We start from the raw sequence: 206357 nt of genomic DNA, 5'->3' as shown, positions 1-206357 counted from the left end.
GGATTCCTGTGCAGATTGGGAGCTCATGATATACTGCACAGCCAGCTGCGATTTGTTCATAACCGGGATGACCACAACCATAGAGAGCTGTGCAAGATCCATCCTATCAGGCCAAGATGGTGGCTGTACAGTAAACAGGCACTGTTGAAAAATGGTGTAAAATGCAGTGAGAAGCCCATGGAATGATGGGACAGAAAAAACTGCATTATGAATGGGATGTTGAGCCTGCACCCATGATGCACTGCCATCCACTCCACCTTCCCACAACTCCTAGCTGCAGAAGGTAGTGAGTTTCACAGTGGGATAGCTATGCACAGGGCACTGATCTCACTGCCACTGCTAAAGCGCCAGCTGTGGATGCACTTCACTGACAGAAGGAGCATTGTGTGAACACACACAGGTGATGTAATAACCTTGCTTCAACAAAACTTGCTTCAACAAAACCATAACTTGCTTCAACAAAACTCTGCAGTGTCGACAAAGCCCACGAGGCAGTAGTAGGTCGACAAAAGGAATTCATCTGTTGATCCCGAGGTGTCTAGAGCAGGGTTTAGGTTGGCTTAATTACATCACACAAGGCCGTGAAATTTTTCATACCCCTTAGTGATGTAGTTAAGCAGACCTAACTTTGTAGTGTGGACCAGCTCCGAGTAATGAAGCTAGAGCAGCACTTCATATCAGCCTGTGCTGTGTGCGGGTGCTGACTTCATAGCCACTCAGAGTAAGTCAAATTAAAACAAGTCTTCAGGGAGAGCCGCTGCATTTTTGCCTCTCTCAATTTGACTGTGTATGTTCTGTTGCTTTTACCCACCCACACTATCTCACACTGCCAAACTGGCTCGCCCAGCACTAGAAAAACCAGTCTGTGAAACGAGCTAATTGCTATATAATGCGCCCCTCAGGAAAAAAACAAATCGGTATGGCCATCCTGGACCAGGTCAGCCATCCGCCTGGTGCAGCATCCTGTCTTTGATAGTGGCCAGCCCCAGTTGCTTCAGGGGGAAGGGTAAGAACTCCCAAACCGGTTAGTCTGCGAGTTCAGAGCTGAGCGGGCTGTCAATTCAGCACCCCAGGCAGGGACCTTTGCCGCCTTAGGCCGCTAACGTGCTCTGAGTGCCCCTGGGCTGCAGGAGCGAGGGTGAAGGAAGCGGGCACACGCACACACCCCTCCCCTCCCCTCGGCTTCCCTCCCCACTGATCGTTGCTCTGTATTGTCTTTGTCCCACTGCCTGGGCCGCCTGTCCTGGGCGCTGCGGGCAGTGGCGGCGTTCCAGCGAGGAGGCCAAGGGCCGCGGGGGCTGGACTGGGGCTCGCCTGCAGCGCTCAGCATTAGCACTGCCCAAGACCAGCTGCCAAGGCAGCGCTGATCTCAGCCGCTTGCAGCCGGCGCGTCACTGGGCTGCGCCCTCGGCCAGCCGCCGGCTCTGCCTCGCTTCTCTTCGCTGAGAAATCGAAACTCCTCGGAGCATCCCTCCCGTCCCGGGGAAGGACTGGAGCAGAAGCAGAGGCGAGTCCCGCTCCCGTCCCCCGGCGGGCGGCGCTTCGGTGGGTGCCCAGGGGCGCAGCGCAGCCGAAGGCGCACAGCACGCTGGCGTAGGCGGAGAGGGCAGCCAGGCTCGGAGTCCTTCTCCTCCTCCCCAGTGCGGGCTGTGCGTGTGTCTGCTGCAGCCGTGCCCGGCCTGGCTGGCTCCCGAGCCCCCCGCCATGAGGAAGTTCTGCCTCTCCACGGTGGGGATCCTGTCCCTGACCCTGCTCATCGCCAGCGTCTCCTTGCTGGTGGCCCATGTCTTCCAAAAAGTCGTGGACCTGCAAGTGAAACAGGTGAGAGCGAGAGAGACACCCGCCGCCTTTCGGCGCGCAGCCCTAGCTAGTCGCCTGCAGCTGGGCTGAGACAGCCAGGGCTCGGCCATAGGCAGAGGAGACACGGTGTTGCCACCATCAGCCGTGACAAATCTCCTATTGCTGCCCCTCGTTAGCTCTAAAAATGGCGAGGGGTGCTGGAGAGAGCCCAGGGACAGAGCCTGAATCCTTCCCCCGAGGCCTGCGTAATAAGAGGCAGAGCATCCAGGCAGGGTGGGGAGCAGCGCCATGAAAGCAGGCTCTCGAGGAGCTCTGGAGGGGGCTAGGCTGCTCCTAAGCTGCAGTGAGAAAGGTGAAAACAAATCCATTTAAAATGAGGCTGAGTGTAAATGCCCGATTGAAATACAGCAAAAATCTTTTGAGGCTGTAAACGCGGCCTTGAAAATTCCTCAACCCTCCCTCTCCCCTCGGGAAGCCTAAAAATGAGAGATGTTTTGTTTTAAAAAATAGTGTAAAATTTAATCATATGCAAGTAACTTTAATAAGTGTGATTAAGGGACACACTCCAAAGCAGCCGTAAGTACGTGGTGACAAGCAGATAAAGCTTTTAGGACCTGCTATCTTACAGTTCATGTTATGTGGTCCTGGGGACATTTATCTTGAATAATTCTGTCTTCATGTTTGCCAATAAATTTCTCTCAACTTTTCCTTGACTTTTGGGTGGATAAATGCTTTATTTGTTGTCAGGTGAGGATATTAATGGTGTCAACCATGGCAAATTTTTAAAAAATACTCAATATTTTAAAACCTCATAACAACACTTGGCTATCAATTTTTTTTAAAATTAAAAATAATTCCTGAATGTTATATATTGTGGGTTGTTGTTTTTTTTAAAGCTGTTTATTCTTCCTATTTGTCCTTTGTTTCTGAATGGTTGGTGGCCAGAGTTTCTAGCCTGGAGTCAAGATGGGTCAATTTGATGAGCACTAATGGTTACTTTTAACAAATGATTATAGTAGGAATAATTATTTATTGATATCAGCCCTAACAATGAGTGCAAACTTTTATGCTAATCATTAATAATACTTAGTCATAATAAAGTGCTTTTCAGTTATAGATCACAAAACAGGATGGGTGTCACCATCCCCATTTTTCAGATGGGGAAGCTGAGGTGCAGAAAGGTGAAATGATTTGGCCATGTCCATACAGCAGTGGCAGAGCTGGGTCTAGAAACCAGGCCTCCTGAAACCCAGACCAGGTTGCTAAGCACTGCATGGTACAGTTGCTAGTGGTGTTGACAAGGGACTTGTCTAAACACAGAAGCTGCACTGGTTTAACTTAAATCAGTTTAGTTAAGCCTGTGCAGCTTTTGCGTGAGGACTTTCTTCTGTCTGTTTAAAACTGGTTATTTGAGTTTATCTTGCTCCTGTAAATTTATCAATGTAAACTAAATGGATAGAATCAGGTTGAAACTGATGTAGGAGAATCTACATACAAAGTTGCACCGGTATAAGAATCACACAAAAACTGTGCAACTTTATGTGTAGACCAGGCCATAGTCTCCTGGCATAAAGGGTTAATGATGGGGTAGAAGAAGCAGAAAATCTGGCCTTGATCCTGCTGGTCTTTGTGCAGCACACAGCAGGGAGTGCTACGAAATGTGAAACTGTAAGTGGAGGTTAAGCTTAGGCACAAGTAAAGTTAGTAGGTATAGGGGAAAATTTTCAAAAGCACCTAAGTGACTTGTGCACCTAAATCCCATTGACTTTCACTGAGGGCTGGTTCACACTTACCGTGCGATTCGGCGGCAGTCAACGGGAGTTACACAAACTACGCAGAGTAGTTTGCTTAACTGACGTTGACTGCTCTGCTTCCCTTCTGCGCGCTGTTCTCACTGCGCTGAGCTGACGGGAACGCTCAGCACTACACTACTTGAGGGGGTGAACTTACTCAGTCGACTTCCTGATCGATTGAGCAAGTCTCACTGACCGCTCAATTGATCAAGAAAGATCGATCTGGTGGCGGCGATTTTGCTGCCGTCAGTCTGAACATAGCCTAAGAATTAGGGATCTAAATCACTTAGGAACTTTTGAAAATGATCACTGTATTCTGTTGCTTGGTTGCACCACCACTGTATGCCCACTCTTACTTCAGAGTGTGAGCTACAACAGAGCTTGGAATGGAGAATGGGAGTGTCTACGGCAGACAAGTGTGATTCTCCTCATGCTAGGGAAGCCCTTAGCTACACTGTCTTCTTTGGCCTTACTCCTGCTATTAGGTAATGTTGGATCCGGGGCCCTTGTGCTCCTCTTCCAGCTCATCACTTTTTACTTTCTGCTTATGCACCCCTGCAGGGTCAGGTACTCTCTCTATGCTTATTCGTTGCACCCCTCATGGTTGAATCCAGATGCTACATTTACAAATGGAAGAAAAGCACCTTTCAACCCCAAAAGATTGTGCTCGCTATCACTCCACTGACTTTGCTGTTTTCTTAGTGGCATTGTTCATATTTGTTTGCATGCTAGGGAAAAAGCTGCTGGCTATGATGTAGTCAGTGATATTTTAGGACATCATGTGTAAACAGATGAATCTTGCATTGCATGTGAAATTTAGGAAGACTTGGGCTTTTCCCTAATCCCTGAGAGTAGAGGAGTTCCACAATTCAGAGTCCATGTCAAAAACACTCAGCTCCCAAGCTCTCAAGAGTTTTATTCTGGTCTCCGGCAGCTGTAACAACCGCATCTGATCACAGCCATTGGGGGAGGTTGCAGAGGCGGAGGCTGTCTTTGTGACAGATGGACCCTAGTCCATTGAGGGCCTTACAGCAAACCTGAAATTGTAGCTAGGTATGATGATATGCTCTAATGGGCTCTCATCATCTGAATTATGTAGTAGATGGGATACTGTATATATTAAACCAGCTGAGGCCTCTGCATAGCCAATCCTAGGACCATCACAGTTGCTGTAGGCTAGCCGGGAGATGATGATGCTGTGGATCACTATGGTCAATGCAGGTATTGTGCAGGTGTATAAGACTGAATGGCCAGTTTAAATGTTACTTTAGAAATGAGTATTCCCAAGGAGATGGTATACCTAGACTTGAGCCAAGGAGGCCTACTCCGAGTGGTGTAAGACTTTACTCTGCTGTTCACTTGTACTCAATCCAGGAGTGTGAGCATCTTGAAAAATCAGACTGAATCCCTGCAGTAGAATAACATAACTATTCCCTGGTGTCACGACTTCTTAAACTCTTTGGAGCGCCTATGGGGAAGTAATGAATATTTAATCCACTCAGATGAACTCTAAGGAAGGATCAGTATTATTCCCCCCACTGCCAGTTGTCTCTTGGAAGACAGAAAGGTTTTTCCTTTATATGAGCTGGGCTCAAGGGACACGAAGACATCTCTCTAAGGGAAACATCAGAGAGAAAGAGGTCCAAATTCAGGCCAGGCAACCTGAAGTTAGTGGGCCTTGCTAGACCAGAGCTGAATTTGGCATTTGGGGTCCATTCTGAAGGAAGAATATGTGCTGTGCTGTTAGATGGTGGAGCAGGACCACAGATCCCACAAGGTTGCACCTACATTTGGATCTCTGTTGTTGGACCCAGGCACCATGTGGTGCCCCACTGAAGTCACTGTGGGTATGCACAAGGGCACATAGGATCTGATTGCAGAATTGGGACCTTGATTGGAATTTCTGAATATTTTAAATAATATCTGGTTTTGCATCCAAGTTTATACAAAGGAAAAGATTTGGTCCCAAATTCTTTGTGGTACCAGAGTAACAAAATAGATTATGGTGTAACTACAGTTTAAAAACACCCCAAAACGTTTTAAATTAGACTCCATTTAAAGCAGGGTGTGGCAGATTTATGATCTGGTATCTCCCAATCTATGCAGGCTAGTAATGAATGCTGCCTATCACCAGAAAGCAGGAATCCCAGCTCTATCCAGCGGTGCAAAGACTGTATAGCTCCAGATCCCCAGCTGCTGCAAACCAGTGTCAGTGGAGCTACACTGATTTGCACCAGTTGAGGATGTGGTTCTGAGTTTCTAGAAATGCCAGGTCATGCAATATCCTACCGTAAAGCTCTCATGGATCCAAGAGTGAATATCTCTAGCCACGTTTGGGGAAAAAAAGGAGAAAACTGTGTGGTAGTTTTTTCGTTATTAATGTAATGGTGGCTATGTGAATCCTACTCAGAAGTTTAGAATGTGAGATTTGCAGTAGTTCTGGCAGAGACCTCTCTGTGTGTGGCTCATATGAGGAGGTGATATCCAAATGGTACGGTGCAGGTCTAGTTAATAAATGATCAAGCACCCTTGACTGCCTCACCGGTCTTCTGCTCCCTAATCCATCTTCCTTTGGGTTACTTCTGACTTCCTAAACATCAGAGTGACTTCAAACAGTGGATGTGTGTATTTAAATCAGCTTGCCAGAAAAAAATGTTCCCTTCCTTCGCCTTAATATGTATATGTGTGTGTAATTGCATTAATTTTTTCATGCAAATCAATGAAAATGTCTCTCTCACCCAACCAACAGTCACAAGCATAACGTCTGATATTGCATGACCAGCAGCACTGGAAATGAGCACTTTATATTACTGGAGAAAGGGAGGCATACTGCACTAGCTCACAGCCCTTAAGGCTCTGAGATAGCCAACTTCATAGCAATGTTATTTTCTTAGAGAGGAAAGCTATTGTAGGTAATTTTTAGATCTCCTGATTTTCCCTCTAAGCTCCTTTGCCCCCTACACCACTTCCTTTCTCAGTCACTGTGAACACCACCACCATCTTGTTTAGCACTCAGGCCCATAAGCTGGGTGCCATCTTTGACTCAGACCTCTTTCTCTGCCCTTACATTCAGGTTATGTCTAAATCTTGCCAATCCTTTCTGGATAACATCTCTAAAATACAGCCTTTCTTATCTACCCACACAGCTATAGATCGCTCTTGCCCAAGGTCTCATAATCTCATATCTTGATTACTGCAACATCTTTTTTTTGGCCTTAACAAATGCAAACTTGTCCTGTTCATGTCCTTGCAGAATGCTGCTGCAAAGATAATTTTCCTAGCCCGTTGCTTTGATGTCATCTCCCCGTTCACATCCCTCCTCTCCTTTTACACCTTTCCCTTTATGTTGCATACAAATGTAAGCTGCTTATCTTCACTTTCAACGACCTCTGATCACCACTTGTTACATTTTCAAACAAACACTTTTGTGCTTTCTCCCATTCTGCCCCTCACACTTGGGAGGAGCTCTCCATAAACATCCAAAAAACGACCTCTATTATCCTCCTCCTGATCCCACCTCAAAACTCTCCTTTGCTGCTATGCCTACAAAAACTTGACAATGGTTAGGCTGCTGGTGTGCTGAGACCAAAACCTGTCACGCTGACCGGTATCATCTCATTGTGTCCCTGTACTCCCGTCTGTCTGTATCGATCTGTTGTCTCTTGTCTTGTACTTAGATTGTAAGCTCTTTGGGGCAAGGACCATCTTTGTTCTGTGTTGTACAGCACCTAGAACAGTGGGGTTCTGGTCTGTGACTGGGGCTTCTAGACATTACAGCAATACAAAGAATAAACAATAGTATGAGTCATGATTTTTGTTTCCCTCTCAACCCCTTTCAGTTAGACTAATGGTAATTGTGATTCGTGCAAGTGTTTCCAGGCTCTGTCCTGCAAGTTGACTTCAGTGGGGCTTCACATGGATGCAGGAATCTATCTGCATGGAATGAGCTGCAGAATCAGTGCCTAAGACATCAGGCCTTACAGGAAAGGGGGTGTCAGAAATACTGGGAGTCCCCTTGAAATTAAAAAATAACTCTCCAAAACGTTTTTAAAACAATGTTTCTGTAATATACGTGGCATATGCAGAATACACGATTTTATGAAAAGCACTCTAACTCCTGTGTGATACCATTGTTATGGTGTGGTGTGCTACAAACGGTTGATTGTCACTCATTTGGGATGATGGGCCAGATATCAGATATCCTACCTCAGGACTGCTTGCCACAGACTCTGCATCCTCCATCTCTAGATGACCACTCCCACCTCCTTTATAGCCACAGAGGATAGAAATGCACTTGCCTTGGTGAATCAGCAGAACCCATTTAATTTAACATTCGCTTGCAGGATCAGCATCTCTCACTGTGGGGCATTCCATGTAAATACTGCCAGCCTGTTACATGCCCTTACTCCTTTGTCCCAGATATGAATGGGAGTGCCTGTGTCTCATTGGTTTCAATGGGAGTTAGAGCCTCAAATACTGTGGAAGATCTGGGCCAGCTTGCTTTCCCACTCAGAAATATTGTGGCCATCCCAAGCTCATCTTTCTGCCATGCCATCAATTCTATTGCTCTAACTATTCAAAAATAAAAATGTAAGTGGAAACGAAACATACTGAAGCTGGGGGACACAGAATGGGTCCGAGAAACAAATGGGGTTGATGAAATTAAGATCCCATAAGCACCAACCAAGAATTGGCAGTTCTCGAGGCCTTTCTGCTTTTGAGCTTGTGCTTACAATATTTAATATGTTTTCCCAGAAGAATAAAAGGAATGAGTGCACATTAGTTGCAAATTATTTTCTCCTCTTCTGCCTTCTGATATAGCACTGAAGATACGGTTTTTTTTGTGTGTTTTTTCTTAAACAGTTTTACTTAGTGGATCAGCTTTATCCCTGGTTGTCACTGCATTGACTTCAGTGGAACTGAAGCCATTTTTCCCAATATTGATTTATTTTCTCCTTTTATAGTCTGGCTGCATCATAGCTATAATGTCATATTAAAAACAAAATGAGCACTTTTGGAATGAGACTTATATATCATGTTTATAGAGAAAATGTAAAAAGATGGCGTTCTGATCCCCACCCCCTGATTACAGATGAATTGCTGATTCAATAATTAAGTAATTCTACAATAACATAGGGATTTATGAGTATTCTTATATTGACTTGTATATAATACAAGATGAGCTGGTAGCAGATGAATTTGTGCACGTGTGTGTGTTAGGAAAATCTTTAATGGGGGAGGGAAAGGAACCCTTGCCCAGCCCAGGGAGTTTGCTAGGACAGCCATTAAGTCCTGGTCTACCTAAATGTAAGGATCCTCAGTAATTTACAGGATTGGGGCCTGAGAATAAGAGTTCTTCCCAGTCTGACCTAAAATGAAGTCCACGTGCTGCAGAGTCAAAACTTCACCCCTTTGCTGAAATTGGATGTATTAGCAAAGAAATAAACAATAACACAAAGGTCAGCTTCTCTTCTGGTTTAACCACTCTTAAGGTGCCGACCTCAGGATGGTTTGCCACAGACTCTATATCCTCTATCTCTAGATGGCCACTCCCACCTCCTCTGTATCCACAGAGGCTAGAAATGCACTTGCCTTGGTGAATCAGCAGAACCCATTTAATTTAGCATTGCCTTGCAGGATCAGTGTGTCTCAGTGGGGGGAGGGGGTGTTCCAGGCAAACACTGGCAGCCTGTTACAGGCCCTTAATCCTTTGTCCCTGTTTTTATAAGTGCAGTGCAGTCTTCAGAAATTGTTTCAGTTAGAAAACTGAAGACAAAGGGTTTGAAAAATCCCAATGCAGCTAGCTGTTTCCATTCCTGCCTCTCCCCTCCTCCCGTGGTTTCTCTGAATTAGAGATCCCAGGACCCCAGTGCATACTGGTGGTATCCTTGCAAGTTATACCTGATCATTATAACAGGATAAAGCTTAAAGCATGTCACTACCGTATAACTGCATCTGACTTGTAATAAGATGGCAGTCAATGACAAACCTCATTCAGTTTATGTAGATTGTGAGTTGCATTTATTTATATACAGATGATTAAATTCACCCCCATGCTTAGGGTCTTACAACACTCTATGTCCTGCTTAGCCACAGTGATCCCAATCCTGATCTTACTGAAGTTAATGCAACAAGGAATTTACAACTGTTTTTCAGAGGTGCTGAGAAATGCCTAAGGGGTTAAGAAGTGTGAAGAGGTGCATTTTACACAGAATTAGTATAGGGACTGGTTCAGATACCCTGACTCTGGTTTAGTAGCACCTTATGCTGGCAGAGACCACTTGTGGAGTGAGGCCCAGATCCTCAAAGCTATGTAGGTGCCTAAATCCATTTGAGGATCCGGGCTAAATGATAGTTCATTGTAAGGGTGTCAGAATCTGACCCAATGTGACTATTCAAGGAGGACCTTCTACTTGAGGACAATAAGATCCTTTATTTCTGTAATAATTTACAAGATTTCTGTGCCCTAAATAAAAACAAATGGAGGGAGGAGAGCTGTTCTCTGTCACCAAGGCCCAGAGTTTGCTGTACCTCAGTACCCAGTATTGGCTGGTACAGAAACTGAAGTAGTTCATTGTGCTCTGGCGGGTAGATCTCCCTGCCAGGGAATTTAAGACACAAACATCTGAGGTAAATAGCATGAGGATTCCTGCAGCTGTAGGCGCCCATCTTGCAACAGCTTCTGCACATGTTTGACTTCAGAGGAACTACTCAGCTTAAAGTTAGGCACATAGAGAAGTATTTGCAGGGCAGCCTTATTTGCAGCCGTTGAGTCCAACGGCTAATCACGAGTCAATTTCTTCTCCCTCATACAGTGAATCTTCACAGAATTCCCAGCAACCGTATGATTTCATTTTTTGTTGTGTAGGGAACAGTGTTAAAGAATGGCACAGAAGTCTTTGAACTCTGGGAAGACCCTCCTCCACCGGTCTACATGCAGTTTTATTTTTTTAATGTGATCAATCCTATAGAAGTGGTCAATGGAGATACCCCTTTTGTGGAAGAAATAGGGCCATACACCTACAGGTAAGTCTACATCACTAGCTTTATTTGCAAAAATAAAAGTTGGGAGGGTTGGGGTGAGAACAGTGATCCCATAACAGCAGGTTTCTTACCGAAAAAACCCAGACAAATCCTATTGAAATGTTATATGCTAGAGTGTTTACTCAAGGGTGGAAGGATGTTCTAGTGTAATAGTTGTAAGGTATTCAGATATTATGGTGATGAGGACCATACAGGTACCTACAATGAATAGAACATGACTTCACGTTGGCTACAGGGTGAAAGGGAATCAGGCCTCTACTGTTTGAAGGGATGCTAGAGAATGTAAGGGAGAGCCTGGTTTGTTAATGTTGCACAGACTAATGTGGCTGTGCACACACACATCTTTCCTACCCATGTTATTCTCTCCCTCTGTCTTTCCACACCTTGGCATCCTCATTCTCTCATTGCCTCTCCTGCTATTGTCTCATTCTCTTCCTTTCCCCTCCTGCAGTCTCTGCCTCTCCTCCCTCCTTATTTCATCACTATGGCCAAGCTGGTTACTTCTATATAGTATAGTCTCCCTCCAGGCCTTCTGGCCCCCATCCCACTGAAAGCTTTGCTCATACAACACCCATGCCTCTGGGAACCACTGCTTCAGCATCTCCGCGTGAAGCATTCTGGCAGAGTGTGGCACTTGTAACTAATCAGAGGTGCTCTCCTGTGTGTCAGACAGATAAATGGGGCTCCAGTTTTTATTGGGCCCTATGTGAAGTGACACAGGCAGAGTCCCCCACCTCCTGGTACTCATGACACATCCTTGGGTGCTTCCTTCCTGTCACCTTTCTCAGGCTGGGATCCCGGTCACCCCCTCACCAGCACACACAATTGTGAGGTTGCATAAGCTAGACAGCCAGCAGGTAGAACTGAATTGAAACTTTCCGAGTGGGGAAAAGGTACTGCAAGAATTCCATCTTTGCCAAGGCCCACTGGCCCCAGAGTCAGTTGGGATGGAAGATGGGGAATCAGGGATGGTGCTGTGGCTGGTGGATCAGGTGTATCCATGTGGAAAAACACAGCATGAATGGCTGGAGTGTAGGTCTCTGGCAAGAGCTCTCCCATTTTGCAGTCAGCGTGCAGGAGGCGGGGATGGGTAGTGCAGGCTCTGTCTCAGTTACTTCTGTATGAGGTGAGTTAGCCAGACTGCACGTTCCAAAGGTCTGTGATTCATTCTCTCTCTCTCTCTCTCTCTGTTTTGTTTGGTTTGCTCTATTCTGACTTGTCTGAACAGGATTGGGTTGAATTCTGCTCTGTCAGAAACAGAAATACTGGAAACCAAAGTTCTATTTTTCAGCAGATTGACTGGCATTTCCAGGGCTGTGGGTTGCTGACAGTGCCAGCTTTGTCACATGGGGGGCCACTGTAGACTGGCTCAGAGGACAAATATCAAGCTCGTTGCTCAGGCCACAAGCCAGCAAAGCACAGAAGGTCATGCTTAATTTTAAGCACATGGGTGCCTAAACCATGCTGAAAAGTAAGCAGGTGCTTGTTGTGTGTTTTGGGGACAGTGCAGGCTGACTTGGTAGTGGACATGCTCTGAAATTGGGAGGGGGGGAGAAAAGTTTTGTGATGGATGTAAACAAGATTGGACACTACTAAAGGGCTATTTAGAAACTGAGCATGCTGGACAGATGACGTAGCTTTAAAGTAAATCATGTTTTTGATTCACAGACTGTAAACCCAGAAAACACAGGGACATTCACTACGATTCTTGTTGTTGCAGAGATGGGCATAAGGGCAAAATTCAGATCTAGCTATAGCCAAAAATAGTACTAGTGAATGTCTCTCTAGTCACCTTAAACCATATTTACTGGTTTTATAGTATGGAGATCAAAAGAGTAATTTATTGTAAAACACGGTTTGCTCATCTGTCCAAACTTGCTGAGTTCTGAAACGCTCTTTAATTTTGTCTGGTCTTGCCGCATTTAATATTTTTCTCTTAATCTTTGAGACTCTCCCCTTGAACTCTAAGTGGTTAGTTTTATTTTCTCCTTCAATCCTTTTAGGAGTGGGAGATTCCTTAGAGTGATTATGGCCTAGAAATTAGGAGCCCCGTACAAGTGTTTCTGCTTCTCTGCAACTCAAGTCCTGGCTTGCAGGGATGATTACTCGGTGATAATCTGTTGCCAAGTCAAATGGGAAGTGTTGCCAAACTCAAAATGTTACCAATTATTGAGGATGCTGAAGTGTGGTAGATCTGCCATTTATAAACATGGGCGAGGGGGTGGGGGGCAATAGCCGGTTTCTACCTGGAATATTTTCCATGGAATATAAAGCAGCTCTCTAAACAGCTTAGAGGTTGAACCAGTTTCTTGAAAAAAAAATTAACTGGAAATATAGCTGTATGTTCATGTGTGTGGACTAGAATGCTCTGAAGATTCTGATATGCAGTGTTGTAGCTGTGCTGGTCCCAGGATAATAGAGAGACGAGGTGGGTGAGGTAATATATTTTATTGGGACAACTTCTGTTGGTGAGAGACAAGCTTACACAGAACTCTTCAGACCAATCTCCAACAGAAGTTGGTCCAATAAAAGATATTACCTCATCCGCCTTATCTCTCTGAAGAGTCTTGTGCAATTGGCATGGAACATGGGAGTTTAAATGTGTGATATACAGCATTGATTAAGTTTATTCAGGAAGAAACCCTTGTAAAAGGCAGCATGTGATACTTTTAACTCAGGAGCTGGTGTGGAGTTAGTGAGATGTAACCAAATTCTTACACAGCTATAAAGCATTGCTAGCAAAGCATGTAACCTGACATTTCCATCAAAATGCTCATGCGATGGAATATACAGCCCTCCAGTCTGTCTCTTTTGTTTTTGTTTTGCAACAGTTCTGTACACATTTAGTTTGGAAATTGGGCGAGTCAGCTCTGCAGAACTTAGTATATATTGTTTGAGAAATGGTGGCTGCTGAAGTTTGCATAAGAGCTCAGCTTGTTTCTGAGCAATCCTGGGACATCTGCTGCTTGGGATGGTCAACAGTATTATAAAGGTGAAATCCTGACCCCATTGAAGTCAATGGAAAAAAATTTAATGGCCTTCAGTGTGGCCAGGGTTTCACCCTAGGTATTCAGGAACCTAAGGTGAAATTCACCCCGTGTAGAGAGCAGCATATGGCCCATTCCATACTCTTGTCTCATATATGCCCCTAGGACCTGATCCAAAGTGCAGTGAAGTCAATGGAAAGACTCTCCTGTTGGTGTCAGTTGGACTTGGATCCTGGCAATAATGCTTAAGAGGGCATACACCTTGCACTGGCCTTCTGCACAAGCGGTGTGAATATTGTGTGTGAATATTGCCCACAGTAAATTGTGTGTGAATATTGCCCACAGTAAAGAGGCAAAACTATAGTTTTCAAAGCTTATTTCATGGGCAGAACCTTAGATTGGGCCTTTAAACCCTTTTGTGTTATCTTGAGCCATAATCTCTCTTCTTTTCCCATAGTTGTTTATAAAATAAAAAAGTAAACTTCATTAGACTGCATTGGTGGTGAGCAGGATTTTAAAAAGTGCTCATTGACCTAACTCGGCCTGTCCCCTTTGGAACCAAAGGGAGTTTTCCCACTTCAATGAGAGCAGAGTTAGGCCAATGCTGAGTGCTTAGGAAAATCACACCCTTTTTCTTTATGCACTTAAAGCAGGAGTTCTATCGCCATAATAAATGTTATTACTTGTACCATTGCAAATTTCCTTAAGAGCCAAATTTTCTGTCTCCCAGAGAGTACAGGCCAAGAATGAATGTTCAGATTTTGGACAATGGCACCAGAGTCTCTGCTGAGAACCCAAAGACCTATGTATTTGAACCAGAGATGTCTGTTGGAGACCCTGAAGTTGATCGGATTAGGACAGTAAATATTCCTGCAGTGGTGAGTTCTGTTGTATTTATGGCTGGAATATTACTGACATATGGCTGGAATACTACTGACAAGTGGCTGTTATTGACTTAAGGCTACAACTTGTATTTATAATGCATGGTATTTCTCATCTTCAAAGCATTTTGTAAGTACCAACAAATTTCTTCTGATGACAACTTCTTGAGATAGATAAGAATGATCCCTATTTACGGCTGAGGGAAGTTAAAAGACCATTGAGGCAGACCATCTCAGAACAGTGATTGGAAAGCCAGATATAGTAGTTAATATTTTAATGTTATTTTGTCTAAAGGTTAAGTGTTACAAGAATATTGTCTCTTGTCATTATGACAGATAGGGCAATTTCCTGCAATAGCTTTGAAAGACCTTATTTGATTAAGTTTTATGTAGAAATGTGGGCCGGGATTGTATGTAACTTCTCTAAGGAGGAGGTGTGACAGATGCAAGACCTGGGAGTCCCAGAGACTACTGATAATGTGCTAGACAAGTATGGACTTTTGGGACAATAAGTGTTAAGTAGATTTCCTGGGGAATCCACAGGGAGTGGTTAATGCAAATCCCCAGCTCCGGTTATGCAAAAACATGGCCTTTTGAAGCTGCACCCTGTGCAGAGGGTCTTTATTGATTACCCGTTACAGAAGGCCAAGATCAAGGTCCCCAGCTGTATAAAGAAGCAGCTGATCCGCCTAGTCTCAGTGGATCTAAAACATGAATTTGTAATCACCAGGAAAACCCAATTGTAGGTTTTGACTAGAGCCTTAGGTTGGATTGGGGGTGACTTCTGGTAAGCTTTTTAGCATGTGTGTAGGTTCTTTTACTGTTTTTCTCTGTAATGCTTTTACCTAAGAATAAATATGCTTGCTTAGAAGGAGCTGTGTGGTAATTTACAACTGTGGGCAATACTCTGCTCACAGCCCTTAGAGAGAAAGCAAAGTGCAGGTGCCATCCTGTTTAGGCAGCCTGGCTTGCTGGGGATATTGCAGTGTAAGGCAGGGAGCTGGGCAGCCTGGAAAATCCCCACCAGGTTAAAGATGGAAACAAAGCTCTAGAGACAGAACATGGCTCTGCAGAGAGCCCCAATTTATAATTTGTCGTTTGCAGTGTTGTAGCTGTGTTAGTCCCAGGATATTAGAGAGATAAGTGTGTGAAGTAGTATCTTTTATTGGACTAACTTCTGTAGACCAAGCATTGTCTTCTACACCAAGGATTAGGTTGGTTTAACTTCATCGCTCAGGTGTGTATTTTTCATACTCCTGAGCGACGTACTTATGCCGACTTAATTTCCTACTTAGACCAGGCCTAAACTCAAAAGCTTGTCTCTTTCACCAATGGAAGTTAGTCCAATAAGAGATATTACTTCTAATATCCTGAGACCAACATAGCTATAACACTACAAATAACAAATTGTAAGTTGTGGTTCCCAGCTCGAAGGGATACCAGCTCCATCTTGTGGCTCTCTGCAGAGCCATATTCATTCTCTAGAGGTTTGTTTCAATCTTTAACCTGGTGGGCTAAATTTTTAATAGGATGAGCCTATGTGGCACATCTAGAACTGTTCAGTGTGCACATAAGGGAGTGCTCAGTTGCAATGAAAGCACCTGAACATTTAATGGGTGACAAAGCTTCTTAATAAAACCCTGCTATGGCCAGCTTCTGTCAGCTGAAACCAACCATAACAGATCTTGGGGTTCTCTCTAAAACAATTTATATTGGGTGAGTTTGCTATCAAATCCCTATTTTGTACAGTCCTAGAGTGTCTATTCAGGCAAAATTTCCTGTTGACTTCAGTAGTAGTTTTGCATGAACAAGGATGTGCAAATCAAGCACTTTTTCAATGTCAGCTACCCAAGGCAAAGGGTGCTGTCTCCCTGACCCATCTGCAGTAGATGAGGCAGTAGCTAGGTCAACAAAAGAATTCTTCCACTGACTTAGAAATGTCAACACCGGGGGTTAGGTTGGCTTAACTACATCACTCAAGGGTGTGGATTTTTCACGCTCATCAGTGACGTAGCTGGGTTGACATAACTTTTCAGTGTAGATCAGCCCATAGCCTTTCATTTGAAAGTAGGCTCTCTGATGGCCTGCACTGAATATCTGAGCTACTGGCTAGTCAGTGGCACAACTTTATTTGCAAACTGCATGAGTCAGAGTGCAGCTCATCATGCGGTGAAACTTCTTAAAATTAGGCTTGGGAGGAGTTTACCCTTATCAGTGAGAATTAGGTTTGGAAAGGTAGAAATTGCATTGTGGAGGAAATTTTAGCCATAAAACCATAATCTCTCATAACTTTGAACGTGCAGTGTTGTTGTAGCTGTGTTGGTCCGAGGATATTAGAGAGACAAGTGGGGGTGAGGGAATCTCTTTTATTGGACCAACATCTGTTGGTGAGAGAGGCCAGTTTTCTACTACACACACAGAGCCAGACCTGAAGAAGAGCTCTGCGTAAGGTCGAGGGCTGGCCTCTCTCACCAATGGAAGTTGGTCCAATAAAAGAGATTGCCTCATCCCCCTTGTCTCGCTGATAACTTTGAATAGTAGTTGCAAAGGGAAATAAAACAACTGGTTTATTACTATTTCGAATATTCAGCATTGCCATCTAAGAGTCTGACCTGCAAATCCTTACTCGCTGTAGTAATCTCATTTTCAATCATGTGGGACACTCACTTCGATTTGCAGCAATGTCAAGCATGGTAGAAGTATGTGACTGTCAGCCTGACTACATAGCTGTGGTCTAGGGAGGGCTCTGTAAAAACTTAATTTCATCTGTGGCTGCGAACAATGCAGTTGTTTCTCCTGTGTCTCCTTGCTACCACATGAGTGCTGTTAAACATCACCTCTCATTATTGATTTCAGCTATGACAGATTGTAAGAAAATACTGTAAAGACTATATCTAAGCTTGGAAAGATAAGATTTTTATCGGTAAATGCTGGCAAGTGTCAGTTTCACCATATTCACACAAACCAGCTGGAAAAGATGGCTACTTCTTGAGCATCCTCTCCTGGTCAGGGGTGTCTGCAGGTTCCCTGCCTCTGTTTGGTTTTTTCTCTTCAGGGTCCTTTATGTATGTGGAAGCGAGCCTGTCAGCCTGCGTCGAGGGACTTGGGTTAGCGGGGCTCACTCCAGCACTCTAAAAATAGCTGTGTTCCAGCACTGGGAGGCTTGCTTCTGCAGGCTACGTAGACATGCCCTTTAAGAGCTCACAGAGGCTTTTGGTGGTTAACAGTATCCCTGCCCGGGACTAGCTTAGTACCAGAACCAGTTTATAACAACCCAGAGTCCCAAACTAAAGTCCATACCAATAACGCAAAGAAAAAGGTCCATACTTAGCTCTGGCATTTTCACTCACCCCCCCAGAGCTCTTCTAGCCCAATCTGATCTCCCAGCTAGTGCTCCCAGCTCTCCCGCACTAGGGCTGTGACTTCCAGTCCCAAACAGAGTCAGGGTTTCCTGCCCCCCAGGAGCCTCCTGCCCTCTGGGCTTTAACCTCCAAACTCCCTGGTGTCATGATCCTGCAGGGGCTTCCCTCCCACCCCCCATAGTATCCACTGGCATAGCTGCATCTCTCTGGGCTTCCCCCTTTTACTTTATGCACCCTCTGCTCTTTATAGGGAATTGCCCTATTCACCTTAGGTGAGGCTCATTCCGTAATCGGGGTTGGCTTAGCCCCAGGCACTCCAGCTTGTGGGGCAAACCATTCTGTTAGCCAACGAAAACTGTTTTCATCGATTAATAATCCAAACGTACAGCTAGGCAAAGTAAGAAAAATGTTCCTTGAGAACATATTGGGGTTTGATTTAAGGATATTTTTGTTGTTGGTTTTGACATGCGATGTTGACAGTTTGTGTTTTAATGGTTATAAAGCTTTAATTTTTTGAATCTCAGTGTCTGCTGTCATTAAATAATTATTGTCTGACCCCTTCCCCCACCATAATTTCCCATAACTGGAAAATTTAAATTGATAAAAATGGGGGGAAATGCTTAAAAATAAACACTGATATCTGACAAAGTGATTACAAAAATAAAAATAAAATTCCACCAAGCCTAACTGTAGCCCTGTCCACACAGAGGTCATTCATATTCGTGCATTCGAATGCAGCTCTTGCTACCACAGTTTTCCTGACTGTACAAACTAAGATTTCTTTTTCTGAGAGCAATGCTATAAAAACCTTATTGTGGACTACCTAGGGAAGTAGTTTGTTGCACTGTGTGACTAACACTGTTCCCTGGAAAGAATTCCTGCCCACACCTGTCTGGGAAATCAGGCTAGAAACTTGCTAGCAACACCATGTTTCCATTCCGTTGTTGATAGCATGATTCTGATGCCCATAAATAATCGTTTGTACTAACATGTTCTTATGCCAGTTTTGCTTTTTTTCACTTAAGAAACATGACTTTTAACTATCTGTTTAACTTCACCTCTTATATTGAGCTGTAGAAAGTGCAATGCACAACAGGCTACAGGGAAAATAAATTCTATTCAGTTCAGCATATGCTGTCTGCACTGAGTAGGTGATGCAGCCAGTCCATGCATTTTGGAGAAGTGGCTGCCTTTTACAGGACATAATCAGCATTTGGTTTCACAACTCTGAGCCACAACTTGTTTTAAACTAAAATTCAAACACTTATCTGGGCAATAGGTTACTGTGCTTCAATAAATCCCTTCTGTTTAGAAAAGCATTTAGCAAAGTGCCTCGGAGCTACAACATCTTGTAACTAAAATTTAGTCGCTCTGGCCAGTTGGTTACCATGCTTAAGGGCCATCTTGATTCAACAACTCACATACATATTTAACTTTATGTACATTCTTAAGGATATGCTTACCTTAATGGAATGAAACATCTGCTTTACTGAAAGGGGATGGATTTAAGCAAGTGCTTAAGTGTTTTGCTGAACTGGGGCCTGTGAAAGCAGATTTTGATAAGAAAATATCTAAAGAATTTCAATGACCAGTAAATTACCTGTTACCATTATATCATAAGGTTGAAAATATGTTTCATTCCTGTACACTGTTCTGATACTTCAGTGTATGTGTATGTATAAGTACATTTTATTTTAATACTGTATTAACTTGTCCTTGATTCCTCTCTCATGTCAGACTGTGATGGAATTGACCAAATCTACCTCGCTACGGCTACCCACAGAGATACTCCTAATACTATACCAAGAAGATCTGTTTACAACACACACTGTCCATGAATTACTGTGGGGCTACAAAGACAAACTTTTGTCAGCCCTTCATTTGATTCATCCTGAGATTGATCCACAGTTTGGCTTATTTAATAAGGTAACTTACGTACTATGTCTTGCTTTCCAGAGCTTTAAATTAATGGCACGTCGCTGATGCAAAGTCAGGGTTGTAATTGCTGGGCCAGTTGTAAAGTGCATATCAGGGTCACACTCGGGCATTATGGGTAGGTTGTGGGGAAACAACTGGAGAGATGACAAAAGGGATAGCTGCCTCTTCAGTTGAAGGACTGTGTCTGCCTTTTGTTGTTCACAGTCCAAGAGTCTTTGACTAAAGAGCAGGAGAGCCACGTGTGTTTTTTTCTCCCCACTCATGCTTGGCTAGAAGGTTGCAGAATTTTTTTATTCAGATGCAGACCTGTCGCTCACGCCTTTGTTTCCTATACTGCATTCTGTGGAACTAAGTTTGAAAACCACTGTGAAAATTCAGCTGAGGCAGAATGTGGCTGCCCATTTACTTAACAGCATTTCATTGCAGGAGCACATAAATATCTGGGCTCCAGAAACTGTTCTGGCTTCCAGTTTGTTTCTGGTTGCAATTCAGAGTGTTGATTCAGCCTCTAAAGTAGACAGTCCTTGGTTTCCTTCTCTCAGAATTTGTCTGTCTCAGAAGTAGCTCAACCACTCCCACTTCCCTTCTATTTAGGGAGGAGTCTAGTGAGCTACATCTGTCCTGACAATCAACAATTAACTTGCAGCCCCCAGCAGAGTCCAATGCATGGTAACAGGGTGGCACAACAGTAGATCCCTACCACCTGTTCTACTGCATCCTCCAGATGCCCTAGGGAGTGACTGACACAGCACTGTGCAGATGAACTCTTTTGTGTTTCTAGATGAATGGAACAGACGATGGTGAATATGTTGTTCTCAGTGGGAAAATGAGCTACCTAAACTTTTCGAAGATTGTGGAGTGGAGAGGAAAAGAGTAAGTTGTCAAATCGGACAGTGTGAAACTCCTAACTTCCTTTGAGACCTTTTGCTCAGCACAGACAGTGCCTTTTGTTTATGATGAACGCAAATGTTTTCACAAAGAAGCTGGTGTGGTAGCAGGCTCTTTGCCCACCACAAAGCCCACAGCTCTCAGGAAGTTCGCCTTTATCTGCAGAAGACAGAGGCAGACAGAATGCACCTGGAGGGTACCGAGGGAGTGAAACAACTACTATGCCCGGTACATTGGGGCTGCATCCACTCTCTCTGCTGCTGCCCTCCAGCCACAGCTGGTGCTGAAAAGGAGCAGCGTTGTGATCATGCCCCTACACAGACACAATGCACCCTCTTTGAGGGATGTAACTGCTGCTGGCATTTCAGATGCTGCAGTGATGGAGGCTATCTAAGTACCTAGGTAGATAGATGGGGAGAGAGAGAGAGACCCCCCCACAACTTGTGCTTAGTCAGAACAAGCCCCAGGATTCTGACTGCTGCCTGCACAAGCATATCCTCACGCTGGGTGGCCAGACGTGGTAGGACTGGATGTTGGAGCAGATACAGTTTTAGTGAGTGTAACTTCTCAGCAAACAGGGCTGTTTGTATGATGAAAGGAGAGTTTATCAACTAAGACCAAGTCCATTCTGTCTGGGCACTTGTCTTCACTAGGGAAAAAGGTGAGGTTTTAAATATGTGTTAAGCGTCCTTGTGTTCAGCTAACCCATGTTACAATCCTAGTGAAGCGGGGGCAGTTGTAGTTTAAACCAGTATTAGCTGGCCAAGATACATGGGTTAAAACGGCAATTGCCTCATCTTCACTAGAATTGTAGCAGGTGTTAGTTAACACAGATCATCTTAGGTTATGCCTTCACTACCCCAAATGGTTTGTTTGTAGGTTGGTCTGGTTGATGTAAAATCCTAGTGGGCACAAGGCTCTATAGGTGACTGTGATGTAGCTAGGCAAGGTCAACTGCAGGTGGTTCCATGCCTGTCCCCTCCAAAGGCTTTCTTACTTGGCTAACGTGTATGGTTTTGATTTGTGGTCCTTTGGCCTTTTGACTTGATATCAAAACTCTACTGAAAAGCTGGGGACTATAACTACGAACTATACATGATCTGACATACTTCTCTGCGTACTGATTTTACAGAACCAGCTTGAACTTTAAAATGATTGCCAATAATTTGCTACATTGGATTCACAGGGTATTTAGCTGTATGGTGGGCTATTACATAGTTTTTCCCTTCGATTTTATTAAGTATATAGTAAAATTAAAAGGGGGGGGGGTGGAGCTTGTCTTAATGCATTGAAGCTGAAGATTTGTTCCATGTGTTTCCTGCTAGTCAACATGCATCCATGTACTCTTGCAGATTTCTATAATACGAATGGCATTTATCTTTATTTGGAGTGAACATACTGGGATTCTGCTTCCTTTTGCTGAGTTTCCCTCTATTAAATTTTCTTGTTAATTGCTGATTTCTGGTGGCTTTCACACAAAAGGGTAGATTGTGACTTTAAGTACAATAGTGAGCAAGGGATGGTGCATAAAACTACCCCCCCGGGAGGCATTGCTCCTCGAATGTGTCACAGTCATCGCCTGCTTCCTTGCTCCTGTAGCTAGCTCCCCACACCCTGCAGCTGGTCAGCTACTCTGGGTCGCAAGTAGTGGGGTGGGGCCACTAAGGCAAGGCTCGGTCCATTCCCCACTGTTCCCAGCAAGTAGCCTTGCCTGCTCCTCTGCATCCAGGCCCAAGGTCTGGAGAGCCCGTCTAGAGGTAGAAGGAGGTACCTACACACTCAGATGGTCTGGCTCAGAAACAAGCATAAAGTGAATAGCCAAAAACACCATGCTGTTAATTAAAATGTTGCCAGCACCTTTTTGTTTGGGCAATCTACTTGGAGCCAGATTCTCAGTTACACTAAGGCCCCAAAATAAAGAGGATGTATGTATCATTTCGATGTCAGCGCTATTTCAGTTGCTCTATGGGTACGTCTGCACTGCAATCCGAGGTCTGATTTCAGCTCAGGTAGCTTTAATCTAGCTAGCTCAGCCAAAAATAGCAGTGAAGCCACAGTGGCATAGACCCCAGTATGGATTGTACCAGCCTGCCTAGAAACCTGGGTGTGTGTTCGCACTCCTAGCCCAAACTGAAGTCTGTGCCATCGAGGCTTCACTGCTACAGCCTTGCTAGTTCAATCAGAGCGAGTGCAGGTCTGGCTGCCCTGCTACAGTCCGACTGCAGTGTAGACATACTTTTAGTGTGAATGAGAGTCAGGCCCTCACGGTCCTTCCCACACCAACTAAGCGGTATTTGCTCACCATTGCTCAATAATTCTTTGGCCCTTTTGTTCCCTCTCTCTGCTTCCTTTACTGCAGGTCACTGAACTGGTGGACCACGGAGTCATGTAATATGATCAATGGGACAGATGGGAGTGTTTTCCACCCATTGATAAGCACAGATGAAACAATTTATATGTTTTCTTCTGATTTCTGCAGGTAAGGAGAGGAAGTCCAAACATCATATCAAACTGTTCACACTGGATCCTTCTGAGATTTCAGATGAAATTTTTTCCCCTGTGTTATGTTTTACAAGTTCTATTCCTTAAGTTCCGATGTCCTTTATTAATTCACACTAACAGGGAGTGAGTTAACCCCTAAAAACTAAACCACATCTAGTTAAAAAATGAACTGTTTTGTGACAAAATGAAAATGAGTTAAATCCCGAAATGCCTGCTGAATTCCCTCACGCAGCAGGGTGAGAGAGGAAGTCAGCATAAGCGTGCTAAACATACCTTTGCTGAAATTTCTCTTTCCCTCCCTGAAATCCTCTTGCACTTCCTACTTTGCTAAAGACATTCCAGAATGCATCGTTCTGTGACATCACTTCCACTGTTAGACACATGCACACACAAGTAACGGGATATGGAAGAGCCTGAGATTTTTCTCATGCCATCCTACCTATTAGCTTCCTTCCTCCTAGTTTTCTCTGCCATTTGAAAATAAAATTGACATAAAATTTTCTTTTTAAATCAGGAAAATAACCCACATTAGATGAATCCAGGCAATGTTGGGGGTTCAAGAATTGCCCTCGTTGTGGCCTCTTGGTACTGTTTCCCCCGTCCATTTTTTTCATTGTCACTTTCATGGTTGTGAGATCTGTGGCACAAACAGCTGCAGCACCGCTGAAAATCTTATGGCAGAAAAGATCATTGTGAGGACCTGAGAAATCTTTCTGAGGCCAGGCATCTGTGCCCCCTAGACCTCTATTTTTAAATTTAAAGGCTCACCCTTCTCATGGAACACCACAACAAGGTGTATAGGACCTAATCCAAAGCTTGTTGAAATTAGTGGAAAGGCTTCTGTTGATTTCAGTGGGCCCATCTGGCCCACAGTTTACTGGAAATCCAAATGGGCATGCAGATGCACTTTGAAGGCTGTACAGCATAGACTAATAAGTCCTTGTGCCTACAGATTCAGATGCTTGCTTTTCTTCCCCACAGATCTCTGTATGTAACTTTTGATAGCTTTGTGAGTGTGTCTGGAATCTCTGCATATCGGTTTGTGCCCCCTGCAAAGGTGTTTGCCAATTCATCAGTGAATCCAGACAATGCAGGATTCTGTGTGCCAGCCGGAAACTGCCAGGGCTCAGGTATCCTGAACGTCAGCATCTGCAAACAAGGTATGTGACCAAGCAGTATGGGGAATGCTTCTGTGGCAGCACAGTTTCACTTTCAACTGAAGCGTGTTGGGGGCAATTGGCTTGATCCTGTGACGTGCTAAGCATTCGACATGAAACCCTTGGGAGCTGAGAGAGTTCAGCACCTTGCCTAATCAAGCCCAATATCACCAGCAATTATTAAAAGGCTACAGTAGTGAAGAAAATGGATCCGAAATGGCATTCCTGAAAGATGTCATCTTCTCAAGCTCTAGTTTATGACATATAAAGAATGGAGTCAGAAGCACATCCTCGGAGTCGGACCGTAAAGCTAAAAGCAGCAGAGCCAGCCTTGCTCCACACAACACAGTCACTTCTTAGTGGGCAAAATTCAGTACAGGCCCATCCACCACTTGAGCCCTGGTGCATAGGCCTCATGCTAGCTGGCTGAACTTGGTGAATTTCCCGCCCGTGAAGATGGGGTATGTCAATGAGTAGCCTCAAGACAACTCTGCCAGCAGCTCCTCATCTCCAGTTCCCCTCTTGGTTCCTCAATAAACTCAAAAAGAGGCTTTTCCAAATACAACAATAGCTTTCCCTAGGGTCTGGTTTATTGTCTTCCCTCCAGCATTAAGTTGGGCACATCCCCAAACTCCATTGACGGTCAGGGTCTTCCCTGCTTTGGCAAGCTGTTCCTACCTGGAGCTTAGCTGTTGCCTCGCTCGCCCACTTTCAGTTTTTCTGGTAGAGCTTCCATTCTCCCTGAGAGCTCCGGCTGCAGGGCCAGGTGATTCCTGCTCAGGTGTGCCTCCTTAGTAATCAGGGCTGGCTGGCCTTTAGGGCAAGTTCTGCTTTGGAAAATGCCACATCTCCAGGCAGCTCATGAAAGCCATGTTTTGTGCTGTCTTCAGTGCTTTCCACGTGTGCTTGGCAAAGGTTAGCTCTATTGGCATGAAAATTGTAATCACACTTCTTTAGAATGTCCTTAGGCCCAGTCCATGTTGGGAATAAAATAGTCCTAGCAGAATAATCTTTAGTCAGTTCAATGAGACTGCTCACGTGCTTAAAGTTACACAGGTGCATAAGTGACCCTTGGTAACCAGACAGTCATGTGATCGACACCTCAGAAACCTCGTGTCTGCTCACAACATGGAGGACACAAAGGGCCACCTCCTCTGCTAGGGTCAATCAGTGTAACTCCTTTGGCTTCCGTGGTACTACCTGGGTGCCCTGTGTGCCCCAGTGCTTTGCTGGATCAGGAGTCAGGACCTAGCCCCCGGGAGAGGATGAGAGAATGAACAAACTACATATGACAGATGTTAGTCATCTTGCTTAATGCATCTGATGACTGAAGTGATGAGAGTGTAAGAACCTAGATAGAATACAGCAAAATGAGGTCAGAATCTGTTATGTTGATGGACTGTAGGAGTATAATCAATAACAACCTCTTATATGGTGCTTTTCATCAGTAGATCTCAGAGCACTTCACAAGGAGCTTTTACATTATCCCCATTTTATATGTGGGGAACTGGGTAGGGAGAGGTGACGTGATTTGCCCAAGGTCACCCAGCAGGCCAGTGGTAGGCCTAGGGATAGAACCAAGGTCTCCTGAGCCCTACTTCAATACCTTATCCATCAGGCCATGCTGCTGCCTGCAAAATGCATCTAATGAAGTGAATGAGCTCCAGAAGAAACTGTTTTTCTCCAGTAATTTATTAATGGATTCTTGGAACTTATGTTAGTGATGAAGTTGCTTCCTTTTTGCTGTTGAAACTTGTTTCATGTTGTGTGCGATATCTTATTTTTGTTCTTGGTCACATTGATTGGCTGAATGGGTGGGGATCTGATGCATTGTTATCTTTAGAAAACCGTGAGTTCTCTGTTCTAAAATTCCAGGTGCCCCAATACTTTTATCGGCCCCACATTTTTACCAAGCAGATGAGAAGTATGTTAAAGACATAAAGGGTATGCATCCAAGAAAGGAGGATCATGAAACATTTCTGGACATCAATCCTGTAAGTATGTGTTTCCCTTTGAAATGGCTTGCAGGGTATTTGATTCGCCCTCCACTAGATAATGTGACTAAATGAAGGCTGCCACCTCTGGTTCTCATCTGACCAGTGAGTAGGGGGCATCACACAGTCCTCCTGTCCTGTTGATACTACACCCTTGAGAGAGAAACCCAAACTCTACCCAAAAAAAGCAATACAAGAGCCTCAGGATTGGTTTGTGTACTTAGAGCATTGCTTGTGTAGATCCAAGACTTCACCAAAGATATGGACTTATAGAATTGTAGGCTGCGGAAGATGTTTGTAATGCGTTGGACAGAGATAGGGGCTTGACGGGTCTGGTCAGAACCGGTTTGATAAGCGGCACTATTGGGCCTGGTAAACAGGCTGTACAAGGCCGTGTGAATTTGATTGTGGTGCCAAAAGAGGAGGGAAGTTAGGGAGCAAGTTCATGTGCTGTAAATTTACCAATGCTAGCAGTACCTTAGAGTTGATATGGTATGCTGTATATAAAAGCTTGAAATGTAAACTGCGCAGTGAGACTCAGCCATTAATCCACTTGGATTGCAAGGCAAAATCCCCCGGCAGCCAGCTTTGCAGCTCGCACTAGAGTCTCCCATGGCTGTTTGGAGCGTAAGCCGTGATTAAAGATAAGTGTACCTAACTGGTGTGGGCGTGTTTTTATTCCTCACCTGGTATCCAGAACCTGCAGGCAGCTGTAAGCAGCAGTGCCTGGCATAACAAGAATACATTCCCTGGGCAAGGAAGGAAGGAAGATGTCAAGGCCTGATCTAGCTCCCATTGACTCAGAACTGAGTCCTTAAACTGTATTTCCTTAGGCATCCAGTTTATATGTGATGACACCTGTGGTGCCATGACTGTGATGGCTCAGATAGTGGCAGGCCAGGGGGTTTCAGAGTGTTTATTCTGGCTTCATTCCTGATTTGGCAAACTCATCTCTAAGCTCTGTTCATTAGCCCTCTCCACCTTTTCAGCAATAGCCTGGTTCCTATGATAAACCCTAAGACTAACCCACCTTCAGCAAGACCTTCAGACACTCTCCAGCAAGACCTCCTTAGAGAGGCACTTTCCACCCTAAACCCCAGGGCAATTCTGCTCCAAATTGCACAGCTCTCAGTACCAAAAAGGATCATTTTGCTGCTAGTGGCATCTCAAGCTTTTCTACAAACCCACCTATGCTATGCAGCCTCCTCAAGGACAGGTTTTGACAGGAAGTCTTCCCCTGGTGTGGGACAGGATTTCTTTTTGCCTGCGGGGTGCAGATTGTTTTCATTAAGCTGGTGTTTTCCATCATAGCCACTGGTTACTCAATAGCACTCCAGGAAAATCCCCTCACTCTTCCCTAGGTTCTCTTCCTTCTCACTTCCTGGCTGATAGAGCAATGAGCACTCAGCAGGCTTCATCTTTCATCTCAGGTTCACAAAAGCCATTGCCCAGTTTTCCCTTGAAAAAGAGGAAGTGAAATCTTCTATATCTACTTCAGTGCCAAAAAATCAGGAGACTTGAGTTCAATCTTATACCTCAAGAGGCTAAATCCATTCATACTGCCCAAAAAGTTCAAGATGGAGGCTCTCTTTTCGTCACTGGATGTCAATAAGCCCAAGTAGTTGCTGGCCTTGGTCAAAGAGCTGTTTGCTGGGTTTACAGCCATTTTGCATCCCAGAGAAGTCACAAGATAGCTGGAATTGACTACTGAATGTGGCACAGCATTTGTGTTACAGTTGTATCTATGTATCCATGGTTTTAAAAATGTACTCTTCTGTAAATCCATACAGCAGTGAAAGTGTTGGAAGTGAAAACATGGAGTACAGTGGAGACCAGAAGAGTAAAAAAATAGAATGAGGGAAAAGAACAAAGGAATGACAAGCATAAAGAGAGGAAAACATAGTAATCTGACCCAGGATGTTGTGATGTACTGTTTCCGTGAGGGCACTTCCTTTCCTAGCACTAGGCCTCAGGCTCTTCAGAATCCAAACTACTGGTGCCAGAGGGCTCCTGGTTGCCCACTGAGTTCCTTCTCAATGTATAATATGACTAAGTCCTGCCCCACCAAAACATTAAAGCTAAATTTTACCACCTCTACATTTAAAAATCTCCTTCCTCCCGCACGCCAGACATTGCAGCATTATTTATTTATTTATTAATTATTGCAACTCACAGGAAAACATTTTGCACAGATCTTTTCAGTGGCAGTTCAGCCAGATTCATCACTGCATCTTGGATTGTTTTAGCCATTTGTTTTATGGTTAAGGCACAAGGACTCTGGATTCAATTCCCAGCTCTGCCATAGACTTCCTGTGTGACATTGGCCCAGGCAGTTTAACCTCTCTGTGGCTCAGTTCTCCATTTGTAAAATGAGGATAATAGCACTTCCTTTCTCCCACCCTTTGCCTTTCTTATCTGTTTAGATTGGGACAGGGACTGTCTCTTGCTGTGTGTTTGTACTGTGCCTTGTAGAGTGGTGCCCAGTTTCAGTCAGAGCCTCTAGGCTCCCCGTTAATACAGAGACACTCAAGTACTATAGTAATAAGGGTCATCTAATGGATGGATGGATGGATGGATTGATGGATTGATGGATTGATGGATACAAATAAAAATAATCCCCTTGTATGCATCTATCTACTTCTCCTATGAAGAGAGAGGAAACTCCTCCAGTTCCACCTTAACTAGTAGATGTGTTGTTTTATCATCTTAAAAAGTAAATTCATCCCACTGTAAAAATTGGGCTGAAATCATACTTTAAATAATTTTTTTACTGTAAAAGTTTCCCTTTCTTTCACAGCTGACGGGGATGCTTGTACGAGCAGCCAAGCGTATGCAGATCAATGTTTATGTCAGAAAACTAGATGAATTTATGTAAGTATTCTCCTCTAGCAGCTGGGGATTTCAGGGTTGCTTGCCTGACTTTATATTTGAAGTGACTTTGTCTGCAGAGTCCTTGGGAGAAATAATATTTGTAGAGATAGTTCAGTCCAATTGAATCTGACCTAGAAAATGGCAGGGTGTAGTTCCTTCTTCTCATTTCACATTTGCAGTGGGAATTTACAGTTATTTCAACAACCTACAAACTCAGATGTGAGCTGTCGCAAGCTAAGATAACCCTGCTATGTTTTCTGAACATATCTTTCAACCCGTGAAAGCCTAAATGTGAAACAATATGTGACAAAGAATCAAAACGTATTGGTGGCATGATTTCTGTGAAGTCAATAGGGCTACGCTGATTCACACCAACTGAGGATCTGTCCCCCTGTCATTATGTTCGTTATAAGAGAGAGACTGTCGCAGGAATGCACACGTACCCACACACTGCCATGATTTTTGCCACAACATATGCCACAGTCCCAGCTGATGGGGTCAAATTGGTGTCAGAATGATAGCAGGAGCTAATTAGAAACTTTACAGGAACTACCATTCACTTTCAATTTGACACTTCAAAGTTCTCATATGAGCCTATATGTACAAGGCACTTCAAAATATTTAAAGGGGGGACATCTTATCTGCCCAATTGCCTTTGGGGGACTAGATCCTAAGACAATATTTCCTCATATCTGCTGTACTGTACTTTCTAGTGGCTTTGAGACATCTCATTGAAACACCTTCTATCCCAGTATTGCTGACACTATTAACATAACTCCACTGTAATACAAAGCATCATTATAGCTGAAGTGTGTCTCTTATATAGATAACAGCATGTGTATATTTCACAAATATGCATAGCCTTCAACAACTGCTCTGCTTGATGTTCCCATTCCCTGGCACAAATTTTCCATTAGGTCAGCTATTAATAAGCCTCTCATAGATCCTTTTTATTTCCCCTCCCCAGGAAACCCCAGTGTATTTTTATTGCTTTAAAAAACAAGACAACATTCCAGTTTCTTTATCCAGTTTCTAGATCTTGATTATTATCCTAATCTAGGGGAGAGGAAGGTTACATTTTTAAATAAAGATAAGAAGGGTCTAGAATTTTCACATGGGAAAGTTTTCATCCTTGATTGCTGTATTCTAATCTGTCTGGAGAAAGCTGAAATCATTGCAGAACCTCAGTGCTTTGTTGTCTTTTTACACAGTGAAACAGGCAGTGTCAGAACACTGGTTTTCCCCGTGGTGCATGTAAATGAGGTAAATATTGTAAATGGTCTTCATTGTAGTGTGTGCCTGTCTAGAAAAATGATACTACTGGGCCTGCAAGAAGTTGGGAATGTGTCATTTTTCTTCTACTTGTATAATAGCAGGGGGGTAGGCAAGAGTTCTTTGTACAACTTTTTTGGTTGATCATTGCCCAAGGTCCCACTTCTGCAAACACCCCTCACGTAAGTACTCCAATTGATTTCAATGGTGCCTTTCATGGGAATAAGAGCAACTCTAGGGAGGGAATTTTGAAGGATCAGGCCCTTTGTTTGTCAGACTTCCAGGGAGGTTTCTTCACTGAAGATGGATCACTGAATTCCTTGGATTTGTGATGCCATCAGCATAAAAGGGACTTTACAAAGGGGTTTAAGTTATCTCTAGGAAGGAGCTTTATCTCCTCGAAGATCTTTATGGTGGCCTGCAGCCCTGCCATTGCATGCTCTGGAACCTGAGCGGTTTCACAAATTAATGGCCAGTCCTGCATACAATTACAGCTGGGAGTGTGCTGACTGTTCTGGGTCTCCTGGATGTCCGTAAGACTACTCCAGGCAGTGCGCATGCCACCTGACAGCAAGTTTGCAGGATCAGACTGCGAGTAAGGTCAAGCGAGGTCAGCGCTTGAATGGGAGACCTCCAAGGAAAATCTTAGCTTATTGCAGGAAGTGTGGTCATGATCTGTGAGGTGGTACTCTTTCCTCTGATTCGTGGCTGAACCCATCCCTTAGTGGGGTTCTGTAGAGGAAGCACCTGCCCTCTGAAAGTCTGACCCTTTTAAGGTGTCTCAGCTGTGCACACAAAATCACTCGTCGTTTTTGAAAACACAGACCAGTTTGTCCCTATAGCTGCTAAACTAGAGCCAGCAGTTCTAGTCTGAGGCAAGGCATGTCGAACAGTCATCATGGCAGAGCTGATGTTGCTGCTTCCTCTTATGCTTACTCTAAGGGCAGATCTACACTAGAAGTGGTACATCAGCGCAGCTGCACCGGTGCAGCCGCGCCACTGTAGTGTGACTGGTGAAGACGCTCTATGCCAATGGGAGAGCGCACTCCCATCGGCATAATTACTCCACCTCTGCGAGAGGCGGAAGCTGTGTCGACGGGAGAGCATTTCCTGCCAACATAATGCCGGTGTGGACAGCACGTTGGTTGCTGTAACTTGCGTGGCTCGGGTTTGTGTGTCTTTTTCACACCCCTGAGCAACATTAGTTAGATTGACATATGCAGCAGTGCAGAGCAGCCCTAAGTGAGAAAGTGCACCATACGGGATATTGAAATGTATCATTTTTCTCTTTCTCCATGCTCCCCGCTCCTCCAGAGTGTGCTAATTGACGATGCATCTGCCAAAAAGCTGAAGAACGTTCTGTTTGAAGCCACGGTTGTAACCAGCATCCCCTTCATAATCATGGCACTAGGGATTATTTTGGGGGTTGGTTTCATTGTGTTTGTGTGCAGGCCCCCTGGAACAAAGGAGGAGGTTAGTAGCATCTGAAGTTGACCTTTCTTTCTCGGTGTTTATCTGTGTTTTATTTGCCTGTCATTGATTTTACCTTTTGGTACATTTTTGCTTTTTGTTTTTGTTGCAAATGCTCTTTCCAGGTTAGAGAAGTGTTAATAGACCCAGAATAAGTGTACCCAAACAAAGCTGTGCAGCCAGTTTAAGATACCTGGTAAGGTGGGTGAATATAAATATTTTGTTTTGTCCCCAATTCCTTTGCTAGCTACAAACATTAGTTGTAAAAATAAGCCTGTCTAGTGAACTCTGAAGGGTAAAAACCAAAAACCCCATCATATTTGATTGACATTTTGAGCTCTGTTCAATTTGACAGTTGCCTTTTGAGGAAAAATTATTAAATTGATTTTCAGGTTCTCTTTTATTACTTTGTGCTGGTTCTAGGCCCTTTGTTCTTCACAAACTATCTGAAGGCCAGATCTGGATCTAAACCAACAGCCCAATTCTGAGCACCTAGAAACTACAGATGAATTCAGATTCTTATCCCAGCTTTGCAACTTGGGCCATTCAACAGTCCCCAGCATCAGAGAACTGAAAATCACTCCACAAGGCACAACCTTCATTCTGACCTTACAATATTCAATCATTCAATAGCCATTATAATCTTACAGCCTGAGCATCTCCACGTGTCAATATAACAGACAGAGAGAAGATATATAGTGGATCAGCTCCTATAAATTACTTCTCAAATGCACAAACTTCTGCTATAAATGTACATTACAACTTAAAAAACCCCACAGATCAATTGTACAATACAGTACCATACACAGATAATAGTGTTCCATATGTATATTCTGATCTGTTATATTAAAAATTGGTATTAAGGTTGTCAGTGCTGTCAAAGGTTATGAGCCAAAACTTTACCCAATTTCAGCAGTCCAGTATGGATGCTAAACTGTGGACATCTTCATGATCCAAGAAAGAGACAGGGTACCTAGTAGGCTTTTTCCACCTCTAGCTACTGTTGCTGTAGGACAGTCTTGCTTTCCGTGTATTTTGATTGCTAAACGGGTTCTTGCAACTACACGAAAAAGCGCACACAGCCTGCATCCCGAATTCACACCCAAACCATGTGTGTGCTATTTCTCAGTTTGTGAGAACTGCTTAGGGTTAGTCTTGTAGTAGTCGTTTTGTGGCAAGATCTCAAGAGATACATATGTGGGTGTGTGATCTTTCTGCAGATTTTCCTCAAATGGTGACTGTTCCCATTTGGAAACTTTTGCTTCATTCTTGCACCCGGCTCACCTAGCAAACTTTTTGGCAATGGCTGTTTTAATTGCTCTAGTCCTGGTTCCTTTATGGAGAGGAAGATCCTGTTTCTCCTGGACACCTGGGTTTCTTTTTCCCTTCCCTATCTGGTTGGCAGCCCAGCAACAGACCCTTGAGCTCTAGCCAACGCCTCAGCCCTACCTTCCCTCTTATCCCAACCCCAGAGAGATCAATCACAGCCACTTTTCTCGGCTTTCCTTGGCACTGGTGCAGTAAGCAAAAAAGAGTGGAAAGTCTGAATTTCATGTTTCTCACGGAGACTGTGTTTTTTCCTGCAAACAGTGAGATCTGTGATGGCCATGAAAATAATGCATTCCTAGTTATACCCCCTTGTATTGCGCCAGTTCTTTTCCCTCCATCGTGTTTACGTCCTTAAACTATTTGTAGACAATTGTCATACCCCTGCTCCCACCACTCAGTTTGTCGTTTAGCAAAGCTCAACATATTTAACTCCTTAAATCTTTCCTCTAATTCTGTCCCTTCAGTCCTGGATCATTTTTGTTGTTCCTATCTGAACTCCCTCCAGTTTGTCGTCAATGTCCTAGGTGCCCAGAAGTGAACACACCTCTTCCAGAGGTGGTTCCAGCCATATACAGAGGAAGTCTCACCTCTCTGCTCTGTGACTCAACATTTTTGCAGATGCAGCCCAAGATTGGCCTTTAATTTTGTAGCCGTATTACCTGTCAAATTGATTTGCTGCCTTCTGTCGCCCTTAAGTCTCCAGCGTTACTGCTTCCCAGGAGTCTCCCTCCCATTGATTGTGTGCGTGTCAGATTGTTTTTCCCAAGATGCATTATCTTGCATTTTTCCAAATTGAATCTCACTTCATTCCCTGCCTTTGACCTGTCCCTCTGTAGGTCCCTTTTTTATCATCTCTGTCCCCACTGGTGTAGATAACTCCTCCCAATGTAATCTTGTCAGTATGCTGTTCACGTCTCCTTCCAGCATCATCATGGAAGATGTTAAATGAGCCGTGCCCTAACAATGATCCCTGTGCCAGCCCCCTAAACATCTCCAAGGAGTGCAGGTGCACCATTCCTTATGTTGATGCATGTTGATGCAGCATGCTCCCCTCTCCATGGCTGGCCAGCTCCACTTGCCCATGCAGAGAAGAGAGGAGCATGCCCTGTTCTCCTCTCCAGCCCCTCTGGGGCAGCTTTCCCACTGGGGGCCCTATGAGGAACAATATATGTGCTCACAGTAGTGCATATGCTGGTGCTGGTCCTGACAGAGGGAGCAACATTGGGGAGGCTTCTTGCATTTGCTTGCTTGAATACCTATGCAAAGACCACTCACAATCTGCCCTGTGATGCTTTTTTATCTTAATAATTGTTCTTGTATTGCACTAGGGATGGAATTTGGACTTAGAGGATTATAAAAACCAGGATCACTCTTCTTTCCTCCTTTGAAACTCAGTGTTACATTTGCTGTCCTCCAGCTCCACATTGTCTAATGCACTGATGTTAACTTTCCTGCTTTGCCATTTTGTATTTCAGAGTACTGAAGAGGAAAGGGCTCCGCTCATCAGGACATCCTAATACTCTTTTTCCCCCCTACACATGTGAGCTTGGTGAATAAACTATGCAAGTTGATCTAATACTGAATGTTGCCCAGCATTCAGCGCTGTCTAAAAACCATCATGCTAATTATAATTATATGTAGTACAGGGAGGGGGAAAACTAAAATGCTAGTGAATGAGGAAACTGTTCATCCCAGCTGCTAGGTTAATTTTAAAATCAAATTCTAAAATGGCTTGAGATCCTACTTTATTAACTCATGTTTTAATATCCCCAGTGCTGCTTTTAACCTGCACTGAAAGCCATAAAAGCTCGTAACCACTATATCAGTGAGAGTATAATACCCTGACTCATGTATTAAAATTACTTAGGGTAAACTTTGCAAAAGCACCTTAGTGATATGGGCTCCTAAGTCTCTTTTGAAAATGGAACGTAGCTCCTAAGTCACTTAGGCACGTTTGAAAATATTGCCCTGGGTCTAATCTTGTCTTCTATGTAGAGTACACCTGGCTTCTTATTAACAGAGTGTGAATGGATTGTTTAGTTATCATGCCTTTCACCTCCAAAACTGATTTGTGAATCTAAGCCAAAATGGTAAGTGTGGCTTATTTAATCATGTCTAGTTTTCAGTTAAGAAGCCAAGTATGTATTAGCACATTTTTGTACACTGCACCCCAATCTGTCCCAATATTGCTTGAAGTCTCATTGTGCGATATTAATAAAATGCCCTTGCAGGTTTTTAATTTTAAATTATTTTTACACAGGAAATCAAAGGGTTGGTTAGTTAAGGGTACAATAGTGTGTTCTCCTTTTTTGCTGTGTCAGTGTCTCACAAATAACTGTTGTGTGGTGCACTGTAAATGCAGTCTTTGCAAATGTATTTGTAATTGCATTAAAAATGTAGGAAACCTACAGACCTGTGTTGAGGTATGTCTGGAACATAAAGAAAAGTAGCATAAACATTTTTTTAAAATATTGGTAGTTTAAAATATCATAAAGGTACCCTTTTCCCCGCTCAGTGAGGAAACGCTTTCTCCCAAATACATTTCCATCAAATAAAGTCAGTGAAAAATTGACACATACTTTTTGGCTGGCTGAACATTCATGCACAGGGTGTTAGCCGATCAATTGTTCAGCAATCCAAAACATTTGGGCCTGTCCCAGTCAGGAAGGTTCATTATTATTAATATTATTATTTATTATCTGTATTACTATGAGCCCTAGGCCTGGACCCAGAGCCACATCGTGCTATGGTCTACAGATTTGTACCAATTACAGAAGGCTAGATATACGGGCGTTGCACCAGGCTGACTTCAGCCAAAAAAGCTACTCATCTATGGAAGCCAAAACCAACCAAATAATAATCATCCAGATGTGGGCATCTGCCTCGCTGCTTGGATGGGGTTGAGGGCTCCTGTATCTAATGGCGTTCCCAACCCACCATGATCTGTAAGTGTAACTCAGTTGAGAAGTCAGGAACAGTATTTGCCCCAAGGACTCAAGTGATGTGCAGGATCCTTTGCACTGGGTTGTAAATCAATGCAGCTCCATCAAAGTCAATGATGCTACGTCAGTTTACACCTCTTTAGGATCTGGCCCATCTGTTCTAGCCATTTATTGATTAATTAAGCTGATCTTTTCAAATGTCTGAACTAATGTTTCTAGATGTTTATATGTATATGGTACGGCACATTAGGTTGCTTCTTGATTTTGTTACTTCATTGCTCCAGTGTGTCCATTCTCCCTCAAGGAACATCTCTTTCTTAAATCTCTACTAGACCAAAGGGAAGAGGTTTTATCTGTCTAATATACAGGAAAGGTGGTTATTTTAATAAACGTTTCCATTTTATTTTTTGCATCCTCCTACTCTTATGTTCAACATCCTGTACCGTGCTTAGCAGCACCTTCTAATTTCCAATGTGCAGTTGGAAATCTGTTAAATGCTGTACAAAGTGACTTTCATCAGGTTTCAAAACACACGCATGTCAGTTAGTGGTGTGCACCTGTGGGCAAAATGCCAACAAAATCAAATCAATTTTACCTTATAGACACAGGCATTTTATTCCAGGGAACATCTAGTTCTTCCTGGAACTTCTCAGATACTAAATCACGTGGAAGAAATATAGTACTTCCAGTATTACGAGGGGGATGTTCCAAAGTGCTAAGCATTGGCCTAACACTGCACCCACTGAAGTCAATGGGAGTTTGCCGCTGGCTTCAATGGGAGCAGATTTAGGCCATCAGCAAGCACATCTGAAAATCCTGTAAGTTACAGATACAAATAGATACATAGATATTAAGCTGTTTGAAGAAGGGGATGTAAATTTCTGTGTAAGTCAAGAGCAAAAATGACTACAGAATTAAAAGACTAAGCCCCATTCAAGCAGGATGCATAATACAGTTTTAGATGGTGTTTTATTTCCTTTTTGTTTTGTGAAACTGGTATATTGCAGCTTGATGCCTCTAATGGAGCATTTCACCCCGTGTCAATCCAGCACATATAAAAAACAAATTCATTGGATGCCAGATCTTCCAGCAGTGTTTTATAAATGGTTATTGATGATCAGTATTTTTGATATGCAGGGGCAGTTATTCTTGATAAGCCTTTGTATTGTTTCTTTGCAAACTGTCACCTGGGTATTTTAAAAATCCAGAATCCCATTTGTTCAACTTTTTCAGCTGTTAACATGTAAAAAAACACTAAAAAGAGTATCATTCTTCTCTGGATACACTCATGCAACTCACAATAGCACCTAATTAACACTGAAAGGCAGCACAGTCTTGTGATTAGATCCCAAGGTTGGTTGTCAGGAGATCAGAGCTGCTCTGCTGCTGTCACATTATGGAATGTTGTTTTTATGGTCTGTTTCATCATCTGTAGGATTAATAACATTTACTCATATACCTACCCTGCAGATGTGTTGTGGGGATAAATGAATTAATATATGTAAAGCGCCATGGGCTTGATCCTTCAAAAGACAACTTACTTCACTGTGAGTCAAACCACTCAGCACCTTGCAGGAGTACTAAAATCATTGTATGATAGTTCCTTATATACTTATTATTAATAAGAATTACTTGTGCCTGCATCCAGGGAAGATTATAATCCTAAAATTCAGCTGTAAAGCATTGTTTGTTTCACACAGTGGGAGATGATTCCATGCAACGTTAGATATTTTTTTAATTATTGAAAACTCGCAGGAGATAATTGTCAATTTTGTTATTTGTTGAATTTTGTATTCTGACATTGTTTTCCTGAGGCTTACTTTTGAAGAGGAGATACCAATAGTGATGATACCTGTGTTTGTACACTTGATTCACTTTCTGTGACTCTAGCAATTTTTGTTTCCACTATTAATGGCAATCAGATGTTGCATTAATAAAAGTTAATGTTTCTATAAAAACTGTGAAGTTGGTATTTTCTTTCACCTTTCAACTTCTGTGTTTATTTCTGTGTATATCTGGTGCCATTTGAAAGAAAATAGTTTACAGTTAAAATTTTCAAACCTAGCTTTAGGCTCTGAAATTCCTATTCAGGCACCTAAATAAGTGGCCTTGTTTCAAAAGTGCTGAGCACCCAGCAGTTCCCACTGAAGTCAAAGAGAGTAGTGGACACTCAGCACTTTTAAAAGTCAAGACACTGATTTAGGTGCCTGAATATGGATTTAGGAATCTTAACTTTAGGCATCAGCGGGGATTGTTGCAGAAGTGCTCAACATATCTAACTTTGCTCTCATTGAAAGTCAATAGCAAAACCGCCCCTAAATCTAATAGAAGAGTTGGGATGGCATTGAGAGAAAAAAGTAAATGAAGTTGCTTGTATCTCAGTGAAGTATGGATGTGGGACATTTGTTACACCCAGAGAGTTGGGATTGTAAAATAAGGATTATGTAGCACCTGCCTGGAAACTGTTGCGATTTAGAATATTTATACCTTTGCTGATACCTTTGCCAGACCCAAGGGCCTACTAATTAAAAAGTGTTCACTAATTTGGGGTGCCTCATTATTTGGTTCCCAACTCGAGGTGCCTGGAGCTCCATTTCAAAGATGCTGAGCACCCACAATTCCAGTTGGCACCTCTGAAAAGTAAGCTGTAAGTGGCTCAAGCTGGGTACCCAACACTTATGAAAATGTTTGACTTTCCTCTGTTCTTACTGAGTTATGGCCATACACTGGTGACTTGGAATGCTGCTTAGAGAGGAATGAACCCCACTTCTCCCCCCACCAGCTGTATATCTGGAACATATACTCCAGTGAGGCCTAGTCAGGGTGTGGAATGGAAAAGTGTGTGGGATCTGGGGTTAGAAGACAAATAGGTAACTGCCCTCACATCATGTCTTTCTTTGAAAAACAGAGCAAATGCCTTCTGAAAATAGGACTCCAGAGAAGCTGGTACCATTTTCTTCCCAGAGAAAATGGGTAAAAACTAATAACCATTTTGTAGGGAGAACTATTTTCAGAAAGTTAAAAAAAGAAGAGGTGGACACCTACCAAGGACCTGACCCTGTATCTCTTGTGGATCCAAATCTCATTAAAGTCAGTAGGAGCTGTGGGTGCTCAAGGAAAGGAGGATCAGGCCCCAAATAATGACTTGGTAGATGTGGAAATTTCAGTAGAAAGGGTACAATAAGTTTCCAGTATAGCTTTGTCTATGGGCTGCTTTCCATCTCTAGAATCAATAGAGTTACACCAGCATAAATCTGGTGACAGTGAAAGGAGAGTCAGGTCAATTGGCTCAAATTATGATGGGTTAAGATGGGGTGACCCAAGTGACTTCAACAGGGTTGCTCTGATGTGAAAGTGAAATTTGCCCATTCTTTTTTAGTTGACCATATGGGACAGGTGTCACTCTACAACAGATTAGGGAAGAATAAAGCAGTGATGGCTTTGTTTTGGGTTTTTAAAACTTGCTGAACATTGGAAGGCGACTGTGGACGGCAGTGACCCTGCTGGCTCCCTTGTAATTTAAAATCTGCAACTTCATCACTCTTCAGCGTGCAGCCATTACATTAGAAGCTCCTTGCCCAAATAAAAAGCAACGGCCAGGTGAGTATCAATTGCGGGATGGCTTCTCTGCGTACCATGCAATGGGAAGGACTGCGTGGGGGACTGTCCCACAGGCGAGGAATCACTCGCCAGCCCTCTACACCTGCAGAGAACTAGGGCGATGTTCAGCCCAGGCACCCATTGACATCAATGGGACTACGTGCCTACACAGCTGGGACCTCAGTCAGTGATCTCCCCGCCCCCCATTAGCCTGATTGGTTTATTCCTTCCACAGCTCTCGAGTCTCTCCCCGCCCCCTCAATCCCAGGTTTCCAGCTGCCTCCGAGGGTCGCGCAACGCGACACCCATACGTCACCTCTAAGAGCCGACGCGGTGCCACCTGATACCCGCCCCCGGGTGTTTTGGAGGCAGGGGTTGGCCGCGCGTTCTGGTGACGAAACACAGCATTGTATTACGTCACCATGCAGCGCTACTCTCACCTCACCCCGCCCCCGCCCGCCGAGTTTAGGCGCTAGTTGCTCGGGCAATTAATGCTTCCGGGAGTGGGGGGGACCCTTCCCCGGAACCGTTCCCCGGGGGTGACCGTTTCCAGTCGGACCCGGCGGCGAATGCACTCCGCCAGTCCCGCCACCTCATGGCTTTCAACTTCGGGGCAGCCGCCGGCGCCGCCGCCGCCACTAACCCGGCCGGTAAGTGCGGGACAGCCGGGCGCGGCTGGAGACCGACTGCTAGGGAGCGGGGGAGGCGGGTGTGTCCGCGCAGCGGCGGGGCGGGCGGTTGCGTGCCTCCCCCGTGGCGCTCTGACTCGCAAGCGGAGCAGGGGTGGGGGGTGTCTCCCCGGAGCCGGGACGCATCTGAGGGAAGGGGCGGACCCGGGCGTCGCTGCTGGAAGCAGGACTGGAGGCAGCGGGTCCGGAGCCCGGGCCTTCCCCGCGCCCGCTCGCCTGTGGTGACGGTGACATCCCGGCCGTTCCTGGGGACGCGCCGGGCGCCCTGGCTCCGAGTCGGCCTCGCTCTCGCCCTGAGCCCCGTTGCAATGAAACTAAACCGAGAGCGTCGAGGCAGCCGTTCGGCTGAGCAACCGCCGCTGGGAGCTCGCGCCCGCGGGATGGTGATGCGGCTGGGGCTGGGACGGGAGTCGGACGCTCACCGTCCCGCGGCCCTGCTCGGTTTCTTTGCAGGAAATGTAGCTCCCTCCCTTAAAGCGTTATAAGGTGGACATCAGACTGGAGAGGGGAGGGGGCACGGTGAATTTGTGTGGCGTTCCCGCCGGGTTCTTGCAAGCATTTTCTGCAAGTGGTGTCGCATGATGGCATCGTCTGTGACGTCTGTTACCTCTGCGTTAAATCGAAAATGTTCATGTGCTTTAACCTGATTATGAAAACTTTAATCATGGTTAGCTGAGAGGAGGCTGTACATAATGTGTTCAGGTTGGCACTGATTAGTCAGTTGTGATCATCTTCACAAAAATCTTCATGTTCAAGCACAGTAGTTTTGTCTTTCTTTTTAAAAAAAAAAAAAAAAAGAGGTCACTATATAGCTTATCATTTGTGAGACATTTTCCAGGGTGTGGGGAGGAGGAAAGGATCCATCTTACTTTAAATTAGAGGAGGGGAATGTTCTCTTTAAGTTTGTAAATGTCTTTGTGTCTTGTCCAGGCATAGCGGTATTTGTGAACTAGGCACCAAAGTTGTGCTAAAGTCATTTCCAGCCCCTTCAGAGCACTTAAACCTTTAATGCTTTGTCTTCCATGGGGTTTATCTTCACTGCAGAGATAACTCTGGCTCTTACTTTAGTGGTGCCTCTCACCTAGTTCTCATCCATGCACAAAAACCTCTCACTGGACTATGGTGGTGTTTACACCAAGGCTAGCTAGCTGGCCTAGGGTGCAGGCTAAAGCCTGAGTGCTCCTTACACTCAGGCTGGTAACCAACCCATTTTGCAGTATGGACACATGCTAAAACACTCAGGTGCTGATAATTCTCCAGTGCCTTCCCAAAAGTCTTCCTGTGTGCACCGAGACAGACAGGTTCTCCCATAGTTCACTAGGAAGTAATCCTAGAGTGATTCATCTTATTGCATTGTAAGAACGATGGGATATAATCCCAAAAGTCCTAGTGCCTTGCACAAGTAAATATAGCACCAGTGAACACACTATGAACACATTTGAGTATGGCTTTGAGGTGTGCCACTCATTTCAAAGTACCGATCACCTGAGTAAACTCTGCAGTGAAGACATACCTGTGGAAAGTTGCACTGCTTTAGCTTTATTGGTTGCACTAGTAGAATTAAAATACTACAACTCCCCAGTGTAGGGAACTCTGTTAGGGACTCTTATATTAGTGTACATGTGCTTTTTATATGTATAGCCTTTTCTATATGCGAGAGGGAATAACTAGACCAGTATGTCACCTCTTATATTGATATAACTGCATCCATGCTAGGGGTTGTATTAGTATAACTGTAGCAGTAAAAAATCACACCCCGACATGATTATACGACTATAACTTCCCTGTGTAGATCAGGTATAAGTGGGGGGAAAGGTTGTATGTTTACTCTATTATTCTTACTTTACATTTGATCTGTTAACAGCATAGGTTAAATAACAGAAAGCTCTGGACTACTCTACTTGTATTGAACAAATGAATCTCATTTGAAATGGAATAACTTCTCACTCCTCTATGCTTTTTATTTCTTTAACTATTTCTGTTTTTCTTTCCCTGGCTATGGAAAACAAAATAGATTTTTTGCTTCAAACTAATGCTACCTGCTCTCTTTCTGCTTCCCACTTGTTAGGATTTGGTGGGCTTGAAACTGCAAACTCCACTGCCAGTGGGTTTAATTTTGGGGGTTTCGGATTAACTGCCAATCCTGCAGTGAATTTTAATATTGGGAATTTCGGTGTTTCTGCTGCCTCAGCGCCGCCATTCAATTTTGGTAACAGTCTGGCAAGTGCAGGTAGATAACACACACACTTGTTTGTAATGAATGTTGATAGCAGGGGTCCAAGAATTCTTTTCAGAACTCTGGTATCTAAGTATAAAAACTACTTCAATATTTTCTGTATAGCTCAAATTAGGGAACAAAGCTTTTAATAACTTGTAGAAAATCTCTAAATATGGCTTTAAAATACTTCAGCTAACTTCTGGGTTTTGTATGTAAATCTGGAGAAATCGCAGTTGAAAGAAAACTTTGTCAAACTCACATTTTCTCTAAAAAAATACCAAAATAAACCATGGTGTCCTTCCAGTCATTACCAGTCTAAATCTAAGTCTTGATTGTTTAATAAATGGCCAGAGTGATGACTGGTAAACTGTAATCTCAATTTTTTGTTCAGATATTAATACCAAATAATTACAGAGCAAATCTGTAAAGTTGCATTTCCTTAGTTTAGATTCTTGGACTACTGTAATCATGTTTTTCACCTTTCCTATGTCTCTTCATTTGACTTCAGTTGGTTATCATGAACGCACCACACTTAACTAGTTTCTGTGGAGAAACAAATTTTATACGATCAGCACAAAATCAATAGCCGTCACTTTTTGTCTCTGTTCAAGTTAATCTGTTGAAACAGTGCAAAGATGCAAGGTTATCTTTAAAAGATACTCTAGCTTTTTTGTTCTTCCTAATGTGTACACTGGTTATTTGTTGTGAAGGGAATCAGCAATCCAGTGTAAATTAGTCAATTCTGAGTAATCACTCTGATTTATTTTAAATTTAGTCTTAACTTTTTACTGGAAAATATTTATGCTCTGTATGGCAGTATAATATTTCAAGTCAATTCTGAGTAATCACTCTGATTTATTTTAAATTTAGTCTTAACTTTTTACTGGAAAATATTTATGCTCTGTATGGCAGTATAATATTTCATACATTTCCATTTATGTAGAGTTACCACTGAGATCTTGTTCTTGCAGCTGCTCGTATAGGAATTATATCCATTCCACAGTCTCCATCATTTTTTGTACTACAGCACCCATGTAACTTTCATGCACTTGATGATTAATGTAAATCTTATTTAACTGAATGATTTTACTCTGATACGAACTTTAATGAGTTGCCTTCTAATGAACCTGGGCTAAATTAAAATCAAACTTAAGATACATGTTTTATTTTATTAACAGTTTAATACTATAGTCAGACAGTATTCAAGCAAAGATATCAAGTTGGCCAAAGTACAAAATAATAAAAAGCCCATGATCTGATTTTGCTTCCCATACAGTTTGTCATTATACAGTGTGTTTGAAGCCCTGGATTTATCACCGGAAACCTTTTTTTCATCCAGTTGCATAAAGTTGATGTTTTGAATGAGTGAAAATAAAGTCTGGTTGAAAATTAAGTCTGGTTTAAGTTTCATTCTGCCTGCACAGGGATGGTAAATCTAGTAGGTTTATAACTAAAACATGAATGTTTAGATTCAAATGTAAACTGTATTTTGATATACTGCCATGTCCATTACCAATAACTATATATATATAGTGTAGTGCAAGGCTCCTCTAGATATCATTTGTTTTTACCCAGTTGGGTTGACTGGTAACTGAGTGGCAGTCAATTATTATACATCCGTCTGAATTATGTATTTAAAAGGAAATTTTGTTGAGGAAAAATGTGTCCATAATACTTATCTGCACTACAATATTGCACTAGAAATAAACACTGTCCACTCATGTTCAGCACCAAACTATACACTTTAATTATAAAGGCGGACTAACCTGGAGGCATCTGAGCTCTGGCCAAAAGTAAAGCCAAAGAATTTCAGTAATACTCAAGCAAGTATGAAGAATCTGAACAACATTAACAAACTGACCTTCCCCCTCCACTTCTCTTCCTCATCCAAACACTAAGAAAGCAACTTACTCAGCCTTCTGTGGAATGAGAGCCATGAGGGATTTTGGTATATAAAAAGGGGAGCTTGTATTTAAGTCACAAGGCCTCCTCTTCCTCCTATCTCTTGAGATTTTACCATGGGGTCATCAGTAGGTACAGCTGCAGTGCTGTGCTGGGAAAGCAGCTGATAGGGCCAGTCTGCCTGAGGGACTATATTGTTCAAATTATTACACTTGGACATCTTAAGAGTATCTTGCAGACCACCATCTCCTCTTCCATCTATGATCATATATCACTCTGTCAGCTACAATTGAAAAGTTAATCTCTCTTCTTGTGCTCGTCATTCCTCTACACATGCTTCTTTCTTCCCTGGATATGCTGCTCAGTCATCTAGTCCTCTTTTCCCTGTGCTCTTCTAGACATTCTACCTTGCTACCAGGATGTGATTCTTGGTGACTCCAAGTCCCTGGACAGCTGCTCCCGGTTTTTCTCCTGTGTATCAGTGGCCCCAGTAGAGGCCTCCAGTCTGGTTTCTTCATATATCCAGCTGCTTTTATAGACTTTTGTCATTAAGAATCTCAATACCTGTAGAAGCAGCAGGAAATAGAGGGGATCCAGCACCATATGACTAGCCAGTTCTTCATGGACCCCAGTTTGGGAACGGCTGACTTAAATTTTTAGCTAACAAAAGTAAAACCTCAAAGCATGCTTGCTGGACTTCATACAGCCAATGAATCCTGTAGGGTGCAGGTGTTGTCAACTCTTACAGATACAGACCAAGGAGCATCCCAAAAAGAGTGCATTATAGTCATGTAACATGGGGAGTCACAAAGGCATGGATTACCACTGTGAAGCCCGCATCCGGAAGGAAAGTTTTCAATTTCCAAATATTTCAGAGGTGGAAGAGGACCACTCTTTGTTGTTGATAAAAGATTGTGGGTTTATGTTTAGGTGGTTAAAATAGTAATGGTTCAAGGTACAGATTTTTTTTTCTATGTGCCTGGTATAAATATCATGGATAAAGGCACCCATTGCATATATGAAATCCTGCCAGCCCTTCATCTTATTGACAATAACTCAATTTTATCCAGTCAAGTCTCTTAAATTACTATCTTCTTCTTCTGCCATCTTGGCCAGGCAGTGGGATGGCACAGTTGGAGTTAGAGATTTGAAGAGATGGTATTGTAAAATTGGATGCTATCAATTTACCGAGACCATGCTGCTTAACTGAGATGTCGATATCTTATGTGTATATGTTAAAAAGGTTCTATTGTATGCCCCTATGACTGTTCCTCTCAAGAACTGAGCACTTCCCTTTGCATTGTAAACTATTCAGACAAATCCATCCTCCTAACAACCTGTGTGCCACACTATGGCCCTGATTCTGTAAACTGGTCCACACAGGGAGACCCATTCCTCGGAGCCACGTGGAAGTCAGTAGAGTTCCACAGAAGTCAACACCCATAGATCTTCTTTCAGGATTGGGATATAAAATGTCTTCCTTTTGCTGACATGGGAGACTCCGGCTTTGCCACCTGGGTGTTTGGGTTTTTTTAAAAAAAACTCCACCAAAAAAAAAAAAAAAATTCATACAACAATTATTCCAGAGTTTCAGGCCATCTTTACTGCCTTTGTATTCTTGCTTATATGCAACCATTGTATGCAAGATGCTTAGCTTTACCTAAATGTCTGTAGCTTTTATCGTTTGTTTTTTAATTAAATGCTCTTTTATATTAAAAAACTAGCCATCCCATCCCACAAAAATTCAGTTATTCTAAAGAATTAATATGACAAATATTAGTACTAGCTATTATCTTCTGTAAATAGGGAAAGCACATCCGGGACTGAGCAACTTTCTTGGTGGGTGAGGAACTTATTTTTGTTAATTAAAGCCTAAGTTTTTCATATCCCTAGGTCACTTGTCACAAGATAAATATGTATTGCTTTCTTGTTCCCACTTTCTCCCCTATTTACTTTGACAATAAGTAGATAACCATGATCAAAAAAACTTGCTTGTGCTGCAACCCATTCATCTGTCAGCATCTCCCTTCATAAAACTCATTGTGTTGGAGTGTGCAGTTTATCATGGTCTACAAGAGATTGAACCTTGTGGCAGAGCCGCCTTCTTCATTTGTACCATTTATTTACTAGGTGCATTTGGAGGATTTGGGACAACGACCACTGCTCCTGGATCAGCATTTAGCTTTTCTGCTCCTACCAACACAGGCACCACTGGTGAGATACCATCATTCTGAGTGCATATTTTATTTAGAATTAAACTTAGCCTCAGTCTTAAAGTTTTATCTATTTTTGCAGTTCATATGTAAATCTTCTGTTTATCTCTTTGATTTTTCTCCCCTCCTCTAAGGGCTGTTTGGCGCTACCCAAAACAAAGGTTTTGGATTTGGTACTGGCTTTGGCACAGCAGCAGGAACTGGTACTGGCCTAGGTACTGGGTTGGGAACAGGATTAGGCTTTGGAGGATTCAGTACCCAGCAGCAGCAGCCCAGTAAGTACAAAGACTTTTATTTCTTTTAGAAGCTCATGTTAGTAAGCAAAACATCTCTTGCTCATCACTCCTGAGTAATCAAAATATTAGCATGAGTTTACTTGTGAGTAATGGGCAAATAATAGAAATTTCTAGCAACCTAATATATTGTATAAAGCTGCTTTTTTGTGCCCCCAGAACCATCAGTTAAGGGTTTACAGATCTCTGCCTGGGAATAGTAGACCACAGCAAAGATTTTAGTGCCAGAGGTAGAAAGTCCTCATTTAATCTGTTGTCCTCTTGCTCTGCTTCACTCAGCCCATCGCATGCCAAATATTCTGCTTTAGACAAGAAAAATAACTTTTAGAGATGCAGTTGGTCACCCAGTGACCATCAGGAAGGGAGTCTGAGAATTCCCAAGGCAATATGTAGCTGGTAAGTAGCCCTCCAACATGCTAGGTGGGGCCTAGTTTGCTTGACATGCACCAGAATGCTACACAACGTTATGTAGACTAAAGGAAGCCAGGAATTACTCCCACAGCTTCAATGGCAAAAGTGACTATCCTCCTCCGATTAGGGTTGCCTAGTTGCCTAGGCTTTTCTAGAGCCCTACTGCCCCCATCAAGTTAGAAGCTCTCATCATGAGTAGATTCCATTTCCCTTAGCAGAAATGGAGGCAGTGGATCACAAGGCGTTTATTGCAGTGAACAGTGCTGCACCCTTCATAGTCCAAGCCTTTTATACAGAGCATCAGAGCCTGAAGAGGGGGATGAGGCAACTGAATCTCAGTCTCAGCACTAAATTCACTTCAGGCCCCAAATCTTACTAGTGTGGAGGGCGTTCTGTTGGGGGAGAAAAAGACCAAATAGCCTTGACATTTTAATGTGAATGCTTAAAAATTCACCATTTGGCAAGCTCCCACATTAAGTGCCTCTTGCCCAAATTGCTACAGGTTGCTCCATGACAAGGAAAAATTTTGGCACACTCCCAATAGTTTCAAGATGCACCCAGTAAAGTGTCCATCACCTTGGACCAAAAACAGAGATGGAGCACTTATCTTTTGAATTGTCTGCCACTTACCTGGTTGGTGCTGTTTATTGTCTGCCTACAACAAGGGATCTCATGGGACAGATGGAGGAGTAAGGATTCTCTAGCATCCTGGAGAGTGTTTTCCTTTTGCAGTATAGCACCCAGGTGCCTTCACAACATGCCTCAGGAAGGCTTTTGTTTTTCTATTGGCAATTTAGCCACCCTTACTTTTTCTGTTATGGTAGTTTTATATTTCCCTTCCTTTCCAAGAGGGAATAGTCTAGATCAGCCTGTGAGTTCCATATCTTAGCAAGGAAAGTGAGTGTGAGAGAGAACATGTCTTATCCAAGGGTCTCTATAGATCAAACAGAAATTTCAGCTCCTCTTTATCTACAGGACATGTAAATGAAATTCCAATGGAGTTTGGCCTTTCATACCTCATTTGGAAGAGAACAAATCTCTTTTAAGAGACATTGCTATGCCGTTCCCTAAAGGATTGGCCCATAGCAAAGAGACTTCCTTACAGTTCATGGATGCTTGGAGCAACATTTCCTCTGAACATAGCTCACTTTTTATAGTGACTTCTGGTGTTAACTCTAAAAAGGGAAACTCCCAGTCTAGAGGCAGGTACCTCTCTCACCATGCAATATGGTGTCCATTTCGGGTAATTGGAAAAATATTCAAACACGATGTTCTTCGAAAACAAAACAAACAATTTATTATGGGGATTGAACAGGATCACAAATCAATCAGGGATTAACCCAAGGTCCCAAATATATGTCCCCAGGGCTCCCAAGTGTCTTTTGATGTTACACAGTCCTCACTATCTTTCTTCGCCTCCTGGCGCCGTTGTCTACTTCTCGTCCTTGATCTTGTCTGCTTCTCGTCCTCGTTTCCATCTGCGTCTCGTCCTCGTCCACGCCGAGCCTACCCTTCCTACAATCAATTCGTTCTCCACCCTTCCACGCGCATACACTGTACGGTCAGACAGCCCCAACTGTCAGTTGTTTAGATCTTATATAGATTTTCTGGCGTCCCTAAGGACCAATCAGGTATCTGGGTTTTCCCACCGCTACCTGCTGTTTGCACATGGCACTCAACTTCTGAGCACGACACGCTAGATGTTGCACACGACACTTTAGAGAGTGAGGTCTCTTCTGATTGGCTCATAACTATATACATGCAAATCCCTTCCGGGTATATTATGCTAATTAACTTAAGCTATTGACCTTGGCTACCTTGATTGACAGGTTCCTGTCAGCAGGGTAGATTCTCTACGGTCTTTTATTCTATGAGGTCACTTTAACTATTTACAAAGAGGAGAGGGGCAGTATAGGGGACTAGACCCACAGCTTACACTGGGTACTTTATAAACTATGAATTCTTTTCCTCCCCTGCCTCCTAAAGCAATCACACCCCATCTTCTTTCCTTTCCTGAAAAGGAGGGATCAGTTTAGAACACCATCAGCTGACTGTTTCAAGTTCAGGCAGTGCTCCTTTTTGTCCTCAGCTTCAAAGGTTTATAAAAGTCAGTTCTCTTTATCTTTTTGTTCTCCAAGAAGTCCAGGATAATCCAACAGATTCTGGATAGTGGAACATGAAAAGGAATCCAGCACATTGGTGATCCAAGTCAATTCAGGAGACTTTTTAGCATCTTAATTATAGCATGCATACTTCCACAGCCCCATTATAGGAGCCCTCAGAAATATTTGTGCTTCACCTTGGGATCTCCATGTATAGCATTGGTCCCTTCTTTTGGTTTGGCATTGGCACCAAGAATCTTTACAATGTTGATGGTGGCAGTGACAGTATCATGAGAAAGGAAGGAATTGATGACAGATTTAGTTTAAAGAAAAGTCAGGATCTGAATAGATCTAAGCTCTGCTGACCGCTTTACTGTGTTCACAATAACAGATATACCTTTCAGATTTTAAAGCGTCCAAGAATGTTTGTCCAATCGCATCCCTCAAGTGAGTAACTATAGACACTTCTTTTTAAAGGTGTGTCTCTGTGTAATTGAATGTCACAGTTCCAACATCACTTTTAAGAGGTGGGGGTGTAAAGTCATTAAAAAAATCAAACTTGGTGCTTTATTTACCCCACAGAATTCTTGTTGTTCCCCCAAATGCACAAGAATCTCTAATATGGTGTGCATTAATTAATCAGTTAATCTTTCTTTATTCCTCAAACTGTTTTTTCTATATCTGAATTAGCATTAGGTGGCTTGTTCGGTCAGTCCACTCAGACACCTATCCATTCCAACCAGCTGATAAATACAGCCAGTGCTCTTTCTGCTCCCACACTCCTGGGAGATGAGCGAGATGCTATTTTGGCAAAGTGGAACCAGCTGCAAGCCTTCTGGGGGACAGGCAAAGGATACTTTAACAGCAACATTGCTCCAGTGGAGTTCACGCAGGAAAACCCATTTTGCAGATTTAAGGTATGATATTTCTGATATTTATCTATCTGAATGCAAATGATCTCAGAATAACTAGTTGTCTGTTTTAACCTAAATGCATCATGGGAGTTTATTGCTAATTGTAAGTATGTAACATATTATGTTCTTCAAAGTAGCGTGTCCCATTCTAATATGCATGGGATAAAGTTCTAAGTGGGTGTTTGTTGCAAATCTAGGCACTACTGAAGTATTAAGACAGAGTATTTTAGGATAGTATTAGGAGAATTAAGGTCACTAACCATCCAAGAAGAGTACTAATCCATTAGAAATGCATGTCTTTTGATTCCTAATCACTTACATAGTAACATTTGAAATTGGCTTTCAAATAATTTTTAAACTTTAAAAGATAGAGATAATCTTTTTTTTGAGATCCAGAATAGCAAACTCAGTGTTGTTCTTTTCATCAACCTCAACAACAGGAGCATGTTTTCTAAATTTGACATACATGCCATTTTGGTAACCCATATTCTCTTTTGCATCAGCTAGAATCAGGCCAGCTTATTTGGACTTGAACTCTCCTGCCTTTATCTGCAGGAGTCTTTAAGCCGTTTTTATTCCTTGTGTGATATCATCAGTTGTCCAGTTTCCACTTCTGCTGTGTCAGCAAAGAGTACAGGGTTCCACACATCTGATGATGCTTTCTTTAGCTCAGCTACAGACTAGTCAGTGGATCCATATCAAGGACAGTAATAAGCCTAACTTTCTGTACACATTTCTGAGACACTTCTCCAAGAGATGCAGTTTTTACTCTGAATGTTAAGACTAGTTTTGACTTACAAGTCGCAGAATATTATGAAAGCTCTAAAACTGAACTTATGTATAGTAAATGTGTAGAGGGGTATAAAACAAGATGGCAGGTATTTGGCTATCTTCATAAAACATTTTATGGTATAGTCTAGTAATAGGAGCTTCTTGTGGACAACTTGACACATCTGAGTGATCACTTTCATGTAGATACCAATTCTAAAAGTCTTACACCCACTTATAAGAGGACTGCTCTTAACAGAGAGCTACTTATGCTTTCTGCAAATCACACATACACTTCATCTTTCTCAGATCTCATAAAATTAGTTTTCCATTAATTCTGGGAAGTGCATTTTTGTGCCATGTATTTAATCTTATTTTTCCTAGGGCCTGGAATATTACCCTTGGCTGATTCAGACTGATGTACTTTTTGTACCCAAAGTGAAATGGCCTTGAGGGAACTTTTGCTGAATCTCATTTATGACGGTCTCTTCTAAGAATGTAGGGTGTACACTGACGACATTGTTGTATATGCAATGATGCATCATATGTCAAAGATCCATTTGTATCCCCTCCATAAACTTCACTCTCTTTGCTATATTGTATCAAGGAATCAAGATTTCAGTGACTTGCCTAAGTGTGCTAAGTAGTAATGTATTTGAACCTTAAAACACTATAACTAACACCTCAGTGCATGAAAAAGTTGCTTTAAAGCAGGTTAGATAATACTCACTAGTTCATGACTTTTCAAACTACCCTGCAGTCTTTGAGAATTACTGTTGTTATAGTATGAACAACAGAAAGTTCCTTTGTATTGGAATATTGAGTTGCATCACTCAGAGTGTAATACTTAATCTTACTGCAAGTTTATCACAAAAAGAATAAAGAGGGTTTTTTAAAGAAAATAGAAAAGGTAGGATTTTTTTTTTTAAATACAGGCATTAAAAACCTTATCACTGTACACTGAGAGGGAAAAGTAACTGTCTTGTATGTATTGGAGCTCTCAAATGTTAAAACAATCTTGAAGATCAAGGTATATCTCACTTAAGCCTTACACCTATAGAAGCACTCAGTATGTACACTTTGAATTGTACTCCCCAGTATCTTCCTACTTCAGGTCAATACTGCATAAGGTGGAGATTCCAGAAATCCCCAGAAGTTGGAAATGATGTAGTTGTGAAAAAGACTGCTATTATTCTGTGGTATATTAATAAGTGTGCCATATATAAGACATGGGAGGTAATTGTCCCACTCTACTCAGCATTCATGAGGGCTCAGCTAGAGTTCTGTGTCCAGTTCTGGACACCACATTTAAGAAGGTGTGGATAAACTGGAGAGTCCAGAAGAGAGCAACAAAACTGAAAACAATTTAGAAGACTTGACCTATGTGGAAAGGTTTTAAAAACAAAAAAAAAAGTTTGCACATGTTTAGTCTTTTGAAAAGAAGACTGAGGGTGACCTGATAAGTTTTCAGATATGTTAAGGGCTGTTACAAAGAGGACGGTGATCAATTGCTCTCCATGTCCACTGAAGGTAGGACAAAAAATAATGGGTTTAATCTGCAGCAAGGCAGATTTAGGTTCGAAATTAGGAAAAGCTTTCTAACTATAAGGAGAGTTGAGCATTGGAATAGGCTTCCAAAGGAGGTTGTGGGATCCCCATCATTGGAGGTTTTTAAAAACAGGTTAGACAAATAGCGGTCAGGAATTGTCTAAGTCAGTGGTTCCCAACCTGTGGCCTGGGGGCCAAAAGTGGCCCGCCGCTCCTCTCCCGCTGTCTGCAGAAGGGAGCCACTGCCTAAGGACCCAGATGCAGCACATTGTCACGGGACTAAAAGGTTTGGGTATACTTGGTCCTGCATCAGCACAGGGGATGGACTAGATGACCTCTGAAGGTCCCTTCCAGCTCTACATTTCTATGATTCTTTTTCTTTTTCCTTATTTCTATATTATGGGAGGTTTTAATACCAAGCTTTTGAAAAACTAACAAGTCAAAATCCTCTTTCCTATGTTTACATTTGCATTTTAGAAAATATACAAAATTCTGTTGTTTAATTCAGTTCTCAGTCCTAAAACATAAACAAGATTCCCATTATCCAAATTAGAATCTTCCCAACACTCCAAACTTTTTCAAAGGCAGAGAATGCACACTTCTGAAAAATTGCCCTTTAAAAACTTAAACCGTTTCAAAAGCTATTCTACTGATGGCACCATAAACGTAGTTTTAGAAAGAGGAATGCATTTAATACTTTTGAAATTATTCATATGCCATGGTTGTATTTTTAATTAGTTGGAAACATGCCTTAAATAGTGCAGTCTGATAGTTTATAAGTTCTGTGAGTGTTAACCTCTCCTACACCTACCTCTTGGTGTGTCCCACTTTCAGTTTAACCTTTAAAATAACCAATTTGGTTTTTTCCACAGGCTGTGGGCTACAGTTGCATGCCCAACAACAAGGATGAAGATGGCCTGGTGGTCTTAGTCTTCAATAGAAAAGAAGCAGACATTCGAAATCAGCAGCAGCAGCTAGTAGAATCACTGCACAAAATTTTGGGAGGAAACCAGACCCTTACTGTCAATGTGGAAGGTGTTAAAACAATGCCAGATGACCAGTATGTTAATATCTTACTGTGCAGTTTTTTCCCCTTCTCTGTCTGATTTTCTGTGTGTGTATAAAGTGTTGGCTTTCTTAAAATCAATCTGCTTCAGTAAAGCTTCTGATGAAACTCCTTTAAGAATCTTATAGGGATACTCAAATATAAGTTTAAAGTTTTCATATATTCCCAATAGAGTATCTGTTTTACTCTACAGTACCCATTTCTTTGCCTACAGGTTTTGGCCTATTCTCTCTCTTTTTCCTTTAATTTCTTTCCACTGTTTCTGATGGATCAATAAACCAAATGTCATTTCCTTGGTTTATTTGGCATTTGCATCACCAATGAGGCCAGTGAAGTTCTGGGAATAGATTTATCTTGTGCTTCCTCTGGTTAGCAGTGGCACAGGAAAAATCAGGGATGTGCATAATGGTTACAACAACTGGGATAAATGTACTAAATATTTTAGAAATTGGAGGGCATTCCTTACCAGTAAGATACTTAAAGTAGATAGTTTTTTGGACTAATGCAGACAGGGTCATTTTAGCATTTTAGCCCAGAAATATTTGCTTTGGAATTAAGTTTTAGTGTCATTGGCTACTTCTGAATGTGTGGTGCCAGGATGCTGTTCTTTACACCTGTCTACCTTAGATATTTCTAATATCCCCATGACAGTAGGTACCTCTGGCTGTTGCCAACCACACGCTTACTAAACTTAGAGCAGAGACTCCAGTTTACCCTGACATATAGGTTGACTTGATGTATGAAAAGACAAGAAACGTAGTACTCCGGTTTCCAGTTCTTTTCTCCAATGATAGAATATAAGTTGGATCAGGGCAGGTTCTAGGGATGGCCGAGCAGGGTATTCACCCTGGGCACCAACTTCCATGTGGTACGACCACAGCACTGTGCTGGTTGGCTTTTCTTCTTTCCTGCTCTGATTGGGCACCTTTTGTACTCACTCTTACGACCTCCTCCCCTTCCCTGACGCGCGCACACACGCTCTGGCTGGCTGGCTGTGCTTTTCTTTTGCTTGGTCACTGTGGAGGGGCATGCCTCTATCCTGGGTGGATAGCAAAAATCTAGGGCTGCTCCTGGGCTAGGCTCATGTAATTTAAGAAGATATGTGTGTGATATCTATTGTCTTCATTTTCCTTTGCTGTTACCAAAATGTGAACAGCTAATGACTTCTAATACACACTGATAACATATAACTAGATATTTTTAAAGCTATGTAATTTTGTGGTTCAGTTGTTGTTTTACTAAACCAGTATTTAAGACTTCTGAACGTTTAATTAATATTTGTGTTGTAATTCTGAATGTGATGCTCACTTTTTTTGTTTACTATGTTAGTCACCAGTAAATGTTTTCTGCAAGGTATTGATTAAAAATAATGATGCTGTTCTCTTCTGTTTGTCCATTGGCTCCAGGCTTATAAATGCATTTCAGTTGTTATTTCTGTAAACCATTAGCTGATTTAGGGGTACTGATATTCCTATAATTTTTTTTTGTTGCATTTGTGTGTTCAGGACTGAAGTTGTCATTTATGTTGTTGAGCGGTCACCAAATGGGACTTCAAGGAGAGTTCCAGCAACAACCCTGTATGCTCATTTTGAACAAGTTAACATAAAAACATCACTGCAGCAGCTTGGAGTTACTCTTTCCATGGCCAGAACAGAACTTTCTCCAGCACAAATCAAACAGCTTCTACAGAATCCTCCTGCTGGTATGTACTATCGGTCTGAAGCACTGGAGTGCTAAATTAGTTGGTAAACAGACCCGTCTACATCCTCCAGATGTCTGGGAGATTGTCACTGGAAAAAGTGACACTTTTAATCAAAGGAGGTTTTAAATTGACATTACATATTAACATGTCATTTCCAAATATTTCTAACCCTTCCAACAAAGTGTAATTTTATTTTGTTCAGTTGATGGTACTAAGTTACGCAAATATCTAATTAATTAGTACAGGGTTAGACAATATTGTAAATCAAACTCTGTAAGAGTCTTAAACTAGTTCAGTTCATCTTATTAACTGCTTCACTGAGTCCAGCAAAAGTGATATGCCAGGATGATGATGATTGCAGGTAAAATAGACACAGCAGGGTCCTGTACTCTTACTCCTCCCAACTTTCTCTGAGTGACTCAGCTAATACACATCAGTACATGTGCCTAGATGTTAGTTATATCCCTTTGGATGAGTGTGGTGACCTTTCTGGTTCCTCATTTGTTCACTTGCAATATCATAGATACTTGGCTTCTGTTTGCCAGTCTGTGGCCTAAAGAGAATAGTTTGTAGGATCTTCTCATACTTAGAGATAAGTGTACAATTGGAACAACTTTTTTGCCCGCTGTCCATATTCAAAAACACCAAGTCTGTTTTTGGCTCTTTGATAAGTTGTGTTAAAGGGATAACTTGCCCATATTCTGGATGGGTTTTTTATGTTTTTAAAGGCCAAATTAACATCATTAAAGATTGAAGTCTATTTTAATCTTTCATTCCATAGCTGGGAATCAGGCTCTCTTTCGTAGCAAAATTAAAATAAACTTCAATTTGAAATCTCATCCCATTTCAAAAAATGAATTCAAAATAGTCTTATTTGCTTCCTACAATCATATTTTGACATTTTAAAATTATTTTTCTCTCCCCATTTGCTATGTGAAAGACTCTCACAAAAAAGGGGAAACCGATTATATGGGGACAAAGTGCTGTCCACTTTACAAAGTAACAACTTTTGTCTTTTTCAGATACAGGGACTTCAGGTGTAACTGTTAACTTAAAAAAATAGTTTGCACAGAAATCTGACAATTGTTTTTTATGTTGGCAGTGTCCATTTAAACTACTATCATCTGTAGTCTGGAATACAGTCTTTGTTTTTTAGAATTGCTTCTTTATTGATTTGTGCAGTTAATGAAGTTTTAGCAAATTGTTTGCTGTTCTGAATATTCGTCTGCAACACTCTGAAGGTATTTAAAGCACTTTATAAGTATTGTGATAGATCTCCGCTGCTAAAAATTAGCATAGCTCCCTTAATGTGCCAATTTACATTCACTGAGGATCTGGCCTGGTGTTGTTGACAAATCACTCTAAATCAGATTCTGATCCCATTTTTTTACCTATCATTTCTTAGGCATTATTGAGTTGTCAACTCTTCCTCCACTTTGCCAGTGATGCCAGTCTTTACTGTCCACTTGTCAAATTTTTCCAGCAAGCACCTTCATGCTTTCTCCCTTGCCATCCCCATGCATAAAAGGGCTCCCCATAAACATCCATAAAGAGACTTCATTGTTGTTCTTCAAATCTGTCCTTTTGAAAATTCTCTGCTCTGATGCCTACAAAATACTAGACAGTGGCATCTTGTGATTCTCCCATCTGTTTGCCTGTCATCTTACGTATAGACCATAAGTTCTTTTGGGCATGAACAACCTTTTGTGTAGGAGCCTCGCACAATGGGGCCATTTATTGGAACATCTGTGCACTACTGGAATACAAAAAACTCAACCACCTTACATTAGGTTTTTACTAGTGTAACAAGATTCAAATCTATTTAGAAATCAGTGAATGCACAACAGTAACATTTCTGTATTATGTGAAATGTCAGACCTCCAAAAGCATCCTTTATACTGACAGTGCATGTATAATAAATTACAAGCAAAATTGCTATCTGCAAGTTACACGGTGGGTTTGAACTCATCCTGAAAAACTGGACTTTCAAAGTGTGGGTTGAACATTTCCAGCTTCCCCATCCTTAACTCCCTCTGTGCATAGGTATTGCACTAGCTGCAAAAACAAGTGTGACAGGAAATGTTGCACTCTAAATAATGGGATGTTTTGGACAAGATTTTAGATATAGGTATGAATTTCAACAGTTGATAATAGTTTATTATAAATAAATATTCAATTAAATATTTCTGGTAATGGAATTCATTTATGGGCAACTAAAGTTAAGAAAAGCATTGTGCAAATCAGTGGTTCTTAATCAGCGGTACATTGGGGGTATGCAGAGGTGTTCCAGGGGGTACATCAGCTCATCCAGATATTTGCCTAATTTTACAACCGGATACATAACAAACACTAGTGAAGTCAGTACAAATTAAAATTTCATACAGACAATGATTTGTTTATACACTGAAATGTAAGTACAATATTTATATTCCAGTTGATTTTTTTAATAATTATATGCTAAAAATGAGAAAGTAAGCACATTTTCAGTAATAGTGTGCTGTGGCGCTTTGGTATTTTTATGTCTGATTTTGTTAGCAAGTAGTTTTAAAGTCAGGTGAAACTTGGGAGTATGCAAGACAAATCAGACTCCTGAATTGGTAAAATAGTCTGGAAAGGTTGAGAGCCACTGGTACATATGGAGCATAGGACATGTCAGATTAACTTTACTGTAACTCTGACATGGTGAACTAATTTATCTGGATTTTAAAAGGAATTTGGCACACCTCTGCACAGAAAAATCAGAGTTTAGCATTGTATTATCCAGAAAATGCAATGTATGAGAGAAACAGTTGCCTTAACACCTAGAAAAAAGGCTTTATTTTTCTCTTGATATTATTCAAATTGGCAGACAAGACAAAACAATACAGTAAATACAAAAGATGTGTTAACACAGGGATCTGCATAATCTGGGTCATTGGTCATACCAAAGAAGACACAGTTGAATAAAACAAAATGTAAGACAATATGCCTGAGGAGAAATAAATTGCAGCATAGATATAAATTGTATCATGTACTTAGTAGAGAATGCCATAATTAAGGTTTCTAAACAGTTAAAATTGCTTTCCCCCACCCCACCCCCACTTAACTTTCTTTAAAATGCTCTTTCAACCTGGGGCTGACAGTTACGAAATTGATCGATGTAAATCAGCACTTTTTCTGTAGGTCTTCTGCATCCTGAGTGGCTATTGCCTTGATGCTTTTATCTTAGTTTTTCTAACTTCATTTTATGCAAATTAATATACTCAGTGTATGTACTTGATCACATTATCCTTGATTGGTAATATAGTCCAGTGGTGATAGCACAGAGCTGTGAACCAGGACTTCAGAATTCCAGTAGCAATCCTGCTATGTGGCTAAGACAATCGTTCTTTTTCCCTATTGCTGAAAATATTTGCCTACTTCCCAAGGATGTTCTGAAAGCTAATTTAAACTAGGAAAGCAATATAAAATATTAAATCACTATATCTTTGTCTTTGAATTCCCATTTGTCAGCTCAATAGCAATGATGGGGTGAATGGAGTCTTTCCATCAGTTTGTCTTATACAAACTTCACGGTTTATTTCATCATTAAATTGCTATATATTTAGTAATATACTGAAAATAGTTGATGGCAAAATAAGTGACATCCTGACTGAACAGAGAGGTTTCCAAAAAAAATCTTGTGTTTGATGTGACATTGTCATTGTTTAACACACCGTGTAGTTGCGTGTACTATTGTTTGTATTCCTTTTGGACCAGATTGTGGTGGTTTCCTGACAACAGTAAGGAACCTTTCTTTCTGATACTTTCTTCTTAATTTTTAATCATCATTTTCACTTTCCTTTCATCTCTTTCTACCAGGGAGGCTGCTTGAAAACTTCTTTGGCCCTGATATTTCCACAAAACCTGGGCCCAAGACTTTATTAAACTGAATCTTCATGCTATTAATTCAGCATATCACAGCTGATTTCACTGTGTCTCCTTCACATACATTATTAAATCTGATCACTTACCAGTCATGTGATGTGAAAACTATTGAGACTGACTTTATTGAAAGAACATCCATTTTCTCTTGTAGGTGTTGATCCTATTATCTGGGAACAGGCCAAAGTGGATAATCCTGATCCTGAAAAGTAAGTCTGGTTCTTTGGTTTTGTTTTTTGTAGATATGGATATGCTGTGTGAATTTAGCATTAAAAATCAAACACTTTATAAAATAACTTTCAGGTAACTTTAGGAGATGTTTTAGGGGTACAGGTGTGTAATGTGGTGATTATAAGCATGAGGTAGGTAATGAGAAGGTGGCCACAAAATCTCCCTTACAAAAATGTCAATTTACTAAGTCTGCTTCTAGGGCCCAGGGGAAAGAAAGAGGAGCTCACTCAACCTCTGTGCATCTCCTTCCTTCCCTCCCTCCCTCCCTCTGAGCTCATCAGTTCCCACCAAGCAATGCATAGAGATAATAGAGTCTAGACAGATGGTGTAGAGTCCACGACACATGTACAATCTAGGCAGCTTCCCCAAAATTAATATATAAAGTAAATTTGTGGCAGCAGAGGACTGCAGGATTGGGATCAGAAATCGTCTGATTTTTGGGCTGCAGATGGCAAAAGGTTGTGAATTTTTGCTCTAGGGTATTATGTTAATTGTTGGAGCTATATTAGCTCACTGTATCTGAACTTCAAATCAGCATATTTCTTGGGGTTAACCCTGTCCTGTTAGTCTTGCAACTTTGAATAAACATAATCTCCTACTCAGTTGGTATGAGGGTGAGGACTTCTGAATTTAACACCAGTAATTACGGTGACTTTTTATTCTTTTAATGAGCAAAGATGGTCTGCAATTCAGTAATATTTTGTTGTTAAATGTAGTTGTAAATCTTGAGTTTAATAACTAACCACTTCTGTTCCTGTAGGCTTATTCCTGTGCCAATGGTAGGTTTCAAAGAGCTGTTGAGAAGGTTAAAGGTCCAAGACCAGATGACTAAGCAGCATCAGACCAGATTAGATGTAAGTGTTAACTTCTTGACACCCTTCAATTTGAACATAGTTGCTGACAATGGATTTAACACTACAAAAGTGTGACTTTTGTGGCCTTATAAATCCTGACTGCTAAGAACTAGTCCGGGAAGTATTAACACTCTAGCAATAGTTCTAAACTGCTGGCACCATAGACAGTAGAGAAACATAAGGTATGTCTAAACAGCAGTTAAACACCCATGGCCGGCCTGGGTCAGGTGACTCAAGCTCATGGGGCCATGGGCTGTGGAGCTGTAACACTGGTGTGTAGATGTTTGGCTGAACTCTGGGACTCCACAAGAAGGGAGGGTCCCAGAGCCCAAACTCCAGCCTGAGCCCTATGAGGCTGAGTCAGCTGACCTGGGCCAGCCACAGCTATGCCACGGGTCGTTTATTCCAGTGTAGAAGTACTCATAAAAGCTTATATCTGTGCAGTCATGAGCCTGTATGAATTTAGCATAATGTCTTTATTGAGTAGGTGACTTGAATGAAGCTGAATCAGGAAGTACAAGACTACCCTTACAGAAGCTGTTAGGACTCTTGTCTATGATTATCACATTTCACACTATGCTATATGTTAGAGCTGAAGGTCTTATGAAATGGTTCCCATGCTTCTAAGCAGGTAGCTGTTCTCTGCTTTGGATGAATATCTTCTTGCTAACCTGCTCCCTTGAAAGAGAAAACTAGCATTTTTTTGGCTAAGACCAAGTTTAAAATCCACTTTTATTAGTTCAGGCATGCTGCTCCTCCTGACTTTCCCTGGGGTTGGAGGAGGGTGCTTAATTCCTTTTAGGTCTCTCTCGAAAATTCCAGCCTTGGAACCTGACACAGCCTCAGTCGGGGAGTGTGTGTTAGGCACTGATCCCATGGTGCTGGGTGTGCCGTAACTATCTAACTAGAACAGATACTTTCATTTTTTGATGGGATGGGGGAGCAGGGAAGGGGTTAAGGGTACCAAACAAAATAAGGCTCCCTCAGCTGCTCTCCTGTTGCTCCTGCTAAGGATAAATATTTAACACTTTCAGTTAAGAATGACCTAGAAAACAGAATGATTGGCTGTAACAGGCCCACTTATTAAGCAAGGTAGTATAATAGCATCCATACATGATGGACTACATCACATTAGTCATCTTGCAGGTGTTTTCAAATATGGCCCCTTTTCCTTTGACTGATCATTGTTTTGAAATTCTGACATGAAAAATGAATGCTGGCACTAGTAATATTCTTCTTACCAGCAGGAAAATCTGATCTTTTAAAAAAATGAAATTTTGGGATGGTCTCCCATTGCAATGTTTTTCTTTCAGATAATATCAGAAGATATTAGTGAGTTGCAGAAAAATCAGACCACAACTATGGCAAAAATAGCACAGTACAAGAGGAAACTAATGGATCTTTCTCATAGAACCTTACAGGTAACACCTGGGTGCATTGAGTAATTTGATTTGATATGTGTTCCATTGGCAGCAGAGTAGACTTAATTTCTCTTTAACAGGTTTACTTCCAATTCCTGTTTCTTCCTTTTGTTTGTGTGCAAGTCTCCCACTCATGAAGACCAGAGACTTATCAGAAAAGCTGCCTAACTTTTTGGAAAAGTAGTTCCATTGGAATTAGTCAGGTTTTTATTGTTTTTTCAACCTAATTTTAAGTAGTTTCAGATCCTGTACCTGCCTCACCTGCTACCCATTCTTGACTCTTTATAAACTCATTTGCCTAAGGGCTTAATTAAACGGCAGGTACACAGTGCAGGCAGAAGCACAAATTAATCTGAAATGACTATATTTAACATTTTTTTAAGTATGGTTAAGGTGGTGATGGCTTGCTGGTTTATTGGATTGATTATTCTTTGTTCACGTGTTAGCTAGCTAGCTATTTGGCAGTTCAAAACTTCCTCGTGTCCAAAATCCCTAATCTTACTTTGAGTAGAGTGGACTAAGTGATTTTTTTTTTTTTAAACATTTTTTTTTAATAGCTGTAACTTGCTTTAAGATTTATCTGACAAATAGACATCCTGGACTGTAAAGAGCTTACAGTTTAAGACAAATACAAGGCAAAAGCCTGGATGACAGTCGAGGAGATGGGGAAAGTGTGAGGATTGACTGGAAGGGAGGAGGGTTTGAAGCAGGTGAGAAAAGGTGTCTGGGGGATGAGGATAAGGGGTGTACAGTAGAACTTCAGAGTTGCAAACTGACCAATCAACCACACACTTCACTTGGAACCAGAAGTATGCAATCAGGCAGCAGCAGACACTATATTTATTAAAGTACTAAAAAAAGGGAAAGTTTAGGAAACTTTCTGTGCTCATTTCATTTAAATTAAGATGGTTTAAAAGCAGCATTTTTCTTCTGCATGGTAAAGTTTCAAAGCTCTGTTAAGTCAATGTTCAGTTGTAAACTTTTGAAAGAACAAAGCTAACATTTTGTTCAGAGTTACAAACCACCTCCATTCCTAAGGTGTTCATAACTGAAATTCTACTGTATTTCTGGGGCAGCAGAATAGAAGACAGAATCTGAGTGGGGAAAGTGATTGATTGAGAGAGCAAGATGGGGGCATGGGGAGGAAAACATTTTCCCTGTATCTAAAATATCACCAATGAAGAACTAGATTGTGGTGTTAAATCCAAGAAACAAATGTACAGGTTGAACTTTGATTTTGTATTTTACTAGAAATGGTAAATCCATTTCTCATACTGTAATATGTAAATTGACACACAAGACGACATACAAGAGACGTAATGTAATATCGTTGGACTTCTGTTGGTCCACTAAAAGATATTACCTCACCCACCTTCTCTCTCATATCCTGGAAGTGACGTGGCTACAATTATGTAGCATACAAGGCAGCCTTTAGACATACCAGTCTTCAGTCTGTTGAGACATTTGGAGTTTGTACACATGAAACAAGGGTGTAGGTAGGACAGGCATTCCAAAGCTCATAACTTCAATGGTTCCTTTTTGCAGGTGTTAATTAAACAAGAGATCCAAAGGAAAAGTGGCTATGCCATTCAGGCTGATGAGGAACAACTTCGTGTACAGTTAGATACAATTCAGTGTGAACTCAATGCACCTACTCAGTTCAAGGTGAGTGAGTTAGAAGGTCTTGCAGCAGAAACTAGGCTTACAATACAGTTGTAAATAACATTCCCAAAGCCATGTTAAAACTAGCTGTATTTCATGCTCTTTCATAGGAAGAATATTGACATTTTCCCTGTTAATTTGAGTTTGCAGACTGCAATCTCTAAACCTAATTTGAAAATCCCTTTACAAGGTCAAAGACTACGAAGCAAGCACTTTTATGAACAGTATTAGTTTATTAATTGTACTGTATGGGATGACCCACTCTTTTTTTTTTTTTTTTTTTTAAAGCAAGCTGAGCCAATATCTTAAGGAGCAAAAATACTGCTCCTAACTCTAAGGATGGTACATCTTTTTCTAACAGGACTACAGCTGTCAGGGGAACATGCTTTTCTGTTCTAATACATGTGACTCCCATCTATTCTTAGGGTCGACTAAATGAACTGATGTCTCAGATCAGAATGCAAAATCATTTTGGGGCGGTTAGAGCTGAAGAGAGGTACTACATCGATGCAGATCTCTTACAAGAAATCAAGCAAGTAAGTATTCCAGAACAGCCTGTAGGGTGGAGGGTGCACAGCCTATATATAAGTAACAAGCTAGAAAACAGTGGTGTTGGAATTAAAGTTTCAGCATGCCTCTTGAATCTCAAGTGGACTTTTATTATTTGCTTGATGCTGTTGCTGCATTTCCTGTAGAATAAGAGCTATGTTCTTTGCAATCCTGATATGCAATGAAGTTGTTTTTCTGGTGGTGCCAATGTAGGTTACCCTGAAAACTACCAAGGTTTTGATGCTCTCACCTTGACTGCTGTCTTGCTTAAAAAAACTAATCTTTACCAGAGCTGGGAGCCTGAAGTCAGAGGACCAGTTTCCCAGGATCTGCACGTGGAGTGCTTGGGGTGGGAACCCCAGGGCTTCAGACTCCTGGGTATGACAGGACTGGCCCAAAGCCTAGCACCCTGGGAGCCCAGGTTTAGGGCTTCCAAGCTCTCAGCCCTGCTGCATGGACTCTGAAGGTATATCTATACTGCAGTCAGACTCATGCTGGTGCATTAAAAATTGCTGTGTGGCTCTGAGCTGGCATGGCTAGCCCATGCTTATAGCAGTGCTGCAATATCCACACTGTTGTCTTTTAGTGTGATAGCATGAGCCCCACTAGCAGAAGTCTGTCTGCCTGGGCAGACAGTGTGGGAGCTGCAGCTCAGAGCAAGCCTATCTGTAGCAGAGCAGTCAACCCTGGAACTCCAGCAGGTTTCCAATGGAAACCTCCCTGTGTTTTGGCAAAAGTTTAATTGAATCGGCATTTTCCAACCAGCTCTAATCTTAAGTGAACTCAAATAGTTTGTTTTCTGTAAGGCATCCATGGCAGTGTTAAACGTGACACAATGTATTTTAGCTTTCAGATCCTAAGTTGATAACTGTTACAAGTAATTTAAGTTTATTTTAGAGACATTTTAAATTGGGTAAACCTGTTCCAATCTTTTATTCATCAAGTAGTTGGCTGAGATGTAGTTTTGTGTGATAAATGTGACAGCTGAAGTGTTTGCTTTTTCAAGTTCTTTCTTTAATTCTAGCATCTGAAGCAGCAACAAGAAGGCCTGAGTCATTTGATTAGCATCATAAAAGATGACCTGGAAGATATAAAACTAATAGAACATGGATTGAATGAGAGCATCCCTATTAGAGGAGGTGTCTTCAGTTGACTTGTCAGAACTCATTGTTAGTGGTGTATCAAATAAATGCAGTTTTGTTTTGAGTTCTCTTTCAAAGGTTGAAATAGACCAGGTTGAAAAAAATGCATCTTAGCATAGAGTTTAGAAAGAAATGTGGTATTGGACATTGGTATTTTGGACTAGCACAGCCTCTTTCAAACTTGATGACCTTTGGAAGATTTAAACTTATAAAGCTGTATATGCTTTAATAAAAGGAAAACAATCTGAGATCCTGGTCTACTATAAAAATTGTGTACTATTGTACATTTTTACAACAGCATTGTTCTTAAATGCAATGCTAAGGGAATCTTTCCTTTCAAGTTCTCCTTTTTGCAGCAAGTAAAAACATTAAAGGAATCTACATCACCAAATGTATGCCTGCAAAGCTACCAACTAAGCTGTTGCAAACTTGTACTTTGTAAACATGTCAATTTCTTTACTACTGTTATCTGCTGGGGGAGTTGTGGATTTAGTGTCCTGGGTGCAATGTGACTACTTTTGGACTGCAAGGCTATATTTTTATATCTTTTTCTTATTCAGGAAATAGAATAAAATGTCTACTTTAAACATTGTCCTTTTTTCTTAGTGCTTTTTTATTTCTAAAGACATACTTCTATTTATAAGTCTCATACAGCATTGTTCATTCTTTGGAAAGATCTTTAGTTGGAGGTTTGTCAAATATTGTAAAAAGGCACTTGCCTAACATAACCCAGGAATACAGCAGACTTGTGCTGGAAAAAAATCTAACAAGCATTCTAGATACAGCATTTAAAGTAACTTTTTATAATAAGAAATCTGACCCACACCTGAGTTTGAGATATTTTTCTTGGGTTCCCCAACAAGGGTAACAAGGAGAAACATCCTGGGTAAATGCTATTTGTTCTCTGCAAATGGAGGGTCAAATTTTGCCTCCATCACTCAGCAAATCCTACTGAGGTACTGTATTCATGAATAAGGTTGGGTGAATTTAGCCTTTGCTTTGTTCCAGCTGTAACAGATAAAATGCTTTTTTTTTTTGTTGTTAAAGTACTGTTAGGCTGGCTATGTAACCCTAGATATTGGTGATGGGTCAATTATCTGAACCTGTATAGCTCTTAAAATTACAACAAACCAATTCAGACTAAAAATAAGGCACATTTTAGCAGGGTGATTTAACCACAGGAGTGTCTTGTCCTCAGGATATGGTGGGTTCTCCATCACTTTAAAGTAAGATTGGATTTTTTTTTTTTAAATCACATCTCAAAAAAATTATGGTCATCATGCAGAAGTTAGGCCCTAGAACTTCACCCTGACTTTTACAAGGAATCAAACTAACTTATCATTAGTGGTTGCTTCTGGCCTTTAAGTCTATTAAATAAAATACAAACCTGAAAACAATGCAGGAATTTAATTCTTTGACACTTTTAAACAACTTCAGCTACTGCTAATGTTCCCACATAACTCTGCTTCACACTTTTTGATGATCCTGTAATAGTTTATCACCATTTACTGAGCTTTTGGCAACAGGTGACACATATTTTAATATTCTACAAGGTTAGTATTTTTCACTCATTTCCTCTTAAAGTATAACTTACCTACTTGGCCAATTTATTGTACAAAATGGAACACTGCTGCCAATATGGAGTTGTCAAAGTTCCTCTTACACAAGTCTTCATAGCTGCAGGCATGTCCTTGCTTGATGAAGGATTTCTTCTTGGTGGTGTGACTTAGACAGTCCAAAAGGCATTGCATGTGGCATTTCAGTTGGTTGCCCTGATAGCAGTTAGCTATCTCTGCTCTGGGGGGTTGTTAGCTCAGCTGCTTTATCATCACCATGAGATTGTTCAGTGAGGCGGAAAGCCTCTAGGAACTCATTGAAGTCTATGTTTCCATCCTTGTTGAAATCTATGCTGCGGGCTAAGTCACTGATGCCATCATCTGTGAGCTCAATGTTCATATGGGAGCTGAACAGCTTCCAGGTGTGGTGGAATTCTTCAAATGAAATGAGCCCTGCAAGGAAGAAACTTGCAATTCAGTTTAGTGACAGTCCTGTGCTGCCCTCTAATGGCCACAAGATCCCAGAAAACTGTCCCTCTGAGCCTGACCCATCTGCAACACACTGGGGGATAGTAAATGTACAGCTCGAGCACAGACTTGGCAGGAGCCAGGATAGCCACATTCTGTTCCTAGGCTGTCTCAGAGTCATTGTGATGTTGAAGAAGTCATGGTATGGGTCTACTACAAACCACCAAACTAGGAAGAAGAGGTGGATGAGGCTTTCTTTAAACAACTAACAAATTCATCCAAAGCACAGGACTTTGGGGGACTTCAACTACTCAGATATGTTAGTGTGTGTCCTGCTGTGTTATTTTTCTATCCAACAAGTTCTTGGAATGTATTGGAGACAATTTTTTATTTCAGAAGGTGGAGAAAGCTACGAGGGGAGAGGCTGTTCTAGATTTGATGTGACAAACAGGGAGGAACTTGTTGAGAAAGTGGAAGGCAGCCTGGATGAAAACGATTACAAAATGGTAGGGAGAACAGCAAAATAAAGACAATGGATTTCAAGAAGGCAGACTTTAGCAAACTCAGGGAGTTGGTAGGTAAGATCCTATGGGAAGCAAGTCTAAGAGGAAAAACAATTGAAGACAGTTGGCAGCTTTTCAAAGAGACATTAAAGGCACAAGAGCAAACTATCCCATTGTGTAAGAAAGACAGGAAGTGTGGCAAGAGACCACCCAGACTTAAGCAGGAGATCTAAGTGATCTAAAAGTCAAAAGAGAGTTCTACAAAAAGTGAAAACTAGGTCAAATTACAAAGGATGAATATAAACAAACACCAGTAGGCAGGGACAAAATTAGAAAGGCGAAGGCCTAAAATGAGATTAAACTAGCTAGAGCCATAAAGGGTAACAAGAAACATTCTACAAATACATTAGGAGAAAGAGGAAGACCAAGGACAGGGTAGGCTCGTTACCCAATGAGGGGGGGAAAAAATAACCAGAAATGGCAGGGGTGCTAAATGACTTTTTTGGTTTTCACCAAGAAGGTTGGTGGCATTTAGACATCTACCAGAGTGAATGCCAGTGAAAATGAGGCAGGATCAGAAGCTAAAATAGGGAAAGAACAAGTTAAAAATTACTTAGACAAGTTAGATGTCTTCAAGTCACCAGGGCCTGATGAAATGCATCCTAGAATACTCAAGGAGATATCTGAGCCATTAGCGATTATCTTTGAAAAGTCTTGGAAGACAGGAGAGATTCCAGCAGACTGGTAAAGGGCAAATACAGTGCCCATCTACAAAAAGGGAAATAAGGACAACCTGGGGAATTATAGACCAGTTGGCTTAACTTCCGTACCGAGAAAGATAATGGAGCAAATAATTAAGCAATCAATTTGCAAACATGCAGACAATAATAAGTAACAGTAAGCATGGATTTGTCAATAACAAATCAACCTGATAGCTTTCTTTGACAGGGTAACAAGCCTTGTGGATGGGGGGAGGCGGTAGATATACTATATCTTGACTTCAGTAAGGCTTTTGATACTGTCCCACCCGACCTTCTCTTAAAAAAACTAGGGAAATACAACCTAGATGGAGCTACTGTAAGGTGGGTGCAAAACTGGTTGGAAAACCAGAGAGTAGTCATCAATGGTTCATAGTCATGCTGGAAGGGCATAACGAGTGAGGTTCTGCAGGGATCAGTTCTGGGTCCAGTTCTCCAATATTTTTATCAATGATTTAGATAATGGCATAGAGAGTACACTTACTAAGTTTGCAGACGATACCAAGCTGGAAGGGGTTGCAAGTGCTTTGGAGGATAGGATTATAATTCAGAATGATCTGGACAAACTGGAGAATTGGTCTGAGGTAAATATTGAATTTCATCCTAAGGACAAATGTAAAGTACTCCACTTAGGAAGGAACAATCAGTTGCACATGTACAAAATGGGAAATGACTACCTAGGAAGGAGTACTGTGGAAAGGGAACTGGGGGGTCACAGTGGACCACAAACTAAATATGAGTCAACAGTGTAATGCTGTTGCAAAAAAAGTGAACATGATTCTGGGATGTATTAGCAGGAGTGTTGTAAGACAGACATGAGTAATAATTCTTCCGCTCTACTCCGCACTGATTAGGCCTCAACTGGAGTATTGTGTTCAGTTCTGGGCGCCTCATTTCAGGAGGTATGTGGACAAATTGGAGAAAGTCCAGAGAAGAGCAACAAAAATGATTAAAGGTCTAGAAAACATGACCTATGAGGCAAGACTGAAAAAAACTGGGTTTGTTTAGCCTGGAGAAGAGAAGACTGAGAGGGGACATAACAGCTTTCAAGTACATAAAAGGTTGTTACAAGGAGGGAGAAAAATTGTTGTCCTTAATCTCTGAGGACAGGATAAGAAGCAATGGTCTTAAACTACAGCAAGGGAAGTTTAGGTTGGACATTAGGAAAAGCTTCCTAACTGTCAGGGTGGTTAATCATTGGAATAAACAGCCTAAAGAGGGTGTGGAATCTCCATCATTGGAGATTTTTAAGAGCAGGTTAGACAAACACCTGTCAGGGATGGTCTAGATATTACTTAGTCCTGCCATGAGTGCAGGGGACTGGACTAGATGACCTCTCGAGGTCCCTTCCAGTTCTGAGAGTCTATTTATTGCATGCATCTCCACTTCCTCATCTACAAACTGGTAACACTACTCCATACGTCACCTGGGTGTAAAGGCTAAATTAATGCATGTTTAGAAAGTGCTAGAGAAGAGTGAAGTAGTGTTCTCTATTGTACTAAGAGAGAGAGAGAAGCAAAGGCTTGATTTGTTGTGGCAGGGAAGGCATTCCAAATAGCTAAGATACACCACGAGTGGAGGGAGCGGATACAGTGCCCTCTCATTTAGCAGCATAAAAAAATTAATCCTCATGGTTCCCTGTGGGGCTGGCACTTGCCATACATAAACAGAGAGGTGTTGCAGGGGATCTGAGCAGGAGTCTGAATCATAATAGATTATTGCTGATGCTTGCTAGCTGTCCACTCACCCAGGGGTTAACTAATGGGATAGTTCAAATGTAACTTCAAACAGTTACACATACCTTATCCTGCATAATTTAATAATATTCTACACTCCTACCACACTTTTCATTTGATGCTCTCAGTGTATGACGAACATTTAATGAATTAAGTTTCAGGGATAGGTAAACAGTATCTCTATTTTACAGATGGGAAACTGATAGACAGGTTAAGGGCATGATCTTACACTCCTGAAAGTCATTGACAAAACTACCATTGTCTTTAATGGTGCACAATTGGAGCCTAAGTAATTTGCCCCAAGTTACAGAAGGTAACAGTAGCACAACAGGGAACAAAACCCAGATCTCTTCTGGGTCCCAAGACGGTACCTTAACTACAAAGTCATCCTTACGGGTAGTATCTCTTTTGCCCTGAAGTCCTACTTGAACCCATTTTCACAGCACAAAGAAGTGATTGATCCAGTGTTAGAGTAAACTAGACACATCCTTGACTGAACAGTAGGGCCATTTTAGTTCCCAAGACTTTTTGGTCTAACCACTGAACAAACTGCCTCCTGTTTAACTGTGAGCCCTAAAGGGGGATGGAACAGAATACTCATGGGAGGTGGAAAGGTGAGTCAAAACACATCCTTACCTGAATGATCACTATCTATGATCCTGAATATGGTTTCCAGGTTGGATCTGTTTCGATAAATGGTTTCTAGCAAGCTGGACTGTATGTGCTGGAAGATATAACACATTCTCTTTTACAGTAACACTTATTACTGACTCCTAGCATAAGTTGGGATTTCAGGGTTTTGTATAATAAAAGTTGATGTTGCATAAATAAAAGCAATTTGTCTACAGCCGGAAAGAATCACCAGAATCACCTTTCATGTTTCCTTGTGCTGCAAACTGGAACACCTGGAAATCCTTACTAAATCATTTAACTGGAGTTGTCTTGACATTTTGATCCTCCTAGGGACAACTCTGCACCCCAATGTGACCCATCTGTAAGCCAGTCACACACCACCCTGTTCCCTTATTTAATCCGAGAAGTCTATTTATACCAACATAACATGGTATAATTAAAGTAATCTAAGAGAATAGCTGTCACCACTTAGCTTTGTGTATTTAAGCATTTTATGCATGTAGTCATTTCTCAACAATTCTTGTGAGTCACAAACAAGATTTCAGTGCTCTAGAAACAATACAGAAGTGTTCTGGATGCTGAGACCTGGCTAATTTTTATCCTGAGCATACAGTATCTCCACCTGTGCTGAAGCCATGCCCATTCAGATGACACTACTGTGGTTCGTATCTCTGACATGAGACCCATTGTTTCTATCCCTTTTGTACATTGACTACACTTATCCAGCAAAGTAACACTGAATTTGAATTGGAAGGTAATTCTTTGTGCCTCATCAGCCTTTGTCAACAAACAGGTAGCACTGCTGTGAATCAAATCCTGATTTATCAGCAGAATTAATGGATCATTAAATGCCTAAAGGAATAAAATGCACTTAAAGCTCTCAATATGCAGCGTCTTAAGGAGGATGTGTCTGTGCACTTGGCTTTGCATTCAGATACCTGGTTGCACTATGGTCACGCTATTTGTGTTTATGTGTTGCTGGACTCAGTGATGTGGCTCTGAGACTGTGTGATTGAACCTGTTCCTATGACTGGGATCTGAAAAACCATGAACTTCAGCAACTTGGAATCCAAATCCAGACCCAGGCCTGAATTTCATGGTTTCCACCATGGAGAAAACACCTCCAACTTTATGGCTTATTTCAAATCTGGATCTAAATACGGCAGCTTGGTTCTCATCTCTAGTTTTTCTTTTTAATTTTCTTTTTGGCCCTGCCAAGTAGCTTCTTGAGGCATAAGAAGAGCCCAGAAAAACTACCGCCAATGAAAGGAACACATGTATACACACACCCCACCTCCAGAACAAACAGGTTTGGTACTGAGCTACTCACAGCATTAAAGGGTTAACTTGCTGATGTTTAAACAAATGAAATAGAAATGAAAATATAATTATTAACTATATGAATAAAATGTTCATTGACCTGATCTAACCGCCACTGACCTCCATGGGCATTTTTCCATTGATTTCAGTGGGTTCTGGATCAGGCTCTATATGAAGCAATTCTCCACCTAGGCTTTCACAGCACGTTTATGCACTCATCACCACGGGATCTGCAGGCCAGGTCAGTTTTGTGGTCAAGTGGGCTTCATGGCCCAGGCTTTCTCCTGTGCCCTGAGGAATGCGTTGCCTGAGGATAGTTACCTCTTTGCTCCGCTGCTCCACAGCTAAGTCATCAAGCCAGGATCTGTACTCCAACATGCCACCTGCAGTGCTGCGCACCAGCTGTGGCCTCAACATCCGCCAGGGCAGTCCAAAATGCAACACTGACTCCACTGCAGTTGCCCAGTCACTCAGTGTGATGGTTCCTGTTTGAAAGGGACACTCATGAAAGCACCTTAGGAACCAGAGCCAGGGGCTGGAATCACACTTGGGAAAGAATGGCATTGCTTATTTAAATAATCCACTTTGTTATCTCATCACATCTTCCCCATGGGCTATGTGGGATCTCAAAGAGCCTTATTTCAACCCCTACAACTCTGCACTGCAGCGCAGTGACGTGCCTCCAAACACAATGCGGCATTGCTGCTGCTAGATCAGCTGACACGGGGTGAGAGGATCTCTCTCCCCATTCTAGGAGTCAAGTTTCCAAAGGTCACAGGCACACGAGCCTGGGTGAACAAGACACGGAAGCAACAACCTGCACACCAAGTCCCAAGTTTTCCCACTCTTGTTTGATGCCCCTTTGAGCTCATTGCCAACCCGTTCAGTGCAGCTCCTGTAGACAGACTGCTCCATTACACCAGAGAAACCCAGCTGGGACACTGCTCAGCATTAGTTCACATGAAGCTCTTTCTTTTCTTAGTCTTACCGGCATTGTCCTGGTCATAGGCCTTGAATGCGCAGATGAGGTCCGACGTGTGAGCAAAGAGCTTCTCCCTGAGCGCGCGGAAGGCCGACTCCTCCACTCTGCTGATCCTAGAAGAAGCAGGAGACACACAGACATTTTAAAAGGCTTATCAAATGAGAGCAAAATAAAGAGCGTCTGCCCCTGATGTCCATCTGGACCATTCATGGATGGCCTGGACATACCCACGTCTCACAGGAGCACAGTCCCTTTGTTGCAGGCAAGTTAAAACCAAACTGCAACCCACCAGATTACACCAAATACACTGCCACATAGGTTTGGTGTAACTCCTCCCAACATGAATCACTGCGCTATGACCACTGCTACAGAACTCCCCTCCCCCATTCCAGATAACTGCTAAAACGAGCTAACCAGATAACTGCTAAAATCACAGGAGCCTCGCTTGGTCCCAGCAATAGACACACTTGTTATTCCCAATTCATCTAGAAAAGTATGGTTTGTTTGCATTTGTTGCAGTGGCTCAGATGAGATCAGCCACTTACAACATGTACTGGATGATCAGCTTCTGAAGTGGTCAAGTCAAACTTCCTGACAGTTTCTAAATGGGAAGGGTTACACGCTACATTGGAAAGGGAAGACTGGAAATGGGCCCAGGGCCAGAAGAGAACTTTACAGTCATCTTCTGCATAACACAGCCTATAGAACCTCACCCAGTAATTCCTATCCCAAGCACATAAATTCTGCGTGTGGCAAAGCACATCTTTTAGAAAGACACCCAGTCTTGATTAATAAAGATGTAAAGTTTGGATAAAGATCCAAACTTTCTCAGAGCTTCAGGAATTTTCATGTCTAGGGTTCTGGATTAATCTATCTCCATTCTAGTTTAATTCTAAAGTAGAATCTGATGATCCAAAGTGCATCTTTTAATAGCTTGGCTAACTTGAAGAGCCTTGTATTTCTATGCCATTTATAACACTTAACTAGGAAGTCTTGCCTTTGTCTCATAGTTAATGTATGGGCTGTCTTGTTAGCTTGATACTGCACAAAATGAGGGATCAGGTCTGGCCCCAGTTTCACATAGGCTCCTCTGTTACTGCCAACCTCATAATAGTTTGAGGCAGAAAATATGGTCAGTACCTAAATGAAAAAAATGGATAGGCATTTACAGTCAGGGTACAATACACACACATAGATAAGCCACAAACATTCATCCATCAGAGCTCGAATCAAGGGGCAGTGAAACCAGCATAACTTGTTTGGGGAAAGGAAATTATAGGAGGATGTTTGGAAAGGAAAGAATGAAAACTATACATGTTCTCCGTGAGTACTGCTAAAGTCCCTGGATCAGACACCACGCCAGACTGCTATCATTTTACTGCACTCTCTTAGCAAAATTTTAGTCTCAAATGTACATGTACAAATCAAGAGTAACTCTGCTGAAGTCAGTGAAGTCACTCTGGATTTACACTTGTGTATCTGAGAGCAGAACTTGATCCTGTGTCTGCTCGTTAAACACAGTTACAGTTTTCAACCTTGGCATCATTGCAAACAGTTTTGAACAGAACATCTGTTTGGTAGCCCAATGGGTAATTATGTAATGAAGGAGATAGGATTCCATTTGCTAAGAACGGCACCTTTCAGTGCACAGACACGTGCCTGGTCTTTGTGCAGGGGTGGCATTTGTGGGACAGTTCCATCTGGAGTGTAAATTAGTTCAAGATTCCCAGGCCAAAAACTGACTTAAGGTAGAAAGCACATATTAGTAACTTCAGGTAAAAACCTTACAGGCATTCTGTACAGTAGTTATCAACAAAAGTAATATTAGAACCCAGGAAATTCAGAATGAAAGCAAAATTCAAAAGAAACCCAAAGTGATAGTACGGAAATGCACTCCAACACCCTTAACTCTGTCCCTTTAGCATTGGCCCACCCAGCTACCTTTCGATTGTGGCAGAACTCATAGCCTTCCTGCTTGCACTCATGAGAGCGGATCAGGAACTGCAGGCTGTGCTTCTGTAGAATCTTCTCGGTCACATCAGGCCCAAAGTAGCAGCCCCCTCCTCGGACTGTATTCATTTTACAGCCCTCCTGAGGCATAGGATCACTCCACAATATATCTACAATCTGAGAGATCAAACACACATTGATGACTCTGTACAGTGGTTGCCACTGCAATGTCAACATTTATCAACACTTCACACACCAGAGCATCTGAGACTCCATAGTATCACTTCCTGTAAGCATTGGGGAATACTGTGATACTTCCAATATCACAGTGTGGCAACACACAACCACGTTCTGTATTATGAACTATTTTTATAGCCATAAAATGTCAGAGCCTCCGTCATGGACCAGGACAACACTGTGCCAGGCACTGTAGAAACACAGAACAAAAAGAAGGTCTCTGCCCCAAAGAGACAATCTTGCCTTAAGTATAAGACAAGTGATAGGGAAGTACAAGGAAATAATGAGAGAATGCTGGTCATAATAGTAGCCTGTGGTCTCTGCATGCCAGCAGTTTAACTGTTGTCAAGTTTCTTTGTAGGCATCACGGCAAAGGAGAGTTTTGAGGAATGATTTGAAGGTGGAGATCAAGTCGAGTTTTGTGGATGTTCACACGAAGCTCCTTCCAAGCATTTGGAGCACACACATATATGCATACAGGACTATCACAGGATCCTATATCTCCCAGGATTGGGCCTTTACTGAGAGGACAACATTGTTGGCCTGTGGCTTGAGAAATACAGAGTAGGAGGGAAAAAGTAAAAGTGGTAAAAGAGCAATTCACAGTTGTCTTCCTCTTTCACTCCCTCAGCTCAGTCCTGCTTTGGTTTGAAAAGTGTCCTTTCCTGTCCAAACCAGTTAGAGACTCAGGTCCCAAATCTGGCCCGCCGTAGGAAATGAGTTTGACACCCCTGATCTATGGTAATAAGAAAGCTGTCTCAGTGACTACTGTTTGGATTAGAGTGGAGAGGTTTCGCTCTTTGACCCTGACCTTGATATACACAGCTTTACACTGCTCGGGTGTGCAACGCTTTGGGATGTTGGCATGAAGGCTCCTGCTGAAGCACACTCTGCTAACACGAGAGTACTAGTGGCCTGTATTTATAGTATACAGGAGGGGGCACAAGTAAATTAGCTGCAACATGTTAAAAGGAGAAGAATAATTCCCAAGACTTTAATTTCCCTCGAAATTTAACTTATTCTTAGTGCAGTCTTTTCTAAGACACAAATGAAATCCAAACTGGGTGTCATATAAATGGCCTAGATTATTTATAGTAAAATAATTTCTAAAGGTTCAGAGAATTATTCTTCCAGTTTATGAAGACAAGCAGAACTGAATTTTCTAGGAAGCGAAGGAGGATTACCCTATTAAACAGCACATAGGAAATAGAATGAGAAATCTTTCCTATCAATGGCCCTATGACCACCAATAATCCGCCCCATAAACTATCCTGTTATGAAATGACTCGGGAAGAATGCAAGAAGAATGGGTCAAAACCACCAATTCAGAAAAGCCTGAGATTCTTTGAATATGCTGGTACCTGTGTTTCCTTCTGGTTCATCTAACATTTGGGAGTTAATGGAGCAAAACTGTCAAGGGGAACTACACAAAAATGAGGAAGCTAGTTTAAAGGGAACAGTCACAAGAGTGAAATGCCTGCAAACTCCATGGAAACTTTTTAAAAATACCATAATTGAGGTTCAAACTAGATGCATACCTCAAATAAAAAAAACCCAGCAAGACACCCCAAAACAAATTCAGCCATGGCTAAACAGAGTAAGAGGCAGGTAGAGACGAGACATCCTTTAAAAATTGGAAGTCAAATTCTACTGAGGAAAATTGAAAGGAGCATAAACTCTGGCAAGTCAAGTGTAAAAGTATGATTAGGCAGGTCAAAAAAGAATGTAAAGAGCATCTAGAAAAGGATCAAAAAAGTGTTGCTGTTAGTTTTTGTAAGTATACAGAAGCAGGAAGCCTGCCAAAAAAAAATTAGTGAAAAATCGTGGTACCAAAGGAGCACTCAAGGAAGACAAGGCCAATGTGGAGAAGCTACATGAATTCTTTGCATCAGTCTTCAATGAAGATGTGAGGGAGATTCCCACACCCGAGCTGTTCTTTTGGCATGACAAAGCTGAGGAACTATCCCAAACTGAGGTGTCAGTAGAGGTCTTAGAACAAATGGATAATTTAAACTGGACTAAGGCACCAGGACCAGATGGTATTCACCCAAGAGTTCTGAAGAAACTCACATATGAAACTGCAGAACTACTAACTCTGTTATGTAAGCTATCACTTAAACCAGTCTCTCTGTACCAGACAACTGGAGAATAGTTAATGTAATGTCAATTTTTAAAAAAGGCTCCAGTTGATCCTGGTCATTGCAGATCGGTAACTGTAACTTTAGTATCAGGCAAACTGGTTAAGAACAGAATTATCAGACACACAGATGAACACAATATGTTGGGGAAGAGTCCACGTGGGCTTTTGTAAAAGGAAATTGAGAGAGTCAATCTACGAGAATTCTTTGAGGGGGTCAATATGCATGTGGACAAGGGCGATCCAGTGGACCTTCAGAAGTCTTTGACAAGGTCCCTCACCAAAGATTCTTAAGCAAAGTAAGCGATCATGGGATTAGAGGGAAGGTCCCCCTCATGGATCAGTAATTGGTTAAAAAATAGGAAACAGAGGGTAAGAATAAATAGTCAGTTTTCACAGTGGAGAAAGATAAACAGCAGTGTCCCCCAGGAATCTGTACTTGGACCAGTACAGTTCAACATATTAAAAAATGATCTGGAATAGGGGTGAACAGTGCAGTCGCAATGTTTGCAGATAACACAAAATTATTCAAGATTGTTAAGTACAAAGCTGACTGAGAAGAGTTACAAAGGATCTCACAAAACTGGGTGACTGAACAACATGGCAGATGAAATTCAATGCTGATTAATGCAAAGTAATGCACATTGGAAAACATCATTCCAAATATACATACAAACCGATGGGAACTAAATTACTGTCACCACTCACAAAAGAGATCTTGGAGTCACCATGGATAGTTCTCTGAAAACATCAATGCAACGTGCAGCTGCAGTCAAAAAAGCTAACAGGATGTTACGAACCATTAGAAAGGGGATAGATAATAAGACAGAAAATATCATAATGCTATCATATAAATCCATTGTACGCCCACACCTTGAATACTATGTGCTGTTCTGGTTGCCCCATCTCAAAAAAGACATACTAGAGTTGGAAAAAGTACAGAAAAGGACAACAAAATTGATTAGGAACATCTTCCAGATGAGGAGAGGTTAAAAATATTAGGACTATTCATCTTAAAAAAGAGACAACTAAGGGGGGGATATGATAGAGGGCTATAAAATCATAACTGGTGTGGAGAAAGTGCATAGGTAAGTGTTATTTACCCCTTCACAGAACAGAACCAGGGGTCACCCAATGAAATGAATAGGCAGCAGGTTTAACACAAACATAAGGAAGAACCTCTTCACACCACACACTGGCACAGAGCTTTGCCCTCGACAGAGCAGATGGAACAAGAAAAAATGCCCATAGTGAGAGCCACAGATGGGGCAGCCCATTCTAGGTGGACGTTCCTTAGGAGAATACTATGCAAGACTGTTGTATAGCAGGATCCCGGTGCTGTCCCAAAAGGTGGAACTCACCTGCTTCCACTCTTCTTGGCTAGACTCGCTTGTCTCACAGGACTCCAACTCTGACTCAGTCATGGTGACTGAGCTGGTGCAGGTGAGCTCCTTGTCCTCCTGGGTCTCGCTGAACCCCACCTGCCTGCGGCACTTCTCCAGCTCCTCCTGGACCGACTGCCGGACCCACTCAGACAGCTGTGTCCTGCTGGCCATGCTAGCAGCATTAGGATGGAAGCAAGAACCAGGGAACGAACTGCTCCTCGGAAGACCAACGCCCATGGGGCTTTCGCCATTTCTCACTTCGGATTCCAGGGGTCTCCTCTTCTCTTTTCTCTTTTTGCCCCTTAACACAGAAACAAACTGAAAGAAAAAAAGATAGGAGGGTGGGTCTGAGCACCAGGCTGGGGGACAGGAGCTCCCAAATTCTGACTTTGGCTCTAACGCAAACTCCACCTTTGTGGCCTAGGCCAAGCCACACAGTGCTCCTTGCCTCAGTTTCCCCCTCTGTTAAATGAGGATTAATCAGACTATCTTACTGATCTGCCCCTAGCTGTTGCGGAGCCCTGTGTAAAGTAGGATGTAATTCAGCTAGCATTACGGGAAAGGATGGTCTAATGGAGAAAGGATTCTATTCTCAGCTTTGCCACTGCCTGCTCGGTGACTCCCCTCTCTGTGCCTCAGTTTCCCCATCTATAAAATGAGGGTAGTGCATCACCGTTGAACAGGGATGACGTGGCGATAAAATCCTTACATGATTGTGAGGTGCTCAGATACTATGGTGAACAGGTCCATCTCCGTACCTGGATAGAAATCAAACTAGCTGAAAGTGGGAAGGGCTGACAACTGGACAAATGAAAGATGCTGGATTTTAGGAAGAAAAGAGGAGGATTTAGTGATAATGGATGGGGATCAGGGGTTCCTGTCATTCCTGGAGGGATGTGGAAAGAATGTGATCAGCTACAAGGGAGCTTACAGAGAGTTTCAGCAGCTGAGAGTGGGTGGCTGGGCATGGGAGATCTTGGGGTGCTATCAGAGCAGGATCCCTCAGAAGTAAATGTCCCCTCCCCATACCCCTGCACAGTAGCGAAGTATTTCCAGATTGCAAAGTGTGGCACAGAGAGAGAAAATAATTTGTCTAAGGTCACTCCGGAATCTGCCATGAGCAGAACCAGGAAATTCTGAGTTTCCTGAGTCACACTCCACTGCCTTACCCACACCATCCCATCATCGAGCCCAGTGTTGAAAAAGAAATTACAAGCCGGGGGTGCATGGGGACTGGTGCTACTGAGGGGAAAAAATCCATGAGCAAAGAGACAGAATCATAACACTTATTACTGGGTCCCCTTTGGATCTCAGAGCTTGCATCAGCCAATCCATTTAAATATATCAAAATCCATCACAACCCAGGACAAAAAAAAACCAAACAAACAATCTTCACACTGAAAAGAAACCCAGAGGCTATTCTACTCCTCTCCCCTTTACATCTAGTGCACACGCTTAGTTAAGTCACATCCATTTCAAGCTGGGTCTAAACATGCTTCCACTACAAAGCTGTTCTCTCTGGCCAGGATACTAGAAACAAATAAGCTCTTACAATCACAAACCAGCAGTGCCTTTGTATTTCAAGGGGTCCACACAGTAGATGTACCTTGTGCCTTTCGATTTTGGCCAGCAGCTCCAGGTCAGTCATGTCCGACACACCGCCATGTAAAATTAGGACTTTCTGATCGATTAAGGTGGCCAGCGGCAGCCAGCAAAACACATTCTGGAGCATCTTCAGAATTTTCTTCCCATGCACCTAGAAGGATGAGGGCAGAAAGGAGGAGGTGAAGCACTAGGAAGTGTGTGTCAGACATAGGAAAGGAGGTGTGAGATTTCAAAGCAAACCTACCTTATATTTTTGCATGACCTCCTTGGTGAAACCATAGCTAGACGGAAGCAGAAGAGATTATTTTAAGTAGCCGTTTAGTAACAAGCACATTGCGCTCCAATAGCCCACGGGTTCCGCGCCCATACCGTAAGTTGACCATGTGGTCCTCGTGGTTTCCTCGGTTCAGATGAACCTCCTTTGGGTAAACCAAGAGGAAGGCAAAGAGAATGATCAAGATCTCAATGGACTGTTTGCCTCGGTCCACGAAGTCCCCATTGAACACATAAGACTTCTCTGGGGAGGGAAGGCCGTTCTACACAAAAAAGAAATATAGTAAACACCCACAGGGTGAGAAGGGGACAGAAGGCAAATACCCCCCCGCACATTGCACTCTCCCTGAAGGGGAGCATGTTAGCAAACCATCAGGTGCCTAGACAACTAGCAACTATTGAGATGAACTAACAGTTATATTGCTTATTTCTAGGAGTAGCCATTTAATACATTTTCTTTTGTGTGACCTAGTTCAGCCAAGGCCAAGCTGGAAGAGGGAGGGCTGAACCTGATTCTCTGTGCCCTTTCGAACCTGACTCTCTCTGCCCTTTTATGTGGCGGGGTGAAAAACAGACAGTCGGAATATGTTCATACCTGTCAGACTAACTACTCGAAACCACATAACTGCATCCTGTTTTGACATTCTCTGTAACCTTTGCCTTTGTTTCCATTTGATCAGCTATGTAATACTTTTGATTGACATGTCTCTGTAACTTTGGGGTATAAAAGGGAGGTAAGCAAGTCTGAGTCAGGCGGATCGCTTCGTGGACACATTGAAAAGATCTCCAGGCACAGATGGAAGGACCACCATCTGGAAATCTGTGACTGATTCACCCTAAGACTGCCTCTGACTTGTGGGGTAACAATAAGTATGGGGTACTCTAATTTAATCTAGTGTACATATATGTGCGTAAGACTCATAAATGGAGACTTCCAGTGAAAGCATTCTGATGGGAAGTGCTGGGGACCATTAAGTAAAGCATTAAAGTTAAAAGCACTTGGTTTTGACTTGTCTGTGCCAGCCATGTAGCAGGTGGAGGTGCTGTGTTTCCTTTGGTTTATTTTCTGATACCGACTCGCAGAGACTAAAAGTGACTGAGTCGAGGAACCCTGGGTAACATCCCCACCGCCACCCCTACCTAGATCTCCTGACTCACAGCCTCTTTATTATACATATTAGCAATTGAAAAGAACCAGTATTGTCAGCTAGTCCTTGTGTCCTACAGTGAAATCCTGGCCCCACCGATGTTAATGACAAAACTTCCATTGACTTTACTAAGGCCAAGGTTTCACCCAATATAATTCTAACCGTATTGTAAAGGGATAGGCAGAAGGAGGCTGGTGATACGATTGGCTGACTCCTCTGGTGGTCCAAATGGCTGCAGTTCCATTGACTTCTGCACCCATTTGCCCCACCTGAGTGTCTTGCCCAGTGTCTTGACTCTGTAGCTGCTTATCATTTTACACGTAAAGTTACAAAAGAGTGGTAAGAAAACAGTCAGGTGTTGTCTTCTAGCTTTAAAAAATGGACCATTAGCACATGGAAAAATGTATAAACATAACAACAGCTCTAATAACAAATTTAAAGAACAACAAAGGATTAAACTTTATTTAGTGAAGCCATTTCAAAACAACGTGAGAATGAAGCTTTAAGAGTTCAATCCTGGAGAGTACTCCTCACTGCAACCAGTGGGACTGCTCCCAGGAGTAAAGGCCGCAGGGTGGGCGAGTGTCACTTTTAGCAAAGCACAGTACGTACCTTGTAAAATATCAGAAACAAGTCATCCAGTCGGCCATGCAAGTCTCCTAACACACGAAAAGACATTCAGTTCAGGGTATGCTTTTCTCCTCCCCGACATTTAACATAAAGCAAAGCTGTTCATGCCATTGTTTAACAATAGGTAAGGCCCTTAAAACAGCTTTCTGTAAATCGCTTCTTTCTGTGTCCCCTGACCCACTAAATATTGTCATCAGAAAGAGGGGACAAAAAGGGTCAAATCATCCATTACTGTTTGCAGCTTCTTACCATGCATTGTACTCCCATCTCACATCTACATAGTCAAGTCCCCCACTGGCAATCCCTCACGGCTAGTCTCATTTTAACTCCTCTGCCCCCCAAATATCTGTAACTTCCTCAAAACATCCCTCTGTGTAGGGCTGTGGAACAACTGCACTATAGATACCCCTAAAGAATGTATCTCAGATGCACAATGGGACAGGACACTGAGTTTTAGGGCCAGATCCTCAGCCAGTACAAATGGGTGCAGTTCCAATAACCTCCATATAGCTGTGCCCAGTTACACTAACTGAGGATCTGACCTTTAGTTACTTCTAAAGACACCACTGGCAAAACCAGATCTATTTAATAAAGCAGCTAATTCATCAGCCTAGGATTGCACTACAAGCCTTGCTCATTCTCCTTAATGATTAGCTGGGTTTTATGGTTTGGATTCCTCTGAACTGCTCTTGTGGAGCATTAAGGGATGCATTTATTAAAATGAATCCTCTGCCACCCAAGCCTCCTTCCCTTCCATAACTTCTGCTGTTCCAGCAGACCTATAGCAGGCTGAATACTAGCATCACTAGATTCACTGACCAAAACGTGCATGCATGGCCAAGCCACAGGGCAGCTCTATTCATATCCCGGCAGCTGAACTGAGCTAGAACAGTGAAAGAATACAGAGGACAATGCTCCTTGAGCTGAGCAAAGCCTGGCCAGTATGGAGACTCGGGCTCTCTGATGTTTAGGTTTGATTGGACTTGAATGCAGCAGGCTAAGGTGAACTTCAATTTCCACCCTGAGGTCCCATTGCATAAACAGAGACTGCTATACTCTTTTGAAGCTACACCACCACATGTAACAGTGCCAGATCCTGCTCTGTTATACACATACGCCACCATTTAATTCAATGGGGTCACACACACATTACAGAGCAGGATTGTGCCTACAGTGTTTTGCGTTTAAAACCAATATCCATCCACGTGCAGGGCTGCTACTTCGGGATGTTGGGGGTGGGGGGGTCCTTTCGAGCTCTCTTACCACAGATGGTGATCTCCTCGCTGTAGCAGGTGGAGACGTGGGTGATGTTTGGCAGCTGCATGAGATGTCTCCTGGTCTCGTGCAGGAGCTTTAAGACATAATGAGCGTGGAGCTGCTACTGGGAGAAATCGAGGGAGTTAGAGTGGGCAGCTGGAGAGGACAATGGGCTCTTGGAGCAGCCACTCAGCGCTCTTTGTCAAGGCCCAGAGCTCACAGATCTCGACATGATGGCCTTCAGAGAACAGAAATGAACAGGCTTGGGCAAGCTGTTGCAAACAGAAAGGGCCACCTAAAATGCTATTGCTGGTAATGAGGTGTCTGGGGAGGTCCAGGAGGAAAGAAGATCTGGACTGTGTAGATAGCTGTGTAGACTGCTGAGATAGCACTGGCCTGGTTAGGAAGGACTAGCTGCAATTATTCTACGAGGGAGTATGCTACGGGCCAGATTTTGAACACAGCCTCTCACCAAGAGCAATGGGAGCTGAGCACGTTTGAAAATCCGGCCCTCTAAGAGACGGCGAGAGCGAGTGTGTTGTGGCACAGCACCAGGGTGGCTGTTTTAGGAAGTTATCCGTTATTTCTATTACTGCACCACCGACAAGCTCCAAGAGAGAACAGGGCCCAGTTGTACTAGGCACGGTACACTCATAGAAAAGACATGCCCTGCCTGGAAGAGCTTACAAACTCAACAGATAAGATAGACACAGGCTGAGTCAGGAAACAGCAACACAGAGATGGGAAGTGACTCGCTCAAAGTCACACACCAGTCTGGTGGCAGAGCCGGGAACAGAACCCAGGACTCCTGACTCCCAGTCCATTGCACTATACACTAGACCTTGCTGCCTCTCTTCCAGAGAGCCACAGCCTACATATTCCAGGAAGGAAAAAAGTCTCCTTCAGACATTTCTTATTTTTAGTCTTCCCCTCAGAGAGTTTTGTGTTGCCTTGTGTCCAGGTGAAGCACATGTATCTAGGATTTATTTAATGCTGCTGAATAAAGGGCCCATCTAGATGAACAATTAGTGCATGGCAAGCTAGAGTGTAAATCTACTGCACACTATGCGTGCCACACATGAATTGTCCAAGTGGACCCTGCTTGCTCACTAAAGTTCCCGAGTGAGCACTGACCTATTCCAATTGCAAGGTGGAGTAGATCAAAGTTAATTATGAAACTTGTAATGTACAGCAGCAAGCTCCACTTGGATACTTAGTGTAAGCTGGTGCACTGTAGATCTACACCCAGCGTGCTGTGCGCTCACTGTTTGTCTAGCCAAGCCTCTGTAGAGACATCAGAAGTCTTTCTTTTTTTTTTTTTTTTAAAAACAGCACTGTTCTTGAGGGAGAGTGTCGCAGAGAACTGCACTTGAGCAAGGCGCCACCTCCTTGTTAACTGAGCTGAGCAGGAACCAGTCTCTCCATTTACAGGAAATTTGGTAGATTTTACATTTGTTTTCATTCTGATTTGGAATGAAAACCAAGAATTTCAAAATTTTCCGTGAACTGAAATTTTTGGAAGCCAATTATTGTAGCTCACTCTTTTCACTTCAATGCTGACTTTTTAAAATATGTCTTATAATATAAAACTGGTTTTGAAATGCTCCAATGGAAAATCAAAGCAGAACATTTCAACCTCATAAAAATGCTTCTTTTCAATTATTTTAAAACAAAATTTAGTCAGAATCGACGTGTTCCCGCAAAATGTTTCAGTTTCAACAAAACAGAAATTCAGAAGGAAAAAAAGTCCTGATGGGAAATTTTTTACTAGTTCTACTTGTTAATCAGTCAGTTGTCCACATTTGCATATCTTTTTCAAGAAGTGCTATAAATAAGTATCTGTCTCTTAGCATTATCCTAGTGGAGTCCCAGTGTCCCAAAGATCTCCCAAAAAAATCTGCCACGTTTAACTCCTAATGCACGAAACCCCTCATTGTGGCTGCCATCTTCCAGACAAGGAGAATGAATTTCCCTTCAAAGCTCCTCCTAGATCAGTTGACAAAGACAGCTTCACTGGTGAAGAGACCTCACCTCCTCCTTCAAATGGGGATAAGTATGTAAGGAAAAATTCTCTACTGGTGTCAATGGATCCAACTCCATTGATTTTAACTGAGCAGTGCCCATTTACACCAGCCAAAAATTTGAACACAAGAACAGCCATGCTGGGTCAGACCAATGGTCCATCTAACCCAGTATTCTGTCTACAACAGTGGCCAGTACCAGGGCTTCAGGAGCAGTGTACACAACAGGGCAATTCTGGAGAGATCCACCTCGTCTTCTCCTCCCACCTTCTGGTAGTCAGAGGTTTAGGTCACCCCGAGCATGGGGTTACATCCCTGATTATCTTGGCTAATAGCCATTAATGGTCCATGAACTTATCCTGATCTTTTTTGAGCCCAGTTATACTTCTGGCCATCACACCATCCCATGGCAATGAGTTCTACAGGCTAATTGTGTGTTGTGTGAAAAAATATTTCCTTTTGTTTGTATTAAACCTGCTGCCTACTAATTTCACTGGGTGACCCCTGGTTTTTGTACTGAGGGAAAGGATCAATAACACTCGTGTATTCACTTTTTCCACACCATTCATGATTTTATAGATCTCTATCATATCTTTCCCCCCCCCCGCCCCCATCATCTCTTTTACAAGCAGTACAGCTCTAATCTATTTAGTCTCCCCTCCTACAGAAGCTGTTCCATATCCCTAATCATTTTTATTGTCCCCTCTCTGAACCTTTTCCAGTTTCACTCTATCCTTTTTGAGATGGGATGACCAGAACTGGACACAGTATTCAAGACATGGGCGCATCACAGATTTATATAGTGGCATTATGATATTTTCTGTCTTATTTTCAGTTCCTTTATTACTAGTTCCTTACATTCTGTTAGCCTTTCTCACCACCTTTTTGGCAAGCAGCCTCTACAACAATCCATATAGATGTTGTGGGCCCACAGAGCAAAAGGAGGTAATGTCTTGAAAAACTGGCCCTCCGTACTCTTGACCAGGTGTTTGGAAAAAGAGAAGCATATCACACACTGGAATTATCCTTCTACCATGCCATCCCCATGGCAGTGCAATGAGAGAACACCACTATAGGCCCCCTTTTGGAATACTTACTTGTTTCTCTTTGAAAGCTTCTAGTAAGGCAGTTGCATGATCAGGCAGCAGTGGGAAGGAAAGATGAGGTCCAGTGTAGGAGTCTGGCACCTCAACAGATTTGTAGTCACAGAGCTTTTCCAGCTCTGTGTCTTTGTAGCTTTCTTCCTCTGTCAACATGCGGCTAATGAAGTCCCCTGGGTGGAGTTTAAAAAAAAAGGTTAATTGGGCCCAATGTGTAATTTCAATGACTTGCTAAAGATCATCTGACCAGGGGGTTATTCGAGAACAGCCAATCAGTAGGCTCATCTCAACATGCTATGTTTTAGTCTGAATTCCAAAGCACATAATCTGGTTAGAAACTAGACTGTGTCTGCATTGGAAGGAGAGGATGTAACTAAACCTGGTCAAAACTCAGAATTTGCTGTGTGGAGGAAATTTTGACATTTCTTTTCATTCCAACGCAAAATAAAAACAACTATTTTTGAAAGTTCCTATGAGATTAAGATATTCTGAAATTTTTTTTGGCTTTGGAAACTTTTCATTTCAAAATTCTAAAATTAAATTCAGACATCTGAAAGGAAACTTGGAGATTTTCCAAAATGAAAATCTTCCCAAATTTTGAAATCACCCCTGGGCAGGAATTTTCACTGAAATCAACATGTTTTTTAAATGTTTCAGTTTTGACAAAAAATGGGATTTCCCACAGAAAAAAACATTTCAACAAAAAATTTCCAACGAGCTCTAGATGTGTCTCCAACTAGATGTAGGCAAGGCCCAGCATGCTCTGTGGCAAGCATTTCTGAAAGCCCTCCTGGTTTCTGCAGCATTTTGGTGCAGCCAGTCTGCGTTAAGAATTTTGTATGGCTTTTTTTCCAGAATTAAATGTGAAAATGAATTATATAACCAGGGCAGAGTATCTTGTATTATTTATTTTTATATTACATTTAATTTATTTTACTCTGTATTGAGATCTTTAGTGTAGCCCAAATATATTATGCATTGAAAATACATAATCACATTGTAGGATTTGTTGGGGGTGAGAAGAGAAAAAGTTGGGACACCGGGATAAGTGAGGGAGGCAGTTTGAGATGATGGGATAAGCACTTCAATCTGGATGTATTTGTTAAAATGATCAGCAGTGAAACAGTTAAATGTTGCCCCTGTATAGTCAGAGTTAACACATCACTGGGAAAAACTGGGAAGTCCATACCCCTTAGAGCTATTGTTTCAGGGGTCTATCTTTTCAGGAAGGCAGCACTGCTTTGGTTTACATTCATATTTTTATAGTTCTCATCAAAACCATAAGGGCTAGAAACTTAATATTTTTAAAGAAAATTAAGATTCTGGAGCAAGCTCTCCGTGGGTGGAGTCTGTAGCTGCAGAATCATGGAATCCACAGGACTCCGATTTTTGTAGTTAGGGAACATCAGACAATGGCAAACCATTTTATATAACAATAATATTATGGATGTGTACTTTTATTCCCTCTTCCAACTCCTAGAGGGGTAGTGGCTGCTCCAGATCCCTCTAGTTTACTCCTGACCCCACCTCAAGCTCCGGAGGCCTGCATTGTAGTCATGGTCCATCTAACGCCTTCACTGTAGTCATGGTCAGTCTGACGTCTAGACAGGTTTCCCTTCAGATTCCTCTATGGCCATGCCTAAATCAGCTAGAAGCATCAGTGCTGAGGCATACGAGTCCATCTCCTTCTCCACCCCCTGCACTGAGTGTGTGGCTTTCAGTGCTGCAAGTGCCATATCTACGTATGAAATACACAAGCTTACTCTCTTTACTGCTGCTTGGTGTGAAGTGGTCCATAAGGTAGCTGAAGAAGTTGTGAAGCTGTAGAAGACAAGAAGGAGGGCCATGTTATTCACCCTAAGACACGATCTAACGCTTTAAAAGCTCTACAGTGGAGTGTTCTTCAGAACACAGTTCTCTTTTTACATGAGCCTTTATGATCTCCTTTGCATATTGCACTGTGTATACAGCACATCAGGTCACACCTGTTCTCATTGCGAAGCACAGAATAGTGGGCTATATAGCCCAGTATCCATTCTCACAAACAGGCCAATATAAAATAATTCAGTGGAAAATGTAAAGCCCACAAAATGCAGCCAATTGTGCCATTTTACACCAGGGGGGAAAATTCTCCATGAGCTCTAAGTGGCTATTAATTTATACCGTGAAGCCTGTGGATTGATAGTCCTGCTTATTTTTACTCTGGGTAATGTAACTACTGATGCTGCTCTTATACACATAGAAGTCCAATCCTTTTTTGGCTCTTGCTTGAGCCATTTCCCTCAAAATATCCTGCTGTGGAGAGTTCCACTGGTTAATTATACATTATGTCAAAGTGGTATTTAATTAACCATCTTCCAACTTAATGCTAATTGCTAACAGCCAGATTTTCAGACAAGCTCAGCCCACTGGAAGCATGTTGGATACTGAACACTAGAAAAACTGGCCCTGAGAGATCAAGGATAAAGGGCCCAAGGAAGACAACACAAATATTTCTGTTGATGTCAATGGGCTTTGGACTCACATGCTGAAGAAAAAGATGCAAACATCTGCTTAAGTCAATCAGGTTAGAAAATGATGAGCCAAGTTAAGCAGTAAGAAGAGCTCACATGGCTTCTCTCCCAGTGTTCCTAAACCCTCCAAGAGGAGCTGTGAATTGGGGCCGGGTTATCAAATTTCCCCCAATCCTGTGCCATTTAATTTGCTCCCCCTGGGTTTCAAGATGAAGTACTTCTGGGTTCCATCATAGTCTCCTGTTCACACGTATAACAGGCAAAAGAAAGTCAATGGAAAAAGAGCCAGAAGAGAGCTAGGAAGCAAACACTGTAGCAGAAAACAGACACATACTAATACCAAATATGAAATACAAACAAATGAGGCTGCAGATCAGGAGTGGCTATTTCACTGCCGGAGACAACTTTCCCTGCCATGCAGCCGCAGAAATGGGCTTGAGATGGCTACCACGAAAGTCTTGAGATGCCACCCTTTCCATGGCATGTTGACTACTCAAGCAGAACAGAGAATAAGAGGAAGGCAGTGGAAAAGAGAAGCGTGTGAAAAAAATCCCTCTCTATTTAAAATACAATTGTGAAACTCTCTAAATATGCATATTATTCAGCTTCTACCACATGATCTTCCAGCCACCCTTCTCCTCCCCTCGTCTCATCCATTCCCCTCTGTATTTTGCCTTCATCATTTATTAATTTTTATTCCAGTACCTCCTAGAAGCCGCAAACCAACTAAGGCCCTTTGGATTTAGATGAAATGCTAAAAGATGGCATGTGCTAGCTAGGCCCTGTACATGCACATAGTAAGAGACAATCTCTGCCCTAAAAAGATTCCAATGTAAACAGACAATGGGAATTGTATTATCCCCACAGTACAGATAAGGAACTAAGGCAGAGAGGACAAGTCAGTGACTTGCCAAGGTCGACCAGAAAGTCAGTTGAAAAACTGTGATCTGAATCCAGGTCCTAAGCCACAGCATCAGCCTTCCTCGCTGGGAAAGGATTTTGTCTGTCTGCAAAGCACTATGCACATTCATAGCCCGATAAGAATTATGAAGACAAGAATGACCGAGGGCAAACACTTCCACTGTCTCCTTAGCACTATACCTTGATCTGATCCTGCTCACAGGAGTACTCTATGGATTGGAAAATTCGCCATGTGCATCTTCGGCGCATCTCTAGCCTGGCAACATAGCGTCGATACCACCTTTGGATCAGGACAGCGGCCTTGAAGGCTGTGACAAAAAGAACAGAACCAAAGAGCTGAACTGCAATACAGAATCATAGAAGATGAGGGTTGGAAGGGACCTCAGGAGGTCATCTAGTCCAACCCCCTGCTCCAAGCAGGACCAACCCCAACTAAATCATCCCAGCCAGGGCTTTGTCAAGCCGCACCTTAAAAAACGCTAAGGATGGAGATTCCACGACCTCCCTAGGTAACCCATTCCAGTACTTCAACACCCTCCTAGTGAAAACGTTTTTCCTAATATCCAACCTAGACCTTCCCCACTGCAACTTGAGACCATTGCTCCTAGTTTTGCCATCTGTTACCACTGAGAAACAGCAACAGCACAAGTGCTCTTCGCCCTTCCAACCTTGAAAGGAAAGAAGGGAGTTGTCTCTTTCACAAGTGAATTGTAGGAAAGAATTAACTAGGGCTGGCCAGAAAAAGAGAATTCTATTTTGGCATTTGGTTTCATATCAGGATGAAATCAAGATCTTTCCACGTTTAAAAATGAAAGAACAATAGAGACTTGGGAGTAGCCAAGAGCGCACTGGTTGGGGTGCTCACCTGAGATGTGGGAAGCCAGGTTCAAGACCCTGGCCCAAATCAGGTAGAGCAGGGTCTTGAACCTGGTCTCCCACATCCCAGGTGAGTGCCCAAACCACCAGGTTCTTGGCTATTCTGGGGGTGTCTCCCCCCCAAATTCCATCCTGGCCTCGGGAAACCTTCCTAATGAAACCTTCCCACTGCAAGTTTAGTTGAAATAGATACAAATTTAGTTGAAACGTCAACAAATTGGTATTTTCCAACCAAAAATCGTTTTGCTGAAATATTAACGTTTGAGCTGGCTGGGAATTTGACATTATCAGTTGTTCTTCTGGCTAAATCCTAAGGGAAATAAACATTTTCTCAACTGTCAAAAAAGAAAAGTATGACCACACTGGATTAAAAGATCCCATGACTCTTCGAGCTTCCCCTGAGGGCTCCTCAGGGCACTGTTATTATTTATATGACAACAATGCCTGGAGATCTAACCAAGTCCTGCCTCAAAAAGCTTAAATTCTAACTAGACAATTTCTACCACCTTTTGACTCTCAAGTATCATTACACTCATTTTACAGATGGGAGCTGAGGCACTGGGTGATTAAAGGACCTGCTCAAGGTCACAATGAGAGTCCATGGCAAAGCCAGGATTTGAACCCAGACCCGAGTTCCTGCCCAGTACCTTAATAAAGCTGGGCTTTGCCTATCCTGTTTGAAGTCAAATAAATACAGGGCCTACTTCATCACTGCTACTCGTGTTTTACACAGCTGTAACTCCACTGAAGCAGGCCCATAATCTCCAGTTCTGCTTTAACCTAGCTTTAGCATGTTTTTGTAGGCTAGTCTTGCCTTTCCACTCTGATGTGAGTCTCCAATCCCCACATTCTTGTACAGGAAATATGCTTCTATCCCCCAGAACCACTGGAAACACACAAAAGCCACTACATGGGTTTGAAACAGACTTTCTGCTAATGAGATGTGCTGACAATACTTAGCACGCATACATCAGTAGTGCTTTCCATTTGATTAATTCATTAAGTAATCCCTGAATTTACAGCTATTCCCTGCACAAATGAAAACCTGAACACAAAGACAACATCCTCAAGTCACTACCCGAACAACCGTAAAAACAAGGACACCCTCATAAGTAACCAATTGCAGTCAAAAGCCACAATGAACATGTACGCTTTGCATGCTGCCCTAGAAATAAGTGGTTGCAAACTTAAGTCATCTCAGACTAGTAGGTTAGAATGAATTCTTGAGTCAAAGCTCGGAGACTACCCAGCTACCAACCTCAACTGTTCCAATCTCAAGATGGTTAGTAACAGCACCTCAGCTGATCTCATCCCCATGAGGAGGCAGCTAGCTCAGGTCGCTAGGACTTAAACCAGGCAAAGATTTCAAGATCAAAATGAGCACCTGGAATTGCACCTGGGGGTAAAGAGGAAGCCAGTGCAGCCTTTGGACTGTCCGTGTAACATACTCTCTATGGCCAACCTGTGTTCTGCTGCAGCTGCAGCATCCCAGTGGTCTGCAAGGTTAACCCGACATGGAGCACACTGCAGTAAACCAAGCTGGAAATGATAGGTTACAAACAAGAGATAAGGTCTCAATCATCACACTCTGCAGAGTCATAGATTCCAAGGCCAGAAGTAATCCCTGTGATCACCAAGTCTGATCTCCTCTATAACACAAGCCATAGAACTTTCCCAAAAGATCTCCTACAGCCCATCTTTCAGAAAACCATCAAATCTAGATTTAAAAATTGCCAGCGATGGAGACTCTCCCACAACCCTTGATAAGTCATTCCAATGGTTAATTATCCTCGCTGTTAAAAAATATACACCTTATTTCAGGTTTGAATGTGTGTAGCTTCAACCTCTAGCCATTGGATATTGTTAGACCTTCATCTATCTGTAAGACTGAAGAGCCCGTTGCTACTTATTTGCTCCCAGTTGGGAAAAGGCATTTCCATCCAGTGAAGCCAGCTAGGAAACCAGGATTAACAAAAGGTCCAGGATTTCCCCTAAACTCTGGACCTCCTGGATCAGGGATGGGTGCACACAATGACAGGGCAGGCATCATTCCCTACCAACCTCTCGAAGCCTTTCCCTCGTCAGCCAGCATCCATCCAGGCACTATTATCAGGCCAGCTCACTCTCCCACAAGTCCCCATGTTGGTCCAGCACTGGGAAAGCAAGGACACCACTCTGTGCAAGTCCGATACAAAGGAGACACAGACTGACACGATCAGCACAGTGATGGTGCTTGCAGCCCCCCTCCGGGTCCTATCTCCTGCATAACGAATAGGCGAGCAGGCAGCACAGAACCCTATGGGACCCTGGAAAAGGTTGGGGTGGAGGATTTGGGAGGGTGCCACCCGCAGAGGCTCTGTGGAGGAAGGAATGGAACCATTCACCAACTAGCCTGCCAACTCCACAGCTGAGTGAACAAAGCCCTGATCTCAAAGCACTGTGCAAACGTTCACTAGTTAATACTTGTAACAGCCCAGGCGTAAAATGAGGACAATAATACAGATGTGGAAACAGATGTGGTCAGGTGACTTGCACAAGGTTACGCTGCAATGTACTGGCAGGGCAGGGATATGAACCCCCAGGAATTCCTGGCTCCCTGACACATGCTCAGTCCATCATCTGACACTGTAAATCACTCTCTCCTCCTGTGCCTCGTAACTGCAGGTGTCTAAGATCAGGGCTGTATGTTACCTATCCGGGGTATTTAAAACCTTATCACACCTTGGAATAGCCTAGCTTTTAGTGGTCTGCATCAAAAGTTGATTTACATTCTCCCTCCCCACACATCCAGTTTCCAGTTTGATCTCAGCAGCCACCTCCAGCATTTGGTGCTTCCTTTTTGTTAGGCGCAATGACTTTCTAGCTATTTTTAGGCCCTACTCCAGACCCTGAGGCTTAAATCATTTTTAATACTGTTCCTCAGTGACAACTTTGGTTCAGGGAAGGACAGCTGCTTCATAATCTACCATAATCTATAAACTCGGCCAAAAATAAAACAGCCAGCAGACGAGAGCATTAGGGGATGTCTCAGCTGCAATATAACATCCACAGCTGGCTCATGTCAGCTGACTGGGGCTTGGAGGCTATAAAATTGCAGGCTCTTGGAACCCACGAGGAATCAAGTCTCCATGGCCTCATTCAGGAATTCATACACCCACTTTAGTGCCCTTTTCTCCCCTCCACAGAGTCTGCAAAGCAAGCAAAAGAGACTCATAAATCATGGTAGTGGGCATAAGTCAGTGCCTACACGGATTGTACACCAGACGACGATCTGGGCCCAGGACTCATCTGACTTACTACAAAATCCGTCTGGAGATATTACATCAACCATTTGTTTGTGCTAGGCCATGGCTTCAGATCACACATAAAGAGAAAGGAACTTGAACAAATTGGCAAACAGCAGACAGAATTATCTGCAACATAAATGGCCTAATATGCAGGAGCAAGCAGATAATATGAGGCCTGCATGACCTCAAGTGCAATCAACATGTAGTATATAGCTGCTGGACCAACTAAGAGAGAAGCGCCCAAGGTCACCCAATAAGTCAGTGGTTCAGCTGGGAGCAGACTCAAGAGGTGAAAGCCTGACTTCATTAAAAAGTCAATGGGACTTTTGACTTCTATTTGAACACTATTGACTTCAATGGGGCCAGGATTTCAACCAAGGAATCTAGTCAGGACACTCCATCCACAGCTCAAGTCCCTTGGTCACAATCTCTCCCTCAGGGGACAGGTTCTGCCCATGTTCCACACTGATATCCAAAGACATTCTGGGCAAAATATTCCAGGTGTACTTTATTATACATCGAATCCACTGACTGAAATTTAAACCCAGTCTCCGCATGTAAAGCGGTCCCTCATCTCTCTAAAGCCACGGCACGTTAGAACAGCAAAGACAGCCCTCAGAAAGTGGAGTTACCAGTCATTTACATTAAAAACCAGATCTTCTAAGTACCTCAAAACCATTAATAGGAAGTTCACAAAAGATTGAATAGTGACCATACACTAAGCATGTAACATCACGTGTCATTTAATACTGCTAATGTATCAGAAGGTAAGCGACTGTTTTGTTGTGCTGTTTTATACATCATTACAAGTGCACAACTGAAAAAGCCATGTGTTCTAATCAGCCAACTTACCTGGGTGAGCTGCATCTGGTAGTGTTTGCAAGAAGACGACTACGAAGGAGAAGGAGGAGAAGAAAAAAAGATTTTCCCACATTTTATGAGGATCTGAGTAATAAATTGATCAGCAGCCACACAAACACTTAACTATTCACTAGAGGATATAACTTTGCTTGTTCAGCAAATCCAAACAGGCGATCAGAAACTACAATATGCCCATTCACTGTAATGCATATAATTCAATAAAACCTAAATCAGCTATGAATAAAAAAATTGTCCCTTTCACTTTATCTGAAACCATTAATAACCAAACCTAGTCATATAAATGAGACTTCTCCAGGAGTATCCCTTAATTAATCTTCCCTGGAAGCTTGTCAACATGCCTAGATATCATAATGACAGGCACGTTAGAAATACAACTAGATAGCTAAAAAGACTGTCCAATTTTAATTCATGCCTGTGTAACTAAGAAAAACCTACTTTCAAACCTACACATGGCATTAAAAGTAGATCAATCTACAGTGTTTAGGTGGGTTCTCTACCCCAAATGAAGATTTACGATTCTGAGCAACTTTAAAATAGATCAGCAAAAATACAAGGTAAGGTGCATGGTTTTGGTAAATTTGAAGCTGACATGTAAGCAGCGCAGAGTCTATCCTGTTTTGAGAGAACATTAAGGTTACATGCCTAAACACACACAAGTCTAGAAATGACACCATTAAGACCACACACACCCTCACCTCTGTCCCTTTGTGCACATGCACTGCAATGCAGTCTTTACTGACAATCACATGCTACCATATTTCCCATATACCCATTTACCATACAAAAAGAAAACAGGCCCTTGAGCAAGGGACATTTTCGCTGGGGTCCCAGCATTCTTTAAATTTTGGGATAACTGTCTAGCAGTTTACATTCCCCTTCACGCTCAAATATCTCATTGATCTCCAGTGCCTATGGCCCTGCCATGTACAGTAAAATGGGATATTTCACCCTCTCAGTTTGACCACAATGTCACTCACTTTAAGGAAAACATGAAAGCACCTCAACCACATCTTATTTTCTGTCAGCTTCCTAGTGTTCTAAGTGGCTTTATTTGCCCCATTTCTTCCCCTGTCCACACCCTGAAGATTACATTTTCTGCTGACACCCTGTAATAACTGCATGGCACACAGGAATGCTCGGGGTCAGAAGAGCTATAACATGTTATACCCCCATTCAGTGGCTATTGTAACAGTCACCTCTCTCAATCCATAACTTCAAACATTTAGAAAACCACAGTTATCAATATCTAGATACCTTATTGTACTGAGCAAGTTTTTTGACCAAAACATTTTTGGACAACAAATGCAGATTTGGTAACACCAAAACATTTCAATAATTGGTGTCTGTTTTGCTGAAGGGTTTCAGTTAAAAAAATCTTTAAAAAATAAAAATGTTCTGATTTTATCAAAATAGATTCCAATATGGTTATATAGTCAGATAACTGATGCATTCTGTTGAGAAACTGATTTTTATTTCATTTATTTCCAAAATAAACATAAAATCAGTTTATATTATATTAGAGCTGAGAATACACCTTGAAAATTATCGCCATCATGAAGTTTTATCGTAAACCCATACATGAAAACTGAAATAGAGAAAAAAAATTTAAAAAGCTTAAAAATAAACACTGATATTATCAGTTTTAATTACAAAAATAAAAATCGAACTCTGTCAAGCCCAATTATGAGTGATGAGACAAGAAGATCATTGCATTATCACAGTTTAAAATAGATACTGTCAATTTGCTTAACCGCAAAATCTAACCTTTAAAAGAGCCAAGGCGCTTAATCCTCAATCATCCAGGTTTGGTTTGGCAAACCCATAGCACAAAGCAGCCCTTGTTTTAGTTTCAGTTTCAAAGTCCGTAGAAAGTGGTGTTCATGCCAGCACAGCTGTCATTTTCAGAGCATGGGAGCATAACACATGCATGTTTACCAATAACTGACAAATTAACATGGATGATTGCAATAGATTTGCTTTGCTTTACAGCTTTGCCTCTGCCTTTGCTGCCTTTAATCTCAGCCTGAGCTAAGAGCTATTAGCTTTTATCTTCTTTGGGAACTGCATATCTGTTTTTATGGACACTCAGCTATACAACTGGGCCAAGATCATCAGGCAGTACAGCTGATGCATCTCTATGCTGAATATTTGTGACTTTCTAGCAGGACCTTCATAATTCACCAAGAAAGACTGAAATATTTTATGAGATGCTCACCTTTTTCCGATTTCCGCAGGAAGTAGTAGGCATTTGTGGAACTGCCACATCCCATGATCTCCAAACAACGTTCCTATAGAGTTGCAAATAAATACAGTATCATCAAAATCAAGCAAGCAGCATTAGAAAGAGCATTCAACCAGAATCAGCACAGGTGCCCTGTGTTCCAAGCTACTGGGAATCCATCATTAATATATTAAATGCTCCTTATGGTTCAGAAGCCACAGCTTTGCAGGTGGTCTATCTTCATTCAAGTATAACCCTGACATCTAATGTTCCCAACATACTGTGCGTCTTGTGCACACCCTGGGATGGATTTTTTGACCATGGTCATTGTTCCAAGCTTCAGGTCAGATATATGGATGGAAATTTTGCAGGTGCTTTATTTTTCAATTAAACAGAAATGTTTTAGTGTGTTAGGTACCTACATGCCACATCTGCATTATGTGCCTAAAACAGGTATTTAGATATCAACATACTGATTTAGATGCCTAACATGAGGTTCCCAAGTTGGAAGAGTAGGTAACTAGGTTACTCACAATACTAATTGGTCTGAACCCTTTGTTTGATTTATAAAAAGTGCAAGGTTGTTACATAAAGATTTATGCACCCTATGCCATGTTTTATGATTTGCCTATGAAATTCAGACCAAATAGCTTTGTCTGAAGCCAGAGTACACACAACTACAGACTGGTCATACTATTAGATCAGTTTTGCCTGGAAACAATGCACATTACAAGTTGCCCATTTCAACCTGAATGGCAGGGTCACAATAATCGGTGGTTGCAGATAAATGATAGGATGCCCGAGATGAGCCCAGAAGCAGGAAAGATGGGTTGAGAAGGTGGATGAAAGCAAGCATTTCTTACGTATGCATGGACTGGACTGGACTGGACTGGACTGGACTGGACTGGAGATTCAAAGGAGATGGATCAGGTAGTTCACCAAAAGGTTAACTAGAATAAAGTCAGTCAGAACAGGTCAGTTAAAGGAATGGATTCTCTCTGTGCACTGAAAAAGTTTAGCCATTTCTAAATATAGGATGACAATAATATGAAACTATGCCTGGGACTTTGGGGATGTCACAGACTGAGAATGATGCAAAATGATCCCCCATGTCTGCAAACAAAGCCTTTGTATGCATCTTATGCGCGCCACCTCCCCAGAGTATACCCCTAATTATGAGGAATTAAAGGACAGGGATGGCATTTAAATCTATTTGCAATATCACAGCTGGAGTAGAGCCAAGTCTAAAATAAACAGTTAGGTACCATAAGAAAATAATCAGCTTTGTTAAATAAATACCACTTTTCTTCACCTTCTGGTTTTACTCCTGGGGGTATTACACCATCAGTTTATTGCTTGGCTCCCAGCCACTCTCTTTAATTTCATCATTGGCAAGGATGCATATCTACAGCACCCAGCTAGCACACATTTTCGGAATCTGCCAAATTCTGAGATCTCTTACTCTGGGCGCAAGCAAGAAACCAACACAGTGTGATTCCTTTTTCATCATTCAACCTGTAATTTGTTTGGGAGATCCCAGACACAGCCTATGATCTAAAACTCCTTCCAGGTAAAGAAGAAACTAGAATGAGCAGAGAAGTCATTCTGAGACTGGAGTGGATGGAAGATGCATTGCTTTGGTTCGCAATAGAAGGTGGCAAGTTTAGTACAAGTACATCTTGAGCTTTATAGACAGGAGCCTACATTTTTGGAAGCTGCCATGAAAGGAACATGCAGCATTCCTGTCAACCATATGCACGGGCAACATCTCAGCCACACACATTCAACTCATGGTGAAGCATCGGTCACAGATAGCGTTGTGTAAAAACTACGGGTTTTACTTCTGACAGAATTCTTGGGCGACAGACACATGACCAGGAAGGAGACACAGGGGGGGCAGCAGGAAAAGGCCTGACTGAGGGACCCGGAGGGAAGAGATTCATGGTGGGAGTGGAAGATCAGAACTCAACTAATTTTGAAGGGCAGAGAATCAACTGATTGTGGTGGTACTTTTCCTCCTAGCTCTGCAGGAAGGGGGCCCTGGCCTTTCCTCTCCATACTCTGTGCACATGCCTCCCCAAACTAGCCACGGGCATGCACAAACACTAATTAAAAAGGCATTGCACAAAGAGGCACATGCCCAGCTTGTGCTCACCTACATAAGAAAATCCAGTTCCCTTTTGGTCCCATGAAAGGTGCAAAACCACCGAAGTGAGAGCTGTGCAAACAGCGGCTGCAAACCCAGCGTTAAATCCCCACCCCCACAGGTGCAGAAAGGAGCCAACCAGAGACTCCAGCCATCAAAGCCAAAGCAGGGACCCCTGGACATTCCAGTCTAAATAGTCCAGTGTTCTGACTTTCCCTGCCCTGGTTCCAGGGCCACCATGGGGTGGGGGGCAGTGGCACCCCCTGCTATCCTGGGTAGTACCCTGGCTGAGCTCGCTGCAGCCTCTCCAGGTTGTAAGTGATTTGGGCATGCCCACGGGCTTTATTCACCACTGTGTTCATTCAATATTACAATCATAACTCCATTAACATCAATACAGTTATGCCAGCATAAAACTGGCTTAAGACATCGCTCAGTTAGACCCAATAATTACTTTACTACCTTATAATCTTAATGCTCAAAAAATACTTAAACTTCTGTGAAATTCTGGATGTTTCTACCTGTCCAAACAAACATTCTCAACAAAAATTCAAAATCCCCAACAGTTAAAGTTAATTTAAATTTGCAAAATTGGTCCAACTGTGGGAGGAAAAAAACCAGAATTTTCAGACCAAGTTTTTCCAAATGTAGGCACCTGAATCCACATTTAGACACCCAAATAAAAATGCACTGATTCTCAGAGGCACCTGAGCCAGATTTTCTAAGCTATTTAGTCACGTAAAAATACAGATATCCATCTAGCAAGAGGTTCAAAAGTTCCTAGGTGCCTAACTCCCATTGATTTCAATAGGAGCTGTGTGCACCCAGGCACTTGTGAAGTTCTCACTAGGAGGCTATCCTTTAGGCACCTAAATACCTTTAAAAATCTGTCCCTTCGTAACCACAACTCCAGGAGAAGTCCACGGGAGTTGCAGGTGGATCAGGTCACTTCGAAAATCAGGTAATCTTTTATGTAGGCCGCCTGCTACGGAACCTAACCTGCGATACCTATGTTTGTCTGCTCCCTCCACCTGCACCCCATCTTGTGACGGATGTGCCAGCACAGCATTTTCCTCACCCACCTCCAACCCGAAACCCCCCGCTGGCTCCTGGGAGGAACAACAAGCCTGGAACCGCACAGTGGCATCCCCTGCGGGGCACCATCTGTGCAGTGCAGCAGCTCCAACCCCACACAACGTCCTCCAGTTGAGAGGTCTGTTTTAATCACAGAATCCAGCCCTGGAAAACACTTTACCATCTAATCCTAGACATTGACTCCATCTTACTGCCAGGGCTAGATCGTCCTACCTGTGTATCCTCCGCTGCTTTGTCTGCTGTGACCCCAAAGACAAGACTTCACTTCTTCTGGAAAACTATAGCACAGTCAAAAATATCGCAGCATGGGATCTCATTTCTCCAGCTAGTTGTGATGCTGTATTATTAATATTTATATTACAGATGTGCGTAGGAGCCCTAGTCATGGACAAGAACCTCATTGTGCTAAGTGCTGTACAAACACGGAAAAGACAGTCCCTGCTCCAAAGAGCTTACAATTTAAGTGCATGGAGACGGTCTTAAATCAGGATCGGACCTAGACCAAATGGTGCCCCAGGCGAGGAGTGCCTTTGGCATGCCTCCCCCTCTACTTGTTAAACCTTTGAATACCTTATTTTGTATTGCATGTGTAGCCCATTCACGATTTTGATGCACGATTTGCATGCATGATTTATCCCTGTCATATAAGAGGATACATTTGCATGCTAGGACCTGTAAATCTGTATTTATTCATGCAATATAGAAGAAAACAAAAAAATTCGTTTCCTCTACGCTTATAGAAATTTTTTAATTTTAAGAATTAAAATATTAGAACATTCTAGGAGGTTAATGAAAAATGAATCCACATATGGAATACCTGAAATATTTTACTTCAAACATTCTATTTTCCCTCGTCTCTAACAACAAAAACTGTCTCCCAGAGCCCGGCGCCCCAGGCAGTCGCCTACCCTTAAATCTGGCCCTCGTCTTACACAGATATTAAAAAGCAAAGCAACAGTGATCAAAACCGTACAATGACCAACCACACCCACCCTCTTGTTAAACCAGAGCAGAACAACTGAAAGAACACAAGACAAAGAAATAACAAAAGCTGTAGCGTTGCCAGTCAGCAAAGCAGCACAAGCCATGTCTTCCTGAAAATAGAAAAATATATGCCCAGTGCAATTTCACTACTCAGCTCTGTTATAATCATAGCACTTAAAGCACCTCTTACCAATGCAGCATACATATTCCTGTTTGATATCTGATCCATCCTCCTAACAGACTGCAATAAATCTTTGCAAATTTGCTGGTTTGTTTTGGTGTGACAATTCTTATCACTGAGTTTTCTAAACACCCAGGATACATATATTAAAAAGGCAAATGATTAAGAAGAAAGACAGTTTGAGCCAAAGCATTTATCTTAGAAAAAAGAAATAATTTGCAAGTCAAAGCTAAAAGTTTACTAGGCAACTTTAAAAACAAAACAAAACCAAAAGTATTTTGATAAAACTTTATGGAACTCAATTTTGTACTGAGCAGCTACATGGACTTCCATTCGATTGTCCAGGATGTAAGTCAGTGCACAATTTGTCACTTATCTAGAGGACTCTAAAGCATCATGCGAACACACTAGGTTCTCTAGATACAGGAAAATGCATTGTTACAAAGTAAAAATACAGCTGGGAAAGATTCTACCTAGGACATATGTTGTGTCATGCATATACAATAGAATACAAATTGCTTCAGCAACTCTAGATATGTGTGAATAATTGAGAGCTCAGATAATTAGAATTCAATAGACCGAGAATCAACAGCACAGATGTACACTGGCACTTCATTAGATAGGATATGGGGGAGTTGGAATAATTGGGATTCCACTGTATTACTAAGTATTGGGACCATCTACGGAACATGGCCAAATCTGCTGTAAAAAGGAAGATGCTACCATGTCATCTACAAACCACCAACAACAAAGAAGATTTTGCAAGAAAAATACATTAAAAATAGATTAAAAGTCCAACAAGAAAAAAATTAAAGTAACTAGCACTACAAACCTGATAATTCCCAAGAACTTGTCTTTACCTCCTGGTAGCAAACACACATGATTCACTCTTTGCAGTAGAACTGGATCCTGACACAGGCTGACAAGGGTTGTGTTTTATAAGCACAGTCATCTGCACATGAGCAGCAGCTGTGATGCTGGCAAAGAGAACTGCGGTTAGAAAACACTGCTGTCTCACACAGCCAACAACCAAAGAACTTTATCAAGGTCCTCTTCCATCCTCAGGTATTATTTAAGTACCCTACCACACAAGACACTGCTCCAAAGAAATAGAAAACTTACCTTGTCACCAATCTCTAGTTTAGGGAAGGATTTATTTGGATAAACACCACTAAGAAGTTCTCTGATTTTTTTAATGTGATTTGTTATGTTTCCACATGTATTATGATCAGCATTTGATGCCCAACATAACCAAGAGTCTCCGAGATGATTTAGTTGGAAATTCCCATTAAACGAATTAAAATGGTGAACCAGCTACTCCAAGCATATGTTCCCCTTAGCCACTCTGTGAAAATTCCCATTTCCTTTTACACACCAGTACAAAGCACGTGTGCATTCCCCAAAGAGAGCACAGACCTTATGATTTATTTACTGCACAGTTGTTTTGAGAAGCTTTAAAAGCCTTCCCATGTGACACTTACAAAAGGCTAGAGATCTGAAATGGATTAGGATTACTGGGGGGATTATGGATGGGAAATACAGCACGTTGGCCTCTTGTGTCTTAATTGAGCAACCAGCTCTCATACACCTTCCTGCTGCCCTTTGTTACATGAAAAGTTTCTCTGGGAAAATAGTTCCCACTCAATCCCTACTTTGGGAGGAAAGGTCCCTTACTCCAGGTTACATTAGGTCAGGATTCTGTAGCGCAGAAACAAGAGGCTGTGGCGTGAGAGGATGTAGGCAACTGGCCAAATTAAAACCCCAAAAAAGCAAGCTCCAGGTTCCTGGAGTTGCAGAATGGCTTTGTCTGCTCCTTCTCTGGTTCCATTTAGGATTAAGCAGACAAAAAGCTTCAAAGCAATACAAACGCATCCGCAGATACCCTTGTCAGCACAAAGCAGTTAATAGCTAGGAAAACAGTAGTTTATTCATCTCATCTGGGACTACTACAGTTGCTGGGAACATAATAGCTTTTTTAACCAAATGTGAATGCCAGTGGACGTAATTCTGCATTCCTATCTGAATTCTGGATTGATAGAACTGGAAAGGAACCACCTCCACCATCCTTGTATATTGCAGTTCTAAAGGGTTCATCCTCCAGGTAGATGCAAAAATCCTTACCGAATCCCATTGCATTTGTGTCATCTTTCCTTCTGGCAATCCCTTGCTTAGGAAAAGTAATGAAATGACTGCCAGAAGAAGCCATTATAAAAAAAGTATTCCGGTATAAGCAGCAACAAATCTTTGGCACACCTGGGGCCCTGCCAAACTCAGAAAAAGAAAAACAAAAATCAACCTAAATTTAAAAAAAAAAAAAAGGAGGTACTTGCACCCACCATTTACAGCAGTTAACCTAAAGGTGAATTAAAACAGTGTTCAGTTCATTATTATTAGGTGTTCAAGAGCAATCAGACTGGTGCTGGTGGTTTACTAAAACTGTTTGGAACAAACCACACTGAAATTTGTTTGCATAATCTATTCAGTGGGTACTTAAAGATGACAAATATTCGCAGAATTAGGATCCATTTGCAAAAAGGAATAAAGGCTATAATTACATCATTATTTGCAATGAGTAATGTGATCACATCAATAAACCACTGAGATTCTGGAGCACAGCCTGAGCTAATGTAAATCAGCAGACTTCTAGGAAAAGGCCACAGACCTACACCTATTTGCACCAGCTGATGATCTGGTCTCTTAGGTTTGTGTGTGGTTGTTATGCGAAGAAATGTGAATGAGAGAGAGGCAGGAGCAGTTGCCAGCTCTATAAACTTAAGTAACAGACAAGGAATTAAGAAATCAGTGAGGCCTCCTTTATTCCCACATTCTTCCTGATATCCTCTGTTTCTCATCACATCAATTACAACACTAGCTCTGTAACTGATGCCTGTGGGGTAAACTGGGTCAAGGCAAAGCTTGCAGTGCCTTTATCCAGGTAAAATTAGAGCATGCAGGTAAGTAGGTAAATGACATTTAGTGAGACACAGCATGAGGAGATAAACCACGTTTCCATAAAGCTCTGTTAGGAAAAGCTCACATGCCCAATTCAAAAATATTTCAAGGGACACTGTGAAGCAATGTTTTCAAGGGAGCAATTGCTTTTGGCAGTTATTTTGCTACACAATGAATTGTATCTAAATCTGATTGCAGAGGAGCACTCCAGATGCCGAAATTCTGTCTGAATTTATCCAGCAGTTCAACCTCCTAGACTTCATAAGGGCTGCATGCCCTGCCTCTGCTTCCACACCGATATTACAATCCCTGAAGTCATACTATATTATAGGTGACTTTAAAACAAATCAGAAATGCAAAACCCCAGCTTTTTTGTTTTAAATGATGTAGAAAGGCAATCAGGATACATTAAATACTTGTCCACTGTTACTTTTTCACATAAACCATCACTGAAACGACCATGTGGATGTTCTGTGATTCTAAAGGGAAGAGGGGCAGGTGGAGGCTGAAAAAAATATGCATGTCTCTCCTCTTCAGCCATTTTGAGTAAATCTCATTGGAGTTCCTCATTTAGTGTGCTTTGCATATACCAGGTGTACAGTACTCAATAGAGAATGATGTCATGTCCCATCCATTTCACCAAGGCTCTGGAGTTTATACTGGTTCAGGGTACGTTTACACTGCAACTGGAGGTGTGACTGCAGCTCAGGTAGGCATACCAGTGCCAGCTCTTTCCTAGCTAAAAACAGCGGTGAAGAAGCAGCGGCGACACAGACCCTGCTGTAGGCTAGAAACTCTAGTATGTAGTCAGTGTTCCAGGCAGGCTTGGACAGCCTGTACCCAAAGCTCATGTTGCTATTTTTAGCTGCACGAGTATTGTAAAGCTAGCGTGGGTATGCCACCGGCTCTGTAATCACAGCTCTGACTGTTGTGCAGACATGCCGAGTGAAGATGATTAACTAGCTGTGGTGTTGGGTACACACAACACAGAACTTTACACAAGGCCTCACCACTTAAGCTCCTGAGGAAACTTTTTGTTTGAAGGCTTATAGTCCCATCCTGCAGGCCTTACTCTGGCAAAATTCCCACTGACAGTGAAAAGTTTGCCCTATTAGGAATCAGATCCTAAACACTGAAACCATAAGGGTAGGTATTTCCCTAAATCAATCCTTCAAATTGCTATAATGTCACAAACTGAATGAGTGACCTCTTTTTGCTACAGTGTCACAAATGGAATGACTGGTGCACCAATCAAATAAAAACCTTTGAACAAGGAAACGTGGTTGCAAAATTTCTACAGATGTAAATTATCAACTGGGCAAATGAAATTCAGCCTCTGTCCATCTCACAACCACCTCAGATAGGAGGCTCCCCCCATCTGTCAAGTGAAACAACTGTCTGCCGTTATATCACCTAAACCGAGTCTGGTTGTTATGTCCTGGAGGAAAGCACAATAATTCTAAGCTACACACAATCCAGTGTTGCTCTGCACACTCCCTTAGCATAAATAACTCTCTCTCAGACTGAGTGGTCATCTTCAGGGAAAACCAGCAATTCAGAGCAAAGACAAATGGTGTATTTCCATCCACTCTACAGCAATACAAGGGAATACAGTTTAAATTGCTCTGGGATATCATTTGGAAAACACCTTTCCATAACCTATCATCTTGCAGCCCAAATAAGGGCCATTGAAATGCTGGAACCCAGAGAACCAGTCTGGTTCCGGGTGCCAGGGGAGGCGTACTGCAGGGAGCCCACACTGAGGATCCAGGCCCCCTGTGTGCTGCAGAACACATCTCTGCATGGGCCTTCTCCACTGAGAGGATATTGGGGGAAGGGGTAGAACACAGGCCTATCCACTAACTAGACACAGTTCCATGGAAAAGCAGCAATTTGATGGGCCGTTGTAATCCTGACGCTGTAGCAGGGTCTGCAGAGTTCTCTTGCTGCCCTTTCCAGCCTGCCCAGGAGCGCTCCAGCACTCAGCTCATTTCATGCCAGGGCGGTGCTAAAGAGAGGATCTGACCGTAAGGCTTCCACTATGGATGTGGATCACAGACCCCTTACATGTCAGATGAAAGAAAAATAATGAAATTGCCCATACGAGCCACAAGCGCCTGCTGAATATTTTTATTTAAGTACTTTCTTATTGGCTAAGCAAAAATAGAGACTTTTTATTATTAATAAACTCATCAGTACATTCAGTTAAAGTGCACATTGCTTTTCACAAACATGAGTAAAAATCAGTTCTCTCTTTAAAAAATCTGCTAGAAAGCCAACATATTTTTTAAAATGTTAGTAAAATCTTCATTTCAGACCATTAACAAAATCAGAATCTTGCCAGTCAGCTTTACCTGAAATGTTCATGTAATTGTTTTCAACTAAACAACTGCAATGCATTCATTTATTTTAAAAGTAATTCTGGACTTGGAAAGCTTCAGCTTTTCTCCCTTTTGTCTGTTAAAAGAAAGAGTAAGAAAGAAATGAGCCTGGATCCACAAAGAGCAGCGAAATAAATAAAAAACTTTAAATTGTTCAACAGAGAGAAATAAACCCAGCTATATCAAAAGGTCAGCATGATCCCTGCTAACCTAGGGTCAAATCTGCATCCAACTAAAACAAACAGCCAAACTCTCACTGACATCAACGGAATCAGGATTTGGCCCCGAAGGAATTCTGCTCTCTCCCAGGAATGGGAGGGCAACAATCACAATTTCTTTGCTTTGTATTTTCAAAAGGACAAAGTACATTATTTAAATTAAACTGCAATTGCTGCCCCCTGTATATGCACATGCTGATTCTTAAAGGGGGGGGGGGAATGAACAATGTAAGTGATTTGTAGTTAAATTTACATGTGAAAACCCAAATTCATTCAAATTACACAAAATTTGACCATCAAGGAAAACTAATCTTATGGGGGGAAAGGAGGGAAATAACAACTTTCACGCCAGGGCTTGCTCCTAGTGAAAAGCAAAGCTCCCACTGACCTCCGTGGAAGAAGAATCACACCGTGTATCAACAGAACTGGACAATGTCTGCAATGTCTACTTCAGGGTGACCAAAGAATCAAAATAGGTGTTGGTACAGGATTGGGTCTCCTCCTCCGGATGGAGGAAAGAAGGTTGTATTTAAGTTTGCAGAACCTGGCTTCTCCTTGGAGAATGAAGGTGAGTTTTACTCTTGCCTTCAGAACTGGTAACTGCAAGCAGCTACAAATTCCGAGAAGTTTTGGGTTATCAAGCACATTAATTTTTCTGCAAGTCCTAAAGACATAAACCCGGAGAAGGATTTATCTCAAACTGACTCCAAGGAGCTAGCTGGTGTTGTGAGCAGACCCATGCCATTCAAAGCTGGGAAGATCTGAATCAGCGTTAAAAACGAAAGTGAGTTCAATGATTTCTCAGCCCAGGGCCTCGTTCTTCAACATGCTGATCGTGCCCAGCTCCCATTATAGCCAAAAAGGCACTGAAGGCATATAGTGTGCAACAGGACTGCACCTCGAGTCCCCAGTGGACATTTAAACATTTAGAAGTTTAATAAAATTAAATGTGATTGTTTAGGCCCAACTCAGGACTGGAAGAGCAGGCCATTGAATTTCAATGGGAGTTAGGCTCTTATGAAAATCTCACCATAAGGGAATCAAGTGCTAAGTTCCATGAAGTTCCCTCACATCAACAGGACAGAAAATCCCACCCACTGGTATAACTGAGAGTTCGTATTCAGCTATCAGCACCAACATGTTACTTACACATTTTCACTCCAAGGTTCTGATTCGTGTCATGTACTTGTCTGGGACTGCAGCACTCATTACTGTGGTATATATTGTGTAACTGGGGGGCAAAGGAGGAAAAAAGATGTACTGTGCACTTAAAATACCATCCCAAACCAAGGAACATACAGGTAGCAATAGCAAAGCAATAGAATCAATCTTACTAGAAAGAAACATTCTACATGTCCAAATCAAACCAATAAAATGGTACAAAGTGTTGAAACAGCCGGTAACACTGAAATTCTCTCCCGCTGTAAACTAGCACAGCTCCATTGACACCAAAGGAATTTTATCCATTTACTCCAGCAGAGAATGTGCTCTAAATTGTGAGTCTGCATTTATTTGATCAGAGTACTAGAATATTAGTATTATTGAACTCCACTGTTACAGTGACAGAATTCAAATGGGGAGAAAGAGTATAATCACATACACGACATAGAGGTGATTAAATCCTTATTGCTGACCCTGAGAAACCAATGCCAGAGCTCTTAGTGAGAGTGACAGAAGCCGGGGAGACGCTGAGCTACATATAAAATTAAAACAAGACAATGGGAAAAGAGGGAAGATGCAGATTTTTGTAAGGCTACAGAATGGTTATGGACCAAGTGGAAAAACTCAGAGCTGACTAGGAATGCAGTAGCTCATTAACTGTACTCAGTAGCTGTGATATGCATGTACTACTTTTCCCTCTTCAAAACAAATTTAGAAACACTGATTAACAAAGACAAGGGTTGCAACAAAAACTAAGCGGAAAATGAACCTTCAATATTCATTCACTTCAGAAGCAAGACGCATCTCTCAGCAGAAGATCACTGTGGCTGATCTGAGTATCAATTTGCTTCATTGCTAGGTTATCACTGTGAAGTTTAGACTCCATGTAGAGGAGAACTGAGCCTTATGAAATATGTTTTTTTCACTAGACAGTGAGTGACAGACGAAGGAGACAGAAACCCAATGGAAAGCAGACACTGAAAAGCATTGTGCACAGGAGCAGTGTTTATGGCTGGGGAAGATCATGGAATATTTTCCATATTTAAAGGGAAATCTACTGACGACCTAAATGAGTATTAAATATCAAGTGCCCTGATGTGTGGCAATGTGGACTGATCTATGTTTCCAAACAATATACTTACTTGTTTAAGACTGGCCTCACTGATAATACCTGTTCAAAAAGATTAAAGAGCCTGTTATTTTGTGAGATTAAAAGAGTTGTTTAAGGCTATTTAGAAGTAACAATGGAATACAATTATTTAAGATGGGTAATACAAGATCAGAGGTTACTTTATTCCTTCTTAAAAATCAGAGCACTTTACTGAACATTTTTAAACCAAACAGCTTTGAAAATACACAAAGTTTTGTGAAGTTCCTGCATTTAAGTAGAAGATATCAAGCTTTACATTCTGCTCCTCTCTCTAAGCATATGTATAATTGTATTTGTACTAAAGGAATCATCTAATAATGCTGGAAATACATTCAACCCATGTTCTTCACATGCTCCTGTCTTAGCAGTCAGAACACAGCCATGTACCCACATCCCTCATTTAAAAGTAATAGTTCATAGCATCCTAGAAGGAAGGAGGCTCCTTTCCAGACCTAAGTTCTCTAGTCCATGCCCACAATAGTGCAGGATTTTACTCTGTGTTATAGGCCTGCTCCAAAGCCCATTGAAATCAATGGGAGTGTTTCAACTGATTTCTCTGGGCTTTGGATCAGACCCCATATGTTAAACGGCCTAAGCCAATTACTGGAATTAGCCCTTGCTCAGCTTCTCCTGTAAAAATCTCTCTGCCCAAACAACACAAGCATTTTAGAAGCACATAATAATACTCCCAGTTTCCACTAAGAATGATGTGGCATGCAACAAGGCTCTAGCACCTTCTGAGTCTGAGCCCACCATAATGTTATTTCCTCCTGCCATAGCTCTACTTTGTTAATTTGGTGGTCTCTGACTATGCAAGGCCGAATTTTCCATACATTCACCAGACATGCAGAGAGGGAAGCTATTTTGAAAGCACACATGATTTGAGTTTGGAGATGTGTCACTTGAGAGAGTAGCATCACATGTATTTGTATTCTTTTACAACTAACAGAGAAGGGCTGAACCAAAGTCCTGAATCTAAAAACCACAGAAGCACTTAAATCCAGATCCAAATTCTGTAACTTGAGCCAGGCTCTAAAAAAATATAGTACTTTGCCAACGGTTCCAAGAATCAAAAAATTTAAAAAAACATTAACAATTTTTTTCTATTGACTTATGCCCTTTTTGCATAATATACTCAATTGTCCAAGCATCTGGGGAGTTCCACTTCTCACTCCTCCATTAAAGCTATTTTTAGTTTTTGTAAGAAACTAACTTTGTGTGTTGTCATCATATTTTTCCATCGAAGAGGTTGTTGTTATTAATCCAGTTCCTTGCCTAAACCCAGGATAACTTAATTAAAAAATAGTTAAAATTCCTCTCTCCTCCCATGTCACGTCTGAATCATTGCAAAAAAACCTTGCTTGAAACCACTACAGTTATTATATATAACGGGTAGAAATCAGTGGGACTTGCGCTTTTAATTCCCTTACATACTTCTCAAAGTCCTCCCATACCCGGATTACTGTCTAAAAACCCCACTCAAGAATCAAGGCTGCCCCCTCTCAGATGAAAACTAATCTGAATAGATTTACAATTTTTTTTCCATAAATTAAAACAAAATAAATTAAGATGGTATGCCAAGAGCTTGTGAGACAGACTTTGAAATAACTGAGATATAAGATCTTTGGGGCAAGGTCTGTCTTTTCATTGTATGGAGAGTGCCTAGCACATCTGGGCCCTGATCCTTGACTGGCACTAGCACAACATATAAACAAATTCAGCCTCAAAACTGCAATAATCATTTACACTTCTACAGTATGTTTTGTCTGAGTATCTCAAAGAACTTGAACAACCTGAACTAACTCTCCTTGTGGTACACATATTACCTCCCACATTTTATTGGCTGGAATATGGAGATCACAGAGAGGCTAAGGATCAAGTTTTCAGAAGCGCCCACTAACTCTGGATGCTCAGTTTGAGATCACGACAGCCTGATTTTTAGAGACGCTGAGCACCCACAGAGTTAGCTCAAGTCAATGGGGGCTGAAAATTAAACCACAGGATTCTCAACTTGGGCACCCCAAAATTAAGTCACCCACAATTAAGAAACATTGCAAAATTTGGGCTTACATGACTTGCCCAAGGTCACACACTGAATCAGGAACAAAGCCTACCTCAGTTCTCCATCACGAGAGCACAGTTGAAGTGAACCTTGACAACCATCATTCAAATGAGCATACTGATCTTAGAAAAATCTCCAGCAAGACACCTTGGCTATATATCCCTAACCATGCATATATCCTTATGTAATTTTCCAAATCCTTACTAAAAACAATTACATTCCTGAATTGCTGTTCTAACCACCTCTCCCAACAACAGAATTCTAAGTCAAAAAACAAACATGATGATGCAGAACTTAAAAGAAATACCTGAAAGAGGGTCTCAAAATTAATATTCTCCCATCCAGTGGCATTGAGAGCTCTAATGGCTGCAGTTCTGCAAGAAAAGAGTGCAGTGTCACATGAAACATATAGCCTGAACATGAAAAGTTTGCCACTAAATCAACCCATGTCAAAACTTCTGTTTGGGTCTCAATTACTCTAAAGAACAGTATGAGCTGAATCCAATCTCCTATAACCGAATGAGAGTTATCATTAAAGGACACAGAACTACCCGATCCCCTATAAATTAATAAGAGGCATTATCATTAAAAGATACAGCTACAGAACCATAGCAAATCTGCCAGTATATTTCATCTGCTTGCATAAAATAGCCAGATCAACTGAAAATCTTGCTGAAGCATTTAACAAGGCCTCCAAACAGCCTGTCATTGTGAGGCCTGAACACTGTGATTAGGGTTAAATTCTGTTTTCTATTGGGAAGCCAACTCCAAGCATCCTTCCCTGGTCATGATTTTCCTCGGTCTCATCTTAGAGAGGTTCTTTTTTGCCTCCAGCCAAAGAGCACTCGAACCACTCAGCATCGTTCCCTACCTGGTCTAGTTTCTTCCCAGGAGCTGAACTGGTTGCCCACTCAGCACATGAACTTGCCCGGGAGAACACCCAAGTCTGTGTCATCATTTTAATATAAAAACAGCATCCTGGGGCACAACGTCCTACTCAAACTAACCTTCGATCATCAAAAGGAGGAGGGGTTGTCCAATGGTCATAGTTTGTCTCTACACGGAACCACCTAGATGGCAAAACACACAAAAACAGCGAGTGTAACTTCACTTAGTTCCACTTGTGGCTAATAAAAATAGACATGAGTCATTACGGCTCTATTTAAAAAGAACAAAAAGGTTCCTCTATACGTCTTTCAATTCCTGTCAACAAAAAGCCCCAAGGCAAGGTAAAAGGCAAGGTTCAGGGTGGAACTCTGAGTCCAACTCTCATTACAGTCAATGGTAAAACTACCATTAACTTCAAGGGAAGCAGAATCAGGCCCTTAAAATGGAGTCTGCTCTGAGAAGCAACTACATAACAATAGATGTTTTTCATTCATTGACTCTGCTCTCCGTGTACATTAAGAATCTTAGGGTTTTGGTTGTTTTATTTAAGTGAGAAAAATAAGCTTTTTTAAGTGCTTTTGTTTCCTTGCAGAACCAACACTGCTAAGCATGAATCGGCTGGATTCTTCTTGGGCATCAACTGAATTGTCTACTAAATTCTAGTTACAACAACAAATTATTTACTTGATATACTCCCACTGAAACTAATGGGGTTGCAGATAGGTCACAGATGGCCCTATTAAGCATGCAGGTCTTCTTTTTTATTACCAGTGATGATGCAAAAGGAGGAAAGAATCCAGCTTGACTTTCAGATCTAAGAGTGCGTGTGCAAGGCTCTCAGTCAGAAAAGCATCTTGTTACTCATAAATTGAACTGTAAATCACTGAGACACATGAATTCCAGACAACCTTGAATTTCTCCAGCAAAAAATACGTTTTAACTACCTACATGTAGACTAGCATATTGTTGTCGTTGAAGCAGCTCAGGAATTGGATAGCATAAATATCTGTACGATTACAGATCATACTTGCTGTCACAGATCTATATAATCTTCATTTTGTTCTTGTCCTGAGTAAAAAAACACAACACACATCCCTCTTCTTCCACTTTTCTCAGAGGGCTGCCCCTGCCCTTCACAGAAGTTGCTTTCTTGGTGGAGCTCGATTCAGAGGCATCAGTGAAAGGGTCTCCTGGCTCAGCCACAGTTGCTACTGCAGAGCCCAAGCATAATTTTTTCAGGGCCAGTACAAACTTGTTATACAGGCCCCCTCCCACACACATACCACAATCCCTCATCCCATACAAACAATCTCATGAGCCATGAAAAAAGTTTGAATTCTGAAATTACTATTACATATACTACATTTCTGAACAGTGCCGTTCCCCCCCGTTATTTTTGTTTATGATAACATCCAGCCTGAGAGTCCTACAAGTTTGCTGACTATTTTGTAACTTTTTGATCAATTATAAAGGTATTATGACATCCTGTCAATGTCTTGATTTTGTTCATCTGCTTCCCTAGTCAATATATTGCCTGACTGCAGAAAGGCCTTGTCTGATCTGAAAAACTGGAGGATAGATTGGTGTCCGTTAGCTTCTTGTAGTTCCCTTTCTTTTACCTCCTTATGTTTCTGGCTGCCTGATTTGTATTTATAGCCACCACCAGACATGGCAGTATGGGGTGTGTGTGTGTGACTGTGAGTGAATTAGACACTTAACTCACATATATTTTGGGCCTGCAAATCCTACCAGACGCAGCAGCAGCACTGGCTCCCACTGTCTTATGGTGCTTTGCTTTGCCTCTCCCACCTGTTGTCCCTCCCTCCTGCCTATGTACAAGGAACTCTGGGACTGGTAGTTCTTGATCTTGATATGATATAGACCATGTCACACAGAGGAGCACAAATCTCTCTGTCTCTCAGTCTCAAACAACAAGTCCTAGTTTAACTACACAAGCACACTCTCTATTCTAGAGACAGGCCTGAACTGGGCCAGCAGGCCCAGCAACTCCCTGTTCAGAATGTTACTTGAGACTGCACTAACACTGCTTCTGATTGGCTCCAGCAAATCTCAAACGATCTGGACAATAGATATAGGGAAATAAGTTTTTATAAATAGCCTCAGGCATGATCTACAACTTAGCCTCAATTTTTCCCTCATGGTAATTGGGGTTAAAGCCTTAGCCGAGCCCCCCAGGGCCTCCGGGCCCCAGTAAAGTGTACCCTTTTTCCTCCCCACATGGGGACCCTGACTGTAAACACACACAAGATCCTACCCTCCCACTGAGGCTCAGGTCTATTGAACACTCTTCCCCCACTGCAGCTCACAAAGGAGAAACAAAGCAACACTTGTGGCCACTTACGCTCCGGCTGTGGGCTCAAGAGGCCAGATGTCAGCCGGTCCCATTCTATTCCTTGTGATGACCACACCCTCTTTGGGTGATGTCCCTCCGACAATGTAGTACACGTCCGCAATGATTGGGGTCGCAGCCAGTTTGAGGACGGCAGATGGAAAGTCTGTAGCCTTGTCTAGGGTCTAATGGGAAAACAAAATCACCGGGAATCAATATAGCACAGCATGCCGAGGCACTACATCACGGCAACTCGGAGCGGGCAGGGGTCTCAGCTCTAGTGAAGGCTGCATTTTATAGAAAGATAAATTTTGGTTTAGTGATCAGTAGGGTAGGTGTTTGTGTAGTATGGGAATAGTTTCTCATTTAGGCCCTGATCTTGCAATCAGTTTATGCACATACTTAACTAAGCAGATGAGTAGGCCCACTGAAGTCAAGAGGACTAGGCAATGTGCTTGAACTTAAGCACACATCTAAATGTTTGCAGGACTGAGACCATAGCTGAAGACAAATTGTAAACCACTTCCTCACACTAGTGAGCAGTTAATGCCAAGAGTTCTTCATTTTAAGTCATCAGGCCCATTAGGAAAAATGAGGAAACAAAAACAAAACAAAAATAAGACCAAGGCTGAGAATTTTAAAGGAGCCTAAGGAAGTTAGGCCCTGCTCTCAGCTGACTTTCAATGGGATTTGGGTCATTAACTCCCTGAGACTCTTTTGAATATCACAGCCCAAACACATGATTGCCAGGTAGGTCCAGGTTTAGTAAATACATGGTTTTGCCATAGCTAATAAGAGACATTTTAAAAAATTCCATGAAAATAGCTCTCCTACCAGACTTGCACCATTTTGCATAAGAATCAGGAAGGGACAATGATTAGGAATTAATACTCTGGTTTCACTGTCCGAACTGAGTAAAATATAGAAAGTAAATAGACAGCCTCAAAGATGAAAAGTAAATGAGATTTTTTCAAATTAGTTATTGATGGACCTGAGCATACCGTCACTTTCCACTGAAGCACTTTGCAGGACTGAACGTTACATTATGGGATGAAAGAAAAAAAGATGTCTCCAGGCCTTTGTTTTAGGTGGATTTTGGTGGCAGTGGGGAGATAAAAAATGCAAATGAGTTATTTAAGCCTTGCCCCCGCAAATTCATGTATGTAATTTTACACACATGGATAGTCCCACTGACACCAATGGAATTATTCGTATGTGTAAAATTATGCACATGCCAAAGTGTTTGCAAGATTAGGGCTGTAGGAAATACTCACTTAAAAATTTACCCTAACAAATTAACACAGTACAGGAATTAAAAGCAAATGGGGCTTGTGAAATAAAAACAAACGAACAAAAACTCTTCAAGAGACAGCAGGCACCTTGGATCATAAACAAGGTACATGAAGAAATTAAACATTTAGCAACCTCTGGCTCTCTAATATGACCAAAGGTCGGGTTGTTTTTTTTGTTTTGTTTTTCCTAACAAACATCTGTCTCAATGCTTGCTTGTGATTCCACTGAAGTTATACAAAAAAAATAATGTGCAAATGGTATAAAAGTCACTATCATTTTCTAGACCGCATCGTATATTTATTTCAGGTGTGCTGAACTAGTATCAGTGTGAATTAGAGCCAAATAGGAAAAAACCAGGAGGTTGGACTTTTGTGTCAATGTCTGAGTGCTCTCCTTTCACCCCCTTGTTTAAAGTCACTTTTTTGGCTCTCTGAGCTAGCACTGGAGCTGTGCACTGAACTCCTAATAACTACTTAGAGCTTCATGCACATATGCCTATGCAGCCCTCTGTCCATTTCTACATGCATTCTGCATAATGTGGCAAGATGGAGTTTGGTTGCAGACAGTTCATTTTCTTTAGCTTTTGGACAAGATGAACCTGGCATTTCAAAAAATTATTACTGTTGTCTTTTGGGGATTCAAGAATCAGCTACTAGGGGGAACTCAGGAATTCAGGAAACTTACTGCACTCACAATCTTTCAACAAACACCCTGTGTTACACATGACTCTCCCCGCCACTGACAATTTATAAACTCAGAGACTAAGGTCAGAAGAGACCAATATGATCATCTAGTCTGACCTCCTGCACAATGCAGGCCACAGAACCTCACCCACCCACTCCTGTAATAGACCCCTGACATATGACTGAGTTATTAAAGTCCGCAAAACATGGTTAAGAGACTTGAAAGTACAGGGAATCCACCAGCAAGTGAGCCGTGCCCCATGCTACAGAGGACGGTGAAAAACCCCCAGAGCCTTTGCCAATCTGCCCTGGGGGAAAATTCCTTCCCGACCCCAAATACGGCAATCAGTTAAACCCTGAGCATATGGGCAAGACTCACCAGCCAGACACCCGGAAAGAATTCTCTGTAGTAGCTCAGAACCCTCCCCATCTAACATCCCTTCACAGGCCATTGAGCATATTTACTGCTAGTAGTCAAAGATCAGTCAACTGCCAAATTAGGCTGTCCCATCATACCATCCCCTCCATAAACTTATCAAGCTCATTCTTGAAGCCAGCTCGGTTTCTTGCCCCTCCTGCTCCCCTTGGCAGGCTGTTCCAAAACTTCACTCCTCTGATGGTTAGAAACCTGCATCTAATTTCAACTAAAAAACTTCCTCATGGCCAGTTTATATCCATTGGTTCTTGTGTCCACATTGGTGCTGAACTTAAATAACGCCTCTTCCGCCCTGGTATTTATCCCTCTGATGTATTTATACAGAGCAATCATATCTCCCCTCAGCCTTCTTTTTGTTAAGCTAAACAAGCCAAGCTCTTTGAGTCTCCTCTCATAAGGCAGATTTTCCATTCCTCGGATCATCCTGGTAGCCCTTCTCTCCACCTGTTCCGGTTTGAATTCATCTTTCTTAAACATGGGGGACCAGAACTGCACACAGTGTTCCAGATGAGGTCTAACCAACACCTTGTATAAAGGTACTAACACCTCTATATCTCTACTAGAAATACCTCACCTGATGCATCCTAGGACCGCATTGGCTTTTTTCATGACCACATCACATTGGCTGCTCATAGTCATCCAGTGATCAACCAATACGCCCAGGTCCTTCTCGTCTTCTGTCACTTGCAACTGATGCATTCCCCAGCTTATAGCAAAAGGTCTTGTTATTAGTCCCTAGGTGCATAACCTCGCACTTTCCACTATTAAATTTCATCCTATTTCTATTATTCCAGCTCACAAGATCATCCAGATTTTCCTGCATGATATCCCGATCCTTCTCTGTATTGGCAATACCTCCCAACTCAGTGTCATCTGCAAACTTTATTAGCACATTACGACTTTTTGTGCCAAGGTCAGTATTAAAAAGGTTATATAAGATTGGTCCCAAAACCAATCCCTGAGAAACTCCACTAGTAACCTCCCTCCAGCCTGACAGTTCACCTTTCAGTATGACACGTTGTAGTCTCCCCTTTAATCAGTTCTTTATACACCTTTCAATTTTCATATTAATCCCCATCTTTTCCAATTTAACTAATAAATCCCCATGTGGAACTGTATTAAATGCCTTACTGAAATCTAGGTAAATTAGATCCACTGCATTCCCTTTGTCTAAAATATCTGTTATCTTCTCAAAAAAGATCGGGTTGGTCTGGCACGATCTACCTTTTGTAAAATCATGTTGTATTTTGTCCCAATTACCAATAACCTCGATGTCCTTAACTACTTTCTCTTTCAAATATTTTTCCAACACCTTGCATACTACTGAGGTCAAACTGATAGACCTGTAGTTACCCGGATCATTTTATTTTCCTTTCTTAAAAATAGGAACTATATTAACAATTTTCCAGTCCTTGCTAATGGGCTTGCAATTTCATGGGCTAGTTCCTGTAATATTTTTGGATGGAGATTATCCGGTCCCCCCAGTTTAGTCCCATTAAGCTGTTCGAGTTTGTCTTCTACCTCGGATGTGGTAATTTCTATCTCCATATCCTCATTCCCATTAGCCACCCTACCACTATCCCCAAGCTCATCATTAGCCTCATTAAAAACGGAGGCGAAATATTTGGCACAGTCATTCTACTGCCAATATCACCTATTAGACTGGTATCTACACTCCCCTTCCTCTTACTATACACACTGCTGTGTCCTTTCTTACTTCATTTTCCTCCCTCTCAATGCTAAAATCAGGCATGGAGATTACCTGGGCATCTCCCAACCATCTCCCCCAGCTCCCTAGTTTAAAGCTCTCTTAATCAATTGTGCCAGCCTCCATCCTAAAAGTGCATTTCCCTCCCTGTTCAGGTGAAATCCATCCCAAGAGAACAGTCCTCTGTCCATGAATGCCTCCCAGTGACCATACATCCCAAAGCCCTCCTTATAGCATCACTGCCTGAGCCATCTGTTGATCAACAGAATCTTGTCACACCTTTGTTGTCCTCCTGTAGGGACAGGCAGAATCCCACTGAAGATCACCTAAGCCTCTATTTCCTTACAAGTCTTTCCCAGTCTGGCATAGTCTCCTTTGATATGTTCCAGCGAGAATCTAGCCATATCATTTGTTCCCACATGCAGGACAATCAGTGGATTCTTTCCCACTTCCTCTAGGATCCTCTTCAGTCTCAGGTCCACATCCCGTATCTTAGTACCCGGCAGACTTCACACCCTTCTGTTCTCTGGATCAGCTCTGGTTACAGTCCTGTCTGGTCTTCTCAGCAGGGAATCCCCAATCACGTAGACCTGCCCTTTCCTGGTGATTTTCCAGCCTATCCCGTTCTTTCTGGCTGCAAGTCCTCTCATCTACTCTTCTCCTTTGCAATCCTCTGCAACTGTTCCTGTATCCTCCTGGGGCCCTTATTTGGTGGTATCTCCATCGGCTCATCCATTCTTCTCTTCTTTGTTGCCCTCTCACCTTCAGCAACCACCTGCTGTGCCCCTTCTTCATCTTACAACTCCGAAAACCTGTTTCTGAGCTCTATTTCTCCTTTGTTAGCCCGTCTTTTCCTCTGCCGGGTTCTCACAGTCACATACTTCCACTGGACACTTTCCTCGCCCAGCATTCTCCCTTCAGAGTTCATTGTCCCTGCTTCCATCTGCAGGTCTGGGCTTTTCCCTTCAGCCTCCTCATTCCTTTTCTCCATCATCTGCTCGAACCCTCTACTAAACTCAACCCGAGTTTCCACCTGCATCTCCAACCCTTGAATCTTCTCTTCCATCAGCTCTCTGAGGCAGCACTTCATACAAACAAAGCTCTTTTGAGATATCCCCTCCAGGATCATGTACATCCCACAGCTGCCACATCCCATCACTTCATTGCCTCTTCTATTGCTTGAGTGACTACAACTACTGCCTCTGTGTCGGTCATAGCCTTTCCCTCTAGTTCCAGTCAGTGAGAGACATACAAACAAAAAAACCCACCAAAACAATCCCAACAAGCACCCCAACAATACCAGAACACCACATACTCTCCCCCCAAACTGCCACTCAGACTCCCCTGTTTTCAGCTCTGTTGGCTGGCTCCTTTGCCACTGCAGCTGTTCCGCTGCCTGATTCAGTGGCTGCCTTGATAGGGCCTCTCATGAGGGAAGCCCCAAACCCTAATTTTCAGTTTCAGTACGTACATACTGCTGAAGGCATTGACCAATAGTGGATAGGCCAGCGGTTATTTTAAATCAACTCCCTGCAATAACTGACTCACTTCTGCAGACACATTCATTCACGCTCTTCTGCGTTGGAGATGGGAGTTCAATGTTCTCAGGGTATTTTTACACTGCAATCAGAGGTGTGTGACTGCAGCATACGCAATCAGAAACAAACTAGCTTTCCTCTAGCTAGCTCAAACAGCAGCAGCATGAAGACGTGGCGGCACAGGCCACCGGCTCAATACGTGCCACATGGCTTCACGCTTTTGTTATCTGATCTAGCTAGATCAGAGCTAGCTGGGGTATATCTACAATGTGCGACAGTCACACCTCCGACTGCAGAGTGGACAAACCCTTTGGGACAGATTTATCAAACCTGCCGATGACACTGCTGCTTTCAGACACTACAAACCTGCTCTGTAGTGGAACATACAGGTTATTTTACTTGAAAGCCAAAGCATCTTGTTCATTATAATTCGGGACACTGAGAAGCAGAACAGTTTTATCTTACCGTCGACCCAGCACGTCGCCTCTATGTATGAACCACGTGACTTCATTAAACCACAAACTTACACAGGCAGGCTTAAAACTCTGGCTAAGTCTCACTGTGAAACTGAATACTTGCTGAAGTAGCCTTTATATGCACATATACTGAAAACAGTGTAAAATGCCTACCATCTCACATAATCCACCTGTAAGCCTAGCTACCAGGGTAGCTATTATGCATTTATAATGTGTGTCCAACCTGGCCCCTTAATACTTTCTGTTCTGTGGGAAGGGAGCCTTTTCACAGAAACTCAAATGTTGAGTGACAAATTCAAGCTGTTTGGTAAGAAGCCCCTGCAGGACTGGAAGGATCTCTATTTCCAGCCCAATTAACCTTTAATAGTTCAAAAACTCTCAGCCAATACAATACATACTTATACAGGTCATATACTTGCCCATGTATCTACGTAATTTTCAATGCAAATGAAAAACGGAAAGTTGTTATTATAGTTGGCCTCTTTAAATAGCATGCGGTCTGTGATGAAGATAAAGAAGAAGAAATACTTTGCATACGTACATCCCTGACAAGCCAGCTGACTAGGAAGTTTCGACCCAGGAAAGCAGCTATTGCATTCTCCCACCATCTTCCATTTTCTGCAAAAAGGAAGGGAAAATACTATTACACATGCAGGCCGCTCCTGCTGCCAACCAACATCTATTCTGTGCAGCTTCATCATCTTTCCCCATCTCACCACTGCTCACCTCTCCTCTCAAGGTCTATTTTTGTTCTCTATAATATTCTCCTCCTCCTCCATCACCAAAGTCCAGGACAATAAATTCTCTATACATGATGTTACTGGAAATCAAAGTGGCAGCCACTGATGACCAACGTCAGGACCAGTTCTAGCAACTTTTGGGTGGAGAACGACCCACCAAATCGCTACTATGTGACATCCACTGTGACAGGGACCGATACTGCAACAGAGTTTGGGACTAGTCTTTTTTCTGTTCACTTACACCAAAAACCCACAAGTAAAATCACTGTAAGAACCTCAATATCAAGGAGACGTAGGGCCTGATCCTGTGACTTTAAGGAGAACTGAGAGGCGCTCATCAGTTCACAGGAAGTACTCAACAGCTCCCAGAAATGACCAGCATTAGCAATTTCAATCAAACTCCCCAAGTTCCTTTTCCATTACAGCTGGTGACTCACTGATTTTTCCATTTATAAACATTATTTCTTCATAGCAGAATACTGGGCAAGAGAATGTTACGCTAACCTCAGCCTGAGAGCAGAGACTTGCAGATGGGGTCACAATTCAGCCAACTTCCCCTAAACTGTTAACAACTTCTAGGGGAAACATTCGCTACTTTTATGTTCCCTGTATAATTTATTGTATTATAATTCTACAAAGAAGGAAAAGTACTGGGCAGAAATCTGGAGCACAACTAAAAAAGGAGTGATGACTGGACTGAAGAAAACTAAGGGACCTAAGCAGAACAGAAACTGAAGTTCATGTTTAATATTATCCACAGGCCAGAAACACACAGAAAAAAGTCAGCAGGAAGTGTCCTATCTGTCACTTAAATGACCTTTGGGCTAATGTACAGGCATCACCTCTTCCAGTCTCATTACCCCTTCCCTGATTTTTATCTCAATGGTTCAATAGTGATAAGAAAGCAAGTGGCAGTTGTTATTCTGCACAACAGTAATACAAGCTCCCCATATGCTGCTGTTGGTGGTATTGTTCTTTGCACAGGCAAAGGTCACATCCTTAGCATATAAGACAGTGGTCCCCAAACTATGGGGCATGCCCCCCTACAAGGCGAGGAGGAACGTTCAGGGGGTTGCTGTGGGGCCTGAGCCAGCACCCATGCGGGCAGGGAGGGAGAACCACCCAGCCCCACTCCGCCTTCAGCTCCACTCTGGCTACAGTCCCCAGCTCCCACCCGACTGCAGCTCCTGCGGGGGCGCAGGCAGATTACATTAGGGGTAAGCAGGGAGGGGTAGGCACAACTTAATAAATTTGGTGACCACTGATATAAGATTATATGACACGAGATGACCATCTGAGTCCAGTCCCTGGCAGACAAGGGTGCCCTAACTCAACCCACATTAAACTGCCTCTCAACTCTGGGGCTCAGTCCCATCTCTAAAATTTAAAATGCTTAATTCCCCCTTTGCCTCCCCTACAAAGAATATTTGAAAATACATTGGTTTGCTTCTTTCAAAAACTGGGATCCAAGGTCTGACCTTCTCTAGATGCCTCTCAATCCTCCAGTCTAAACTCAGGTCCCCAAGTGGGAGACAATGGCCCCTAAATAAATTAAGGGACACTGCCCCCCCTGCCTTCATTGCTCACAAATGTCTTTCCTTCTCTCTCCAGTGACCCTTCAAATGTGTCTCCACTGCCTCTGAGTCTTCCCTCATCCCTTAACTGCCCCTCCATTGTCTCCAAACATTCCTTCAACCCCTCCTTCCCTCTGTTGCAGTCCCCATTGCCTCTCTTCTCCCTCTATATCCCGCTCCCCTCCATTGCCTCGTATACATGGGACCACCACACTGCAGCAGACCAGGGAATCCAGGCTTTTCACTCCCTGATGGTCCGTCTCTCTCAGCCCCAGGTCTCCTTTCCTCAGTGGTGTCTCCTCAAAGGATCGCAAATTCTCTCCTGCTGCATTCCCAAAACTCCCCCATCTCTGGCTTCTGCTGGTCAAAAGTTCAAATGCTGCTGTATAAACAGCATCTACATCCAAAACATCTCTTTTCTATGCAGCGGCCACATGTGCTTCTGTATGCAGAGGGCCAGAAAATTGTACTCCACCCCACTTCAATGGCCAGCATGTTTGAGGGAGAATCTGGAAGAAGAGTTGGGCAGGGATAAAACAAGCTGAACTGCAGTCAAAAGTCCCATCCAATATAGAAGAGTTGAGAGGCATAAGGTGATAGCTCCAACCTCCCTTACCCAAAAGTGCTTTAGAATGATGTTCTACTACATCGTTTACAACTAAGAAGTTAAACTATTGAAATGTTCTGGTAAGACACTTCTATGGTTGGTATAACCCCTGAAAGTGAGCTTGACTTACCTCGTTCGTTACCAGAGATTGTGAACTTGTGTGGACTCTGTCCAGTCCATAAGCCTACATAGCCAAAAAACGTGGTACACTTATATGCTACCTGAAATCAGAAGATGTACAGCATTTTACAATTATGGGACAGACATGTTTTTAATACAATGTTCCAAAACAGCATCCTACATTTTACCTGTAGATACCCAGGAAAGAAATAACATGATTCCACCATGTCATTCGTAAAGTTAACACAATAACATTATGCAATTAAAATATCTGTACCATGATTTAAGGAGAAGGAAACTAGAGATAAAAATAAAAAAAGCTAAGATGCAATTCCATTGCATTTCATTTGCGAAGGATAACCCAAATGCTATCAAAATGTTGTTCAAGCTAGCAAGTGTCTAACTGAGAGAGAGAATCCTCCATTTCTAAGAAAGCCAGATATGAAGGAAGGGACTGCAATGGCAAATACTTCATTTCTGGGACTTAAAACGTTAAAAACTAGAACACACACAGTGTTCAGTGCATGTAATGCTTGCAGAAGTTGTCAGACAGCCATGAAATGAGATTCTTAAAAAGGAAAAGATAGTGGGGAAAGGGAAGAATCAGAGAAATTAGAGAAGAAAATGACCTATTAGGCTCTCAAATCCCTCTCCTCACCAAAACTGAACACTACTGTACATGTTCAAGTATTCTGTTCATGTTTTAAACGTGCCTGGTGATTGGGCTTCCACCACTTCCTCTTGGGATACTATTCTCCATCCAAACACATCACACTATCGAGAAGTTCTTTCTTAAACTCAGTCTGAATTTTTCTTTTCTTAATTTACTTCCATTTAACCTTGGTTATACCCTCATGTACCACCTTAAATAATTCCTCTCCATTCTTGGCGTTTTCACCATTTTAATATTTGTAAACTTGTGTCATCCCTTTACTGTTCAATACATATTCTGCTCTTTCAATATTTCCTTATAAGTAGACCTCGCCTGGCCAAGGTCAATTTTGCTTCTTTACTATGAATTCTGTCCAGTTTTTCAATCTCTTTTTGATAACCTAGTGCCCAAAAGTGAGTAAATCAAATGCAGTTACACCATAGCCCTAAGAGAGAGGCTGGGGTGCTCAGATACTACAATGATACACAAGTACTGTTACATAAACTGGACAGAATGCTGATCTACTACATCATTTACAACTAAGAAGTTAAACTATTAAAATGTTTTGGTCAGACAGTACTATGACTGGTCTAACATAGCACTCTGAATAACAAATATTTCTATTACTCATTTTCTTGCTCTCCACTGTGGATTTGTTATTCAATCCACTAAATCCAGCTGCTTAAAGATATGCAGACCTGTGTGCCATTCTCAGAGAACAACATCAACCCATGTCAAACACAGACCACACCTGCCCATTCTTTATAAACTGCACGTCAACTGTAATCTTGCGTAAAATATCTCCAAAGGCATAATCCAGGTTCCGACCATGGTAAATGTTTCCCTTGGAATCCTGAGCAATTATACTGGTACAGAACCTTGAAAAACAAAAGCAAAAAGAACTATTTAAAAAAACACAAAACCAGACATATTTTCCATATTGAATCATTGTTCAGTATTTATCCTAGTTCACCTAGACTGTAAATTTCTTCGGGCAGTGACTAAATCTTTATTTTATTTTCTCTGTAAAGTGTCATTAACACATATGGCATTGTATAAATATTAAACAGCTACAGTTAAAAAAAAACATGTTGAAACCACAAAGGCTGCAATGTAACTCATGTGAAAGTTAAAGTTGTGTTTGCAACCTTCTCTCTGCCTCTTTCAGCGTATGTATTACAAAACAGTCTTTAATTATATACCACTTCTTATACTGTATATAATACCAGACATTTGTTTTTACTGACTTAAATATACGTCTATAATATCCTATGGCACTGTGTGCTACTCTTTGTCTGACAGACCAACAAAGTCCATGAAAGTTATTTATAGGACAAAATACAGAATTAGAACCCAGCACTATGACTCCTAGCTATAAAGATCAGGTGCTACTCTTGATATGTAGGCATCTCAATTTCCTCCAACCATAAAATATCTTTTCAAGCAGGTAACATGCTGCTTTCACTCACTAACTTCAAAAGTACTAATCCCCAGCCCACTGCAAATTATCAACCAGTTCAGCAGTTTCTTTGGATATAAAATAAGGTGGGAAAAACTAAAATAATGCCCATAAAATAAACGATGTATTTACACTTACTTTGAAAATCCTAGGGTCAAGTTAAAAAGAATTAACATACCTAGGTATCTATCTTCTCCCTTGCCTAAAACAATAATTATCCTTAATACAATAGGATTGGGCCTTGAATTATTAAAATGCATACTTTATATATTGGTTCTCTCCTCTCTAAAGGCAAACATAAAAAAAGATATACTGAATCATTAACACTGAAAATGATGGAAATAGATCAGAATTTTTAAAATTATTTGTACATAAGGTTGTAGAAAAAAAAAGTATATTATTTAAGAAACAGGATGTAATCATGTAATTAAAGACAGTATTACAATGTATGGCTACAAAAAGGAGTTCAGAATATATATGCAGCCTCTTAACACTGACTGCTCTGACCTGAGTGCTTAACTGTGCAACCTTTACATTCTCTTGATAAATGCATGGAATTTTTAAGTATTTTTTTTAAGAAAAGACAAGTTAGAATAGAATATTGGGTTAGACATCTCTGCAATGCCCTATCCAACTCATCATGAACCCTATGGAAGGGAGTCGTGGGAGCTGTGCAGTTTATTGCCTTACAAGACATAGTGAACAGAGCTGGGTGGGAAATGTTTTTCCTGTCCCAAACTAGGACAAAAAATTGAAGTCTCAAATTTTTCCACAAACTAACAATTCAAAAAAAAAAAAAAAAAAAAATTCAGTTGAGGTCAATCAAAACGTTTTGTTTTGATCTCAACCTTTTAATCTTTTTATATTTTTAAACTATAGTGTACATTTCTAAATGAAAAATCAGTTTGAACAGAAAAATGAAATTTTTTCACTTCAAATGTTTCAAAACAGGACATTTTGTCAATTTCAAAACTTCCCCAAAAACTAGGACAGACAAGAAATTTGTCAAAACCAACCCTTTCCCATAAACAATTTCAGTTTTGATGAATCAACATTGCCTGACAAGAAATGTTTAGTCAAAAATTTCCCTCAGCTCTAATAATAATTGAGGCATTCACAGCTCATTTTCACTGGACTGGTAAGTTTGCCATTCAAGCATGTGTGGCATGACTTTCTTTAGCAGTGCGTGTTATGAGTTTAGCATTTCTTAGTTAAAACCTCACTGCACTTACGCAGAAAGTGAGGTTTTCAAATGCTTATATTTGGTCATATCAAAATACATTTTCATCAGAACATTAAGATACTTTTCATCAATGAGCTAGCTATCCCTGACAAATTTCAACTTCAGCTTCCTTACATCAGCTGTTGCAGCGTTTAAGCTTCTTTTAAAAAAAAGCCTTGGAGAACATTTTTATACTGAGGAAAGTGTAATTTTCTGCACTCTCCCCTCACTTAAAAACTGCTGAACAATTTTGGCTCAACATTTTCCAAAACATAAATTGCTATTCAGACAGACTTAACCCAAAATCTGAGATTTATAAGAGGTTATGAATCACTGAAAACACATTTAGAATGCAAACTGTTATATAATCTTAATTACAGCAATAGATCTCATTATAATAATGATCCCTCGTAGTAAACCACAACTTGCAGACTTTAACTCTTAATACACAACTCTTCAGCTAGAAAGTAATTAACCAGAGCTGTCTGGCTTTTATTAGCATTAAGAAACAGTTTACACATCACAAAATAAAAATTTCCTGTTAAAAATATAGAATTGTATCCATTGTGAGTGGCACCCATGTCATACAGTAACGCTTGAATGATTACAGACTGTTGATCACCACACACTCCAAAGTAGCATATAACCAACTCTAAAAGCCATATTCAGCCCTTTTTTAAACAGGTGCAATTCCAAGAACTCCAATGGAATTGCACCCAATTACACTTAGGATACATTTGAGCTAAACTAGAAGAAATGGGTTAATGCAATATTTTTCCTTGTCTATATCAGGTACAAACACCTCAATGTAATAACCTACTGCTTATGGTAATAGTGGCTGATTGTTTTCATAAAAGAGACCAGATGCCTTAGGATCCTAGAATAAAACTGATAAAGAAAAAAATGTCATCCTTATTTAATAATATTCAGCACTCTAAGATTCCAAACGCAGCACCCACGCTGTTTTTACAGGATCACATGGAAAATATATTGTTTAGATCAGTGGTTCTCAACCTGCTAGTGCACGAGGAAACAGAAAGTGACTCTGAAAATAAGCAAAAGTTAGCTTTTTTTTTTTTTTCTCATTTAGGCTTCCTCCACAGTAGGAAAAGGAACTATCCTCATTTTTCAATTGCAGACAAACCCAAAGAGTAAGTTGTGGCTATACAATCAGCTCACATGTCAGTTTTAAACACAAATATACTTGTGTCCTCTGGGAAGTTAAGTGGTGCTTAACAACCTGTGTTTAAACAAACTTAAAAATGATTAAACAAATCTAATTTACTTTTTAACTATTAAGGCTCTAATGAGCTTTCGAATGGATGCTCCTTGCTAATTTGCTTTGAAGTTTCAATGTATACATTATTGTACTACACCATGTCAATTTCCATTACAGCACTAATATTGCTTGATTGATTTATAAACTCAAAATTCAGTCTGATTCCATCTCATATATTAGATCAGAGATTTATTATCCTCAATCAATCATAATATAGCCAGTGGACACTGAGGCACACTTTACTGCTTTAAAACTGGAATAGGCTGAGTTTATTTCCTAGAACTAATTAGATACTTACGCAGAAAATTCATAGGCCAAATTGAGGAGAAGTCCATCTCCCACACTTATCTCCAGTGCCTTGCACATTCCCAGGATCTCTCCTGCAAAGGGTTGAGGGATAAAAGACTCCAATTCTGCTGCTATTGGCTGAATGATAGCATGGACCCACTTAGGGACAGTTTCACTGAAAGACAAACCCAAAATATCAGCTAATCGTTCCCTTGAGGATGGGGTGGGCAGTCTGAGTGGTATGTGCAGTATCTACAGCTCACAAGTTAACCAGTTATGGGATTCACAGCCTGTCTGCTCAGCACAAGACAGAAAGTTGCTTTGTGTTATCAATTATTTATTAGCAGCCACTTCTGTGCTAGGCTGCCTGAAGGGCTCAGGGTCTTACCCCTCGACCCTACAGACATTTATCCACTTCAGCAATCCCAAAGAGTATAGCAGGATTCATGTAAGTAAAGTTAAGCACGTGCTTAAGTGTTTACAGGATGTGATATGCTTTTTCTTCTGCTATTAGTCCTCAAACAGCTAATTTTATACATTTCTAAGGTGCCCAACACCGTGGTAATGGGGGTTTTAAATTGCTATTTATTAGGGTGGAATTCACTCTACTTGCATAAAGTCTGAGTATTGGGGCTTGACGCTGGCAAAATCCACCACCACTGGGAGCATCAACTGGCTGTGCAGCCCTCACCTGGAACTCAGGCCAGCCTGTGGGCTAGACTCAGCTCCCTCCCCTTCCTCCCCGGGGTGCAAAGCGTTGGCCCGCCTACCCAACCCGGTGCCCTAACCCTCCAGGGCCACAGGAGCTGCTCAGCCAGCAGAGCCCCAGGGCGAGATACATGCGGGGATGGGCACCCTTCGAAAAACCTCGGCAGGCGGGAGGCCTGGCTACCCCCGAGTCCCACCCTGGGCTGTGGGGGGCCCGGCAGCTGGCGCTGCTGTCCTGTCCTTTCCCTCTCACCCACAGCCGAGAGCAGGGCCGGTGAGGAGGCAGCCCACGGCACCTGACCGCGCCCACCCGCTCACCCGATGACCCGGGCGATGGCCGCCCGCAGGAAGTCCGGATCGAAGTGGCGCAGCGCGGGCAGCCAGCGCTCCTGCGGGTCGCTGTCCAGGCTCACATTGCACAGCCAGGGCGCCGCCGCCGAGGCCGCCCCGCAGAGCAGCAGCAGCAGCAGCGCGCAGCCCCAGCCCGCTCCCGGCCGCCCCATGGTGCCGCAGTGCCCGCCCGGCCAGCCGGCGGCGAACACAGCCAGCAGCGGCAGGGCGGAGCGAGCACCACTTGCGGCCGGGGCGGAGATGTTCTGCGCCTTCCCCCGCTGAGTCTCCGCCCTGCCCGCTTCTAGCGCGGGGGTTGGCCTGCAGCAGGCTCGGCTGTGCATAGCCGGGCGCCCGCTGCAGCAGCCAAGTCAGTCTGGTCTGTCTGGCCCTGGGGGGGGTGCCGCCGCAAGGAGCCTGGGCGGGAGCAGACAGCGTTGATCAATCGTCCCCTGCTCATTTAGCCGGGGGGGCGGGGGCGCCCGGGTCATTCACGGGTCGGGCAGGCGCTGCCTCCGGCCAGGAAACAGGGTTCGAGCAAGCAGGGAGGGAAGGGGCCGTGGCCAACGCTGGCGGCGCAGCGGTGAGATCTCAGCCCCGGCGCTAGCACCAGCCTGGGCGCTGCCCGCAGCAACGTTGTGGTTTTCTTTAAAAAAACAGAATTGCCTTCACTCAGCTCCAGGCCGGCTCCTGCCACACAGACCCAGCCACGCCGCCTTCTATCCCACTGCAACCAGCGCCAGAAACAACTACAACTTCCTTCCTAGGGGAGCAGCTCTCCCGCCTCAGGACTTCGGCTGTGCACCGCCCCAAGGCCGGCGCTGCTTACCCCCATGGAACCAAGCGGTGCCAGTGGTTACACCTCAGCCCTTGTCAGCACTCAAAGGGGTGTGTGCCTACACTACAAACAAAGCACTAGCTAATATTTACATTTCCTAAAGTGGAAGCTTGTAAGGTGGAGGGAAAACTGGAACAAAACCACATGCAGAGTCTTACTTCTGGCTTTGCCAGGTACTGTTAAGTGTTTTTGAAAAGATAACACATCAAAAGAAGAGCAAGCGGAGATATATCTTTCATTTCATCTTCCAGGAGATTTAGGCCTCATTCTGCACTTGACTCAGTACAGTGGCAGTGGCAGGAGGGGGGCATTGTTTTAGAATGCCATAGGCGCCAACTCCATGGGGCTGCAAAGGAAAAAAAAAAAAAAAGGAAGTGCTCAGCACTCATGTTGCCAGAGATGGTGGGTTCAGGGCCACCCTGCCTCTCTGCTGTTCCACTGGACGGCCACTGCTCAGTTTGCCACCCATTTTCCCCAACCTCAATACATGGTCACTGCTGGCTGCTGTTTTGGCTACCACAGATCAGCTGTTTGGGACCCCACTCCTCCTCCAGACCCAGCTTCCACTCAGCCCATGCTGTCTTTCTTTCCCCAGGAGCCCTCCTCCACTCCTGCCACATGCAGACAGGGGCAAAAACAAAAGTCAGCACCTGCGTAGAATGCAATCATGCATATCCCATTCTTCCACTAACTGTTCCTGTTTTCAAACACAGATCATCCACGCATGCACAGCCACACTCATGTTGTAGGTTCACAGCTTGTTCAAGTCAACTATTGGGTTTTTTTGTTTTATTTTAAACAAAAAGGAGAAACATATGCAATGTTTGTGTAGTTGTGTTGATCCCAGGATATTAGGGTGAGAAAGTGGCTGAGAATATCTTTTATTGGACCAACTTCTGTTGGTAAGAGACAAGCTTTTGAGCTTACATAATGCTCTTCTTTAGGTCTGGGAAAGGTACTGGGAGTGTCACAGCTACAAATTAAGATCGAACAGATAGTTTAGCGTACGGAGCTAGTACATATCTGAAGAACCATTCAAGATAATGGGTCCTGTTAGCACCTCTGTAGTCACAGGATAAAAAGAGGGATTAGACAAGAACACACCAACTCAAAGCAGCACCACACCCTGCCACAACAATAAATGCAAAATGTGCAGCCATATCTCCACTGCTACAATCATCAATACCCCACAAAACACAGCTTTCAAGGTGCCTGGGTCCTGCACATGCCTATCACATGTGGTGTGTTGATACTGGACACTTAGTGATCAGTGTGAATACCAGTGAGACATGATATGCTCAATTTGCAGATCAAGAAGGTTTAATGTGCAAGGTTTTGTAAAGATAGACTAGCTGAATACAAAGCCTAAAATAAACTACAATATATTATACTCACTAAGCCTGGAGAGCTAAGCAGTCACTCAGAAGGCTGTACACAGGAACAGCTTTTTTCTGGGGAGATCCTGAAGATCCTCTGGTCCGACCGGCAGCACCTCCCGTAGAGTCAGGTGTTGATGCAACATAACCCTTTGTCTAAATAATGACTATTTATACCCTTCCATAAACAACTTTAACCTAATTACCTCTCTACTCATTATCATATATGCTAATTACCTACATTGGGTTTTCACCTTTAATTACATTTCATTCTCACCATGATAATTGGGGTCATCAAAACAACATCTGGTGATAGGAGGGGCGGAGTAAAAATATGCCCGTGGCAATGAAAAAACGTACCCCCAGACGTTCAAGGATAACTTCTTGTTCCCATCACCGTTATTTATGTGCAGCTCCAAGCATACATGTTGTGCGTTTCATCTTATGTGCTGTCGTATGCAGAAACTGAGACATCTGCAAGGTTATGCAGTAGTCCTATTTATTTCTGCCAACCGGAAGATGTCATGCTACGGGGGTCAGAATAGCCAAGCGAGCGACTGAAGCTATGCTAGGCCTGTAGGACAGTGGTCAGGTAACTCAAATTGTACTGGGCCTCCATGTACATGGTGTACCTCATCCAGTGCACTAAACACCCCAACAACAACTGTGTGGGTGAAACCCAACAACCACTACACCCTCAAACTCAAACAGGAAAATTATAAAAGACAAAAAACACTATTACCACCTGTGGGTGAACACTTTTCACAAAGCAATTACTCTACATCTGACTCTCCGTTATCCTCAAAGAACCTTGCACAACACCTTCAATAGACAAGCCTGGGAGCTTAAATTCATGGACTTAATAAAGACACTGGATTTATGGCTTATTACAACAATCTGTAACCCACTAACCCTCTGTCCTATGACTACATGAGGTATTAACTTCACCTGGAATGGTCCCTTAGAACAGTGGTTCTCAACATTTTTTTTATTTGTAAACTCCAAAAAAAAAAACGTCAAATGCATGTGCAGACTCCTTTGGAAATTTCAAAGGCAGTGCGGACCACTTTGGAAATCTATTGTCTGTTTATATAACTGAATTCTGTTCAGTCAGTTTTCAGTTTAAGTCTTTTGCAGACTCCTTAGACATTGTTCACGAACCGCCAGGGGTCTGTGAACCACAAATTGAGAACCACTGCCTTGGAATTTGTGGTAACTATTGATACTAAGCTATCTGTTCAATCTTGTATGTAGCTGTGACACTCTTCAGTATCTTTCTCACACCTGAAGGAGAGCTCTGTGTAGCTGAAGAGCTTGTCTCTCTCAGCAACAGAAGTTGGTCCCATAAAGGATATTACGTCATCCTTCCCAGTCTCTCTAAAAAGAGGAAATGAAAGTTTGCCATTTTGAAATATGGTTTATTTTAGAGTAAACATGTTTTAAAAGTTCACATGCTTATGAAAGGCATAAAGTTTTTACCTGTGTAAAAGTTACTTTACATGGATTGATCGAGGACTTACGTTTTCCTTCCAATTAACTGCCTACTACCTGAATGATTCAGGCAAAACATTTAACAATGAAATTCTGCTTGCTTTAGTTGATATTTACATGGACATAACCAGTTAACTAAAAATAAGTTATAGTCAATAAAAGGTAACTTCTTCCCTTCCTAGGGAATTCAAGATCTTCTGGCATATTAAGGCCTCTTGACTCCAACAAGTACAAATGAGACTCATTTGGTACTGCAGAATTATAGTCAATCAGTTATATTTGGAGTTATATGCAATGAACATTCAATTCTTCAGTGCAGGCAATCCTGTACTTTCCAATATAAATATTGTTTCCAGGGTTATTACTGTATCCACAGTAAGAATATAAAAACAGTCCACTTCTTTGTTGTTTCAACAGTTATTTCACCAATCTTTTTCTCTTTTTCAAAAGTGCATCTCGTAATGCCAGCTAGAATACAAAATAAATAAATAAATAAATACATAAATAAATGACTGTGCATAAGAGTAGAATATTGAGGTATTTTGACTACAAGTTTTCAAGTATTTAACTGAAACACCAATATAGCACACATCATGGAGCGATCCCCATGTAATGTGCAAACTGTACATACATATATCCTGTTCTTTACTGACGTGTAGCCACCTCGAGGGTGGAAGACATTAGCAGACAAAATCACCACACAACAATTCCAAAATCAAACCTTAAAACTGTAGGCTTAATTCAGTTATAGATTGGAGGACAAGTGCTACTAAAAATAGAAGGGACCAGATTTTCCTGGATGAGAGACTTGACAGATTTCTTCTCCAAATAGTTGCTGAACTAACAAGACGTGATGCCATGTTGGATTTGGTATTGGTGAGTAGCGAGGACCTCACAGAAGAGCTGGTTGTAGGTAACAACCTTGGTTCAAGTGATCATGAGCTAATTCAGTTTAAACTAAATGGAAGGATAAACAAAAATAGATCTGCGACTAGGGTCCTCGATTTCAAAAGGGCAAACTTTAAAAAATTAAGGAAATAAGTTAGGGAAGTGGACTGGACTGAAGAACTCAAGGATCTGAATGTGGAGGAGGCTTGGAATTACTTTAAGTCAACGTTGCAGAAGCTGTCTGAAGTCTGCATCCCAAGCAAGGGGAAAAAGTTTGTAGGGAAGGGTTGCAGACAAAGCTGAATGAGCAAGCATCTCTAACAGGCGATTGAGAGAAAGCAGAAACCCCACAAGGAATGGAGGATGAGACGGATCACCAAGGAAACTACCTCTTGGAGGCCAAAAAGTGTAGGGAAAAAGTGAGAACTACCAAAAGCCAAGCTGAGTTGGACCTTGGAAAGGACATTAAAACCAACAGTAAAAGGTTCTATAGCCTTATAAATAAAAAGGAAACAAGAGAAAGAGGATGTGGGACTGCTAAACACTAAAAATGTAGTGGAGATTAAAGATAATCTAGGCATGGCCCAACACTTGAATGAATATTTTGCCTCAGTTTTTAATAAGGGTGATGAGGAGGCTCAGGGGTAGTGCCAAGGTGGATAATGGAAATGAGATATAGAAGTAGAAATTACCATACCCAAGGTGGAAGTCAAACTCAAATATCTACGTTGGGGAGGAGGGTCCAGATAATCTCCATTCAAAAATATTAAAGGAATCGACGCATGAAATTGCAAGCCCAAAAAGCAAGGATTTTTAATGAAACTGTAAACTCGGGGGTCATACCCAATGACTGGTGGAATTGCTAATGTAGTACCTATTTTTAAGAAAGGGGAAAAAAGGACATCCAGGCCTCATAGTTTGACCTCAACTGTATGCAAGGTTTTGGAACAAATTTTAAAAGAGAAAACAGTTAAGGACATAGAGGTGAATGGTAACTGGAATAAAATACAGCATAGTTTTACAAAAGGTAGATCATGCCAGGCCACACTGTTCTCCTTCTTTGAGAAGATAACTGATTTTTTAGACAAAAAAAAAATGCAGTAGATCTAATCTACCTGAACTTCAGTAAGGCATTTGATATAGTTCTACATAAGAAGTTAGTTAAATTGCAGAACATGGGGATTAATATGAGAATTGAAAGGTGGAGAAGGAACTGGTTAAATGGGAGACTACGGCAGGTCATACTGAAAGGTGAACTGTCAGTCTGGAGGGCATTTACTAGTGGGAGCTCCTCAGGGATCAATCTTATTTAATACTTTCATTTGTGACCTTGGCACAAAAAGTGGGAGTGTGCTGATAAAATCTGCAGATGATACAAAGCTGGAAGGTATTGCCAAAATGGAAGAGGACCTGAATATCATATAAGAAGATCTGGAATGATCTTGAAAACTGGAGTAACAGAAATGGGATGAAAATTAATAGTGCAAAGTCATGCACTTAGAGATTAACAACAGGAATTTCTGCTGTAAAATGGGGATTTATCAGTTTGAAGCAACAGAGAAGGAGAAAGACCTGGGCTTATTGGTTCATCACGGGATGACTATGAACTGCCAATGTGAGGCGGCCGTGTCAAAAGCAGTCCCCGGATGCATCAGATGAGGTATTTCCAGCAGAGATAGGTAAGTGTTAGTACCATTATACAAGGTGCTGGTAAGACCTCCTCTGGAATACAGTGTGCAATTCCGATCTCCCATGTTAAAGATGAATTCAAACTGGAACAGGTACAGAGAAGGGCTCCTAGGATGATCAGAGGAATGCAAAACCTACCTTATGAGAGGAGACTCAAGAGCTTGGCTTGTTTAGCCTAACCCAATGAAGGCCGACAAGCGATATTGTTCTTTATAAATACATCACAAGGATAAATACCAGAGATGGAGAGGAGTTATTTAAATTCAGCACCAATGTTGACACAAGAACAAATGGATATAAACTGGCCATCAACAAGTGTAGGCTTGAAATTAGACAAAGGTTTCTAATCATCAATGGAGTGAAGTTCTGGAACAGCCTCCCAAAGGGAGAGGTGGGGGCAAACAACCTAACTGGCTTCAAGATGGAGTTTGGTAAGTTTATGGAGGGGATGGTATGATGGGACTGCCTACAATGGCATGTAGCCAATCTACAACTGTTAGCAACAAATCTCTCCAATGGCCAGTGATGTGAGGGCTCTGAGTTACTACACAGAATTCTTTCCCAGGTGTCTGGCTGGTGGGTCTCGCCCACATGCTCAGGGTGTAACTCATCACCATATCTGGAGTCAGGAAGGAATTTTTCTGGGGTCAGATTGGCAGAGACCCTGGGTTTTTCACCTTCCTCTGCAGCATCTGTGGCTTGCAGTTTGCCAGAGGTCAGATGATCATGATGGTCCCTTGTGGCCTTAAAGTCTTTGAGTCGCCTGATCGGAATCAAGCCAGCATCCCCAAGCTAGTGCCCTATGTATCTATACACAGATGTATTACAGCTATGTATTTAATGTAACAACACGCTTCATTACTTTGAAACAGAACCTGGCACAAAAAGTTAAGACCAAATCCATTGGGGTAATATTGAATATTTCACTTTCAAAAGCTTCTATAAAAATAGAAATTTTAAAGCAATTTAATCCTTATTTTAAGCTCTTAGGAAAGTTTAATAAATTAACTAAAATTACTCTTAAGGAAAAGCTATTATAACTTTCCTAATGAAACACTAATTAGGCTAGACTTGATAATTTAATCTAGAAACGGTTTAAAATGCCAAGAAATTGAGCAGATTATTTAATACTTTAGGGAAAAAAATCTTGATATATTTTGTAAAAATGAGAGACAAAGCCTCTATCATGACAGGGACCATCCAGAACCCAGATAGAATTGGTAATACAATCAAGCAAGAGTCAGTGAACTCCTAGATTCATGCAGTAAACACAGCAGTAGTGACACTGTGACATTATACAATAAAAGAAATCACTAATGAAATATAAAAGCTCATTGCACTGGGTCAATTATGTTAAATTTGAAAGGATCAGTGCAATATCACTCTGGTCTCTAAGTAGGGTTAAAGTAATTTCTTGAAAGGCAAATTAAGTTTTTGGGTTTTTTTTAAAAAAGGAAAGGCTCATATTTACAAGTGCAGAGTCACTAGTGAGGCTCTGCCAGAAGTTGAGACATATTTAAAATGGGGATTTGATCTCTGGATTTGAAACTAGAAGATCACATTTTAGTTCTTTTGATCCCTTCACCAGCAAGGGCAAGTTCAAGCCTTTTGGCTCCAATCACTAACCTGCTGTTAGTTTTGCTTCTTGTAGAGGTCTGATGTAGTGAGGCAGCCTGGCTGCCTACCAAATCAGAGACATTAGCACCTCAATACAAGTGCTGAGGATTAGTGAGCTCATTACAGTACCTAAGCTGCTCATTCACAAAATGTACCTCTTGTGTTTTATAAGAGAGAGTGGGGATCTGCAAGAGCCCAGATCTGTGACTGCCTACAAAGCCCAAGCATTTGGATAGGACATGGGCTAAGGGATGTAAAGAATGTAGAAGGGGCTTTTTTATTGGCTTGGTTGGCAGGTGATCATTAGTTTAAGAGAAGCAGCTTATTATATGTTTATTTGAACTAAGCTTTGAAACTGGGAAACCTGTAAGCACTCCTAGAGCATGTTACGGGCACTTATTTTAGCTGAAACACAAGTAACTAAAGTTTGTTGCATACAATGCCCCTGACTAGTTTCCGATTTACTTTGTTACCAATGGGCTGAGTATTAAATACTTACCTGTTTTTCCCTGAAGGAACGTTTATTTTTTGTTCGGACATTGTGACTGTATCTCATCATCATAAAGTTCTTCTGCTTTTTCTTTTCTTTGTTAGTGGAGCTGGCGAATGGATTCATTTTAGTTTTCCTTTTCACAAATTCTTTTCTGTCTGTCTTTCCAGCCTATAGAGGAAAAAAAAATTCGAACAACTAAAGCCCATAGGGATATCTTCCTTTCTCACAGGTGACAACATTTAATTAGCCTCTGTAGAAATGCCATTTACCGCTGCACGCTTTCCATGTCTGGAGCTGCAGATGCAGATTCACTCTGCTTTCCTGGGCTTTTTTAATGCACATTGTGCATGGCTGTTAACTGTATCTTTTGAACAGAACTCTCTAGTAAAAAAGTTGTTTTAAAATTCCCAGCATCAGCCACAGTCCGAGACAGAGAACTGCACTAAAGTTAAACACTGATCTGCAGTAGGGTGGCAAAGAACCCAGGAGAGAGAGACCTTCAAAAACACAAATGGCAGTCAGGTCCCCAGCTGTCATTCATGCCTGGCCCTTTTAAAATGTCCCCTGCTGTCGGTTTGTAACTCTGCAGGCTGCAAAGCCTCGCCCTTGAAAATCTACAAGGAAGAGGATCTGGAATTTCTCGGCTCCTCACCATGGCTGTTGCCAGTCTTGTTTCTTTGTCTGATTTAGGCTTTTTATGTAGATGCTCAATATCTCTGAGTGAAAGCAACTCTCCCCTGCAAAATAAAAAGAGAATATTATGTTGTCTGGCATCACAGACTCAGCTTCCCCCATGCACCAGTCTCTCTCTACCCTTCCCATCAGTTCTCATTCGCTAGCGAGATATGGACTTTCACCTCATTGCCCACGTTAAACTTTCACAAAAACACCTTTGTGCTTTCTCCCATGCTGCCCTTATGCATGGGAGGAGCTACCCATAAACGTCTGCACAGCTGCCTCATCATCCTTCTTCAACTCTCTTTTTAACGATGATACATACAAAAATCTCAGCAATGGTTAGGAAGCTGGTGTACTGAGACCACAGCCTATCATGCCAACAGGTATCGTCTCATTGTTCCCTTGTGCTAACCCTTCTGCATTCACCTGTTGTCTTATCTTATAGATTGGAAACTGTTTGGCACGAGGACCATGTTTTATTATGCATTTGTACAGCACCTAGCACAAGGAGGTCCTGGTCCACGACTCAGGCTGCTAGGTGCTACCACAATACAAATAATATTGTACCACACGAGTGAAAAGGTATTTTGTATTCTACCTGCGCTCCTCATTGCTGTCTATTTCAATATTTTTCCTCTTTGCAGCTTTGCCAGGTGCAGAGTTGAGTTCTTTGGATATCTGGGCCAGGCGTATTTTCTGGAAGTCTTCTTGAGTTAAAACCCTGCTCGTGCTAACTGCTGCTGCTTTGGCTTTCTGTTCTTCTACAGGCATGCTTTTGATCTTCTCCGCCTTTAAATACAGATAGTAGTGGTTTATTTGTACACTCTAATCTTATTATAAAGGCAAGTCCTGTTTCTCTCCACCTACCCGCATAAAGGACATATTACTGGTTAGGGCAGAAGATAAGAATACTGAAAATATAATAGGGAGGGAGTAGCACTGACCTCCCCCATAAGATCTTCTTCAGGTCTACAGCAAAGATCTGGGTGGGTGATGGGTGTAACACTACCAAAAGAGCCCATGCTGGGGCACCACGCTGCCTGTGATCAAGGCGACCCCAGGCTTTTCAGGGAATTGGTTGAGTGTGCTTGTTTGCATGCAAGGGGGAGAGAAGGGATAAGGAGCATTAGAAGCGTGCCAAAATTCTCCTGTTCTTGGTTCGGTGGGGAGGTGGGGGTAGGGGAAGGACACGACTGACATGCGTTTATCACATTCCCTTGAGATTGTAAAATATTTACACACAAGACAATCTCTCTTTGATCTGTGGATATTCACTTACACCCTTTTGCACAGATGTAACACACCACCATTCTAATTAGCTACTGTTTACACAATCACTTGGCACAGCTGTAAACTACATAAAGGTGCAAGCCAGTAGAGAATCAAGCCTGATCTTTGCAAATCGCATTTATATTTAGGCTAGAAAATGATTACAACACTCACTACTTCTTGTTGCTCCTCATCTGAGGAGTGGTGCACATCTATCCATTCCCCATCTTCATCATCTTCCTCCTCACTGAGACTGGCACTTTGCCACCCATCTGTACAGGGGAAGAGGTGCACACAGTTATTAGAATAGACGAAGTTCAATTGCAGGATAATAAAAATAGCAATTAAGATTGGATCCCATACTCTCATTTCTTTCCATTTCATCTCTACCTGCTAAATGCACTACTGTTTTTGAGAACTGCAAATGGAAGGGTTTTAATCACCTGGCCCAGATACCACTAGAAATAACAAGCAAGAATTGAAGGGTTGTTGAGTTACGGTACAGGTTGATAAAAATTATACATTTCAACTAGCATCCACAATGTACTAGATGCTGTACAAAACCAGTCCACAGACCACAAAGTTGTGTGTCTCAGTGACATTCAGATGTGTGTGTGTATTTTTATAAAAACACACATTTGGTAGCAATGGCTTGTGGCAGTGAGGAAGCTGTTGAAGGCAAGTCATGCTCTAACCAGTTTACTTCAGGCACTTGTTGCATCTTGTCATTAACATAGTATGCAAGGTATTTAAGGCAGAGACTGTCACTTTATCATCAGTTTATACATGCACGTTGAATCAGACCCCTGATGGAAGTTGTGATGTCATTGTCAGTTGCTGTAAGTGGCACCAACCATAGTAATGAACAAGTTACCCCCAAAGTTGTAAGGAAACATCAAAAGCAGCACGCAAAACGTGGTGCGACAACTGTCTGCCACTGGCAGTGGAGACAAGCTGTTGTGTAAACCTAATTTATTGTTAGCATACAATGCAGCCATTGTAAAGAGCTCTATAAAGTTATAAAATGTGTTTGGAAACGGCTCTGAAAATAAACAGCGCTACACGAGTGCTAGTCATTATGTCTATTGTGCAAGGCACCTTACATGCCTGCAGTGATATTCTACACCGTCCCCAACATCCAACCAGTTCACACAGATATGGAAGCAGCATACTATTAAAAAGTCATGTTATACTTTTCAACACTGCTCTTCTTAATTCTCCAAAATGACTGAAGGACATATAAGTGTTGTAGGAAGTTAAGAAAAAAGGTCTGGAACATACTTCCTCAGTACCAAGATATTTCATTTCTGCACTACGTTTTCCTAATTGATGCTTTCAGAAACCGAGGGAAGCAACCTCATCTCAAGTCACATACACATGTAAATTTACACCATCCATCTGATACACTTCGATCCTGATTGCAACACCGTCATTAATCTGATTCAAATCCTCTCCCACGCAGGGACTGCAATGCACACTCAATAGTGTCATACTGGATCAGGGTTTTGGTGGACAGTGAAATCCTAAGGTGAATGTCCAGTGAGCTAAACACCTTTTCTATATATTTCCTTGGTGAGAGCTAAACACATGCAGTTTTGAAGTCATATGACCTGTTTTTCCTTGAAGATTAGTCACGCAAGCAACAAAACCCCTTTGTTATCTCTTGCTAAAGCACATACCGTATGAAGCAGCACAGAGCTAATGTCAAATATAACTGGATGTATCACATTTATTCAAAAACAGTATTAGTAGTGCTTCACTGGACAAATGCACACATAGCCAGGGTTACTCAAGACACTAGTATCAAACACATGCTAGTCTTTGCATTACAACAAAAGACTTGCACCAAATTTTTATGTGTAACTAGAATTCCAGTGGCAATGCTGTACTGCATGGAATGAAGGAAAACTAACCAACCTTCCTCATGTTTTCCTCCTCCTTCTTCCTTATTCTCAACTTCCAATATTTCTGCTCCTGGAATATAATCTTTGGCATCTAATTCTCCATACTCATGGATTCTGGCTTCGGATGAGGCCTCAGTAGGTTTACCCTATAAGTAAACAAAATACATGTTTTAAGTCACTCTTTATTTCCACCAACAGGTGTGTCAAACATACGGCCCACGGGCCGCATCTGGCCCGCGAACCTTTTTGATCCGGCCTGCGTTCGGCCAGTGTAAGTGAGTCATGCTGACGCGTATGGCATTGCCACTTTAAGAGATTTGTCAGCAGGTGGCATTGCCACTTTAAGAGAGTCTTAAAGTGGCAATACCTTCCTCCGCAGAACCCTGCCACCGAAAAGCTCTGCCGATTTTGCTCCTAGAAATCCCTTAAAGCGGCAATGCAGTCAGTCTGGCAGCAGAGTACACCGTGAAATTCCGCCACCAAAAACGGGAAGATGGCCCGAATTTTTCGGCGGCGGGTATTGCATGGCCCCTGTGAAGTGCAGTTTATGTGAATTTGGCTAGTCACGATCAGCGAGTTTGACACCCCTGGTGTAAAAGCTTAATGGATTTGATCACCGGCCTGGGAAACATGACATGGCAATATAAACAGTCCTGCCCATAACAGATTGTGGCTTCCCTGGCAGTTTAGTGGTCAAGGCTTTCACCCAGCCCAGGGGATCCATAGGGCCTCCTGCAGTCCTCTGCCATGGTTACAGGAGACTGTTCTCCCAGTCCTCTCCTGGTCTCTGATTGTCTACGGGCACTGGTCCTCATCTATCTCCCCAACTGGTTTAGATGATTCCCAGCATCTGCCAGCCAGGCTCCTCATGGGAACAGGGCTGGTTGCTCCCCTTAAGGGAGACTGCCCTGTTACAAGGTGCATTTTCACCAGTCAAACAAAAAGTGATTGGCCAGTGTTAGAAGTCTGCCAGAAGCACACAGCTCAACATGCTCTCCAAAAACGCTGGATCAAACTTCTGCAGCTTGGGCCTATTTCTACTAAGCTTTGTACATTTGAAATGAATAAGCATTGCAACAACGGAGATCCACAGCCCTCAAGATTCAGCTAATCCCTACATCCACCTTCTTTTACAAGTTTAGGTTTTAATCACACAGAAAAATAAATGAACATCTTCTGGCATTCTATTTTCAGAGCACAGCACTTTATTGAAAAACATCTCCTCTCCATAGTTTAATGAGGGATTTTGCAGTTAAGCATGAGCACAGAGAGACTTTTGCCTAGTGCTTTTCATCTATAGCTCTCAAAGCACTTTGCAAAGCAGCATCATTATCCCCATTTTACAGATGGGGAAACTGAGACACAGAGACAGGAAGTAACTTGCCCAAGGTCACCCAGCAGGCCAGTGGCAGGGCCAGGAATAGAACCCAGGTCTCCTGAATCCAAGTCCAGTGCTCTGTCCACTAGGCCACACTGCTGTTTGACTTCAGGTGATCTCTCCAGGGCAAAAAGCAATGCACATATTCTTAGTTAAAGATATGCACACAGTCAACCACATTCACGGGTTTGAGATGCTCAAGTTACTTCATCCTCATTTTCGAAATCATGACCCTGCATTTCAGATACAAGTTTAATGCACATAAACATCACTTACCCGGAATTTTTTTTGCAACATCTGTGGGTTCAGTGATCGGAAAAGATGTATCAGAGTTCTTGCAGACATCATTACATCTACAAAACAAATGTCAGGAATAAACAAACACCTGGGAAAAAGCAGGATCTAGATCAAATGAAAAGGAAAGCATGGAGCTAGAATCAGGTTTTGTGCTGTGGCTGGGGAGGAAGGTAAAAGGAAAAGCGATGTATTTCTTTGCATCTTTTGCAATAGTAGCTTTTTGACATTATTCTGTTTGACAATCCAAGTCTCTCTCTTCTGCTCTAGACTGTGCAATTTTTTAAACTACCTTCTACTCTCAGCTTTCTTCGTAACTACTATCTTCGCTCTACTCTAGTTTTGATATTGGATACATCTCCCCAAAAATCCTTTTTCAAAATTTAGGCAGCCACCATTATCTGTGTGGACCTGTTACCTCTAAAAAGAAGAAGTGAAGAAGAAAGTTTCTCCAGGACTGTATCACACATTTCCAAGATAACTCACCCAATCAATATTCATTTAGGACACGATCCTGCATCCCTAAAAAGTCAATGACCAAGCAATTGACAAAGTTCCCATTCATCAAACAGTGCAAGATCAAGCCCTTATTCAGCTTCACTTCAGCTAGCTGCTAAGCCACTATCCCTCTTTCCCCTCCCAACTGCTCTGACTCCTACATCTCTCACATGAGAACACCTGAAATAGACTCAGAGGTGCAAGAGACTAACATGAGAAATACTTCGAACCCCAACCTATTCCCTACAGGCAATGACGATGTGATATCAGACCATACCATATAAACAAGGGTAAAAAAAAAAAGACATCTTTCCACCTGCAAAGCACTAAACTTACTTTTATCTTTATGAGATTTGTACTGGGCAAGGTCTTGGAGCAGGTCTTCAGTCATGGCCAGAGGACAGCGCGCAGTTATCTCTTTTATAGCATTGATTCTATAAAAATCAAAGTTTTTAAAAAGAATTTCTCAGTTAGAGAAGATCCTGGCAGCAGCATGTTGCACTATCATGTCTGAGACTCGGGGACGGTCAAACTAAGGCATACAGCTCAGTGTCAGAACACAGCAGCAGGGAACCAATCCCCTGAGGTAGCCTATCAAAAGGGCTGCATCTCTGGCAGCTTTGCATATTCTGTTCTCCTAGCCACTATGAAGGCCCAATCTTCAAAAGGTGCAGGTGGCTCAGCATCCTTGAAAATTAAGATTAAGTACTGGCACAGCAATCACTAACCAGCTAGTAAGCATCCAAGGATGGAAGTGGGCAGCCCATAGAAAACGCTAAAGCCCTTTAAATCTGTTGACTGCATCTGTCTAGTGGAGTCAGGAATCTTGCCTGCATTCATCCATGGTTAGATCAGTAAAGGATAGCCTATGCTGCGGGCCTGAATGCTCACACAAGAGAGTTCCCTTTCAAAGGAACTTTACACACGCGCGCTCTCCGTGCGTGTGCGCGTACGTGTGTGTGTGTGTGTGTATGTGTACGTACTACTGTGCACCACCCTCTCTTATGGTTAAAATTATTTTAGCAAGAGCCATTCTTAAAACATGGCTGGACCTAATGAGCATGTTTCCACTTCCACCCCCACGCAATTGATGTGAACAAGGACATTTTTCCTGAGATTCATCTTAGATCTTTTATTATAAAAAAAGAGATCTAATACATTATTAATTATACATTATTATAGTACACATGATGTTATTATACATCAATCAGTCTATAGCATGGGTCTCAGCAAAACAAGCCAGTTTATACTGGACACAGAAAGTGGGTTAGAACTCTGCTGGCAACAGCTATGTTTAAATTTAGTTGTTGCTAGCACAATTCCAGTCACTGTATAGACAGGGTCTGAAGTCTTTACCATCTTGTTATCTACACCCTGAAAAATCGTACATAAGGGTTTACAGATAAATGGGATACATATAGAACATTCCCAAAGATCTTGCTTCCCAAGGAAGCAGGGATTCACAGCCCCATCTGTGGAAAGGAGAATGGAGCATCATGGTGCTAAACAATGACCTCTACAGCCAGGGACTCAGTAGTGCTGACAAAACATTGAAACCAACTATTTGTTGGCCATTACAAATAGTTTGCCACACTCAAAGCACACAGAACAAAAGGTTTTTTTTTTTTATTTCAGTGGGTAGTTTTTTTTAAAGAGATACACCAACCTATTTTCTATGACTACAGTGTTTCCAGAAATCCAGGTTCCCCAGTGATCCCAGACTGAGTTGTCATGAGCTTTTATACCTACCCTACAGTCATAACTTCCCCAGAATTCTTGTCCGTGACAAAGTTGTTGGCTATGGTCATTAATACTGACTGGATGATCTAGAAAGGAGAAAGTAAAGTAGAGCCAGATGAACATGCATTCTTATTGTAGTTATGTTCATTTGCATACAATGCCATAGTCACAAAGTGCAAACAACTCAAAGCTTGGGACTTGGCCCTTTAAGAGGCTATTTTTAGTGACATTCTAATCCATGGAGCATTTTTGCACTACAAATCCTACTACAGGGAGGCAATGTGGCCTAGTGGATAGAGCACTGAACTGGGACTCAGCAGACCTGGGTCTGCCACTGGCCTGCTAAGTGACCCTGATCAAGTCACTGCTTTGCTGTGCCTCAGTTTCCCCGCCTGCAAAACGGGGATAATACTACTGACCTCCTTTGTAAAGCCCTTTAAGATTTACTTTGATTAAAAGTGCTATATGAGAGCCAGTAGATGGCAAGGAGCTCCTTGGTATGCAGCAGAGAGTCTCAGTTGCCAAACCAGCTCAGTGCACCTCACACACCATTGTCATATTTATCCAAAAGGAGGCATGTAATATATCATTGGAAAACTAATTCACTGATCATTCACATTCTTATGTGAGGTATGTATGATTAACCCACAAAGTGTTATCCAGATGGGCTGGAAATACATGACTAAAATCTGTTTTGACCAGCATATCAGGGGAAGTTGATACACAGGTTTTTCCAGATAAAGGAAAGGGGCCTGCACCTCAAGCCAGCTGTTACCAATGAATAGCCCACTGACTTTGGCATCGGAGATTGCAGGAAGATCATTTACACTGTAAAAATTACAAGTAGGGGTGAAGCCAGCATGGTGTCTGCACAAGACAGCTTGGAGTCTACACCGAGCCAGGGAAAGAAACTTTACCTGGGGATACACTTCAGAATACATTTCAGAAGTTTACTGGACTATATAGGGAGGGGGGAGAAAACCCTTAAGTTATCCTTCACCTGAAGAAGGAATGAAACAGAGCACTTTGGGCTTTGTGATTTGACCCTGGCTAAGAACCGGCCAACCACACAGGAAAAGCAACTGTGGATGAGAATCTTACTTGGAACAAAAGACTCTAGTTTGTTAAGTTAGGTTTTAGTCTTAGGAGTGTACTTTTACTTGTGTTTGTTTGTAACCATTTCTATCTCAATTTTTCCTTCGTGGCATCACTTAAATATATGTTCTTTGCTAATAAACTTAATCTTGTTTTATTACACGTCAGTCCAGTGTTTCAAACTGAAGAGTAAAATCCTCAGCCAAGTAACAGGCTGGTGCTGTCTCTGTAAAGGAGCGACTAACTTAATAAGGTTTTGTGAGCGCTAAAGTGAGAGGGGCTGAGCACTGCCTGAAGACGTTTTTGGGGGAGAACTCAGGGCTGCAAAGGATGTTGAGGTCCCCCTACAAAGAGTAATTGGGCTGTGAAAGCCAGTGTGACCAGCACACTTGTACGCCTGTTGGTGTCAGGGCTGTGGGCCACAACAGCATAGGATTTGACACCCAGAATTGCAAGGCCGGTGTTGCCTGAACCCCCTACTGGCCTGCGTGAACCCCAGAGTCACAGGTATTGTTTATTTTTCTTAACAGAATGCAAATCATAGAACTTGCTTAAGTAACCAACGAGCACAAGTGTTCACATTTTGAGAGAGGTGTGTGCTTTTCAACCCCATCAGACACCAAGAGGGCATACCTCAGAGGAAATGAGCAGACACCACAGAGAAATCACTCTTTGCATTACCTGTTTCCCTACATAAACAAAACCCCACATCCAACAACACTTCCAGCCTGTGAGTTTTAACACGATTGGGCAGGTTTCTGCCACTCTCTCAGCAAAGCTCTGTCAACGCATTCAGCAGTTATATTTCCCATGTTTGCACAGTTTATTTTTTAATATTAATGAGATTTGGAAGAATCCTGACCTCTGGTGGCACCAGCTGATGAGAAGCATGTGCAGCAAAAAGAAGAATCTTGGTCACTTCTAGAAGAGTAGAAAACAAACTGAGAAAGGTTCCATAGCCATTTCTGCATTCAGTGGCTTATAAATAGTTCCACGCACCACAACTTCTAATTCTGCATCCAATCATGCAAGAAGCTCAGCACCCTAAACTTCCATATAGAACTTGATCTCATTTGAGGCCTGCAGAACCAGATCCTCTGAATCACTCTGTCACAACAAAGCCCTTTATCAGTTACCACAAACTTTATCCGAGGCCCTCAGCTGGCCATCAGTGTTTAAGCACTGCCCATGGACTGTAGATCACTTTGAGAATTCAGCTCTAGGCTGAACTAGCATTGCAACGTGAACTATGGTATGGCAAGACACAAACTATGTTTAACAATTACAGATAGCTTCTTGCAGGATTTGGTTTAATTCACAGAACTCAGCAGATCCATTCTAGTCTGTTTTTAAAGAATTTTAGTTCCCAATTTCAGAAGTATGGAGCGCACAAGTTTCCATATCTCTGGAAATCAGGCCCTTTCTAGCAAAAACTGGTAGCAAAATTGCATCTCTTTTCTTCATCCGCCATCTTCCACTGTCTCCCTATCTGACAAGGCAAACCTGATTGTCCACCCTCTATCCTACAGCACCACTGCTCCAGATTGACTGCCCAGAGGGCAATATGAGAATACAAAACACAAAGGCAGGGAGAATGAACATGTTTTGTAGATGATTGCTTACCTCTCTGATGGGGCTGCAGGAACCGTTGCACAAAGGGATAGAAGTTAAAGAGAAAGAGCTGTGGGGAGGAAGTTGATACTGGATTAAAACCTTTACAATAACATTTCCTCCCTTGTATCTGCCTTTCTAGATGGAGGGGCAGTGGAACGTTCATAATAATTTTGTACAGACAATGGTCCACGCGGATGGCATTGGTGTTACTGGACAACATGTTTGTAACAGTGTGTGGATTCTGATGTGTTCGCCTGCCTTGGAGTAAGGGGAAAAAATACTGTGAAGAGATGTTACTTTTTAAAAAGAAAACATTGGTCCCAATCCAAATCCCACTGAAGTCAATGGAAGGAAAGGTTCCCATTGGCTTTGGGTTGGGGCTGTAGTGCAGTCCCATGTTGGGCCTACCACTTACCTTGACCCTTAGAAAAACATCCCTCCATCCCAAGATGGAAGGATATCCTCTAAGCACCAGAGGGTAAATGAGGAGTGAATGGGCACAGAGACATGTCTTCAAGAAGACTGTCAAGGGGCACCTGTCCTGGCCGTGGCCTTCTTCATCACATGGCCATCTGCCTGCTAGGCAATGGACCCAAACACAAACTCAAACTCACTGCACTTCACTATTTAACATTTAGGATTCCATATCATAGCAGATGAATTCAAACTTCCAAGACGCTCGTTTTCCTTCTGAAGCAGTTTGACATGTAGAGACAGTACTGCCGGAGACAGACTGCACAAGCCATGGCCGTGAAAGTTTCCCTCACACAATCAGTACCACCCGAGTTTGTCAACCTTCAGGAGAGGCAGCAAGGCCCATCTTTTCTCCCTGGCCCACAGGGAGCTGGGAGGAAGGAGAAGTTGGAGAACTACAGAGATTTTGTTTGTGGGATTAATACAGTTCAGTTATACTCATGTTGCTGTTAGTGGGCAACTGCCAGAGTCTGTTTATGATGAAGAATCCTTTGAAGAGATTGCCAAGAGCACTCAGATCCTAGGATGAAGACTCCTTTATGTAGTTATTATAAACCTAAGTGACTCCTGACCTGCAAGACACTTACTATTATACTGCTGGTCCTCTCAGGCCAGCTAATAGTGCCAGGCATGGAGTGGCTTGGTGCTACAGACCATTAGGAAATAGAATGAGGCCAAACTCATCTTCACTTACAAAGCCAAGGTCTCCAACGGTGAAAGGCCAGAGCATTAACGCACTGTGCCATCATGATCACATTCAGACCATTACTGACTGTCAAGCCTAATTCTGACACCTGAGCTCAAAAACCCATTGCAGTTAACATGATTCGTACCTCGTGTATTCCAACTAGTCTAGAGATAAGGTCCATGAGCATCATCTTCACTTCAAATCGTTCCTTGGAGGTCTCCAGCTGCTTTAAGAGTTTCTCTGCAAAACCTGGAAGCAACATGGAGCATCAGCAAGAAGTAACAGCACTGGGGATTCAAGGATCTCAAAACAGGATGTGCATCCGCCTGACATCCCAAGAGACTTTGGAGAATAAAACAGTCACAAATCATTAGATAACCAGCTATTAAGGCTCAGATACCCTCACCCTGAGGAAAACACGAGGTGAATCAGTTACTGCATTAGATCAGCAAGAAGAAGAAACGTGAATAAAGAAAAAAATAAAAGCCTGAAATTGGGAACAGGAAAAACAATCAACAAGGTAAATCAAATGGGCTTGTCACAAGGTTGCCTGCCCCTTTAGCAGCCAAGAGGCCTGGGGCTAGCCAGCGAGCCCTGTTCAATCAACCCGGCCTGGGCTGCTTCCCAGCCTAAAGGAGCTGGATGAAGTGGGCTCAGGTGAAAAACCTGGGCCTCAAAGGGCAGGGAAAACTCAATTTACAGAAGGAACCACAGGGAGCAAAGCCAGGCTCCTGTGCAAGGCCCTGAAATAGGATCTGGAAGGACTCGAGGGAAGCAACCTGGGTGAAAACAAGGAGGCCCTGTCCCATCCTGGGGCGGGGTTAGTTAAACAGGAACAGGAAGCTGAGCAAGGAAGACAGCGCTAGAAGCCATGCAGCCTATGCTGCATGGAGCCTCTCTCAATCCAGGAGAGCAGCCCAACCAGTCTCAGAGACTTTGCTCTGCAGACTAAGTTTGGGAGCTCTGAACCAGAGTCATGAGATCTATTAAAACGAACCTACTGATGCCTAACAGGGGAATTCAGGCCACGTATACCTGCAGCACCACACCAGGTTGCAGGGCTGGCACATGCCTTTTACAGGGCTCCACAGCTTGAAGGTTTTAGGGTCAATATTTAAAGCCAGCTAATGTACACTAAAAAGGAGGCTGAGTTGAGGCCTATTTGAAAAAAAATCAGGTTCATGATGTCTAGAGTGAGAGAGTAACATTAGACAAATCAGACTAGAAATAAGGGGCAAATTTTTAAGTGATTAATGGTAATTAACCATTAAAACTCTCCACCACCTTCCTATGTTTGTCCATCCACTGAAGTCTTTAAATCAGGACTGGGTATCTTTTTTTTAAAAGATAAGCTTAGCTCAGACAATTTATAGCCTTCATGCAGAAGCTCCTGGGTGAAGTTCCGTGGCCAGTGTTATGCAGGAAGTCAGACTAGATGATCATAATGGAGGTCCCGTCTAGCCTTAACATCTATGAACATTCATCCTAATTTGCAAGGTGCTGTGAGATTTAATGAACATTTGTGAAGCGCTTTGAGGTCAGATGATATAAGTGTGGTATATCATTCCCACATTTAAACAGTGGAGCATACCACCGCAGTTTTCCCAGAACATCAGTATCTGGGATCTAACATGTATTAGAATTTCCAAGGTGCATATATATCAATGGACTTGGACATAGCGCTTACCTTGGGGATCGTGGATCAAATGAATAGCGGAGAAGTTAAACACCTCTGGCTTTTTCTTCTTCTTATGTTTCTGTATGACACCAAGAGACAAGGAGACACTTTTTTCCTTTCCATGGAAGAGTTGTTCTAAGCTAATTTCAGACATTAGTTATGGAAAGCTGCCATTTCACATTTCCAACTTGAACAGGCATGTTTTGATTTTAAATAGTAAAGTTCATCACTACTTTTAACACTTCCTGAGTTACATATGGTTTTCAGCCACCTGACTCCAGGCAAAGTTAATGCAAACTGTGTAACTAAAGCTCCACTCAAACTCTTAGAACAGAACTCCAGGTATATAAAATACTGGTTCCCAACCAGGCACTGGGCTTAGGAAACAGCAATTCAAACAACACACCACAGTCCTGCCCCGACTTACAATGTATATCACACAAAAGGACTGCATGAGATGTAAGTCAAGGCAGAACCTGGTCCATAATCTAACCTAGCAAAATCTCATTTCAACACGTTCTTCCACATGAACACGGGGTATGTCAAGCTGGATGCTGCTAGGGAGCTTTGCCTAGAAGACATGACAAAGGGTAGATGGCTAAAAAGGGTCAGAGGGGAGCACAAAAATCTTGATGTAGATGACAGGGGTCTCAAAAAGGGAACTAAGAACAGCTCGTCATCTCTAGAAATTCAATTCAATTGAGCCCTTCATTGTTAGGGCTGACTGCTTTTAAAATCCTACTTAGCCTTAGAAGTATTCACTTTACTATTGCTGCCCTGTCTACCAAGACACCACTAGCAGCTTTACACTTGGATTCTGCTGCTAGTTCCATGGCGATGCCAAAATGTCCAGCTGGACTTCCCTTACCTTCAGAACCTTCATGGCTTTCTCCAGCTTCTTCTTGTGTTTGGTGGTTTTCTTTCCTGTTGCATATCTCACCATGAGGTCTCTGGCTGTGGGCCCCTCATCCTTCGGAAATGAACATCAGAGGAGCATGATTCAAGGGAACGAGGCTTCAAATAGGAAATTGCAGCTGACTGACAGCAACATTTATCAGGGTTCACACACCAAGTTTTCAAAAATATGAAACCAATTCACTCTACCTCCAAAAATTTGCCATGTAACCAGCCTGACATTCATTTCAACACTTTAAACTTTGACTTCATAAAAGAGGGATTATGACCAGTTAACAGCATGTCAATAAAGAATACAACAGATACGGCACTAGTCTTAGGCAACAGTAACGTATCATTTAACATTACCGAATTCATGAGTAACACTTTAAAAGGATCTGGATACAGATCAGATAAAGTTGTTGGGGGGAGAAGGGGAATTAGGCTAACGTATTTCACTGAATTTGTTCAAAAGAGAATGCTTAATATTATCTATCTACTTGTCTGACCCCCATCACTAACATTATGTACTCCCCATACATCAGTAATTTCATCCTCACAACACCCATGTGAGATAAAGAAGTGCTATTTTCCTCATTTTACAAATGAGCAACTGAGCCACAGAGAGATTAAGTGACTTGCCCAAGGTCACATGCAAAGTCTGTGTCAGAGCTTTGATTTAAAAAACTAAATCAACCCTGATCTCCCGAATCCCAATCCTGCTTCTCATCCACAAATCTACATGAAACCTCTGGTAATTCTTTACCTTTTAAACAATCACATAGCTCAATCTCCAAATCCCTATTCAAGCACATCAGCAACTGATTTTAATTCAAGTTTGAACAGTCGACAACTACAATTACAAGACAGACCCTAAAAGCATTACACACTTCCTTGAAAAGTACTTTAAGCTCTTCAGGGCAGGGATCGCACCTTTGTATCAATGCTGAGGGCACTACTAGAAATAAGTACATTCTTACACTTTAAGGGAAAAAATTGTTTTTTCTACTAGATTACTCTTATGTTGGGGGTTATGACATCACATGCTGCTACCTGCTAGACCACCAGCTTCGGTGCTACAAATGGACCAGTAATAAAGTGGCCCTTAATGATTTTGAAGATGAAAGGGAGTTTTCCTGATCTCCTCAACATACAGGTGTAATTTCCATTAACAATAACAGCACATGTTCAGAGGAGACTGAATCTGTCCAACTGATGGGCAAACTAACACATGATCCCTTCTATTCTTTCTGGGTGGCATGGAAGAAAGCCTACAGGTGTGTGGGGAAGACAAACAAATGGGTGCAGGAGGCTGGCATCATCGTGGAGAGAGACGAGAGGACAATGCAATAAAACATGGGCAGATAAATAAGAACACAATACTGAGTGCAGATACATTTGTCAGCGTTTGAGAAAAAGTGACAGCAGGAGAATTAACCTCTGGACTAACCTCAGATTCTGAATCACTCTCTCTTTTCTCATCTTCATCTTTCCCAAGGAAGAATTTCAAACCAGCAACTAGTATCTGAAAACCAGGGCAGTTTGAGGTAGGGAGGGAAAAATACAGGAAGAATTAGTTTACAAGAGGCAAAGGTATCCATGTCAGTTACACTAAAATCACCAGTTGCTTATAACAACAAGAGATATGAAACAGCGTAAGGAGGACACACTGACTGAAAGCACTAGACTTCTTGCACAAAAACACCGTCAGTCTTTGTTGCCAGTCTTGCAACAGTGAAGCAATGGCATACAAGTGATCAAAGTGCAGCAGGACTTTACAATGGCCCAATTGAACCTGTACTATTGATGCAGTTTAAGGCCATGTCTACACTAGGGCTGCTTTACTAGTACAGGTATACTGGCAAAACATCCTAGTGGGGATGTATCTTATTATAAGCTACACTGCGCTTTTATCAATATAGTTTATTCTACCACCCCTAAACAAGGCAAGCTCTGCCAGTGTAACTGCATCAAAACTAGAAGCTGCTGCCAGCAGTTATGTCAGCCCAGGGTGTGAAAAGGTGTGATCCTCGACTGACACGACTGTAGTGTAGACACAGCCTATTGCACACAGTCTGGTTTCTGGAGCTGCTAGTACAATTTTGGTTTTATTGCTCTGGGCCATAAGGCCATTCATGATAACATTGGCAGCAAGTTGAGCTCCAAAGCTCAGTTTCAGGAGACTACGGTGGTTTTAAGAAATACAGCATGGGCCTTTATCATATAATAACCCAACCCAGATTTTCCTGGACGTGATAGCTGACGGATTCCTTCACCACACAGTTACTGAACCAACAAGAGGGGATGCCATTTTAGATTTGGTATTGGTGAGTAGTGAGGACCTCATAGAAGAACCTTGGTTTGAGCAACCATGAGCTAACTCAGTTCAAACTAAATGGATAAACAAAAATAGATCTGTGACTAGGGTCTATGACTTCAAAAGGGCTACCTTTAAAAAATTAAGGGAATTAGTTGGGGAAGTGGACTGGACTGAAGAACTCATGGATCTAAAGGCGGAGATGCTTGGAATTAGTTCCTGCAACTTTGACTTGAAGTATCTGAAGCCTGCATCCCAAGGAAGGGGAAAAATTCATAGGCAAGAGTTGTAGACCAAGCTGGAGGACTAAGCATCTCAGACAGGCGCTTAAAAAAAAGCAGAAAGCCTACAAGATGGGAAGGATCAGCAAGGAAAGCTACCTCTTGGAGGTCCGAACATGTAGAGATAAAGTGAGAAAGGTCAAAAGCCTAGTAGAGTGGGACCTTACAAAGGGAATTAAAACCAATAGCCAAAGGTTCTATAGCCATATAAATAGGAAGAAAAAGAAAGAAGTGGGACCACTAAACACTGAGGATGGGGTGGAGGTTAAGGATAATCTAGGCATGGCCAAATATCTAAACAAATACTTTGCCTCCTTTTTTAATGAGGCTAATGATGAGCTTGGGGATATTTAACCTTTTTATTACTGACCTTGGCACAAAAAGTGGGAATGTGCTAATAAAGTTTGTAGATGACACACAGTTGGGAGGTATTGCCAATACAGAGAAGGATCGGGATATCATACAGGAAGATCTGGATGACCTTGTCAACTGGAGTAATAGAAATAGGTTGAAATTTAATAGTGGAAAGTGCAAGGTCATGCACCTAGGGACTAATAACAAGAACTTTTGCTATAAGCTGGGGACGCATCAGTTGGAAGTGACAGAAAACAAGAAGGACCTGGGCGTATGGGTTGATCACAGGATGACTGAGCGCCACCAATGTTATTTGGCCATGAAAAAAAGCTAATGTGATCGATCCTTGGATGCATCAGACGAGGCATTTCCAGTACAGAGGGGGACGTGTTAGTAGCGTTATACAAGGTGCTGGTAAGACCTCATCTGGAACACTGTGTGTAGTTCTAGTCCCCCATGTTTAAGAAAGATTAATTCAAACTGGAACAGGTGCAGAGAAGGGCTATTAGGATGATCCACAGAATAAAAAACCTGCCTTATGAGAAAAGATTCCAACAGTTTGGCTTGTTTATCCTAACCAAAAGAAGGTTGAGGGGAGATACGACTGCTCTCTATAAATACATCAGAGGGATAAACACCAGGAAGGGAAAGGAGTTATTTAAGTTCAGCGCCAACATGGACACAAATACTAAATAGATATAAACCGGCCATCAGGAAGTTTTGACTTGAAATTAGATGCAGGTTTCTAACCATCAGAGGAGTGAAGTTCTGGACTAGCCTTCCAAGGGGAGCAGTGGGGGCAAAAAACCTAGCTGGCTTCAAAACTGAGCTTGATAAATTTATGGAGGGGATAGTATGATGGGACAGCCTAGTTTGGCAATTGACTGATCTTTGACTATTGGTGGTAGATATGCCAACGGCCTGTGATGGGATGTTGATTGAGTGGGTTAGGAGTTATTACAGAGAATTCTTTCTTGGGTGTCTGGCTGGTGAGTCTTGTCCACATGCTCAAGGTTTAACTGATCACCATATTTGGGGTCGAGAAGGAATTTTCCCCCAGGGCCTTCACCTTCCTCTGTAGCATGGGGCACGGCTCAGTTGCTGGTGGATTCTCTGTACCTTAAAGTCTTTAAGCCATGATCTGAGGACATTAATAACTCAGTCATAAGTCACGAGTCTATTACAGGAGTGGGTGGGTGAGGTTCTGTGGCCTGTATTGTGCAGGAGATCAGACTACATGATCATATTAGTCCCTTGTCATCTTAGAATCTATGCATCTATGAACCCAGGGCATCTTAGGCATTTCTAGAGCCACCACCATTGCAGTTTCCAGATACAGGAAATAGACATGCAGAAGGCCTCATATTCACCCAGACCACAGCTAGGATACAGTGACTTTCATTGCTGAGCTGAGAAAGTGCTGATCAAAATGAGGCAATACTCCTGAAAGTCACTTTTGGCTAGCACTTCCCAGCGTGAAAGGGTATGGAATTTCACACCAGCCGGCAATAGCTGAGTTACTAACGTCCACTGCTGCTGCGCTGTGACCAGGACAAACCTATTTCTCCACATTAGATATAAATTAAATTGTGCTACGGCTATTTTGAACCAAAAGTTAAAGAAACACCGTAGTCAATAATTATAGAAAGGAAGTTGCATATATCAAAAACAGCTGAAGCAAAATATACTGCCATTTCAGACAGGTTTCCACCTCACCTTTGTGACTTTGGAAAAGCAGGCTGTTGTGATAACATTTACTGTTTTGGCGTCATTCCTGGAATAAGCACAACGTTAATGTATCTTCACCATTTATAGTAACAAGAAGTTTGCTGATTTTGAAAAATTCTTAAAGTGACATAAAACAAGACATAGCAGACTAAATGCACATTAGAGTCAATGGAAACAAATCCCACAATGCCAGCTGCTTTTGTCGTACCATCAGTGATTTCAAAGGCAAACTAAGAGGTTACGTTTCTTCATGCCATTCAGTGTCATTTTTCCCCCACACGAAAATGATTAGGTCTAGGTACACAGAAGCATATATGCTTTGTCTAAGTTCATAGTGGAGAAGAACACACAATTGCACTTTGACAACAATGAACCAATAAAAACAATGGCAGGCTCAACAGTAGAAGATACTTCAAGTGATAAGAAATTGCCTGTTAAAATTAAATGCAGAGAAATTTGGCTTTCATCATAAAAGCTACTGGAAAGGTTTACCAGAAACAATCTGTAAGAGAGATTTATAAATACTGTAGGCTCTCAACTGAATTTGAGCTGAATGTCAAATACTTATAAAGCTATTTATCAATACTGCAAAAGTCCTGTCCTTAAATGGGGATGGTATGATGGAGTGATGGGATGATGAGATAGGCCACATGCCATTGTGGCCTATCTGCAACTGCTGGTAGCAAATATCCCCAATGGCAGGAGATGGGGAAACTAGAGGAGGACTCTGCGTTACTACTCAGAATTCTGTCCCAGGTGTCTGGCTGGTGAGTCTTGTCCACATGCTCAGGGTTTAGCTGATCACCATATTTGGGGTCAGGAAGGAAATTTCTCCCAGGTCAGATTGGCAGAGACCCTGGGAATTTTTAGTCTTCCTCTGCAGCTTGGGGCCCAAGTCACTTGCTGATTTGAACTGGAGTAAATAGAAGAATCTCTGTCATTTGAAGTCTCTAAGAAATGATTTGAGACTTCGGTAACTCAGCCAGAGATTATGGGCCTATTACAGGAGTGGGTGGGTGAAGTTCTCTGGCCTATGATGTCAGACTAGACAATCACAATGGTCCCATCTGGCCTTAAAGCCTATCAGGCTATAAGTAAGATGGTCATGTACATATTTTAAGTTTTCCCAGGTTTTACTTTATTGTCATGTTTCTTTCCCCTCTATTTTACCAGAGGCATTATTATGCTGCTGTTCTAGAGCTGGCAGACCCATTGTGGCAAGGCATGATTTATCTGCCGGCCTGTCCAGCGGGTTCATGGCATATCTAAGATCAACACATGAGCACAGCTCCTGAAGCCCAAACATGCTATGCCAATGTGCCTCGTGCTCCGGCAGTTTTTTCTCCTGTCTATAAAAGGCAGTCTGACTGTTCATATTCAGGCGGCACTCCTGCTGAAGCCTCTGGGAATTCTACCTAGAATAAAGAACAAAGGGCTGTGCAAACCACATCTGCAGAACATTAGGGAGATCCCAAAAAGAAACAGTATTTCTTATCTGTACAGTTCATTTCCATGGCAGGACCAGGAGGCTAAAAAACGGGTTACAAGTTAGGTGACAACTTTTTTTAATTACACACACTGAGAACCTAAAACAATAGGTAAATTAATATGTTCCCTTGCTATTCCTCACTGTGAAACATCTGCAGAGATCATCAGCACCAGAACATCACCCTAAAGCAACAATGGACTCAATAAATATCTGTGCAACTCCATTAATACTCAGTTTTGGTTTTCTTCTAATATATCACCATCTTAAAGCTTACTCAACCTCCTGCTTACTCAAAACACTGCTGATTTTTTACTGCAGCAAACCAACTCACTACTAAAAACATTGATATTACATGCTCGGTGAATTAATGTACAGGCTTCTTTTCTAATCCTACCCATGCAAATCCTTTTTCTTCTCTTGAAGTACATCTTGGCTTACAGCAGGATGTAGAATACAGACACTGCACACCCAGCTAGCACACACGAAAATAGCAGTGTAGCACTGCTTAGGCAAGTAGAGTACAAAACACGCCAGAACCTTAGGGAAATACCCTACCCATTTCTCTACACATCCAAGCAATGCCTCGCTGGTCTACACTGATATTTTTACCAGCGTAGTATCCTGCTCCTCCCCACTGCCAGAGCTTTTTCCCTGCTGCATCCCCCTGCCAGAGCTTTTTCCCTGCTGCATGGAGCTACATATACCCCACACTCCACCACAAATGTACACAAGGGCTTGGACATCATGACTTACTATACAGCAGAACTGTATTCAAGATTTAATGCATCAATGGAGAGGCTCAAGAAAGCATGTATATGTACACGTTTTGCTTGATGGTTTGAAGTATACTTGTTTATTGTTCTTAAAAGTAAAATGTCTGAGATGCTTCCTACATAACTTCTCCTGCAAAGTCTCTCAATCATTTCTGCCCTACTAGATTGTGTTCCACAAAACACAGTACAACCACACTAAAGTAATTGACTCCAAACAGATTGCCCCAGGGTGGACTGATTTAAAATCAATGCAGTTTTAATCACAGATTTTAATCATGACTGAAGTCAGCAAGCAGAAACCCCTGATTTAAATCATTGATTTTAAACTTGTTTTGCATTTGTACCTTTCGTACCAAAAGAAAGATGGATTTTTATTGGTTGGGACCATGAAAGCATGTTGATTTGCAACAAAATATAGCCTTTACACTGCACCTGGTGCTTCTTTTTGCTAACCAGGAAGATTCACTACATCTATACACATTTATTTATGCAATTGTATAGCTAAAATACATTTATTCAGATTCTCTATTTTTATATTTTCTATTATATTAGAAAGCAGAAAATGACATTTATTTATTTGATGATTTTTTACTTGTGATTTGTGTCAAGATCTATTTGGACAGAAATTCAAAATCAGTTAAAATGCACAAAACATTTAAAAACATTTTTCATTAGTTAAAGCTGTCTTAAACATGTTGGATACAAAAGGAAAAAAGCTTATCAGAAAGTTTATCAAAACATGTTTTGCATTTAAAGCTAACTGACTTTAGCTTAATAAGAAGTATTATCTATAGTTAGTGAATTGAACTGATTGTTTCCAGTCACCATGTCCTTCAAGATTCTAGAACCAGATCTCATCCTCTCACACTTCATTTTTATCCATAGATTGGAAGAGGGAAACAAGCTTTTCTGCCTTTTCAACTCCCAATTTGTTTCTTAACTTTGAATGAAGTAGTCATTGACCTGAACTAGCTGAATACATTGAAATGAAGAAAATAGTCTCTCAGCACTTGCAAAACAGGCCACTACTATCAAAAGCTGGTTTAGCCCTTCAACAAACTCTTGTTCCAGGTGCTTAGCCAGTGACTTTCACAGGTGCAGTGGTCTGACTTTCTTTAAAATTAAGCAGCAAAGACATATGGTTTAATATTATATTTTATGTTTAATTTAAAATGATTTTAATTGATTACAGCAAGTTTAGGCCTTAACAAAGGTTGTCATAATTTCAAATAGTTTTATTTTTTAAAATAAAATAAAACTTCAGTCAATTTAAATAAAAAATGCAATTTAAATTAAAAAAAATTTTTTTTTAAATCATCAATTATTGATCCATCCTGGGTTGCCCCAGAATAAATGAGAACCAATTCTGTGCCCTCAAACTCACCAAATATTCCTTCTATACAGTTCAATCATCACATCAAGAGATATCTTGGCTGCAGTAGGATTGCTGTCTCTTAACATAGTATACATGAAGTTCTGCAGTGTCTTAAGAAAAAAAAATTGGGAAAATGATGAGAGAATTTGAAAGTTTTCATAATAAAAAGCATTAATTCAAAATAAACCTGAAAGCCAGTGTACTTACTGTATTCACTTTATTGTTCTTGTGTTTTGCATTTATATTCTTGATGTCTGTCACAATGTGAGTATATAAAGTCTGTAAACAAACAGTGACACACACAGTAGCATTTTAAAGTGATGTATTTACACTCTGCAGCCACCAAAGTTCATTCCCGAAAGCCCATTAAGTACTATCATGCAAGGAGAGAGCTAGCTACTACGGCAAAGATGTTTTTCCAAAGCCACAGTTGGGAGAGATTGGCTCCAATCCTGCAAAAAGACTTACGCATGTGCTTAACTTGACACACTGCAAATGGTCCCATTGACTTCAACAGGGCTACTCACGGCACACAGAGGGCTTGTCTACATGGGAATGTTAGGGTGGAATAAGCTAGGGTATGACTTTAAACAGCAATAGCTATTCTGCACTAACTCCCCATGTGGACACTCCTATTCTGTACTAAGTGACTTTTTGCATTTTGGCTTAATCCACTTCCAATGTGAAATAACCATTTGTCTAGATGAACAGTTAGTGAGTGGCAAGTTGAGTTATAAATCAACAACACACTAACACGCCACACACTATCACTGTACACCCTACTACCACACCCTACAAGTGCCTTAGTGCACTTTGATCTACTCCTGTTTCAAAGCAAAGCAGAGTATGTATGTCAGTGTGCATTAGGGAACTTTTCCTGTGTGGTAGCAGGGTCCACACAGAAAGACAGTGCGTAGCATACTAGTGCAATGTAGATTTACACCCCCAGCTTGCTGTGTCCTATTCATCTAAACAACCCGAAGTTAAATCTCACAAAGACACTCAGAGCAGAAGAAGAGTGTTTCACACGGGGAGCTAACATGGAATACCTATACTACACCATTTCCTTATGTAGACAAGCCCATATTCTTTGCAGAATGGGGACCGTGGAAAATTGAACAACATCAAATATAGCTGTAATAAAAAAAAAATTCCTTGTATCGCTGAAATCTCTTTTGCAAATTCAGCCAGGTTTTGACTGAATGTCCTAGTAAGTTTGATTCCATTTTCAGTTAGCGATAAATCTTATGGAGCTGGACACTCCGGGATAAATATAATGAGTATGAAAAGGCCAGCTTTAGAAACCTGAACTGTGAGCTGAAATAGTGTGCGCTGCCTCCCCCGGCCCTCCAAAAAGGGCAGGGGGGAGGGGATGGGGGTGGCTGTTCACTGAAAGTTATGGGCTTGGTTCCTAGAAGTTCTGAGTATTTTCTAGTGCCATTGACTTCACAGGGCCTGAGCAACCGTAATTCCTTGTGTGGGCTGATGTGCCACCAATTTCAGATTTAGTGGAAATATTCAGATGACGGGGTCATGACATTCCCCACAGTGCAATCTGAACCGCTGGACTGCTGTGTCCCCTTAGCTCAGAGGTCCCCAAACTGTGGGGCGTACCACCCCCAAAGGGGTTGCAGAGGAATGTGCAGGGGGATGGCACAGTGGGGCCACCTAGCCCCACTCCATCCCAAGCTCTGCTCCAGGCCTGGCCCCCACCTCAACCCGCAATGCCTGGCCTCAGCTGCAGCCCTTGGCCCCCACCCGTGGCCCCACTTTCAGCCCCAGCTAAAAGGCAGGGAGGAGGACATGGATGGGGTAAACGGGGGCGCAGGGTAAAAAGTTTGGAGACCAATGCCGCAGCTCTACAGCCACACAGGCACATCAAGCTGCCAGAAGGCCAAATACCCTACAATTTTTCGCTACTGGAGCCAACGGAACGATGCGAAGGTTATATATTTAGCTAAGGAAGAGCAACTGGGCCATCTGGTACTGCTGCATTACTTGTGGTTCCTTCTCATAAGAGAGGGAAGAATGCTGACAAGAGGACTCACCAAGGACATAAAACCAATTCTTATTCTGCAGCTTACCTTTCGTAGAAGTTTATCATGGCAGCGCAGGAGTTCAAAGAAGAGTTCCAGCAAACTGGTAGGGTTTATTAGATTCTTGTTTCTTAATAAGATCAGAGCTTTGCAAAATGTCTGCAACAAAGAAGCAGTGACCAGAACTACAATTTGAAAGTTACTGAGACAAGAGCATTTATTATTCAGCTACAAAAAAGAGTCAGGCCCAAATCCTGCTCAGACTGCTGCACGTGCTTCATTTTACACACACACTAAGTAGACCCAGTGAAGTCAAGACTGTTCACAGTAAATTAAGCACGTGCAGCAGTCTTTGAAGGATTAGAGCAATGATTTGCTACTGGAGCCCAGAGTTGCTAACTATGTGATGGGCCTCAAAACCAGGGTACCACTTTCTCTACAAACAGGACCACTCTTGCCTTGCTTTTTGGATACCCAACTTAAGGCATCTTGAAGGAGCCTGATTTTCAGAAAGCTGGGCACTGAAAAATTGAGGCACACAAAATGAATAGTCACTTAGGACAATGTAAGCCCTTACTTGTATTGTAAAATAAAATTGTGTATAGAATCCTCTTAAAGACCTCATCAACAAATATCAGTGCTTTAAATATCAGACTTACCATTCGAAGATCTGCATCCAAAGCTGTGTGGTTGTAAGAAAGGAGTTCTTTCAGCTGCTGTGGAAAATCAACAAGATGTTCTGGATAGCAGTGCCCAACCTGTTTAAAAAAAACCAAACCTTTATTGAAGTCCTTATAATGAACTTAACATTGTAGCAATGGTGTATTTGCTTGAGAATTATATCTTTGGGTATGTCTATATTGATGGCAGCAACAGCAACGCCGCCAGGTCAATTCTTCAGGATCGATTGAGCAGCAGTGGAGACCTGCTCAATCGATCTGGAAGTAGACAGCGTTAATCCACCCCTGCAAAAAGATTAACGCTGCATCGACGGGAGGGCATTTCCCGTCGGCACAACATAGTGGGGACGCCACGGTAAGTAGACGTTAGGAAGTCGACTGGAGATACGCAAGTTACTCTACACAGCTTGCATATCTCCCATCGACTGCCGCCAAATTTCGCCAGCAGTGTAGACCAAGCCTGATACTGTTAAAAAAAAAATACCCCTTAGTCATCATTAATGTATATTTGGTTAACTTTTTCATACATGCACATCAAAACATTTTTCTTTGAATGTTGAATTTCTATATTAACAGCTACATAAAAGCTCACTTCTTTAATAAAGGGAAGGATTGAGTGTTCTGTAAAAACTGTATGTTCAATGCATTTAAAGCTGAACTGCAACATCCATTTAAAAAATAAGATAATTACGAAGTAACAAGTTCCATTTGCCATTACTATCGTGTCCCAGAATCATTCTAAAACAACACAACTACTAAAAATATTGCTGAAGCAACGTAGTCAGGGACTCAAATGGGACTCAGCTGGGGTGTTTCTTTGTTTTTTAAATAAAAACAATGCAGTTTTAAAAATGTTTTATTTTTACCATTTTATACTATAACCCACAGAAGCAACATTGGGGAACAGGAATTTAAAAAAATAAAAAGATTATTAAAATATTTTCGTCAGTTATTTGTCACCTATTACTAGCTATTGGGGCCATCTATATATAACTTACAATTATTTCATTTGATGGAAAGGTTTTGTAGGTCACCTTTAACAGTTCCATGTGTTTGTTTTTCCTAGAATTACAGAATTTTACCTGTGCCAAGAACATCACCAATTCAACCAGCTCCTTACTGGGCTTATCTGGCTGGAGTTTGAAAATCTCCACACTGGACTGGTAGTGATGGTACTGCTGAAGAAACTGAAACACAAACATGGCATTTCACTCTTAGTTGTCATTACTGGATAAGACAGCTTCTCAATATCAAGAGATCTAAGCCCTCCTTTGCTCTGCCTGAAAACAGCAGCAAAACTCTCAGTGACTTCAGTGGTATAGGACCAGGCCCTTAGAAACCCCTTCATGTCAGAAAATCCCCCTGAAATGGCATTCTTCTTAGCGTATGTGCAACATAGGTGGCATGTGACCAGAAGTCATCACCGAATTTGGTCCAGTGGTTGGATCATTAGTTTCTCCGGCTTGGGCCAGGTACTAACAGGGAGTGTGATGTGAACACTGATCCATGCCCCCAGAAATAGCATTAAGTCCCTTTAAATATATAATTATTTTTCCCTGTGAAATTCAAACCAAGCAGCTTTTCATAATATATCTCAAGTGTTTCAGTGATGAGACTAACAGCTAATCCACATGAGATGGAATACGTCTCTAATTAGGGTGAGATATTAATATTTACAGTGGGGCCCAGAGACACTAAAGTTAGGTTACCATTGTGCTAAAAACTGTATGGACCAGGGCCCTGATCTTGCAAAGATGTTATGCACTCTGAGTAGTCAAGCATATGCTTAAGTCTTTGCAGGACTGGGGAGCAGCAAAGCACAGTTCCCACGCAGAAGAGTATGCCTTAGAAGCTGGAACAACACAAATAGCTGTGGTGCAGGTACAATGCATGCACATTGCATGGAGGCAGGAGGGAGAACCAGTGTAGCATGATGACACTCTGAACAGTCACGACCCTATGGAGAATTCTTGAGGTTTAAAATTCTGGTTTCAACTCAACTTCTAGCCACAGAAGAGATGGGACAGTGAGGAAGGTATCCAGATCCACTGACCATATTTACATTGTGAGAACCGCTGTGTTTAACATCAAGGATCAAACAGAACAGCTCCCTTGCCCCAAAGCTAGTGTTAAACATGATTAGCTCACTGGCACAGACACTATCTCATACCACACTTCCTTATAAATCTTGTACACTGTATACGCCAGCGGGCTAACCACCTTTAACACTGATCTATGTGAAATAAAAAAGAGGGAGAAAATATTTATACAGTTTCTTCTACTTTGTGCATCTGACAACACTTGGTGTTTTGCCAGTTTTGCTGTCTCCCCTATTGTCAGTCAGTTTCAAATGTCTGGGTGGGACTTTCAGTAACAACAGGGGAGCTTTAATTTTAAAAAGAAATAGGCAATTGTAAGACTACAAGAACTGGGGCTGGCATAAAGTTACTTCTAGCTTTTTAAAGAAGTTAAAAAGATTGCAAGCTGGCAGTTTAAGGGCTCACCAACGCTTGTGAAACAACTCTTAATACGGTAGCTGTTCCTTAATATTTCCATGAGTATACAATCTCTCTTAGGCATTGATCTACACACAAAAGTCATATCACATTACCTATGCAGACTCAGCAGTAGAACTACCCGTCCCATCCATCCCCGCCTCTCCACTGAATGCAGTTATACTGGTATAGCAGTATAAGGGCATAACTATTCCCATACAGGAAGATGAATAAAGCACACCAGCATAAGGCATCTTTATAGTGGTATATCAGTAAAAACATCACCTCTAACTAAAATAGTTAAGTTGCTAGCAAAAAGAAGTATGTAGACCAGGCCCAAGACCCTGATGCAGCAAGGGCCTTTAGCACATGCCTAACTCGAAGCATGTAAAGTCATACTGATTTCAGTGGGACCAGGAGAATGGGGAGGGGTCTTGTCTTATACGTCACCATCTCTGGTGAAGGCAGCTATAGCTTAACAGGGGGAAAGGAGCGTTTCTGCATAGAACACCTAACTCCAGGCAGTGCAAACAGGCTCTGTAGTTCGTACCTCCATGCAGCCAGCGGAGGTGACACACACTGTCTCAAACTTGCCTCATCCTAGGATTTCACCCCCACCATCGCCACGTCCAATTAGTTCTTGCAAGACAAACATGCCCTGTGATTGTGAGGAGGGTGATACAGCCCTTCCCCCGGGCCGCACGGGCGGAGGGGGAGCAAGCGAGGCAGGGAGCTTTCCGTGACACTGGGGGGGAGGGGTCACACATCTGGTTACCCCCTTCCTCAGGACTGTCCCCAACCCAGCAGGCAGCCAGGCCTGAAGAAAAGCTCGCTCTGTGCAGCCCGACGGCCTGCCCCTTCCCCCAGCAGAACCGAAGCTGGTCCAATAAGAGAGACTCCCTCAGCCGCCCCGTCCCTCTCAGATCTCGGCGCCCAACACAATCGGTGTCCCTGACCTCCCGCGCCACGGAGACGAGGGCACGCTGCTGAGTCGGGGGGGGGGGGGGCCCTGGGGCTGATCCCCCGGCGGCGCGGGGAGGGGGGGTCTCGCTGTCTCACCTCCTCAGTATAAGCCGGCGGGTCCCGCTTGATCAGGTTCTGCAGCTGGGGCAGGTTGCTGGGCAGCTTGTTGTTGTTGCGTCCGGACATGGCTGCTCCACCGCTGTGTGTGCGGCTGCCCCGCCCCTCCCGGAACAACCACCACGTGGGCTACCTCTGGGCGCCACCATCTTGGCTTCCGGCGCTAGGGAAGCCGCAGAGGGACAAACTTGTTCCAAAAGCGACCGCCTGCGCGTCGTTCGGAGCCTGGCCCCCTGCGAGGCCTGGGAGCTGCTTGCTGCTACTCCGGGCAGGCAGTAGAGAGCGCAGGAGCAGAGATGGGGTTGTTGGTGTTGCGCAGGCCCAGCCGCTCCCCCTGGCAGCCTGGATGGACAGCCCACTGTGCAGAATGTTTCCTTCAAGCATTGCCAGTTATAGGAATTAGCTGTGTTCAAGGGGAAGGGCTGAGGCCAAGGCGAGGGGGCCCGGCTGAGAGCAGCAGGTCCAGATGGCCTAAGGGCTTTGCACACCTCTCTCCCTCTGAACTCAGTGGGAGCGAGGTATCTAAATAAGTCTGGAGATCTGGGCCCCTGTGCTGTTCTGGGAGCAGCTCCTTTCTGTCACAGCACGGGGACACACATCGTGCCCCCTTTGTGCTGCCACAGGGCAAAGAGCCGTAGTGTAAACGGGAAGCGGCCCAGAGCATCTTCAGGGAGATGCCCTCCAAGGGTGGCATTAGCTTTCCCACCCCGCTTTGCCCAAGACCACATTCGTTGACCTGCAGGTGAAGCTGCAATGCTTAATGGTTCTTCCAGGGTTTTTTTCACGGGGACAGGGAAAGATGAGGAGTGAGGGTGAGATGCAGTTCTAGCGTTAGAGATGTAGAGGAGGAGGACTTGCGAGGGTTCTGTTGGCTGGATATAGGCTCACTATAGTGTGAATGAATGTATGTGAGCATTGAGCTTGCTATAATTGTATTTTATCAGATTAATATGGTAGGATATTAGTATTAATTCTCAGATAGAGCTACTCAACTGTAAATATGCTGGAGCAATCTAGCACTTTGGATGAACTTTCAGTTGATGAATAATTACAGAGTGCAAACTCCAAGGCAACTGTTACAGTTTTCAGTGTCTTTTATTCACTTGGTTTCTCCTTAAAAGGAGAAGTCTAACACAAGGAATGTTTGTGAATACAATTCAGTTTATTATATCACATTTCATAAATGATCAGATGCATTTACTCTAATGTTTATACATCAGTTAAACACGCAGTGTGGTTAGCTTTATATTATAAGCCTTCAATTTTATTTTTAGAGCCTATAAACAAATGTTTCACATACCTTAGAACAACAATCATGTGATATTACATAACATTAATATGGAACATGTATATCTAAGAATTAAGTTCATTTCAAATCGGCTAGAAAAATAACTTGGAATTCTTAGTATGTGAATATTTTTTATCTCTGAGATAGGAAAATAATAATATAATAATCCATTTACAGTGCTCAAAGAAATATTTGCTAATTAGATAAACAATAGCGATCTATTACCACTTGTAGCCACCAGAAGATCCCAAAGACCAAACTGAGCCCTTATTGTCACTGGTTTGCCAGTAGGGTTACTGAAGTTACACATGCCTCACTACATGTCCTGCTGAGACAAGCTGATGTTTCATTACAGTGTTGAGATGATGTCACCGCACAGAGGTTACCTTTATGGATTCAACAACTTTGTGTGGGGGACAACATTTAAAACTTGCCTCAGCTGCAGCATTTGTATTTTAAAAGCTGTAGAGTAAGGTAGAGGAAGCAGCCTCAAACTCATTGCTCACTGGAGAGGGAGCCTGAAACTCTGAAATCCTTTTTTTAAAATCACTGGTCTGTTGAAATGATCTTTCTCTCTTCTCTTACTGCAGAATGTTTCGTGAAGACCTGTCAAAATAAACAGTGGGAACTTTATCCTTTCATTGTAATAATTCTTTCCGGATTTCACATACAGAAAGGCTTGATTTTCCTCTCACACTAGCTTTATGCTGTGCAACTCCATTAGACTTACTCCTGATTTACACCAGTTTAAGTCACCTCAGAACCAGGGCCGTCAGGTACCACATTTCCTTGCTTGGTAGAACGGTAGGATAAATTTAAAGGGCCAGTTTCTGCCTCTGTTAGGCTGATTAGCACCTTACTCCATGTATAGTCCTTTTGCTTTCTATAGGATTACTTGTGAAGCAAGGTGTTACTTAGTGGGAGTAAAATGTAGCACAGTCTGGTCCTAAATCATATGGTTTCTCCATAGGCATCAAGGATGGCCATTCTTCCTAGCTTCTGAAACCCAAACATGGGGGAAGATCCCCAAAATTCAGCACTAGTTCTGTACTGAGTCTGAAATAAAACACATGCTGTTTAATCTAACTTATTTTTCCCTCTGAAACAATGTAGTGCATTTTACCTGCTCTTTTGCCTGAAGCAGAGGATATTGCTGTAATGGGGGGCTCTGTATACCCCAGATACCCTATACTGTGTCCCAAGAAATATGCCATTTTCTGGGGTTGCAATGCAGGTTTCTGAGGATGCTATGGGCAGTGGGTCAGCTGCAGGCTGTGAGACTGCAGTGACCATTGGCAAAGAGAAATCTATTGAGTCCAAAATTGGATCTCATTGATGCGCAAGAACAAAATGAACTCTTAAGCACATAGGAGTTTTTCCTTGCAGACTGAAGGAAAACCTACCTTCTCTTGATGAGGGTTGTCATCATCTTCTGTACCCATTTGGACTTAGGATTCAAGCATCTTTGCTCTCCACTGGGCTTCAACGTAGCACTGAAATGAACAAAGCAAAAATAATACATTTCCTCGCGTTTATATAATGGAAAGGTCACCATTGTCTTTGTATCTGGGATCAGGGTCTGAATAGCAGGAGTCCAGCCCTGTGGTGAGCTGAGTGATACGTTATTGCCATGAACTGGGAGCAAACATAAAATCGAAAGACCTCAGATCCACTAAAACATTAGAGTTCTATCTACCTGGTGTATTTATAGTGCACATAGCAAGTGGGATCTAGGTTCTCCCCTAGCCTCAGAGCTTGATTCCCTACTGCCCTACAAGCTGTGTAGTCATTTACCCCTCTGCCAATGAGTGCAAAATGCTACTATTCGGATCTGGTACCATTTTGCACCCACTGTGCACACTGTAAATGACTAAAAAGGCACAGAGCCATGAAGAATCACACCTTCCAGGCTAGTCCTCAGTTGGTGTAGTTCCACTGAAGTCTGTGGGGTATGTTGATTACACCAGCTGATGATCTGGGTCTTAGGGTATGTCTACACGGACAGCGGCGAAGTTGCTGCTGTCAGATCAACCTTTCTGGATCAATTGAGTGGTCAGCGTAGACCTGCTCAATTGATCCAGAAGATGACGCTGTAAAACCACCTCCTTAAGTGGCGTAGCACTCATTGACGGGAACGCGGTTCCCGTCGGTGCAGTGCAGTGAAAACACCGTGCAGAAGGGAAGCACAGCAGTCGACAGGAGTTATGCAAGCTACTATGCGTAGCTTGTGTAACTCCTGTTGACTGCCGCCGAAATGCCAGGTAAGTGTAGACCAGCCCAAAGCTTCTGGTCTCATTGTGCTTCACTTTGCTTGCTATGCGGAGATGGACCTCAGAACCTGGGGTTACATTAAAGGGGGAAAAATCACAGTATTTCCTCCCATGGCAACAAGCAGTCCCACTGGTGATATCTGAATGGTTAAATCACTACTCACATAATCTCAACGTGTTCACAGGAAGAGCTCTTGGGAATCACTTCTATTTTTTCTAAGGATTTTCGTTGAATGAAATCAGAACCTTTCTCTATGCAGCTGCAACGTCCTTTTCCATAGGTCAACTGTCCTAAAAAAAAATGGGCCCAGGAGAGTCAGAGATTAGAATATCAGATACCAGAGATTTCTTCAGTAAAATATATTTAAGTTGGAAGAGAAGAGGTGGAAAACACCCTACTTCATCCTCAGGGCTGAGGAGTAATTTGTCCTGCAATGTTACCATGTGCATATTTACATTAGGACAATGTCACGAAAAGAACTACATTCTTTTGCCTTAATCTCATTAGTTTGTTTACAGTAGGCCCTTCTAAATCACTTCCTTCTAGAGCTAAAGACTTCCTTTGTGTTATTAGTCTTGTTTTGAAGTCAGAGGACCTGATTCTGCTCTCACATGAGTCAATGTAAACCAGGAGTAACCCCAATGTAAAAGTGATGTGAGAGAATGAGCAGTGGGAACTAAAATCATTGTCCACAAAGGGTCTGATTCTACACCTATTGAAATCAGTGGGAAAGTTCCCACTGACTTGAATGTGCTTTGGATCAGGCCCAAACTGTCTCTCTCTGGTGATTAAAACAAGACAAATCGTGACAGACTTAGGCTGATTTCACACCATTATGAACTTACTAGGGGACAGTCTGGGCAGAAATTCAAGCCTGCCTAAAACTGTCATATTTATTTCCCTGCTAAATCCAAGCTGATCATTCCAAGTCCTGTGTGGACAACACACCCCTTCTAGGGTGTGGGCAGATGCTTGAAATGCAGACCTTGAATTGAAACCACTTTTTGCCACAAAAGTAATTTCCAAGCATTTATTCTACAGAGCTTTCCAGCTCTGGTTTTCTCACTCAGTGACACATCTTTTTTTATATTGCTGCCTCTTACCTTGAATTTCAGCTGCAATCAGGAGCGCAGAACAAAGGACAACAGCCCACGTTCTCTTCATGGTGATGAGAGTGAAGGTACCTCTGTGTTATTGTTGGATGTCTGGGAGAAGTTGAGACGTGTCGAGGAGAAAGTGTTTCCCAGTGTACATTTATACTCTAAGACTTTTCCCTCCTTGATGCTGATTGGTCTCAATTATTGCCATGACAGCTAAAATTATTCAGTCTGTGTGGGGGAAGTCCCAACAGATGACAGAATGGGGAAATTATCTGGCTTTGCTGGCTGTTCCCTTTTAATTGAAATTCCTGATTTCTCATAAGGAAACAAACTAGGTTTCACTTTCAGTGATGCTTAGGAAGTGATCAATGCATGCATTTGTGTGTGCAGGGAGCAGAGCTGCCTTTTTGCTCTTCCAGGCAAAAACAACATAGGAAATTCTGAAAGTGAAAGCCACAAATAAATACTGTGTGGGAGTGAGGAATGGGGTGAAGGGAGACAAGTTATCTCAGCTCCTCTCACTCCATTAAGGGTGTCCTGTTTTCTTATATCTCTTAGGAATCTTGCTCAGAAACATGAACTAAAGTTTTCACTACCAGTTGCATGCAAGTGTGAAGGACATACTGCATTTTTTTCTTTTAGTATTTCTGTTAATATTTCAAAACCCCAAAAATGAGTCAACTCACCTTTAGGATTGAGGGACTGGAGTTGAGATAATCTGACTCTGTTTTCTCTGTCCCACCCCAAAATATTTTGCAGGGCAGGGCTTTAACTTTAAGAAATCCCCCTGTGTTAGTTTCAGCTCCTTGCACACATCCCCTGTGTGGTTGATCATTTCCAAAGAGTCACGGAAAGTAAAACCTACTTAGTATCCGTATGAGAAAACAGGAGTTTAAATGAAAAGGGAACAGCCAGCAAAGACAAAAAATTTCACTGAACTATTAGCTTTAGGGACTTCTCCACCCAGACTGTATATTCTCTACTTAGTTTAACTTACAAGGCAATATTTTCAATGATACTGCACAAGGAGTATGGTGCTAGATAGAGTGAGTACAGGTCCTGGACTCTGGCCTTTACCAATTGTTGTGTCTTCTGCTCTTTCACAATATATGAAATATGAAGGAACCACACAGGTTCAGTGGGGTCCAAAATTGTGGTACCTTAAAACTGTCTTAAAATTGTAGGTTATAACTTCAAATTTCATGGTTTTTTCCCCCGCTGCTTCTGCTTGCAAGTTAGAGGGCTGTTTAGTAAAGTGTGAGCTGGGCATAACACTAGCAGCAGTGAATTTGCAGTCAGGTAGCCTATAGTAAGATAGGGTGAGTTGTGCCTTACTGCTTTAGGGAGCAGCCTGCTTTGTCACCCTCTGTTTTGGTGTTCTTGTGTGTTATAGTTCTGAATTCTAAGACATAAAGTAGTGTTACATTTGAAGGGACCTGTCGGGAGGGCCACGTCAGAGGAAAAGGCAGGCTAATATACACATAGGCAGAGCAGTCACCAGCTGGAGCCCCCTCGTCCCCCAAGGAATGCCTCCTGTCCAAGTGATGATGGCCAGGTCAACTGAAGCTAAGTCAAACAGAAGCCTAGTTGCATCCACGGAAGTGGTTAGATCATCATAGCTACATCACTCGGGTGTGTGAAAAATCCACACACCTGAGCAACACTGGTCATAGAACTTCCCCAAAATAATTCCTTTTGAGCTAGAGCAGATCTTTTAAAGAAACATCCTATCTTGGTCTAAAAATTGCCAGTGATGGAGAATTCACCACAACATTTGGTAAATTGTTTCAATGATTAATTACTGTCACTGTTAAAAAATTATACTTCATTTCCAGTCTGAATTTATGTAGCTTCAACTTCCAGCCGCTGGATCGTGTCATACCTTGGCACACAGCTTGGTATAAAGATCTGTATGAGACCAACATATTTAGAAGAAGTGAGTGTGGGCTTGTCTATGTGGGGAATTTTAGTGGCATATTATATTAGGATATTTATACTGCTGTAGTTGTACTGGTATAAATCCCTGTGTAGACCAATAATCCCAGAGTAAGAGTGCCTTTTTCCAAATTAGTTTGTCACTTTGGAAGCAACTATTTTTATCAATGACCTGAAAGAGAACATATAATCATAATGGCTAGTTTGCAGATGACACAAAGACTGGGGGAGTGGTGAATAATGAAGAGGACAGATCACAAATACAGAGCAATCTGGATAACTTGATAAAATGAGCCAAGTACAAAATAAGCATTTCTATACGGCCAAATATAAAGCTATACATCTAGGAGCAAAGAATATAGGCTATACTTGCAGGTTGGGGGACTCTATTCTGGGAAGCAGTGATTCTGAAGAAGACTTTGGGGTTGTGATGGATAATTAGCTGAACATGAGCTCCGAGTGCAATGCTGTGGCCAAAAAGCTAATGCGATCCTTGGATGTATAAATAGAGTAGACATAATGAGGTTATATATATCTGTGTTTGGCACAGGTGCCATTGCTACTGGAATTTGTGTCCAGTTCTGGTGTCCACGCATCAAGAATGATGTTAAAAATTGGAGGGCATTCATAGAAAAGCCACAAGAATGATTAAAGGATTGGAAAACATGCCTTATGGTGAGACACAAGGAGCTCAGTCTATTTAGCTTATAAAGAAAAGGTTAAGAGGTGACTTGATCATAGACTATATAAGCACATACATGGGAATAGAAATTTGATATGAGCTCTTCATTCTAACTGATAAAGCTATAAGAAGAATCAATGTCTGGAAGCTGAAGCTAAAGAAATCAGGCTAGAAATAAGTCAGGATTTTGCCAGCAATCTTTCTTCAGAAAATGCCAATTTGCTGACCCAAAAGGTTTTGTGAAAACATCTGCGGATTGATTGTCTCTCATTGAGTCATAGGATGGGGGTGTTTCCAGGGTGTATGGCTCTAGGACAGCCTGCCAGGTGGACTGCCCTAGGTGGGAACCCCAGGACTTGAAGACATCCTGTCTAGCTGGCTCTCTCAATTGCCCAACTCCAAGCAAGCAGGTCTGGGAGTGGAAGCCTTGGGGTCTGTAGCAATGGACCATATTGGACAAAAACCAAAACATTGAACTTTCCCACAGAGAGCAGAAATCCCAAACTTTGACCAACTCTAGTGCAAGGAAGAGGTGAGTTTAGACTTGATATAGCACAGGATGTTTTCTTGTAGAGCAGGCTGGGAAGATCCCTGCTCACAAACTCACCCCAGAACAGCACAAGAATTCCCCTTTTAATAGCTAAGAGGGACAGGATGTTATACTCAATACAAGCACAAATAAAGCCAAGTTCTTGTATGTAGATAGGAGGCTGGCCATAAGCCTTTGTACACACTTTACACAGGCACTTATTTGTTTTTCCTTTAAGTTAGGGACAAAGTCCAATCTATCCTCAGTGGTGGCTGGGGACTCAATTACAACATGACCTCCCCTGACATGGAGATAGGATGTGTCCAAGATGTTACAGCGTGGCCCAGTCAGCCTCTGGACAGTCACAGCCTGTTGTCTTTTTTGAATGGTAATAGCTAATTTAGACCCCATCATTTTGTATGTATAGTTGGGGTTATGTTTTCCAATGTGAATTATTTTGCATTTATCAACATTGAATTTCATCTGCCATTTTGTTGCCCCGTCACCTAGTTTTGCAAGATCCCTTTGTAACTCTTCACAGTCAGCTTTGGACTTAACTGTCTTGAGTAATTTTGTATCACCTGAAAACTTTTTCATCTCACTGTTTTGCCCTTTTTCCAGATGAATATGAATATGTTGAACAGCACTAATTCCAGTACAGATCTTTGGGGGAGCCCTCTATTTATCTTTCTCCATGGTGAAAACTGAACATTTATTTCTACCCTTTGTTCCCTAACTTTATCCAGTTACTGATCCATAAGAGGACCTTCCCTCTTATCCCTGCTTACTTTGCTTAAGAGTCTTTGATGATGGAACTTGTGAAAGGCTTTCTGGAAGTCCAATGGATCATGCTGGTCCACACGCTTGTTGACACCGTCTAATAGATTGGGGAGACATGATTTCCTCTAACAAAAGCTACATGGACTCTTCCCCAACATATTGTGCATATATGTGTCTGAAAATTCTGTTTACTATAGTCTTAACCAATTTGCCTGAAGTTAAGCTTATCAGCCTGTAATTGCGAGGATCAACTTTGGAGCCTTTGTTAAAAACTGGCGTCACATTAGCCATCCTTCTGTCATCTGGTACAGAAGTTGATGTAAGCGATAGGTTACATACCACAGTTAGAAGTTCCACAATTTCATATTTTAATTTCATCAAAACTCTTGGGTGGATACCATCTGGTCCTGGTGACTTAGTACTGTTTAATTTATCAATTTGTTTCAAAACCTCTTCTTGACACCTCAATCTGAGGCAGTTCCTCAGATTTGTCACCTAAAAAGAATGGCTCAGGTGTGGGAATCTCCCTCACATCCTCTGCGGTGAAGACTGATAAAAGAATTCATTTAACTTTCTTGCAACAGCCTGGTTTTCTTTGAGTGCTCCTTGAGCATCTTACTCATTCAGTGGCCCCATTGATTGTTTGGCAGGCTTCCCTCTTCTGATGTATTTTAAAAAACTAACAGCAGTTTTTCTTTCTTTTGCTAGTTGCTCTTCAAATTTTTTTTAATCTGTCTAATTATGCTTTTACACTCAACTTGCCAGAGTTTGTGCGCCTTTCTATTTTTCTCCATAGGATTTGACTTCCAACTTTTAAAGGATGCCTTTCTGTCTCTAACTGCCTCTTTTACTCTGCTGTTTAGCCATGCCAGCACATTTTTGGTCCTCTTACTCTTTTTCCCCCCCATTTGGCATATACATGTAGTTTGAGCTTCTATTATGGTGTTTTTAAATCGTTTCCAAGCAGCTTGCAAGCATGTCACTCTTATGACCATTCCTTTTAATTTCTGTTTAATTTCCTCATGTTTGTGTAGTTCCCCTTCACAGGGTCCCAGAGCCCAGGCTCCAGCCCAAGCTCAAACGTGTGCGCTGCCATTTTACAGCTCTGGAACTCAAGCCCCACAAGCCCGAGTCAGCTGACATGGGCCAACTACAGGTGTTTTATTGTAGTGTAGACATAATCTAAGCATGGGTCTGTGGGACCTGGGCTTGTAGACTCAGTGTTTCCTAGCTCGTGCTTGAGCATTCACACTACATTGTCAATCTGGGTTTACAATTGCTGGACCTGGGTCTCATAGCTATGCTAACGTGTCCTTACTGCACTAGTCACACCTTCTGACTCAGCTTGACCTCCATGCACATAGCAAAATAACAAGGCTTGGACCTGAGTCTCAGTGTGACTCGGGCTGTGACCCACCATCTTAGCAGGGTCCTAGGACACAGGTTGGGAGTGCTTGTTGACTTGAGTCAACCTGATTTGTATGTGGACAGAAGTGGGGCTTGGAAACCTGAAACCTGAGTCAGAGCCCAGGCTTAGTGAGAAATGCAGTGAGCAATGTATTTTTTATTTAAACAGGGTGCATGCATCCAGAGCATTGAATGGGTGCACTTTAACTAGCAAAATTTAATTCAAAATAAGCCCAGAATGTATATGTAACAGAGCTGTATTTCCTGCAGATCAGGTGTGGTGGCGGACCTGTAACACAGTCAGGTTTACACATCTCTTTCTGCATGCATAGATTTTTATCCTGCTATATTAGGAATTTTCTTAAACAAACAAAGCTGCACCTTGTTTCCCTTATTTTTGTTCTTTTACTTTTTCCTTCACTCCACTCTTTCCTTTTCTTTTGGTCCTGTCTGTAGTATAGACAGACCCATATAAACAACCTCCAATATGATTGTCTAACATATTTACAGTTAAAGGGTATGTTCTTTTTAGTCACTCAAGTGATTTAGGCACCTAAGTCGCTTAGGTGATTTTGAAAACTATTACCTGGCATTGGTTCACACATTCACATAGCATCTTCTCCAGCATATATTGGTTGACCTGTCCTACCATGTAGTAAAACCATGTTTGTATCCAAGTATTCTGGGTTTCTCAGTAGATGGCCCACCCTGCCTCAGCTGATGGTGCTGATGGCAGACGATTGTGGGTGCCTTTTAGATGGTGCAGTGTATTTTGGGGTGCCCTCCTGCAGAGAGCCCTGGGAAGTAGGAAGGACAGCTAATCTGGCTGCACATGCCTTAGGTGCAGAAGGAAAGGGGAGCCTAGGGAGAGCTCACTGCCATCCTATTCTGGATAGGGGCATACTGGAGACTTGAGGATGGATGAGAGCCATAGGCCTCATCCAAAACTCCTTAAAATCGGTGGGAGACTCTCACTGCCTTCAATGAGCTTAAGCCTAGATACCAAGAGTGTACAATGGAGGCAAAAGGAGAAAGGAGAGGCAGCACAAGGGAAGACGTGGATAGAAAGAATAAAACCTACAATGTTAAAGAGAAAGTGTTGACAAACCACAGGAAAATGGTGTGGGTGAGAGCCTTTAAAAGGGATGCCAAAAAACCTCTAACCTTTGGCTATGTCAGTATATTAACTAAATTAGACAGGTCACTTGAGGCTTCCTATGTGAATGACCAAGCTGAGGGCCTGATCCTGCCAGATCTGAAGGGCCATCCATCCCCATTGACCTCAAGAACTTGAGGCTGCCAAGGGGTAACAGGAGCCTAGGTCTGAGTGCACTGAACTATGTGAACATAGATCTCCTATATGTCTAGCGTAACAAATACAGCACTTTTATCCATGCAACAAACCCCGTTGCCAGCTCTGACCACACATCGACTCTAGTGACAGCATCACTGGTCCTAACCACATCAATCACACCATAAGGGGCTCATTCACCTGCACATCCACTAATGTTATATATGCCATCATGTGCCAGCAATGTCCCTCTGCCATGTACATTGACCAAACTGGACTATCACTTCGCAAAAGGATAAATGGACACAAATCAGACATAAAAAATTATAACATCCATAAACCAGTCAGAGAACACTTCAATCTCCCAGGACACTCTGTCTCTGACCTGAAAGTTGCTGTACTTCTACAAAAAAATTTCAAAAACAGACTTCAAAGAGAAACTGCTGAGTTAGAAATTATCTGCAAACTTGACACATTCAAACTGGGTTTAAACAGGGATTTGGAATGGCTATCTCATTACAAGAAGTAATTTGCTCTGATCACCCATTCTCAGCTCCTACTCAATGGGTGTTATTAGGCTTCAAGTACCCAGCTTTCATCCACCTACCCCATTGTTGTCTATGCCTTTGGATATATATATGTTGCCTCCTATACATGTTGCCAATATTTGCTGTATTATTTCTACCAACTGCATCTGAGGAGGTGAGCTGAAGCCCACGAAAGCTTATGCCTACTGAAATTAAATTTGTTAGTCTTTAAAGTGCTACAGAACTCTCGTTGTTTTCACTTCTAAAACCGCTTCCCCTGAAATACCCTCCTGGACTTCCATTTTCTTGTTCATTTATACTAAATGGAGTGTTTGTCTGGAAACAAAAAGTAAAGTAGTAAATCCCCATAGGTTTCAATGTTCTTTGCCAAACCGCAGTCTGCGGCTGGCACAGCTGTTGGGGTGATAATTGTGTCCAGGCAGCCTGAAATGATTATCAACAGAAATTAGTCTCCTAAAGCCTTTTTACTCATGAATCCTCTCTGCTTTGCAGCGCTATTAGGAAGCAGCAAGAAAAGCTGCCTTGCTGGAAAAATGGTATAACTTATACATCCATTACAAGACTTCCCTTTAATTTTCCAGACATTCATTTAACTTCCTAACATTAAATCAACAGCTCTCTTCTGTATTACAGATCACCATTCTCAAGTAGCTCTGCACATTGCATGAAATATTTGCCTACTAGGGTCAGAACAATTACACTGTGACACACCCAAGGCAACACGGCACTAAATATTGCCTTCAGCCTGATTCACCTCTGTCTTGCAGTTTGCGTGGCCACCCACAATTGTGCAAAGTAAGTATCTACTATGCCTTCATTTTGCACAGATGTAGTGGCTATGCAGGAAGCAAGTGTCAGCCACTTTGATCTGTGTTAGGTGCACCCTCTCTGCTTCATCCAGAGAACAAGTCTACTACAGCTGCCAGCTGGAAGATTTAGCTTGAGCTGGCAAGTCTCCAGGTTTAGATCTAGCAATCTGAAGTTGAATTCCCCCTGGAATTCTTTACATAAAGGCTTATCTTAGTAATCAGGCCTGATGTTAGAATAGTTAGCAGTAATGTGGATAATTAATCAGACAGCCTTGGTTTAATGTGAAAGTGAAAGATTTGCTGTGCATATAAACATGGGGGTGAAATGACTAATGATGAACCAGGGGAATATGCACCTGCTTTGCTTTTGTTTTCTCTATATGGAAATATCTTCATTATAACAACTGAGGGTCCCCTCCTCCCCAGTTCCTCTTTCAGTCTGAATCTTGTTGACACTCTGCTAGCTGCATAACTAAAATAGAAGGGAAAAGGTAAGATTTCCCATTTTATAAGTTTCTGTTCAGAAACATAACTCAGTTCTAGGTGATCACTTCCTAGATCTTCTTGGGCTCAATTCTAAAAGGTGCTGAACACAGTCTCTGATCCAGCAGGGACTTCTCACATGCTTCAGGTTAAGCTTGTGGCTAACCAGGGAACATCATGACAGCCAGAAGAGAAAGTAGAGGTGTGAGGGAAAGATATAGATCAGAAACCTTGATCAGGTGCCTGGGACCACCTGTAAGAGGAGGATCGGGGAGTAAAGTGAGATTAACAAAGTTTACAGAATTTCTTTGATAATAAAATTATTGGTTGTATTGATTAAAAATTTGTGCACTGTGCAGGCCTTGAGTCTATGGGCATAGAGGACTGAGCATCTGGCCTAAATCCAGCAAAACACTGGTGACTGAGAAATAAACATAACTTGTAAACATCACTGAAGGACATTGCCATTTTAAAATCCAAAGGTCCTAGCATTTCTGCAATCAACAGAAATGTTATTCTGTCCAAAACAAGCATTCTTCACTTGGAGCCCAACATTCCCACATCTTTGTCCTTGATCAGGAGTGGGAAAGCCCAAATGTAGAAACAAGAGAACTCTGTCCTTATGCAATCCTACTTCTGGGATTCCCCTCAAAGAGGACAACTGGAATCCATCACTGAGGCCAGAGCTAATTGCAAACAGCAAATACTTCAGTCTTACTCCTGCTAATGCTCATGTTGATCAGTGTGACAGAGGCTGGGCAGCAACCCTTTAGCCAGCCCTCTATCATGCCAGCCCCAACTGAGAGGTAGATTGGAGCTGGCTAGGGACACTTGCACCTGATGGTGCAGGGGAAACAGCTGTCTATCTAATTAGCCAGGAGCTATAAACAGACCCAGGTGAAGGAATCAGGAGAAATGAGAAAACAGGGATTAGAAGGGGGAGCAGAGGCTCTAGCTGCTTGAGTTCCTAAGATAGCTAACCAAGCTATATGTGATAAGAAGAAGAAGGTGGTAGGACTGCACACTGTAAATACCCTGCTAAACAAGAGGGTCTTGGAGCCATGTGTGACAAAGAGAGTGGCTGAAGCAGTGGGGCAGTGGTAGAGAACCCTTACAATCTGCAATAGTGACATCACTAAGTACATGCTGGTACAAAAATAACATCAGGTGTGTAAAAGGAGCAATCCTGCACTACTAGGGTTTGGGGAGGGGATGATGGACAGATAATCAGAGTGATCTCTTCCCTCTCTAGACTATCTGATGCCTCAGTGATTTGGTACCAGAGCACAGAATGTTGCCTTGTATAGCGTGTTCCACATGTAAGAAATTGTAAGTGCTACAGTGAATTAAACAACTGGGTAACTTCAGCCTTAGTAGAGAGAGAAATCTCCATTGACTTCAACAGAGTTGCACCCTATTATGCCAGAGATGGATTTGGCATTTGTCAACTATTGTTCTCCTTGCATGGTTTTGGATTTGAAGGTATTTGGGGAAGGGATTTTGTAGGCTCTTAATATATTCCTCCAGTTATAAAGTGCCATTTGTATTAGGCTTAGATTCTGATAGCATGAGGAAGATATCTGAGCCTGGTTCATTTATGGCTTTGAGACTGATACATAGCCCAGTAAAGTCGATTTAAAGAATCCCATTGACTTCACTGGGCTTTGGATCAGTATCTATGTAATAGAATGGAAGGAAGTGCAAAAAATATTCTGTAAATATGTGGTTGCTTACAAAAACTAACTTGGATTTGACCATCTGTGCAACCCTTTTGAATTGGCTTCTTGTGAACTGATGAACTTCATTAACATACACAATGCTGAACTTCAATATTCACTCAAAGCAAATTTTACATTGTATACAATTGCATAAATCATCCAATTTCACATTTTGAATATCACAATCAAACAGTGCCAATCAGAGACTATAAACAATACTGTGACTTAGGTAACCTTCACAGTGTAAATCCCAGAAATTGAATGCTAAATTTTAACAAATTATTTTAAAAATGCTGTCAAAACTTCAAAGATAATATTGAAAAAACAAGAGCTTTGCTATATGCCTATGACCTTCTGAGGTGCAATCTAGATCAGTAAGGGGCTGTGACATACCTGCCTGTGATCGGGAGTGCTTCACAATGCTTGGGCACTGTAACTCCCTTGCAAAAAGCTTGCAGCTCACACACTGGCTAGCTGTTATAGCTGCAGTTTGACAGCCCCACTCCAGTTACACTCTGGCTTCCACCTGCCTTGGTTATCACTTGCAGGGTGACTCCCAACACATTCCCAGTCCCAAATGTTCCCCCAAAATATATGTTCTGCACTGGCCAGCCCTTTCCTGGACAGTTTGCATGTTTTAGGTCCATTGCCCCATAAGGGAACAATATTCAACAGTTTGCTACTTTAGATGGCGTTAGTCAAAGAATTCAGTTTGAATGTAACACTGGATTAGTTTGATTAAAAAAATCAAACAAGTTTACTGAACTACAGAGAGAGGTTTTAAGTGAGTACAAGTACAAGGCATTCACGTCTGAAATGGTTACAACAGAAATAAAGATAAAACATTTTCTAGTAGCTAAAACTTAATGAACTATACTTGGTTCAAGAGAAAATTCTTACCAGATGCTCCCAGCAACACTGCTGACCAAATTTCAAGTCAAGATCTCTCCTGGAAGTCCAATGGACTGGTTTCTTTTTTCTTAGGTGAAAAAGTAAGAGATGGAGGGATACCTTGAGTGTTTTTGCCCCTCACTTTTATAGTTCAGTCCCCCTTTGAAATGCATTTTCCTGAGGGTTACCCCTAGATAAAGTTCATTCCCACTGTGAGGACAGAGACAAGGAGTCTCATGGGAAAGGGGTTCCATGTTGTTTTTTGCTAAAATCTAGGCCGATCTGTTGTTGTGCCTCTTCTTTGCTCAAGAATGGCCATTTGACAGGTGATGCCAATCAACTTTGACACCTTGCTAAAAGCATCAGCTTTGTCTTTGAGAAATTGGTTTACCCAGCTTGATAGATACATGTCAGACCTAACTTCAGCTTATGTTTAATGTTGCTACAAGCATTTCATCGTGATATTAGTGATCAATGAGTTATTAGTTTTCAAATAATACATCACAAGGCATATTTTGTACACAGATTATTACAGTAGAGTCTGAGCACAGTGGTGCATTCCATCACAATGCCTCAAACGTTTTGCAAATAAAAAAAATGGCAAAATTTGCCTTGGCATGAGACATTCATCTCTAACCGTAATTAATATAATTAATCATTTTAATATTATTAAATATAAATCCCAATTATCCATATTTCAGGTTATCTGAAACTAATTTGTCTCCCATTTCTGAAACTTAGCTAGACATCAACCTTTTTTTTAATTGAAACTTCGATTTTTACCAAAGTTTTGGAGGGCCAAGACGTTAAGAAAATCGGCATATGCTGGTACTGGAGATACTTACACAAACTGAATAGTCATCAATAGCTAGATAATAGATTTTTTTTAATGTTTATAGGTTTGTGAAACAAATGCTGAAAATACCAGAAAATAACTTATTGACATCAAGGGCATGATTCTGCTCTGCCCCCCTCTTTGTGGAGTTATCTACACCTATGCCAAGTGTGTGTAAAATGCCACCAAATCGGCATGGTATCATTTCAGGCCCACTTTGCCTTCCACTTGCACAGGTGTAAATGGCTACACTTGGTGCAAAACAAAGGTGAATCAGGCCTTATGTCTCACTGGGTTTTCTAAGAGCTACTGAACACATACAGCTCTCATTGACTTTCACTGGAGCTGTGGACTTGCAGCTTTTCTGGAACTCAGACCTAAGAAAATAATCCAGGCCTTGATCCTCCAAACACATTCATCCCTAATTTGACTCTCACAAGTAGTTCCATAGCAGTTGATGAGCCTACTTGTGTGCTTAAACTTAAGGACGTGCATATGGATGCGTGTGCAGGATTGGAGTCTGAGTTAACACTAGTGTCAGGGGAGGAAGGTTATACGTGGCTATGCCATAATGTTTTTCTTCTGACTACTACCAGCTGAAGAAAGGGGGAGATCTGGGGTAGGGAGGGAAGGTGCAATGCTGAGTGTGAGAGGGATACTGTGTGTTCCATTTTTTCCCACTTCAAGTCTTGACTCCAAATGAAATATTGAATAACTTCCTTTCCTGCTGTCTGAGACTTATCATGAGACATGGATGGCAAAATGGAATAATCTGAGACTGAAAATGCAGAGAACAGGCATGATTTACAAGAAATAAAAATCCTTTTATAACATAACGTGCTTGGGGATTTTCCTATAGTGAATGTGCCACACTGTAAAATATATCCCTCTGCATTTTGTGACTCGGCGCTGCTTTGTAAGTCTACACATGTGATTTCTTGGAAATAATCTCTGCTTGCTGGCATTTATCCAAAAACTAGAACAATCCAGCCTTCAAACCACTTAATTAAATTATTCCCACACAAGTCTATTGGTATCAGTCTACTCTTTATGATCAGTAACAATTATTCCAATAGTCTGTTATATATTGACTAGCATCACACTGAGCCACGAGAAAGATAGCGTGTTTCCCATAACAGTGAGTTTAGTCGTCAATAGGTTTAAAAACACTATTCCAAGGAGAAATTTTAATGTCAGCGTAATTTAGGGCAAAGTTGTGCACCTTTTCCTTGAATGTGTGAGAAGCTGCACAAGTAATCCCAGTCAAGTCAATGGGACTACTCATGTAATTACTCACCACTGTGAGTAAAATGTCTGTCTCAAATGGATTATACTTGGAACCACCTTTTGATACCCATACTCCCACTGAATAATTGTTGCCAATTCTCATTATTTTTATTTATGGCCAGACTTGTGACAGTTGGTGTCTTAAAGCCTTAGCTTCTGGAGTCCTGTGATTAGATAAAATTCTAAGCCTTTGTTTAAAATGTGTATAGCCTTCACGTGTGGAGGAGAACCTGAAAACATGACCTGAATGTACCCTGAAAACTCAGAAACCAGCATGAAAATAAAAACCCAGTGGCTTTTAAATCTCATGATTTGCAAGCCAATCTTGTGCTATTTTTTTAAGCCTGACTCGCAATTTCTGAACACTTGGGGATGGTAGTGCTGAAATGGTAGCAGTTGCTTCCTCCCCACCCAAAGGAAAAAAAAAAGTCAGCTCCTGCAGGAAAGACGAGAGCTCTATCTTCCTCCTATCATGCTGAAAGCATTGGTCAGCACCACTTTTCTCTAGCTACATCACCATGCCTAGGCCACTGGGGGTATGTGAACAGCTGTGGGAAATGCCCCACCTTGGGAAGGAGGTGAAGAATCTCCACAGCTGCAGAAGGGGCAGAGGAGTACTGGGGACAAGGGGTAGATTTGACACTGGGGCTATGCACATAAAGTGAACCTGAGTTTGGGGATGGGGAAAGATGCGAGGGCAGGGGGCACAGTACTAATGGATTTGGGGCTGAGTGTGTTTGATCAGTGAAGGAACTGGGGGCCCCAAAATGAAAGTGACATAGCCATAACTGGAGATCTTGGAGATGAGTCCCAGCAGGTGGAGCTGAGGGGCACGGAATTAACTGCCATTTTGGGATCTCAGGAGAATCGGAGAGCCTGCTATACCATCAGGCAGCACTTCACACAAACTGGTGACATTTGATATGTATCTGTGTAATTTCATTGACACTAAAGATCTGTCTGGGTTCTGGAGAAACAAAACGAGCTAGAATCAACGTGACAAGGTCCTAGCTTATGGCTACTCACCATTGGTTGCGTGTGTTCAAAAATCAGAAGATAGACCAAACAAGACTAATCTTTTTGGCTGAGCTGGTGAGGCCTGACCCTCAACTCAATGGCATGTCTCTGTCTGTAATGCAATAACTTTTGAAAACTGCATCCAATCCATTCCAAAATTTCTGAGAATATTCTAAGCATCAAAGGGGAGAAACCTGTTGTTGGTGAAAACTGGAAGGGGAAAATGGGGGACATGTGGAACCGTTGGTATCTGATTAGCAATCTCGTCAGCTTCAAACACCTCTAATTGTCTATAGATCAAAGAATCTCTTAATAGCAGCAATTAACACATAACACATAACACCCCCATCTCAGTTGAGAATGTTGACATCTGGAATGGCCTATTGCAGACTGTGGACATTGTCGTGATAATTTTATGAAGCGCTGCATGACTCAGTTTCCCCACTCATTTTGTATTGCTACCCACTGGTTGTGAAGCAGTTAATTTCTCCGCTGGGATAGGGGAACAAGGGTGGGTGTTGGTGTCACATAGACATGGATAAGTTGGTATGAATTAACTATCAACGTATAAATGGAGTTGCATCAAGAGAATAATGGAGTACCAACAACCAGATAACATCTGGAGCCAAGGGAAGCAGAAAATGTGAACACAACATGAATGCATGTGAACACAGCGTGAATACAACTTGAAACAAAGGACTACATGTGAACAGACAGTAATATATGGTTGTTGCTACTGCCCAGGGCATAGAGACAGATGAAATTCAGGAGACTTTGGAAAAGAAGGCAGGTAATTTTGCCAACATGGGCTCTCAGTTAAGTTTTGCTTTTCCATGGTAACCTGAGGACCCTTAAATACTGTATTCCAATTGACTGATAAGTACTGGTTTTGAAGGGCTGTCCTGCTGGCTGTGGTACTCCCCAAAAGGGTGAAGTCTCTCCCAAGGGTTGCAACTCATTTGGACTGGCTGGAGAGCCATGTGAAGAAAGCGGGATGCTGAAGCCAGAGGTCCCAGTGTTGGGTTAGTGGAGCTGCAGAGTTCACCACTGCAAAGAGGGAAGGCCTAGGGCCTAGAACAAAGGGGATATTCCCAGAGAGCCTGTACAAAAGCCGAAGACATAGAACCTGCATGCATGTGCACACACCTCCCCCCCTGCAAATTATGACCCCCCATCTGACAAAAATAAGAATGGGGTGAAAGAATAGGGGTACACAGACACTGGGAGGGTGTGAAAGGGACCACAGAACCTCTAGTCTGGGGAGAAAAGGGGAATGGGGGGCTACTGGTATGTAGCGGAAACGGGGAACACACAAAGCTCTGAGGAGGGAGGAATGGGGGGTCTGTGATGGGGCTTAACCCCCATCACCTGCAAGATGAACCAAGGCCCACAATAACTTATGCTCTGTGCCTGGGAAAGTGAGTAGCTACCTGGCTCCTGGCCAGAGGGAGCAGAGCTAAGCCATAATAAGTCAACTGAAGAGGCTCAGCTGGGGGAGAAATTGCAGAGGAGACTGGTCTCTCCAGCTGAGAGGAGCCCAGGGTTAGGATACAGAAACAACAGGGGATACTACACTACAGGGGAGGCACAGACTCCTTCCAGGGCAGTAGAGAGGAAAGGATTTCAGGAGCCCAGGAGGGTAGGAGAGCAGAACTGTTCAGTTTTGTTTGCACTGGTTTATGATACCTGAGACAAAGTCTGAACTGAAATGACGTGCAAAGGGCTGAGCCACAGAAGATCTGGGCCCAGAGGCAGGTGACTGGCAGGAGGTGCTGGAGCTGAAGGGAGCAGCAACATCCTGCACCAATGCTAGGGGTGCTCTGAGGGCAGGGCCGGATTTAGGGGCAGGAGTCCTACGTGACCACCTGGTGTGTTAGACTTGGGGGTGCTGGGCGTGGGGGGGGGCTGTTTTTGTTGTTAGCGACGAAAGAGAAAGGTTTGAAAAGAGAAGGTTTGAAGTAAAATGTTTCAGGTATTCTGTATGTGGATTCATCTTTCACTAACCTCCTAGAATGTTCTGGACCTTTGTAGAATCTCGTGGAACCTTCCCGACTTTCTGAGAACTACATTGCCCTCGGAGCGCCTAGAATTCTGTCAGCCAGGCCCACGTGGGTATATAAGGGGTGCGGCGTCACCAGTCAGTCAGTGTGATATCAGAACAAACTGAAGTGAAGTGAGAGCACAGCTGCGATATTCAAAAGTTTAACAAATGGAGGGGGGAGATGCCGAAGACCCTCCTCGCCTGGGGCACCATTTGGTCTAGGGCTGGCCCTGTCTAAGGTTGCGTGAGCCATGCCACAGGAGCAAATAGAGCCCCAGCATGGGGTAGGAGGTGATCATAGTGAAGTAGAGAGCAATGGGAGGGTGGTACACAAGGTGCTGGTGGGTGAGAATGGAGGGACAAGGAGCCCCTAGTGTGCACAATGAGCTCAGTTTACCAAAGTAACGAAGTGCAGGACTCCCCTAGCTTAAAATATATCATGAATATTTTTTACCAATTTTTTTTGGCGCAAGGGTGTCCCAACTCATGAGTTTTAAACTTTGGGGTTGGCAATATTGCTGTCATAAGAACTGTGAGCCCCCAAGGTGCGGATGAAAGTTACTGTAGACATGCTTGGGGAATAGTGGTGCGGGGGGGGGTGGGAAGGGAGAATTATTAACTGAATTCATTCAGTTATACAGGCCCAGTCTCTCAGCCAATGTGAACGGACATGGCTTCATTGAAATCAATGGTGCTAGGCTGACTTACAACAGCTGAAGAGCTGTGCCAAAATGTGTCCAGTAATAGGATTTATTGTGTGTTTGGGTGAGGCGTGCATTTTTCCTTAGAAGAAAAAATAACTCAATGCTTGTATCCTAATAAATCTATTTATTTACAAAACACTTGTACAAATTCAAGAAGTTCTTCCAATGTAAAAATAAATCAAACTACAGTCTCAGACACAAAACCAAAATGTACTTTTATGTATTTCAAAGTATGTCTTTTGAACTCAGTGTATATACATAGTATTAATGACAAAATCTCAATGTTACAATCAGTGTGTACTGATCATTGACCAATCATTGACAAAAGATAAAAATCCAAAACTGAGGATGACAATCCCCCTTAAACTGTCTTGTGAAACAAACCAACCGGTACTATGAGTTAAAGCTAGGGTTAAAAATCTACCTTGAGTGTCCTGGCTTTTGTTAGTTTGCATCAAGCATATTTTTATTTAAATGTGTGTTTCCCTTGCATAATTTTTTAAAAAGGAGAAAGCTCTTAGTGAATATTCATAGAATATTAATGATTTCATGCAATGAAAGACTCAACTGGTTTCTTTGGGATATAGTTCTACAGCACAACTTAGGTAAATACATATTTAACCATATCAGCGAGGACATACTTTTTTTCATGCCTGAGCACATCTTCTATGGCAGAGTTTAAGTCCCTGATAACGAAAGTCCTGACAAAGGGTAAACAATAGCAGTGGAAATAACCAGTGTGAAGAATGATGGCAGATGTTAAGACACACAGAAAAACAGTTGCAAGTATTTTATTTTTTCTGAGGCTCACCACACATCATGACGTACTTGCACGGCTAGACGCTATGGAACAGCATTCCAGCGACCAGCTGGACTTGCTGGGTGCTCACCCGCTATGGGAGCAGATAAATGGCACAAGCAGTGAAATCCACTAGCAGTTTTGCACAGTCTTCCTTTCTGGCCACTGACGTTACTTATTTCTTTTCAAGAATTTCTGGAAGGGAGAAAAATACTTTCAGTTGTCTTGTCTGACCTTCTTCAAGTACAGTTTGGAGCATGTTCCATTACTGCATCTCCATGATAGCAAAGTGCATTACAAAGGTGGGAAAATATCAATACCCCCACTTTACAAATGGGGAAAATGAGGCAAAGAGGTTAAGCACCTTATCCTAAATCACACAGGACCAGATTCTGATATTCAGCACTAGTAAAGGTAGCACCTTACTCCATGAATTATCTATTGAAGTCAATGGGACTACTTCTGCATTAGAATAATACTTCCTGGGTATAAATGTGTCAGAATATGGTTTACAGTGTCTAGGGAGCAGCCCTGGGAATAGAATACAGGAATCTTGACACTCAGGATCCAGCTGTAACCAAGAGATGACTTGAAAACTTTTGTTCAGTGAACTGGAAGTATGGTGTGGCACAAAATCCACATGTGCTCAAAAGAGAAAACAGCTGGCAGGCAATGCCAAACCAGAAACACACACACATCCATATGCGACACATTCATGATCTGATTTCCCTTCACTGTCAAAAAACTTTCAAGTGCCTGACTGAAAGCCTCATATCTCCTATTTGGAGTCTGTTAAGTGGTTAACCTAGTAACAGTATTTGTTTCCAAAGATCTGGCTCTTCTATTATAAAGTTAATTTTGAGTTCATGTATTCACAGTCAATCTATTCATTTAACAATTCTAGGTTATCAGGTCAACTATCTATTGGAGTTTGTCGTCTGGTGCATTGGAGTCTGTTTCTTAACAGCTGTCCCTTTTTGCAAAGTGCCCTTTTGAAAGGACCATCACTGTATCTATGTACTATAGTTTAGTGCATAAAATTATTATTTAAACAAGCTTATTCCACTACCCCATACTGTATTCCTATACTTGGGCTTCATCATCTCACAAAGGATTAGTTTCCTTTTGAAGTCACTTATCTATCCATTCTTCTATACTTCTGTGCATAATGGAAATCATTTCAATGCACATTGTTAGGGGTTATATTGTGCATTTGTTCTACATCAATATTATGGGTCTCTACTAAGTGGTGACCAATTAAAATCTAGGCCCTGATTTTGCTGCCCCTGAGGTCAAACAGGAAGAGAATCAGATTCCTAACTGCATCTAATTTGTAAATATAATACATGTAAATTATGCCTTTTTAAAATTAAGGGCTCATAAGATCCTGTCCAGGCATATACCACAACTGATCTTCGGAGTGAGAATCTTGATTTATTTGAAATGGGGTTTGAACCCAGTGTTTTCAGGACTGCTAAAGTGGGATCCTCTCCTCCAGTGGTATCTCCCAAAACCAAAATTTCAGTGCTGTCAGTCCCAGGGTTTTGAGATCTGGGAAATTCAGATTCTAGATGTGTAGTAGACTGAAAATAAGTGCTGAGCCTTTTGTCTCTCAAATGTCTAACATTGGATTTATAAAGGGTTTAGTATAGACTAAACTAAAACATTTCCTCAAAATTTGCTTTCCCTACAACTTATATCGAAAGAGCTCAAAGTGAACCATTCTAGAAAAAAGCCAGGACAGAGGAGGCATCCTTATGACCTACCTGTATTATTCGCAATGCTTGCTTGGATGTGCTGTTCAGGCATTTTCTTTGCCCGCTCCTTTTCAGGGTGACGCTGTCAGAAGAAAAAGTGATTTAGCATGAAAATGGGACATGACTGAATACAATTTTGTTAAAGCTAATGTTAAAGTTATCTAACACACAAGTTAAGGAAAGAGTTTCTATACATCTGGGTATAATGCTTAAATTATTCAAAAGTACAAAATTTGGTTTAAAAGTAATAAAATATATATTGTACATAATCTGCAATATCCCAAATTAAGGCTAATCAATTTAACAATACAGTAAAAATATTAGCATCCAAATATTTGGGTGCATCTCTCATAAAAATTATACTAAGAGTCGCTTGTGGAAAGCAAATATAGCAATGAGTGTAGAATTATCCCTCAGTGATTGACATTTTAGGATAGATTGTCTATCAGTAAATACAAACCATCAGAAAAGTATTTCAGTTACTAAAATAACATGCCCTGCACAGTATTAATTGTGCACTTACATCACTTCGACTTGTTCACAACTGCTGCTTTGCTCAAATATTTCAACCTTTGTAATATGTTTTGGGTGGACAGCAAGTACACCAGGTCCAGTACAAAGACAGCGTCCTTTGCTGGAGGTTGGCATTCCTACAATGACATAAAGAATATGGTTACATAAATACATTTGAACACAATACTGCTTATTATGATAAACCTACTGGGCCAAATTCTCCTTTCTCTTACACTGTTATAACTCCAATGAAGTCAACACAGCTTTTGCAGACGTGAGAAGTGAAATAAGATAAGATTTTTTTGCCCATTGCCTGTGTCTAAATTATATTTTGACAGATCAGAGCAGAAAGATACAGTTCTTCAAATGTATTCAGAGAAATCAAATAATTTGAAATCAGTGGAAGTTAGGAACTAAATACCTTTGAGAAGCTGTGCCCAAATCACTTATTAAGCAGTATTTAACCCTTTCATTTCCAGCAGAGATGGTTCCAAATAATGTTTCAACCACTGACTCAATAAATGAAAGTTGGGCATGATCTGGCTATGTGAGGGACATTTGCACAGCACCTGCATGGAGCTAGTGGCGTTGATCCTATACTTTCACTTCCTATGAGCATATATAATAAAATTATATCTCTGTAGTGAAGAGCATCTTTTTTACCATAAACTGAGCATTAATTTACACTTTGCTTGACAAATCAGACTTTTTCTGCTGGGAGAGACCAGTTTCCAGATGAGGAGGGGAGAAACTACACGAAGTAACAAAATAAGATGGCAGAAAACCAGTGAATTTTCCTGCTTGTAGCTTACTTCGCATTGTCAATTACACAAAGCAAACAGCTGCCTCTTATTTACTGCCTTAAATATTTCCTGATATTATGTCTGTGCTGCTGTTAGCGTATTTGATCTCTAACATAACACTTGTAAGAGTCTGCACAGCATTTAACAAGCAATTTTGTGCTAAGGGTTTGAGAAAGTTGATAGTTTTAAGACACATTACAAAAAAGAGGAGTGAAGACAGTGAAAGTTTGCAGGAATAATGTAAACATCAAGCTCTGCAGGGGGAAATGCTACTGTACCTTGCACCAGAACTGCAGACAGAAGAAGCAGGAGTGAGAGAATAAGAGATTTCATGTTCGGCTCTGAAGCTGTTGCTGTTCCTCTTCCACAAGCTGCTCAGCTGGAGGTAAGTAAATGTGGTGTGGGGAGAGGGAACCTCTGAACTGCTATTTGTAGGGCATTTTCACTTACTCTACACTTCTATAGGCGGGAATTCCCAGAGTCAGAAAATCCCAACTTTGAATAGCTCGGTTTCTCTCACTGTAGATATGCAAGTGTGTGCTAGTTTCATTTGCCAGGTTAGAAGAAATCCTTATCTATTCCTCTCAATCCAAGAAACAGATCATTTATTATTTTATTATGTAGTTAGTTTTATATTGGCAGGCTGACTTTCAGCATGCTAGTTTCCTTCCAAAAACCTTTTCCCCCTAGATTTACCATTTTAGATGAGAATTACTCCTCAGCATTAGAAATTAAAGTATATCATCGGGGCTAAATGGGTGCAGACAATCATAGGAATTGCAAGCCTGGCTCAGACCCAAGGTCCATCTAGGACAGTATCTTGTCTCTGACAGTAGTTGGCCTCAGATGCTTTGGAGGACAAGAAAGTGTAAGCACCTTCCCCTCCCCCAGCAGGCAGACATGGAGCAATTGTCTCCTCCACCACCACCACCTGACACCCACTATATTATCTTCTCATGATATCTAATATTTGGAGGTGGGATTATACCCTCAAGCACATGTTTAATACTGCTTCAGCAACATTTTTGTTCTCATTGATTATAACTCTGGATATTCTTGATATCCATATAAATGTCCAATCCACTTCTGAACCTTGTTAAGTTCTTGGCTTCAGTGAATTCCAGAGTCAAATAACATGTGTGAAGAAGTATTTCCTTTTCTTGACTTTGAACTTCCTGTCTTTTAACTTCAGCTGAGCCCTTGCTCTTGTGTTATGAAACAGAGAGGCTTTTTGTGTGTATGTGATCCCCTCAAACCTCCTATTCTCTTTCCATTTACCTTCATATCACCACCACCTCCATTAATTGCTGGATCCCCTCATTGGCAGAGGATAGCTGGATGTGGCTACTGCCAAAGTTACACTATGGATGCTCCTGTTACCCAGAGGGAGCTACCCAGTGCCCTCTGTTTCCTTTTATGGGGCTATTAATCACTTGGCACCCACATTAAACAAAGTATTACATTTTTATAAGTGTTATTAGAAGGCTGATTTCTTCCTACAGAAAAAAGACCAAACGAATCAGCATTCATTATAGCCTAAAACAGAGGACTCAGGTTTCTACCCACGTTTTTGTATTTTAAAGGCTTCATAGCTTGATATTAAGGTGGAAAGTCCTAGGTATTACTCCACCAAGGCTTTTAATATTAAATCTCTGTCCAGGTGTAGTTCCAGGTACAAGGTGAGGCAGCTGGTTGGACATACAGAACAGGAGCCTCCACTGAAGTCTGGCTTGATTTGGTTCATCTCCTACTGATTTGGGTTCTGAGAACATGGCTTTCCCCCTCTGGATTTGGTCCTTGACTCTGCAGGAACAGAAGTACCCTCAAATGTCCTAAATAATTCTCTTAAGATAGGGAAATGCCTTTCTCTGACCTAAGGGTAACTTTATCTCTCACTAAAGTACTGAGTTGTCAGTCCTCAGCTTCTGCTTAACGAAATCTAAGAACCTTTAATTTCTAGCCTAGCTTTTCATTCTGACTGTGCTTTTGCATCTGCTGCCTAGATCTCTTGACACTTACACCTCTTACTTTCAAACTCTGGGCTTGTGTACACGAGGGCCTTGTCTTAGCACATGTGGTGAAGACACTGTATGCCAACGGGAGAGAGTTCTCCCATCAGCATAATAACTCCACCTCTGTGGGAGGTGGTACCTGTGTTGGCGGGAGTTTAGGTCAGTGTAATTTATGTCGCTCGGAGGGGTGGATTATACACCAAAGTAAGTGGTAGTGTAGACAAGGGCTCACTTGCACTCTGCTTCTCTCTTTCTTCCTCCCCAGAAATCCCTAGCCTTCATCTTCTTGGCACTAATTCTTTTCCACATTCCAAAAAATATTAACTTACTCAGAAGTGAAAAGTCTTTTAACAAGACTTCTTTGTGTGTGTGTTGGGTGAGTAGGCGGTTGGGTTTCTGTTTTGGGGGGGAAGGAAAAGGGCAAATTGAGATGTTTTGCCTGTTATGGCTTTGAATGTTCTTGCGCTTTTTTTTTAATTGCAGCACAAACTCGTACTCTTTGCCTTTGTTAAAACTTTGGGACATGCCAGTTTCTGCTAACACTGCAAAAACTCACAGCACATGTAAAATCTAATAGCTTCTTGCCAAGACTGGGGACCCAAGAATGGAAAATGCCCACCCAAGCTCTATTGTGCTGTCTTTTTTTTTAAAAAAGAAATATTACTGTTACTTGATGGAAGCATAGTGTGTGAATAAAGTGAATGGTGATCCCTTGGTGAGTGTTCAGCTAATACTGCAGTATTATAGCTAAAGGGATACTAAAGGCCAAATTCTGCCTTCAGATACTCAGGGCTGTCTTTGAAGCTAATGGGAACCACTTGTATTCATCCAAGGTCAGAATTTGATCCTTCAGTGTATCACAGTCATCTTCTTTATTTCCATGACATGTTTATTCCAGATCAGCTTTCAAAATGGGCCTTGGCAAGTTGCTTAGAGTGTGGTTTTTCAGAGGTGCTGAGCACCCAAAACTTAATAAGGCCCTAACTTCCTTTCTTGAATCTCACGATATGTGAAATGAGAGAGTACTTAATTAGGCCATGATCAATATCCCATTGAAGTCACTGTGTGCCTTTTGATTGCCTTCGACAGGCTTTGATCAGGTACATTGCTACATCACAAAGGTGTTTGTTCAAACACTGACTGGTAAAGAGCGAAGCATTCCTACAGCAAACCTCCTGGGAACTTAACAGATACATGACTCATGTTCTGAAATGGGTCTTGCAGCACTGCAAATATTTCAATATTCATTCCTTCAAAATGTATGTTTCTTAGATCAGCATTAAAATAAAATAACAGGTCACAGGGCTGTTCTTAGAAGATGGCACCTTCACTCCAGATGCAGGCTTGCCTTTTGAAGTCCATGTGTCATCCACCTGCTCTGAGTGACTAATAACTGTGTTAGGGGACTGGACTGAAAGGGAGATTCTGGCAAAGATATGCCAAAGATTGTAGGTGGAATGAGGCACCATTTAGCCATGAGCCATCCTCAATGAGGTTGTTGCAACCTGTCCAAGGTAAATTCACTACCTCCATTGAGCATCTTCTTCATGAGCAACGACTTAGAACTCATGAACTGCCCAGCAAAAACACATAGAAGGGCTTTCTATAGCCCATCGATCTAGCATTCTGGACGGCACAGGGCTGTAAAGTAGTCTGGGGTAGATCCTCAGCTGCTGTAAACTGTTGGAGATTTATTGATGTCAATGGAGCAATGACAATCAATATCCGTTAAGGGCCCGGCCCTCTGTTTGGAAAAGAACACAGCTCTGGTGGCAGAAACAGTCCTAGAGTTGGAAGTGGTATCGTGGAAGTGAGTGAGGTCTGTTTTCTGGTCATCTGCTATAGATTAGCAACTGCACCGAGGTTAAGAAATCTGCATATTTACATTCTGAATAGTAGCTTTCTTAGTACATCAGGTAAAAGTGTGGTCCCATTAACAACCTGTGTATATAACAAGATGCATCCACTTCTATCTATAACAGTGTGATTTTATTATTACTACGTGTTCCAGTGGAAAATCGGTGCTTCAAAGGCATTCTTTTGTGTTCTGCAGAAACTGGAGTCGTTAGCAGGGCAGCCAAATGGCAAAGTTATTGTCTCCACTATAATTAGTTAGCTAATGTGATATATTTGGATGCCTTGTTTTGCTGAACAGATTGTCCCTTCCTCTTACAGGTTTCAAAATGACAAACAGCTCCTGCAAGAATGTATTATGCAGCAGAGCTGGAGGCTAAAGAAGAAACATCAACTACAGTATATACATGCTTGTACAAAACTAGCATTGTAATTCTGAGCCCCAGATTAGAGACATGAGTCAAAAGTACAATCTAGCTGTATGTTAGGAAATTCCCTAGTCATTTGGTCATAGGACAAGTAGCAAGATACAGCTGTACCTTTTATGGTCATACATGAGCCCAGTGCCTGCTGCACCCCACGATCAAGGGGACACAGGATTGTCTCAACAATCCCTGCATCCTTGTGGGGAAGTCCAGTTTCCTCAAGGACCTAGCAATGAATGTTCTACTCTTTACAACAGAAACAAAGCCTGACAGGGATTTCCAGAACCAATATCCGCTTTCCTGTCTGGCCACAACCTCCCTCAACAGCTACGCTGCATGGGAACAATGGAGAGGTTACCACCACAAGTAAAACCTGTGTGCAAAAGACAGAGCTGTTATGCAGAGGTCAGGCCTGTACTCTAAGTTGCCCAAGGGAACAAAAATTCAGCTCAGCCTGTTACATAAAATTGCTTATAAAAATCAGCAAAAGGTTAGACTGAATTTGTCCAAACAAAAAGGTCTACCGCTACTACCCAATGATGGTGTTAAGATCGTAAGTAGTAAGCAAAGGAGAATGGAAACAGAAATCAATAGACCAAAATTGGGGTGTCAGAAGTTAGGTCTAACTGGTCAACAACATAAGGAGGGATGGACTATTCCACCCACCACCCTCTGCTTTGGAGTCCTCAAGAGACCTTGGGGGCAATCATGATGAAGCTGGGGTGGAGAAGGGTGGACTGGAAGGAGCGAGCTTACCATCACGGCTGCCTCCTCCAACTTTCCTGGGTCCCTAATCTACCATGATACCTTTGGTCCTTTATCGTCCTGATCCTGAAAGGCATCCTGACCAGACTGGGCCAGCGAGAGAACCAATGATAGCACCACGTCCACTGGCTTTGACTAAATGCTGAACAACACCAGAAATGTGAGCCTCAGGTTCCTGCTGTTGCCCCCTCTCTTGTGTCCTTTTCCTTCCCCCACCTTATCTCTTCTTTCCCTTTTTTTCTTTTTTTTTTTTAAATCTTCTGTTTCATAAGTGTCCAGCTTAGCTGGTTAAGACTGTATCTTCTGCAACACTATGAGACTGGGACCAAGCTAAAATCAATGCTTTAAACACCCCAATTCTAACACAAGTTTGCCAGGTCCCATAGATGCTGCTCAGCCCATATCTGGTGCCTGTGGATTTTTGAGCAGCAAGGTGGCTGGGAAGAGTCAGCACCAGCGACATTAGCTTCATTTTTGATGTTTGCTCTGATTTTTGTTTGTTTGTCTTCAAAGATCCCAGGCTGGACTTTAGCAGCAGCAGTTCCAGCCCATCTCAGCTTTTTCTCTTTCCCCAATACAGGACAGCTATTATCATACTTAATGCGATCTAAATGACTGACACGTGTGTTCCTTATTTAAAAACACTCTACAGCTAAAGCGAATGAATAAGGGGTATTGTTAAACTAAAACCCTCAGGGCTTGTCTACCCATACAGCATTGCAGCGGCACAGCTGCACCGTATCTGGTGAAGGTGCTCCATGCCGATGGGATGGAATGCCATGCTTGCCCATCAGCATGATAAAATCACCTCCGCGAGCAGCAGGAACTATGTCAGCGGGAGAAGCTCTCCCACCGACACAGTGCTGTCCACACCAGCGCTTAACTTATGTCACTCACGGGGTGCTTTATTCACACCCCTCAGTGACATGCATGAGGCCAACATGAGCTGTAGTGTAGACGCAGCCTCACTTAACACTTTACATTTTCAATTGCTTTAACTGTCCTCTTTCTCTCTAATACAAGGTTAGAGATTTTCTCTTTTGGTTTTATAACCACTCAACTAAGCAGGCTGAGAACTCTGAACCCAAAACCTCACACCATGGTTGGCTGCTTAGTGTTGTACAATGACAGGGTCATGTTAACATCTGACTTACTGAGCTTATTTAGTCCATCCCAGTTAACAGCTTTCTGGGCACATGGCCCCCACCTGTGAAACTAGTCCCAGAATTGATCAGGCTGAGCGTAAACCACAGCCTGGGAAGATAAAACTGCACAACCCTCTCCTTCACCTTAGCTTTGCCTCATTAGCACCAGCAAAACCCTGAACGACTGCTTCTCCTGACAGGAGTCACTCTTTCAAGATGTTCCTGAAACCCAGCTCATTGAATTTTGTGGATGGTGCCTGGCCTGAAGGTGGGGGAAGGGTCCAAAAGGACAGTACCTGAAGAAGACACTTTGGATGGCCTAACTCAGTCCACAAGGAGGAACTGAAGACTGTAGCACTAAAGAAAAAGCTTGTGTTTTAACAGCTTATTTTCTCACATGCTTTATTCTTTCATTATGTGGCAGCTTCAATACAGGAGACTTGCAACCATGCCGGCCCATTGGTACAATAATCCTCCACTAACCTTTGGATGAATAGTCCTTTTAATCCACCCAGGATACCACGTCGTCCATGCAAGATCATCATTTTGTGCCATCAACTTTCCCTTCTCATGCCCATAAACATGCATCACCTACTGAACTGAGCACATCCATGGGTTGCAGATACTGGAATGAGCTTCAGATATGGAGGTTCTCTGCGATATAAGCAGGTAAACTTGTCAAATAAGCACACTGGGCAACTTGATGGCCATACCAACAGGGTGTGGTGGAGCAGCAGATGCCACTGCTGCCCTTATAAAATGCCACAAAGGTCTAAAGACGGGACTGTGACATGTCAGATGCAGGCCATCATGCAACCAGCCTGCAGCCAAAATTCCTGCTGCCTTTTGGCTAAAGGCTGGGGTTCCAAACTGAAAAAGTGGCAGCAGTTGATTCTTGGGACCTCTGTGCATATCAGGCCCAAAGTTATACAATGGTAACCTATATACCGTGCTTCGTTTTCAAAGGTTATCTATGACTATGTAGCTCTGTGGTCTGAAGATCATAGGGAAAGGAGCTCTCTGCTGCCATCTACCAGTGTTCTGGAGGAAGAGCCAGGATGAGCCAGACCTTAGTTGCAGGGTTAACATTAGAGGATATTTTCTGGGCAGAAAACAGTTTTCGCATCCCAAGTGAGGTCCGTGGCCTAGGAATGCAATAATTCAACAGAGATTTCTACAGCACAATCTCCAGGAGTGTAGATGTTGGGGAAGGAAGAAAGTGGGCTCTATCTTAGGCGTTCCATTTACTGGTTTGTAACCTGTTTTTATTTTCTCCCTGATTCCTCTGTATTTTATGGGCTTCAGGAAAACCTGCTGAAGCAACCCAAGAGGAACTTGGAGGGAAGTCATCACCCACAAGCAATCACAGCCATCATCCATGTGGAATAAGCTTCAATGTCTTCTCTCAGTAGCTTTGGCAGCTAGCTGTCCAGAGTAGTACAACTGCAATGATGTTTTGAGAGGAGCTTTAACTGTGAGCTATTTAGTCCCTAGACTTCCCCCAAAGCAGCTGTGACATTCCTGTTGGGCCCCTTAATTCCCAATTAGAAATTGGTTTTTAATCAGGGAAGCCATGCCTTGTTCTGACATGACACAGGGCACTGCAGGTGTTTCAGAAGATTCTGAATCTGAGCAGTTAAGAAACTGCCTTTTGGTTTGTCTTTTTCTGAAAGAAACCCCCTAGTGCACAGAGTGAGACATCAGTGGTGCCATAAATCCTAATCCAAGTTAGCTGTTTCTGCCCCAAATTCATAATTACCTACTTGAGACCAGTTCCTCTCCAGCAATGACTATCCTGCTGCTATGACTGCAGAGGTATTACCTGGTCCCTAGGATTTACATTGAGCAGTCTCCAAGGGCTGATACACTGTTACATATTGGTACTATATTGCCATTACTGAGGACACAGCAGTAGCATGCAGTGACAGTGTGGGCAGCATCTATATGCAGTGGTCAGTGCTTAATTTGTAATGAAAGAGGTGACGGGGCACAAACAACTTTTTTACATTCATAACTGATGCAGCAAGCGCAGAGGTGCTGGAGCTATGAACTGCTAAATCCAGAGGTGCCAGGACTCAGCCCTGGCTCAAATTAAGTACTGGCAGTGGTACATAAATACAGAATCCCCACTGCATATGTGTGCAAAACATCTGTGCAAGACCTTTCATCTGTTTGCAGTAGGCACGTAGTTGGATGCCAAAACTCCACTATATACGTGTGCACAACATCTATACAACATCTTTAATCTGTGTTTTTGTAACACATACATGATCTTCCATTTATATAAGGAACACAATTATCTAGTTTCTATATACATGGGGAATTGCAGTGATCAGAAACTAGCAGGATGTGGCCTAATGCCAATTTATACTCTCTTTGGGCTTGATTCTACAACATTTATTCACAAAGTAGGCCTTACTCACACAAATAGTTCCATTTAAGTCCATGAGTCAGTCATTGCATTGTCCCTTTAAGGTCATTTCTGTAATAACACAGGATTTCTGTAAGAATCACAGGATAATCAGAAATTGTTTGTTTTATTCTTTAAATGAATGTTCCCTCACTTGTGCAGAGCAACACTGAAGACAATTTACGTAATTTTATGAAGCAAAACATCAATGAGGCAGTACTTTATTTCATTTTTATAAACATTATGGACTCATTTCTAGTCAAGTTTTCAATGTTAACACTGCATACATGAGAACTCTACTGTCATGGTGAAGTCAAACTTTGCTTTTAATTCTTAAGTTACATTTCACAACACACAATGTTCAAGAATCCTGGGGCAGGTGGGGTGGGGTGAGAGAGAGAGAGAGAGAGAGAGAACTTGTTCTGAGTCTATGAGATTTGGTTTCCACAACAACCAGCTCAAAACACACCAGCATTGTGCATGATATCGTTTCTGCCTGCCTATCCTGAAGCAACACAGCAAGAGTTTGTATTTTAAAAAAAATCTTTAAAAACACCCTTATTTGCACTGTCATTTTATGGGGGGCATTTTATAAATCCATCCATGCATCAGTGACAGAGCTAGATGTCAGCTTGCAAGTGAGAGTTTCACTCCGAGGTGTGCCACATATAAGGTATGTATTTTTCTTTTTGCAGTTTCAAGCTCACCATCAGGTTGCAAATACCATGGTATTGTAACTAGTTTCTGTAACATACCTCTGAAATTCAACTGTCTGATGCTCAGAGGAAATTGCATGTTACCTAGAAACTTTTTTTAGGTTATATTCAATCTGTTTGATAGATCGTCTTTGTTTTGGCAGACCAGGAGCATGCTGTAGAGCTGATAGCATCTGTTGGAAATAAGAGACCCAGTAACGGGTCAAATCCTACTCACTCATTCATGCAAGTAGTCCCACTGAAGTCAATGAATAGAACTATTTATGTAGGTAAGGGGGGCAGGGTTTGGGCCACTAATATGCCTGGATGGTTTTGAACTGTAAAGAGTAGAAGAAAAAATAATTCAGGGGCCATAGAGGCAGCTGACGAGATAAGTGATGATAATTCAGGATCAGTGAACATATTAAGTTCAAGGCACTGAAAGTTTGCAGTGTGACTTTACAGTCATATTTCCCCCTTTTCTGAATGTAGCAAAGCTAAGATGAGGTGGGAAAACTAGGTGATTGGCAAATATGTTTAGATGAAAGATTTAGTCATCCGTTATTGATTACAATGTTGGTCCTGTAAGTATTGCTAATTATTTAAGGTATTTATAGAACCCTCATAATCTTTTTGTCCTCACAACACCCCTGTGAGATAGGGCAGTGCTATTATCTCCACTGTATAGATGGAGAGCTAAGGCACAGAGAGTCTAAGAGAGTTGGCCAAGGCAACACCCACAATCTGTGGCATAGCAGGGAATTATTCCCAAACTAACCCCCTAACCACCAGACCATCCTTCATCTCAGTGACGTTCTGTACTAAAGCCCATCAAAGGGTGACACAGAAATAAGCAGATACCTATCTGTATTTCTTTTTAAAAGTGGTATCTGTATTTAAGAATGTAAGTTCTCTTTCACTCTATCCACACACACTGCTCAGCTGGGAGAGACAGTTCTGCACATTTCATTTAAAACAAAAAATAAAATGACAAACTTAGGGTTAGTATTGTAATTGCATAGTGTTCAGCAATTCAGAAAGTTGGGAATACAATTAGACATCCATTTATGATCAAAACAAAATTCAAGTAATACTGGGTTAAACAGGGAAAGTGAATCTGCCAGTGAAAATGTGTACTTCTGCTTCTTCTTCTTTCGTATGGCTGGTATAGAGCAGCAACTACAGTTTCACCTGAAATTGCTGGAGCCAGATGGCTACATCAGGAGTGGCAGAATTTATTGCAGTGATGTCTCCTTCATGTTTACAAATTGGGCAATAGGTGGTGATATGTTTGATGGTCTGCCATGGTTGGTTCAGATTCAGTTCAGAGTTGACCAAGATGACCATGGGAGGTTGAACCCAGGAATCTTCTGTGTGGGATCTGGCACAAGGTGCTTATTTTTAAAGTCTTGTTTAGCCCAATCTGCTTCCAAGCCTCCTTCTGCTCATAGCCTGATTGCATGAGGCTAAACGAATATTCTCAGAAAGGCATACGCAACTTAAGTCATTGGTAGGTGAGGGACATTGTCAAGGTCTTGGTGGATAGGAAAACATCTGTTTTCCTGGATTCGCTGAGTGTCACAGCAGTTCGGCATATCAGCGGGGGATTAGACAGATCAGGTAGCCATGGTGTTGGAGTCAACTTAAGATTTCTAGTGATGCTGGTATGTGTACTAGTATAATACGCAATTCTTGAACTTGTTTTGTTTTATCAGCATAACAACACTGCTACTCCAATCAATTTGTGTCTGAATCTGCTCCATAAATTTAACTTTACCATCCAGTCAAATTCAGCTTTTACTTTATCTCTCTGCACTAATAGGACTTTACATGGTGCATGTATTTGTGGAAATAGGAAATAATATAATATATTCTATCCTTAATGTTCCCTGTCCATTAAGCCTCAGCTTCTCTTAGGATATCTTTTGTACCCTGTTCAACAGACAAGTTACACAGTGATTTGGAGAAGAGCCCTTGTAGACAGTTCTTCAACCAAAGGAACAAAGGACTTCCCTCTTCCACTGTTTAATACACAGTGGTAGCCCTATAAAAAGATATCCTAGTGTGACTTTGGAACAAGGACTCATTATGCTCAATGTATTTAGCAGAATTAGATTTGAATTGACTTTGAGCTGTCATTAATCCTTGGGTATAAACTTGCTGTGATTACATTACATTGCACTCAGCTCCATTATCTGTTTTGAAATTCACTTTTTGTTCATTATTTCCATGTAACAAAATGATGTCTAAAACCTTGCTTGTAAATGTACTGAGACTGTACAAAGAACAGTTTCTGCTTCATCTTCAGAGCCTTGTCCTCCAGCTGTATGTTATGAATGTATTTCACTTTTGCATTTCTATAATTTGTCCAAGTACCACTCATTTGCAAAACGGTGACTTTTATTATGTGGATACCATTCCCTCCCTCGTGCTGCACACCATTATCTTGTTTTATGAGGGCCTCCCCAATTATCCCAAACACATCTGGTCTCTGCTGTTGCCACCGCAGTGTTGCCAACTCTCATGATTTTAGTGTGAATGTCACACTATTTGGTATTTCTTAAAGGTCCAGCTCCTAGAGTCATGCGACTGCCTCAGACACTCATCTTTCCCTGTTGCAAAGAAAAGCTTGAAAACCTGAAGCTAATGGCTCAAAAAACAAAAGGCAAAAAGAACCTCAAATTATTAATTTTAAACATAATTTTGAGGTCTGATTTATGTTTTTGAAGAGGAGGGATAACAACAGGGCTTGTTGCATTTGTGCCTTACTAATTCACTCTCTAAGGCTCAAGGCTGGAGCAAGCCTCTGGCCTAGAATAAACCCCTGAGACGGAGCCCTCAGGGCTACAGTAGACTTTATAATTCCTTAGTCAGTCTCCTAATATGGGGCAGGAGCTGTTTTGGCTAGAATCTGATCCATAATAGAGTTTCACAGGTGGCGGCAAACAGTGTGTCTTATCTCTGCTCCAAAAACCCCCTCCACCACCACATATTCTCAAAGCGAAAGTCAATTAGGTTAGGATAAGAGGAAACAAGAGGAAAACAGAAATCAACCCTGTAGTCCATACCCTGCAGTTGGGTTTTACTTTCCTATTTCTCCCTGGGACTTGATAAAACATTTAACTCAATCCTTGCTCCCTGGAATCTTGACACATAGAGGCAGGCAGGCCAGGCCCTCCCTGCTCCTCCTCTCCCCTATGCCCCCAGCTACACTTTAAACCTGCCCTCAGTGCCACAAAAGGAATGGGAGACGCCCTGCCGTACTGTACTCCGTAGTTTTTATATTGAGGCCTTCAGACAGGAAGTTGGGGTGAGACACTGCACGCTCCCCTAGACTCGACTGGTCAGTGTTTGAACATAATAAGTGAGAGAGATATTGTAACATTCAGGCTTTTTTCCTTCCTCCATATGCTGTCTTCTGATCAAGAGTTCTCCAAGTTCCTAGATGTTATCTATCCATGAGCACACTGTCTTACTATACAACTGCCTATTGGGAAGCTATCTATCATAACATCCCTTTGGAATAGCAAAATTTATATCTTACCCTATATATATTCCTTGCAGAAAGTCTGTGTGTGCAGTGGGCCTGATCATAGCATCTCCTGCTCTCCTTGACAAACAGCTGTTTTTAACCATTGCTTTGCAATGGGACAGTTAACACTTCCCTATTACAGGTATTGGGATGAGTAGGCCTCACTTCCCTAAGAGCTGTCAACAGCTCTGTAGGCTGTACGGAAAGAGGTTGCCATGAATGAGGTCACAATAGCAGCAAGCGAGTAACAGAAATTCCTTGGCTCACAGTCCCTCCTTTAATCACCATAGACCAAAGAGGATCTAATCAACTTGTCTCACTTTGCATCA

General features: G+C 42.1%; 7 protein-coding genes across 12 annotated transcripts; 2 read left to right on the top strand and 5 right to left on the bottom strand.

Annotated features, from left to right (window-relative positions):
* The first annotated feature begins 1229 nt into the window (after positions 1-1229).
* On the top strand, positions 1230-38188 carry SCARB2 (scavenger receptor class B member 2). 4 transcript variants are annotated; one of them, XM_067557041.1, is made up of 13 exons: positions 1230-1821; positions 10462-10619; positions 14355-14502; positions 19605-19793; positions 20587-20678; positions 23053-23172; positions 24177-24355; positions 26228-26346; positions 29144-29217; positions 30429-30480; positions 31804-31962; positions 32085-32155; positions 34764-38188. In XM_067557041.1, exons 1-12 carry the CDS (start codon positions 1705-1707, stop codon positions 32112-32114), a joined length of 1437 nt encoding a protein of 478 aa, XP_067413142.1. In that variant the 5' UTR covers positions 1230-1704; the 3' UTR covers positions 32115-32155; positions 34764-38188. The 4 variants fall into 4 exon arrangements, with proteins under 4 accessions (XP_067413142.1, XP_067413141.1, XP_067413140.1 ...); XM_067557040.1 differs by having other exon boundaries at positions 32085-32160; XM_067557039.1 differs by lacking the exon at positions 32085-32155.
* Positions 38189-40294: 2106 nt separating this feature from the next.
* Positions 40295-66010, top strand: NUP54 (nucleoporin 54). Of its 2 annotated transcripts, none has more exons than XM_067557038.1 (12): positions 40295-40480; positions 46770-46853; positions 46987-47127; positions 50349-50575; positions 53761-53948; positions 55460-55656; positions 59714-59768; positions 60551-60644; positions 61958-62065; positions 63611-63730; positions 64153-64263; positions 65301-66010. In XM_067557038.1, exons 1-12 carry the CDS (start codon positions 40426-40428, stop codon positions 65427-65429), a joined length of 1509 nt encoding a protein of 502 aa, XP_067413139.1. In that variant the 5' UTR covers positions 40295-40425; the 3' UTR covers positions 65430-66010. The 2 variants fall into 2 exon arrangements, with proteins under 2 accessions (XP_067413139.1, XP_067413138.1); XM_067557037.1 differs by lacking the exon at positions 40295-40480 and adding an exon at positions 42518-42749.
* Positions 66011-66182: 172 nt separating this feature from the next.
* Positions 66183-97866, bottom strand: PPEF2 (protein phosphatase with EF-hand domain 2). Its single transcript, XM_067557036.1, has 17 exons — positions 97812-97866; positions 95567-95605; positions 90732-90859; positions 88881-88938; positions 87115-87290; positions 84003-84117; positions 82722-82768; positions 81058-81224; positions 80933-80969; positions 80690-80839; positions 79060-79401; positions 75316-75501; positions 74372-74514; positions 73381-73487; positions 72714-72877; positions 71076-71163; positions 66183-67427 (listed from the first exon to the last, which is right to left on the bottom strand). The coding sequence occupies exons 1-17, from the start codon at positions 97864-97866 to the stop codon at positions 67201-67203; spliced, it is 2229 nt and encodes a 742-aa protein (XP_067413137.1). The 3' UTR covers positions 66183-67200.
* Positions 97867-107290: 9424 nt separating this feature from the next.
* On the bottom strand, positions 107291-130873 carry NAAA (N-acylethanolamine acid amidase). The gene is made up of 11 exons (XM_067557035.1): positions 130487-130873; positions 129471-129635; positions 125964-126090; positions 124571-124661; positions 122061-122137; positions 115398-115570; positions 113155-113217; positions 112455-112521; positions 110078-110106; positions 108924-109005; positions 107291-107632 (listed from the first exon to the last, which is right to left on the bottom strand). The coding sequence occupies exons 1-10, from the start codon at positions 130840-130842 to the stop codon at positions 108930-108932; spliced, it is 1224 nt and encodes a 407-aa protein (XP_067413136.1). The 5' UTR covers positions 130843-130873; the 3' UTR covers positions 107291-107632; positions 108924-108929.
* Positions 130874-134115: 3242 nt separating this feature from the next.
* On the bottom strand, positions 134116-167809 carry SDAD1 (SDA1 domain containing 1). Of its 2 annotated transcripts, none has more exons than XM_067557033.1 (22): positions 167682-167809; positions 165210-165314; positions 164107-164205; positions 163496-163606; positions 161619-161690; positions 161421-161521; positions 157763-157820; positions 154545-154619; positions 153069-153170; positions 152210-152279; positions 150668-150771; positions 149370-149427; positions 148609-148667; positions 146661-146737; positions 145248-145345; positions 144396-144472; positions 142755-142887; positions 141012-141109; positions 140167-140357; positions 139543-139627; positions 138897-139058; positions 134116-134671 (listed from the first exon to the last, which is right to left on the bottom strand). In XM_067557033.1, exons 1-22 carry the CDS (start codon positions 167769-167771, stop codon positions 134621-134623), a joined length of 2076 nt encoding a protein of 691 aa, XP_067413134.1. In that variant the 5' UTR covers positions 167772-167809; the 3' UTR covers positions 134116-134620. The 2 variants fall into 2 exon arrangements, with proteins under 2 accessions (XP_067413134.1, XP_067413135.1); XM_067557034.1 differs by having other exon boundaries at positions 161421-161512.
* Positions 167810-168798: 989 nt separating this feature from the next.
* On the bottom strand, positions 168799-172479 carry LOC137159182 (C-X-C motif chemokine 10-like). The gene is made up of 4 exons (XM_067557378.1): positions 172365-172479; positions 171425-171551; positions 170394-170483; positions 168799-169596 (listed from the first exon to the last, which is right to left on the bottom strand). Exons 1-4 carry the CDS (start codon positions 172423-172425, stop codon positions 169572-169574), a joined length of 303 nt encoding a protein of 100 aa, XP_067413479.1. The 5' UTR covers positions 172426-172479; the 3' UTR covers positions 168799-169571.
* Positions 172480-190052: 17573 nt separating this feature from the next.
* Positions 190053-193614, bottom strand: LOC137159181 (C-X-C motif chemokine 11-like). The gene is made up of 4 exons (XM_067557377.1): positions 193469-193614; positions 192398-192524; positions 191884-191956; positions 190053-190312 (listed from the first exon to the last, which is right to left on the bottom strand). The coding sequence occupies exons 1-4, from the start codon at positions 193521-193523 to the stop codon at positions 190289-190291; spliced, it is 279 nt and encodes a 92-aa protein (XP_067413478.1). The 5' UTR covers positions 193524-193614; the 3' UTR covers positions 190053-190288.
* Positions 193615-206357: the final 12743 nt, after the last annotated feature.

Source organism: Emydura macquarii, unplaced genomic scaffold (genome assembly GCF_026122565.2).
Source record: "Emydura macquarii macquarii isolate MOO-44397 ecotype Brisbane River unplaced genomic scaffold, CSIRO-AGI_Emac_v2 contig_1790, whole genome shotgun sequence".
Taxonomy (NCBI): domain Eukaryota; kingdom Metazoa; phylum Chordata; order Testudines; family Chelidae; genus Emydura; species Emydura macquarii.
The sequence above is the reverse complement of the archived record's forward strand: the minus strand, read 5'-3'. Positions and strand labels throughout refer to the sequence as shown.

Excerpts from the sequence above, each read along its gene's own strand:
- SCARB2 (XM_067557039.1), top strand. The coding sequence starts at position 1,705 with ATGAGGAAGTTCTGCCTCTCCACGGTGGGGATCCTGTCCCTGACCCTG. Across the intron at positions 20,679-23,052 it reads GTGGAGTGGAGAGGAAAAGA|GTCACTGAACTGGTGGACCA; the intron begins GTAAGTTGTCAA and ends CCTTTACTGCAG. Across the intron at positions 26,347-29,143 it reads CATTTCTGGACATCAATCCT|CTGACGGGGATGCTTGTACG; the intron begins GTAAGTATGTGT and ends TTTCTTTCACAG.
- NUP54 (XM_067557037.1), top strand. The coding sequence starts at position 42,518 with ATGGAAAACAAAATAGATTTTTTGCTTCAAACTAATGCTACCTGCTCT. Across the intron at positions 50,576-53,760 it reads ACCCATTTTGCAGATTTAAG|GCTGTGGGCTACAGTTGCAT; the intron begins GTATGATATTTC and ends TTTTTTCCACAG. Across the intron at positions 60,645-61,957 it reads AGCATCAGACCAGATTAGAT|ATAATATCAGAAGATATTAG; the intron begins GTAAGTGTTAAC and ends TTTTTCTTTCAG.
- PPEF2 (XM_067557036.1), bottom strand. The coding sequence starts at position 97,866 with ATGGGATGTGGCAGTTCCACAAATGCCTACTACTTCCTGCGGAAATCG. Across the intron at positions 84,118-87,114 it reads AAGCTTTCAAAGAGAAACAA|CAGCTCCACGCTCATTATGT; the intron begins GTAAGTATTCCA and ends TTCTCCCAGTAG. Across the intron at positions 75,502-79,059 it reads GCCAAGAAGAGTGGAAGCAG|ATTGTAGATATATTGTGGAG; the intron begins GTGAGTTCCACC and ends TTGATCTCTCAG.
- NAAA (XM_067557035.1), bottom strand. The coding sequence starts at position 130,842 with ATGCACAGCCGAGCCTGCTGCAGGCCAACCCCCGCGCTAGAAGCGGGC. Across the intron at positions 113,218-115,397 it reads CTTGAGCCCACAGCCGGAGC|GTGGTTCCGTGTAGAGACAA; the intron begins GTAAGTGGCCAC and ends TTTGCCATCTAG. Across the intron at positions 109,006-110,077 it reads GTGAGGCCAGTCTTAAACAA|TTACACAATATATACCACAG; the intron begins GTAAGTATATTG and ends TTTGCCCCCCAG.
- SDAD1 (XM_067557033.1), bottom strand. The coding sequence starts at position 167,771 with ATGTCCGGACGCAACAACAACAAGCTGCCCAGCAACCTGCCCCAGCTG. Across the intron at positions 164,206-165,209 it reads TGGTGATGTTCTTGGCACAG|GTTGGGCACTGCTATCCAGA; the intron begins GTAAAATTCTGT and ends TTTTTTAAACAG. Across the intron at positions 157,821-161,420 it reads CTGTATAGAAGGAATATTTG|GAATGACGCCAAAACAGTAA; the intron begins GTGAGTTTGAGG and ends TGCTTATTCCAG.
- LOC137159182 (XM_067557378.1), bottom strand. The coding sequence starts at position 172,425 with ATGAAGAGAACGTGGGCTGTTGTCCTTTGTTCTGCGCTCCTGATTGCA. Across the intron at positions 170,484-171,424 it reads TGTGAACACGTTGAGATTAT|TGCTACGTTGAAGCCCAGTG; the intron begins GTGAGTAGTGAT and ends TGTTCATTTCAG. Across the intron at positions 169,597-170,393 it reads ACAACCCTCATCAAGAGAAG|GTCTTCACGAAACATTCTGC; the intron begins GTAGGTTTTCCT and ends TTATTTTGACAG.
- LOC137159181 (XM_067557377.1), bottom strand. The coding sequence starts at position 193,523 with ATGAAATCTCTTATTCTCTCACTCCTGCTTCTTCTGTCTGCAGTTCTG. Across the intron at positions 191,957-192,397 it reads TGTGAACAAGTCGAAGTGAT|CGTCACCCTGAAAAGGAGCG; the intron begins GTAAGTGCACAA and ends TTCTTCTGACAG. Across the intron at positions 190,313-191,883 it reads AAGCATTGCGAATAATACAG|AAATTCTTGAAAAGAAATAA; the intron begins GTAGGTCATAAG and ends TCTCCCTTCCAG.